General features: G+C 39.4%; 4 protein-coding genes and 1 pseudogene across 6 annotated transcripts; 3 read left to right on the forward strand and 2 right to left on the reverse strand.

Moving 5' to 3' along the window:
- Positions 1 to 2,313: 2,313 nt before the first annotated feature.
- PNPLA8 (patatin like domain 8, phospholipase A2) lies at positions 2,314 to 141,972 on the reverse strand. 2 transcript variants are annotated; one of them, XM_082633103.1, is made up of 10 exons: positions 141,495 to 141,972; positions 55,865 to 57,016; positions 55,512 to 55,661; positions 44,675 to 44,826; positions 34,573 to 34,667; positions 31,517 to 31,688; positions 20,763 to 20,820; positions 18,479 to 18,673; positions 10,022 to 10,217; positions 2,314 to 3,381 (listed from the first exon to the last, which is right to left on the reverse strand). In XM_082633103.1, exons 2-10 carry the CDS (start codon positions 56,924 to 56,926, stop codon positions 3,107 to 3,109), a joined length of 2,355 nt encoding a protein of 784 aa, XP_082489229.1. In that variant the 5' UTR covers positions 56,927 to 57,016; positions 141,495 to 141,972; the 3' UTR covers positions 2,314 to 3,106. The 2 variants fall into 2 exon arrangements, with proteins under 2 accessions (XP_082489229.1, XP_082489228.1); XM_082633102.1 differs by lacking the exon at positions 141,495 to 141,972 and adding an exon at positions 65,565 to 65,723.
- Positions 88,225 to 89,158, forward strand: LOC309810092 (putative G-protein coupled receptor 141; annotated as a pseudogene). Its single transcript has one exon. The product of its transcript is annotated as a putative G-protein coupled receptor 141 (transcript).
- On the forward strand, positions 97,599 to 134,469 carry NME8 (NME/NM23 family member 8; the record flags this gene model as incomplete). Its single annotated transcript, XM_082633104.1, has 16 exons — positions 97,599 to 97,631; positions 97,710 to 97,767; positions 97,966 to 98,072; positions 100,873 to 100,944; positions 104,704 to 104,820; positions 111,610 to 111,676; positions 112,720 to 112,793; positions 114,262 to 114,354; positions 115,424 to 115,611; positions 119,350 to 119,522; positions 127,707 to 127,851; positions 128,528 to 128,635; positions 131,954 to 132,105; positions 132,652 to 132,796; positions 133,574 to 133,812; positions 134,451 to 134,469. The coding sequence occupies 15 exons, from the start codon at positions 97,599 to 97,601 to the stop codon at positions 133,809 to 133,811; spliced, it is 1,770 nt and encodes a 589-aa protein (XP_082489230.1). The 3' UTR covers position 133,812; positions 134,451 to 134,469.
- A 1,948-nt stretch (positions 141,973 to 143,920) lies between the features above and the next one.
- SFRP4 (secreted frizzled related protein 4) lies at positions 143,921 to 153,966 on the reverse strand. Its single transcript, XM_082633105.1, has 6 exons — positions 153,125 to 153,966; positions 151,747 to 151,827; positions 151,584 to 151,649; positions 149,461 to 149,659; positions 146,775 to 146,838; positions 143,921 to 144,826 (listed from the first exon to the last, which is right to left on the reverse strand). The coding sequence occupies exons 1-6, from the start codon at positions 153,567 to 153,569 to the stop codon at positions 144,641 to 144,643; spliced, it is 1,041 nt and encodes a 346-aa protein (XP_082489231.1). The 5' UTR covers positions 153,570 to 153,966; the 3' UTR covers positions 143,921 to 144,640.
- A 3,510-nt stretch (positions 153,967 to 157,476) lies between these two features.
- Positions 157,477 to 197,909, forward strand: EPDR1 (ependymin related 1). Its single transcript, XM_082633109.1, has 3 exons — positions 157,477 to 158,066; positions 194,867 to 195,075; positions 196,215 to 197,909. Exons 1-3 carry the CDS (start codon positions 157,768 to 157,770, stop codon positions 196,406 to 196,408), a joined length of 702 nt encoding a protein of 233 aa, XP_082489235.1. The 5' UTR covers positions 157,477 to 157,767; the 3' UTR covers positions 196,409 to 197,909.
- Positions 197,910 to 288,358: the final 90,449 nt, after the last annotated feature.

Raw genomic sequence — 288,358 nt, forward strand, 5'->3', positions numbered from 1 at the left:
GGTAAAGTTTTGAGCGCGGAACTTTAGGGGTCCTAGCCTGCCCTTCAGACATTAGCAACCTGACCCTAAGTGAAAAGGGGAGGCAGTTGTCAGCAACTGCTGGGGGGCACCCTATCCCCTCAGACTGCATGCTCACTTTTTGTGACTTCTTTCCTTCTCAGATTCCTTTGACATCTACTTTCTCCTGGATAAAATGTGGTGTGGGAGAAGAGGTACAGAGTGTAACTATAACCCAGGCCAGGCTCTCTCCACTCCCTAGGAGAAATCCCATCCAGCCCATATGCCTCTAGGGACAACTCTATCTGAAGTACTATTTTTCAGATTTTTTTTTTTTTTTTTTTGCCACACCACACGGCATGCAGGATCTTAGTTCCCCGACCAGGGATCGAACCCGTGCCCCCTGCAGTGTAAGTGCAGTCTTAACCGCTGGACTGCTGGGGAAGTCCTGAGGTGCTTTTTCTTCTTTTAAATAAATTTTATTTATTTATTTTTAATTTTGGCTGCGTTGGGTCTTTGTTGCTGCTCGTAGGCTTTCTCTAGTTGTGGCGAGCGGGGGCTGCTCTTCGTCGTGGTGCGTGGGCTTCTCATCGCGGTGGCTTCTCCTGTTGCGAGCAGAGGCTCTAGGCGCGCAGGCTTCAGTAGCTGTGGTGCTCAGGCTCAGTAGTTGTGGCTCACGGGCTCTAGAGCGCAGGCTCAGTAGTTGTGGCTCACGGGCTTAGTTGCTCTGCGGCATGTGGGATCTTCCCAGACCAGGGCTCAAACCCGTGTCCCCTGTGTTGGCAGGTGGATTCTTAACCACTGCACCACCAGGGAAGTCCCGGTACTATTTTTAATAAAGAATAACATCAGCTGCAAGAACAGAACTGAAATATTACCAGCACAGCATTTATTACAGAAATAAGAACCGAAACACCCCAAAAGGACTGAGCTACAAAATAATTTTTATCTTCTATGTTTAAAATAACTGATAAGTTGGATAATTTATTACATTTTCTTTCTTTTTTCTTTTCTTTTCTTTTTTTTTTTGCGGTACGCGGGCCTCTCACTGTTGTGGCCTCTCCCGTTGTGGAGCACAGGCTCCGGATGCGCAGGCTCAGTGGCCATGGCTCACGGGCCCAGCCGCTCTGCGGCACGTGGGATCCTCCCAGACCGGGGCACGAACCTGTGTCCCCTGCATCGGCAGGCGGGCTCTCAACCACTGCGCCACCAGGGAAGCCCTACATTTTCTTTTTAAAACAGACAATTCGGGGCTTCCCTGGTGGCGCAGTGGTTGAGAGTCTGCCTGCTAATGCAGGGGACACGGGTTCGAGCCCTGATCTGGGAGGATCCCGCATGCCGCAGAGCGGCTGGGCCCGTGGGCCACGGCTACTGAGCCTGCGCGTCTGGAGCCTGTGCTCCGCAACAAGAGGCCGCGATACTGAGAGGCCCGCGCACCGCGATGAAGAGTGGCCCCTGCTTGCCACAACTAGAGAAAGCCCTCGCACAGAAACGAAGACGCAACACAGCAAAAATAAATAAATTAATTAATAAAAACTCCTACCCCCAACATCTAAAAAAAAAAAAAAAATACAGCAGAAAAATGTCTCTGACCCCCACAACTTAAGTCAGATCACCCTGTTATATGTTAAAAAAAAAAAACAAAACAAAACAGACAATTCTTTGCTTCTTTGAAAAGAGCAGATATTTTACCTGTGTAGGACTGAAAATTCATTTTCACACTTCTTCCTATCTTTTGCTTGTACATTTGCAGAATTTACTTTTCAGTTGTCGTAAGAGGAAATAAAATTTTAGAGGCAGCTCTTCTCATTTTACAAATAAAATATCTGAAGGCCAGAGAGGCTGTCCACCCTCCTCCAGGTCACAAAGAGAAGGGCTCTGCATCGGAGCCCGAGCTGCATCCAGACACTCAGCTCCCCCAGCATCTGTGAACCACGCCTCACTGCCTCTTCGCATCAGTGTTGCAAAGACGCAATATGACAATTCCCATAAGGGGTTTAGCTCTACTTTACATGTACAAAGCAAAGGACACTCACCTTTTTTCATTTCTCTTCACAAATCTAAACATGGTGAAAGATTTACATGGCAGATAGATAACACAACAAAGATGAATCTGATTAGCATAAACAATGATTCGGGTTGGTGTATATGTTATTAACCTCTGTGAAGTCCAGATGATTAAAGGAGTTAAGGTAAAACAAGCCTGACATTTTTTAAAGCATACTGCTGACAGGTATATTCAAATGCTACAAAGAGACGAAGGGCTACATTATGAATAATAATTTAAAAATGACATTAGCCTTTTAACATAGATTATTTCAATAGTTTATTTTTGTTAATGATGGGGCATTTTCTCAGTAAATTCCAATAATTACTTTCATAACAGTGAATGCTAAGCTAGAGCTAGAAAAGTTAACATACAGCATTATCTTGAAATTTCAGGGGGAAAAAGTGGTTGACTGGAACTTCACCTATCAGAACCAAACAATGTTGAAATAAACACATGTGGAATAGAAAACTGTATCTGGCTCTTTCATATTTCAAATGTAAAAGTCCTCTGATAGAGAGAATCCCATTTTTCCTGTATCTGTTTAGATGATATGACAATAGTAGAAGGCAACATTTGGAATGCAGAATGTAGCTAGTGAAAACCTATGTGTTGTTTAAAGAGATGAATTATTTTAAGAAGAAATTAGCTTTTCCACATGGAAGAAAATCAATGATCAAATAAATTTAACATGATTATGGTGACTGAAGTAAAAGTACCAAGTATAATATGACAGCTTTCAGTCCTTGTTTGGCACATATATTAATAAATTTTCAAACATCAAACAATACAACACCAATATGTACTAAAACCAACTGGCACAGTAAGATTCCTAACGGGTGGTTAATTATTAACATCATAAAAACCTAATTCCCAGATGAATTCTGTAACCACGCACACGCTCTCTGTACTGTACAAGCTGGTCCGAACACTGTCTTTTCAGGATTCCCCAGAATTCTAAGCATTTCAAAGGTAGTCACGCTGAACTCCACAATTCCTTATTGAATTCTGTGGATCTTCTGAACAGGCATTCAGTTAGGAGGCTATATATGCACACACTCATCACAATTTTGAAAAGAACGGAAGGCCTTCATACATGTCAGTTTTTAGTTTTATCCAATCATTAATTTTCTGCAGAGTTGTTTTTTCTTGACTTAATATTTTTGCAAGTTTTTTCATTTTTTCTTCATTTCTTTCTATGTACTTCAACCCCTCCAACTGCAGCTGATCCAGCTTTTCATTTCGACTTTCATCTAGAGGTATGTTTTCACAAATAACAGGATTAAATCTAAAATAGGTGTCAGGAGGTAACAGACCATCAAGCATTACATGGACTTCTGTTAAAACAAAAAGAGGATAGGGTGAATTAAAAAATCGACTTATTCTGCAATGATCTAATTTTATGTTATTTACAATTATCCAATTTTAGGCAAATTACAAAGCCTTGCTTTCTTCCACACTCCAGCTAAATAAAAGCAGGAGTAAAGAATCCATAATATTGAATATAACTATGAAATGAAATTCATCTCCCAAAATACGCCATATAATTCTGATAAATTAGGACCCCTGCTCCAGGACTCTCTTCTCTGTTTTCGGTCATACTGTTAGCCACTGCTGAAATGCCTTTCCAACCTTCCTTTTTTGTTTTTTAATTTCTTTTTTTATAATTAATTTTTATTGGAGTACATGTTTTTTAATTTCTTGAGATCATCTTTATTGAGGTATAGCTTACCTCAATAAGATTCGCCGATTTTAAGTGTCTAAATTGACGGGTTTTGACAAACGTATACACTGTGTTACCACCGCGACAATCATGACACAGAACATTTTCTGTCATCCCAAAAGCTTCTTCATGCTTTTTTATGGTTGGTCCTCCCCTACCCTTTGCTTTTTCTAGAATTTCATATAAACAGAATCATAAATATATATAGCGCTTCTGGGTCTGGTTAGCTTCTTTTACCCAGCAAAATGCTTCTGAAATACATGTTGCAGGATGGATCAATAGTTCCTTCCTTTTTATTGCTGAGTAGTAATCCACTGTACGGATATAACACAATTTGTTCTCTCCGGTCTGGTTCCCTTCTGTTTTTAGCTATTAGAAATAATCCTAATGGGGCTTCCCTGGTGGTGCAGTGGTTGAGAGTCCGCCTGCCGATGCAGAGGACACGGGTTCGTGCCCCGGTCCGGGAAGATCCCAAATGCCGCGGAGCGGCTGGGCCCGTAAGCCATGGCCACTGAGCCTGCGTGTCCGGAGCCTGTGCTCCGCGACGGGAGAGACCACAACAGTGAGAGCCCCGCGTACTGCAAAAAAATATATAAATAAATAAAAATAAAGTATATGAAAAAAAAAAAAATTCCATTAAGGGCCTCCCTGGTGGCGCAGTGGTTGAGAGTCCGCCTGCCGATGCAGGGGATACGGGTTCGTGCCCCGGTCTGGGAGGATCCCATATGCCGCAGAGCGGCTGGGCCCGTGAGCCATGGCCGCTGGGCCTGCGCATCCGGAGCCTGTGCTCTGCAACGGGGGAGGCCACAACAGTGAGAGGCCCGCATACCGCAAAAAAAAAAAAAAAAAAAAAAAAAAAAAAAAAAGAAATAATCCTAAATAATTGTGTTCCATTTCTCTTGGGTAAATACACAGGGATGAAATTTCTCATTCATATGGTAAAAGTTTATTTATCTTATTAAGAACCACAATACTGTTTTCCAAATGGTTGCACTATTCTGCATGCCAACCACTAGGATATCTTAGTTCCCACTGTTCCACATCTTTTCCAAGACTCTCGGTCTTAATTTTAATCATTCTAGAGGATGTGTACTGGGATCTTGTGGTTTTAATTTTCATTTCTCTAAGGACTAATAATGTTGAAAAGTCTTTCATGTACTTATTAGTCATCTGTACATCTTCTTCAGTGAAGCATCTGTTCAAATATCTTGGCCAATTTTTTTCCCACTGAATTTTTGTTTTCATCTCTGTATATTCCTTATATTATACAATGTAAGCATTTTCTATATATATTGCATCTGATTATACATTTGGTTCTGATGATGGATCAAACACATATTTTACTAATATTTTATTTCAGTCTATAGCTTGTCTTTTCATTTTATTAAAAGTGTCTTTTGAAGAACAAAATTATAACTTGATGAAGTCTAATTTATCTGTTTTTCCTTTTATGTCCATGTTTATTGTGTCTTATCAAAGACTCTTTACTTAACCCAAGGTCATTAAGATTTTCTCCAGGGTATCCTAGAGGATTTGCAGTTTTAACTCTTGTATTTAGGTCTGTGACCCATTTCAAGTTAGGTTCTGTGTATGATGTGAAGGGTCAAGGTTCAATTTTTAAAATACAGTTATCTAATTGTCCCAGTACCATTTGTTGAAAAGATTATCCTTTCCTCATTGAATTACCTTTGTCAAAAATCTTTTGAGCATACATGTCTGGATCAATTTCTGTACTATTAGGTACCACTGATCTTCTGTCTGTCTTTATGCAAATACCACCCTTGCTTACTGTAGTTTTATAGTCTTGAAATCAGAGGGTCTAAGTCCTCCAATTTTGTTTTGTTTTTTTCAAAATTGTTTTGGTTATTCTAGGTCCTTCTCATATTCATAAAAAATTTATAGTCATCTTGTTAATCTCTACCCCAGAAAAAGTCCGTTTTCATTTATATAGCAGTTGCATGAAGTCCATAGATCAATTTGTGGTCTGCCACCATAACAATACTGAAATTTTCAATTCATTAGCATGGTATTGATACATCGATTTATTTGGGCCTTCTTTTTTTTTTTTTTTTTTTTTTTTTTTGCAGTATGCGGGCCTCTCACTGTTGTGGCCTCCCCCGTTGCGGAGCACAGGCTCTGGACGCGCAGGCCCAGCGGCCATGGCTCACGGGCCCAGCCGCTCCGCGGCATATGGGATCCTCCCAGACCGGGGCACGAACCCGTATCCCCTGCATCGGCAGGCGGACTCTCAACCACTGCGCCACCAGGGAGGCCCTATTTGGGCCTTCTTTAACTTCTCTCCATAGTGTTTTGTAGTTTCTACTGTTCAGATCTTGCGTATAATTTGTTAAATAGTTTCTTAAGTACTTAATATTTTGATGCTATTATAAATAATATCTATCTTTGTATATATTTAACTTCAATTTCTAATTGTTCATTGCTAGTATGCAGAAATACAATTGATTTTTATTGACCTTATATTCTTCAACTTTGCTACACTCACTTAGTTCTAGTAGCTTTTTTTGTGTGTGTGTGTGTGGTACGCGGGTCTCTCACTGTTGTGGCCTCTCCCACTGCAGAGCACAGGCTCCGGACGCGCAGGCTCAGCGGCCATGGCTCACGGGCCCAGCCGCTCCGCGGCATGTGGGATCTTCCTGGACTGGGGCACGAACCCATATCCCCTGCATCAGCAGGCAGACTCTCAACCACTGTGCCACCAGGGAAGCCCTCTAGTAGCTTTTTTATAGATTACTTAGGATTGTCAGCATAGACAACTGTGTTGTCTATAAATATTTACTTTTCATTTCTAATCTATACGCCTTTTATTTCCTTTTATTGCCTTACTGCACAGAAAAGGACCTCCAGTACAACACGAGCTGGAAGTGAGGAGAAACCTCGTACTCTGCTCCTCATCTTACGTACAAAGGATTCAGTCTTTCACCACTAAACATGAGGCCACTTCTAGTGTTTTCATAGAGGCCCTTTATCAGACTGAGGAAGTTCCCTCCTGTTCCTCATCTGCTGAAAGTTTTTATCATGAATAGTTGGTGAACTTTACTAAATGCCTTTTCTGCATCTATTGAGATTATCATAAATTTTTCCTTGTTTTGTCTGTTCATACAGTGAATTATATTGATTTTTTTGAATGTTAAGCCAAACTCATATTCCTGAGACATACCCTATTGGATTATGCTGTATTCTCCTTTTTAAATATTGCTGAATTCAATTTATTAGTATATTTTAAGGACTTCTGCATACATATTAATAGGGAATATTGACTGGTATTTTAATGTTTTTTAATAATGTTTTTGCCAGGTTTAGGTGTCAGGGTAATGCTGGCTTTAGGAAATGAGCTGGTAAGTATTTATTCTTCTATTTTCTCCATGTTTTTGTACAGAATTGCTGTTAATCTTATCAACTGTATTTTTCATTTCAGACATTACATTTTTCACTTCTACAGATTTGATTTGGGTCTTTTCTATATCATCCATATCTCTCCTCATCATGTTCAAATCTTCCTCTATCTCACTGAATACTTAGTGTTCAAATATCTTGGAGTATACTTAGAAGAGCTATTATAACATCCTCTGTCTGCCAATTCTCTCATATGTTTCATATCTAGGTCTGTTCTCATTGATTGGATTTTCTCCTGGTTAAATGTATCTTTTCATGCTTCTTTCTATGCCTGGTAATTTTTTAATTGCATGCCAAACATTGTGAATCTTACATTTTTGTGTGCTGGAATCTGTTGCATTCCTTTAAATATTGCTGGCTTTTATTCTAACAGTGGATGCTGTTAACTGGAACTCAATTTGACCTTTTTGAGAATTGCTTTGAAGCTGTGTTAGGGTGGATCCAGAGCAGCCTTCAGTCTAGAACTAATCTGATGTCACTACTGAGACAATACCCTTCTGAGGACTCTACTGCACATCCCACATATTACAAGGTCTTTCTAATTTAGGTGATGGAAATCTGAGCTGCCTGGTCCCGTGTGAGCCCCAAGCGTTGTTCTATTTAATCCTTTCTGGGGTAATCGGCCTTGGGTAGTTTCCTCACATGCTTGCACACAACACAGATCAGTACTCAAGGGGACTCCTCTGCATAGCTCTGGAGCACTCTCTCCATGAAGCTGCCTTCTCTGTAGTATTTTGCCCACAAATTCTCCTTTCCTTGGCCTCTTTGAATCCCAAACTCTGTTTTCTGAGAGCCTGGGACTGTCTTGCTTGAGTTCCCCACTCCTCATGCTAGAAACGCTTCCAGGTAGCAAGTTGGGCAATCATGTGATTACTTCATTTATTCTCCTTCTCTCAGGGATCAGTGACCTTGCCACCTGTCATCTAATGTCTGAAAACCATTGCTCTGTACAGTTTTCTAATGATTTAAGGTAGGAGGAAATATATGGCTCCTATTATTCCATCATGGCCAGAAGTTGAAGTCTGAACCCTCTTTTAAAATGTCCAAACCCTAACTATCTTTTAAGACCCATATCAAGTCTAATTTGCTTCTTGTAAATAAACTGTCTACAGCAATCTAGTTTAGTTTTCTCATAGGCTTAATTGTCTACATCTATTCACCATTTATTTGGCAATTGATAATATATTAGATTGAACCAAATGAAACTGCTGTTTCTATACATCGATAACCATCTAGTATCAGCAATTAAATATGTTTCACTTTTATTAATTCTTCATTAACTAAAGCGTAAGTGAATGAAGGCAGCATTTCATATTTCTTGAAAATTTCAAACGAGCCCATCACATGGTTTGCACAAGGTACACATGTAAGTATTATGAGACTGGGTGATCAAAGCTATTTTTTTCTAAGAAGACTGCTTACGGTAAGAATATTTTATTGATTTGACAACAAAATTTCAGATAGTGAAAAATCCAGAATGTCACCTTTTCTTGGGTTATCATTTAATAGATAAACATCCTTAGTGGGGAGTTTAAGAGCCTCATGTAGGCTAATGACTCAGTCAGTAACATGATAATATAGAAAGAATGAGATTCAGAAGCAATGGGCTGTTAACTGGGAACAATTCCTTTTACAAATTTAATAACAGATTTCACATAGGACTGAAAAATAATATAGTAAAATAAGGAGATCTAGACTTCAAGGCCCAAACTAGAAAGTCAACAAGTACTGACTGCCTACTATGTGCCAGGCATTGAAGTCAACATAGTTAACAGGATAAGTTCCTGCTTACATTCTGGTGGGATATAGAGATCATCAGCAATTAAACAAGCAAATATGTAATATATTGGGGTGGCCAAAAAGTTTGTTCGGGTTTTTCGTACTGCCTTACTGGAAAACCGAATGAACTTTTTGGCTAAACCAATACATCCATAATGAGATAAATGCTCTAAGAAGGAAAAAAAAGAAAGAAAGAAAGAAGCAGGATAAGGGGTTAGAGTGAGTGAGATGGTGAGGGGTTTAGAAAGTGATCAGAAAAGGGCTCTCTGGGGAAGTGATACCTGAACAGAGACCTGAATGAAGTGAGGGTGGGAATCAAGCATGTATCTGGGGGAAGGCCTTACAAAGAGAAGACAGCAATTCCCTGAGGCAGGAGCCTTCTTAGCAAGTTTGAGAAACAGCAAGAGTTATAGTGTAGTTGGACACATTTTATACAGGAGACACGTCTTGAGAGAGAGGGAAGACATGCATTCAAAGGCCAGGTCCTTCCAGGGCCTGGTGAATTTCAGTGAATGAGGCTTTTGGATTTTGTTCTAAGTGTGATGGGAAGCCTAGATGGTTTTGAGCCGGGTAAAGATATGATTTAATTTACATTTTAAAAGGACCACTTGGGCCTTTATATGAAGACTAGATTATAGAGGCAGCCAGAGTGGAAGTTAAGGACTTATTCCAGTTTGCCGCCACATTACTAAATAATCGAATTCCGTAAGTACTCTGATTCTCTCCCTGTTACCATGTGTTTATCTGAACCAACCTGACACCTTTCCTTTTCCCTGTTTCTTAAGAGTCTCCAACCAAGCCTCTGTGCTATTCCTGCTTCAGCTACTTCTCCAGCTGTAAGGAGGCCAAGGTAGCTCTAGCTCCCACACGGAGAAGTCACTACTGCAGGGTTACTGGGAAGAAATGAGTGAAGAGAAAGAGAAACAACAAACACCTGCTCCCATGTGCTTCCTAAGCCTACAACAGAGACATAACAACATACTCTTTGCAGTGAGCATCAGCATATTCTATCAAAAACTGAATTCTAGAAGTACGTTAAGGCAGCAAATAAACAGACTAACCTTCTGTGTCTGTAGCACTGTTGATAACGTTAGACAGTTTGGTTTTCAGGCTCGTGTGTGTCGCAGTGTTTCTCACGTCACTCTCGTAACGTCCAGTGCCCAAGGACACTATGCACTCTAATGAGACGTCTGGCCAAAGACATTTACACTCGTGTATTGCTAATGCTGAAGGGTTATTCAGGAGCAAACCTCCATCCTGCAAAACATAAGTCAAGCAAATACAGGACAGAACTCTTCAAAGTGAAATTCTCTTCTACAAATATGAAAACAAATTATATTTTCAACAGTTTGAAATTTACTCACCAGGAAAGCTGAACTATGTAATAAACTGACCAAATTATTTAAAAACGAGATTCCTTTCAAGTGAATTTATTTTATATACTACAGCTGCAAAAGAAGTCATGTGAAAACTCACTGGCCTCACTGGCTTTACTAAACTTTCCTTTCCTGTCACAAAATTCTCTGAACTTCTTGGATTGCTCTGTATATTTTGCTCAAAACTACTGAAATGAACTGAATTAGTTTTTAAAGATTTGTATCCTTGTTTAGTGGTTAATATAGATTCTGTATAAAATCTAACAAAAGAATTGTGGTTCTACCAAACAAACAAGACCAGTTCTTTCACAAGTCTAATCTAACCAAATTTATTCATTTAAGTTGAAATTGTATTAACAATACAATTTCAAAGTATCAAATGCACTTACTGCAGATATAACCTCAACAAAGCAGGCCACTTTATAGTTCTAAGCATTTATCAATGCTTCAAAATAAGCATTGGTTTTGAAGACTCCACAAAGGAAGAAGGGTAAAATATGCTGACAGAGTGCGGTAAGAATGTAGTGGAATAGAAGTATGTAACCAAAGACAAATATCGTATGATACTGCTTAAATGTGGAATCTTAAAAAAAAAAGATACAAATGAACTTATTTACAAAACAGAAATAGACCCACAGACACAGAGAACAAACTTACAGTTACCAAAAAAAAAGGAAAGGGGAGGGGGGAAGAACAAATTAGGAGGTTGGAATGAACATATACACACACCACTATACATAAAATAGATAAACAACAAGAACGTACTGCATAGCACAGGGAACTGTACTCAGTATTTTGTAATAACCTATATGGGAAAAGAATCTGAGAAAGAATAGATGTACATAAAAATGTATAACTGAATCACTTTGCTGTATACCTGAAACTAACAAGACATTGTAAGTCAACTATACTTCAATTAAAAAAAATTTCCAAAAAAAATATATTAACTAGTCTCACATTCCTGGGATAGACCTCACTTGGAATTAGTATATCCATTCAATTTTGAAAAGCTATAAACTGTTAGAAATTATTCCTTCTAATAGGTCCAAATCTCCCTCCCTGTAATCTGTCCCTACTAATTCTAGATTTGTATTTTGAAGCTACACGAAATTCAACATCTTGTAATCCTACGGTCTGGCCATCCATGAATTACTTGCAGTTTTCAGAAGGAGTCACATTCTCTTGCCTTCAGGGCTCTGCACATGCTGTCAACTCAAGATTCTCCTTCCCCAGCCCCCTTCTTTGCTCAGCTCCCACTTATTCTTCAAAACATGGTCCAAGAGTCATTATTCCCACAAGAACCTAACTGAAATAATCCTAACATACTTAGTAGAAAACAATCCATTTCTACTGGAAGATAAGACAATGCTGAATTCTGTACCAGTACATTAAAAAAGAATTTTGAAAAAACATGCTTTCCGCAAGAATGGGAAGAGAAATACAACCTTAAATTGTCATGCAGTGATGCAGTACATATTTTAAATGAAGGCAGCACCTTTATTATAGTAATTCAAAGAGGCCAAAAAGCATGTAGTGACTAGAGTTTTGGGGACCACTATCCTTGTGTGTGCTGAGTTTGAAAACAGATGAACTGAGACTGTATCTGCTGGAACCGATCACCCACTTGCCCCAAAGAACAAGTAGGAACTAAATTCACAGGTCATTTGAAACTCCGCGTGCCTTGTTACTGTAATGGCATTTAATTCTCTGAGCTTCCTGGCCACCGACACAGTCCAATCCTCCTTCCCCGCATCCTAAACCCTTCCACTGTGCTCTGTGGAATTGTTAGAACTCCCAACGTAATCTCACCTACTTCTGAAAGTGCTCTCTTCTTCTTTGACTTAGCAGAAATGTGGCTCTTCCCCAACATCATTTTCCAGGAGGTGTTGATTCTTTCATATCTCAGTGGCTAGGAGGAGGGATGATGTCTTACTTGTTTTAGCATCCCTTCCAGACCATTATTAGTCCTAATCCACTTGGGAAATTCATGCTCTTTAAAGGCTCTGCTATTCAGCCAAGCCACCACTTCCTCATCACTGCTGTCACCTAGGAACCTCCCCAGTCAACTAATTAAGTCAGCACCTGGCTCATAGATTTTCTATCGACCCCATGCAGAAAGGGGTGGAAATTCTTTTTACTACCCTGTGTGACTTCACATCTTTGTAACACCTTGGACTCTCAGTTCTCAATCTTTTTTTTTTTTTTTTTTTTTTTTTTCCCGGTACGCGGGCCTCTCACTGCTGTGGCCTCTCCCGTTGCGGAGCACAGGCTCTGGACGCTCAGGCTCAGTGGCCATGGTTCACGGGCCTAGCCGTTCCCCGGCATGTGGGATCTTCCCGGACCGGGGAACGAACCCGTGTCCCCTGCATTGGCAGGCAGACTCCCAACCACTGCGCCACCAGGGAAGCCTCAGTTCTCAATCTTATCTTCAAAAAATATTCTTTTATCTACTCTCCAAGATCACACATTAGCTCTTGTTATCAAAATAAATGGAATCATGCAGTATGTGGTTTTGGGGTCTGGGTTCTTTCACCTAGAATAATGCTTGTGAGATCCATCCGTGTCATTGTACATGTCAGTAATTAATTCCTTTTTTACTGCTGAGGAACATTTCATTACTTGGATGTATCACAGTTCGTTTATCCATTCAGCAGTTGAAGGGAACTATTTTTAAATTTAGCTACTTATATATCTGTTGAAAGTCATGAATTGGCTAGGCATTTGTATTATTCAACTGCAAAAATCTACTTGGACTCATTAAATGTGGATAGTAATAAGTTATTTCCTAAAGGCTTTCCCAAGTACAAATTTTAATTTAATCCTTTCAACTATTTCCTTTGTTCTCAATTAATATGAATGACACCCATCCCATATTTCATTTCTAATTTAGCAAAAAAGCTATTTCTTTTATTATATTATTTTTATCTTAAATTCTATAGTTATACACTGTGTAACTTCTAATCATCTGGGTATTTTATTTTCTATTATTTTATTTATTTATTTTTAACATCTTCATTGGAGTATAACTGCTTTACAATGGTGTGTTAGTTCCTGCTGTTTAACAAAGTGAATCAGCTATACATATACATATATCCCCATATCCCTTCCCTCTTGTGTCTCCCTCCCTCCCACCCTCCTTATCCCACCCCTCTAGGTGGTCACAAAGCACCAAGCTGATCTCCCTGTGCTATAGGGCTGCTTCCCACTAGCTATCTATTTTACACTTGGTAGTGTATATATGTCCATACCACTCTCTCACTTCATCCCAGCTTACCCTTCCCCTCCCCATGTCCTCAAGTCCATTCTCTACATCTGCATCATTATTCCTGTCCTGCTCCTAGGTTCTTCAGAACCCCCCCCCTTTTTTTTAGATTCCATATGTATGTATATATATATGTTAGCATACGGTATTATGTTTTTCTCTCATCTGGGTATTTTACATGAAACATTTCTTCATTATTATAAAAGCTATAAAGAAGGATTAGAGAAGACAAAAAGGGGAGAAAAGAAGGGGCAAACAAGGTTTACCAAGAACTGATAACAGTAAAATTAATCCCACATCAAAAGTTGCCAAGTTTTCAACAGTTTTAATAGCCATGCTTCAAATTAAATTCCTGTTCCTTAAACTTTACTTGCTTTCCATCAAAAAAAGGGCAGAAGTTAACATTTTTGGCACTCACTTTAGTCCAGTGGTGAGGCACACCATTCCTTAAGCTCTGTTTACAGTTAGCCTACTCTCGTCAGACGCCTCTGCTGTCAGCAAGTCGTCAGGCTAACGTTATGTCTATGGGATCTCCTGAAGCCTTTCCATTCATTACAGTATTCATACTCACAGTTAGTTATTGTGTACTTGGTGTTTGTCAGCCACTGCTCATGCTAGGTGCTGAGGTAAAATAGACTCGAAAAATAAACTTATTAAATAAATTGATACTTATCTTTTAGAAGTACACACACGATTGTGTTTTAACTGCAGTACATCATGCATGTACTTAATAGCCTAATATTTAGATACTTTTTATTGCTTTTAATGTATATTTAATCATTTCAAATCATAATTTATACCAGAAAATAACCACTGGGCAACACGAATGCCTCTTGATCATCTCATCTTATTTTTTAGGGTTTAATATTTTTATTTTGTTTTTTAAGAAACTTTTTTTTTTTGGCCACACTGCGCAGCTTGCAGGATCTCAGTTCCCCAACCAGGGACTGAACCTGGGCCACGGTAATGAAAGCATCAAATCTTAACCACTAAACCACCGGGGAACTCCCTATAGGGTTTTTAAAAAATTTTGTTTTTTATTATGATAAAATATATATAATATAAAACTGGTCCTTTTAACCTTTTTTAAGGTTACAAGTCAGTGGCATTAATAACATTCAGAATGTTTTACAATTATCACCACTATCTATTTCCAAAACGTTTTTATCACCACAAACAGAATCTGCAACCATTAAGCAATGACTCCCCATCCTCCCCTCCCCATCCTATTTCTATCTTGATCAACTATTCATTCTTTATACATAAACTCAGAAGAAGACTTCTTTGTAGAACCAATCCTGACAAAATAAATCACATCTTTTACACTTCTTAACCCTGTACATATTTTTATTATTGAATTTATCATCTCATTCTATAACTCTGTTTATATTCTCCTGGTTTGAGCTACTTGAGGGTAGGATCCAGGAAACACAAACAATATGCTAGCAATTATTAAAAACCTTTATATTTTTTATGGTTAACATAGGGCCTGGCACTGAGTAAGCACTCACTACATTTTTGTCCAGTTATAATGAAAATTATTAGTTGTGGCCTGGCACAGGCAAAATTTAGCACAGAAAATGCTAGGCAGGCTCTTTCTGCTAAAAACACTCTTTATCTGGAAAGTTTATATGAAATATCATAATTCATTTTATGTTAATGTATGCTGAGTTCTGAATGTAACCTTTTAAAATGTAAATAAAGTCTAAAAGAAATAATGTATTAGAATCTGCCATCAAAACCTTCAGCGCAAGCTAATTTATCAGGATCTTTCTCCAAAGACAGTGAATAAATGATTTAATTTTGGAGGTAGAGATGGAAAAAGATAAGAGAGAAGGGATATGCATATGACCAAACTCATCAGATTGTATATATCAAATATGTGTAGTTTTTATCAATTTTACTTCAATAAAGTTGTTAAAAAGAGAGAAGGGATAATGTTGTGTAAAAACTATTATTTGATAAATATGATGCTACTTGGATAGGGATAGAGAAATAATACTTTGGAAGCTACTCAAAAAGAATTCTTCCTACTTTATAACTTCCTAGGACATCTATTAAGCCTGGTAATACTGCAATAACACTCTTCTCTTTACAAAGACAAATGAAATCTACCCATCTACTGACTCATACCTCTTAATTACTTACAGCAGTGCTTTCAATAACTGTTCAAATAGAATATAAATGTATAATTTATACTTTACCTGATAAATGTATAATTTATACTTTACCTGAAAAAGGATACGAACTTACATTAAAACGTATGTCAGGCGTGACAGTTAAAAAAGATTTTAAAAATGAGACTGGAAATACTGAATATAATTATTCTAAGAACTAAGGATAAGAGGACTGTAATAAGTAGCGTATTTTAGTTTTAAACTCCTTGGCAACTTTTGAAGGGTTGGAAAGGAACTTTGCTTGGATGTTTTCTTTGTTTAAGCAATTAAGATCATTCACATCTTAGAATACTCTCATCAACCTTTCATGGTGTCTTTAGAGGAGAAAAATATCCCTCTTCCTCAAGTATCCTGAAAAGGATATGCAATAAGAAAAATATTTGCTTAGATAAGGTTTGCTTAGACTCCAGCTTTCTTCTGAATATTCTTAAGTTAGATGTGCCAGTCTTTTTGCAATCAAGTCACTGATTTACATGAACGTATATTCTCTGTATATGTGGTAACATGCATTATTTTTTAATTTTTTACTTATTTTATTTTTACTTTTGGCTGTACCACACAACATGTGGGATCTTAGTTCCCTGACCAGGGATCGAACCTGCACCCGCTGCAGTGGAAGCATGTAGTCTTAACCACTGGACCACCAGGGAAGTCCACACTTTTTAATTTTTTTAAATTGAAGTACAGTTCATTTACAATATCATGTTAGTTTTAGGTATACAGCACAGCCATTCAGTTTTATATATATATATATATTATCCTTCAGATTCTCTTCCCTTATAGGTTATTACAAAATACTGAGTATATTTCCGTGTGTAGTTATATGCTTTAAATAAAATTTATGTAAGAAGTTATTTTAATCTGTAGATCAGCCTAAGTTCAAAGATTACAGTCATCAAAATAAAAATTGCTATGCATGGAAAGGAATATCATTAGCTTATCTGAAATGGAAAAAGAATCACTGAATTACTCTGGTTTGTTATTTGTATTCTACAGGACTGAATTAAACCTCAGAACTATTTCCTCTTAGATAAAGAATAAAGAGCAAATGAGATAACTTCTTTGGGAGTCTGGGAACATATGGTCCTGAAATGCAGTAACTTAATTGAGACTTTCACTAGTATTTGGCGTAACTGCAATTCTGTAGCATGACAACCATCTTAAAGTCGTAAGTTACAAACCTGAACTATTATATTCCCAAATACATTGTTATTTATCCATTTATGACATGGTGAAAATACTATGGAATATGGAGAAATTGTTGTTACAAACAGCAAGACACATATTAAAATAAAATTTTAATTTTGACCAGTAAGTCCTGAAATCCATGTCAGAAAGAAACTCTACAGCTAGCACTTTCTGCCCTGAGGGGGTGGGATAAAGCAGAGAAAGGCGAGAAGGGGAAGTGCCTTACATAACTCTGCAGTGACTGATCCCACCAAGTGGGAAATAGTCTGCATTGACTCCAAAGATGAAAGGAACCCATTTTCATCTCCTAACTACAAAGATTATGACATTACTTCTGGTAAGACAGAAAGAAAATGGGAGAGCTGAAAATGGGATTACATTTAAAAATATATCTAAGCGGTTACATAAAATTACAGGAGAAAATAAAATTGATAACCACGCTTTAGTTATTATAACATTGACACATGTAAATTAAAATTATATAGTTGATATGTAGTTTATACAGCAGATCTGTGAACTTTTGAACATCTAAAAATCCTTGGCAAAATATGTTTTCTTCTCAACATATATCTGAATACCAAGTGAATACCAGTGAGTGGAGAGGCGAGTTAAGGTTATTGACTCTATCAAAGGAGACTGCAGTGGGATAGCATATAAAAAATTAAGCATATGTTAAAAACATATATTGTGGAAGTATCAGCTCAAAAGCTCTGTTGACTTTTATCATTTAGTATAAGTTATGAGTTCAGATTTCCAAAAATAGTGGAAAAACTTGACAGGGGAAAAATTTATGATAAATAAATGAGTCTATGTCAGAAAAAGTATACATCATTCAACATCAGAGAAATAATGTTCAACTTAACAGATCATTTAGCAATAAATTTTAAACTAGTGTAATTATAGATAGCATCCCAACTCTGTCACTTAACAGCTGCAACCCTAGTCCAGTTACTTAGCTTTTCTTATGACTCCAATTTCTCATCTGTAAAATGGAAATCACTCTATGTGCCTCATAAGCAGTGAGGATTATATGAGGAAATGCACACAAAAGACTACATAGGTGTCTGGCACCTAGCTAACCTAATGAGTGTTTACTATTATTATTTTATTACATCATCTCCTTCCAACTACCTCCACCAAAACTGTCAAACAGACTGCATTCTGCATTTTCAGGGACTGTGTTTCACTTTTAATTTTTATTACATTTGGAAAGCCAAGCATACATACTACTTCATTTTCCTATCAAATTAAAATTATCATAACTGGCCATGAATCACATTACAGAAGATACAAATAAATCTTTCCTAAAATATGCTCTCAAGCCAGAAGGCTTGTTAATTTAAAAAAAACAAAGAAGTAAAACTATCTTGTACTGCATGCACATCTTTTGCCACATGGAGACATGAGGAAAGTCTCCTTGGTTGATCCCTCTGTAAGCTCAGTTGACATTTAATAAGCACTGATGCCTTTTAATTATGTAAAGTTTTAGAAGATAAACCACATTAGTCAACTTACCTGATGAAGATCATTTCCCAACACATACTCTGCAAAGTAGCCGGGAGCAGCAGATGAGGCTCTAATGGCCTGCCACAGTTTATACTGACAGCCTCCCAGATAGTGAGAGTTGACTCCAGGAAAATGTCCATAGTTTCTGAACACAAAGGCTTTTGGTGTTATCCCTCTGTTCACTATGGTACTTACTGCAGCTACCTAGTAAATTAAAAAGTGAACAATACGCATTGTAAGCAGCAATATTTGGGAACTGTCAAAATTAAACATTATTTAGTAGCATGAACAAACAATCTACAACTCCACCCATCGAGATAAATGTATAACATAACTATAATATTAATCAAAGGGAAGCAGATCCTTTTAAATAGGTATTTCTTTACAGGAAAATAGATACAAGGGCTGAGACAATTTTGAGAAATGCATTATAAGAGAACAATAATAAAAGATATTTTTTGACTACATGATTTGATTAGTTACTTAAAAAGACATTGAAGAAAGCATAAATTTGCAGACCTTTATAGAATAATTGATACTGCAGTAGTAGCAATGAATAAAAACTACTTAAAGATTAATAAATACACTATTTTCGTATCATTTATAAATTAGTCATTGTTTCTGTGCTCTTTGAAAGCATTATGACTTTAGTAACTGAAACTCTGACACTAAACAAACTCTCAAGGCTTTGATTGTAGTCAATAAGAGGTAGCTGGACAATTTTTTATTGAAAAACCAATGTTTATCACCTAGGGTCTCAGATTTTCTCAGTGTCAGTTGAATTTATGTAAAATGGGATGTATCCTAATGATCTGTAATATAAACTTAAGAGGCTGAAAGGTAATGGTGAGGGCTAAATTGTTAGGGCTCCATGCCAAGCCCTGTCAGGGGCCTGTGTGTTTTGCTATTCTGTAAACCAAAAGTCACATTCCAAGTTCGTGTGAGTGACCCAAGTGTGTCTCTAGGCCACTGTGGATAAGAGCTGGCCATACACTAACATCCAGAGGGTCTTTCCATTAACTAGTATACAGGCAGGCTCGATTAAGAAACGTGTCAATGGCTGCCTCATTTATCACGAGTGAATTATTTTTTGAGATGGCTGCAGTTCCCCCACACCCACTCTATTCTTTTTAAGTTGGCAATTCTCACAATTTAAGAACAAATAAACAAGAAGCCCTGTGAAGATACAAGAGAATAAACAAGAGGTGTAGCATGCATCTTAGGGTCCTCTCCAATGAGCTAGTGCATTTCATTATCATGGCCTCACGTGGTCTGATGGAGCTACCCCTCCAGCCTCACTGCACACGCTGCCCTAGGATCCCTAGGCTCCAGCCTTCAAGAACTCTTTCAGGGCCTCCATTTCTCCATGGCTCTTTCTGTACACACTGTTCCCTTTGCCAGGAACACTCATCAGCCTTCACACTGAGACCGCAAAGCCCATTTCCTTAGAGCAGCCTCCCTCACGTCTCTGTAAATATATGCTTTCAGAGAACTGTTTTTGTGCTCCGTAGCACTTATTTTGGGAAAACTGTATCTCATTTGTGTGATCATTTGACTAATGCTTACTTTGCCCTACTGGACCGTAAACTCCATGTCTGCATTTACTCACTAACGTATCCAAAGTCCCTAGCATTATGCTGGCACATGGGGTAACATAATTAATATCTAAAGAATGAATAAAAATATGTGCAAGCAAGAGTGAAAGAGCAATAGAGGGAGCTGTATTTGATTTTTTATGGTTACAGCTTGTCACGCAAGAATAAACACAACCTGCATGGGATTTCTGTGTACATAAACCCTTATTCCTTAATCAAATAATGAATTTTATTAAAGAACACAAAACTCAAGCAATACTCAGATCACTGGGTTTCAAACAAAGTAAATAAAAGGCGAAGCCGAACTGAGACTTATTCTAGTGACATTAACATTTAAAAAACTGGGGTTCCATTTGTATATTAATTTAATATTTATCTAAGAGGCACATAAAGTTTCTTTAAAAAAATCTGGGAGGAAATGCCACAATTTTCCTTAAATACCTAGATGTGATTAACACTATAATAAAATAATTCTTTATCTTTAGTCCCAGTCTTTCATGTTCTTAAACATTTGTTATACTTTTACTTGATATAGAAAAGGTCCAATGATCACATTCTGTACCTTCACAGAATGAGCCAATATATAACGAATCTATATAATCTACTAAAAGAGGCTCCTAACAAGGGCCTTCATAATAAATCCGTTCACCTGACCTTCAATTCCAATCACGTGTTATATTTAAGAGACTCTAACTTACCTTAGGACACATGGGGTTTCTTGCTGTTTCAATCATTAGTGAAGATCCCATTCTATCCCTTTATTAAAGGAGAAGAATTAAAGTATATCAAAATTTTATTTCCCAACATCAGGGAACATACACTGTGCAATTACTGTTGGCTCATGGCTTGTCAAAACCATGCAGGACATAAAAGTAGTATAAGAATCTCCTCTAGGAAGCTTATAATCCAACGAATGCACATAAAACAATAGTTATCCATTAACCTCTTATTCAAACTGCAAGTATCTACAATTCTGAGGGGGGCAATCAATACAGGCTGCAGTATCTGGAAAAGATGCACGGAGGTGTAGCTTAAGAAGGACACCAACGATGGCAAGAAAGAAAACACATTAAAAGCCAGGACATATCCAGAGTAAAGGCACAGAGGCAGAAAAACTTGGATGTTTTCAGGATCCTCCTGACGGGATAAAGGAGCTGTGCTGAGATAAGCCTGCAGAAGTGTGGCAGACTAGTTGAAGAACAGTCTAAAAACCAGATCAGGACACTCAGACTTCAAACCTGTTTTAGCAATATAGAGCCTATGCCACCCCCCAAAAATGCTTTTTAAATCATCTGAGTTGACATTTGAATTACTGCAACATAACAGAAACTGTCCGTGGGTAGCAATTTTCACAACTCCATTATAAGGTAATTTTATTTCAGTGCAGACTTTTTCCAGACTTAAAAATTATGTATTTTCCCCCTGTACTGAATGCAAAGACTATGTTTTTTGACAAACCTGCCTCAGGAAGGAAAAACATTTTTCTAATGACATTTTTTCAAGTGACACTCATGTTTCACAACTAGAATATTAGTGAATTTCACATATTTACAAATTAGGTAGTAATCTAGCCATTATTATCTTTTATAAATACAATGTAAAATGCTTTTTAAAACAGACAAGATCTTTATCTTTCCCAACCTGATCTGTGTGTTTCCTCGGCATGAAGATCAATGCAATTTTATTCTCCTAAGGGTCTTTTCACTTTATCTCTTCATAGAAATCTTGCTGCAAAATTGGGACAGAGATACTAGGAGCATGCTGCTTTCACACTTTAAGCAAAGTTCACATTTATTTTTTGTTTAAACCTTGATTTTATAAAAAGCTAAAATGCTTTAGTGAATTTTTATGAATATAAATTTGAAGAGAAAATCTGAAACATTAATTGGTCACTTTAGAGAGATGTCAAAATAAAAAAAAAAGAATTCTCAACATTCCCAGATTCTACTGATGCTATAATTAAAAACAGCATCCTTACTCCCTCTTGCGAGAGCACTGGAATCACAAGTAACTGCTGAACAATCATCGTCAGGAAGACGGTGGAACTCACCAAAAGAGATACCCCACATCCAAAGACAAAGGGGAAGCCACAATGAGATGGTAGGAGGGGCGCAATCACAGTAAAATCAAATCCCATAACTGCTGGGTGGGTGACTCACAGACTGGAGAACACTTATACCACAGAAGCCCACCCACTGGAGTGAAGGTTCTGAGCCCCACGTCAGGCTTCCCAACCTGGGGGTCCGGCAACGGGAGGAGGAATTCCTAGAGAATCAGACTTTGAAGCCTAGCGGGATTTGACTGCAGGACTTCGACAGGACTGGGGGAAACAGAGACTCCACTCTTGGAGGGCACACACAAAGTAGTGTGTGCATCGGGACCCAGGAGAAGGAGCAGTGACCCCACAGGAGACTGAACCAGACTTCCCTGCTAGTGTTGGAGGGTCTCATACAGAGGCAAGGGGTCGCTGTGTCTCACTGTGAGGACAAAGACAATGGCAACAGAAGTTCTGGGAAGTACTCCTTGGAGTGAGCCCTCCCAGAGTTCGCCATTAGCCCCACCAAAGACCCCGGGTAGGCTCCAGTGTTGGGTCGCCCCAGGCCAAACAACCAACAGGGAGGAAACCCAGCCCCACCCATCAGAAGCCAAGCAGACTACAGTTTTACTGAGCTCTGCCCACCATAGCAACAGCCAGCTCTACCCACCATCAGTCCCTCCCATCACGAAACATGTACAAGCCTCTTAGATAGCCTCATCCACCAGAGAGCAGACAGTGTAAGCAAGAAGAACTACAATCCTGCAGCCTGTGGAACAAACACCACATTCACAGAAAGATAGACAAGATGAAAAGCCAGAGGGCTATGTATCAGATGAAGGAACAAGATAAAACCCCAGAAAAGCAACTAAATGAAGTGCAGATAGGCAACCTCCCAGAAAAAGAATTCAGAATAATGATAGTGAAGATGATCCAGGACCTCGGAAAAAGAATGGAGGCAAAGACTGAGAAGATTCAAGAAATGTTTAACAAAGACCTAGAAGAATTAAAGAACAAACAAACAGAGATGAACAATACAATAACTGAAATGAAAACTACACTAGAAGGAATCAATAGCAGAATAACTGAGGAGGAAGAATGGATAAGTGACCTGAAGACAGAATGGTGGAATTCACTGCTGTGGAACAGAATGAAGAAAAAGAATGAAAAGAAATGAAGGCAGCCTAGGAGACCTCTGGGACAACATTAAACACAACAACATTTGCATTATAAGGGTCCCAGAAGGAGAAGAGAGAAAGGACCCAAGAAAATATCTGAAGAGATTATAGTCGACAACTTCCATAACATGGGAAAGGAAATAGCCGCCCAAGTCCAGGAAGCACAGACAGTCCAATACAGGATAAACTCAAGGAGAAACACACCGAAACACACAGTAATCAAATTGGTAAAAACTAAAGACAAAGAAAAATTACTAAAAGCAGCAAGGCAAAAACGACAAAGAACACGCAAGGGAACTCCCGTAAGGTTAACAGCTGATTTCTCAGCAGAAACTCTACAAGCCAGAAGGGAGTGGCATGACGTATTTCAAGTGATGAAAGGGAAGAACCTAAAACCAACATTACTCTACCCAGCAAGGGTCTCATTCAGATTCGGTTCAGAAATCAAAATCTTTACAGACAAGCAAAAGGGTAAGAGAATTCAGCACCACCAAACCAGCTCTACAACAAATGCTAAAGGAACTTCTCTAAGTGGGAAACACAAGAGAAGAAAAGGATCTACAAAAACAAACCCAAAGCAATTAATAAAATGGTAATAGGAACATACATATCGATAATTACCTTAAACGTGAATGCATTAAATGCTCCAACCAAAAGACACAGGCTTGCTCAATGGATACAAAAACAAGACTCTATATATGCTGTCTACAAGCGACCCACTTCAGACCTAGGGACACATACAGACTGAAAGTGAGGGGATAGAAAAAGATATTCCATGCAAATGAAAATCAAAAGAAACCGGAGTAGCAATACTCATATCAGATAAAATAGACTTTAAAATAAAGAATGTTAAAAGAGACAAGGAAGGACACTACATAATGATCAAGGGATCAATCCAAGAAGAAGATATAACAATTATAAATATATATGCAGCCAACACAGGAGCACTTCAATACATAAGGCAACTGCTAACGGCTATAAAAGAGGAAATCGACAGCAACACAATAATAGTGGGGGACTTTAACACCCTACTTACACCAATGTACAGGTCATCCCAACAGAAAATTAATAAGGAAGCACAAGCTTTAAATGACACAATAGACCAGATACATTTAATTGATATTTATAGGCCATTACATCCCAAAACAGCACTTTACACTTTCTTCTCAAGTGCACATGGAAGAGTCTCCAGGACAGATCACAGCTTGGGTCACAAATCAAGCCTCAGTAAATGTAAGAAAACTGAAATCATATCAAGCATCTTTTCTGACCACAACACTATGAGATTAGAAATCAATTAGAGGGGAAAAATAGTAAAAACCACAAACACATGGAGGCTAAACAATACGTTACAAAATAGCCAAGAGATCACTGAAAAAATCAAAAAATACCTAGAGGCAAAGTACAACGAAAACACGACAATCCAAAACCTATGGGAAGCAGCAAAAGCAGTTCTAAGAGGGAAGTTTATAGCAATACAAGCCTACCTCAAGAAACAAGAAAAATCTCAAATAAACAATCTAACCTTACAACTAAAGGAACTAGAGAAAGAAGAACAAACAAAACCCAAAGTCAGTAGAAGAAGAGAAATCATAAAGATCAGAGCAGAAATAAATGAAATAGAAACAAAGAAAACAATAGCAAAGATCAATAAAACTAAAAGCTGGTTCTTTGAGATGATAAACAAAATTGATAAACCATTAGCCAGATTCATCAAGAAAAAGAGGGAGAGGACTCAAATCAATAAAATGAAAAATGAAAAGGGGAAGTTACAAAAGATACCGCAGAAATACAAAGCATCCTTCCTAAGAGACTTCTACAAGCAATGTTATGCCAATAAAATGGACAACCTGGAGGAAATGGACAAATTCTTAGAAAGGTATAACCTCCCAAGACTGAATCAGGAAGAAACAGAAAATATGAACAGACCAATCACAAGTAATGACATTGAAACTGTGATTAAAAATTTTCCAACAAACTAAAGTCTAGGACCAGATGGCTTCACAGGTGAATTCTATCAAACATTCAGAGAAGAGCTAACACACATCCTTCTCAAACTCTTGCCAAAAACTGAAGGGGAGGGAATACTGACAAACTCATTCTGAGGCCACCATCACCCTGATACCAAAACCAGACAAAGATACTACAAAAATTGGAAATTACAGACCAGTATCACTGATGAATATAGATGCAAAAATCCTCAACAAAATACTAGCAAACAGAATCCAACAACACATTAAAAGGATCATACACCATGAACAAGTGGGATTCATCCCAGGGATGCAAGGATTCTTCAATATACGTAAATCAATCAACGTGATAAACCATATTAACAAACTGAAGGAGAAAAACCACATGATCATCTCAACAGACGCAGAAAAAGCTTTTGACAAAATTCAACACCCGTTTACGATAAAAACTCTCCAGAAAATGGGCATAGAGGGAACGTACCTCAACAAAATAAAGGCCATATACAACAAACCCACAGCAAACATCATTCTCAATGGTGAAAAACTGAAAGCATTTCCTCTAAGATCAGGAACAAGACAAGGATGTCCACCCTCGCCACTATTATTCAACACAGTTTTGCAAGTCCTAGCCACGGCAATCAGAGAAGAAAAAGAAATAAAAGGAATACAAATTGGAAAAGAAGAAGTAAAACTGTCACTGTTTTGCAGATGATATGCTACTATACATAGAGAATCCGAAAGATGCCACCAGAAAACTAGCAGAGCTAATCAATGAATGCAGGATATAAAATTAATGCATAGAAATCTCTTGCATTCCTATACACTAATCATAAAAAATCTGAAAGAGAAATTGAGGAAACACTCCCATTTACCACTGCAAAAAAAAAAGAATAAAATACCTAGGAATAAACCTACCTAGGGAGACAAACGACCTGTATGCACAAAACTATAAGACACTGATGAAACAAATTAAAGATGATACCAACAGATGGAGAGATATAGCATGTTCTTGGATTGGAAGAATCAATATTGTGAAAATGACTATACTACCCAAAGCAATCTACAGATTCAATGCAATCCCTATCAAACTACCAATGGCATTTTTTACAGAAATAAGTCAAAAAATCTTAAAATTTGTATGGAGACACAAAAGACCACGAATAGCCAAAGCAGTCTTAAGGGAAAGAAACGGAGCTGGAGGAATCAGACTCCCTGACTTCAGACTATACTACAAAGCTACAGTAATCAAGACAATATGGTACTGGCACAAAAACAGAAACATAGATCAATGGAACAGGATAGAAAGCCCACAGATAAAACTACGCACTTATGGTCAACTAATCTGTGACAAAGGGGGCAAGGATACACAATGGAGAAAAGCCAGTCTCTTCAGTAAATGGTGCTGGGAAAACTGGACCGCTACATGTAAAAGAATGAAATTAGAACACTCCCTAACACCACACACAAAAATAAACTCAAAATGGACTAGAGACTTAAATGTAAGACTGGACACTATAAAACTGTTAGAGGAAAACATAGGAAGAACACTCTCTGACATAAATCACAGCAAGATCTTTTATGATCCACCTCCTAGAGTAATGGAAATAAAAACAAAAATAAACAAATGGCACCTAATGAAACTTCAAAGCTTTTGCACAGCAAAGGAAAGTACAAACAAAATGAAAAGACAACCCTCAGAATGGGAGAAAATATTTGTGAACAAATCAATGGACAAAGGATTAATCTCTAAAATATAGAAACAGCTCATGCAGCTCAATATCAAATAAACAAACAACCCAATCCAAAAATGGGCAGAAGACCTAAACAGACATTTCTCCAAAGAAGACATACAGATGCCCAAGAAGCATATGAAAAGCTGCTCAACATCACTAATTATTAGAGAAATGTAAATCAAAACTACAATGAGGTATCACCTCACACCAGTGAGAATGGGCATCATCAGAAAATCTACAAAAAGCAAATGCTGGAGAGGGTCTGGAGAAAAGGGAACCCTCTTGCACTGTTTTGGGGAATGTAAACTGATACAGCCACTATGGAGAACAGTACGGAGGTTCCTTGAAAAACTAAAAATAGAATTACCATATGATCCAGCAATCCCACTACTGGGCAAAAACCCAGAGAAAACCATAATTCAAAAAGGCACATGCACCCGAATGTTCATTGCAGCACTATTTACAATAGCCAGGACACATGGAAGCAACCTAAATGCCCATCAACAGACGAATGGATAAAGAAGATGTGGTATATATATACAAAGGAGTATTACTCAGCCATAAAAAGGAATGAAGTTTGGTCATTTGTAGAGACATGGATGGACCTAGAGACTGTCATACAGAGTGAAGTAAGTCAGAAAGAGAAAAACAAATATTGTATATTAAAGCATATATGTGGAACCTAGAAAAATGGTACAGATGAACCGGTTTGCAGGGCAGAAATTGAGACAACAGATGTAGAGAACAAACGTATGGACACCAAGGGGGGAAAGTGGCGGGGTGGTGGTGGTGGTGGTGTGATGAATTGGGCGATTGGAATTGACATGTATTCACTGATGTGTATAAAATGGATGACTAATAAGAACCTGCTGTATAAAAAAACAAAATAAAATTCAAAAAAAAAAAGAATAAAGCTACTATAATCATCAAAAAAATAGCATCCGTATAATAACACAAAATCATTATCACAGGAAAAAATATTAAAATGTTCTCAATAAACAATGAAAGAAAAAAAATGACAAAAAGGGCCAGGGAGTGGGCATGGTAAAGCATAACAACAAGGCCCCCACTGAATCACACTTGCTGATTTCCATACCCTTGTATACAGTCTCTTTCCACACAGACCCTGTGTTTGAGTGGCTTTGGTCAATGGGACATCAGCAAATATGCCACTAAACTGAGGCTTGGTAAGTCCTCAAGCACTGAGGCTTGCCCTAACTGGAACTCTGAGACCACCATGATGGGATGAAGCCCAGGACAAGAGAGACCAGCTGTCCCAGCCATCTCAGCTGAGCTGCCTGCTGGCTGCCAGTAACCATGAGTGAGTTTAGACAAGACCAGAAGAAATGTCCAGTCAAACCACAGAATCATGAGACTTAATTATGACCTAAAAAAAAATGTAATTAAGCCTTTGGACTAGAAAATAATATAAAGATTTACCTGATTTCAAGGTAGGAAAGACTTTCTAAATATTAAAGCAAAGTTCGAAATTAAAGGAAAAGATCTGACAAATGAAGACTTCAAACTCCTACACATTAAAAAAATGTTTTTACCTAAAAAGCATGTTTTCAATATATCAACAAACGGTTAATACATTTGCAATATAGTGAGCAATGCCCTGGTAGGAAAATGAGCAAATATTATGCTCTTGAAATTCACACACAAAAAAGAAATAAATAAAAGAACAAAAAATGTTCAAACTCATCAATAACCAAAGTGATGCAAACTGTAAACAACAGTTTAAAAATCTCTCAAACTGACAAAGTTCAAAAAATTAAAATGTTTGGTGTTCATAAGTATTTCATGAAATGGAAACACAAACTGATGTTGGTGGGTAAGCTGGGACAACTGTGTGGAAGAACAATTCAGGTATATACATCTATCTATCTAAAAAATGATTTCTTAAAACATGTATACTTTCTGACCCAAAATTTCACTCAAGAAGTTTACCTTAAATATATAACCAGAGATGTAAGATATCCACCTAAACTTTATTTTGAACAGGAAAAATATCTGAATATCTGAATATCTCTTTTTCCACTAGGGAATTTGTTAAATAAAAAATAGTACATCCATAAAATGGATAGCGAACAACCATTAAAACACATCTCAAGGGAGTTCCCTCATGGTGCAGTGGTTAAGACTCCGTGCTCCCAAGGCAGGGGGCCCAGGTTTGATCCCTGGTCAGGGAACTAGATCCCACATGCATGCTGCAACTAAGAGTTTGCATGCCACAACTAAGGAGCCTGCCTGCTGCAACTAAGGAGCCCACGTGCCGTGAGTAAAGGAGCCAGAGAGCTGCAACTAAGGAGCCTGCCTGCCGCAACTAAGACCCAACGCAACCAAAGAAAGTTAAAAAGAAAATTATCTCAAAAAATATTTAACAACATAGGAAACCAATCACGATAAAATGCTAAGTGAAAATGCAAGATACAAAACTACACGTGCATTATCATCCTAATTTTGTGAAGGGGATGAATACAAATGCACATTCACAACCTCACATACACATATACTTATTTATCTCCAAGAAATTCCAGAAAAATGTACATCACCATGTTAATAGTGCTTTTGTTCTTGGTAGGATTATAAGCTATTTTCACTGTTTTCTTTACATATTCTCTATTTCCTATATAATGATTTTTTTTTTTTTTTTTTTTTTGCGGTATGCTGGCCTCTCACTGTTGTGGCCTCTCCCATTGCGGAGCACAGACTCCGGATGCACAGACTCAGCAGCCATGGCTCACGGGCCCAGCCACTCCACGGCATGTGGGATCTTCCCGGACCGGGGCACGAACCCGTGTCCCCTACATCGGCAGATGGACTCTCAACCACTGCACTACCAGGGAAGCCCTATAATGATTATTTTTAAAAGCCATCAACATTGACCCAATAATTATGCTTCTTATAAACTGACCTACCGATACATTCTGAAGTATGGGCAGAAATGTAAATTTTCCTACCATATCATTGTTCAGGATCACAAAAAATCAGAAATAACATAAATGTCCCAAATATAAACAGTTAAGAAAATATGGCACTGCAGAATACAGTGCAGTCTTATGAAAATTTGTCAAGACATTTTCATAAAGTTGAAAAAGGGGAAAAGATAGAAAATTATAACTACAATATAATTTCCACCATATGAAACATATACGAAAATGTACACAGTCTAGGGAAAAAAAATTAGAAGAAAACATACTGCAAAGTCTACAGCTCTAAACAAGATAATGGGTGATTTTAAGTTTCTATTTTATGCTTATATTTTTAGAAGGTGAGTATAACAGCTTTGTAATATTTTGGAAGAATATGTTTAAAAATTATTAAATCTTTTAGAAGAATATTTGTTAATGACTTGAGAAAGACGAATACTACTACATCATTTTAAATAAGGCCCTTGAGAACCTGTGGATTTTGGTACTCTCAGAGGTCCTGGCACCAATCCCTCACCGATACCTAGGGGCAACTGTAAGTTAAGGAAAAACAACAGGTGCAAACATGTCCTATATACAATATGGTCTCAATTTTTTAAAAGACAATTGCAACTTTTACATGCAAATCTCAAACATGTGAACCCAAGAAAACAGTGAAAAGAATACAATTCACCAAAACAGTAGTTATCTTTAATTAGTGCGATCAATAATTTAGTATTCTTCTTTATATTTTTCTGCATTGTTCAAATATAAATCAAGACATTTTTAAGAAGAATAAGTACATGGCGTGTGCTCAGAGCAGGGGGTGTGAATAAATGGCTTGTTTACAACACATCTGACAGGAATCTGGGTTCATTAGGACAAGGGGCACAAAACTTGCGGCCTTCCTATGAACAAATACCCAACACGTGTTCCCCTGCACCTCCACGTGGCTGCTGCGCAGGACCAGTGGGACAGGGCTCAGTACTGGAAGGAAAGCTACGGTATTTAGTGGGGGAGTTTGCCACCTAGAGCCTGTCTGGTTCATGTGTGTGTGAGCCATGAGTGGTCTTATAGACATAAAGGCTTTGAACCCCTCTCTTCAAGGAAAAAAGAAAAACAGATTCCAACTATATGCCATTCTGGAAAAGGCAAAACAATGGAGACAATAAAAAGATCAATGGCTGCCAGGAGTTTGGGGGGAGAGGGGAGATGAATACATATAGTACAGAAGTCTTTATGAGCAGTGAAAATACTTTGTATGACATTATAATGATTTTATGTCATCATACTTTTGTCCAAAGCCATAGAACGTGCAACACTGTTCACTTTATAAAGTGAACCCTAAGATTAACTAGGGACTTTGGTGATTACAATGTGTCAGTGCAGTTCAGCCTTGGTTAAAAAAAAAAGTCTTAAAGAATTAACACTCGCGGTAGACATTTTTGGCTAAACTTTTGTTTTACTTTTATATATGTATACATATTATATATGTGTGTGTTTGTTGGATTGTGATGTAAAATCTACTTTTTAGATTAAAAAAATTTGCAGCCTACTGTAGTTATACTGGCAAATAAAAGCACAAATTAATCTCAAAAAAATAAAAAGAATAAGTACAACTTACTTAAGAATGTTTTCCCATGTTTGACTGTCATAAAATGCATGGCTCCAACTCATTTTGACTGTTCCAACAATGACATTTTGTGAAAACACATCTGACCCCAATTTTCGATAAAGTTCCTCACATTCATCCAGGGGCATATGAAACAATCCCAACATGAATGCTAATATAGCACCTGAAAGAAAGAATCCTTAGTTTTTATCAGCACTGCCATTATAGTACTTATAAGATCTCCTGAGTCACAGACTTGGTTAAAATTCTAGCTTTGATACTTTTTAACTGTGTCACCTGAGACAAACTACTTAACCTCCCAGAGCCCCAATTTTCTTCATCTATAAAATAAGGATAATAACAGCAACTAAAATTTACATGTTCTTATAACACTGGGATAACACACGTAAAGGGCATTACCAGGCCTCAATGAGGATTCAATAAATACTAACCACTGATGATGATGATAATTTAAAAATATATAAAAACGTGTTGTTTTGCATTAAATTAAATAATATATAATTAAGATACCGTGGTAGACAATGTCCTCTCTAACCTTAATAAATTCCTTAGTTTTAGTCAGAGAATACAGTATATTTGACAACTTACCAATTCATTAAAATGATTACTCCTTCAGGTTGGTCCTGGGAACCAATGTAATAAATAAAGACATTAGGTCTCTGGGATGTCTTTTTAAATAGCTGACTGCATACCCTAGCTGCACTTGATAGGACACACTGCCACCTAGTGTACCTAGCTGGCCTAGCCCTGAACTAAAGAGGAAAAGGGGAGAAGAACGCTTTGAGTGACAGGGAGAGGGTGGTAAGGGCGAAGACCTGTAGAGTATCACTGCTTACATTAAGATAATGAACAAAGTAAAAAACAGGAAATCACTATTATAATGTATTTTAAATATTTTATGTATTTTATTATTCTTAGTCTTATTCTAGTAAAAGATAAGTCAGCTTGTTTTAAAATACATTGTATGGCATAACTATATGATAAAAATTGTTACTTATCAATTTGCAGAAAATGTTTAATTAACACAAGAAATAACTTGTCAAAAAAATTAAGTTGCTTTTAAGAAGAGCTACTATAAAGATGAACAGATATTAAAAAACTGAATTTTATTGAATGGTTAAGGACATTACCTTTAAACTAAATATATATTTTTAACTTTATAAAAACTAATGTGCAGGGACTTCCCTGGTGGTCCAGTGGTTAAGATACCACCTTCCAATGTAGGGGACATGCGTTCGAGCCCTGGTAAGGGAACAAAGATCACACATGTTGCGGGCCAACTAAGCCTGTGTGCTCTAGAGCCCGCGTGCCACAACTAGAGAGCCTGTACACTGCAGCTACTGAGCCTGCACGCCACAACTAGAGAGAAGCCCGCATGCCACAATGAAGAGCATGCATGCCGCAACTAAGATCCCATGGGTCGCAAGTAAGACCCAATGCAGCCAAAACAAACAAACGAACACTAAATGTGCAAACAAAATTTCTACATTAGAATATACAAAATGGTTAAAAGAAAGGAAAATTATAAGCACTATATTATAAGTTAAAGTTAAAGTAAGCTAGAAGACACAATGGAAAAGATATATTGTGATAAGTGCAGAAACGTACATATTACATTAACAAATACTCTACTCGGTAGATGAATCTCTGGTTTAAAATTCTCTTCATTAAGCACCCACCTACTAAAAATGGTGCCAAAGCAAGAAGTTAGCTTGTAGATATGTTTAAAGGTTTAAATGGCTAGGACCATTCCAAAATTTAACAGAAATGGCCAGGGTAACAGCTCCGGGAAAAAATACCAAGAACACTTGCACTGTGAAGGTCTCTTTAAGAAAAATTTCCATAGTTATATCAATTGGGGATATACGTATTATTTTCCTATCCTGAGAGTCACAAGGCATTTTTAATACACTAGAAGATCTCAGAAGTCCCTCCGTAAAGAAACCTGTTTTAACTTTCTCTAACCCAACCTTTCCCAAATCTATTATCATCTTGAGGAATCATTGTTCAGTGGAACATCAAAGTAATCACCGATTCCTTATACTTGTGAATTATCCCTACAACTGCTCTCATTTAGTTTTCATAATGGAGCATCAATTCACATGCCCTTTGGGAATATCTGTCATACCTGACACAGATAATGTAGAGAAATCATTTGATTTTGTTGCTGGTAGTCTTTAGGTCTACTATTATAATTCCAAAGAATGAGAAAAAATAGAAAAGTCCATGAAGATAAACTAATGTAAAGTGAGAAATTATCAGGCCAAATAGTAAAATGTACAGCAGGGATCTGCAATGCTAACAGTCCTTGAGTGTTACCTGGGAGGTAAGCAATAGCTATAGGTACCCTGAGAGGCTTCATGTACACCCTGGAGGATGGGGGTGATGCATGGGTGAGAAAGTTGATGTAAGAAACAGAAAAACAAAACAAACAGAAAGCAAAACAAAAATTTATCTGTTGGTGAGTCAGTGAAAACTAGAAAATTATTCAGAAGCAATCATATTCTAAGTTGCCAATTTCTTCTATACAAGCATGAAACTAGAATTTTGAATGTACATCAACTAGCAATATTAAAAAGCTTTTAAAAAACATAGATTCTCACATTTATCCGTTTGGTTTCAAACAACCAGATAAAAAAAGATATAAGAAGCAATTTCCTCACAGAGGGATACCTTTCAAAAGAAAGTAAAATCGTATCCATCCTTAATGTTCCGTTTGTTCAAGCACAATTTGAGCACCTATCACTTTCCTACTTTCCTTCAGGTGACTATACCATAAGGTGATAATTCATAATTTATACTTGTCACTGTGGCTTATTTAAACCATATTAGAAAAGCATGCTAAAATCTACTTCTGAATATTAACTTATTCCCAATAAACATTTTAAAAAGTTCATTAAGCAAATCAAAGGTCTATTCATCATCAAAACATGAAACTAACATCCATCATTTCAGGAAATGACCAGGATCTTAAACTTGAGTGCTTAATATTATTTTTCATAATGCACTGCTGGGATGCACCACTTCCACACGATAATAACAATCACCTGTGCTTACACCGCAAATGTAATCAAAGAGTTGATGAATTGGCTTCTGAGTAAGTTCAACTAATTTTCGTAGGGTCTGAAGAGCAACCACACCCCTGTAGGAAAAATAAAAGGCAAAAATGAAAATTCTTGTTTTAAGGAAAGTTAAACTATTGAATAAAACAATCTTTGTTTTCCTAGCTTATATGCTAACATGAAAACCAATAATATAAATTATCATCAGTTAAAACTGACGAAGGTTTCTGGATCGCTTTTGAAAATCTGTATCTAAATAATGGTATTAAAACCTGTGTCATGGGGCTTCCCTGGTGGCGCAGTGGTTGAGAGTCTGCCTGCCGATGCAGGGGACACGGGTTCGTGCCCCGGTCCGGGAAGATCCCACATGCCGCAGAGCGGATGGGCCCGTGAGCCATGGCCGCTGAGCCTGTGCGTCCGGAGCCTGTGCTCCGCAACAGGAGGCCACGACAGTGAGAGGCCCGCGTACCGCAAAAAAAAACCAAAACCTGTGTCATGGCACCACATTTTGAATTTACACTAGTATCTCTTTAAATAAGACAACAAAGATATGGCAACGTAAAATATTTTATCAAACACTCCAACTGTGGAAATTCCTTCAAACTTCCACTCGCCAGTTTTGGGGTGCCATGTACTGGGTTTCTCCACTTAGCAATGTGGTCGGTTACCTGTGCTTCTATACGTTTCATGTATTTTACTAGTCATACTTTTAAGCTTTCTTTTATTTATTCATTTTTAAAAACTTTCAACTACCTCAAAACAAGGCTTTGCACTAAGAATGTATTCATTTATGTGCTGACTTTGTTCATTTCTGGACTCTTGCCAAAGGCAGCAAGTAGCTTCATGATGGAATGTGAAAGATGAAACAGCCTAGGAGGTGCTGGAAAATCCTTAATACTGGGGGATATACAGACATAATGAAAAGTTCTAATCCCAATACAAGGTGTGGAGCAGAGAACACAGTATTAGTGAGGCACCACAAAATAAAATTTAGAGTGTCAAATTGTGCTTTGATACTACGAGCACAAAGTTACTAGAAAACATCGTTAAGACGTTTTCATAGAAAACGAAAGATACAGATTTTGTTTTTAATTGCCAGAAGTAATGTGGATTTGAAGAGCGGTCAGAGAAGAAAAGATGGCTTATGAGGGCGATACACTGTGAATTCAATGTATTTTTAATGTGAGACATGAAGAATTAAAGATCATGCTAGATAGAATATATTTAACAGTGTGCCCTCCATTATCTTATGAAAAGGAAATAAAACATGCACATGTATATATTCAAACAGAAAAAAATATTTGAAGAAATAAATCAAAATAGCAAAAATAACCTTGGAATTGTGAGCTATGATTGTTTTGTTTGGTTTGTTTTTCTTTATATTTTTCTTTTTTTTTCCTCCCAAGTTTCACTTGTATAAGCCAGAAGGAAACTATTTTAAAATGCAGTATTTGTAAATTAATTCAGGACAAATTTAAAAATAAATATTAGTGTTAGGTTGATTCTACATGCCTAACACTCTACCAGGCTCTCGTAGACAAAAGAAATGTTAAGATATGGGTTCTTTTCTCACGAGCCTTCTTACCTTACTTCTGTCAATACCGATTTCCCATTCTGGCTGCTTTCTCATAGTCCCCTAAACCGAGGTTTCCCAACAGCAACACCACTGACATTTTGGGCCAGGTAATCTTTTGTTGTAGGGACTGTCCTAGGCATTGCAGGATATTTAGCACAACTGTCCTCTCCTCACTAAATGTAAGTAGCAATCCCCCAACTGTCACAACTGAAAATGTCTCCAGACACAGACAAATATTCTCTAGAGGGCAAAATCACCTCCAGTGCAGAATCACTGATCTAACCCCGCCTTCATCCTAACCAGCCTCTAGATTTTCCCAAATATCTTCACTCTAATTTCCTCCCTGTATGATAAATAAAACCCCTATTCTATGAAACCAAGTATTACTTACTGATCACAGATCTCTTTTCACTATATAGCTCCCTCACTCTAAACAGACATTTGAATCTTATTCCATGTTCTTATTTCAGATCTCTTCTCGACCATTATTTTTTCAAAAGCTCATAGCCATGATCACTCTTTAGAGTGTTACTGTTACTCTCTATCCCTTTACTTTGCTTTACACTTCTTCATAGCACCGATAATTACTCAATAATACATTTTTGTTTTTCTAGTTGCTGTCTCTTAAGGGAGGAGCAGACATGGCAGGGAACTGCAACACAAGCTAGAAATTTTAGGGGGAAAGGTTCATGAAATGAAGCCAAAGCATCTAACCAACAAATAAGGAACTAGACAAACTAAGACCGAATAGGAAGCATGGATGGACTGCGATTAGTAAGAAGGGAGCCTAATGGCGAAATTATCTCCTTCTGAGCTTGGCATCTGTGAGATGTAGGGAGTCAGGAAGTTACTGCCATAGGCTCCTTTTCTAACAATCACTTTATTACTAGTTGACTGATACATATGGGTAAGATAAATACAATAAAAGAAAACTAATATTACAGAACACTGCCAAGATTTTAAGAGAATCACGGTTGATAAACTGTCCTAAACTACCGAAAACGTCTGAAAAGACCAAACCAAAATATAAATACTAGGTCACATTAAAATCAGAGGAAGGGGATTTGTTCATGGCTCCTCATGGTTATAGATCCAGAAATTTAGTTCTCTTCTGATCCAGAAGAAACCCATATTAGCTGGAGAAATAAAACTGAGAGTCTGTTCGTTTTAGGACAACAGTATCCGTGTGGCTGACAGGGTCTTGGTGCTCCGGCCGGGTGTCAGGCCTGTGCCTCTGAGGTGGGAGAGCCGAGTTCAGGACATTGGTCAGCTGGAGACCTCACGGCTCAACGTAGTATCAAACGACGAAAGTTCTCCCAGAGAGCTCCATCTCAACACTAAGACCCAGCTCCACCCAACAACCAGCAAGCTACAGTGCTGGACACCCTACGCCAAACGACTACAAGACAGGAACACAACCCCACCCATTAGCAGAGAGACTGCCTAAAATCATAATAAGGTCACAGACATCCCAAAACACATCACTGGGCGTGGTCCTGCCCAGCAGAAAGACAAGACCCAGACTCATCCACCAGAACATAGGCACCAGTGCGCTCCACCAGGAAGGCTACACAACCCACTGAACCAACCTAAGCCACTTGGGGGCAGACACCAAAAACAATGGGAACTACGAACCTGCAGCCTGCGAAAAGGGGACCACAAACGCAGAAAGTTAAGCAAAATGAAAAGATACAGAAACACACAGCAGATGAAGGAGCAAGGTAAAAACAAACCAGACCAAACAAATGAAGAGGAAATAGGCAGTCTATCTGAAAAAGAATTCAGAGTAATGATACTAAAGATGATCCAAAATCTTGGAAATAGAATGGAGAAAATACAAGAAATGTATAACAAGGAACCAGAAGAACTAAAGAGGAAACAAACAACGATGAACAACACAATAAATGAAACTAAAAATTCTCTAGAAGGAATCAATAGCAGAATAACTGAGGTAGAAAAACGGAAAAGTGACCTGGAAAATAAAATACTGGAAATAACTACTGTAGACCAGAATAAAGAAAAAAGAATGAAAAGAATAGAGGACAGTCTCAGAGACCTCTGGGATAACATTAAATGCACCAACATTCAAATTACAGGGGTGTCAGAGGAAGAAGAGAAAAAGAAAGGGACTGAGAAAATATCTCAGGAGATGATAGTTGAAAACTTCCCTAATATGGGAAAGGAAATAGTCAATCAAGTCCAGGAAGCACAGAGAGTCCCATACAGGATAAATCCAAGGAAAAACACGCCAAGACACATATTAATCAAACTAAAAAAAATTAAATACAAAGAAAAAATATTAAAAGCAGCAAGTGAAGAACAACAAATAACATACAAAGGAAACCCCATAAGGTTAACAGCTGACTTTCAGCAGAAACTCTGCAACGAGAAGGGAATGGCACGACATATTTTAAGTGATGAAAGGGAAAAACCTACAACCAAGATTACTCTACCCAGCAAGGATCTCATTCAGATTTAACAGAGAAATTAAAACCTTTACAGACAAGCAAAAGCTAAGAGAATTCAGCACCACCAAACCAGCTTTACAACAAACGCTAAAGGAACTTCCGTAGGCTGGAAACACAAGAGAAGGAAAAGACCTACAATAATAAACCCAAAACAAGTAACAAAATGTTAACAGGCACATACATATTGATAATTACCTTAAATGTAAATGGATTAAATGCTCCAACCAAAAGACACAGGCTGGCTGAATGGATACAAAAACAAGACCCATATATATGCTGTCTACAAGAGACCCACTTCAGATCTAGGGACACATACAGACTGAAAGTGAGGGATGGAAAAAGATATTCCATGCAAATGGAAATGAAAAGAAAGCTGGAGCAAAAATTCTCCTATCAGACAAAACAGACTTTAAAATAAAGACTATAACAAGAGACAAAGAAGAACACTACATAAAGATCAAGGGATCAAACCAAGAAGAAGATATAACAATTGTAAGTATTTATGCACCAAACATAGGAGCACCTCAATACATAAGGCAAATGCTAACAGCCATAAAAGGGGAAATCAACAGTAACACAATTATGGTAGCAGACTTTAACAACCCACTTTCACCAATGGACAGATCATCCAAAATGAAAATAAATAAGGAAACACAAGCTTTAAATGATACATTAAACAAGATGGACTTAATCGATATTTATAGGACATTCCATCCAAAAACAACAGAATACATTTTCTTCTCAAGTGCTCATGGAACATTCTCCAGGATAGATCATATCTTGGGTCACAAATCAAGCCTTGGTAAATTTAAGAAAATTGAAATCGTATCAAGTGTCTTTTCCGACCACAACGTTATGAGACTAGATATCTACAGGAAAAAAATCTGTAAAAAATACAAACACATGGAGGCTAAACAATATACTACTAAATAACCAAGCGATCACTGAAGAAATCAAAGAGGAAATCAAAAAATACCTAGAAACAAACGACAATGAAAACACGATGACCCAAAACGTATGGGATGCAACAAAAGCAGTTCTAAGAAGGAAGTTTATAGCAATACAATCCCACCTCAGGAAACAAGAAACATCTCAAATAAACAACCTAATCTTACACCTAAAGCAATTAGAGAAAGAAGAACAAAAAAACCCCAAAGTTAGCAGAAGGAAAGAAGTTATAAAGATCAGAGCAGAAATAAATGAAAATGAAGGAAACAATACCAAAGATCAATAAAACTAAAAGCTGGTTCTTTGAGAAGATGAACAAAATTGATAAACCGGGGCTTCCCTGGTGGCACAGTGGTTGAGAGTTCGCCTGCTGATGCAGGGGACGCAGGTTCCTGCCCCGGTCCGGGAGGATCCCGCATGCCGCGGAGCGGCTGGGCCCATGAGCCACGGCCACTGAGCCTGCACGTATGGAGCCTATGCTCCGCAACGGGAGGGGCCACAGCAGCGAGAGACCCATGTACAGCAAAAAAAAAAAAAAAAAAAAAAAAAGATAAACCATTAGCCAGACTCATCAAGAAAAAAAGGGAGAAGACTCAAATCAATAGAATTAGAAATGAAAAAGGAGAAGTAACAACTGACACTGCAGAAATACAAAGGATCCTGAGAGATTACTACAAGCAACTACGCGCCAATAAAATGGACAACCTGGAAGAAATGGACAAATTCTTAGAAAAGCACAACCTTCCAAGACTAAACCAGGAAGAAACAGAAAATATAAACAGGCACTAAAACTGAGACTGTGATTAAAAATCTTCCAACAAACAAAAGACCAGGACCAGATGGCTTCACAGGCGAATTCTATCAAACCTTTACAGAAGAGCTAACACCTATCCTTCTCAAACTCTTCCAAAATATAGCAGAGGGAGGAACACTCCCAAACTCATTCTACAAGGCCACCATCACACTGATACCAAAACCAGACAAAGATGTCACAAAGAAAGAAAACTACAGGCCAATATCACTGATGTGCATAGATACAAAAATCCTCAACAAAATACTAGCAAACAGAATCCAACAGTACATTAAAAGGATCATACACCATGATCAAGTGGGGTTTATCCCAGAAATGCAAGGATTCTTCAATATACGCAAATCAATCAATGTGACAAACCATATTAACAAACTGAAGGAGAAAAAACATGATCACCTCAATAGATGCAGAAAAAGCTTTTGACAAAATTCAACACCAATTTATGATAAAAACCCTCCAGAAAGTAGGCATAGAGGGAACTTACCTCAACATAATAAAGACCATATATGACAAACCCACAGCCAACACTGTTCTCAATGGTGAAAAACTGAAACCATTTCCTCTAAGATCAGGAACAAGACAAGGTTGTCCACTCTCACCACTATTATTCAACATAGTTTTGGAAGTTTTAGACACAGCAATCAGGGAAGAAAAAGAAATAAAAGGAATACAAATCGGAAAAGAAGAAGTAAAGCTGTCACTCTTTGCACATGACATGATACTATACACAGAGAATCCTAAAGATGCTACCAGAAAACTACTAGAGCTATTCAACAAATTTGGTAAAGTAGTAGGATACAAAATTAATGCACAGAAATCTCTTGTATTCCTATACACTAATGATGAAAAATATGAAAGAGGAATTATGCAAACACTCTCATTTGCCACTGCAACAAAAAAAATAAAATACCTAGGAATAAACCTACCTAAGGAGACAAAAGACCTGTATGCAGAAAACCATAAGACACTGATTAAAGAAATTAAAGATAATACCAACAGATGGAGAGATATACCATGTTCTTGGATTGGAAGAATCAACATCGTGAAAATGACTATACTACCCAAAGCAATCTACAGATTCAATGCAATCCTTATCAAAGTACCAATGGCATTTTTCACAGAACTAGAACAAGAAATTTCACAATTTGTATGGAAACAAAAAAGACCCGGAAGAGCCAAAGCAATACTGAGAAAGAAAAATGGAGCTGGAGGAATCAGGCTCCTGGACATCAGACTATACTACAAAGCTACAGTAATCAAGACAGTATGGTACTCGCACAAAAACAGAAATATAGATCAATGGAACAGGATAAAAAGCCCAGAGATAAACCCACCATAAAAATATGGTCACTTTATTTTTGACAAAGGAGCCAAGAATACATAATGGAGAAAAGACAGCCTCTTCAATAAGTGGTGCTGGGAAAACTGGACAGCTACATGTAGAAGAATGAAATTAGAACACTCCCTAACACCATACACAAAAATAAACTCAAAATGGAGTAAAGACCTAAATGTAAGGCCAGACACTAGAAAACTCTTAGAGGAAAACATAGGCAGAACACTTTATGACGTAAATCACAGCAAGATCTTTTTTGACCCACCTCCTAGAGAAATGGAAATAAAAACAAAAATAAACAAATGGGACCTAATGAAACTTAAAAGCTTTTGCACAGAAAAGGAAACCATAAACAAGAAGAAAAGACAGGGGCTTCCCTGGTGGCGCAGTGGTTGAGAGTCTGCCTGCCGATGCAGGGGACACGGGTTCGTGCCCCGGTCCGGGAAGATCCCACATGCCGCGGAGCAGCTGGGCCCGTGAGCCATGGCTGCTGAGCCTGCGTGTCCGGAGCCTGTGCTCTGCAACGGGAGAGGCCACAACAGTGAGAGGCCCACATACCGCAAAAAAAAAAAAAAAAAAGAAGAAGAAAAGACAACCCTCAGTATAGGAGAAAATATTTGCAAATGAAGCAACTGATAAGCAGCTCATACAGCTCAATAGCAAAAAAACAAAAAACCCAATCCAAAAATGGGCAGAAGACCTAAATAGACATTTCTCCAAGGAAGATATACAGATTGCCAATAAACACATGAAAGGATGCTCAACATCACTAATCATTAGAGAAATGCAAATCAAACCTATAATGAGGTAACACCACACACCAGTCAGAATGGCCATTATCAAAAACTCTACAAACAATAAATGCTGGAGAGGGTGTGGAGGAAAGGGAACCCTCTTGCACTGTTGGTAGGAATGTAAATTAATACAGCCACTATGGAGAACAGTATGGAGGTTCTTTGAAAAACTATATATAGAACTACCATATGACCCAGCAATCCCACTACTGGGCATATACCCTGAAAAAAACATAGTTCAAAGAGTCATGTACCACAGTGTTCATTACAGCACTATTTACAATAGCCTGGACATGGAACCAACCTAAATGTCCATTGACAGATGAATGGATAAAGAAGATGTGGCACATATATACAATGGAATGTTACTCAGCCATAAAAAGAAATGAAATTGAATTATTTGTAGTGAGGTGGATGGACCTAGAGTCTGTCATACAGATTGAAGTAAGTCAGAAAGAGAAAAACAAATACCGTATGCTAACACATATATATGGAATCTAAAAAAAAAAAAAAAAAAAGGTTCTAAAGAACCTAGGGGCAGGACAGGAATAAAGACGCAGATGTAGAGAATGGACTTGAGGACATGGGGAGTGGGAAGGGTAAGCTGGGATGAAGTGAGAGAGTGGCATGGACATATATACACTACCACATGTAAAATAGATAGCTAGTGGGAAGCAGCTGCATAGCACAGGGAGATCAGCTTGGTGCTTTGTGACCACCTAGAGGGGTGGGATAGGGAGGGTGCCAGGGAGACACAAGAGGTTGGAGATATGGGGATGTATGTATATGTATAGTTGATTCACTGTTATATAGCAGAAGCTAACACACCATTGTAAAGTAATTATACTCCAATAAAGATATTAAGAAAAAAACAAACAAACAAAGGAAATTCAGGTACATGTTCAAAATAAGGTCTTAGACTTATAAGTTAATAAATTAAGAAAAACGATTTCATGTTTTATTTTAAAAATTTGACTTTATAATGATATAAATACACTGAATCAGCTTAAAAAATTCCTACAACTGAACTAGATGTATAGTTTTTTTTTGAAGTGTAATTGCATATGACATTGTGTTAGTTTCATGTGTACAACATAAGGGTTCAACATTTGTATGCATTGCAAAATGATCAGTCCAATAAGCCTATTAACCATCTATCACTATAAGTCATAACGTTTTTTTCCTGTCATGACAACATTCAAGATTTACTTTTTATAGCAACTTTCAAATTTGCAATACAATATTATTGACTATAGTCCCTATGCTGTACATTACATCTGCATGACTTACTTATTTTATAACTGGAAATCTGTACCTTTTGACCCCCTTCCCCATTCCGCCCACCCTCCAATCCCCCTTCCAACTGAAAACCACCAATATGTTCTCTGTATCTTTGAGGTTTATCTTGTTTTGTTTGCTTTGTTTCTTAGATTCCACATATGAGTGAAATCATATGGTATTTGTCTTTCCCTGTCTGACTTACTTCACTTAGCACAATAACCTCAAGTTCCACCCATGCTGTCGCAAATGGCAAGATTTCATTCTTTTTTATGGCTGAGTATTATTTCTGTGTGTAGTACCTATATGTGTGTGTGTGTGTATACTTATCCCTCACATATTCTTTATCCATTACATATTTATCCATTCATCCGTGAGTGGACACAGATTGTTTCTATATCACGGTTATTGTAAATAATGCTGCAGTACACTAGAGGTACGTTTATCTTTTCAAATTAGTGTTTTGTTTTCTCTGGATAAACACCCAGAAGTGAAATTGTTGGATAATATTGTAGTTCTATTTTTAATATTTAGGATCTATAGTTTTAAAAAACCAATTTTTCTAACAGACTCACAAACATACAGAACAGTCTTGCAGTTGCCAAGGGGGAGGGGGTTGGGGGAGGATGGAGTGGGAGGCTGGGGTTAGCAGATGTGAGCTTTCATATATAAAATGGATAAACAACAAGGTCCTACTGTATAGCACAGAGAACTATATTCAATATCTTTGATAAACCATAATGGAAAAGAATATATAAAAAAAGAATATGTGTATAACTGAATCACTTTGCTCTTCAACAGAAATTAACGCAACATTGCAAATCAATTATACTTCAATAAAAAAAAGTTTTTTTAAAATCATTTTTCTAGCCTTACCTTGTTCCTCCACCATCAATTGTGAGAATCCGGATTCCTCTTCCTTTCACTGGATCCACGTAGCCAATTAAGGCCAAAATTTCTCTGACTGCAGCCTGAAGAGTTTCATCCTTAGCTTGTCTCAATCGTAGTAAATATGGAATAATTCTTTCCTATATTGAGAGAAAAGATATTTTGTTGCTTTTGTCAAATCAAGAGTGAAGATGTAAGATTACTTTTAACCAACACATACAGATCATCATAGGATAATATCTTTACGATCTTAGAACAGGCAAAGATTTCTTAAATAGGACACAAAGTGCTAACCATAAAGGAAAATATTTATAAACTGGACTATATTAAAATTAAGAATATCTATTCATTGGGACTTTCCTGGTGATCCAGTGGTTAAGACTCTGCGCTTCCACTGCAGGGGGCATGGGTTCCATCACTAGTCAGGGAACCAAGATACCACATGCTGTGCAATGTGGCCAGGAAAAAAAAAAAAAAAAGAATATCTACTTGTCAAAAACGATTAGAAAGAGTGAAACGGTAACCCACAGCCTGGGAGAATATATTTATCAGACATATATATGTGTGTGTATATATATATACATATATATATATATATATATATAATATGTACATGTTACAATACATATAAAAAGACCTACATCCATAATATATAAAGAAATTCAACAAATCAGTAAGAAAAAGCTGGTCAACCCAATAGAAAAACGAGCAAGACCTGGAATAGGCACTTCATGAGGGCAGTATACAAAAGGCCAGTAAACACTGGAAAAATGCTGAACTTCATAGTTACCAGAGAAATACAAATGAAAGCCACAATTTAACATCACTAAACATCTAACAAAATGGCTAAAATAAAAAAATAATGATATAAAACACTGGAGAGGAAATAACACAACCAGGAAGCTCATACAGTTCTGGTGAAAGTATCAACTGGTATAAGCACTTTGGAAAACCATTTGGCAGTATGCACTAAAGATGATAATAGGCATACTCTATAACCAGGACTACTACTCATTGATATATATCCCAAAGAAATGAAAACTTACGTTTTCCAAAAGATACATCTGAGAAGCACTATTCCTAAATATTCCCAAACTGGAAACTATCCAAATGTCCATCAGTAGTAAAATGGATAAATACATTGCACTATATTCATACAATAGAACACATAACAATGAGAATGAATGTTCCTTAACTACACCCATCAATATAGAAGGTTCTCACAAACATAATGTTGAGTGGGGAAAAAAAAAAGACATAAAAGAGCACATGTTGTATCATTCCATTTATATAACACACAGGAAGAGGTACAACTAATGCACACTACTAGAAAATAGGGCAATCTTTTTAAAGTTAATGACTGGAAGGGGGCATAAAGGGGTTTTTGGAGTGCTTTGGGTAACATTCTGTTTCCCAATTGGATGGTTGTTATACAGATGTGTTCAATTTTTTTAAATTCATGGAGCTGTATACTTATAGTATGTATATTTCCTTTTTTTCAAATTTTTATTTATTTTATTTTATTTATTTTATTTTTGGCTGTGTTGGGTCTTCGTTGCTGCGTGCAGGTTTTTCTCTGGTTGCAGTGAGCAGGGGCTACTTTTCATTGCGGTGCACGGGCTTCTCACTGCTACGGCTTCTCTTGTTGTGGAGCGCGGACCTTAGGCGTGCAGGCTTCAGTAGTTGTGGCACACGGGCTCAGTAGTCATGGCTCACGGGCTCTAGAGCGCAGGCTCAGTAGTTGTGGCACACGGGCTTAGCTGCTCCGCAGCATGTGGGATCTTCCTGGACCAGGGCTCGACCCTGTGTCCCCTGCATTGGCAGGCGATTCTTAACCACCGTACCACCAGGGAAGCCCTATATTTTCTACATATAATGTTTTTTTAAAAAGTTTAAAAGAAAAGAAACATGAATCAGCTTGAAGGGACTCCTATTAGTCAAAGTTAAGACAACAAATTCAGCATTTAGAAAAAAGGGAGGTGGGGAAACATTACAGAAACACCATTTATGAAAAACTATGAGGGCATAAATGATAATAAAAAGAAAAAAATGCCAAAAATTCATCTCACTGTTGAGGCAGATTTCAAAGCAACTCTTCAAGTTGGAGGTGTGGGGAGATGCAGAGTTTGCATCTCCCAACAACTAGAGCACCTGCCGGACACTGGTGGGGGACCCCAACGTCCAAGGAGATGGGAAGAACCCCCAAGCGAACAAGTAGGATGGGGGGGGACTGAGGCGGGAAGAGAAGTGGAGGCCAGACAGGAACAGCGCCTCTCAGGGGTGGCTGAGAGGTGGGAGGGGTTCCCAGGCCTGGAGGGACCCTCAGGGCCTTGGATCAGGGTGGAGCAAGCCCAGCGTTTCTCCTGCCCAAATGGCTGGGGAAGTCTGCCCTCAGAGGTCCTACGCCCCTCAGTGGTCCCCTCCAGGACGGGTTGGTCCTGGGGGCATAGGAGGGAGGCCGGGACAGAACAGGAAAGGCAGGCAGAACCGGCCCTCCAGGACCAGAAGAGAGGGAAAGGAGCAGAGGGTGTCTGCCCTGTCCACTCAAGCCCAGGAAGCCTGCTGGGCTCCCAGGTGGGTCCTCCGCCCTCTGAGACCACAGGCGGGAGGCACACCTAAGCCCCTCCTGTTCTGTTGAGCTTAAGCTCCCCCCTACGTCCCCCTACCCCAGGCCTTTTCCAGCCCTGTGGGTCTTAAACATAGGTCCCACACACTGCCCAAACCTCACCCTTGCTTAGGCCCTGCCCTCCACAGCCAAGGTCTTTTCCACCTTTTTACCTCCTCCTTTTTTTTGTTTCATCTGTAGTTTTATTTTTATATTTTTTCTAACACTGCTGTTAGTTTCCTAGTCTAATATTATTTTTTACTTTGTTATTGTTCACCTTTTTTTTTTTTGCCACCCCACGCAGCTTGTGGGATCTTGGCTTACGAGCCGGGGATCAGGGTGAAGCTCCTGTGGTGGGAGCTCTGAGTCTGAACCAGTGGACTAACAGAGAACCTCAGACATCAGGGAATATTCATCGGAGTGAGGTCTCCAAGAGGTCCTCATCTCAGCACCAAGGCACAGCTCTACCCTACAGCCTATAAACTCCAGTGTTGGAAGTCTCAAGCCAAACAACCAGTAAGTAAGGAACACAATCCCACTCATATAAAAAATGAAAAGAAAAAAACGAGACAGCAAAAAAATGTTACAGATGAAGAAGCAAGGTAAAAACCTACAAGACCAAATAAATGAAGAGGAAACAGGCAATCTACCTGAAAAAGAATTCAGATAATGATAGTAAAGATGATCCAGAAAGATGGATGATCCAGATAGATCCAGAATCTCAGAAATAGAATGGAGGCACAGACTGAGAAAATACAAGAAATGTTTAAGAAAGATCTAGCAGAACTAAAGAACAAACAAACAGTGATGAACAGCACGATTACTGAAATGAAAAATACACTAGAGGAAAACAATACTGGAAAAACGGAGGCAGAAAAACGACTAAGTGAGCTGGAAGACAAAATGGTAAAAATAACTGCCAAGGAGCAGAATAAAGAAAAATGAATGAAAAGAACTGAAGACAACCTCAGAGATCTCTGGGACAACACTAAATGCACCAACATTCGAATTATAGGGGTCCCAGAAGAAGAAGAGAAAAAGAAAGGGTCTGACACAATATTTGAAGAGATTATACTGGAAAACTTCCCTAACATCGGAAAGGAAATAGTCCAGGAAGCACAGAGGGTCCCATACAGGATAAACCCTAGGAGAAACACACCAAGACACACATTAATCAAACTAACAAAAATCAAATTCAAAGAAAAAATATTAAAAGCATCAAAGGAAAAACAAAAAACAACATACAAAGGAATACCCATAAGGTTATCAGCTGATTTTTTCAGCAGAAACTCTGCAGGCCAGAAGAGAGTGTCAGGATATATTTAAAGTGAGGAAGAAGAAAAACCTATAACCAAGATTATTCTACCCAGCAAGGATCTCATTCAGATTTGACAGGGAAATCAAAAGCTTTTCACACAAGCAAATGCTAAGATAATTCAGAATTCCACCAAACCAGCTTTATGACAAATGATAAAGAAACTTCTCTAGTCAGGATACACAAGAGAAGAAAAAGACCCACAAAAACAAACACAAAACAATTAAGAAAATGGTAATAGGAACATATATATTGATAATAACTTTGAATGCACATAGATTGTATTCCCCAACCAAAAGACACAGAGTGGCTAAATGGATAAAAAAACAAGACCCATATACATGCTGTCTACAAGAGACCCACTTCAGACCTAGGGACACATACAGACTGAAAGTGAAGGGATGGAAAGAGACATTCCATGCAAATGTAAATCAAAAGAAAGCTGGAGTAGCGATACTCGCATCAGGTAAAACAGACTTTAAAATAAAGACTGTTACAAGAAATAAGGAAGGACACTACATAATGATCAAGAGATCAATCCAAGAAGATATAACAATTATAAATGTTCATTCACCCAACAGGGGAGCACCTCAATACATAAGGCAAATGATAACAACCATGAAAGGGGAAATTGACAGTAACACAATAATAGTAGGGGACTTTAACATCCCTCTAACACCAATGGACAGATCATCCAAACAGAAAATAAGGAAACAGAGCTTTAAATGACACAACAGACCAGATAGATTTAATTGATATTTATAGAACATTCCACCCAGAAGTGGCAAAGTACACTTTTTTCTCTAGTGCACACAGAACATTCTCCAGGACAGATTACATCTTGGGTCATAAATCAAGCCTTAGAAAATTTAAGAAAACTGAAATCGTATCAAGCATCTTTTCTGACCACAACGCTATGACATTGGAAATCAATTACAGGAAAAAAACTGTAAAAAACACAAATACATGGAGGCTAAACACTGCGCGGCTAAACACTGCACTACTAAACACTGAAGAAATCAAAGAAGACATAAAAAAATACACAGAAACAAATGGTAACGAAAACACAACAACCCAAAACCTATGGGACGCAGCAAGGGAAGGTTAAGAGGGAAGGTTATAGCAATGCAATCTCACCTCCAGAAACAAGAAAAATCTCAAATAAACAATCTAACCCTACACTTAAAGCAAGTAGAGAAAGAAGAACAAAGAAAACCCAAAGTCAGTGGAAGGAAAGAAATCATAAAGATCAGAGCAGAAATAAATGAAATAGACATGAAGAAAACAATAGCAAAGATCAATAAAACGAAGAGCTGGTTCTTTGAGAAGATAAACAAATTGATAAACCCTTAGCCAGACTCATCAAGAAAAAAAGGGAGAGGATGCAAATGAATAGAATTAGACATGAAGAAGGAGAAATCACAACTGACACCGCAGAAATACAAAGGATTATAAGAGATTACTACAAACAACTATATGCCAAAAAAATGGACAACCACGAAGAAATGGATAAATTCTTGGAAAGGTACAATTTTCTAAGACTGAATCAGGAAGAATTAGAAAATATAAACAGACCTGTCACAAGTAATGAAACGGAAACTGTAATTAAAAATCTTCCAACAGGGACCTCCCTGGTAGCGCAGTGGTTAAGAATCTGCCTGCCAATGCAGGGGACACAGGTTCAAGCCCTGGTCCGGAAAGACCCCACATGCTGTGGAGCAACTAAGCCCATGCACCACAAATACTGAAGCCCGCTTGCCTAGAGCCCATGAGCCACAACTACTGAAGTCCACACCTAGAGCCTGTGCTCCACAACAAGAGAAGCCACTGCAATGAGAAGCCTGCACACTGCAAGCAAGAGTAGCCCCCACTTGCTGCAACCAGAGAAAGCCCAAGCACAGCAACGAAGACCCAACACAGCCAAAATAAATAAATAAATAGATTAATTAATTAAAAAAAGAAATCTTCCAACAAACTAAAGTCCAGGACTAGATGGCTTCACAGGCGAATTCTATAAAACATTTAGAGAAGAGCTAACACCCATACTTCTCAAACTCTTCCAAAAAATAGCACAGGGAGGAACACTCCCAAATTCATTCTACAAAGCCACCATCACCCTGATACCAAAACCAGAAAAAGATGTCACAAAAAAAGAAAATTATAGCCCAATATCACTGATGAACATAGATCCAAAAATCCTCAACAAAATACTAGCAAACAGAATCCAACAACATATTAAAAGGATCACACATCATGATCAAGTGGATTTATCCCAGGGATGCAAGGGTTCTTCAATATACACAAATCAATCAATGTGATACACCATATAACAAATTAAGGAATAAAAACCATATAATCATCTCAATAGAGGCAGAAAAAGCTTTTGACAAAATTCAACATCCATTTATGATAAAAACTCCACAGAAAATGGGCACAGAGGGAACCTACCTCAACATAATAAAGGCCATATATGGCAAACCCACAGCAAAATCACACTCAATGGTGAAAAACTGAAACCATTTCCACTAAGATCAGGAATGAGACAAGAGTGTCCTCTCTCGCCACTCTTATTCAACATAGTTTGGGAAGCCCTAGCCATGGAAATCAGAGAAGACAAAGAAATAAAAGGAATACAAACTGGAAAAGAAGTAAAACTTTCACTGTTGCAGATGACATGATACTATACTATAGAAAATCCTAAAGATGCCATCAGAAAACTACTAGAACTAACCAATGAATTTGGTAAGGTTGCAGGATACAAAATTAATGCACAGAAATCTCTGGCATTCCTATACACTAACAATGAAAAATCAGAAAGAGAAATTAAGGAAACAATCCCATTTACCATTGCAACCAAAAGAATAAAATACCTAGGAATAAACCTACCTAAGGAGACAAAAGACCTGTACTCAGAAAAGTATAAAACACTGATGAAAGAAATTAAAGATGACATAAACAGATGGAGAATTATACCATGTTCTTGGATTGGAATAATCAATATTGTGAAAATGACTATACTACCCAAAGCAATCTACAGATTCAATGCAATCCCTATCAAACTTCCAACGGCATTCTTCACATAATTAGAACAAAAAATTTTACAATTCGTATGGAAACACAAAAGACCCCGATTAACCAAAGCAATCCTGAGAAAGAAAAACAGAGGTGGAAGAATCAGGCTCCCTGACTTTAAACTATACTACAAAGCTACAGTAATCAAGACAGTATGGTACTGGCACAAAAAGAGAAATATAGATCAATGGTACAGGATAGAAAGCACAGAGATAAACCCATGCACCTATGGTCACCTAATTTACGACAAAGGAGGCAAGAACATACGATGGAGAAAAGACAGCCTCTTCAATAAGTGGTGCTGGGAAAACTGGACAGCTACATGTAAAAGAATGAATTAGAACACTCCCTAACACCATACACAAAAATAAACTCCAAATGGATTAAAGACCTAAGACCAGATACTATAAAACCCTTAGAGGAAAACACAGGAAGAACACTCTTTGACATAAACCACAGCAAGACCTTTTTTGACTCACCTCCTAGAGTAATGGAAATAAAAACAAAAGTAAACAGATGAGACCTAATTAAACTTCAAAGCTTTTGCACAGCAAAGGAAACCATAAACAAGACAAAAAGACAACCCCCAGAATGGAAGAATATTTTTGCAAATGAAACAATAGACAAGGGATTAATCTCCAAGATATACAAACAGCTCATGGAGCTCAATATCAACAAAACAAACAATTCAATTAAAAAATGGGTGGAAGACCTAAATAGACATTTCACCAAAGAAGACATACAGGTGGCCAAGAGGCACATGAAAAGATGCTCAAGGGCTTCCCTGGTGGCGCAGTGGTTGAGAGTCCGCCTGCCAATGCAGGGGACACGGGTTCGTGCCCCGGTCCGGGAGGATCCCACATGCCGCGGAGCGGCTTGGCCCGTGAGCCATGGCCGCTGAGCCCGCGCGTCCGGAGCCTGTGCTCCGCAACGGGAGAGGCTACAACAGTGAGAGGCCCGCATACCGCAAAAAAAAAAAAAAAAAAAAAAAAAAAAGATGCTCAACATCACTAATTATTAGAGAAATGCAAATCAAAACTACAATGAGGTATTACATCACACCAATCAGAATGGCCATTATCAAAAAATCTAAAAACAATAAATGCTGGAGAGGGTGTGGTGAAAAGGGAACCCTCCTGCACTGTTGGTGGGAATGTAAATTGATACAATCACTATGGAGAACAGTATGGAGGTTCCTTAAAAAACTAAAAATAGAACTACCATATGACCTAGCAATCCCACTACTGGGTACATACCCAGAGAAAACCATAATTCAAAAAGAGTCATGTACCACAGTGTTCATTGCAGCTCTATTTACAATAGCCAGGACATGGAAGCAACCTAAGGGCCCATCGACAGATGAATGGATAAAGAAGATGTGGCACATATATACAATGGAATGTTACTCAGCCATAAGAAGAAACGAAATTGAGTTATTTGTAGAGAGATGGATGGACCTAGAGTTTGTCATACAGAGTGAAGTAAGTCAGAAAGAGAAAAATCACATATGCCAACACATATATATGTAATCTTAAAAAAAAAAAAGGTACTGATGAACCTAGTGGCAGGGCAAGAATAAAGACACAGACATAGCGAATGGACATGAGGACACAGGGAGGGGAGGGAGAAGCTGCGATGAAGTGAGAGTAGCATCGACATATATGCACTACCAAATATAAAATAGATAGCTAGTGGGAAGCAGCCGCATAGCACAGGGAGATCAGCTCAGAGCTCTGCGATGACCTAGAGGGGTGGGGTAGGGAGGGTGGGAGTGAGGCTCAAGAGGGAGGGGATATGGGGATATATGTATGCATATGGCTGATTCCGTTTGTTGTACAACAGAAACTAACACAGTATTGTGAAGCAATTATATTCCAATAAAGATCTATTTTTTAAAAAAAAAAGCAATCTTTACTTTGAAAACTGGTGACTAAGTAGAAAGAAATTAAGCATTTCTTTTGCTTTTCCTGCAACATTGATCTTTGAGAGTAACCAAGTAGCTTTAGTTTTACAGGAGAACGTCAATTATAACGCAGAAGGAACGAGAGAATTAGAAATTTATCATTCTGCAACCCTAATGAAATGACTAGTTCTAGAAACAATTAGGTTAATGGTTGATGGCTAATGGTTCTAGCCTAACTGTCCCATGAAAAGATCAGACTAATGAAAAGATCTCCCTAATCCAGTGGTCAACCTTAGCATTACTAACTGTTGTCCAACCAATTATATGTGTTCTGACACAATGCAATAATATGAGGTGCACGTCGTCTACAATGTGCCCTAACAAGAAAATGCTTAACTCAATCAGGTCTTTATATTTAAATTCCAATGTGCAGGAAATAAAAAGGAAAGAGGAATACATCAACTATACCAACGAGGAGGAAGCCAGGTAAATCCAGAAGGTGAGCCATTCTACAGGAAAACACGTATCACATTTCTCCTTGGTACTGAAGGGTCCCTAGATTTGGGATCAGTTATATAAAATGAGACTTCTCAAAGTTCCTATTAGCAAAACTAGTCATAACAGACTAAAACTGAAAACCTCCCAGAAATCTAACAACACTACAATGAATAAATAAGCTGTGATACATTCACACCACAGAACACAAAAGCAACAAGAATAAATTATCTACAACTACTCACAACAATGTAAAAGATTCCTACCAGCATGTTGAGTGAAAGAAGCCAATCATAAGAGTTTACATAATGTACAAAAACAGGTAAAACTGATTTGTGATTATTTTTTCAGATTGTGACTGAAAGGGGGCCCAAGGGAGGCTTCTGAAGTGCTGACAAATTCTGTTCTTCATCTGGGTGCTGGTTACGTGGATATCTGTGAAAACTCACTGAACTTGACACTTAAAACTGCATGTGTATTACACTTCAATAAAACGTTCTTTAAAAGTTCTTTTAAGTATGCAATTCCATCTCAGAGCTTTGCTTTCAGTGGATCACCGACATGTTAAATGACCTCAAAGCACTTCTATATTTGGAAATTTTATCTTTTAAGTCAGAGATTACATATATATGAAAGATAATCCCAAATTCTATGAACATGAAATTCTAAAGTTGAGCTATTATAATGTATGTATTATACAATATAAAACTACCGAGGGTAAATGATTTAAAAACATAACTTTTCAGCAAGATGGTTATCAAAACGCTGAATAAATACCAACTAAGTTAACTTATAATTTTCTGGGTAGCAGGTCAAAGATAAGCACTAACGGATCTCTAACGAAACGTTAACATTGCCTATTCATTATATGATATTTCCAAATTGTTCATTATGTATTACAAATAACCTTAGTACAGGTGTAAAGAGACTCAACCGCATCATTCACACTTTATATTATTTCTCTGAAAACGGTCTATTTAAATGGGTCTAAATTATCTCCACTGTTTTATATTTGAAAACACTGAGGCAGAGAAAAGCTAACTGTTTTAGTAATAGGATCACAAGTTCAACTACCGATAAGATCATGAAAATTTTTAGACTTTCAAGTACAGAAAGATCATGAAATAAAAATGAGCAATGGTTTTACTTATGAATTACGACTCCTGTCTTAAGAGTAGTTACACAGCATAAATACCTCCACTGCATTTAAGAAAACCTTGGCAGCTAATAGGCATATAACATATCACAGAATAAAAGGGAGCATTTAGCATAATGCATATCATAGGGCAATTACTAAATATATAACACATCACATGTATGGTAAAACCAAAAAGTATTTAAATAGAAAAATGAAACACGTCGCCTTCTCCATTTTAGAAGGTTTATTAGTATTTTTGTTCCAAGATAAAACCAGATTAAAGGTAATCAGAATTACCTTGACAGCCACTCCTTTTCCTTCAGGAAATTCTAGAAGATGGAACGTCAGTTCTTCAACTCTGTTGATGCAGAGCCTTGGGTCGGTTGTTCTTCTTAACGCTTGAACTAATGCCCGGGTTCTGTTATCAATACTCACTCTGGCAATTATCTACAAAGACACGTTAAAATATGTATGATTTGAGTATGCAACTGCTCCAGTGATACCGACAGATGATTAAAGTTTCTTAGGTCCCATTAGGAAACGAAACTTAGAAATTTGACAAAACTTAAAACTTAAAACCACACTGCATTTAAGAAAACCTGGGCAGCTAATAGGCAATTCAACTAATATACTGAGATATAACGACTTGCCTTTTCTTGCTGAAGAGATAACCGCCTTTTCTCCTCTGCATTTTTGTCTTTGCTGATGGCCTGCTCAGCTTTCATCGCCTCTTCCTGCTCTTCTAACTGACTCTTTGAATCATACTTTAGTTTGGGGACAAGTCCACCAATATAACCACCTACTAAAGCTTGTACACCTTCAGTGGGACGAGAAAGAAAGTTGGCAATACTTTGTTTAGTAGAAATGGGAAGAACCTCGGGCGTCCCACTGGGACTTGCAGCATTGTCCTCAGAATATAAAGAAGCTTCTGAGCCCAGCTTCTTATCAGTCAGGACGCCAGGATCTGGAGAACTGGGTTTCTCGTCTTCAGTCTTGTTAAGCTCAAGTTCTGATTTGTCCTGGAAATGTTTATCTTCCTTTTGTTCAGACATTTTTTCCTCACGCTTGAAGTATGAATTAATATGACTTGATAAAAAGTAGAATGACTCTCCGAATTTCGTGGTTAGATTATTCGTGTAATGAAAGAGGCTTTGCTTACCTGTATCTTCTTTCTCCATAACGTGACTTTCCTTTGCTGCAAAAGAACCCTCTTCTGCTGATTTGTTGCTGTATTTTTTCAGAAATTTGATGGTTTGTTTAATGTTTTTCTGTTTTAACCAGCCACTATCTGACACTTTCCTTAATATTCGAGAGCTTGGCTTAAGTTGAGCTAAACGAGAGATCATTTCATTCTGCTTGCCAAAAACAGCCTTCGAAACAGAGTTCAAAGTATTTTTAATACGGGACATACGAAGGCTCGCTTTTGTGAGTCCCTTGGGAGCAGAAGTGCTAAGTCTCAAAATTCCAAAATGTAAACCATGGTTGCTTGGAGAGTAACAGTGCCTACTGCAAGAATGAGCTTCACTTTTGGTCCATTTACATCTTATTTTGCTTGTATGGAAACCTCTCTGTAGGCTGCTGTGGCTTATCCTCCAGTAATGTTCAGGCGAGCGCAAGAAAGGCAGCTGCTTGCTCCGCCGCTTCCCACAAAGACTTCTCGCATTACTAAGGAGGTAAATATAATAGAGACCTATAGTCAAATTAACAGACATAACGTAAAAATCATTTATTTTCTGTACGTTATGACTTTCACTTCATTCCTGAGTGCTTCATTTAAGAAACGCCACAATTCATGGTCTTACCTGAAATGCAAGAAAAAAAAAATTAGGATTCAAGGTAAATTACCACTTGAATTAAACTCAGCAACTTGTCTCAAAAGAAGATAGGATAATATATTTTCATTATGGCAAAACAGAGTTCACTTTTAAGCAAACAGAAAATCAGTCATCTTTTATTACGGAAGTCAATGAAAAAATAGTGAGCAGTAGGATGTTTCATGAAAACTAATATGAAAACTAACTTAGAGAAGCTACCCAATAGATAAGGTGTCCTACAGCACAAAACTGAACATGCAATTGTGAAATAAAATTCATATTTATGGCAAGACAAGAAAAATTTTAACAGAAAAATTCTTCTCTGCCCTTTGGCCTCCCCTCTCCCCACACTGCGCATGGTGCATCTGTATCATGACTTGACCACACCTCCCCATCAGCAGGACTACCTGCTCAATCATAAACAGCAACATCCTCCTAGCATCATGAAGACAGAGCATTCCTTCTTGATCTTGTAAAGGGTCACATGATCCGCCACGATGGCACTTAAATCTGGATCACGTAAACTGTCAATATACATCATTTAACGTACAGTCTTCTGTCTCAAAACACTTAAACTGTGTCTTGACTTCTAACTGGCAGAACAGTTCTCAGAGCTTTCTGAGATGCTCTTCCCAGGTTATAATCCTCAAATTTGGCTCAAATAAAATTTTCCAATTCTTTCTTAGATCTACTGATTAATTTTTCGTTGACACAATTTAGATATTATGCTGCTTTTCTTCCTTCCTATGCTATTTAAAGTGTTGACAGTTTATGTGACACTAGACTGTAAGTTCTCTGAAACAAAGAGTCAAGTCTTACACTCCTACTCATTGCAAACCGTTTGTAGAATATTTAATCTGAAACTGAGTCCCCCTAAAACCGAGGTCCTCTGCTGAGTTTATGATTAACCTCTCTATCCAAAATGTTATTTTCCTTTCCAACAGCTGTTCCACTCAAGACTGAGGCGTAGCAAAGAAAAGGGGGCTGAAACTGAGCAGGACCCTCCCAGGCACAAAAGCCTTTGTGTCCGCAGTTTCTTGTTTGTAGGAAAAAGGCTTTCAGCCTCCTAGACCTTCCCTGAGTTCCAAAGGGCAGATTCAAACAGTTACTAATTAAGGGAATGAGGTGATGCAGAAAGAAACAACAGTGCAGAGATGGGGCAGGGTCCTGGCTCCTCCTGGGGGGATGTACAGAACAATCTGGTACATCTCTGAGTTCTTCTACAGGAGCTCAGGCCCCCACCCAGGTGGAGGGTGGTAACTTCAGGCTGAGCACAAGCACTAGGACCCCAGAGTGGTTGGAACCAGAAGACTGATAGCTGAGATTCCTGGAACACCATCCTGTTACCTCAACCAATCAGAGGAGGGGCACACAGCCTGCACACCTCCCCACAAATTTTGCCTAAAAAAACTCTTTCCCGAAACCCATCAGAGTTCAGGTCTTTTGAGCAGGAGCCACCCGTTCTCCTTGCATGACCCTTGCAATAAACCGTTCTCCCACTCCAAACGTGGACATTTCAGTTTGTTTGGCCTCACTGTATGTTGGGCACGCGTTCGACGACAACTCTACACCAGACATAGTGCTAGATGCTAAGACCACAAACAGGATACCAAGAAACTTTCAGTCTAGAGCTCGAGATAGCCTTGTAAGGAGGATTTCGCTGTCTAGTACAAAGCGTTTATTTAATCAAAGAAGTCAGACTAGAATAAGCTGTGTGCCACTTCTAACAGACAAGGGGTTCATAACCACAACATAAATGCTGTTTAAAACGGATATTTTGTTCTTTCAATTGGTAAAATGTAAGTGACTGATAATATCCAGTACTGATAATACCTGGGGAGATGGGACACAGAGGGCTACCTGACAGTGTGTAATGAAATATCTGACAGTATCTAATGAAATTTTAAATGCTATCTATCAAAATGTTAAAGGCACATATTCTTTGATTAGCAATTCCACTATTAAGAATCTATCCTACAGAAATAACTGCATAGGAGTAAAGGTATGTACACACATTCCCTGCCACACTGCTTGAAATAACAAAACACTGAAAGACTCTAAGTTTCTTCTAGCAAGGGATGGTTAAATAAATTATGGTACACATACAATAAACTGAGTTACAATGTAATGTTACACAGCAGTTAAGGAGAATAGATGATCTGCCTATACATCCTTCATACACAGTACAGTGAGAAAGGCAAGCTGCAATATCATATATACGATACACACACGAGGATACAAAGACGTAAACACGAAGATATTATGTAATAAAAGAAAACAAGGGGCTTCCCTGGTGGCGCAGTGGTTGAGAGCCTGCCTGCCGATGCAGGGGACATGGGTTTGTGCCCCGGTCCGGGAGGATCCCACGTGCCGCGGAGCGGCTGGGCCCGTGAGCCGTGGCCGCTGAGCCTGCGCATCTGGAGCCTGTGCTCCGCAACGGGAGAGGCCACAACAGTGAGAGGCCCACGTACCACAAAAAAAAAAAAAAAAAAAAAAAAAAAAAAGAAAACAAAAACCTATATATGCAGTTTAAATCTGTGGCTACACACACACACACACACACACACACACACACACACAGATTCTGAAAGGGTAAGTACCTGTTTATTAATTCCTGTGAACTGAGAGGTGGAATCAAAAGAGAATGAGAAGGGCTTTTACTTTTACTTTTGGACAGACTCAATTACTTACAAAGAGCAGGTATCACTTTTGTAGTTAAAAAAAAAAAGCAAACACTTTAATGCACTTTAACAGATGGCACTATGTGAATGGAAGACACAAGGTGAGAGTAGATACCCAGGTAAGTCTGAAAAAAGAAGCTGAAAACTGAGCAAAAAAGGAATTCATTACATTGTAAAAGATAAGAGGGGAAGAAGAGAATTCTAGATAATGGGAAAAACAAACAAAAGGAAACACAAAAAAAGCATTTAAGAAAATATACACAATATAAGCAAAAAGTGCAAGCAGTTGTTTTCATTCCAGGACCTGGAGAGAATGATCAGCGAGGGGTATAAGGGGAGACTGCAAAGACAGGGTGGACCAGGTTACGAAGGGTCTGATAATCTTGCCAAGGAGATTAGAGATCGAACTGTCAATGAAGTATGATAAGCAAAGGAATGACATTAGATCCGCTTCCAGCAGATCGCTGACAGATGGAGTAACGCAACAAGACAGAAACCAAGAACCCATGTGACTCTTCAGAAGGTGACAGTCCGAACTAAAATCTGTCTAAATAGCATGTAAGCATATTATTTTAAAACACCCAATTTTACAGAGGGAAGGAGAGAAAAGAAGGAAACCTATCTGCTTTCCTGGCTCTTCTGAACCCCTCAGGACTCGCAGTCAATGTTATAAGCCGAATTAATAAGCCTCACAATCCCCAAGACAGAAATAACATGACAAAATACAACGAAAGTACTCGTGGATGAAAAGCCATACTCAAAACCAGTAATGGACTCCTACAACTCAACAACAAAAAATCGAATAACTCAATTAAAAGATGGGTAAAAGATTTGAACAGACATTTCTCCAAAGATGACATACAAACAGTGAACATATGTAAAGATGAATAACATCACTGATCATCAGAGAAATACAAATCAAAACCAAATGAGGTATTACCTCACACTCAACAGGATGGCTAGTATAAAAAAACAAAACAAAGCAAAACAAAAAAACAAAACAGAAAATACATGAGAAATAAATTCTGTTGTTTAAGCCCCCAAAACAAAACAAATCACCAGAAAATACCAAGTGATGGCAAAGATGTGGAGAAGTTGGAATTCCTGAGCACTGTTACTGGGACTGTAAAATGGTGTGGCTGCTATGGAAAACAGTATAGCAGTTCCTCAAAATATTAAAACTAGAACTACCATATGATCCAGCAATCCTATTTCTAAATATACATTCAAAGGAATTGAAAGCAGGGCCTCAAAAAGATATTTGTACACCTATGTTCATAGCAACACTATTCATAATAGCGGAGGTGGGAACAACCCAAATGTCCACGGACAGTTAAATAAACAAAATGTGGTATATGCACACAATGGAATATTATGCAGCCTTAAAAAGGAAGGACATCCCGTCACATGCTACAACATGCATGCACCTTGAGGACATGAGCTTAAGTGAAATAAGCCAGTCACAAAAGGACAAGTACTGTGTGATTCCACTTACATGAGGTACATAGAGCAGTCAAATTCAGAGACAGAGAGTAGAATGATGGTTACAGGGCACTGGAGGAATGGGTCAGAGGGGAGCTGTTGTTTAATGGTAGGGTTTCGGTTCTGCAAACTGAAAAAGTACTGGAGATTTGTTTTTACAACATGAATGCACTGAATGCCACTGAACTATACCCTTAAAAATGGTTAAGGTGGTAAATTTTATGATATATTTTTTACCACAATAAAGTTAAAAAAGCAAAACAAAACAAAACCAACAGTGGGAAATCCACAGTTGAAGAGGAATCACATGCCTGGATCTGCAGTCACATTACCTTTATGGTGCAGAAACCCTAAGCAAATGAAAACTAGTCAGAGCTAGTGAACTCCATGGGGCCTCTGCTGAGTCCACTGAAACTACCATGGAAGGACACTTCCAAAGCTCACAGCAAGAGGCTCCCACACTCAGCAACCACCACTGAAGATTAACTCACAGTCAAAAATGAATCACTTCAAGGGAGTACCAACAAGTGTACGTAACAGGAAAACGTGTAACCAAGATTAGAAATCATAGAAAAAAATTCAGTAGGTTTAAAACATTCAATGATAGAGGGAACAAAAATAAGGAAACAAAAAAAAAGAGAACTGTACAAAAAGCGTACAGGAAGAGCAAAATTTTAGAAATGAAAACTCCAGCTACATACGAGTTACTAGACACTCCTGTAATACAATGATAAAGAAAAGTTAAAAATAAAGGAATAGGGGAAAATATATACCAGGCCTATAGTACCAAAAGAAAGCAAAAAGCCCTTTAAGGCAAATTTAAGGCAAAAGCATGAAATAAGATTAAAAAGGGATACTATTTCATAGTAAAAGGAATAATCCACTTACTTATTAAATCTCAGGTCATCTCCTAGGTCTTGGAGAAAAAGACAATTTATTAATAAACAAATAACTAATATAATGTATAGCAACAGGTCGAGAAGTGCCATGAAGAAAAATAAAGCTGGGGGTTGGGGAGAAAGGGCACAGAAAGTGCTATTTTAGTTGATGTGGTCAGGAGAAGAATTGAGTTGACATCTTACTGGAGACCTGAATGAAGCGAGGAAGCAAATTATTAAAAGTTTCCAGGTAAAAAGCATTCAAGGAAGAGGAACAAGCAACCAAGGCTTTGGAGACAGGAATAAGCTTTGTCTGTTCAGGAATAGCAAGAATAAGGTGGTTAAAGGAAAGTAAGAAGTGGGAACGATGGTAGACATGGGCCTAAGAGTCAAGCAGAGGACAGAGCTACATAGCTTAGAGGGAAGGGATCTGCATTGTTTCTTTCCATTAAGAGATAATCCTCATGACCAATTATGAACACACCTATCGACTTGGCATTGAAATACAGCACATAAAGCAAATTTGAAAAAGGGAACAATTAAAGGAAAACGAGACGATCTCATGATCATACTATTTTAATACACCTGTCTAGAAACTACAGTTGTCAAGTAAAAATTACTCAACAGAGAGAGCTGTCAACAAAAGCGACAAGCTGCATTTAACTGCTCCCAAACCACAACACTAGTAAATGCAGACAAGGGTTTGGAGAGCAAATTCAGCTGGGACAAAAGTTCGATTGCAAACAGATAAAGAAGGTAGACTGGGAAGTGCCATCGTCAACTGAGAAAAGAGCACGGAGGACCAGACTCCCTATTTATCGGGTGGTACAAATACAATGGAGGTATAAATGGAAGAGTGAGGCGTACACCCCCCACTAGAGAACGGAATGACTTTTTTTTTTTTTTTTTTTTTTTTTTTTGCGGTACGCGGGCCTCTCACTGCTGTGGCCTGTCCCGTCGCGGAGCACAGGCTCCGGACGCGCAGGCTCAGCGGCCATGGCTCACGGGCCCAGCCGCTCCGCGGCATGTGGGATCCTCCCGGACCGGGGCACGAACCCGTGTCCCCTGCATCGGCAGGCGGACTCCCAACCACTGCGCCACCAAGGGAAGCCCTGGAATGACGTTCTAACTGGAAGAAATAAGGGAACTTCGAGGTGGAGGCTCCGCTGACGGTGGAAAGAATGAATGCATGGAGGACTTCACCGAGTTATTGCAATAAGGCAGACACGAAGTGACAGGGGTGTGAATTAAGGTAAAGGTACTATAATGGAAACGAGGGTTACTTTGAGCCACACTTTGAAAGTGGGGTAAACAACAAAACACAGGACTTGGTCACAGGAAAGAATGGGGTAAGGCGGCTTCCCTGGTGGCGCAGTGGTTGGGCGTCCGCCTGCCGATGCAGGGCACGTGGGTTCGTGCCCCGGTCCGGGAAGATCCCACTGTGCTGCGGAGCGGCTGGGCCCGTGAGCCATGGCCGCTGAGCCTACTCGTCCGGACCCTGTGCTCCGCAACGGGAGAGGCCACAACGGTGAGAGGCCCGCGTACCGCAAAAACAAACAAACAAACAAAAAAAAAACAATGGGGTAAGGGAGAGGGAGGTGTCACGACAACTTAAGTGTTTCAAAACAGAGAAACAGGAAGAGTGCCATTTGTGAATACGAGATAACTGGGAAGGGGGCCAATTTAATAAAAATCTCTTGGATTTACAGGATGCAGTTAACAGTGGGATATTCAAATGGAGATGTACTATAGGAACACAGGCTGTGGAATCATGTTTGGAGTTATTACCACAGTGACAGCTAACACCATAAGACTGAATTTACCGAAGAGGGATGTACAGTAACACTTCTTGAGAATGTGGGGATCCCAGAACTTGAGAAAAGCTCCTCTTTGAAAAATGCTTATTTGCATATATACACTATATTTTCCAAGACACTTCAGGATATTCGTGGAACTACTAAAATATTCCTTGGGTTTCAAATTTTAACACTCTGGGGTAGAGAGAACAAGGGTAGAGCCTTGACTGCCATTCAAAGTTAGCAAGAGGTAGTCTTCCAAGCAAACAAAAAAAGCACAGGACAAAAGATATCCCGAAAAACTCAGGGCAATGGCGCTTCTAAAAAGCAAGGATAATGAATAAAGTAAAATATAAGACATGGGAAAGAAAGGTTAGAACTAAGACATGATAGGAAGATGTTGGGCTAAGAGTCCTATGACCTTTACACAAATTTATGTTTCACAAGCAAGACAGTATGTACCCTTCGGCCCCAATCCGCTGTCATTATTACTAAGCAAAAAAACAACTGAAGGTACACTGAAGCAAGTAAATATACAAGCTAGTGAAAGTGATCTTTTCAGCCAACATCACTTGTTAAAAGGACAATGCTTTCAAGGTTTTAATTTAGATCTGATACAGAAGCAGAAAAATGAGCAACCCTGAGAAAAAGTTTAATAAAAATCCTGAAATAAGAGCATGTTTTTATGTTCAAAGTACAACTAATTTGCACAAGCCATTTAACAAAATAACTGCAATGAGTTTGAAACACCTGCCTCATAAGCGGCATTAAACTCTCGGTTCACAGTGTAATATATTTTTTTTAAACTCCCGGATTTCAAAATTCTTCGTATTTCACTATCTTAACAGCATTTTCTCCATACACTAAAACCTACTTTTGTCATTTTTGAAAGCTCAAGAATTGGGACTGTAGATTGGGATGCAGTCCATCTGGGATGTCACTGGAACTAAAAACTTCACTTTAAATAGGATTATGTGATAGTTCCTCATGCCACGTCCAACTTTTTCCTAGGTGTCACCACTTTCATTGGAAGTTATCATTGTACTGGGCGTAGAAACCAGGTTCCTCCCTGCATGATGGCAGACACGACAGCGAGGTGAAGCACTGCAACACAATGACCCACACAACTTCACCTTTCAAAAAGCACGCACCCTGAATCCGCCTGAAGCAACAGCAGCCGAGGAAAGAATTCAACGTGGGTAGGGTTACAAAGAAACTGATAATTAAAAACAAGGAGCAGCCGACAAACCAGCTGCGCCGACGGTGGAGAATGATGTAGAATAGGGACATGGCCTTAACAGGTTCCCGTGAACAGCTGGAGAACCTACTGCCCAGGGGAAGCCAGGCAGACTCGCGGAACCTAGGCTGGGAGGCTTGGGGGGTGGGACAGACAACGCGGGGCGGGACCAGAGAAACCAAAACAGTCTGCGCGTCTGGACCAGCAAAGCCCACGGGGTCCGAGGAGGCGGAGAGCGTCGCGCACCCATCAGGCCCGGGACCCGAGGGCTCCTTCCGGTGCCCGGCCGCCTCCGGAGCCTGGATCCGGGGACCTCCTCGGGGCCGGGCGTCTCCCCGCTCTCTCGCCCTGGAAGCGCCCTCCGGGGAGAGATAAGACCTGGAATCCCAGAGGAGTGCCCGGGCGACCCGGCTGCCCTCTCCCGTAGCCTACCGTCCCGCCCGCCCCCCGCGGGCAACTTACCGGGATGCAGGCCGCAACTACTTAGGCGGCAGGGGCGACGCGCCTCTTCCCGGCACGGGCGTCCCCTCGGCCGGCCGGCTGCCATCAGCTGAGCTTCCTGCACAAACAGCGGTGCGACAGCCGTGAAGCCAGCCTCCCCCAACTCCGTCCCTCCCGGCGGAAGTGACGCAAGGCGGCCCCAGTGTACACGCCCACCGGTGAGGAGCTCCTCAGCCTCGCTGGAACCTCGGCCCACCCATCAGTCGCCGCTCCGCCCCCTCCCCAGACATGCGCAGTAGAGCCCGGCTGAGCGCGGGCCGGAAACGTGCGTGCGTGCACGCGCCTGCGGACACCCGGAGAGGCGCCACCTGGCGGCCGGCCGAGGGAGTTTGTTTTGCTCTGTGTTTGCGGGGCTCTGTTCGGCGGTCGGCTGAGCTAAGCCTCCATCTCTGCGTCCCTGAAGATGCTGTCCACGCTCTGCCCGGTCCTCGAAGAGGGGACTGCGTCACCAGCCGCCTGGAGGGTGGTGAGCGGCCTGGACCGCGGTCCCTACCACCCTGCTGTCACCATTCCTGGGCTTGGCCACTTGGACTAAAAATCACTGGAAACTGCTTTCACATACGTTATAGTATTAGAAGTTAGCCTGTGAAGTCCCTCTACCGCACTGCCCCCCGCCAGGTCCCACACTTAACACATAGTTTTTGAATCCTGACATTTTATGCCTACCAAGTCTGCAAACGACCTACAGCTCATAAGGCAAATGCAGCCCACCGCCTGAGTTTGTATTCCTGTAAGCCAAGAATGGTTTTTACATTTTCAATGGTTAAAAAAATAAAAGTCTGTTTTGGGACACATGACAATAACATGAAATTCAAATTTCAGTGTCCTTAAAAAAAAGATTTTTTTAGAGCATAGCCATGCCCATTCTTTTATTTATCAAGAAGCTTGCATGCTACAGCAGCAAATTTGGATGGTTACAATAGCTTCCTTTAAATAAGTTGAGGTTAGAAACAGAAAAGTAGTCTTTACTAGACCTCAACCTCAAAGTGTTCCCAAGACTGTTACTCTCTCTTTCCTCTAGGCTTGCCGTGTCTCACAGGAGTGTTGCTGCTTTAGCCTGTAAGATGATTGTGAAGTGTTTAAGGAAGGAACTGTATGAGCTGCCACGCAGTGGGTGTTAGACTGACACTTTTGTTTTTCCTTTTTTTTAATTAAGGGGAGGAAGCCAGCTTGCTAGGTTCTTGGGGCATAAATGGCTGGACTGTGAACATCATAATGCCTGATAAACCCCTGCAGTGCAAGATCTAGGCATGTTATTTAGCCATACGCTAGTTAGAAGCTGTATGCACAAACTAAACTTTAGAGGCATATGGAAGTAACTAGTCCCAGAGAGATGATTTTCCCCATTGTTAAAGAAAAAATTATACTTGTTAAAACGATAAGGAAGACTTTACTCAAGACTTTTGCAATGGGGGAGAGAGATTGGGCTCAACTGCAAATAGAACAAAGGTAGCTGGAGATGTGTGGCCCAGAAGCAGAGTGAGAGGGGCCAGTGTATGGAAAATTACTAAGAGGGGACACCAAGGGCAGGGGTGATTCTTGCTAAACCATTTTCACAGGATTCCTGCTAAAAACTGATTGCTGTGCTTAGACACTGAGGGTGATCAGATATCAAGGGTGGGAGATTCTCTCTAAACTGACTCAGCAGGATTCTTGCCAAAACTGGACTTGGAAGACCAAAGAGAGGGCCCGGGCAGGAAGCCTTGACAGAAGAGGGCTCAGAGAAACCAAATTAAACTTCTACCAATGAGAAAGTCTTTGTCACCCTCCAGCCATCCATCCCCTGCCCTTGTTTTCCTTGATTCCCTAAGTTAGTCAGACTTTATCAAATATCCAGATTTTTCTCCCTTGCCAGAAATTTTTTAAAAACTCTCAAATCCTCCTTCTCCTTTGCTCTTCCCTTCCCCCCCGTGTCCACCCATATATCTTTAACCCCCAGACCTTTAACCGCCCTGAAGTCTGACGATCTTACTGCAGAATCTCCCGCATCTTTCCTTTGCTCTACATCGTCGTTTCCACTGCTTTAATTTAAATCTTGTCTAAACTGGTTTTCCAGCCTGTAACTGACCTCTGACCCAGAGGTATTATCTTCCGTGCAGCCAAGGCAATCTTTCTAAAGTGCAAATCCAATCACGTGATGTCCCTGATTAAAAAGTTTATTCTGGGGCTTCCCTGGTGGCGCAGTGGTTGAGAGTCCGCCTGCCAATGCAGGGGACACAGGTTCGTGCCCCGGTCCGGGAGGATCCCACATGCCGCGGAGCGGCTAGGCCCGTGAGCCGTGGCCGCTGAGCCTGCGCATCCGGAGCCTGTGCTCCGCAACGGGAGAGGCCACAACAGTAAGAGGCCCGCGTACCGCAAAACAAACAAACAAACAAACAAAGTTTATTCTGGCGCTTCATCTCCATGGAATAAAATGCATGGTGTGATAGGCTCTGAGCCTGCCAAGCTTCTAGCCTTAATGTCACCACTCCAGCCATACCTATGGTTTCCCAAATACACTGTGCCTTTTCATGCTTCGGTGCCTTTGCTCATGCCTCCTTCAAAATGAGAGAAGCCTAAAAAACTAAATGCACTCTTACTATACAATCCAGTGATCATGCTTCTTGGTATTTACCCAAAGGAACTGGAAACCTATGTGCACACAAAAACCTGCAAGCGGGCTTCCCTGGTGGCACAGTGGCTGAGAGTCCGCCTGCCGATGCAGGGGATGCGGGTTCGTGCCCCGGTCCGGGAAGATCCCACATGCCGCGGAGCGGTTGGGCCCGTGAGCCATGGCCGCTGAGCCTGCGCGTCCGGAGCCTGTGCTCCACAACGGGAGAGGCCACAACAGTGAGAGGCCCACATACCGTTAAAAAAAAAAAACAAAAACAAACAAACAAACAAAAAACCTGCAAGCAGATATTTATATCACCTTTACTCATAAATGCCAAAACTTGGAAGCAACCAAGATGTCCTTCAGTAGGTGGATGCTTAAATAAACTGTGGTACATCCAGATAATGGAATATTCTTCAGAGCTAAAAACAAACTTCCAGCCATGAAAAGATGTGCAAAAATCTTAAATGCTTATTAGTAAATTAAAGAAGCCAATCTGAAAAGGCTACGTATTGTATGATTCCAACTATATGAAATTCTGAAAAAGGCAAAACTATGGAGATAGTAAAAAGATCAGTGGTTACTAGGGGTTGGGATTTGGGAGAGCCCAGAGGATGTTTAGGGCAGTGAAAATACTCTGTATGATACTATGATGATGGGTACATGTCATTATACATTTGTCCAAACCCACAGAATGTACAACACCAAAATAAACCCTAAGGTAAACTATGGACTTTGGGTTATTATGATGTGTCAATGTAGGTTCATTGATGGCAACCAATGTAACACTCTGGTGGGGGACGTTTATAATGGGGGAGGCTATGGATGTGTGAACGCAGAGGTATATGGTAAACCGCTGTACCTTCCTCTCAATTTTGCTGTGAACCTAAAACGCTCTAAAAAATTGTCATTGAAAAGAAATTAAAAACAACAACACGAAATCCTTATCTTACTCCTTCATTGGGTAAATCATTCCTTCCATTTGTGCTTGCTTCTCCTGGTTCCCTACCAGCACAGTATTGTAATTTATTTGTTTATATGCCTGTGAGTTTCCTGTAGGCAAGGAGTATTACATAACTATATTTGTAACCTCTGGATCTAGCATAATCCCCAGCAAATGGTAGACTCCCTAAAATTCTGTATTATTGAATTGATTTTTAATTTTATTCAGATTAGCAGTTAATAAGTTACAAATGGAAATTAAAACCCATTCATGTTTCTTTTGATGTTAGAAAAAGTTTTAAGAGAAAAGAGAATTTCAGTTCATTTCAAACAATATAAATTCAGTGGTGTGCAAAATAGGAAATTATCTTCTGTTTAATAGCAGGCTAATCATACTCAATAGCCTTCAGGAAAATATCACACTTGGAATAATGTTAAAGACAGTAATTGTTCAACCCTATATTCTTTGGTTGCTAGATAAAATAGATATCCACATTGCTCCTGTATCATTTACTTGCTGTTCTCATTTGATTTACAAGATTTCCCACTTATCTATTATAGATCTTTCCTTCTCTAGATCAATACTCAACCCCTCCTTCGATTGACTATTAAAGTCTGGCTTACAATACCTCTTCAAAGAACTTCTAGCCTCTTTATTGTTCAAACAAAACTTAACGCTGTAGCGGAAATAAATTAAGCAATATTGCTGTAGGATATTTCTCCAAATCACCCAAGCGAAGGGTATGCCAGAAAATAATTCTAGAAGAATAGTTACTGTGGAAGGTGGAATCATGGCCTAATCCCTTGAACTTGTGACTATGTTATATTATTGATACAAGACAAAAGGGACTTTGCTGATAGAATTAAGGGTACAGATTTTTAAAAAAGGAAATTATCCTGGATTATCCAGGTAGTCTCAATCTAATCACATAAGCCCTTTCTCAGGCTGGAAGCATTAGAGACGTGGCAGAAGAAAAGGCAGAGAGATTCACAGATGGTAGGTGTGATGGGGAGAAGGACTGACAATTTGACAAGGAACACAGGTGGCTTTAGGAGCAAAGGGATGCTCCTGGCTGACAGCCAGCAAGGAGATCCAGACCTCTGCCCTATAACTATGAAAACCGAATTATGCTGACAACCTAAATGACTTTTAAAAGCATGTTCTCCCCCAGAGCCACCAGATATAAACCTAGGCCAGCTGACATCTTGATTTTGACGTTGGGAGACCTGGAGCAGGGGACCCAACTGACCCTACCTGGACTTCTGACCTACAGAGTTGTGATATAATAAAATTTGAGTTGTGTAGTCACTAATTGTATAGTATTTTGTTTCAGCAGCAAAAGAAAATTAATACAATTACCTTTACACAGTTTAAAGACATTGGATGGGACATACTTATACTAAATAAAAATCAGTTGTTGCTTATCTGAAACATATTTAACTGGCCATTTTGTGTTTTATTTGGTCAACCTAATTAGGGAGAGCTCAGGACAAGTCATTGATAATTATTTCCAAATGGAAGGATGTGTAAGATGTAGAATAGGTAAAGAAAGACATTTTAGTGTAAGAAGAACAACAGAACAAATTCATGAAAGTAAGGGCTGTACACAGCTCTTCCTGAGAATGGCGTGAAAGCCAGAGGTTTAAATGATGGAATAAAAAACAGAGCTGGAAATGTTACAAAGAGCTAAATCACAAATAGCCTTGGATGGCTGACCTAGGAATTCACTACTTTTGAGGATGATTTACAGTGGGGTATAATTCTGGTGAAACAGAAATTATGCCTGTTCATTCGATGTTTTAAAAAATATTATCGGGCTTCCCTGGTGGCGCAGTGGTTGAGAGTCCGCCTGCCGATGCAGGGGATACGGGTTCGTGCCCCGGTCCAGGAGGATCCCACATGCCGCGGAGCGGCTGGGCCCGTGAGCCATGGCCGCTGAGCCTGCGCGTCCGGAGCCTGTGCTCCGCAACGGGAGAGGCCACAACAGTGAGAGGCCCACGTATCGCAAAAAAAAAAAAAAACTTAAGAAAAAAACCAGAAGCAATATTGTAACAAATTCAATAAAGACTTTAAAATGGTCCACATCAAAAAAAAAAACCTTTAAAAATAAAATAAAAGGAATGGGAAATTAGTTCTCTCTAGGAAAATTAATTACTTAGATATGTGAGTCACAGACTTTAGAGTAGGCAAAGCAAGACTGTATGCAGTTGAAATACTCAGAAACTATGATGCACCTTACGAATCCCCGAAGAGCAGGAAGTGAAATGATTCAAGGGAATCCCAAAGTGTGAATCAGGAGAGAATCTTAGCTCATCAAGGAAGCACAGATGGAAAAGCTTCCCTCCTTTTTTTTCCCCCCAGCCAAACATGTAAAATGCCAGGAATAAGGCAGCATGAGTGAAGGAGGTGCCTTGCTAGCTGGTACGTCAACCACTGTAACTCAAATGAATGGTTTTGAGTTAATCAGACTGTAGAGGAAAAAAATTCCTAAACCAAAGTAAAATAATCCCCCAAATGTGATGCAGGCAATGGGAAGAGATGGGGGACATGCTACCCCAATAACACCCCATAACACTAATTACCCACTGGAAACCACCTAAGGATATTGGTGTTACCTTCCTCCTCCTCCTTCAACATTACAGAAGTAATTTTAACTTTAAAATGTATTTGCTGTACAAATAGAAAGAGGAAGTGAAACCTGACTCCAATCTCCTTCAAAAATACTATTTCAAATATCTTCAAACTTATTAAACAATTTTGAAAGTTGCAAAAGGCACATTTTACACTATTTTCTATATTTAAAAAAATGGCTTCTTGACAAACAGGTGGCCAACAGGCACGTGAAAAGATGCTCAACGTTGCTAATTAGAGAAATGCAAATCAAAACTACAATGAGGAATGACCTCACACCGATCAGAATGGCCATCATTAAAAAGTCTACAAATAACAAACGCTGGAGAGGGTGTGGAGAAAAGGGAACTCTCCTACACTGTTGGTGGGAATGTAAGTTGGTGCAGCCACTATGGAAAACAGTATGGAGGTTCCTTAAAAAACTAAAAATAGAGTTGTCATATGATCCAGCAATCCCACTCCTGGGCATATATCCAGACAAAGCTGTAATTCAAAAAGATACATGCACCCTTATGCTCACAGCAGCACTATTCACAATAGCAATGATAGGGAAATAACCTAAGTGTCCATCAACAGACGAATGGATAAAGAAGATGTGGTACATATATACAATGGAACACTACTACTCAGCCATAAAAAAGAAGACAATAATGTCATTTGCAGCAACATGGATGGACCTAGAGATTATCATACTAAGTGAAGTCAGTCAGACAGAGAAAGACAAATACCATATGATAACACTTACATATGGGATCTAAAATATGGCAAAAATGAACCTATCTATGAAACAGAAACAGACTCACAGACATAGAGAACAGACTTGTGGTTGCCAAGGGGGACGGGGGGTGGAGGAGGGTTGGAGTGGGAGGTTGGGATTAGCAGATGTAAGCTATTATATATAGAATGGATAAACAAAGTCCTACTGTATAGCACAGAGAACTATATTCGTTACCCTATGATAAACCATAATGGGAAAGAACATAAAAAAGAATGCATATATATATATATATATATATATATATATATATATATATATATATATATCTGAATCTCTTTGCTGTACAGCAGAAACTAACACAACATTGTAAATCAACTATAGGTCAGTTAAAAAAAAACAGCTTCTCTAAATAACAAAAGAAAAGACTAGCTGCACTATATAGGTGTGACTATATAGTCTATATAGGTCATTATATTTATAGATTTAAAAAAATCTACACCCAGATTTCTTGGCTTTGCTTTATGCCTAGTAGAGAATCGAGATGTATATATCCCATATAATGGATCTTAAATCTAAAGAACTCAAGATATTCTGACTAGAGTGATTTTGTTAGCTTTATGATACTTATATAGGTATCCTAAAATCTCTTTTTAAGCATAATAATTTAAAAAATAACATTTATTACTGATAAATAAATACAGTAAAGACTGAATCATTTCTCAAAGGCCATCCAATCAATTAGAACTCCTTGGTATAGTTCTAATGTATGATTAAAAAACAAAGTTTGGGGGATATTGGGATTCTTCATAAACTCAACCAATTCCCACTAATTCCAAAACAATTTGTACAACTAGATGTAAAGCTGGGTTGCCTCTACACATCTCTTCCAGCTGATAGTGCTGTGGTGCACAAGAGTGCCAAATTGTTTCAGAGTGGGCTTCCTGAGGATGCAAAATACAGCCTTCAAATATGTGTATTTAAGAAACCAGTTTTATAGCTTCAGGTACGATCAGACTTTTAGAAAATGAATTAACTCTAATCAGACTCATAAGAGGTTCTCCCCCCCCCCCCCGCCAAGTAGCACATCTTAATTACATTTGTCCTTTAACACCTACTGGGCAGCATATCCGCTCACTGATAAAACATGTTCACAGCCTGTAGAACCCTTTATTACATGTGTTCTCTCTCCCACCCGTTTTACTGAGATATAATTGAAATACTACCTTGTATAAGTTGAAGTTGTAAAACGTGTTGATTTGATACACTTACGTATTGCAAATGATTACCACCATAGTGTTAGCTAACATCTCCATCACCTAATTATCATTCCTTTTTAATGATTAGAAAGATACAGCCTCTTGGCAACTTTCAAGTATAGAACACAGTATTATTAACTATAATCACCATGTGGTATATTATATCCCCAGAACTTAATTCATCTGGAATTTTGTACCATTTGACCAAATCTTCCCATCTCTCCCCACCCCCTTCCTGGTAACCACCACCGTTCTACTCTTTGTAACAGATTTTGATTCATGAGAATGCCAATATATATTTTTTTACAATTGGAGGTAGGTAGCTTTTTCTGGATATATGCTATCTAAAACATCCTCATTTAAATTAAAAATCAAAGTACCCTAGGCAAAAGAAAAAAAAAATCAAAGTACCTGGCAAAGAGAGGCTGGCGTAGCAAAGTGATGGGGAGAGAGTGTGGTTACAGAAAACTTGCAAATGGTAAGAGTACGCTTTTCTACAAGAGGTCCCTCCGGGTTCTTCTTTATTTTTACGTCATTTTATGTTATTTAAGGCTTATGAGTGAACTTAGTTATGGCTTCTATGTGTGTTATAATATCCTCCAGGAGGGGATATAGAGAGTGGCCAAAAGTAACAGTGGAAAACAACATGCTCAGCTGGCCTTGAGAAGAGGGAGTCTGGCAGCTTTAGGAACTTGACCTGGTTGCGTTTCATAGCTGTCAGCCCGGAGAGGCACCACTGTCAGGACAGAGGAGATGGACGAGGGACGGGATATGCCAGAGCAGGACCCTCACCTTCTCCCCTCTTTCAACGGTGCGTGTTCCGGTGCGTGTTCCGCTTGCAGCAGGACAATGGGACCCCAGCGGAAATTGACTAGTCCTCACCCCGCCCCTGCACCCAGGGGTACAAAGTAGCTCTCCCATCTCAGCGGGACGTCCTACCTTAACTTCCAATAGATAATGCCTCACCAAGGCGTGATGGGGCTTGGTGTTTCCAGCAGCACAGCTTGTTCATCCACAGCAAGAGTCCGGGCAATGGCTGTTTCTGGTGACTTCTATGCCTGCATGGTGTTGGATGTCTCAGCAGGGGTCCCCAGTCTGGCATATGGGGCAATAGGCCCTAGTGTTGGATCACTCAAATGTAACAAGCCTGGGACAGTACTTTAGTCCACCTGGCCAAAGTGTTTTTACCTATTAGTAATTTAATCTGCTGCTTTAAGAGTCCATTCTTTCTTTTTACCAACCCTGCGGTTTGCAGGTTACAGGGGAGACGGAACCTCCAATCAGTGTCACGGTCTTTTGCTCAGGTTTACCTATCATGACCTTTGAAATGTGACCACTAATCACTGTCTATTAGATGAGGGCATCCACCCATGGTACTCAGCTTCTCTAACCCCACAGTGGAGGTAGCCTGGCTGGCTTGGCGACAGGGAAAAGCTTGTGTTAAGCCACACAAGGTATCCACACAAACCAGGGCACATTTAGAACACTCATTTAAGGGAGGGGCCCGATATAATCTATTTGCCAATCCCTTACCAGGTGCGATTTCCAGAGGATGCCCCCAAATTCCTTTGGCAGTTGCCTTGGGCATTGTTTAGAACACCGAGGACATCTTGTTACTGCTTTAACTAAGTCACTGTCTTTCAAGGGCAACCCAGCGTCCTTAGCAATATGGCATCCCACCAGGGTGCTCCGGTGGCCACTCCTTCTTTGCACTCAATCTGCTGTATTTACTGAAGGATCAGTTGCTAGGGGTCCTACCCAAGCTAGGGCATCCTTTTCCTGATTACCAAGGGGTGTCAGTGCTTTACGAGCTGGGACATGGGAGACAGTGAGGACTCAGGCTCTTGCAGGCAAACCCAAGTGTCTCTGCACATATCCTAACCCCACAAGGGCTTATTTATATCATCCACCCCTTGGCTCTCCATTGTCCAAGCCATAGGGTTAATCTCTTTAGAACAGCGCAATGGTCAGTTCAAAGGGTTAATGGCTAGGGCTCCTGGGTGATCACCAGCCAAACTGCTCTGAGTTCAGCCCACAGACTTCTGCTGTTCCTGTTTCTAATCCAGATGGTGTCAGTGTTGGGCTTAAGAGCTACTGCAGACCCTGTGGACCAATTGCCTCCTTTAGATCCATTTGTATAGCAGGCATCTGGGGAATCTTATTTTTTCCCTTTCTACACGCTGCAGGGACCACCATAAGTATAGGGGCGGAGCATTTATAAGATGTTCTCTTCCAGCTCCGGGAAGGCAAGTGGAGTGTGCATTCCAAGGACAGGGGAGGGAGGGAGGAGCCTTCAATTGCCTGGGTCCAGCTCATGGGGCAACAACTAGTGGTCACGTCCTCTTTTTTTTTTTTTTTTTTAATTCTTATTGGAGTATAGTTTCTTTACCATGTTGTGTTCGTTTCTGCTGTACAGCAAAGTGAATCAGTTTTATGTATATATATATCCACTCTTTTTTAGATTTCCTTCCCATTTAGGTCACCACAGATCATTGAGTAGGGTTCCCCGTGCTACTCAGGGTTCTCATTAGTTATCTATTTCATACATAGTCGTGTATATATGTCAATCCCAATCTCCCAATTCGTCCCACACCCCTCTTCCCCCCCTTGGTAACCGTAAGTTTGTTCTCTACATCTGTGACTCGATTTCTGCTTTGCCAATAAGTTCATCTGTACCATTTTTCTAGATTCCACATATAAGCGATATTATACGATATTTGTTTTTCTCTCTCTGACTTACTTCACTCTGTATGACAATCTCTAGGTCCATCCACATCTCTGCAAATGGCACTATTTCGTTCTTTTTTATGGTTGAGTAATATTCCATTGTATCTATGTACCACATCTTCTTTATCCATTCCTCTGTTGATGGACATTTAGGTTGCTTCCATGTCCTGGCTATTGTAAATAGTGCTGCAATGAACAGGATAAATCAGGATGACCTGGCGGCTTGTTGAAAGTATGGACGCTTGGCCCCATCCACAGGTTGTCAGGAAGTGCTGTGTTAATAAGCTGCCCAGTTAACTCTGATGTAGGTGAAAGCTGAAAACTCTGCCTTACCCTCTGACTGTCCTTTCACTGGGCCCATGCGAGAATAAGCACAACACCAGGTTCATTGCCTCTATCTACCCGGATTTGGGTTACATCCACCGCCTGGATTTCCTCCCGCCTCTTCGTCCTTCACACCAGCTTGAACCTGCCAGAGTCTGTCACTTCCTCTGGATGGGTCACTGGACTGCCCACCTGCCCTCAGGGGCAAGCCTCTTGGGTGGAGTCCATTTCCTCGGTCCCATCTTTCCTGGCTCCATCTTTCTCCCCAGGGCCCATCATTAAGCCAAAATTAATTAATGATGACAACACTAAGTCCCCACTAAGCCAATGTCCACATGACTGAAATCCACTAGTTAATCATCAGAAACTCAGATTTTTAAAAATTCCTGAAAAGAAAAATCCCAGCCATAAACTTAGAGAATGGCTGCAGCATCAGCTAGGTCAGCACTGCAGAGCTATCTTAAGAAATCAAGATGCTTTTGATGTATCTGTCAGTTTTGCATTTTGTTCCTTTAAAAACAGCCTCTTAGGACAGGGAAAAAATTATATGCTGCCTATTTATTGATTTTTTTTTAAAGAAAAGCCAAAAACTTTATTTATTTTTTGGCTGTGCCATGTGGCTTGTGGGATCTTAGTTCCCCGACCAGGGATCAAATCCGGGCCCTCAGCAATGAAACCCTGGAGTACTAACCACTGGACCACCAGGGAAATCCCAAGAAAAGCCAAAAACTTTAATTTTCAACATGAGCTACATGGTCATGAAGAATATGCAGTGTGACCCGCTCCAACTCAGGGGCCCCAGAAACCCTCCCTCCCCCAAAGCCCGAGGGGTTCCTGCTCCCGGAAAGGGAAGCGGGGAAAGGCGAGTGAGTGAAGAGTGGGCCTGAGGCCCCAGGATTCAGATCTCCACTTTGCCCTCACAGAAACTATCAGTCAAATGGGCACATTCAATATGCTGCCTATTTTAAAAATAAAGGGATTCAAAGATTCTGTCTTGCCCAAAATGACATGGTGCCCACCTGAGTCCAAACTCCAGTGTCCCACAGGTCCCAGGAGTCCAATTCAAGTACCGGGTCAGCCTTCCTGTGCCACCAGGTAACACAATGACACAATGGTCTGTTAGCAATTTGGAGCAATCAGGGAGGCAATATTCTGAGCGTGTCAAGAGGCTCAACACTACTCCTGGAGCGTCAACCCTGTCCGTCCTCAAGTGTAATGCATGCCATTCTCCTTGAAAGGGCTTTTCTGCTGTAGTAGCAGGAAAATGTAATCAGCTGCACCCACCACCAAGTTCTATCAGCTTTTGTATTCTTTTTTTTAAATTTACTAATAATAGGGAAATGAATGTAATTTCTGAAAAGGAGGTTGGGCTGAGCGCCGAATTAAAACTGATCTTCACACTCTGAACAAGGTGTCAGATTTTGGTTGGCAACATCCCTTAGGGCTTGGCCTTTCCTTGAAAAGAGAGTGTATTTTCAAGGGTCTGGTGAGATTTTGAGTAAAAGGTGATCGGTGAAATTGCTCTTCATCCTAACTGGAGCCCACGAAGAAAGCGAAGAGTTCTGTAATTACCGGTGTAATAAAGACAAAGTTATTATTCTTTTCTGCTTAGCCAGAAGGAAATCTGAGGTTTCTTTGAAGGCTTGAGACATGCTCCTCGGAACTGGAGGCTCTGAAATCTCTGATGGCTCATGGTATTTATTTGAGTTCTCTGAATAGTCAAAGCATGAACTAGGTTACTGTGGGGCCCATGTTGACTTGAAAATTCAAACCCAGTCTATCCCCATGGCCAGTCTCTCCTTTGTGGTCCAAGACCAGCATTTAAACATTTTACCATGGAAATGAGCAAAAAGCTTCCATCGTTAACAAGCCTAGTTTAATCCTGTATTCCATCAGCTACTGTCTCTTCCTCTGCCCGTGCTGCCACAGCCGATGGGCACTTTTCAAACCTTAGGTTCTTTGTCCTCTTGGCAAAATTTGAGCCTGCTGACCTCACCCTCCCTGAAATACCTTTATTCTTTGGATTCCTCAACAGCTCTTCTCCCTGGTTCTCTTCTGCCCCAACTCCCCCAGCTTCAAACACACCTGCTTATCCAACCAATGCTTGTTATTCTCCCAATAAAAGCTGGCAGCCGACAGCTAGGAAAGAGAGGAGGCGAGATCATAGGGACCAGGAATTATTTAATACATTGTGTTTTCCTAAGTAAATCTGTTCAATAGAACTTTCGAGCTCTTGAAATGTGACTGAGGAAGTGAACTGTTTTAACTTAATTGAAGTGGCCACAATGTGGAGAATGGCTACCATATTGGACAGTGTAGTGCAGAGTCTTGCGACACCAAGGATGGTCCATGGTGCATGGTCCGTGGGACCAACAGCTTCTGAAACACCTGGGTACCAGTGAGAAAGTCAGACTCTCAGGTCCTGCCCCAGACCTAATGAATCAGAATCTGTACCTTAACAAGATCGCCAAGTGATTCATAAGCACAATAACATTTGAGAAACATTGCTTAGAATGTTTAATTTTAAAGCACTATAGTGATAGATACCTGTTTATATCCTAGTACAGCGTGTGGATATTATTATACCCTGAAGAAGGTTCCTTTGGTGAATTTTTGCCAAGTCCTCTTGACACATCAATCAGATACTTTGTTAATCATATCTTGATTGAAGTCCCTCTGGATATCAAAATACTAAGATAATTCTTTTATTTCAGAAAGCAGTTGAGTTTAATCTATTGATCTGAACTACAGCTCATTCTTCCGTCTAGCGTGTAGCATGTGTTAGTAAAACCACTACTCCCTTTCCTTTGTTCTGAGGAAGTATTATCTTCCTTTCATAAAGGAGTAGAATACAGAAGAGAAAAAAAAATTAAACCACATTGTACGGTAACCTCCAAAGAGGTAAACAGCTTGACTGGGAAATCAGATCACTCCCTGAGGTACGTGAGAAGATTCATACAAAGCATGTAAAGATCTGAAGCTAAAAAGAAGATTAGAGGAAAAGTTTATGTTGAACAAAATGTTTCCTCATTCTTGATTGAATGTCTCCATGCTCTGGGATGCTTCCAAGTGTTATGAGACTCAATCATCTAAAAAAGAGACAAGACTCTTTGGAATATGGTAAAGCTTCCAGATGTAGTGGCCTGGGAAATGGTCACTTCGGGCAACAGGGCAGGTCAAGAAAGGAGGGCGGGGGCTTCCCTGGTGGCACAGTGGTTAAGAGTCTGCCTGCCGATGCAAGGGACACGGGTTCGTGCCCCGGTCTGGGAGGATCCCACATGCTGTGGAGCGGCTAGGCCCGTGAGCCATGGCTGATGAGCCTGCGCGTCCGGAGCCTGTGCTCCGCAACGGGAGAGGCCCCAACAGTGAGAGGCCCGCGTACCGCAAAAAAAAAAAAAAAAAAAAGAAAAAAAATAAAAGAAAGGAGGGTGGGCCGGAGTCGCAGATGCAGGGCAACTGTGTGGCCTCTACTCAGGCTGCCTCTCTGGCTTCAGTTCCTTCTGTAAAATTTAGCACTTGGGTTTGTTAGACCCTCTTTTAGGTCAATTCCAGCTCTTACATTCAAACTTAGTCCCTGAAAACTTATAAGAATGAAGTTAAAATGATTAAGTTGTTATCTCCAAAAGAAGGATTATTCCACAGCCACTTTTAGAAAATCATGTACATTTATACATTCATTCAACAAACATTGAATTCATTCAACAAGTATGCGCTGCACACTGATCTGGGCACTGGGAAGTGACAATGACAGTGCAGTTAGGGTCAGTGAAATCCATCTTAGGAAAGTGATAAATGAATCAGTAACTGCTAATTCTCAAACCTTGTTTACATGCCCAAGCCACTGACTGAGACTTTGAAATGCCAGGCAGTGTTCTCTGTTTGATCTAAGGTCCAAAAGCTAAGTACACAGCATATCTTTATATATGTTAGAGGGGGTATATCTCAGCAGAACAGAAGGCAGGCGATAGACCCATAATGAACAATTAAGAAATTAAAACACCTCATGGAAAATCACATGCAAAGACTTCAACCAGGGCAACGCGGTGGTCCCTGAGCAGTTGCCTAACCCTGTGGCAGTCAGAGAGGGCCTCTCAGAGGTGGTAACACCAATGCTGAGAACAGAATGACAAGAGGCAGCCTGACATGTGGAAGTGAGAAAAGCACTCTGGGCAGAGAGACCCACAGATGCAAAATACACAATGTACAAGGACCTGAGTGGGCTCGAGGAGCAAAAAGAAACCGGAGAGAAGGAGCATAGCATAGTGTGAGCTGAGGTCAAGCATGTTAACAGAGGGCTCCATAGACCAGCATAAATCCCTCTCTGCCTTTATTAGAGTTTTTTCCTTAATGTCTAATCTTAATCTCTCTTGTTTTACTTAAAATCAGTTATCCTCTTATCAGATGTAGGGAACACTGTGTCAGGACAACATACACCTTTATACATGTTTAAAGACCAATATCCAGGGCTCTCAACCATCCAAGGCTTTTGGGTGCCAACTCTGGTTTCATTATTTGAGACCATATCTATACTAGAAAATAAATGCTAGAAAATATTTAATTTAGAAAAAACAGGTTTCTTACAACATGCTTGTTTGATATGCTTCAGTTTGTGTGGCGTCTGAAGATGCTCAGAGATGCTGCCCTGGGTGACCTTCCTCAGGGGGAGGAGTGGGAGGGATAGAATGGCCTCCTGGGCCTCCACCTCCCATCTGGGAAATAAGGGGAGGGCTGGAAAGGGCTGTCTGGACTCCTCTCATTTCAAATCTCACTGTCTCCATGAAAGAAAGTTACACTGTATCTGAGAGAGACCAAGGGAGCTAGACATAATCACAAAGGGAGAGAACTGAAGAGAGGAACTAGAATGCAGGTCCTAGAGTGCGGAGAGGTCCAAGGCCCAGGTGCTGCCTTGAATATCTAGGTCAGCTGAGCCTCTGTGTGTTTTGGATCAGACAGGGCACCAAGCCTGGCATTGCAGTGTCTTGGCTAATGACTTAGGAGTATAAATAGGTTTGAGAATTAGCAGTTGCAGATTTTATTACCACTTTCCTAAGGACATTTCACAGTGGCAATTTAACAACTCTAGAAAGACAAGCGACCCCCACCCCATTCTTTCAGGAGCAGAGACTGCCCACCAAATGGCCATCTCAAATGGCACCTCCCATGAAGGGGGAAGATGGGGCAAGGTGGTGACATCTCCAGCAGCATCTGCTTTGGACCTTCTCCCGCAGAGGACAGATGAACTTTTCCTTCTGAAAACCCACTTAGGCTTATCACCAATGCTAATGTCTTACTTTAATGGTTTGTCTGTGGGGCAAGCTATATTTAAAGAAGAATTTTAATTCTCTAGGATTTTAAAATATACTTCTATTTAAAGATTAAGGTCCATTCCAAAAATAAGATTCCAGGTATCACAGAGAAGTAGGTGGAAAATTAAGCTGTTGATTGTTAATGTGTCTGCAAGAGACAATCTCAAGTTTACCACGTGTGCATCATGCAGTGGACATGAAGGCTTGGAATGGGGTATGTATTTTTCATCCTTATCTGCTTTCTAAATAGGCCTGTGACCTTGTGGTAATTTTCTAAACCTCTGAATTGTGGTGGCTTCCTCTGTTAAATTAGAGGGTCATAAAGAAGACATACAGATGGCCAAGTGGCACATGAAAAGTTGCTCAACATCACTTGTTATTAGAGAAATGCAAATCAAAACTACAACGAAGTATCACCTCACAGTGGTCGGAATCGCCATCATCAAAAAGTCTACAGGGCTTCCCTGGTGGCGCAGTGGTTGAGAGTCCGCCTGCCGATGCAGGGGACATGGGTTCGTGCCCCGATCCGGGAAGATCCCACATGCTGCAGAGCAGCTGGGCCCGTGAGCCATGGCCGCTGAGCCTGCGCGTCCAGAGCCTGTGCTCCGCAACGGGAGAGGCCACAACAGTGAGAGGCCCGCATACCACAAAAAAAAAAAAAAAAAAAAAGTCTACAAACAGGGGACTTCCCTGGTGGCGCAGTGGTTGGGAGTCCACCTGCCAACGCAGGGGACACGGGTTGGTGCCCTGGTCCGGGAAGATCCCACATGCCGCGGAGCAGCTAGGCCTGTGTGCCACAGCTACTGAGCCTGTGTTCTGGAGGCCACGAGCCACAACTACTGAAGCCCACACGCTTAGAGCCCATGCTCTGCAGCAAGAGAGGCCACCGCGATGAGAAGCCTGCTCGCCGCAACTATAGAAAGCCCGCGCGCAGCAACAAAGACCCAATGCAGCCCAAAATAAGTAAATAAAATAAATTATAAAAAAAAAGTCTACAAACAATAAATGCTGGAGAGGGTGTGGAGAAAAGGAACCCTCATGCACTGTTGGTGGGAATGTAAATTGGTACAGCCACTGTGGAAAACAGTATGGAGGTTCCTCAAAACACTAAAAATAGAGCTACCATATGATTCAGCAATCCCACTCCTGGGCATATATCCAAAGAAAACCATAATTTGAAAAAATACATGCACCCCAATGTTCACTGCAGCACTATTTACAATAGCCAAGACATGGAAGCAACCTCAACCTAAATGTCCATCAAGAGATGAATGGATAAAGAAGATGTGGTACACATAACAATGGACTATTACTCAGCCATAAAAAAGAATAAAATAATACCAACTGCAGCAACATGGAAGGACCTAGAGATTATCATACTAAGTGAAGTAAGTCATACAGAGAAAGACAAATATCATATGATATCACTTACATGCGGAATCTAAAAAAAGATACAAATGAACTTATTTACAAAACAGAAACAGACTCACAGACTTAGAAAACTTATGGTTACCAAAGGGGAAATATGGAGGGGAGGGATAAATTAGGAGTTTAAGATTAACATATACACACTATTATATATAAAATAATCAACAATGACCAACTGTATAGCACAGGGAACTCTACTCAGTATTCTGTATTAACCTATTTGGGAAAAGAATCTGAAAAAGAATAGTTATATGCATATGTATAACTGACTCACTGTGCAGTATACCTGCAACTAACACAACATTGTAAATCAAGTCTACTGCAATAAATCATACTTTCTCTAAGAAAAAGAAAAGGTTGTACTGTACTGAACTGGGTAATGTCTAAGCTCTCAAACTAAGGTTTTGTTATTTTCTTAAAAATCTTGGTACTCCTGAATGAAAAGAGCTGAATTTTGAGTGTAGTGAGAAAAAAAAAAATTAAATACAAGCATTCTTCTAGATGTGTTTTAAATATAATATACACACATTTTAGTACTTTGAATTCCTTATGTTGCCAGTGTGAATGCTATCAATTTGTGTGCTGGCTACAGTTCTGAATTATAGCCGATTTTTATTTTTAGGCTCCACTGTTGGTCACATCTATCTTGTTTCCCAGTTAGTCCTTTGTCAGAGAAGCAACCTCTAAATATAGCACGGTTTCTATGGGAACATACTTTATCCCAAAGATTCCAGGAAACACATTTTATCTGAAAAATGAGACCTGCCAGATAACATGTCAAAATCCAGGCCTACAACTCAGATTTCGTATTTCTGAAATAATTTGATTTAAGGCGAGATGTTTAAAATGGGTTGAAACATTGGTTCCATGAGAAATTTTCCAGCTGAGTTGAACTGGTACATATTTGCTTTTGACAGTAAGACTTGGAAATCCCATCTTCTATTGAGCGTTTTTCTTGAAATAATTAAGCATATGGCTCTATTATGTTTAGATTTTGTTGTTTTATATCTCTGTGGCTACAAGCACTTTTGGGTGATTATCTAGCAGATGGCGTAGGTGGAGATGATATTCATTCTTTCCAATGCAAATGAAAATTTTATCAAGTTGTTACCTATATGTAGTCCATAATGAGTTTGCTTTACAGTTGACAAGAGTTCTGGTCCTTTTGGATTCCTGTAGCTGAACCGTAATATGATTTGGGGCTGAATTTGCCCACAACCTTTGAAGGCATGTTGGTCTCTTTCATCTTTAGGTGTACTAAACCCAACTTCCTTAAAATTATGCTTTGAGGTCTTAGCACAGCTAAAGGTGACTATGAAGTTAGAACAGGAAGTGAGAAGACTGATGTAAGAAAATTTACTTTTGAGAGAAAAACGTGCCGTCTTGTGGAAGTTACATCACCAGACGGTCGAGCTTCAAAAGGAACCATATCTCCAAATGGCAGTTATTGAGGGAAGGGAGTCTTGGAAAGTGAAAGCCAGAGATATAAATATGTTGAGTCTACTGTTGAGAATATAAAAATCTCACAGAAAGTACTCCACTCAGTCATTCTTATACTGACTATGAAACATTTTGGATACAAGTGTGATAAGAAAGAGCATTGGGAAAAAAATTCTAAGTTTTTCATGTTAATAAGAAAGTTACTGCAAATAAGTCATTGATAAATGAAAGTCTTAACTTAGAAGAATACTTTGAATCTGTCTCACCACTAGCTGTAGAGCTACACATCTGTTTGTGGCCCAGATGGTTTATCTGGGTCCTCCATCTTGACTGTTTAACTTCGGAAGACCTCAGTCTAAAGCTTGAGCTCTTTGCCAGTTCATTATTCATCCCATGACCTTTCTTGACTGGAGACTTGATTCTAGCAAACTGTTCTTATTACCTGTTCTGATGTAGATCACCAGCAAATGATCAAAGTGCCTTGCGTCTTCCACCAGCAGCAGAGCATAAGAGGAAAAGAACAAGTAAGTAGTTTGGGTGTTCATTTAAATGTTTCTGCATAGGAAACAGATCTACAAATTTCAGTACTTGCTTTTTTATTTAAATTTATTTTTATTGGAGTATAGTTGCTTTACAATGCTGTGTTAATTTCTACTGTACAGCAAAGTGAATCAGCTATACGTATACATATATCCCCTCTTTTTTGGATTTCCTTCCCATTTAGGTCACCACAGAGCACTGAGTAGAGTTCCCTGTGCTATACAGTAGGTTCTCATTAGTTATCTATTTTATATATAGTATCAATAGTGTATATACGTCAATGCCAATCTCCCAATTCATTCCACCACCCCACTTCCCCCCTTGGTATCCATACGTTTGACCTCTACATCTGTGTCTCTTTTTCTGCTTTGCAAATAGGATCATCTATACCATTTTTCTAGATTCCATATATATGTGTTAATATACGATATTTGTTTTTCTCTTTCTGACTTATTTCACTCTGTATGACAGTTTCCAGGTCCATCCACGTCTCTACAAATGACCCAATTTCATTCCTTTTTATGGGTGAGTAATAGTCTCACTACTTGGTTTTCATGAGCAAAAATTTCCAGGGGATGGTGGTGGTAATGGTAAGGTTCTGAGAGCAAGGAAAAGTGATGATCCAACTCCTCCCTTCCCTATGAATTTATCTCAATGCATTTAAATACTTATAGCATGATTCTGAGAGGTAACTAAAAAAGGATGGCATTGTATGTTTATGATATATCTTTGTGTACATTATAGAGGTAGAAGTGGCATTGACGCTTTGATGACCTAGTTCATGTCAGGGAATCTGTTGGGTCTTTAGACAAGCAATTTAACTTACTTCTCATAACATCCTTACAAAATAGATCTCATTCCCATATTTGCAACTGAAGAGGCAACTTCAGTGTTAATTATTTGTCCCATTGTTAGCCAGCTAATAACCTATTTCCAAACGTCACACTGCCTTGGCAGTTGTGTCCATTTAAACCGGTGGGACCTGATAAATTATTTAAGCTTTCCTTTCTTTAAGGTCATATCAAACTTAAATCTTGTCTGCTTAGACTTGAGGACTACCAAAATTTTTAAACTAAGTCAGTAGTATTGTATTTATTGTTCATAAGTCACATAAAACTATTTTGTTTCATACAAAAAGTGTACAGGCATTATGCATTTTATATATATATGTGTGTGTATATATATGTATATATAGTTTGCTAAAATGCATATTTCAGTACATAAAGTTTAGATTGTTATGCAAATTATAATTATATTTCTAAGTTACAATAAAATCTTATTTGAGGGTAGTCAATGTGACAGGTCCAATATAATTTTTCATAAATGAAAATTTAATTATTCTAGGAAGATTCCATAGTAGCAGGAGAAAAATTCTAAGATATTTAGACGTTCACTGTGGAATAACTTCTCCCTCAGATACAAATGCTCAGACTCTGCTTTTGGCCAGGTGGGCAGCAGATACGTGAGGAAAATGGACACAGATCCTTCCAGAGAGAAAAGTCTGACCTGTTGATGCCTGGGTCTCACACCACCTGATCAAAGGTCTGAAAAAGTTTGCTTTTAATTATAGGATATTTATTAAATGCTTAATAATGCAACAACAATTTTATGTAACCTAACTGTGTGTCTGCCCTACGTAGACTAAGGAGAAAGACGTAAATAATGTCTTTTTGCTTTTGTTGTTTTGCCTTAAGAATCATAACTTTATGTGGCTTTTTTTTCAGTTATAAAGCTGTCTCAAATGCACTGACTCATTTCATTTTCCAGTGACGAAGGCAGTGTGACCTTTTGCATTTCATAGCCAGAGCTCTGTGAGGCCAGGAGACTTATACACACCCTAAGAGCAACCAAATGGCCAAGTGACACTTAGATGCAGGAATGTACATTGCCAAGCAGTCTGTCTCTCTGCTATATGATCACTATCCCTTATGCACCCATACCTGAAAAACTTAAGTGAAAACTAAACAGAACCCACCCCGAACCCCAACTTTTTACCAAAATGTAACATACCAGTCCAGGAAAATTTCAGAGTTTAGAAGAAGAGTGCAGGTGATATTATTATATGCTTCTCCTTTCCCCAAAGCTATTCACAGAAAATATTTTAAAGTGTTTGATATACCTTCTTCCAATAATTACATGTGATTTACATGGTCTTCTCTGTGGTATCTCAAACTGGATTTTCTGACAATAGGATGGACGGCCTTTACAGATCTCATATGAACGAGTGTTGGGTGCATATGGACCCTGCCTTTGTTTAAAATTTATTTTGTTCATCATCAATTTTTTGCATTAATTTTGATTTTTAAAAAATATTGCATTAGACTATTATTTATTTTGATGACTGAGTCTCTAGCCGTTCCTTAAACTTCATGCCAGAGGCTAATATGTCTTATGCTCATCCCCGCCCTCGTATGTGAGTTTAGACATATCTGTGAGTAGAATGCCTGAGTGCACAGTTACAAGTTTTATATTCAGACAGTCTTATTTTTGTCATTTTGTTTCACTCTCTCTGTCTCTTCAATATCTTTGGGTAATTAAGACGAGTCTCTGACAATACTTATTGGGTACCCAGTTTTAGGCTTGTCAATAGTGGGCTGGGATGGCAAAACAAGACTATTCATGTGCAGCTGCTGTGCAGTTTCAGTATATCCATTCTAGTTTTGTAAAACTTTTGATTTAGGGGTTTATGGTCTTCTAAGCATTTTGTGGTGAAATATGGAGCCGATCAATACAACCACCCTAACGCTTCCAACATAGACCCGGGCCTCTGCGACAGGCACTGCAGGATGATTTTCATAATGCTCTACAGCACGGTTTTGCTGGGAGGTGCTGCAGGAGTTATTACAATGTCTTGTATGCCCAGAAGGAACAGCCAGTCAGTGATTGCCACCATCGTTCTCAACATCATAGTGCTACACTCCATCCTCCTGGTCAGCCTTCCCTTTCGCCTCAGCTATTATATATCAGTCGTCTGGGAGTTTGGATTCTTCACCTGCCGATTGGTTAGCCACATAATATATGGTCATATGTACTTCACCTTTGCTTTCTATGTGGCCATCATCATACTCCAATTGCTCATGTATTTTAAGAAACTCCAAATGCAGCAGTTCCAAAAGTACCATGCGGTGGTTTTAAGCATTATTATTTGGATGGTGGGTGGTGTCATTTTTTTGCCAATATTTTTTTTACAATATGGCACCCAACCAAGTTACTCAGAACAACAATACTTTGAGTTCTACAGAGACCTCAACCACAGGGAATGCATTATCTTGAACTACTCTATGATCATCATTCTGATGACGATGGTTGCCACCCTCTTTCTGATACAGATGGGGGTTATCATTCAACTGGTAAAGACTCTTTGGCCCGACATGTAGGCCCATCAAGAATGCAGAGCTCAAATCAAGAGCTTCTTCTTCCTCCTTGTAATAGTGGTCTGTTTTGTACCCCACCATGCCTTCCGGGTACATTTCATTCAACATTATTCAGAGATAGAAAATTCTGAGTTAGTTCTTTATAATGAAATTTTTTTTTGCTTTAACTACTGCTTGTTGTCTGGATATGTTGTGTTTCGTAGGGGGTGTTATCCATTAAATACTCCTATGTTACTTGCTTTGTAATCAGTTTTTCGCTATTGTGATAAAATAGTTTTGATTCAGTGGGTGCTTCCATGACTTTGAAATTTTTCAAATTCTTGCTCTTAATCATCATCAAAATTATTTTTCCATGAAAAGGTAATGAAGATTGATTGTTTCCCTCTTCTCGGAGAACTGTTATCAGTTCTTCATTAACAAAGAATATGTTTGATCACCTTAACTCTACACAAGTTGACCCCGACCATCCAGACTCAATCCCTATCTCTTTTTTCTTGCGATGTTTACTTCCGCTAAGCATAGCTATTGCCTTTCTCCATGCACTCTCCAGGCTGTTCTCCTCTTTGCATTTACTCTCACTGAGCTTTGATCGTAGAATGTTCTTTCCCTCCATTTCTAAATTATTCTTCAAGGTCCAGAGAACGTGAAGATAAAGACTCTACAGAAGCCTTAACTTATTCAACTTATACTCAACTTCTTGAAAATTTCTGATAGCCAGGAAAGCTATGGCCGCTGGCTGTGGTATTTGTAGGAAAGGATTAGCTCAGATAGTCAAGAGACTTAGAGGAAATTCTTTCGGGACTGATGGGGTATTGATGTGGTTTGATTCTGATTAAGGTATAGTAGGTAGTCAGGAAGCCAAGGTTACGTCCCAGATCTACCTTCCCAGACATGGATCCGTGAAGCAGGAAAAGAAACAGGAAAAAGTGGAAGCCAGCTGGACTTAGTTTAAGCGTGATGGCAGACTGTATTAAAGCCATGCCTTTCAGACTGTGGGACTGTCCTTAAGCTGGTTCAAGGCATCCTATATGACCAAGTAGTTTTATACAATTAAAATCAACACTGGTATCAGTTAAGTCAATAAAACAACCAAGACAACCAACTCAGAACTCAGATTCTACTTATCAAGTACAGACATTGATATGCTCTTATGCTTTGCTTTGCTTATAATTATGCTCCATAAAGTGGACTTACCACTTCTTCCAACTCATTCTGGATTTTGGAGAAAACTGAAAAACTCCACCAATAATTACAAATGTACATATATCTTGAAATTGGCTTTTGAGTTTCCATTTCCACATGATTTTCTATTGGGTCTATCAGGCAGAAAGTCAAATAGATTACTTGAAAAGGAGGAAAAATGGTATCCCCTGCAACAGGGAGAAATGATGCAGTATCTAAAGTTCACCATACTGTATGGTCAACATCATAAAACCTGTTATATGGGGACAATCTTTTTTTTTTTTTGGCTGCTTTGGGTCTTCGTTGCTGCGTGCGGGCTTTCTCTAGTTGTGGTGAGCGGGGGCTACTCTTCGTTGCAGTGCGCGGGCTTCTCATTGCGGTGTCTTCTCTTGTTGCGGAGCTCAGGCTCTAGGCACGTGGGCTTCAGTAGTTGTGGCACACGGGCTCAGTAGTTGTGGCTCACGAGCTCTAGAGAGCAGGCTCAGTAGTTGCGGTGCACGAGCTTCGTTGCTCCACGGCATGTGGGATCTTCCCAGACTAGGGCTTGAACCCGTGTCCCCTGCATCAACAGGCAGATTCTTAACCACTGCACCACCAGGGAAGCCGGACAATCTTTTTTTATTGTTTTTTTTTTAATGCATTTGCTTTTGAGCAGTAGACTTCAGAGTGGGAGTGGGAACAATAATAATTTAGTGGAATGCAGGAAGAGTGTAGTAGAAATTTATTTCTATTTATTTTCTATTAAAATAGAAATATTATATATTTCTATTAAAATATATAAAATATATATAAAGGAACTACAGCAATGCATGGGTATAAACTTTGAATATTACTTTATGGGGATGTATACAAATTTTTTTTAATGATAAGGATGTAAGATCAAAATAACCTGAAATCCACTGTTCCTGAAGACCATTCAAGCAATGACAATATTCTCTCTCAAAAGGTTTTTCTCTTAGGGATAAGACTACTCTTTGTTTAGTGAAGTATCTTGATGAAATGTAACGAAATGTAACTATCAAGATAATATAGAAAAACAACATATCAGGTATTACTATCAGATACCTGATGAATGTATTTGTACAGACCATCTATTATTGCCCTTGTCAAACTGCCTTATAATTATTTGTCTGTATGTAATTATCTCTTATACTCCCCACACTTCAGACCATGAGATACTTGAGAGCAAGGAATGGGTCTTATCTGATTGTATATATTTAATCCTACCCTACAAATCAAACCACTCTGTTTTTTTCTTTTTTCTTTTTTTTTTTATTGCGGTACGCGGGCCTCTCACTGTTGTGGCCTCTCCCGTTGCGGAGCACAGGCTCCAGACACACAGGCTCAGCGGCCATGGCTCACGGGCCCAGCCGCTCCACGGCATGTGGGATCTTCCCGGACCGGGGTATGAACCCGCGTCCCCTGCATCGGCAGGCGGACTCTCAACCACTGTGCCACCAGGGAAGCCTACCAACTAAGTTTTGAGTGTTTATGTGCAAGTGGTGAGGCCAGGTGCCAGAGAGAACCACAAGAGGAAGAGAGTAAAGTGAAAATAATTCAGCAATTCAGCTACCCAGTTCCTCTCCTCTGGGTTTTCATGTACATTCAGAGATCCAGAGAACCTACAAGTAAAACAGTAAGGTGCTGATAAACCTATGACCCAAGAAAAAAACTGAATACTACAGATAGTGCTGCACAAGGACCAAAAAAAAGGCAGGTCAGGGCAGGAATTTTGAATGAAACTTGAAAGATAATGTCAAATCCATACAAGAAGCAAAACAATCTACTCCTAGATCCTTCAGGGGTAACACTCTCAGGGGGTCTCTGGCATTTCTAACTTATACTCTCCTATAATCAAATATAAATATATTTTCTTTTAAATAACATTTTCAGACTGCACTTGTCCTTGAAGTCTATACTAGGAAGAGCCAAATAAAAAGCTCATCAAGTTTATGTTTCAAAGCCTCAACAGTCAAGCTTTTTGTAATTAGTAGGAATGATGTTTAAAAACTCAATTTCACCTATTGCCTTGCATGTCTTGAACGCCGGTAAATGTCTGTGATCATTTGAGAATAGATTGAAGCTTCTTTTTGTAGCAGTGATGTTTTTCCTTAAATAGTAAAATCATTATGTGAAGACTTTGAAACATGTGCATGAACAGTTGTGGCACCTACTAAAGGCTTCCTGTACGTGCTGCACAATAACATCCTTTTGGGTTAATACGAGAAATTTCATTAAAAAAAATTTCCAAGCACTGCACATGGGTTGGAGTACAGGAAGCAACTATAAGGTTAAGAGAGGCAATTGACCTTTGTAGACAGGATCCTTATTCCCATAATGGACCAAGTAGATGAGTAGAATTACCTGCAAGAGTTTTTCTGAACAGCACTTTACAATCAAGGATATATATCAAGGGTACGTATTGTCTCTACACTTCACCTTCCGGTGTTATAGAAGGAGTGGTGTATATTTTTGATAACTGCTATTTCACCAGGGTTAGGTTGTCAGTAAATTGACTCTTAGGTTCAACCCAACAGTTGGCACAGAGGAAGAGGTTCCTAAAGAGGAAAGTTCTGGCATCTGTGTTGCTGCCAACCTGAGCCCAAAGGAAAACTTTGGTTCCCCAGAGGTTTATCAGATGGCTTTCTGGGGGAACCTAGGAGAAGAACTGGGATAAAAAAAACTAAAGCTTGTGAAATGGGCTCCAGAAATTATGTGACTAACTGTTAGCCTAAAATCAAGAAATAGTTATGTATGTTAAAAAAAACAAACTGCGAATGGAGCAGTGCATGGTGGGAGGTGTGTTCCCAGGCTGCTCAGAATCAGGACAAAGACAAGCAGGGAATGTTGGTAGTCAGAGTTGTATTTGTCTTTCTCCAGCAAATCAGATAAATAAAAAGTTCGTGAGAAAGATGCCACCTTGGAAGAACAGAGTGACCCATGTGAAACTTGCTTAAAACAGGGAATTAAACTGGAAGTTACACACACGACTTGTACTCCAAGTATAGATATTACTAGTGAATTCACCCCCATAAAAGTGGGTACAAAGGGCTTCCCTGGTGGCGCAGTGGTTGAGAGTCCGCCTGCCGATGCAGGGGACACGGGTTCGTGCCCCGATCCCGGAAGATCCCACATGCCGCGGAGCGGCTGGGCCCGCGAGCCATGGCCGCGGAGCCTGTGTGTCCGGAGCCTGTGCTCCGCAACGGGAGAGGCCACAGCAGTGAGAGGCCCGCGTACAGAAAAAAAAAAAAAAAAAAAAAAAAAAAGTGGGTACAAAGTAATTCCCAGGCCAAGTCAGCCACTCACCCTGTCTATTACCCTCTGAGGAGGAGTGATGAGAAAACACTCATCCTGGGGCAATGGGGAAAAGAAGTTAAACCACTGGAAAGGCAGTAGCTAAGGAAGGCTCAGAAACACCATCTCTAAAAATTATCTGCTGCAGGAAATTAAAGAAAACTTGAGGAAAGTTTGATTTTTAAGCAAAGTTAAGAATCATAAAGTTATAGGGAAGGCAATAATGACAGGGGAGGCTGTGACGAAAAATCAGCAGGTTAATATCCAGTCAACATGGTTTACTGAGCTGGCGCAGAAAGATGCCCAGTTTAGGTTTACATAAAATACTGAATAAAATAACTCAAATTTTAATTTCAACAACTTTTAATTTAGCTGAAAACGAAGGGAAAGAAATACCTAGGACAGAGAAGCAAAAGAGGAAATTGAAGTCACAGGGGTGAGCTGACTGGAGCAGAAAGATTTCATTGGAGTATTAGAATGGAAAACAAGCCTTAACAGATATGGCTGGGATTCTGATATCTACTTCCCTGTAGGTCCACATACTACGGGGTTGAGAGTCCATAATTCACAGTTAGCTCCAACTACTTGTATACTGCTGGAAATAAAGACGGGCTGTCCCATTTCTGAAATGGAACTATAAACATTTGCCCTCCAACTGGTTTAGTGGAAGGTGTGAAGTGCTTGCCATCCATAGGAATTCTATTTGGATAAAAAGTCACTGATGAGAAATTCAAGTCCCAGAATTGTGCTAGTCATAGATATGGATTTGGATTTTCAGCTAAGGGAAATAGGGAATCTAAGCTGAGAAATTAACATACATATTGTCTGGTGGTCTAAATATTGATGGGCCAGGCAAAGGCACATGGGACATCATTGTGTAGCTATGCTTCCACAGTCCTGTCACAGGGGCTCATACTAAAAGCAATCCCTGCTGGATGCAAACTATTATATATAGACTGGATAAACAACAAGGTCCTGCTGTATAGCACAGGGAACTATATTAAATATCTTGTGATAAACCATAATAGAAAGGAATATGAGGGACTTCTCTGGTGGCGCAATGGTTAAGAATCTGCCTGCCGATGCAGGAACACGGATTCGAGCCCTGGTCGGGGAAGATCCCACATGCCGCGGAGCAACTAAGCCCGTGCGCCAAGACTACTGAGCCTGAGCTCTAGAGCCCGCAAGCCACAACTACTTAGCCTGCGTGCCGCAACTACTGAAGCCCGCGCCCTAGAACCCATGCTCTGCAACGAGAAGCCACTGCAACGAGAAGCCTGCGCACCGCAACGAAGATTAGCCCCTGCTCGCCACTAGAGAAAGCCCACGCGGAGTAGAGAAGACCCAACACAGCCAAAAATAAATAAATAAAATAAATTAAAAACAGAATATGAAAAAGAATACATATATATATGATAACTGAATCACTTTGCTATACATCTGAAATTAACAAAACATTGTAAATCAACTATACTTGAATAAAATTTTTAAAAAAGCAATCCTTGCTAAAAATTAACTCACAGGAAAAGTCACAAACACCAAAAAAAAAAAAAAAAAAAAAACACCATGAGGAACAGTCAGCTGACCCAATGCATTGGGTAGACTTGTATCCTAAGAGTAAGAGAAAACAAAGTAAGTTGAAAAATGTTAAGGTAAGCGTAAATGATAGAATTCACACGGCATGAAAAGGACAGTATGTTTTTTTTAAGTTACTTTAAAAATTTCCTGATATAAATTCTGCAAATGACATAATGAAGTAAAACACACACACAGACGCGCACACACACCAAGGTTTTACAAGACAAAGAAAGATGGTCCAGGGCCTTCTCTGGTGGCGCAGTGGTTGAGAGTCCGCCTTCCGATGCAGGGGACACGGGTTCGTGCCCCGGTCCGGGAAGATCGCACATGCCGCGGAGCGGCTGGGCCCGTGAGCTATGGCCGCTGAGCCTGCGCGTCCGGAGCCTGTGCTCCGCAACGGGAGAGGCCAGGGCAGTGAGAGGTCCGCGTACCGCAAAAAAAAAAAAAAAAAAGAAAAAAAAAAAAAAAAAGAAAGATGGTCCAGAAGAACTGGCCCAGGTTGGAGAAGTGCAAGGAGAGGACAACTAAATGCAATGTGGGACTCAGGATGGAATCCCGGACCAGGAAAAAAAGTTCATTCTTAGGAAAACGGCAAAGATCTGTACGAGGTCTACAGTGTAGTTAACACTTTATCAACGTTAGCTTCCTGGTTTCAATAATTATACCATAATTATGAAAGATGCCAAGCTAAGGGGAGAGCGTATGGTAGCTCAGGGTACTACTTTTGCAATTTTCTTGTAAGTCTAACTTGATTTTTTTTTTTTACATCTTTATTGGAGTATAATTGCCTTACAATGGTGTGTTAGTTTCTGCTTTATAAAAAAGTGAATCAGTTATACATATTCACCTGTTCCCATATCTCTTCCCTCTTGCGTCTCCCTCCCTCCCACCCTCCCTATCCCACCCCTCCAGGCGGTCACAAAGCACCGAGCTGATCTCCCTGTGCTATGCGGCTGCTTCCCACTAGCTATCTACCTTATGTTTGGTAGTGTATATATGTCCATGCCTCTCTCTCGCTTTGTCACAGCTTACCCTTCCCGCTCCCCATATCCTCAAGTCTATTCTCTAGTAGGTCTGTGTCTTTATTCCTGTCTTGCCCCTAACTTGATTTCTAAATGATTTTTTTTTAAAAGAAGAGCAGAGGTAGGCGCAGGAGAATTTGGAGAGACCGGCTGGCCTGGACCTTGGAGAGCCCTCCGCTCCAATCCGAGGCACACAGGTTTCATCTTGTACGTGGTGAGCCGCCGTGGCAGAGTCACGACGGAAACCTGCGCGAGCGAGCGCACGTTGGAGGCGGAGGGGAGAGGCTGGGGGCGCCCAGACGGGAGGAGGCAGCAGGGAGGGGCCGAACTTCGGCGCCAACTGCTCTGTAACCGCTGCCCAGGTCTGCGCGCTGGAGTCGCGGTCCTCGGGCGGGGGGGGGGGGGGGGGCAGGGCTCACGGGCAGCAGGACGGGTGGAAGGAAACGTTGGCGCCCTCCGCTTCCCGGCCCATCCTGGTATCCATCCTCTGCCTGGTCCTTCAGCTGGACCAGCCGGGGCAGAGGCAGTCTGGGAGCCCGGCGCCCCCTCTCCTCTCCCCCCGCCCCGCCCCGGTCCTGCGGGGCGCCCCAGGGACTTGGACTTGGCTGAACTCACCCCGCTGAAACTCAGACCTCGGTAAGGGAGGTGATTTACATCCCCCTTTAGTTCGTGTTCTTGAAACACCCCAATCTAGCAACCAGAGGAGGAGCCCACACCCGTTGCTGGATGGAGGCTTGTTTGTGGTCACTCCTTTGTTTCACACTAGTGTCCGCTGTCACACACGCAGTCAGACCCGCAGCTAAATGACCCTGACACCCGTGAATAGGGCGTTTGGGTCTCACTGATTTAACAACTGCGGAAAGTTTATGTCTTGGCCCAGAGCACACTAGTGGCCTTGTTCTAAAAATTAAATCTCCTTGGCGTGGACCCAAGAAAGATCCATGAGCGTGTTCATTGACAATGAACATGTGTGCACACAGAGGGGACAATCCATTGTACTGCAGGCAAACAGACAAAACTCTAAGAAACTGTGACTCCTCACAGTTCTTTTTGTTTTTGAAGCTAATGCTTTATTTCCGGTTCAGTCCCAGGAAATCTAGAGTAAAGGACAGTGGGTGCGTTAGCGAGCTGGCCATAGTTTTGCAAAACCCGCAACTGGCTGCTCATCTTACGGAACACCTTTTTAAAAAAATGTTCATTTTTTATACAATTTTTAAAGGTTACTTTCTATTTACAGTTATTAAAAAATATTGGCTATATTCCCCATATTATACAATACATCCTGGAGCCTGTCATACGCCCAATAGTTTGTACCTCCTATTCTGGTAACCACTAGTTTGTTCTCGATATTTGTGAGTCTGCTTCTTTTATGTCTTATTTTGCTTCAGAATTATTGGGAGAGAAAGATACTACGGCTGCTGCAAGCATTTAGCACAGTGCCCAGCCTGAAGAGTTCTTCAGAGACCCTGGCTTCTCTCTCTCCAGAAGAGGGGAAAGTGGCATAATCCAGTATTGCTGAAGGAAAACTTCTGCAGTGCGTAAGATGCTGCTTGAATGAATCAAGAAATGAAGAACATTATTTAAATTTCCTTTCATATGTTTTCTATTTTTCTTCCCTCTTTCATGTGATAGTGGATACATGGCAAGCAAAAAGCGAGAAATCCAGTTACAGGTGGGCAGGACACATCAACAAGTCTTTACTTGGTGCGCTGGCCCTTGAAGACTTTTGACAGCACCTTCCTTTTTGCAGGAGGTCATCAATAATCAAAGCCTGTGGGAGGAGATGTTGCAGAACAAAGGCCTAACAGGTACTGGGGCTCCGCAGGTGTTCGCCATCCGGAGTTGGATCCAGGGCACCTCCAGGCACCCCAACATGGAGCACCACTCCCCACTTCCCAGAATAAAAAGCTGCTCTGTTTTTCTCCTGCCCCTGCCCCAAAGACTGGGATAAGCTGCTACTCTAGACTCTTTGACTCTGTTCTTTCACAAATATTATCGTCTTCTAGTGATCGATGTTTACCAAGCCTGGTGTGGACCTTGCAAAGCAATGCAAACCTTATTCAGAAAATTGAAAAACGAGCTGAACGAAGATGAAATTCTGCATTTTGCTGTAGTAAGGCTTTCATTTCCATTAAACTATTATTTTCTTGTTACTTTATAGTCTCTTTAAGGATTGTCTTAATTCAAACAATCTGTCAACTCTTCAAAATGGACAGTGTTTTGTTAGCAGTTTTACTTTATATTTAATTCTACTGGATCTGAGAACGAATGTAATTTTTACCCCATTCCTATAATACTGAGGTTATTTACCATGGTTGTGAACGTTAGAAAAACATAAAAATGGTTATCTGTCTATTGCCATACTTCTTTTCACTTGACCATATGGTATGTGTTCAGAATAAGGCCTGTAAATGCCTTTTACTGCAAAGCATTGGATAGGACTCTGGTCATTTACCCAGTTAATTGTAAATGGTAGCAATTTTACCCTCCCTTATTTGCCTCCCACATATGACAATGGATTAAAATATTACAGCCAAAAAATAAATAAAATAAAATAAAATAAAATATTACAGCCAAACTCATTAGGGTCTCATTAGAGACGCACTGGGATCTCATTCATTAGACCCCAATGTATCGATTATTCAATTTATCTATGTCAAATTATCAACTGCTTAGAGCTTTGTTGTCTAATATGATAACCACTAGGCATAAATGGCTTTTGAGCACTCGAACTGTGGCTAGTGTAACTGTATTAAATTTATATAAAAAAACAGATACTCCATTCGGTTATTGTAAAACTTTTAAAATTATTTGGGACAACTTGGATATGTGACTCTACCTCTTTGACTGTAAACTTTATGAAATCTAATTTGAGATCAATTATTTATGATTAAAATTTGGCCCACAAATTGAGATGTACTCTAAGTGTAAAATACACACTAGGCTTTGAGGCCTCATATGAAAAAAGAATGTGAAATATCTCATTAATTTTTTACATCGATTACATGTTAAAATGATCATTTGGGGATATATTGGGTTAAGTAAAGTATATTATTAGATTATTTCCACCTGTTTTTCAGTTTTTAAATGTGGCTACTAGAGAATTTAAAAGTATATATGTGACTCACATTCTAGTTCTATTAGACAGAAACATGTCCAGACCAGTTCATTTCGTCTCTATGTCTATACCACTGGGAAGTGCTAGTAAAATCTTTCCAAAATATGCCCTATTCATAATGCAACCATCTGTTGAAATTAACAACAAAAAATTTTGAGCATTCTCTCTGAATGGTTCCTCTTCTGTTTGAGCATATCCAACTGTAGTACATTCACATAGATCGATACTATTTTTCTGCTATGATCAAGCTCATCAACAGTGAAAAAAAATTTAAGTCTCCAAACCTCTGCTGGGCGCAATGGAGGGGCGCCCTCTGCTGGATACTTTTTTTCCTGCAGTTTATCAGGGAAAGGGATCATTTCTGAACTTGTAAACTTAAGTCCAAAATTGAAACCTATGAGGTTCATTACTTATTGAAATCACCCTAAGCTGAATGGTCAGTACCAAATTTTTTCTATTATGTGACCCTTTAAAAAGACTTGAAGACTTGTCCTAACATTGTGCCTATACATATAAAAATTCAGTAAATGTTTTATATTATAGTTTTTAAGGAATATTACCAAATGCTTTAATTGTTAATACTTTATTATAATATAAAAACTGCAATGATGATGGCTAGACTACTTTTAAATGTAATCTTTGGCTACTGTCTTTTAATATTATAGATTAGTTCCTTTCAACAATAGAACCTACTTTTTTAAAAAGAGAGAGAGAAAGAAAAGAAAGAAAGAGAGAAAGAAAAGAGAATGATGTAGAATTCAATATACCAAAAAAAGATTACAACACAGCCCCTCTGGCTGGCTGACACAGGGCTGAGGGACCTTGGCTCGACTCCGCCCTTACCATCCTTGGCCACGGTTGAGGCACCTCTAGAAATCCCAGTTTGAAAACAATCGCCTTAGGGTCCAAAAAACAACTCTTATGTAGAAGACCCTACAACACAACGTAGAACAACTCTTATGTAGAATACCCTACAACACGAGGTATCCTGACCTTGGCCACGGTTGAGGCACCTCTAGAAATCCCAGTTTGAAAACAATCGCCTTAGGGTCCAAAAAACAACTCTTATGTAGAAGACCCTACAACACAACGTATCCAGACAGCTGGCCCAAGGGATGTTATGTTAATATGCAGGAACATACTATTACTTAATATATAGTTGTTGGTAATCAATTTAGGACAACTTGAAATTTGTGAGAAAACTTTAAAATCAAAGACTGAAATCTGACAACCAGTTTATTCAAGAAACATTTAGGAAGCTCCTTTTTATGCATGGCCCTCTGACTGATAGGTGGGGGGTGACCTGCGAGGGTGAGTATAAAACATCATCTCTCTGTGCATGCAGCTCTCCAAACAGCGATGAGCTAGGTCCATATAACGGTAGTACAATATTGAAGGAACTAGAGGTGCCCGGAGAGAAGGGTAGTGAAGCGCTATGTAGAGGGGAGATGATCTGCAGCAGGAGGGTCAAGGCAGAGTTCTTGGAGGACACTCGAGCTGGGCTGGAAAAGGAAGGGCCGGAGCAGGGAACAAGGGGTAAGTGCAGGTGGAGCAACGCAGACCACAGGAGATGAGTTTAGCCGCAGGTTGGGTAAAGATGAACAGTAAGGGTGAAGCCAAATGAGGCAGGGTCTGAACTGCCAGACTGTGTAATCTGATTGTAAAAACAGCTAGAACATACTCAGAAAATGTTGTAGAAAACATAAAAAAAAGCAGCTCTGCATTTTTTGAATACAGTACATCAAATGACTTGAGTGTAGTGTCCTTTATTATTATATGAAATCATCTTTTTCAGGCGGAAGCTGACAGCATTGTGACGTTGCAGCCATTTAGAGATCAATGTGAACCTGTTTTTCTCTTTAGTGTTGTAAGTATATTTATCATCTCAAGTGTATTATCAGATTCCAATTTACAGCTAGAGAGCAAGTAACGTTGTACAGTTATTGGAACTGTTTTCTGATGATAGTAACTGTAGAGTTTTTTTGCCATAAATATGCTTGTCAATTAAAATATTTATAACTTGACCTGTAGGAGCTCATAACGGATTGAGAAGATTAGACTACCACACATTTAGTGGATCAGGGAAAAGAAAAATAAAATGGTATTTACCTTTCCTAGGGAAATATCAGAGACTTGTATGATGAATTATTATTTACAGGAGTGAACAATTGGAAATGTCTTGGGTACCCAGTGGAAGAGAATTGGTTATAAATATTCATGTATACCAATACGAGGAAATATTTGTATGATCACTATCTTGTAATGTATATTGCTTTGATCTCTGTCTTTACAAATGCATAGAAAGAAGGCAGGCAGTGTATTCACCAAAATGTTAATAGTAGTTTTCTACGTATGGGGAAAGGATGTGTAATTTAAATTTTCTTCTTATACTTTTCAATATTTTCCAAATATTCCAAGATAAACACAACTTTAATAATCAGAAAAACCTTATAAGTGCTGTTTTCTAAAAGAAGAATATCTGGGTAAGTGCTAACTTGTGTGATACAGAGCATAGCTGCTACACAGCTAAAGAATTGGGATAGTAAGGAAACACCTCCCAGAGAGGGTTTGGACTGTTCTCTTGCTGTTGAAAAGGCATTTTTTGATATTATAAATAATTATTAAAAAAACACTTCTCAGATATGATTCTTGCTTTTGTTAAACAATAATCTTGGGCTTCCCTGGTGGCGCAGTGGTTGAGAGTCCGCCTGCCGATGCAGGGGACACGGGTTCGCGCCCCAGTCCGGGAAGATCCCACATGCCGTGGAGCGGCTAGGCCCGTGAGCCATGGCCGCTGAGCCTGTGCGTCCGGAGCCTGTGCTCTGCAACGGGAGAGGCCACACAGTGAGAGGCCCATGTACCGCAAAAAGAAAAACAAAAACAATAATCTTACAGCTATTTCTGGGAGGTGAATGACTGGGTTAATTGAATTTAAAAAATTACACTGTAGATCTTGCTGTCACTTGGCTAGGAACTGGCTAGGAAGGATTTGATGATTTACGTGAAGGGTCAGCCAGCTTATTTGGAAGGGGCCAGAGAGTAAGTGTTTCAGCTTTGCAGAAATACTGTCTCTGTATTGGGTCATAGTTCGCTGAGCCCTGGCCTAGATGTCGTTTAGGTAACTGCACGAGGCAGAAATGGGCTCAGCGGGCTAATGGGACAATGAGAAGGCTTTAGTAGCAGCAGCAGTTGGGGGCCTGGGACTGAGGAGGAGAGGCTGGGCAGGTGGCCACCATGTAGCGTCTGCAGCTCTGGGGCAGCCATGACCTGCTGAGCGAGTCAGATCTGAGCAGCAGACCCATGCCCACCCTGAAGACTTTGGCATGTGGCCCCAAATCCTCCTTTCAAACCCATGTGCTACCATCACTCTGGGACTTCAACATCCTGGCCCCTCAATTCTTCACCTCCTAACTGTCAATGAAATTTCCAACGCACCTCCTCCAGTCACGCCTCAGACTTTGTTATCATCCGTTGCTCCACGTTCAATGTTCTAATTTAAGAATCTCCATGGGAAATTTAGTCAATATTTTGTAGTAACTGCAAATGGAAAGTAACCTTGAAACATTGTATAAAAATTAAAAATTTAAAAAAAAAGAATCTCAATCTGTGACCACAAAACCACCTTTGCAGTGGGCAGCATTCTTAGCTGACAGCAAATTCTTTCCAGCGTCTCAGCAGGAAGGGCTTTTTCAATGGATATTAGATAGCTCTTGGAGGTTCCTTTTAGTGGGAAATAGTAAATAGAGTGTCAGGTTTCATTCAAACCTTTCTCAACTGGAGCCTTCTTATTGGCCTTTGAATATGATTAAATCTTTCCAATGAAAAGAAATAATACCTCTTTTTGCTACCATGTCCCTCTCCAGCTACCGTTCACCTCTATGCTTTACCTCACAGCTAAACTGCTCAGAAGAGTTTCTATATTTATTTCCATTCCATTTCTTCTCATCCCATTAATTCTTCAACCCATTCAATCTAACTTCTGATTATTCCACCAAATTGGCTGTTGCTAATGTATCCAGTGACCAGCCTGTTGCTAAATATAATGAATGCTTTTAGGTGCTCATCATTTTGTACCTCTCAAATGTAAGTAAATGTGGTGACCATGCCCTCTTTTTTGGAACATTTTCTTCTTTTGGCTTTTGTGACTTGGTTTTCCTTTTGCTTCCTAGATGCTACTCCCCCTCCCCCTCTCTCCTTTGCATGTTCCCCTTTTTTCATGGAGCCATTACATATCGACTTTATCATGCTATATACTCTCCTTAGAAAACTTCTTCGACACACAGTTTCAATCATCACCTCATATATCAATAACTCAAGTTCATGTCTTCAGCTGAATCCTATACTTTGAGCACCAGACTTGTGTATCCAACTGGGCCCTTGATCTCTCCTCTGGTGTCTCAAGGGCATCTCACAATGAACTGGTCCAACAGCAGACTCCGCCCTCCCCATCCCCATTGGAAACGTTATTTTCTAGAGTTGCCTCATTTGGTGAATGACATCTCAACTTACTCAGTTTCTCAAGTCAGAAACAGAAAAGTCATCGTAGTGACTTCTCCTTACATCACACCCCATGCACACCAGACCCTGGTCCTGTTAACGTCACTACCCAAGTCTTTCTCACACTCGTCTGCTTCTTTCCCTTCCTTCCGTCTCCAACAGCACCGCCGTGGACTGAGCAACCGTCTCTCCCATCTTTACCTCTAGAATAGCTTCCGATTTGTATACAAACAGCTTCTCCTGCTGCACCTCTAACCCTTTCTCCATATGGTAGGTAAGAGGATCTTTACACGGATCTTTAGCAGTTCTAATTGTGGTCCCTGCCTGCGTTTAAACATTCAAAAGGCTGCCCACTGCACTTAGGATCAAGGCAGCATCCTCCCATGACCCAGAAGGCTCTGCACGGTGTGGCTCCCCCTAGCTGTTGGGCTTCATCTCATACCAGGCATCCCCTCACTTTCTCCACTGGCCTTCTTATGTGCCAGCCGTAGGACGCTTGTGGCTCTATTCCTTTTGCCTAGAATGCCCTTTCTTCTCCTTTTTATTTCTTAGCCTATCCTTCACATTTTAAATTCCTGATATTGACAAAGTACCTTTGTTAATGTTCCTGATCAGAACAAATTCTTATAGATGCTCCCAGCTCTTTGTACCTCTCTTGGTGGTACCTGTCATGGTTGTTATCTCAAATGTGTTTGTGGGGTTGTGTTTTTTTTTTTGGTAATTTAATTACATTAGGTACCAGGACTATTATTCCATACCATCATGCCTGATACAATGCTAGTAAACTGGTGTTTAGAAAATATGTGTTGAAAGACAGACAAAGGGAAATAGTATCAAAAATAATTAGGGGGAGTAGTGTTGGGAGGCCTATACAGAACCATTAAAATTTAACGCAGTGATGGCCTGTCTTTGGCTGTAGGAGGACAGATAAATTAGAGGTAGAACTAAAAGAGCTGGATTTACCAAATGGACATACTTTTACATCACTAATACTTATTTTAAAATGATTAATTACAGTAGCTATAAAGGGATTGGTGGGTCAGGGTGGGGTGACTTAGTCCAGTTGAAGTGTTCATTCTTGACCCATCCTGAAAATGAGTTTCCTTCCTGCTTTTGTTTCCCCTTACAGAATGGCAAAATTGTTGCAAAAATCAAGGGTGCAAATGCACCACTTGTGAGTCAAAAAATTATTACCTTGATCAATGAGGAGAGGAAAATTGCAGCAGGTGAAATGGTTCGCCCTCAGGTAATACTTTGGATTCCTGATCATTTTATTTTTAAAAATTAGTTTTTAAAAAAGATGCATTAAGGGCCTCCCTGGTGGCGCAGTGGTTGAGAGTCTGCCTGCCAATGCAGGGGACGCGGGTTCGTGCCCCGGTCTGGGAGGATCCCACGTGCCGCGGAGCGGCTGGACCCGTGAGCCATGGCCGCTGGGCCTGCGCGTCCAGAGCCTGTGCTCTGCAGTGGGAGAGGCCACAACGGTGAGAGGCCCGCATACCGCAAAAAAAAAAAAAAAAAAAAAAAAAAGATGCATTAAGTCTTTTTTTTGTTGTTTTCCTAAAGCATTTTCCCTAGTTTTATAGCTATCTAGGTGCCTAAATGGTGCAACCTTTCTTGGGAAGTATTTTGGCAATATGAATCAAAGGCTTTAAAAAACACATGTATCCTTTGACGGAGCAATTACACTCCAATAATTTTCCTTAAGAAGATAATGAAACAAATATAGAAAATGATGTTTATTTCAGTGTTGTCTATGTTATTAAAAATTTGGAATCAACCTAAATGCCTAGCAACAGCGAATAGATGACATGTCTGTAATTTATGTCATAAATTATACAAATTCATACAGTGGAATATTATTTAGTATCTTCTAGCTCTGTTTATTGATATGGAAAGAGGGCCAAGATAGACTGACAAATGAAAAATAGAGTATTATACTTTAATAGGATGCTTAGAATAAGATCTATGTGTGTGAAATGTATTACCTATGTAATAATAAAATATTTTAAAATTAAGAAATGAACCATAAAGCATGTAGAGATATGAACATAATAGCATAAGAAAGTAAGCCATATAGGAAAGTGATCAGAAATACAGGCAGATAAATAGGAGTGACTGGTGTTATTTAAACACACACACATGCACACAAAACAACAAACAACAAAAACAAGAAACCAAAGAAACAAAAAATAGAGACTAGCTGAGAAATACTGAAAAATAGGAATAATGAGAAGGTATAGGCTCAAGCTTGTATTAAGTATTTACTATAAAAAAGCGTCAGTTTAAATCAGGAAAGGATAAAAAACTCACAAACTTAGTAATATTGGGTTAATTATTTGTATAAGAAATTTGTATTATTTCCTCATATACATAAACAAATTTCAGATGAATTAAAGAGCTGAATATGTTGAAACAAAGCATGAAAGTATTAGAAGAAAATATTGGAAAACATTTATCTTGTCATAGGTTGAGAAAGGCCTCGTAAATATAGTATAAAGCAGAGATATCAAAAAAGAAAAAATTGATAGATTTGATTATTTAAAAGTTTGAATAAAATATAAAAGGAAAGCAGCAAACTTGGAGAAAAGCTTGCACTGTGTATCAACATGATAATATCCATAGTGTGTACAAAGTCCTTTAAAAGCATTAAGAAAAAAAATGAACATTTTGATGGAAAACTGACAAATGACAAATATGGGGAATTTACATTTACAATAGTGATTTTTCTCACCCAAGGGCATTTTTCTTTACATTTTCAGGTTTTCTTGTTTTTCAGGGAACCTTTGTCTTTCCTTTCTCTCCGTCTCCCTTCCTCCCTCCCTCTTTCCACTCCCCCTATTTCTTTTTGAAAATTACAGTAACTAGGAATTATTGTGGACTTACTGTTTGCTAAGATTTTCAGAAAGATATCCTCATTTCATCTTTTACATCCCCCTTTTATTGATATCATTGACAACTAACATTTTATTAGTTTAAGGTATACAACATAATGATTTGATATATGTGTACACTGGGAAATGATTACTACACTTAGTTAACATTTCATGTCACATAGTTAATTTTTTTCTGAAAAATTTTTTCATGATAAATTTTAAGATCTACTCTTTTAGCAACTTCCAAAATATACATGTTATTACCTATAGTCACCATGCTGTATATTACACCCCCAGAACTTACTTATCTTATGACTGGAAGTTGTACCTTTTGACCTCCTTCACCCAATTCCCCTACTCATCACCCTCCATCTGGGGCAGCTACCATTCTGCTCTCTGTGCCTATGAGTTCATTTTTTCCAGATTCCACATATAAGAGAGATTATACAGTATTTATCTTTCTCTGACTTATTTCACGTAACATTAATGCCCTCAAGCTCCATCCATGTTGTCACAAATGGCAAGATTTCCTCCTTTTTTATGGATGAATAGTATTTCATCATGTATATATATATCATATATTTATCCATTCATCCATGAATGGACACTTAGATTGTTTCCATATCTTGGCTACTGTAAATAATGGTGCAATGAACATGGGAGGGCAGATAACTTTGAGAGAGTGATTTCATAGTTGGTCATAATAGTCTCAAGATCCTTTGTGTTTCTGTGGTATCAGTTATAATGTCTCCTCTTTCATTTCCAGTTTTATTTATTTGAGTCTTCTCTCTCTCTTTTTTTCCCTCACAGTCTAGCTAAAGGTCTGTTTTGTTTATTTTTTCAAAAACCAGCTCTTAGTTTCACTGATTTTTTTCTACTGTCTTTTTAGTCTCTATTTTATTTATTTCTGCTCTGATCTTTATTTCCTTCATCTGCTGACTTTGGCTTCATTTTTTTTGTTGTTTTTTCTAGTGTCTTAAAGTGTAAAGTTAGGTTGTTTATTTGAGATCCTTCTCTTTTCTTAATATAGGCTGTGAACTTCACTCTTAGAGCACTTTTGTTACATCCCATAAGTTTAGGTATGCTGTAATTCCATTTTCATTCAGCTCTAGATTTTTTTTTAATGTCTCTTTTGATTTCTAATTTGACCCACTGGTTGCTCAGTAGCATGTTATTTAATCTCCACATATTTGTGAATTTTCCAGTTGTTTTCTTCTAACTGATTTCTAGTTTCAGACCATTGTGGTTAGAAAAGATGCTTGATATGATTTCAATCTAATTAAATGTTTTGTGGCCTAACATATGATCTGTCCTGGAGAACGTTCCATGTGTGCTTGAGAAGAATGTGTATTCTGCTGCTTTTGGATAGAATGTTCGGGACATATCTGTTTAATCCATCTAGTCTAACATGTCCATTGCTTCCTTACTGATTTTCTGTCTGGATGGTTTATTCATTGCTGGTTCTACTGAACCCAGGGACACCAGCCCTGCTGGCTGCCAGAGCCAGGCTATCAAGTGCTGTGTCCTTGGAGTAACAGCCACAAAAGCCAGGGTACCAGATGTGCACACAGGCTATCTTCACAAAGACACTAGTGACCTGGAGCGGGGCAGAGGGAGAGCATGAAGATGGCCCCTGCTGGCTTCCCTGGTCTCTGGAAGGGATTGCTGTCAGCCCCTAGACCTGTGTTAAATTAGAAGCCTGACCCTCAGGCTATAGCTTATCAGATTTCCAAATAGGCTCCTGCATTGAGCCCTGGGGGGAGAGCCACAGGGAGTCCAGCACAAGCCAAGCCTGTTAAGAGCTCAGTTTACTAGAGTCTGGATGCAAGCCCCAGGGCTTTTACAGCCAGGCATTTGGGGGCCCCATCTCTCAGTCGGAAGTCTTAAAACTGGGGTCACTAGATGTTGGGTTCAAGCCCTTCAGTCCTCAGGGAGATGCTGGGAGTTGTGAGTTCCCTCTCAATTGTATGTTGCTGGGCCGGGGATGGAGTTTATGGCGAGACTGTGACTCAGCCTCTCCTACCCGATTCGGTATGTGTTCTTTTTTCATTTGTCTGATATGTAGGAGTCACTCAGTTATTTTCTGGATTTCGTTCAGAGGGAACTGTTCTACAAGTAGCTGTAGGTTTGGTATGTCTGAGGGAGGAAGTGAGTTCAGGAGCTTCCTATGTTGTCATCTCGAATATGAACCTGGAGAAACCTTATGAACTCTTTATGAACGATAAGATGGGCTTAAAAACATTATGTCCTTTCCTTAGAAACAGGCAACTAGTAGGAGGTAAAAGCAGAATTTGAAGTCAGGGAGAACGACTTTTAAACACATTCTTCTAATTGCTATACTGTACCCAGCTTTCTCTATGTGTGCTCTGTACTGTGGCTTTACTGTTGTTATTCTCATTGTTCTTGCAGAATGACATCCTGTGTTAATGAATAATAGTGGGTGTGTAAGAAATTTATTAATATCTTATGTTTATTTTATATTACTCCTTTTTTTTTTTTGTGGTACGCGGGCCTCTCACTGTTGTGGCCTCTCCCGTTGTGGAGCACAGGCTTCGGACGCACAGGCTCAGCGGCCATGGCTCACGGGTCCAGCCACTCCACAGCATGTGGGACCTTCCCGGACCGGGGCACGAACCCGTGTCCCCTGCATCGGCAGGCAGACTCTCAACCACTGCGCCACGAGGGAAGCCCTATATTACTCCATTTTGCTGGACACTTCTATTATTTAGTTTTCTTATCAATTGCCTTGTCTAGCGCAGTAATAGTAATAAAATACAAGCCACGATGTGAGCCACATACGTAATTTATAATATTCTACTAGTCAATTGAAAAACGATAAAAAAGAAACAGGTGAAATTAATTTTTAAAACATCTTTTCTTACGTCCAGTATATTAAAAAGATTGCCATTTAAAGATGTACTCAATATAACTTATAAGCTTTTGCACAGCAAAGGAAACCATAAACAAAACAAAAAGGCAACCTATGGACTGGGAGAAAATATTTGCAAATGATGTGACCAGAAAGGGCTTAATTTCCAAATATACAAACAGCTCCTACAGTTTAATAACAAAAAACAAACAACCCAGTCAAAAAATGGGCAGAAGACCTAAATAGACATTTCTCCAAATAAGACATATAGAGGGCTAACAGGCACATGAAAAGATGCTCATCTTTTAGATTACTAGAGAAATGCAAATCAAAACTACAATAAGATACCACCTCACACTGGACAGAATGGTGATCATTAAAAAAATCTACAGGGCTTCCCTGGTGGCGCAGTGGTTGAGAGTCCGCCTGCCGATGCAGGGGACACGGGTTCGTGCCCCGGTCTGGGAAGATCCCACATGCTGCGGAGCGGCTGGGCCCGTGAGCCATGGCTGCTGAGCCTGCGCGTCCGGAGGCTGTGCTTCGCAATGGGAGAGGCCACAACAATGAGAGGCCCACATACCGCAAAAAAAAAAAAAAAAAAACCAATCTACAAATAATCAATGCTGTTGAGGGTGTGGAGAAAAGGGAACCCTCCTACACTGTTGGAACCCTCCTAAATTGGTGCAGCCACTGGGAAAAACAGTATGGAGGTTCCTTAAAAAGAGCTACCATATGAACCAGCACTCCCACTCCTGGGCATATACCCAGACACAACTATAATTCAAAAAGATACATACACCCCTATGTTCACTGCAGCACTATTTACAATAGCCAAGACATGGAAACAACCTAAACGTCCAATGACAGATGAATGAATAAAGAAGATGTGGTACATATATACAATGGAATACTACTCAGCCATTAAAAAGAATGAATTAATGCCATTTGCAGCAACATGGATGCAACTAGAGATTTTCACACTAAGTGAAGTAAGTCAGAAAGAGAAAGACAAATAGCATGTGCTATCACTTACATGTATAACCTAAAATATGACACAAATGAACATATCTACGAAACAAAAACACTCATAGACACAGAGAACAGACTTGTGGTTGCCAAGGGGTTGGGGGGAGGGATGGATTGGGAGCTTGGGATTAGCAGATACAAACTAATATACATAGAATGGATACACAACAAGGTCCCACTGAATAGCACAGAGATCTATACTCAATATCCTATGATAAACCATAATGGAAAAGAATATGAAAAAATGTTATATATATATATATGTATAACTGAGTCACTTTGATGTACAGCAGAAATTAAACACAACATTGTATATCAACTATACATCAATAAAATGTTTAAAAAATATGTATTCAATGTAAAAAATAAGGTATTCCAGATTAATTTTTTCAAACTAAATCTTTGGAATGTGCTGTGTATTTTTCATTTATAGTGCATCTTAATTTGGACTAACCTCATTTCAGGTGCTCAAAAAAAAGCATTATGTGGTTAGTGGCTGCCCTGTTTGTCAGGGCAGGTCCAACAAATACAAGGCAGGTCACTTTGAAGTTATAGCTGGCATAATTATCTTATTCCTGACTATAATAGGAGTGAATGCTTTCAGTGTAGTTATTTCCAAACATTTTTGGGTCTATATTCCATTGAGAATCTGAAATTCTGCAAATCTCTTGCCCCTGAAATGTATATATGTAAATATATAAATGTTTCAGGTTGTTTACAGAATCACAGAAGCACTTTCAGGACTTCTCCAGAAATTAAGAATCTCCCATCCTTCCTAGTGTTTTACTCTATAGTAAGAAACTGGCTACTGTTTTGAGAAAGGTGCTTTTTTTTTCATAAGTTAAGGAAGTATCTTTCTGTTCCTAATTTACTAAGAGCCATGGTCAGGAATGGATCTTGAAGCTTACAAATGCCCTTTCAATCTTTAACATAATAATTATATGTTTATTGCTTTCTTACTTGTTAATCTCTGCTTCTTTCTTATTTTATTCCTTGTGCTCTTCTGAAGTTTTAAACATTTTGTTTTTAAGCATTTTCCATATAGCATATATGTGTTATTTCTCATTGTCTCCCCACCCTAACTCTTTATTCCTAATTTTATTTTAGTGGGAAGGTTGGGGAAAAGTAGTGTTAGATAAATGCAGGCACATTTCCACTTTACTTTCTATCCCTTGGATTATAAATATTGATTAAAAATAAAATTTCTAAAAACTCTTTCACTACTGTATTAAAATATAACTGTTTTATTTGCATTCCTTTTCCATAGTATAATGAAATTGTGTTTGTAGACTCAGATTCAGAAGACGCTGGGGAAGCAAGCTATGAAAGTGTTGGTAAGTAAATTTACTTTAAAGTAATAGTGAGGGGAATTGTGCACATGGACGCTCATTACAGCAGCACGTGCAGCAAAAAGCTGGTAGTGACACCAGTGTTAATTGATAAGGGACTGGTAGGGTTAATGATGATTTGTGCAATACTGGATTCAGCTTAAAAAGCAATCTCTTTTGCTCCCCTTGCCTTACCTTTGGTCTCTGTGCCTGGGGCCTTTCAGAGGTTACCCTCGATCAGGGGCTCCTGTGCCCTGTGAGTAATCTGGACATCAGTTTCCTCTTATTTCATCCTTCATCATCTTCCAAAAACTTGTAAAAGTAATTTCTTCCTTGATGACCCACACTCCTGGTTTACTTTAAGATGAACAATTTCCTGCCTTCATTGGATTGTGTTAGTGTGTGTTCACACCCTGGAGGGAACAGAGGCAAACAGCTTGCTCAGTGAGCTATTCTGCACTCAAAGCTCATCATCAGAATGTGTAGATAAATGTGGACAAATTCATAGATGGTAAAGCCACCGGTTTGTAATGTTTGCTTGCACTGAAACTGTAGTCACTAGTGATACTGAGCTGGATGGATCACGGGTGCGATTCTAATGCACGTGAATTGTATTAAAATAACTAGTGCCGGGAATTCCCTGGCGGTCCAGTGGTTAGTAGGACTCTGTGCTCTCACTGCTGAGGGCCCGGGTTCAATCCCTGGTTGGGGAACTAAGATCCCACAAGCTGTATGATGCGGCAATAGAATAGAAAAAGTAGAATAGAATAGAATAGAATAAAATAAAATAAAATAAACTAGTGCCCACCTACTCTTTCTTTTTCGGTCTACTGACTACAAACTCTTGTGAATGTTTCTCCTGCATGCAAATATAGGAACCGTACTTTGATTCTAAGTAGAAACTCTTTGGTAGTTGCAATGCCATAATAACAAAGCTGCTGAGGGATAAAAATTCACTGGACATTAGTAGTTTACATTTCTAATTGCCAAATCCTTCACTCTCTAGAGTTTGTGCCAAGAAAATGAAATTCTTCTATTTTTTTCCCTAGACCAACTATACAGCATTGCCATTATCAAACCCAATGCTGTGATTGCTAGAAAAGTTCAAGAAATTAAAGAAAAAGTAAGTGATATTTCCCAACAATAGTTTAAATGAATTGTAAAATTAATTTTTAAATTAACTGCAAAAAAACAATCCCTTAATTTTCAATTTGGAGACAAGCTTATCATTTAGAGTAAAACAGAATATAATGAACTTCTGGTTCATTTGAATGAATGTTTTGTCTTCTTTGAATATTTTGTCTTACAAAGGCTAGACCTATTCAACATCCTTATTTAAATAACTCTGCTCTACCAGCATCCAATATAAATGATAAAAATTACAGTTCCTGCATTGGATTGTAACAGATTTCTTTGTGTTTAGTTGTTAGCAGTGCAGACGTGTTTAAGCTCAGCTCACATCAGCTTGCTTTATTCCCTGTGAGCTGTCGCAAACGTATGGTCCTTTTTAGATACATGATAACATAAGGAAGCATTTAAGGTTTTGCTTTTAGAGCCCAGATAAAAAATTTCTAGAGCAAAATTGCATTCTAATCCAAAGGTCAGCAGACTTTTCCTATAAAGAGCCAGACAGTAACTATTTTCAGGTTTGCGGGGCATGTGATCTCTGTCACAGCAGTTTAACTCTGCCATCATATCAAGAGAGCAGTATTAGACAGTAGATAAACAAATGGGCATGGCTGTGTTCCAGTAAACTTTGTTTCTAAAAACCGGTGGCAGGCCAGGTTTTGACTGTGGGCTGTGGTTTGCTGACCCCTGAACAAAGACGTTGTGTTGAAACAACAAAATTGTATTGAAATTTGTAAGAATGTTGCATGTGCTACAGAGGAGGTCACATGGGGAACCATGTCAGGATGGGCTGGGTATCTCTTGGTGAGCTTCCCATCATGCATTCTTTCTTCAGCCAAAGCAGCAACAATTAAACTACTATAAAGCAGACGGTCCATTTTATACATTGTTATACTTGAGTGACATGCACACTGAATTTGTCATTAAATTAAAAAATTTTAAGACAAAGCATGGCTGCATCTTAAATTCTATCCTTCCCTATAATTTGGATATTTTTGTTGCCATCAGAATAAGATATACTAGATGACGAGTTACAGACTTAACAAAGGAAAGCCTTAAAAGAAGAAACTGAAAACAATTTTGAAAATAGATGGTTAAGAAGTGCCTGTAAATGTATGTCTTTTTGAATGATTCAGAAAACTATGATATCTTTCTTGGAATTCAGTTAGATTTTTTTTTTCTTTTTTCATCTTGAGACAATTCACTTAAATAATAGAAATATTGTGGAGCCTCTGGTTCAAGCCGTGAAAACTTAAATACTAGGGGGCATGAAAAGGACCTTCTTTGTTTACATATTTTGGGGCCTCTTTCAACCTCGCGTCCGATGGATTGTGCTGAGGCACAACCATGAAATGCATTCAAATCTGGGGGGTTTATTAAGCCTAGGAAACAAATGTCCTTGACTTGTTTTACCTGTGTGGTTCCACGACACATGTGGACCTGACCAAGCTCTCTAATTGAAGATTATCGATGCAGAATTTGTCATAGAAGCAGAGGATAAGAAACTGCTCACTGAAGAACAAGTTAGGTACTTCTACAGCCGAATAGCAGACCAGGTAAGAAAGTTTAAAAAGCCATTGTGTTGTCAAATACAGTGGATTCCTGTAAGTTTAAGATCCTCATTCTAGAAAACCGAATGAGTCTGACCAACCAAGTAAGCTCTAGGTGTCCCTGTTGGTGTCCATATCCTGGTTAATCCAAAGATGGGGACTATGGAGAAATCTCCAGTAGAAATAGAGGCAGCCAGGCAAAAGTGGATGCTCTTTATGGTATGTCCTCTAAGACTCCCCGCATCAGCCCTCAGGAAGTGAATATCCAGGCCTTTCCTGTAGATTCTTATCCCAGGTTGAAGGCTGCCTGTGGTAAACTTCAAAGGAAAAAGCTTTAATCCTTTCTTTACCTAAAGGTAAATCCTTCCTGCTATTTTTTAGATTCTCTTTTGCCTGGGGGCAGTGCTTTGTGTTAGAAAGTGCAATGGCTTGGGGGCGTCAGGAGACAGTAGCTTCTAGAAATGCACTGTTCAACATGGCAGCCATTAGATACATGTGGCCATTTGAACTTAAATTCATTAAAATTAAATAAAGTTAAAAATTCGGAGTCTCAGTGGCAGTAGCCACATTTCAGTGCTCAGCAGCTGCCTGTGGTTACATATGCTGGAGAGCACGGAACATGTTGGTCGTCACAGAAAGTTCTACTAAACAGCACTTTATAAACTAGCCGCACCACTCAGACAATCTCTCTTGGCCCCGGGAAAGGGTTGGACCAGCTACATGAGCATCACCTGGGAACTTCTGAGAAAATCCAATTCCTGGGCACCCTAAACCTACTGAATCATAGAGTCTGGGACTGGACACCAGAAATCTGTGTTTTAGCAAGGCCTCCAGATGATTTGGAAGCATCCTGCAGTTTGAGAGTAGTTATTAGACTATCTTTAAGATCAGTCCCTGCCAGCTGTGAACTTCTGTGCTTCACAGATGTGTTTGTTAACAGGAGGATTGTGTGTAACTTTCTCTTGCCCAGTGATCATGAAGGGAAAGATGTCCTTGACTTGGGTAGGGGCTATCATTGAACTCTATCCATTTGGGGAGCCTAATAATATGATTTTTATTTTATTTTATTTTGTAGCCTGACTTTGAAGATTTTGTTTCTTTTATGACAAGTGGCCTAAGCTATATTCTAGTTTTATCTCAAGGAAAGGAAAAACAGCCTTCCTGGGATGAAAGTGAATCTAATTCTGAGACGGAATCTAAAGAACCATGGGATGACCACCAGAAGACGGCCAAGTCCTCGGGGATGAAGCAGAAGAAAGAAAGGTAGCTCTAGACCAGGAAACAAATTGTTTACAATGTGTTAGTAGGTAATGGAGTGTAATGTCCAAATATCGCAAATCTAAAGACAAACATCTTTAGGGACTTCCCTGGTGGTCCATCTGGTTAAGACTCCGTGCTTCCACTGCAGGGGTCACAGGTTTGATCCCTGGTCAGGGAACTAGGATCCCTGCATGCTATACCGCATGGTCAAAAAGAAAGAAAAAAAAAAGGACAAACATCTTTATGTCGAAGCTACAACTATTCCTTCCAGTCTAAAAGTTCATATATTCAACAAAGCTGCAGTTGCCCTCAAAGTTTACATCAAGAAGATTAGAAAGGGAAGAATTTCCCATTTGTCTCTCTAATGCTGGGCGCACCAGTCTGGCCTCCTGGGGTAGAACGGGACCAGGCCTAGTCCCTCCCAGGCCAGCCCCCTCTCCCATCTCTCCACACGCCAGTTCTGCCTCTCCACGTCCTACAGAGACACCAAAGTACTCTGCACTTTTACTCAAGGCAGTGAGTGAGTGGTGAGAAACTGCTAACAACTGAACAGTTGTATATTTTTGTTAACGGTTTGTAAACATACAAAAGTGAACATAAGTCATTTACAGACTGTTGGTTTTACGCACTTGCCATTTGTGCCTTTTATTCCTCTGAAGATGCAGAAACTCCAGTGCTCACCCCATGAATTAACAGAGCCGTGTCTGAAAGAAAGGGAGGTGAGCAGGACCAGGTTCAGAGTAGCTGAGTCCCGAGGCTTCGTGATGTGTGTCTCCCCCTTCTGGGTAGCCCACCTCCATTGCATGTTTAGGCTGAGCATCTCTGGAACTTTCCTTGCTGTCTTATTAATAAGTTATAGTGGCTTTTCTTGAGTAGGTCCATCTGCTGGTCCCTAGTGATGTCATAACTTTTAGGTAGCAGGGAGACCCTAATATCATTAATTCCCAGTTTGAAGTGGGATAGAACAACTCATAGGGTAAATCAACTGCTGACAAAGGGCTTTGTAAACAGTAGTAGTTACTCTGTGAGTTTTAAGGGAAAATGATACTTAGTGGTTAGAGAGCAGGTTTGGGTGGGAAGTGTTGGGCTCAAAAAGATACCAGATTTCACACCAGAATTTTTGAGCCATTTTTTTAAAAAAGTGTTCTGTGAAACACTATTAACACAGCTGGCGTAAGAGAAGTCAGTGTTCCACTGGTACTGTTATTCAGGTAGGTGTCTACTGCATCCAACTTTTAGAAGCAGTTGTCTCCAGTTGTTCAATATGCACATAATAAGATGAACAATTTAAGCACTTGGCGGGATTGGGGTGGAATGAGATGTGCTGATGTTATTTTGCAAAGTCTGCAGTATTTTCCTTTTAATGGACATCCTCTTTTCCTTTGGCCTGTGTTTACCCCGAGCATCGGCCCAAGCAGGCAGCACGAAGTGGTGGGGAGCATGTTTTTCTGGGAATCAGTTTTCACAGCTCTTTTTCTGCAGACATGGCCTAACAGGTGCTGTAAACTTCCACCTGCCATTTTTTTTTTTTTTTTTTTTGCGGTACGCGGTCCTCTCACTGCTGTGGCCTCTCCCGTTGCGGAGCACAGGCTCCGGACGCGCAGGCTCAGCGGCCATGGCTCACGGGCCCAGCCGCTCCACGGCATGTGGGATCCTCCCGGACAAGGGCACGAACCTGTGTCCCCTGCATCGGCAGGCGGACTCTCAACCACTGCGCCACCAGGGAAGCCCCCCACCTGCCATTTTTTAAAGTAGATCCAGAACCTAAAGGATCAAGGACATAAACTCTCATGTAGAATAAAGAGTAGATATAAAGTAAGATGGAAGGAATATAGTCAGGTATATGGCTGTTATACTAAATACGAGAAGGTTAACTATCCTGTCAAATATAGAGATTACCAGATTAAGGTCAAAAACAAACTAAATTAAAAACCATATAATAATAATTGATGCAGACAAAAATCATCAGTGGGTGCTAAATCCATTGTATGAATAATATATGCATTTTCAAATAGTGTCCTTTCAGATTTCTTATTATTTACAAAGTGGAAATTGTAGCTTTTCAATGGAGAAAACTGGGGGATACCACTCTGACCATGTTAATATCACCAATAATGGGAAAAACTGACATTGTGTACCTCCTATTGTGATGTATACTGGTGTGGTATTCCCAAAGTATCATACCCAGAATGTAATAGGAAACTATCGGGCCATTCCATAGTTTGAAACCATCCAAAATGAGGAGTCTATTGTACAAAGCAACTGGCCTGGAGTCTTCAAAATATCAGTATCATAAAAGACAAGACGCAAGAGGGAAGAGATAATGGGAACATATGTATATGTATAGCTGATTCACTTTGTTATGAAGCAGAAACTAACACACCACTGTAAAGCAATTATACTCCAATAAAGATGTTAAAAAAAAAGAAATTAAAAAGAAAAGACAAGAAAGACTGAGCCATTGTTAGAGGTTGAAGAAGACTAGGCACTTCAGGCAACTGCATGCAATGTATGATCCAGGATTAGGAAAAATTACTATCGATAGGAGAGTATTATAAAATTGCTGAAATTTGAATATGGACTGTTCATGAGATAATAGTCTTATGTCAGTGTAAACTTTCCTGAGGTATTTAGGAGGGTGAATGGTGAAAATATCTGCAGTCTATTCTTAAATGGTTAAGCCAAAACACACACACAGACACACACACTCTCATTGGGGGATGAGAGAGAAAGAGAAAGAACAAATGTGACAAAATGCTGACAGTTGTTGAATCTAAAGTTCATTATCCTGATCTTGCAATTTTTCTGCCAATTTATATTTTTTCAAAATAAAAAGTTTTAAAAACTGTACTCATCTATATTCTACTTAGAAGACACAAAGAAAAATAAAAAAATAAAGGAATGGTAAAAAAAATTAGTCAGGAAAAATAAAGTATTAGAATTGAACATTAAAAGTGTTAAACTTGATAAAGAAGGACACGATGTATAAGAAAACATTTATGAAGAAGACAGAGTAGTCAAAAAATGTATGCCCCAAACAACATAGATAACATACATAAAGATACAAGTACCAGAAAAACAAGAACTGGATAAAAATAACTTTATGGTCAGAGATCTCAATACACAGCAGACAAAAAAGCAAGGATATATAGGGATGGCAAATACATATTCCATAATTGTGTATAATAAATGAGCTATAATTTATGAAATATGAATATATAACTTCAAATCCCACAAATAAATTTGCTTTGTTTACAAAGAAAACTTAACAAATTTTTAAAAATTAAGATCTCACCACATGCATTTGCTGATTATAATCCAATAAAGTTGGAAATAAATAATAAAATGATCCAAATGTCTTATGTATTTGAAAACATGAAATGTATTCCTAAATAAGCCTTGATTCAGACAAAATTAAAAGGAAAAATAGAAACTATCTGGAAAGCTTTACATAGAGGAAAGAAAAAAATTTTTAAACATATTTTAATTTGGTCTCCTTAAAATCCTCTCATGAAATCAAACATACATGATTTCATGTAACTGATTTTTGGATTGGTTCAATAAAGGTGGAACTAAATACATATTCTTTGATGTGATAGAGAGATATAACTTACCTTTGTGTGAAATTCAATTTCTGTTTGTTTTACTAAACTCTAATTTATTTGTGAACATATTATCAATTTTAATTTTCTGGCATGATTATTAAACTTCAGTTTATAATTATATTTTGGATTTCAACAGTTTCCAAGAATACCTGGAAAGACAACAAATATCTCAGTTTTGTGATGTTGAAGAGAATATAAGTAATACTAAGTTTATTGACGTCTTCATCCCTGATTTTAAAAAAATTAAAGGCATAAAATTAGAAAAGATACTGGCATTACTTCGACCAGCCCTCTTTAATGAAAGGAAAGGTAAGGAATAAAGTATAAATTGTTTAACTACTTTGTACATGGGATTTGAATAAGCTCTAGTATAATTATATTAAAAGATACTAGTTTGAAATTTAACATTTAAGAAAAAGCACTTGAAGTAATATATTTAGTTAACACTAATTTACTAATTTCTCAATAAAAAGAATAAAACATTTTTGTAATTAAAATATTCAGAGAGTGTTTTCTAACCTAGGAATTTGTCAGGGTAGATTTTAACAGGGCAAGAATTATTACATAATATAGATTAGAAGCATTCATGTCTGAAATGCCTTAGTTCAAAGCTTGGGTGAAACCCTCATTAAGAGTGTGATTTGAAAAAGGATACTTTACCAGGTCTATTTCTTCATGCTTAAATTCAGAAGACTAAAGTGAGAAAACATAAATAAAGTGACTGGCCCTTAAAAAGTGCTAGTTATTTTTAACTTCATCCCATATTTACAGAGTAGAGTGAATATTGGCAGAGCAAGAACACAAACCATAAATTCACACTATTAATTCTTTTTTATATCTAGTGTACGGAAATACAATGGCTATTTGTATGTTGACCTTGTATTCTCTGACTCGCTAAACTACTTAGTTCTAGGACCTTGGACGTAGCTTCCTTGGGAATTTCTATGTAGACCACGGTTTCTGAACCTCAGACCTACTTACACTTTGGGCTAGGTTATGCTTTGTTGAGGGGCTGTGTCATGGGCACTGGAAGATGTTCAGCAACATCCTTGGCCTCTACTCACTACATGTCAGTAGCATCTCCTCACCTCCTAGTTGTGAAAACCAAAAAATATCTCCAGACATTGTTAAATGCACCCTTGAAGGATTGGGAACCATCGATGTAGACAATAATATCATCTACAAATTGAGACAGTTTTACCTCTTCCTTTCCAATATGGACACCTTTTATTTCTTTTGTTTGCCTCATTGGACTGGCTGGAACTTCCTGTATGATGCTGAATAAGAGAGATGAGAGTATACAAGTTACCTTGCTCCTGATCTTACAGTAAAAGCGTTCAGTCTTTTACCGTTAAGTACAATGTTAGCTGTATATGCCCTTTATTAAATTAAGAAAATTCCCACCTATTCCTAGTTTTGGGAGAGTGTTGGTTTTTATTTTTTTAATATCATGAATGGATGTTGTATTTTCTCAAAATTTTTTCTTGAGTTTAATAATAAGGCAATTACTTTGATTTTGGAATATTGAACCAGCCTTGCATTCTCCAGATAAATCACACTTGGTGGTTGTATATTGTCCTTTTTTACATACTGCTGGATTTGAATTTTCAATATTTTGTTGAGGACTTTTCTTGTAATGTCTTTATCTGGTTTTGGTGTTAGGGTAATGGGTAATGCAGGCCTCCCTCATCAAATGAGATGAAAAGCAGTCACTCCTGTTTTCTAGAAGAGATGGTGTAGAACTGATATTACATCTTTCTTAAATATTTACTGGAATTTACCAGTGAAGCTATCTGGGCCTAGAGTTCTCTTCTTTGGATATTTCTGTTTGCCTTTTAAACCCTGAACAATATATACATAATTTTTTGAATGAATAGAATTTATATTTTAGAATAGCTGTTGATTTACAGAAAAATTAAGAAAGATAGTACAGTGTTCCCATATGCCTGCCCCTGCAACAGCTTCTTCTATTAGCATCTTATATTATTATGATACATTTTTATAACTAATGAACCAATAACAATACATTGTTATTGACTAAAGTTCATAGTTGACATTAAGGTTTGCTCTTTGTTTTGTACATTCTATGGGTTTTGACAAAATCATAATGTCATGTATCCCTTTTACAGTATCATACATGGTGGAATCACTGCCTAAAAGTCCCTCGTGCTTCTCCTATTCATCCTTCCATTCCTCCCTCCCAACCCCCGGCACTCTCTGATCTTTCTTCTGTCTCTATGATTTTGCATGTTCCAGAATGTCACACACTTGGAATCATACAGTGATGAATTTCTTTCACTTAACAATATAGACTTAAGGTTCCTTTGTGTCTTTTTTGTGGCTCATTTCTTTTTATAGCTGAATAACATTACATTGTATGAATATACCAAAGTTTGTCTAGTTACCTATTAGAGGACACCTTAGTTGCTTCCAGTTGTTTTTGGCTATTATAAAAAAGCTGCTATAGGCAGCTTTATTATGAACATGTAACATTGGTGATATCTCTGATGTATTGAGCCACTAGGGTTTTAGGTTTAATTTTCTACACAGCATAATCTTTATCCCAACCAGTAAAATGATCTGCTGAAAAATACATCTAAGTAATTGGTAATAACAGCTGAGTGTGGAAAGTGCTATGATAAGAGATGCCTCACTGGGTATCAAATAGGTGGGACACACAGCCCGTATTTGAGTGGGAGGATAAGTATGGCTTAGCCAAGCAGGGACGGTTACATGAAACTTCTTGGAGGAAGCATTGTTTACGCAGAGACTAAAGAAGTCAAGTTTGAATTAGCCAGGAAAAGGGGAAACTTGAGTAGTTTCAGTGAAGTGCTTGCAGCAAAAGTCAGTCTCAAAATTGGGGTGGGAGATTATACACAATGAAACCAGAACAAGCCAGAATTAAAGAAGTAATATTTGGGGCTTCCCTGGTGGCACAGTGGTTGAGAGTCTGCCTCCCAATGCAGGGGACACAGTTTCGAGCCCTGGTCTGGGAAGATCCCACATGCCACGGAGCAACAAAGCCCATGAGCCACAACTACTGAGCCTGCGTGTCTGGAGCCCGTGAGCCACAACTACTGAGCCCACGTGCCACAACTACTAAAGCCCGCACGCCTAGAGCCCATGCTCTGCAACGAGAGGTCGCGACAGTGAGAGGCCCGCGCACCGCAATGAAGAGTGGCCCCCACTCGCTGCAACTAGAGAAAGCCCGCGCACAGAAACGAAGACCCAACACAGCCAAAAATAAATAAATAAATAAATAAATTAAAAAAAAAAGAATCAGATTTATATTTTTAAAAAAAGAAGTAATATTTGACAGATTTTTAACTGTTATTTTATTTTGAGGTTGGAAAACTCTGATCGTAGATAAAGGCTCACGGGAAGGAACCAACCAGCAGAGAAGGAACAGCTGAAGATACAAGAAAAAGAGAGAAGATTAGGACAGGCTAAGGTCACTGAGAGTTGGGAGGAAATAATTTCTGTAGAAGATGCATAGGACTGGGCTTAGAAGAGATTTCTCTTCTATATAGCAAGAGGGAAAGAGGGCTGGATACACACAGATCCAGTTGATGTGCTGGTGGCAGGAAGTTGAGGGGTGTGTCTTCTGCTACCTGGTTCCTCTGTAAATAAGAAGCAGTGACCAGGGGAGGAAACCCTGTTGTGTGCATGATCCATCAAAGGCCAGCCCTTGGGACTTCCCTGGCGGTCCAGTGGTTAGGACTCTGCGCTTCCACTGCAGGGGGATGGGGTTTGATCCCTGGTCAGGGAACTAAGATCCCGCGAGCCGTGCAGCGTGGCCAAAAAAAAAAAAAAAAAAAAAAAAACACCAGCCCTTTTCTTGGTCCAGGTATGCCATTTCTACCCATTTTCCCAAGGACTTCACATCTGCAAATGCCCCTTCCTTTCTTGCAACATCAGTTCCTCCCTTGCTACTGAGCTTTCCCTATTAGCACAGAAACATGCTCCAACATAATAATAAACATAATAGTGAAATAAAAACAAAACCAGAAAAACTTCATTGGATCCCACACCCCGTCAGCTGATACCCCGTCTCTCTGTTCCTCGGCAATGGGCAACTTCTCAGGGAGCTGTCTGGCTCAGCAAATCGTCTTCTTGACCCTCACCCACTCCTGACCCCCCTCCAACTGAGCTTCTGGCCAGAACTATCCTAGTCAAGTTCACCAACGACTTCCAAATTGCCAAATCCAACTTTCAAATGGCCTGTCGTCTGTTCAACAGCTCTTGGTAGTATTTAGCAGTTTCTGCTTTCATATTGGTCACCTTTCATATTGGTTTGGTTTGCCACCGAAATTCTGACTCCTGTTCCTGGGAAGTGAATATAATTTTTTTCAATTTTTCTAAGCAAAGCAAATCCATCTTCAACCAAGTTGCAAAGATCTCACCTTCTACTCTTAATAATTTGTTGAAATAATTTTTCCCAAGCAAATACAATTTTCTCCTATGAAGAATTTTGGTGGTAGCTGTTAGTATAATAACATACTACTACTGTGATGTGCAAACCGTACTGATACTTGAGGATGGCATAAAGGTGTTATTTAAAAAGGGGGAAAACAAAATTTGAAGTTGGTTATTCTGTATCACTCTCCCACTGGCCCACTGCTTGACTTTAACCTCAGTTTCTGATCATTTCAGGTTGCTATGTTTGCCATTTAGTAGTTACGTGGTAACTCATCACTCTTCTTTTTAGGTAAATGTTGACAATTACTGACATTTAATTATTCTGGGTCACTTCAAGAAATTCTAAAACAAAGTCTATGTGGATTATTTAACTTGAAGAAAATTGACATCGTCACCATATTCTCATTTATTTTCAAGAAATATAGTGTACCTCTATTCCTCTATTACATCTTTTATTCAAATATAAGTTTTCTTTATTATAGCCCTTGTTATCTTATTTTTCTGTTAAATATGGTAAGATATGTAATGTTCTTTGCTCCGAAGTATTCACTCAGTAAAAGGTCAGCTGTTCATAGTTGTTGGTGCTGTTTTAATGCTATTTCTTTTCAGGACTATTCCTAGTTTTTTTCCCCACAGTGAATGACATCTTTTTCCCCCTAAATTTATTTTCTGTATAAGAAATACAGTGGCTTCTGTATATTTTTACTTACTGAATTATGTTTTTTAATACTATTTACCTTTTAAAAATAGACTCCTGAATTTTCCAAACAGCTTATATGCAAACGTAATGTTACCCATTTTGTTCAATTTTGTTATCCTACTTTATCTGCTTGTAGGATTATTATAAAGATCAAGTCGGCTAATATGTAAAATCATTTTAAAAACTGTATTAGAGTCTACCAAAATAATTATTTTATGATAAAATATCAATGTATTAGAATACTTGGATAATTATCTATCAATTAATTATTATGTAGGACAATGACCATATGACACTTTGAATAAAGTAGCGTATTACAGCATTAAAAAAAAAGTCTACAAATAACAAATGCTGGAGAGGGTGTGGAGGAAAGGGAACCCTCCTACATTGTTGGTGGGAATATAAGTTGGTGCAGCCACTGTGGAAAACAGTATGGAGGTTCCTCAGAAAACTAAAAATAGAATTACCATATGATCCAGCAATCCCATTCCTGGGCATATATCCAGACAAAACTATAATTCAAAAAGACACATGCACCCCAATGTTCATTGCAGCACTGTTTACAATAGCCAAAACATGAAAACAACCTAAATGTCCATTGACAGATGAATGGATAAAGAAGATGTGGTACATATATAAAATGGGATACTACTCAGCCATAAAAAGAATGAAAGAATGCCATTTGCAAGCAACATGGATGCACCTAGAGATTCTCATACTAAGTAAGTCAGAAAGAGAAAGACAAATAGCATATGATATCACTTACATGTGGAATCTAAAATATGACACAAATGAACCTATCTATGAAACAGAAACAGTATCATGGATATTGAGAACAGACTGGTGGTTGCCAAGGGGGAGGGAAGGATTTGGAGGTTGGGATTAGGAGATGCAAACTATTATATATAGAATGGATACACAACAAGGTCCTACTCTATAGCACAGGGAACTATATTCATTATCCTATTATAATCCATAATGGAAAACAATATTAAAAAATGAATGTATGTATGTATAAGTGAATCACTTTGCTGTATAGCAGAAATTAACACAACAGTTTAAATCAACTATATTCAATAAAAAATACTGATAAAAAAGAAAAAAAATTTTTTTGTTATCTTTATGGATTGCTTAGTACTTCCAGAAAAATGTTAAATAATTAAAGGCCATTAGGGTAACATCTTGCCTTTGTTTTACCCCTGACTGATATTAATGCCTCCAGTGTTTTCAATTATGATGTTGGCTTTAGAGTTTAGGCAAAAATCTCTATATTCCAAAAATCTTTTTATCTGCCACATGATACAAAACAATTTTGAATGTAATCCAATGCTTTTTCGTTATTTACTGAGATGAACATGAAATATTTTTTCTTCTTTGACCTGCTGACCTATTGATACGATTATAACAGATTTTTAAAAGTTCATCCTCCCCCTGGTTCTGTGAATAAACTTTCATAGCTCATGTGTATACCATGCTATTGGAGTTGGTTTGATAATATTTATTTTAGTTAAAATATTGTTCTTTAATCTTTCCCAGGTATTGTGTCAGGATTATTCTAACTTTTCTTTATGTTAAGCACACTGGGAGAGTTTTAAGTGTCAGATGAACTGTACATAACTTAAAATTTATTAATTAAGCTACCTAAGCTGATCCCTCACTTGGGGGGACAAGTAGGCTTTTAGACAAGTTTTAAAATTTCTTCCATAGTTACCTATCTTCCAGTTTTTAAAACTTCTTGGATCATTGAATGGCCATTTATACTTCCTTTGAAATTCATTTCTTTACCTTCAAATGTACTAGCCTAGGACACCCACCAAAAACTGTTTTAATATCATGGTGGGTAATTGTACCTATTTCTCACTCATAATGTGCTTTATTTGTCTGTTCTTAGTTTTTGCTGGATTAGATTTATTAGAAGCTCACTTTCTTAAAAAAAAAAAGCATTACAATTTTTTTCAAAAAACAATGCAAAAGGATTTCTTTCATAATTTCTTAACTTTTGTTTTTATCTATAATAATTCATTTGCATTCATTCTGATGCCTTGGGTGTCTATTCTTGTTCCCTTTTTAACTTCTGGATTTGAATTTTCCTCCATTTATTATAATTCCTTATTGCTCGGTAATTAAGACTTTCCTGCTTTTAGCTTGGACTCATAATTTTTAGTATGCAGTGTTCTGAATTTGGAAATGGGTTGGCCTTAATCTAAGACTCTTTCTATTAGGAGAGGATCTTAATTCATACAGTTTTATAATTACAACTGTGTTTATTACTGTTTTCTATGCTTCCTTGCTGTAATCTTTGGTTTAAGTATTTTGCTATAAGGACTAAGCATCTCTTGCAATTACTTTTTCCAGTATTTGGGGAGATGACTATCTTTTTAATCAGTTATACTTATGTTGTTTTTACATGTTTGAAGTATGTTTAAACTCATACTTGATTATCTTGCAAAATCAAGAGTAAATTTGTTTCAAGTTTAGCAGAGTTTTATTCCTCTCCCCATTCTCAGCCCCAACCCACTTCCAATTTCTTCTATTATCTTAGCTTTTGTTAATGTTCTTTGAAGTTTTAGTACACAGATGGTGGTTGTTAAGTTACTTTTACATGACATGTCCTTTGATGGTATTTTGCAATTTATATTCTGTTTATAATTAGGTAGGTATACAGCAGACGTACATAGAACTTTTCTTATATAAAATAGTTTTCATGCTTCCCACAGTCCTTAGGTCCATTAATTTCACACTTTTTAATCACTTAATTATATTTCCTCTCTCAGTTATCTAGAGCTTATATTTAAGCACATTAAAAAAAGATATGGGGCTTCCCCGGTGGGGCAGTGGTTGAGAGTCCGCCTGCTGATGCAGGGGACATGGGTTCGTGTCCTGGTCCGGGAAGATCCCACATGCCGCAGAGCAGCTGGGCCCGTGAGCCATGGCCGCTGAGCCTGCGCGTCCGGAGCCTGTGCTCCACAACAGGCAAGGCCACAACAGTGAGAGGCCTGCGAACCGCAAAAAAAAAAAAAAAAAAAGATATGTACTTAATTATTTTGTTTTCTGAGCCCTAGCACATCTGAGAATGTCATTATATTAACTTTATGTGTGAAATAAAACTTATCTGACTATACAATTTTTTCTTTTATAAATCCCCCATCCCCAAACCTATAGATTTTGGTCCACTAAAAAATTGGAAATGGCATCATAAATTTGATATGTTAAGAATATTATTCATCTTAAATTAAAATCTAATAAGCTATTTTTATAAACTTAAATTTCATATGAGAATGAAATGCATTCTATGTCCTCATGATAAGACAGTCTGTATTGTGTGTATAACCAATAATCTAGCACTTTAAAACTTAATATAACTTTTTATTTAGAGGATGTTTTGAATATTATTCAAGATGAAGGCTTTAAAATACTGATGCAGAGACAAATAGTGTTATCAGAAGAAGAAGCAAAAACACTGTGCATGGAATATGAAAATAAAGATTATTTTGGAAAGCTCATAGAAAATATGACCAGGTAAAACAGATTGCAGGTTGAGAAAGCACAGTCTGATTTATATTTGAATCATTTAAACCTCTTAACCCTGCTTTCTGTACAAGGTGCCAAATCTCTCAATTCTGTAAAGATGTGCTGAGTCTACTTCTTTGCCAATCTCCCTCCCATTTTGATTCCCTGCTCAACTGTGTGTCTTCTCTGGTCCTCCTGGAATGTTATTAGAGCAATGCAAGGTTCTGGGTGAAGCCCCTGGAGTCCAGTTGAGTTGAATGCCAGAAGCCAGAGTGTGCAGCATCATGAAGTCCAAGTAAGAGAGCTGTGACTGACTCTCAAGGACTTTGGTAATCCTAAAGATCACCTAGAAGACGAATGGGAGGCTAGAAATCTGTCAGGTTTCTAGAAGAGTAAATGAAACAGCAGCTGGGGCAGAAAGCCAGCAAGGGTATATAAAGCAGCAGGAGCATGGGGACGATATAGGGACCACTCTATCAGAACCAAGCCCCTTCTCTTCCCTTCCTTTCTCCGCTTCCATTCTTTCATGAACATGCTCTTGAGAGTACACCAACAGAAATTAATTTCATACTCTTGATAAAAAGAGTTATTTTACTTTTTTCGTCTAACAAACACACTTGTATTATCTACCTATAATTAGCTACAAGCCAGCCTTTCATTAACTTTGTTTTTTCTTTTCTAACAGCGGTCCATCTCTAGTCCTTGTTTTAGTAAGAGAAAATGGTTTAGGACACTGGAAACAGTTAATTGGACCAAGCACTGTGGAAGAAGCCAAAGAATACCTTCCAGACAGGTATGATTCACGTCATGGATCTCAAACATTTTTCATGCGAGCCATCATGACTTTTTGGGGGATAATGGGGGTATAGGAACCAGAGCTCTAGTCCAAGGTTCTCTTCTCAGGCTTTGCAAGAGAAGGTTGTGGGCTGCTTGGTTTGATACTGGTAAGTGGTAGCTACCCAGACAAAAGGCCATATCTTGGCAGAAATACCTGCCCCATGCACTATTTAGGAGAAATTCTTTCGAGAAGGGTGTGATAGTTGCTTCAGATTCTTTAATTGATCATAACCGTTTCAAGACAAAAAGGGGACCCTCTTGCCCTGTTGGTGGGAATGTAAATTGATACAGCCACTATGGAGAACAGTATGGAGGTTCCTTATAAAACTAAAAATAGAACTACTATATGACCCAGCAATCTCACTACTGGGCATATACCCAGAGAAAACCATAATTCAAAAAGACACATGCACCCCCAATGTTCATTGCAGCACCATTTACAATAGCCAGGACATGGAAGCAACCTAAGTGTCCACTGACAGATGAATGGATAAAGAAGATGTGGCACACATATACAATGGAATATTCCTCAGTCATAAAAGGAAACGAAATTGAGTTATATGTAGTGAGGTGGATGAACCTAGAGTCTGTCATACAGACTGAAGTAAGTCAGAAAGAGAAAAACAAATACCATATGCTAACACATATATATGGAATCTAAGGGAAAAGAATGGCTCTGAAGAACCTAGGGGCAGGACAGGAATAAAGATGCAGTCGTAGAGAATGGACTTGAGGACACGGGGAGTGGGAAGGGTAAGCTGGGACGAAGTGAGAGAGCGGCATGGACATATATACACTACTGAATGTAAAACAGATAGCTAGGGGGAAGCAGTCGCATAGCAGGGAGATCGGCTCGGAGCTTTGTGATCACCTAGAGGGGTGGGATAGGGAGGTTGGGAAGGAGGGGATATGGGGATATATGTATACGTATAGCTGATTCACTTTGTTATACAGCAGAAGCTAACCCAACAATGTAAAGCAATTATACTCCAACAAAGATGTTGAAAAAAAAAAAGAGTTTCAAGACAATGATGATTAACAATATGTAGCCTACAATTTGGTAGGAACATTTACTAAGTTAATGTACTGATGAATCTTAGAACTTTGTAATCAGCTCAACCCTGGCATGTTACCTGTTACCTAGGCAGCATTTTAAAAATATTTTTTGATCTTAGCTGTTGGGCTTGGTCTCAGCTAGAGGAGGGAGATAGTATCTCATGCATTTCCATCCTTGGCATGTAGCTGATGGAAACAAACTGAACTGTAATTCGCTTGAATTCTTTGTGCTGATTTCAGAGGAGGACTGAAGTCAGGGGAAGAACAGCCCTCCTTTAAGTGAGCAAGAATAAAGATGCTTTATCAGGCACAGCAAACTTGCATACCCAGTGACACAATAAATAACAGGACTAATGAAACATCATGTATATAAAAGTGGCAATGTTTTCTTTTGGGTGGGAGATCATGAATTGGACTTGTCCTGAATGGATATATTTCACCCCTCCTTTTAGCCCTACTCAGTTACGTCTTTGCTCCCATGCCAGACAATTACTGTAAAGGATAATATGTGTTGGACACTCTTTATGTGGAATGAGCAGGGTGCCACAGAACCTCTTAAATGAAATGTAGCCGAGAATGCGATACATGGCATCAGAGAGAATTCCTATCAATACCTGGCCTATGCACGTAGGCACACTCTTCTAGAAATTGTGATTCCAAGTGTGGAGGCTACCTACCAGCACAGAGACACTTTCTCCAGGTGAAGGAACTCAGTAATTGCCCCTCTCCTCCCCACTATTATAGGGAGAGTTCCCATCCTAAGCCCTTACGATCCCTAATGTTGCCACAAGTTCACAATGACTCTTAACCATTATTTTTGATTGGTCCCCCTTTTCCAGGTTGCTTTAGAAATAACTCCATCAGCAGAGCTCTGCCCTTTCCTGCCCTTGGGCTTCATAGTCTACACCCCCCATTGCTTAATCTGAAATACGGTCACTTGCATGCAAGAGAAACACAGCAACCCTTCTCTCCCATCCTTACACACACACACACACACACACACACACACTTACTTTTTCCAATAACCATGTCTAACAGCCTAACAGAGGGGCTGCTTGTATTCTCTGCATTGAATAGAGTCAGTGCTGATGATGGGTTAGGCTGTTTTTATCATTCATTGGGCAAATCCCCCATCCCTGGCAATCACAGGCTCCGAGGGTGTTAGTCGGCTAATATCTTCAAACCAGAGGTGTGAGAACAGCCAAGGGCTGAGTGGGAGGGTCAAGTTGGATAACGAAAAAAGGAAATCTGAAATGGTCACTGAAACCAGAGAGGCAAGAAGAGGGTCTTTAAGTTGAGGACAGAAAGCCAAGTTTCCAGTGATGTCAGCCTATTAACAAGAATGGAGGTTATTCACTGTGGCTGGATTTTGTGGGTCGCTTGCTTAGGACTGTGTGTAAAGGGCAGAAAATGTAATGAGCAATAAGTATCTCCTCTACTGAAATATAAATAGATGGAGAGACAGAAAGAAAAAGGGGCAACTGAAAAACACTGAGGAACGATAACTGATTTTAGAGCTATGTATTCATCTATCATACAGAAATGGAACCAGAATAAACTGTCTACCCCAACATGGATTGTCCATTACCATCAATGTCACTTCTGCCTCTCTCCACAAAACCATCCTGTATGCTCCTCTTTTATTGCTGCTTTTGCTTACCTGGAGGGTTCCACTGCAGTGTCTCCTGGATTCAATATTTATAATTTGGTATCTTTGGTATAGGGTCAAATGCCATCTCTCTCTAGCGCTTGATATTATTTAGTCATGAAAGGAGGGGAAGGAATATTTATTGACAGCTTAATATGTACCATATATTTCAAATACATCATCTTATTACATCCTCAAGATCTCCTTCCAAAACAGGGTTTATTATCATGTTTATGTTTGAGACAACTAAAGCACAGAGGAGGGAACTAACTGCCCAGTATCACATAGCTAACAAGTGATGCCACCAGGGTTCCATAGTCTGTGCTTTTTCACTGCACCAGGGCGTTCATTCCATCTTTCACAGCTGTCAGTCTCCACTATGATGATTATTGAATGTTCATGTCCTTTCTTCCTAATGACTGTTCCTCCCTGGAAGGAAGTAGCATGCCCCAAGCCACTCTGCAGTTACTTCCATTTGCACAATGCAAATAGGAATAGTTTTACATTGTGTTATGTTGTGTTATATTATATGTCATGTTGTAAGTTTTTGACTTGACTTCTTTTTCAAAGTTTATGCGCACAATTTGCAATGGAGAGTTTGCCTATCAACCAGTTGTATGGAAGTGATTCATTAGAAGCTGCCGAAAGGGACATACAATATTTCTTTCCTCCTCAACACACTACAGCACTGATTAAACCTCATGTAACACAAGAGCAAAGAGGTAAATATATAAAAATAGAGCCGATGTATACATTTTTCTTGAAATTTTGTGAAATTTTGCAAACTACAGTAAAGTTGAAAGAATAAAAGCAATGAGCACCTTCATTGTCACGAGGTAGCGCTCCAAGTTTAGGCTGTTGGGGGGATTTTGACCAGATTGACTTCATTTAATTCCCTTAGTGGTGCCCTGCTGGTTCAGGGATAAGAGTTCAGAGCGGCTGGCCCCTTCAATCCACATGCAGCAGGAAGTTCCTTGGCATTTGCAGCACAGGGATGAAAACACGTGTTCACTTTTAGCCCAGGAGCAGATTTCCTCCCCGATGGATTCTGGAAAGATGCATCTGAGACTGAACATCTGCGTTAACATACTGAAGTTCTTCCGAACGTCCAGCTGGTGCTTTTTCAGTTTAGTTTAGCATAGTTTTGGTTTTTTAAAACCACTGGATTCAAGTAACAGTGTGACCTTCCTTAGTTATTTCAATCCACTTGAATATGGAGCAAAAGTAGAGGCAGTCTGCCGAGACTACCAAATATCTGTTTTCCCTAGAGGATATCCTGATGCTTATCAAAGAGGCTGGATTTGATATAACACAGATGAAGGAGAGGCTCCTAACTGAAGAGGAAGCGGACAAAGTTTACTTTAAAATAAAAGGAAAAGACTTTTATAAAGATGTATTGGAAGTTTTATCAGAGTAAGTTTCTGATATATAGGTCTTAGCTTTATAAAAGTGGTAACTGTTGTTCACTGTAGAAACTTTGAAAAATACAAAAATTCATTAAAATATTGCATTTTTAATACAATTCATGAAAAGACACACTGGTAGTATTTGGAGTTCTTTTTTTTTTTTTTTTTTGTCTAATTCCTTCTTTCCTTCTGTTTTCCTCTCTCTCCTTCCTTCCTTTCTCTGTTTTTTTTAGGTTTTCACATTAGATATAGAGGCTATCTGGTTTGAAACCCCTGCTTTGCCAACATATTTAATCTTTGCCTTAGTTTCCTTATCCATAAAATGGGGATGATAATAGTACCTACCTCACAGGTATGATTGTGCGGGTTAACTACCTCATATACTGAAAGTAATTTACATTGAAAGTAATTGGAATAGTGCCTGGCATGTATCCCTACAATTAAACTACAACACTCTTCTAGAACAAAAACCTGTTGCAAGGGAATTCTCAGGTGGTCCAGTGGTTAGGACTCCCAGCTTCCACTTCAGGGGGCACAGGTTTGATCCCTGGTCGGGGAACTAAGATCCTGCAAAACGCACGGTGCAGTCAAAAAAAAAATAAAAAAATAATAAAAATAAAAAAAAAAAAACAAAGAAGAAAAAGAAAGCACAAAATCACACTGACAAGGACAAAGAATAAAGATGAGCTCTCTGGATGAAGCTGTGGCATTCTGTCTTTAGCTGTGTATGCAGTCTCTACAGTTGTCAATAGCCCAAGTCTTCTGAAAGCATTGTTGTTTGCAGGGGTCCATCTCTGGTCATGATCCTGACCAAGTGGAATGCTATTTCAGACTGGAGACGACTGATGGGTCCCACAGACCCAGAGGAAGCAAGACTTCTGTCCCCAGACTCTATCCGAGCCCAGTTTGGAAGAAGTATTTTGAAAAACGCTGTCCATGGAGCTTCTAATATGCAGGAGGCAGCGGAGACTATTAATAGAGTGTTTGAAGACTTTGTTGCTGAGAACCCTGAGAAAAACTAAAGTACAGTACCTCTTTAATTATTACTCTCTCTTCTTTTCTTATTATAGTGGCTGGGCCTAAGACAAGGCTGTCGTGGAAAGACCACACCTTTTCCCATATCCCTGTATTACACCTCACCTGCCAGACACACTCTGTGGTTCCATAGCAGCCTGGGAGCCTCAGAGCCAAGCCTTGTAGATGCCAGGGACCTGGGGGACAGTGGGGCAAGTGAGACGCCCGTGGGTTTGCAAGCCTTGGTCTTGAGCTGTCTGTGCCATCTGCCATGACTCAGGCTCGTCAGTCTCTCTCCTTGATGTCCCTCCACGTCTTCACTCTGAATGGCCAAAGTCTCATTCAGCAGCCTCAACTCTATTCTCTAAGTATTTGGAAACCTGGAGCCTATTAACTACCGCTGGGTGCTATATGATAAGGGAATAGAATAGAATATTAGAAAGTATCGAGTAAAAGGCAATCATTTCTATTCCTTGACAAAGAGGTGCTTACTGGGGAGAGGTAGCAACATAGTAGGTATGTGGATTGAGTCTGCTCAGCTGTTGATTGAAAACTTAAAAACTTTTCTATCCTGGGCAATGTGGGAGATAGAGTGTAAGACAGATGACTTTTCCCATCAAACCTGCTTTCCTCCTTTATTTTCAAAGAGCAGGCTCACGAATGTACACCTATATGGCGCTGGCTGCTGACGTGAATATGACCCTACAGCTTCTTCACGTGCGGCGTGGAGTGCCCACCTGGAGGAGCCAAATGGAGACTCAGCCTCCAGAGCACAATGAGGAAGCAAAGTGAAGTGGAGCAAGCCCTCTACACCCAGCCAGGTTCCTCAGGGAGAGACGAGCAAGCACATTGTTTCCTAATATTACCATTTAGGCTATGATTTCTCCAGGTATAAGAGGATTGTATCAAAATATTAGATGCATAAAATAAATTCTGGCATACTGCCGCTCATTCCATTAGTCTGACTCAACTATAAACCAAAGCATGATGGCACAACCCTTGAACATTTATGTTGGGAAAATATGTATTGTATGTCTGCTTGAACTGTGGGTTCTTGGTTAATACAAAACTATGGGTTCTTGGTTAATACGTAATCATGAAGGCTGTTACGTTCAGGGAAATGCAAATATAATGGGGAGACAAAACTCACAGAAACAATATCTAATTATAACTATCATCAGACAGTACATTATTAAGCATGTCAATGATGAATGACGGGGGGGTGAGTAGAACGATATTCTGTTTATAGCATCTATTAGAAATATGGTGTAGATCTAATGTCGACATGTCCCTCCCTTTTGTGATGAGGGGAACATTATGAATCATACAGGGGATTTTGAATTAGTGTATATTTCAGTGCTCAATTGATGGGTGTATGTCTGACGGGTAGGAGCTGGGGAAGGTAAGGGATGAAATAGATCTTGAAAAATGGGTAGGATTTTCAAAATCAGACACAGACGTAGAGAACAAATGTATGGATACCAAGGGGGAAGGTGGGGGGAGGAATTGGGAGATTGGGATTGACACATATACACTATTGATACTATATATAAAACTAATGAGAACCTACTGTATAGCATGGGGAACTCTACTCAGTGCTCTGTGGTGACCTAAATGGGAAGGAAATCCAAAAAAAGAGGGGATATAGGTATATGTATAGTTGATTCATTTTGCTGCACAGCAGAAACTAACACAACATTGTAAAGCAACTATACTCCAATAAAAATTAATTAAAAAAAATTCAATTTACTACAGCATCAAAAGAGTAAAATACTTAGGAGTAAACTTAATCCGTGTACGAGTGCATGACTTTTACACTGAAACTTATAAAGCAATGATGAAAGAAACTAAAGAAGACAAAAATAGGGCTTCCCTGGTGGTGCAGTGGTTGAGAGTCCGCCTGCCGATGCAGGGGACACGAGTTCGTGCCCTGGTCCGGGAAGATCCCACATGCCGCGGAGCAGCTGGGCCCGTGAGCCATGGCTGCTGAGCCTGCGCGTCCGGAGTCTGTGCTCCGCAACGGGAGAGGCCACAACAGTGAGAGGCCCACGTACAGCAAAAAAAAAAAAAAAAAAAAAAAGAAGACAAAAATAAGTAGAAAGACATCCTGTGTTCATGGACTGGAAAACTTAATACTGTTAAGATGAAAATGCTACCCAAATTAATATAGAGGTTCAATGCAATCTCTATAAAGATCCCAGCACTATTTTTTGCATAAATGGAAAAACCCATACTAAAATTCATACCAAATTTCAAGGGACTCAGAATAGCTAAAATAATCTTGAAAAAGAACAAAGTTGGAGTACTCTCACTTCTTGATTTCAAAACTTATTACAAAGTGACACTGGTCAAAACAGTGTGGTAGTGGCATAAGGAAAGACACATAAACAAATGGAATAGAACTGAGAACCTATAAATAAACGTTTATATCCATGGTCAGTTGGTGTTTGACAAAGGTGCCAAGGTCATTCAGTGAGAAGAGAATAGTCTCTTCAGTAAATAGTACTGGGAAAACTAGCTATCCTTTAAAATAATGAACTTGGACCACTGACCTTACACTATAAACAAAAAAAAATTCAAAATGGATTAAAGACCGACATTTAAGAGCTAAAACAATAAAACTCTTAAAAGAAAAAAACAGGGGAAAATCTGCAAGACCTTGGATTAGGCAATAGTTTCTTAAATATGACCCCAAAAGCACAGGCAACAAAGGAAAAAGATAAACTGGTCTTCATAAAAATTAAAACCTTCAGGGAAACAGGTTCCTTTCTTTTGGAGTGAGCTGACCTTGGCAGAGCGGTATGGCCCCTGGGTACCCATGCCTGTGACCCTGCCTCTGCCTACACAGTCCAGACACGGGTGGGGATCTGGGCTCTTTGGATGCTGAGAGTTGCATGGTGTGGGCAGTGCAGTTTGCAACCCAGTACCTGGCTGCAGGTATCCATGCCCTCTAGGTCTGTGTGGCCACCCACACACCCCCACCCACCTAGGCAACTGCCTGGACAAGCAGGTCCTCACACTGTGCCTCTGATGGGGAGGCTGCAGAGGTCGTTAGAGCCAGACCCCATATGGCCCTCCTGCCCATGTGGGATGCAGGGCCTCTCTCCAGACCTCTGCTTTTTCATCTGCTCTCTCTGCACTGGGCAGAAGAGGGACCTCTGATGTTTGACATCCTAAGCTGCCATCTCTGTTCTCCCCAGGTTGTTAGGCTGCAGTGGGTCCATCCAACTCCAAGGCTGACAAGACAGAAGTTAATCCTCTGGGATCCCTCTCAGGAAAGCTGGAGCACTGGACACGTGAACGAACTCCTTCCCTCCCCTGGAGTTAGGGGGTCTCTTTCTGGTTGTGTGGCACTCCTAAGGGTGCCTTAAGCCTGAGGTGGGAGGGTCTGGTTTCATGGTCACCTACAGTGCAGGGGCTTTTCACTTAGGTTCTGGCTTTCTCACAAGGGAATCTGTCCATGAATATTTGCTGACCTGGTGAGTTTGGGGGAGAGGATGGTCTAGGGCTTCCTACTCTGCCATCTTGCTGACGTCACCTCTTGATCATTTGGTATTTATAATATATTACTCACTCCCAAACTCTAGTATTCCAGCACGGTTTGAAAAGCACACCTGTGAATACCCATCTGTATTGGGAAATTATACAAAATCTAATTGCATGTGAATTATCCATAAGTATATTTCTCATTTTTTCCTTTAGAATACATTTTTTTTCAAACTAGGGTAAATTAATTATTGGGTTTCTTTGGATTGTGCAGAGAAATAAATATAGTAAAAACCTTCACCTTCCACACTCCTTCAAATTGAATACCCTTATCTGATGCTTGACACGCCGGGTAGTATTGGGGCATTCGTAATATGACTGTGTTAAGTGACACACTGTTATTGCCTCAGGAGTGGTCCAGGACTTCAAAAGCATTAAAGCCTAAAACTCTTAATAACCAGCAGATGGCATGATTCACTCAGCTGTCTATGTGTACGTAGCTGTACGAAGATTTTAAAAGCAAGACGTAGGGAAGAGCTATTTCTTTCAGATTGTAGAATTAGCTTTCAGTAGTCAGAAAACTAACAATCAATGTCCAAAGAGATATTCAATTAAACTTTAGTTTGTGTCCGTGTTGGTCTTGAGGACATTAAATTTGGCAAGTGGGATGCAGCAGCACGAGGCAGGCATTTGGGGAGCTGGGGTTGGTGGTATCTAGGAATATCTTCTTGCCCCAGAGGAAGAAAGGTTAGAAAAGACTAGAAAGTTATCAGGGCTCCAGCTCAGTGATGTGATCTTGAATCTTAGCTGGACTTTAGGCAGAAGACACATATCCTTGGCCATTGTGGCTGAGGTAGTTGAGGACTGCAAAATTGGTGGGCGTGCCTTGAAGCACTGGGCTGAGATTTGTAACCATGATAAGAAGCGCATGAGGTGGGGATATGGGTCCAAATACACGGACTGGCTCAGGAGGCAGGCAATGGTGTGCCTGTGAGGGAAGGAAGCACCACTATCCCAACAGCCAGACAGAGCTGGGGATGAGTCTGATCTTCATGAACTGTACCATACACAACAGTCTCCATCCTTCAGCACTGGCTCAGTCATGGACCTTGACCCTGAAGCCAGAGCTTCTCTGATTGCCCTACTTGGCCCCTCTAGCCCCCTTCCAAGACAGGAGACCTGAAGCATTCTGGATTAGAGACTAATACTTTCCAGGATCCCCTCCCTGGATCCTGTTCCCTGTAAGCAGATGCTCTGCAGAAAATGGACAGATTTCCTAAAATATGCTATGCTCTATTTTATGGCCCTCTTCCTGGAGTCTCTTGGCGCCCTTTCTTTTCACTGGAGTTAATCTGCTATTGGGGACTTCCTTGGTGGCGCAGTGGTTAAGAATCCGCCTGCCAATGCAGGGGACACGGGTTTGATCCCTGGTCCAGGAAGATCCCACATGCCACGGAGCAACTAAGCCCGTGCGCCACAACTACTGAGCCCGCAAGCTGCAACTACTGAAGCCTGCGCACTCTAGGGCCTGTGCTCCACAACTAGAAGCCAGCGCAATGAGAAGCCCATGCACCGCAACGAAGAGTAGCCTCCGCTCGCCGCAACTAGAGAAAGCCCGCGCGCAGCAACGAAAACCCAACGCAGCCAAAAAAAAAAAAGATCTGCTGCCACTGATGCTTGCCTGTACTGTCTGAAGTTGCTCACCCCTTGGAAGCTACTTTGGATGACCTCCAAAGCCAGTTTTTTAAAATGCTTTTCAGAAAGGAAGAAAGTTTACTAAGCAATGGTTCACGTGATTTTCAGCTGCTGAAACATTTCAATGACAATAAATATTTGAAGCCATTTAGATGACTAAAAATATTAATAAAATTTAAACACCCATCTGTTTGATTCAACAACAGCATCTTAGATATCCCTTGATACCATGATGGAACTTTATTCATAATACCATTTTGTGGTTAACTTCAGTTTTTTAGACCTCATCTTATTATTCATGTTAGTACAACTTTTTGAGATTTGAGATCAGCCCTCTGATTCTGAGTCTTCCCTCTTATCTAAATTTAATTGCTAATCAAGTATGTTCTTTTTCCCTCTAAAATATATCACTAATGTGATCCAAACTTGCCATTACAAAGTGGTTCTCATCTAGGTATTACAGCTACAGGTTTTAGAATTATCTAGTTATAAAACTACTCTCGTATAAATATTGCTACTAGATATATTAGACTTATGCATATACTGCCTGAAATTGTAAAGGCAGAATTACACACCACAGTTTCTTTCAAAACTTTCCTTTCAAAAATGGTTTCCTTACATTCTAGTAGAAAGAGACCTCTCTTAGGTAGAATAGTAAATATTGGAAGATCTGTAGGGTAGGAAGGCAGAGCTGTCCCTGGAGACCAGGGACTCCCTGATGGCTGGCTTGGGTCCAAGTTCCCCAGTAGCCTTGCCAAACCTTCCTTAGACATTGAGGCCGTCTGGAGGGCTTCCTCCCCAGCTTTCCGTCCCTCTTCCCTCTCTGTCATGGCTCTCCCAGCCCTGTTCACCTCCTGCCTCACTCTCTCACAGGTGTTTCCTCTAATAGGGTCCACATTTCATTTAATTCTATTTTGGTGCCTGCTTCTCTGAGCACCCAGACTAACACACATGTAAGCAATAAAATAGTTTTCATGTCTGCATGTCTACCTGGCTTAAAGCCATACTATCGATACATTCAATCTCTCTCTCTCTCCTTCATAATATGTTTGTAGTATCTTCTAATTATAAAGGCAACACATGTTCATTAGACAAAACACAAGAAAGCATTTATGGCTTGTATTCTTTTGGGCCTCATTTTTTTTCCTGGTCCTGAGAACTCAATAACAGTGGAAAATTATTTGGGTCATAAAAATCTATCCTCCCCTGGCATGCCTTGGGAACCACATTCGAAAGTCCATTCTCACAAGTTATTGACAAAATAAACTAGTCATTCATTCCCCAGCTGCCTGGAGTGTGGAGAACGTTGCCAGCAGAGGGCTCATAGATGAAGAGAGACATCTAGTTCCCAGCTAAAATTTATAAAAGTTACGAGGAGAAGATAATTTTAGTAAGGAGCTGGAAAATCAGCACTTTGATACACCTATGAGCCAAGCATTCTGGAGGGTTATTGACAAGAGGATCAAGAACTTTCCTTCCTGGGCATACTCCTTGGCCCAGCAATGCCACTTAAATGAACTTATCCCCCAGAACTAATTAAGGATGTGCATAGATATTAGCTACCAAGCTGTTTATTCAGTTATTCAGTACATTCAGTTAGGAAACAACCTAAATCCCTAATTACATGAGGGTCTGTTAAGTAATGCTCACCACGGAATACCTCGTGGCCATGATAATAAATAAGCTGGCCTGGGCTTTATTGACATGAGAGCTACTTCATATAAAGGGTCGACTGAAGGTTATGAAACAGTATGTATAATAGGCTCCGAATTTTTTTTTTTTATCATTATATAAACGCATAGAGGGAGATGGTGGACTGCGAGAGGAGGGACCGTCAGGAAGAGGGAAATTTGGACACAGATACCCGGAGGAGCGCCATGTGACCGCTGAGGCACAGATGGGAGTTATCCTGCCTGAAGCCAAGGAATGCCCGGCATTGCTGGCAACCAGCAGAAGCCAGGGGGAAAGTATTTGGTAACCAAACTGATGGAATTTGAAGGAATTGGGAGTTTTCTGAAGCAAGTGGCTTCATCAAGAGGACAAGGTGGTGGAACGGAGGGGCCGTGGGCTCGCCCCCTCTCACGAGCCACCCGAATCGCAACTAACTGCCGAACAATCATTAATAACAAAGACTGGAACCTACCAAAAATGATATTCTACATCGAAAGACACAAGCAAGAAACGCAACGAGATGGCAGGAGGGGCGCACTCGCGATATAATCAAATCCCATACCCCCAGGTGGGCGACCCACAAACTGGAGAACAATTACATCGCAGAAGTTCTCCCACAGGAGTGAGAGCTCTGAGCCCCGTGCCAGGCTCCCCAGCCTGGGGGTCTGGCCTCGGGAGGAGGAGCCCCCAGAGCATTTGGCTTTGAAGGCCAGTGGGGCTTGAGTGCAGGAGCCACGCAGGACGTGGGGGGGACAGAGACTCCTCCACTCACGGAGGGCGCACACAAGGTTTCACGTGCACCGGGACCCAGGGCAAAGCAAAGCCTGGGCCACACCTACCTGCGGGTCCTGGAGGGTCTCCGGGGGAGGCGGGGGTCGGCTGTGGCTCACTGTGGGAGCAAGGGCACTGGAGGCGCAGGTCCTTGGGGAATAGTCCTCCGCGTGAGCGCTCCTGGAGGCGGCCATTTTGGTTTGGGTTTTTTTTTTTTTTTTTTTTTTTTTTGGCCCTGCCGTGCTGCATGTGGGATCTTAATTCCCTGACCAGGACCCGCACCCCCTGCGTTGGAAGTGCGGAGTCTGATTCACTGGACCACCAGGGAAGTCCCTGGAGGCTGCCATGTGGGCACCAAGAGCCGGCCCTGACCAAAGGCCTGCAGGTTCCAGGGCTGGGGCCCCTCAGGCCAAACAAGCAACAGGGCGGGAACGCAGCCCCACCCATCAGCGCACAGGCTGAGCCCACACCCACCTCTAGGCATGGCCCTGCCCACCAGAGGGCCAAGACCCACCTGTGGGCAGGCACCGCCCCACCCACCAGGAAGTCTGCGCCAGCCACTTAGACTAGCAGGCGGCAGACACCAGAAGCGAAGAAGCCACGATCCAGCAGCCTGCGGAATCGAGTCTGAAAACGCAGATCAGAACCTACCCTGGGACCAGCTGGTCCCTGAACCTTGGGCGACAAGAGGGAAGTGTACTCGCTGGGACACATAGGACGTCCCCGACAGAGGGCCACTTCTCCAAGGTCAAGAAACGTAACTAACCTTCCACATACATAAAAATATAAATAGAAATTTAGACAAAATGAGAGAAATATGTTCCAAAGGAACAAGATAAAGCCCCAGAAGAACAACTAAGTGACGTGGAGATAGGCAATCTACCCGAGAAAGAGTTCAGAGTAACAGTCGTAAAGATGATACAAGAACTCGGGAAAAGAATGGATGTACAGAGCGAGTATTTATATAAATGCAGAGGAAACACCTGGAAAATTATATACCAAAATACTAACAGTGATTATCTCTGCAGAGTGGTGAGTGGGATTAGGTAGGATTTTAATTCCATTATTTTTTAATTTTATGTATTTATTGAATGCTTTATAGAAAATACATATTTACTGTATAATTGAAAGACCAACAAAAGTATTTTTAAAAATAAATGCCTCTAGTTGTCCTCAATTATGAAATTTGTTGATGAACATATTGCAAAATTGTTATTTTTTTCTGATTACAGTAACCCAACTCTCGAATAATACCTATTTCGGAGATAGTACCACAGCCTTCCTCTCCATATATTTATATTTACCTCTCATATGTATCTAGGTGGAGAAAATATTTTAAGGGAGAAAAATAAATTCGTGGCTCTCACACAAAAGCCACTTCCACACTTGTTATATTACTCTCAGTGTGGGCTGCTGTTCATTTTCAACTTTTTTATAATAAATATCCAAACAGTGGCCTCAATCTTTTATCAAGTAAACTAATAAGTGTGCCTGATTACGTTTTTGTGTGATATGCAGTATATGATTTCAGTTAAATATTAAAAGGAAACAGTGTTTAAGTTTGTAAAGTCATCTCTAAACTCTTATTATGTCGTTTTGCACTTAAAAAAAAAGTTTTACAGAAGCGTTTTTTCTTCATTTCCATTGAGAGTTGTAACTCGCCTCCCCGCGCCCCCCTCCCCAGATTCCTACTATGCTAAGGAGGTAAGCTAGGGTACCAATGCCTTTTCATGGCCTTTCCTAGGTTTCTTTAGTTTAGATGCTACGCCAAACACCTGTCTGGCTTTCCTTAAGGGCCAAAGCGGTTTGGCTTTTATACAGAAACACACACGGAGTATTTTACTGATACCCCTGTGTGGGTGGATCTATTGGATTCCTTCAATTCTGCTGCCCTGGGGTAGTGATGCAGGTGAAGTTACACTTTCAGGAGGAGATGGGTGCCCTTGCCAGCATCCTCATTAACCCTATTTCTCCATTTTCCCCTGGCTTACCCACACACCTCACTTCTGTGTCCTAATGGCTACAGAGATGAAATTTAAAAATCGTGTGTGAATGCAACCTGTAACTTACCCCTTCTCTGAGAAGCAGGGACAATGGTACATCTAAAGGAGATTTTACTCTTAAGCTTTCGGATTGTTCCTCTACATTCTTGAATGCTGGATGAACAAGTGATTACAGTTGCTTTTTCCAAGTGCAGAGCTGGTGTGTGGCAAGGGTGCCATAGCAGCCTGAGGACCAGGGGCTTTGGATCCTGACGCTGCCACCTCAGACCCAAGGCACCCTTGGGAGCACCAGCAATCAGCAGAGAGACTGGGCATCAAGATACCTGGGATGTCCTGGGAAGTGAGATGAACACCACACCCATGTAAGATGCTTGGGGTTGACTAATTGGTACCTAAATCATAAGAGGAGAAACAAACTGTTTCTGGTGCTACTTAAAGGGAACTGATGAATATTGTGCATATAAAATCAGAGCATCTCCACCATGGCATGGTAACTAGAAAACAAGGATCCAGACTTTGTCTGTCTGCCTTTCCCTTTTATTTATTTAACAATACTATTGTTTTCATTTTTAGAGCTTCTAGCTAAAAACAGAGCAGAAAGGCTTCTTTGTAAAAACAAAAAACAAAAAACAAAACTCATTACAATGTTCCATATCCTACTTTTCTAGATTGTTCAAAAATCCCCTTTCATCACAAAAATTCTTCTGCAAACAGTAAACACATAAGATCTTTTAGACATTCATTCCTCCTGATTTCCTCCTTAGAAACATTACATTTTCAATCACATTTTAAAAAATCGCTAACATCCTAACAACCAACTGAAATAAAACATATCGTAAAAAAAAAATTGGATGTTTTGTTTGTACTATGGCATTTATTTTACAATGCACATATTAGGTCAAATTGTAAGAACAAAACCATCTTTCCCCAGGTGGAGCTCCCACAGAGTATGCACACGGTTTATTCTCAACTCAATAAGTTCTTTCGACCAGCTTTCATATACCTTCCATACCAAAAGGCATACCTACCACTATGGCTTGTAGTGACTTAAAAAGAAACATTGAAGCGTATCATTAAGAAAAATGCTGCAAGATGTGTCTATGCAAAGGACTGCAGTTGTTAAGGCAAGGGGTGTATGGCCTTCTACAGGCTGCCTGGGTACTGCCTGGCCTCACCCTGAGAGGAAGTCCCCATTTTGGAAAGCAGTTAGCTCACACTCGTTTTGGGATTGTTCTCTTTGGAGCACTCCTAGCTTTAATGTTCTTCTCGGGGCTGGCTGGTTTGGGGGCAGGCGGCTTCCCCTTGGGTTTCGGGGCGTTACTGCGACTGGTACGCCCCGCTGTGCGCTTCTTGTCCTGGATTGTCCTCTGCTGTTCCTGCAGTCTCTCTTCCCACTGCTGGGAGGCAACGTGTACACATGACTGTCAAGTACATCTCACCCCTTTATGCTCTTAAACTGATATCCAAAAGAATGCAGACTTTCACTGTAATATATTCATCAAGACATCCAAGATTATAATAGCTACCCTACCCTATGATGGTGAGCATGTATCCCTGGACCAGATGCTCTGGAAAGTGCTGAGTATATGGTGACATCTTGACAAGCAATCATTTCCTTGAAACAACAGCCCTTCTAGGTGGACACCATTGTCGTGACCCGGAAACAAGCACAGTGATGTTATTTGCAGAAAGTCACACAGCCGACAAATGTCAGAGCTGGAATTCAAATTCACCAGTCTGACTCCAGAGCCCAAGGCCCTAGCTCATGCAATTTTTCCCATAGGCCCTCTAATGCAACTTTCCTATACAGCAAAGCCTTCTAAAAACGTTTTACCAAGGCTAAAAGCAGAAATTTTTCCAGCTTCACTAGAAAGTCAGGGTTTCTTATCACACTTATGGGTTCACCTAACTCTCTTTCCTCCAAAGGAAGGTAGAAGCTCCACCCACATCCAGTAATCCACTCAAGTGTTAGCTGCCCAGAGCCCATGAGAAATGAGTCATTCTAGATATTCAAGTCTCCTTGATAGAAAAGGATTTACTCTTTAAATATGAAAATGTGTAAGAAAAAAATGAAAAAGTGAGTCCACTTGAATAGACATTACTTTTCATTATAACACATAAGTCCCTACTTTGTTAGAGTATATTTCAATCAGCAAAATATTTGAACATGACCATAGGCCAGGTAGTGGTAATGCAGTGAAATGAAAAACACTGTCCCCACCCTCCTAGGGCACAACTCTAGTCTGTTCTAAAATAATAAACTCATTACTGTATGTTGTTATTACATGATTATATTTTCATATTCTTAAGTTGGAGTATTTGCTGTCAACATGAATGACCCAAACAGCTATGATTCTTGAAAGCTTTCTTTCCTCTCAACAATGTCAGGTTTTTATGGTAGCCTTGCCTTCTAGATTGAGTCATCTAATCTGCAGTTTTGGGAACCAGATAACCAATCTTGCTAGAATTTTCTGTCCAGTAAGACCAAGCATGCTCCTGAGCAGCTCATGAATGTTTAGCTCAGATACAAGAGCAGTGTTTTGGTCTGTTACTCAGAAATGCACTCAGTAGGAAAGGCTGTGTTGAAACTACCTTCTCCAAAAATCAGTATTAATATACACTCTCCCCTTGCCCAGGAATTTTTATTCCTGCAAAGTAAGAGAGCACAGGCAGTAGCAGTATCTTTTGTGAACGTGGAAACACAAATTCTCCTGCATATATCTAAACATATTTTCAGGAGAAGGGATGCTTTAAAACTTCCATACCAATGACCTGATTTATTTAGTTCTGGAATGATTTCACATGTCTGGGCAAACAATTATTCTAACTCCTCTGAGTTGCCAATATTTCTATGATGTTACTACTAAAATTATGGGTCTGGCCACAAAAGTATTACTTTGTGCATATGATTTATTTTGACAAAAGTCTTAAAATTATTTTAAATACAGGGAATGATTCTGCTTTATAGAGAGATAGGGTGATTTTTTAAACTAGGTATTCACACCCCTACATGTATATGTCTGTATTACTCCCACTGGATATTAATTCTGTCCGAGTACTTGACTGTTTGCTAAAACAACCAAAAAACGAATTTAATCTGGAAATAACCAGTAGATCAATATTGAATGCAACCAAATCACCTTTGAAGCTAAAGAGAAATTTATGATAGAAACTCCAAGTGAGAAAAATTATTCTCTTAACTACCTATTCAAAAGACAAATACTGCTGCTATTGTTGGCTCCTATGATAGCCTGGAGATGAAAGAATGTGAAGAATTCCCAAATTCTATAGAATTTCTTTACATGCATTCAAATCCATATTCCTAGTATTGCTAATTATACTTACTATGGATCTTTTACTAAGTTGATCTCTCCATTTTTCAACTAAACAATTTTCAAGAAGCATCATCCTGAAAAAAAGTAATTTATCTTAATAAGCAATACTTATTATGAAAGTAAGAAGTTCAAAAATACAAAAAATTGTAAAAAACAAAATTCTTCACTGTTAACCCCACAATTCCCCATTTATATTTTATTGATATTTCATTTCATTCTTCCTTGTACCTATATATATTTTTAGATCATGCTGTATATTTAGATCACACTGTATATTTCCTTTTAGCATTGTATGCATTTTCTGATATAATTGAATAATTCAAAAAATATAACTTTCATAACCATATAAATTATAACTATGGATAACCATAATATATTTAACCATTTCTCTACTGTTGAACCTCCTCTTTTGCTTAGCTATTATTATTAGCATTGCATTGAATATCGCTAGTGTGAACTGGCTAGTTATATCCTTAAGACAGATTTACGAAAGTAGAAATCTGGGTCAGAGTATGTATTTTTTTCTTAAGGTTTTCAATGCATAGTGCTAAATTATTTTCAAAATGGCTGAACTTTCATTTAATTCACCAACACTAAGACTAGGTAAAAATGGAATCTTGTTTTTATTTGGGTTGCAGAATTAGGAGATAAATATTTTAATGTTTATTTACTATTTGTACTTCTGCAACTTTGTATAGATTTACAGATGCACGTGTATTTCTGTATTGTAGTCTTAATGTTTTAAATATTAATTTATATGAACTTTTTATAGAGTAAGATTACTATTCTTTTGTCATACCTGTTGCAAGTAGTTTTTGTCTTTCTCTTTTTATTTTAGATTTTTATTTTTTTTTATTTTTTGAAGTACGCGGGCCTCTCACTGTTGTGGTCTCTCCCGTTGCAGAGCACAGGCTCCATACGCGCAGGCTCAGCGGCCATGGCTCACGGGCCCAGCCGCTCCGCAGCATGTGGGATCTTCCCAGACCGGGGCACGAACCCGTGTCCGCTGCATCGGCAGGCGGACTCTCAACCACTGCGCCACCAGGGAAGCCCCTTTATTTTTGATTTTTATGTACACAGTAGTGTCATCAAATATGTGCATTGACATTTTCCCTCGTAATTTCTTACATTACTTTTATGTTTACAAACCACTTTGCTTTTCAGATAGCACACATTTCTTTACCGAACTTTATCCTTTTTGATTAGGTTTCTAAAATGGTTACCTCTTTAACCCATTTGAAATTTATTTTAGAGTACAAAGTGAAAATGCATACTATTTTTCCAAGTAAAGCTATTTGCAACATTTAGTAAATAATAGTTTCATTTCTATTGATTTGCCATATTTCCTTCATGATACAAGTTCTTGTATGAATTATAATCTGTTGCAAGACTTTTTCCTCTACTTTATTTATCTACACATCTACTGTTGCTCTGCATGGTTTGAAGTAGCTTTAGTCTTGCATGTCTTATAAGGCACATTTCCTCTCATCCCTCTTATTTTCAGAACCTCCTTTACATGCCCTTACCAGTTTATTCTTCCAAATGATCATAAGCATTATTTGTGAAGACATAAATCTCAATCATCCATAAAATTTTTACTAGGATTTTGATCAGAATTACACTGTCTATAAATTAATGGGAAAATGACATGAAGGCTGCTATTTAACTCATGTATAATCCATTCACCTGTGCAGCGACCTGGCACATCCCCAGAACTGCTTCTACTACTGGAGCAGATGCAAAAGCCATACAGGAGACCAGCCCAGAAATATTCATTCAACATTCATTCACTCAATGTCTTTAGAAAGACAAGATATAGGCAGCAAAGCAGCTTTAAAACCAAGAACGCAAGGAATTTTGAGGAGGGTACTAGGTACTGATAGACTCCAAAACAAGAAAGTATTCAAGTGAAGTCAGTTTCAAAAGGTGTTTTTTTGTTTTGTTTTTTTGAGAAATAGAATCTTGAGCTGTATCCAGAAGAAACAGGTGAGTGTTATTAATGGCAGAGAATCAAAGGGAAGACTTTTTATATAAAAATGAGTAGTTCTGCTGGAGAAATAGATTGCAGCAAGTTATGGGACTCAGTCTGGAACCTGCACTGAAGTGTTTGATTTTTATATTTTAAGGACTTGTTATATTATAAGGATAAATAAAAAGATGCTAAGGAAAGATGTGTGGGGAGACACACCTTCAGCTAGAGATACACGTATACTAGATGTGTGTGAGTGTGCACGTGTGTATACGTGTGTGTGTGTGTAACACTCCAACCAACAAATGTTGTAAATTCAGTGTAAAGAAAATGTGTGGAAGTGTAGTCTCAAATGGCCATTTTTCTTTGATTTGTAAGTTATTAAAGAGACCTTAAAAAAATTCAGTATTTGCCAGACTAAGATTGACTTGAAAAGAACTGGTTTTACTCCAAGTAATATATTTGTCTATCAGTTTTTGAAATCAGGTAATGAATTCTGAAACTGATTTTTAAAGAGTCCACTCAAATACTCATATTTCCATTTTTCCTTAACTCTATGAAGAATTAATCGATATTTAGGGGATACGATATCCTAACCAAGGCATCTATTAAAACTGATTTTTCGAAAAGCTAGCGCCGTTTTTTTTTTCTTTTTAAACCACGATTAAGTGGAATTTTATGTTTTTCCTAGGCAGTGTGTAATTGTTTTCTGCCCCTCTGTGCCTACCGTGAGCGCCACTCATAACACATGATGAGAACGTCTTGGTGGGGCAGGATGTGAGGACACTGGCAGGAAGAATTCGTAATGAGTGGGACTTGAGTTCGAGGGATGGGTGATGAGGACTTGAAGATCTCTTTCACATCCACCACTGTAGTTACTTCATTACAGCCACTCCTCTGCACAGCTTTTATTTTGGCATGGATGACTGCAATTGAAAAATCGATATGTGTTATTGAAGCTTTGGAGAAAAATATGGATGGTTTACTCCTGCCAACTCCTGAGTCTCTCTTAAAGAATCACTCCTGTAATTATGGTCATGTCCAAGCTGCCCGAATGCAGGCAAAAAAGCCCACACAATCATGTGCTAAATGTAAGGCCTTGCGTATTGTCAACAATGGCTTAAAAGTTCTGAATCATGCTGCAAGATGGAAAAGTAAATTCACAAGCAGGCTTAGTCTGGGATCTGTCTTTGGGTCAGTGACTGCTCCACAATGGACCACAGATAGGGTTTGAAGAGAGAATCCCATGGATCCTTCTCAGCCCTAAAATTCTACAATTCTATGATTAGGGGTTTTTTGGGGGCCAGAAACATATCATGAAATTTAGTTACATAGAATGTCGATAGAATTTTATAGAAACAATACTTGCTTCTACTCTGTCTTGTAATGATTTGAAGTGAGAATCATATATTCTCAGATTCAGAAGGCACCTGAAAGTTTGTATGGTTCAATCACCCATCTGCTGCTTGAACTCACTCTGCTCCAGAGGACGTTATTACAGTCATAACAGTTTTGCACCAGAAGGAGTCTCTGAAGACTACTGTTCTCAATCCTTTCATTTCCCAGACCGCCCAAGCAGGGTCCTTGGTGGGTAGAGGTAGCACTGTTATTAGAGATGGCTGGTAATATCACTGTCTCTGATCCTGCTTTCAATCCTGACTCTTTTGGTCCCTTGCTATTACTGCCTGCAGTGGAGTTGTAATCAGCCAAGGGTGGCTCTGTCTTGGGCTCCATCCTAGGAAACTGGTTTATGAAGGAGCTAAAGAATGTAAATAGAAAATGGTTTCATTATCAAAGTGGTTCTGAGGCAATGACGCCCCAGAGAACAGCATGACAGTGAAACTCAGACTGGACAGCTAAGTAACTAAGGCTGGATAGTGTCAGATGAGGGACTTTGTGGATCAGATTAAGATGATATCTACATAGAACAGGCTTAAAATAACAACAACAAAAAGCTACTAGAAAAGATAGTGTACTTTTTTTTTTGGTTGAATTATGCACTTCGGCCATGTGTGATTCTAAAATCCGACAACCTAAATAAGAGGTTATTTTTTCAGACTTTTATAGTGCCATGATCTTCCTGCTTTTATGTGGGTTGTATAATATAAAGGTTCTTATGATATAAAATTTCAGTTTGAAATATGGAAAGCTAAGTTAGCAAATAAAATGAACAGTTTTCCCCAAACAGTTTCTGTTATTTCAGTAGAAATAATTTAAGAAATGCAAAAAAAAAAAAAACCCAGAAAATAGCCCAAAAAGATATTTTAAAGGAACACATTTTTAATTAAATTTACTTTCAAATGATGATAGCAGAATTAAATTTGCTGGAAACATTCAAAGTAGCATGATTGACTTATTCTCTGAAGAAACTGCTGTCTGGGTCTTTCAAATAAGAGAAGAGGGCATTTAAGCTATGCCAATACTTAACAGCCACAGGGTCTTGTGATTAACATATTCCCACAATTTCTTTAAGGTGTTTAATATTTGTAGCTATTTATAGGTAAAAAGATACATGTGCAGATCTTAATTCCTGGGTCTCTGGGCCTCAAGTCAAATCCATGGATCCTCACCCATCCTTCCTGCAGCAGTGAAATCTTGAGAAAAGTGAGGTGCTATCCTGGCTGACAGCACTTCTCACCAGGACATGTAAGATGAGGAGTCACACTGATCCACACCACTGTTCTCACCTGGGTGCTTTACCCAGAAAAGCAAGACGTTTTTACAGTTGTTATTGTGCCACCTAGAACCCACATGATTAACTAGAAAAATCCCTCTTCTTCACTTCTGACTAGCAGACCTGGCTTTGTCATGTGCCAAGTCCCAACCCAATGGTTTCAGCAGATGATTTACCATAACTGTAGTTTTTGCTCAGATATGTCGCCAGGGTCGGCTTCACCTTTTTGCACTTGCACCGGTCTAAAGAAGACAAAAGAGAGACCAAATATTGAAAAAAAGATTCAGAAATCACTCTGGGGAGAAGAAAGAGAGGGAGCCTTGAGGATAAAGAACTCACCAGGGCTTAGGCGTTTACAGTCAATGTCAAGAGGCCTTTCCTGTACCATCATGTCTGGAGTGATGTCTATCCACTTAACATCTGAAACACACACAGGGGCCATATGGGTGTGGTCAGTGATTTCGTCTGTTCACCCAGCTGGAATAAGGAATCATCTGGAGACACTAACACAGCAGTGCACACACACACACACACACACACACACAAATCCTGAATGGTAAAAATTGTATGTGATTGTCAACTACTTCTTTCATATAGACTCTCTGGGCTTAGGAAAGAAGACTTTTGGCTGGGACTGCTTATCCAGAACTGATGTGAAGGCACGTCCATTTAAACGGGCTGATACATACAGTCAACCTAGATAAATTACAGCATTCTGTCCCAAACCTATTTTAAAATGTTGATTTTTCAAGTTGACAGTTTACACTAATCAGAATAACCCAAATATTTCCAAATCCCCACCTCACATTTTGCAGAAACAGTCCATAGGTACCCCAAACAAGCATAGCCCTGTATCATTTCTATAATTTAAGCAATGAATATGTTTTTTCTAAAACTCTGAATTAGAGAGGAGTTTCGATTTTTCCTCTTCACTTTACTTCTTCTCCTCCACGTTTTGGGCAATGCTCTGAGGTATAACTTCAGAAACTACACTAAAGCAACACCATAGTTTCTTTAAATGTGCAGCAACCTGGGTTAGGCATAAAAGGAGGCAAAAATATACTTAGATTTTATTTCAAGAAGTGGATTTAAACCTGCTCCTTCTTCCTAGAAAAGCAGGAAAAAAGACCAAAGAGAAAAGAAGGAAGTGGTGGTTGAGCTCGAGTTGATTAATGCCACAGAGGTTGGCTCTGGGTCAAAGACCATGAAACAGACGTCACAGTTTTCCAGGGCAACTAAATTTACAAACTGCACTCCCGGTGGGGAGTGAGAACTAGTACTGTTTTTTCAGAAGAGTTTTCAAGAGCTAACATTAAATGAAGAATCCTGGTGGGAATATTTTAATAATTAAATGATACATGTGAAGTACTTAAAGCTGGCTCACATCCACTTTAAACCCTATACACTTGTTTACTACTGCTACTATCTTATTTTATTACTCTAAAGGAAAATGTCCCCAATGGTCCCCTATCTAAGCAAAATCGCCCGCCCCTCCTTATGGGACATGGTGCTCCTTAGCTCCCAAAACTCCAGTAGAGAAAGCAGACTTTTCCCGAAGTCAAGTCACAGCCCTTCCCACCTCCTCCAGCTCTCCTAAGTGGAATGGGGGGATGCTTGACCACCCGCTGGCAGCTGTAGGTGTGGCTGTCGGGTTCTCACGTGGCAGCGACAGCCCAGGGTGCCTCGTCACCCCCCTCGGTCCTTCCCCGGGCCTCACCCTCCGGGAGGTCGGTGACGATGGCCTCGGGCGAGATGCACACGCCCCGGTCGTAGACAGGCAGCTCGTCGCAGGCCAGGCTCTCGGGCCAGCTGTGGTTGTACATCTTCATGAGGGGCTCGCAGTCGTCACGCGCGCGCTGGCACACCGACTTGCACGGCTTGATGGGGTCGTGCAGGAACTCCAGCGTGCAGATGGGCGCGTACATGGCGCAGAGGAAGAAGCGCAGCACGGCGCTGCAGTTCACGTCCACCAGCTCCTCGTACTGCTCGATGGCCAGGATGGCGTTCTCCTGCGTGCTGTGGTGCAGGTGGTTGGGCATCCGCGTGATGTTCCAGGGCATGTGCCGGCACATGGGGATGCGCACCGCCTCGCACGGCGCGCCGCGCACGCCCAGCGCCAGGCGCAGCCACAGGCAGAGCGCGGTCAGGATGGAGAGAAGCATGGCACTGCTCTCCCGCGCCGCCACCCCGACAGGCAGAATGGGCCCTTCTCTCCCCGTCCCCCTAGGCTTTCTCTCTCCCTTCCCGAAGGAGGAAGTCCTTTAGGGCACAGGGGATGTGCTCGTCCCAAACTCCCGTGGGCAGCAACGCTGGGCCGCGGGGGCCGGCTGGGAGTATACGCCGTCCGGCGCGCGCAGCACGAGCAGCACCAGCCCTCAGCCTCCGGGGCGTGAACCCGCCCTGGTAGCTCCAGTCCCCGGCCCGGCAGCTCCGAGCGCAGCCAGCCCCGGCCATTGCGGGACCTATTTATCCCGACATCTCCCCTGACGTGGGCTCGGGAACGCTCCCTTGGCAGCTGCAGGCGCGGCGCGGGCTCCCCCTCGGCCGCCCCACCCTCGGCCCTCTCTTGCAGAGGTGGTGACATCATCTCCTCCGGGCCGCAGCCCAGGGCTGGAATCCTGCATTCCCCCAAAGTCCGTCCTTTTTAGTCTGGCCAGTCCTTTTTCTCCAGACCAAGAAAAAGAGCCTCTGGCAGTCGTTTTGGACACCGGATCCAAGAAGGTGCAAGAGAGGATTTCAAGAGAGGGAGGGACCGCCTTTCGAGTCAAAGCTGAACTTTGCGCCCTCTGCCTTATGGGTTCCCCAACTGTAGAGGTGGAGGGAAATGGGAACTTCTGCTGCTCTTTAACTCTGAAACATGCTTGCCTTCTCCAGTAGGGGGCATGAGAAGCGCTGAGCGGTGAGACTACTGTGTGGGACGGGGAGAGTGCAGTTGCAAAGGGAAGGACGCCCCCCTCCCAGCCGCGAGTTGTATGGAATTTGTTTTTGTTGTTATTATTGTGGCTAGTAGACGTTACTTTGGGCTCAAGTTTTTCCAGAATGGCCTCTGATCTGTACCTGCTCCAGGAACAGAACTGCCTGAAGGTGTAATAGCATCTTCCAGTTTGAGAACGTCTTCCATCCACCAACATCCCCTTTTCCTTCTCCTGACTCCCTATTCTTCTCTCCAACGTGAATGAAAGCAGAAAACAAAGAAGACTTTGGATACCACAATTTGAAAGACTTTTTTTCCTCCTTCATGCCAAGTGATTTCCAACGCAGCAGTCTAACATCTTGATTTTTGATTTGCTTGGAAACTGTTATTTAAATGAAGTAAGGAGCTGTGTACCATGGAGAACAATGATGTATGTTTTGTTTTCTCTTTTATTTTTATTAGAAAGAGGTAGTAGAATCCACTGCTGGCTCAGCTATCCACAGAAAAGGGAGGCTTTATTGTTCCAAGTGTACATCAATCTTCAGGCAGTAAGATTTCTGGTATATGATATTTTCTTAGGGCATTAGAATATGAAAACATGTTATCTGAATGTTAATCTTTAAAAACATGGTTTAATTGGAAATCTGAACTTGAGGCAGACAGATTTTTTTTGTCTCTAAAGCTTAGATCCACAAAGTTAGTTTAGTTTTGACCCTGATCAGGACTGAGGATGAAAATAGCCCAAGAAAGGAAAAGCACAACTGACATTTACTGAGCATGTACAATGGGCTCGGGGTAGTGCTAAGTGCTTTAAATGCATGATCTTATTTTTTTCCCCCAGGAACATGAATCAAACACGGTAGGTTGAAAGGGTAAATGAGAAAAATACATTTCAGTATTCACCCGAGGAGTCCAATTCTATTTTGTGGGAAGGCCGGGGTGACCAAATACAGGCAGGCCAATCTAGAGAGGTATTCCAGTTTTCTGTAGAACAGATCTCAAGCTTCAGAAACGCCAACGCAGGCTAGTGAAATATCAAGCGAGGGGGATAGCCCAGATGAGAGCTCAAGCCATTTTCAGCAGTAAACTCCAGTAGGTATAAATGCCTGGCTTAGAAAGATTTTCAGCCCAAGTTCCTACCAGGGAAGAAGATACAGTTTTGAGAAAGAGCTGGACTCTCTGTCCTTTTCCTGGAGTTAGTTGAGGAGGGCAAACCTGGGGAGGACTCAAACTTCTGCAGCCAGTTTGAACCTGCTGCATTAGTTTAGCTATGCAGGTACCAAATCGCGACATTTCAGGTGCTTCCCTGATGTTCGCAGATGGCATGTCCTTTAAGAAAGGGAGAGGAGAAGTTAAGAACCCTTCTCCATAAAGCTCTTTGCTTATCCCACTAGGCCTGTTGGTAGTCTGGCCTTAGTGTTTCTAGGAGAGGGTGGCAGTGTTGAGGGATTCATCCGGAGTGTCTGTCAACCAGCCTCCATCTTCTTGCCCGGCTTTAGCACTCGATCCATTACCTCATACTTGACATTGATTTGCCAATAGCTCATGTAACTAGGGAAGTTCCCCTGGTCAGTGGCTTCTCTCTGGTAGCTCCTTTTCAGTCTCCTCCAGGGCCTGTTTCTCTGCCCATCCTTTCAACGTCTGGCATTCTCTAGGGCTCCATCCTCAGCCTTCTTCTCACTCTTTACACTCCCTGCTGCTCCACGTTGCCTCAACCTCGGCACTGTCGACAGTGGGGCTGGATAATCCTTTACTGGGTGAGTGGTGGTGGTGCTGGGGGCTGTCCTGCACGTTGTGGGAAGTTTAGTAGTATCTCTGGTCTCCTCCCACTAGACGCCAGGGGCAGCCTACCCCCTACCCCACTGTGATAATCAATAAGGTCTCTAGATATTGCCAACTGCCCCCTGGGGGACAAAGTTGCCCTGGGTGGAAAACCACTGTTCTACTCTCCTCTCTGGCTTCAGGGACCACCTAGATGTCAGTGGCTTCCAAATCCAGACCTCTAGGCCTGCTGGTCTCTGGAAGTGTTTATCCAACTGTCTCCTGGGAATTTCCACCTGTGTATCCCACAGTCATCTCAAAATCAGCCAACCCTAAACTGAATTTATCTTCTCTCACTCCGGGCTGAACTCCCAGTGGTCCAAACCAGAAACCTCTTCCTCCGGGTCTAAATCCTTCCCCCTTGTTCCCAACTCTTCTACCCTTTGCATTTCTACGACCACGGCCTTAGCTCTCGTCTGGACTGCAGCAGTATCTTCCTCCTTCTCCCTGCCCTCTGCCTTGCCCTGCCATTCTCCACACTGACCTGGGGGGGCTTCCTAAGGCATATCCCTGATGATGCTCTCCCTAGCTTTACATTTATGGATGGCTCCAACAACCCCGGTATTACTAACTAATCCTTAAAAAGGTTTTCAAGGCCTTGAGTGATCTGGCTCTGGACTACCTTCTGCTTCATACTTGAACCCAAATATCACACTCATTTTCTCTTGTCGCTGCATCTGTCTCATACAGGAACGCTCTCTCCCACTTTCACCTGCCTCATGCTTCTTCATCCCTGAAAGGCAGATCTAGTGAAAAGACTCTATAAACTTGGAAAGCAAGGCTTTGTTTTTGGTTTTTAAACAGTTGTTTTCTTTCTTCTTGATTCTGTACTATAGATCCTAACATTATACCAACATAAACCCAATTAACTTTCTTCTTGATGATCCTAAACTCCCAGACACACAAACCTCTAGGCTTGTGGTATTGTCAAGTGATGAGTGAGGGGAGCAGTCTCACCGCAAATGGGGCCTCCAGGCATGTCCCTGAGTCCTCAGCCCAAGAGCAAGGGCCTATTTTCTAGTCCCCCAGGCTCTATACGGGGAGTGGGGGACTGCCAAACGGCCATGATAAATGACTGGTGTCATTTCTTCAGGAAGGAACCCTTTTTTCCATTTTTAATTTGGAGTTAGCAGGTGGCAATTTTGATAAAGGGACAGGGTACCTGCTGCACAGCAAGTGCTGAGGCCCTGCTTTCCCGACCTCGAGCTCGAGCTCGTCCCCCAGAGTTGGTTACACGTTGAATACTCAAGTTAGCAGAGAAACATTTCCCTTCTCATCGCTCCCCCCGCCGCCCCCCTTAAAACACGGATGCCCGTCAGGATGCTAGTGGCACCGCTGCCACTGCATTTCCTGTTGGCAGCAGAGAGCAAGTGAAAACAGAAGCTGCAGCGGGCAGCGGCCCGGGCACAAATAGCTCCCGCACGATTCACCGGAGCTTCCCCAGGGCCCAGGGCCCGGCTCCCAGGCCTGATCCCCAGCGCCGTAGAGGCCGCCGCCGGGACCGGCAGCAACTTGGCCCAGACCGCAATCGGGCACAGTGCGAGAGAGCTCCGCGCCCCGCTTCTCTCGGGCTGCTCAGCGACCCTCGGGCTCGGGTTGGGCCTCGGGGGGCGGCGGGCGCGGCGATGCCGGGACGCGCTCTCCTCCGCGTGGCACGCGGGGCCCTGGGCGCCTGGCTGCTAGGCGGCCTCTGGGTCTGGGCGCTGAGTGGCCCCTGCGGCCTGGGGGCGGCGGCGCCGGGGCCCGGGGCCGGGGGCTCCCCGAGGGCTCAGCGCCCGTGCCAGGCGCCGCAGCAGTGGGAGGGGCGCCAGGTGCTGTACCGGCAGAGCACCGGGCGCTACAGCCGCGCCCTGCTCTCCTACGACGGGCTCAACCAACGCGTGCGGGTGCTGGACGAGAGGAAGGCGCTGATCCCCTGCAAGAGGTACGCAGGGTGCCGGGGCGCGGGGCGTGGGGTCGCGAGGCCCGGGGAGGGCGAGGTCGCGGGGTTTCCAGCCGCTCGCGTCACTTCCCTCCTCTCCAAGACAAACTTCGCCGAGAGGATCGCTTGGGGACAACACAGTCGGGGGCTGGGTGGCGGCTGGGCCCACTGGGGGCGGCCTGCTAGCGGGCACTCAGTGAGACCCCGCGGGGCGGTGGCCAGTGAAGAAATGACCGGCCGGGCGCTCCAGGCCCAGGTTCGCCCAAGCTCAAAGGCTGCTGAGTCAGCCTCCTGGCTCCTGGTGCCCCCTTCAGCCTAGGGCGTGTCTTCTGCACTATCTCAGCTCTTCCAGGAGCCATCTGAGAGGAGGACAGGCAGATTTTTTTTTTTTTTAACATTTTAAAGGAATGTGACAATACTGCAAAAGGTGTGTGGAATCAGTTAAAAAAAATAAACTCATCACTGTGTCATAACCATTAAAATTTCGGTCTACTCCCTTAAATTTTCTTTTAAGCAAGTTTTACATTCTGTAATCAAAAATCCTATGTCTATCTTTTTTATATAACACGATCTCTTATGTGTTCTTACTTACCATTTTATTAGTTGGCCCTACCTATTTTTAATGGCTGCACAATATTCCACAGAGGGGTTATGCTACAATGTTTTTTAGCCACTGGTCTGATCATTCACCTTTCTGAATCTCATGTGACAAAGGACACTCTCTTTCTGAGACCTCAGCTTGGTTCTGACCTCTTTAAGACCTGATTTCTATTTTGGGATCACCACCTGTCAATTGCCCCCCGTTCCTGTTTCTCTGTGTGTGTTCTTCCCAGGGTTATGCTGGCCTCTTCGTATGGCATTTGCATCATTAGGAGGTGCTACGTGAACGTCCATAGTTTAAGGCTCCAGTGGGCAGTAAGATGTGGGGCAAATTTGATATCATTTTACCTAAAAGCATTTGTCCAAGTATTAGGCATCTTGAAGACAGTATGGAAGTGCCGGAACCCTTCAAAGGAGTATATTCAAGAATGCAAAATAGTGCATGATGACTGTAAACCATGAATGCTGAGGAGGCCTGGGGCAGCCGAGTCATCGTGGTGGACTGGGAGTATCTGTTCTCTTTCAAGAACAGGAATGTTTTCTGTCAAGTGTCGAAGGTCTTTGTAATAATAATAGCAACAACCAACATTTGGGTACTTGTTATGTATGTACCAGGCATGGTGCTGAAGACGTTCCACATACCATATGATTTAGTTTAAATCTCACAACAACTTGACAATGCAGGTTTTTTGATCTCCAGTTTACGGACAGAGAATCTGGGGTTGAGGGAGATTAGACAGCTTTCTCAAGATCAAGGGCTGGGACTTGAGGAAACTGAGTGGATTCTGACATCTATGATGTAACAGGCTCTTGTCTGTTCATTCATTCTTTCAACGTGCATTTTTTCGTGTCAGGCATTTTGTATAATCAGAATGAGTCCTGGGCTTCAGGGAGGTCATGGTCTGGGGGTGGAGTCACGTCATTAAGAATTCCCATACAGTGGGGTGAAGGGTGAGCTGGGCACGAGAGCACCTCAGACAGACACCTAACCCAGGCTTCCTGGAGGAGGTGGGACAGGAGCGAGTCCCCAAACCCCCGGACGAGCTGACCATTAGAGGGAACGAGGCATGGAGGGCAGACTGGTCCAGGGGGAGGCGGATGTATTCCAGGACATCCTGCCACAGGCAGGGCGGAGAATATTCCAAGAACTGCAGGCCAATCACTATTAGACTGAAGCCTGGAGTATGGCGGGAGGTTGGGGACCCAGGGAAGGATATTTAAGCAGTGGAATACCGTGATTGGATTTTATAAAGAAAACTGGTTGTGTGGTTGAGAATAAAGAAAAACAAGAGAAGAAGCCGAAACATGACCTAGGAGATGTCTGTAGAGAGAGCCAGGTGAAAGACGGGGAGTGGCAATGGTGATGGTGAGAAGTGGACGCATTAGGGAAGTATTGAGGATATTGAAGAGGCTTACTGAAGGAGGTGCAAATGATTAGACGCTATGCTGCAGGGTGGTGAGGGGGAGGGAACAGTCATTTTTGGCTTCGGAAGCTTACAGTACTGATGGCATGAATAGATGGGGATGCTGTTCGCTGAGATGGGATTTGGCTTTCTGCAATTCTGATAAAGGGTCAAGCGCTACTCTTTGTGTTCGTTGTTGTGAGGCCTTGTACGGTAGTGGTGTACTGATGAGTAGTCATGTCGAAGGTGGACTGAGATGGCCCAAAGCACACCGCTGACACAGAGGAGTTTGGCCAGGACAAGGATAGGGCTCATGGCTGCCCCCCAACCCCGCCCCAAGGTAGTATTTTCACAATGTAAGGGATTAGGCTTTAGAGTCAGATAAATCTGCCTCTGAATTCAGATTCCTAGTGTGGGTCTTTGGGTAAGTTACTAGATGGGAATACTACTAATGCCTAATGTATTGCTTTGTTGTGGGGATGAAATGAGTTCAAGTATGAATAGCACATAGTGCAGTGGTCTGACACATAGTACAAAAGGTGCTCAGCATGCGGCCCCAGCTATCCCCATGGCCACCGCCATCATCGCCATCATGGTGAACGTACCATGGGCCAGAGACTCCCTGCCAGCCCTGTGGGCTCAGACAGTTGATCTGGTAGCACACTCAAGGGCCCTTCCTTTGGGAGCAGACTAGGAGCAAACAAGCTCAAATGTTACACTGTATATTTCAGTGAGTGCTGCAGCTGGCATGGGGGCCAGAATTCTCAAATCTGACTAGGTCATTCTCTCCCTGTAGGCAGACCTACGTGGAGAGCCAAATTCTAATCAGGAAGTTGTGAGCAAAGAGTTGGAGCAAATTCATGGAGTCTAATGATTGCCGGCTCTAGGCTAGGCCGTGTGCTCAATGTTGAGCTTTCCATCATGCATAAGACAGGCCAGCCCAGCGTAATCAGGCTAAGATAAAGTGGTGCATCATTTTTACCAGAGTGGTGCCTTGTCGCTGATTCTATGCTACCCCAATGCTGCTGGTCCAGACTCTGTCCACTCTGCACCGGGCCTTGGAGGGTACTGCTCAGGTTGTCTTAGCAATCCTTCTTCTATGACTCCATGATCAATTAATATAGTCTTCAGATATGTGTATTATATCTTTAATGGGGTCACAGCCAAATCTTGCTGGACTAGAAGCTTTTTTGTCCCCATGTGGTGATTTGTTTCTTTCTTTCTTTAACTCAGGTATAGTTGATTTACAATGTTGTGTTAGTTTCTTGTGTACAGCAAAGTGATTCCATTTTACATACATATATCCATGTTCTTTTTCATATTCTTTCCCATTATGGTTTATTACAGGATACTGAATATAGTTCCCTCTGTCCATGGGGTGATTTCTCATTTCTTTGCCCTGATCCATCAAGTGTTGATTTCACAGTTTAGCTTTTAGCAGGCCATTTTATTCCCCATCTTTCCAATTTCTTGGCAAGGTTCTGTCTCACAGTCCCATCTCTGTCCCTAAGTCAGACGTAGAAAAGAATGTTTAGTACATAAATGCGTTTTTAAGCTCTTTAAATGTAGACTTGTTGGAACAAACTCAGAAACTTTTTCAGGTATTAGCAGTCTGGCCAAGAAACCAGATGTTATTTGAAGAAAATATGGATGGGTTGTCTCTTCATATTTATTTATAAGTTGAGAAGTAGTTTTAGAATTGGATCAACTTCTTAAGATTTTTATTTTGCATCCAGTCAGTTATGGAAAGTCCCACTGATAGTTACTGTGGAATGACTAGAATTTTCCAGGCTTTCTTCTCCCTGAGATGATGGAAAAGATTAAATAACCTTACAAGCTTCAGATAAGACAAGCCTTAGCAGAGAATGGGCAATATTAGTAATTGATACTATTTCATTTTCTGCTTCCAACTGTCTTTCCTATAAACTCACAAGTATTACATTTGGAAGACTGAAGGAAAAGCAAGATTACTTTGTATTTCAGTAACATAGTGAACTTTATGGGAGAAGCAATGTAGATACTGAATGAATTTTTTTAGGTTACCAGTAACTTGCTGCTCCCATTTACAAGACGGTGGATTGGGAATTGGAATTAATGAAGCAGAGTGAGCAGAGAAGCATTAAGAGGACATGCATTGGTAAATTAGGAATATATCCTAGAAGACTGCTCAACTACCAATCCTACATGTTTGGGGATTTTTTTTTTTTTTTGGTAAAAGATTCAAAAAATATGTGTTAAATAGAGTGACAAGTAGATTCTCATTCAAATTCTGATTAGTTCATCTCTGTCTCAATTTTTCCAGACCATTCTGTTTCTTGGAGAACAGAATATAATTTCTCTATTCTTAGAGAAAACCACCTAGTGTAGTGGAGAGAGCATGGACATCCATTTAGACAGTCGTGGGATGCCAAACATGGCTTCTAATTCTGGCTTCACCTCCACAAGGTCCTTTGCTTCTCAGAACGTCAATGTTTTTCCTCTTTTAATTTGATTTTAATGATATCTATAATGTTTATACTAAATAATGTTTAGGAATCCTTCCTTAAAAGCTAGGTACAGATAAGATTAAATGATACCATGAGAGCACTACCTGTACTTTTATTATATTAGGCTGATTCCTGTTTCTACCAAGATGCAATGAACTTGACATAAATTCTAAATGTCTTCTCAACTTGTCCCTGCGTGTAGACAATTCAGAGTTCTTTTTCACCTAAGCTTGTGTTCATGGGTAGAGAAGAGCAAGGCTGCCTTTAAATGCTTTGGCTCCAAACTCAGAAGGCTGTCCTCTCCATGGAGCCTCCCTGTATACTAAGGGGTTGAATAGGACTGCTTACAGAAGTGCCCCTCCAAGGATCTGCTGTGGAGGATTAATTCCAAGGAGTGTTATCACACCAGGCAACTTCGACAATCATATGTGTTTGAGAATCAGGATTAGGTTTTTTTTTCCTCCAAATATACAATTTTATTTGGAAACTATCTCACACTTACAGAAAAGTTGCAATTGTAGTCCATAGCCATTTTTTCCCCTGAATCATTTGAGAGTGAGTTGCCAACTTGATATCCCCACGACCCCCAATACTTCAGTGTGTATTTCTTACAAACAGGGCCATTGACCTGCATAACTGCAACACAACCATACAAATCAGGAAATTAACATGCATTCATTTCTACCATCTGAAATTCAGGTCTCATTCAAATTTTTCCACTTGTGCTTTTTATGTTCTTATAGCAGAAGGACCCAGTTTATATTCAAGCATTGCATTTAAATGTTGTGTCTTTTTAGTCTCTTTCTGTTTGGAACAGTTCCTCATTCTTTCTTGCACTTCAATGCAGGCCAGTTATTTGGTAGAATGTTCCTTGATTTGGGTTTGTCTGATATTTCCTCATAATTAGATTCAAGTTATTCACTTACGGTAGGAATGGTAGGACTGTCACATCTGGATGTTTACTTTGATAACTTGATTACTGATGTCTGCATGGTTTCTTCAGTATGAAGTGACGCTTTTATACTTTGTAATTCATAAGTATTTTATAGCCAGAGATTTTAGGACCATGTACATATCCCATTCTTCATTGAAGTTTCAAGTTATTCATTTGTTTATATCAGCATGGACGCTAGGATTCTCACTGAATTGCATTTGCTCTCATTGTTTATTTGATGTTCAAATTGTCCCAGATTTGGCCAGTGGGAACCTCTTCAAGTTGGCTTCTATGTTCTTTTGACAGGTCTCCCTTATTCTTTGAGCACTTCCTTGCTTTCTGGCAAGATATTCCAAGATCATCTGTACTTTCCCTGCCAGAGTCTTGGAATAAGCCATTTCTCAAGAAGCTCTGGTTACTTTTACTGGAGAATAATATTTGGAAGCCTAGGTCCCTGGTCTAGTTGTGCTCATGGCTCTTGGGTGGCACTGCTTCCAGGCCCCTTCACTGGACAAAGCAAGATGATGTAGGTTTGAATACATACATATGCACATACACACACAGAGTCACTAACACATATATACAAACATTTATATCTACATTTATTTCTAAGCTTCCAATTCTAATACATAGAGATATTTATACTGATATCTCTAATTCTGATCCACCACCACATGGATCATTCTAGTTTACTCCTGTTCATTTTTCGTACCTCCCTTTTTAGGGCGTGAGAAAACTGGATGCCTTTATTCAACTGCAGTAGGTAACCAGTCAGGCATTGCTATGGTACCCCCCTCCCTACATGGATGCCTTCCTCTTGGGCTCTGCACCCCAGCCCAGGCCATGCAGACACCTACCTTGCTTGGCCCTGTCTAAAGGCTTTAGACTAAATTGTTTAATAAGGGGAAGGGAAGGTCAGGTTACATTTTTTTATATGTTTTTCTTTTGGATTTCTTGGGGCAACATCATCATAAATCCTCAGGGAGATGAATTAGTATGAAATGTTCAACAAATTTATTTGATCCCGAGCCCTGCTTTGCATGGATTGGGCTCTCATTTGAAGAAATCCTGACTTTCAGAATTTCAGAAAAATTACTCCTTTGCCCTTACTCCCTCCTCTTGGTCTCTGATAACTGGAGCCAGTATTTTCTTTTATTGGCTCAGGAAGTTTGACTGCTTGTGGCATTCTGATCCTCGAAAAATAAACCATGCTGATTTGCAATACTGAGTTTTTCTTCAAGAAAGAGATTTTATTGGAAGCACATAAAGTTTGCTTTAAGAGTCTTAATTCTGTGGGTCTACTGACCCTGGATTTCAGAGGGTTGATGTTGGGATGTGGAAAAAGTGGGCAGTGAGGAAAAAGAAGTTCCAAGGAAGATAAGCCCAGGAGAGTAGAGGGACTGGTGGGATAGGAGACTAACTTATAAAAAGAAGCCAGAGGTGGTCACCATACTGCTCTGAAAACATCTTTATTTCTCTCCATTAACCTTGAATTGTTTCTTCCTGATTCTGACCTCAAAGATGGTGGTCAGGGGCAAAGTGCCCAAAGATCTGAAAATGTTCCACCAATTAGTGGTTTGTTTTTCCTGGAATAAATGTGATAGGCTTATATATCCCCAATTCCAGTAAAAATCTTCTATTTTTCCCCTTTATAATTTATTTTATTTTACCCAGCTTTCAAGAAAAAAAAATCTTCTCTTGATCTTACTAACTGAAACCCCATTCTCCCCTTCTATTTAAAGCAAATCTTATGCTAACTCCAATTGCTGTCCTCCCATGCTCTCTTGGACCCCCTCCAATCAAACATTGATCATCACAGCTCTACTGAAGCAGTTCTGGTCAAGGGCAGTACACTCCACATTACTAATCAAGTGATCTTTTATCTGGTCTCATTTTACTGTTGGTCATTTCCTCCATCTTGAAGTATTTTCTTCATGTAGCTTTCAGGACACTATGCTTTTCTAGTTCCTCTCCTTCCACCTCATTTCCTTACCTTCTCAGCCTCCATTGCTCTTTCTCCTCTTCTCTTGGATCATTAATGGTGGAATGTTCCAGGGTGCAGGCTTCCCATCCCTTTGCTTTTCTGTCTCTACCCCTGTTTTGGTGATGTCATCTAGATCATGGAGTCAAATGCCATCCTTACCTGAAGGACTCGCACATGTGCATGTCCAGCCTAGAGCTCTCTCCTGAACTCTGCGTTCATATATCCAGCTGCTTGGTTGAGTTCTTCTTTTGGATCTCTAATAGCTATCTCAAACTCAGCATGTCCAAAATTAATGCCTCCCCTGCAAACAAACAAATAAACAAACAGAAGTTATTCCCCTTGCAGTTTTCTTTACCTCAGCTAATAACAACTCCAGTTGCTCAGGATCAACCCTTAGAGTCATCCTTGATTTCTTTTTCTCCCACTTGCCACAAGTAATCCAGAAGCAAACTCTATTGACTCTAATTGTGATATAGACCCAGACTTGTAGACCAGAATCTGACCACACCTTTGCTGTCATCCTGGTCCAAACCTTCATCATTCTTGCAATAGCCTCCTAGCGGGTTCCTTCTTCTGCCCTTGCTCCCTTTAGTCTGTTCTGAACATAGCAGCCCGAGTGATTCTGCTAAAAATTGTTGTATCATGTCTCATGTCTGCTCAAAAACCCTCCTGTGCCTTTCTGTGTCTCAGAGTAAATGTTTTTGCAAGGACTTGACCACCCTGTGGGATCTGCCCCCCGACCCCTTCCACACCTTGTCTTTGACCTCTTCACTCCATCGTCCATCCATCCTCATCTCATTGCCAGCTCACTCACTCCAGCCCGTGGCCTCAGCATTCTCACTCCTTTGGCACTTGTGTTGTTGATTCCTCTACCTAGAAAGACTTTTCCCTATAAAGCTGTATGGCCCACCCCCAAATTAGACTGTCCCTTCTCTCCACATTTTCATACATCCCACCTCACTGCCTTTTATGTTCAAGATATTTACCTACTATTTAATATTTTTATTAATATTTTATTAACATACTATTTAATTTAATTAGAATTTTTAACGTCTGTTCCCTCATACCCAAAGTAAAGCTCCATAAGGTCCAGGATTTGTCTCTGGTTGTTGCTGTATTTCCAGCACCATAGAACAGGCCTGACTAAATTTTTTTGAATGAGGGAATGAGTAACAATGATACATAGTCATTGTAAACGGATATCTAAAATACAGATATGCAAAGAGAAAAAAGTAAAAATTATCCATAACTGCCAAAGTGATAATGACTACTGGTAACATCTTCTAAATATCCTAAGAGATTTTTAGATGCAAAATGTACATACTGTAGTCCATACTGTTTTATAATAGGCTGTTTTTCATTTAATAATATTGTGCAAGCTCATCCATACTGACTAGTCTGCTTGTATCACCTTTGAACTCCTGGCTTCTCCTCATTCAGGTCTTAGCCCATCACCTTCTCAGAGGGGCCTTCTGTGACTTTCCAACAAAGCCCTCCCCACCAGCCACTCTCCATCACATCTCGTTCTGTTTCCCTTAGGACACTATCACTGAGTGACATTGTCTTGTGTCTGTCTTCCCTGGAGAGGAGAACTTGATCTGTCTGGTTTACTACCAAAAGCACAGCACCTAGAAGTGCTTGGCACATAGTAAGTCTCAGTAAATGTGTGTTGAATGAATAAATACCATTTTTATGACTTTTGGATTTCTAGCATCATACATGTTCATGGTGGAAAATCTAGATAACAGAGAAGAGCAAAATAGAGTAAAGAGAGTCCTGTTGTCCAGGATTAACAACCCTTATATATGTGCTTCTGGATTTTTAATTTCTATTTCTGTATATACAATTCTAAAATTAAAGTGGAAACATGCTTTGTGATTTTTTAATTTAACAAAACATTGTACATATTTCTCATGCCACTAGGTAAATTTTAACAGAATCATTTTTAATGACTGCATGGTATTCTGGCTAATGGATGGAACAGAGTTTCTGTGAACAGTCCCTTATAGGGGAGAGTTGTTTCTTTTTCTCTTTATTTATTTGGTTGCACTGGGTCTTAGTTGTGGCAGGCAGGCTCCTTAGTTGTGGCAGACGGGCTCCTTAGTTGTGGCTCACCAGCTCCTTAGATGTGGCATGAAGACTCTTAGTTGTGGCATGCATACGGGATCTAATTCCCTCACCAGGGATCGAACCTGGGCCCCCTGCATTGGGGGCGTGGAATCTTAACCACTGTGCCACCAGGGAAGTCCCCAGTTATGTTTCTTTCCCCTCTATTTTTCACTAGTATAAACAACTACATGTATGACCTTGCATTTGTGTGCAATTATATGTGTACCACTTTAAAAATATTTTGGATAGATTCTTCGATAAGAAAATGATTGAAAAGGGATTGCACATTTATAAATTTTTGACAACTTTGCTCTTCAGGAAGGTTGTTCCAGCTGATATTTCAACTGGCAGAATATGAATGTTCATGTTTCCCACACTCACACCTATAAGGAGCCTAATTATTTTTAGTGATTTCAAATATGATAAACAAGAAACTGAAGGGCAAAATGACATACCTGCAGTGATGTCACACCCCCTTGTCATGAGTCTCACTCTAAAGTGAATGCCTCTAATTTGTCACACTTAAGTCTCTTACTGGCTGCTGGTTTAACAAAGATACACTATCATGTTCAGTAAATATTTTTCTGACCTATATTATAAAGAATTTATTCTAATCAGAATGAATCTTAGACTTCCCCAACCTAGTGACTTGTACTAATAGATTGCCTGACATTAAACCATCTTTGCATTCCTGAAATAAATTCCAATTTATTATTATGCATTATTCTTTCAATAGTCGGCTTGATTTGTTAATATTTAATATTTGTTTTTAATCTATAGCCATAATTTAGCTTGATCTATAGTTTATATTTTTGTGTTTTCTATATTTTAAATGTCAGGGTTTTCATAGCTTTGTAAAATAATTGGCAAGCTTTCTGTATTTCTCCATGCTCTATAGTCTTGAGGTTGGAAAAAACTGAGTCATGAAACCATGTGGACCCAATTCCTTTTGAAGAAGTAACTCTTTGATCTCTTTTTAAGATCAAACATCTAAAATGTCACTAGGCTATTGTAAGAATTTTTTTTTCTGGTTATTGACCTGCTTACCTTTCTGCTTAAGTCTTAGTTTTGGTTGTTTATATTTTCCTAGAAAATCTTTTATTTCATCAAGATTCTATTTATCATCATAACACATTTGTACATAATATTTATTTCTTTTTTAAAATGTCTTTATTGGAGTATAATTGCTTTACAATGGTGTGTTAGTTTCTGCTTTATAACAAAGTGAATCAGCTATACATATACATATATCCCCATATCCCCTCCCTCTTGTGTCTCCCTCCCACCCTCCCTATCCCACCCCTCTAGGTGGACACAGAGCACCGAGCTGATCTCCCTGTACCATGCGGCTGCTTCCCACTAGCTATCTATTTTACATTTGGTAGTGTATATATGTCCATGCCACTCTCTCACTTCGTAACAGCTCACCCTTCCCACACCCCTTGTCCTCAAGTCCATTCATAATATTCTCTTAACTCTTAAAAAACTTCACCTTATCTATCAATATCCCCTTTTCTTCCCAATATTCTATATTTGTATTTTCTATCTTTTTCCTCAGAATTACACTTTAACAATAAGCTAATGGATACGTGTGACGGTTTTATGGTTTATTATTCCCTTATATTTTACATCTTATATCTTCTTTGTTAAGGATAATTTTTGAGAATTAAATTACAGTGCCTACCCAAATTTTGAAAAGTTTTAAAGCAGGGTTATAGTGGAGCATATACTCCACTACAGGTAGGAGGTCATGCCATGACCAATGGATCACCCAGGTTCCTTTCATCCATGAGCTACTCTCAGCTCTTCTCTCATCAAACACTGCCTTCAGTGTTTCTCCTGCTCCTCAGTCTCAGGTTTGGAGAATTTCCCCCAGTATGGGCATTGGAAGTTTCCCCAGCACCAGTGGTTTTCTTCAGAAGCAGTGCATCTTGAACCGAGAGGCCATCTGAAGAATCAGACCCTAGCAGGGTGACTATGTTGCCCTCAGACCTTCCAAAGAAAGGAGAAACTCTTGGGATAGATGGCCCCCAAGCAGAAGAAGCAGCTGCTCCTGGACAAAAAGGCTGCAGTGGCTTGGATGACCCCTGCCCCTTCACAGAAGGCTGCTCTTATTGTGGCTTAAAGTTAGGTCTACTGGGAAAGGTCCAGAGTGTGAGCTCTGCCAGTGAGTGAGAACCGTCTTCTGGGTTTCAAACTTCTCATTGTATCTTCACATGGTGGAAGGGGCCAGCTAGCTCTCTGGGGACTCTTTTATAAGGGCACTAATCCCATTCATGTAGGCTCCACCCTCATGACCTAATCACCTCCCAAAAGTCTCACTCCTAATACTCATCTTGGGCTTTAGGTTTTCAACATGAATTTGGGGGGAGGTAAAAACATTCAGATCATAGAACCCAGAGAATCTGCTGCTCTGGAGCATCTCAGAAGTTGCCAAGGAAGATGCTGGCAGATGGAAAGATGGTGGCACAGGGCCAAGTGGCATATCAGTTCCTAGGTCTGATGTAGCCTTGTCAGCTACAGGTGAGGTATAACTTATGAGGACTATATCTGATGTCATGAACCACCAGACTAGTTGGTGTGGCATCCAGAAGCAGCCATGGTGAATGCAAGGGCTCTGAGGTTGCTTGAAAATACTTTCAGGGAAGACTGTGGTGCGCAGAACCATCTGCATCGACTCCAAAGCTACTAAAACATTGCCCCCAAGTCCCTTACTGAGATACCTCTTATATCCTCTGGAACTGTAAGGCCTTCTGCCCAGAGTGTCTCACCAAGAAGCCGATGACCCAGGATTCCAGGCTGGGAATGGCAGATGTTCTTCTGAGGAAGATGCTTGGGCCACCATGGAGCTATCTGAGCTGGCTGAAGTCAAGCAGAGACAGCACCTGCTTCAGAATCCCCAGGGCAACTCTTGGCAGAGGGGCCCTGGTGTAACTGGGGAGGCAGAGGCAGTAAAGTAGAGAAAGCCTGGGGAACAGAAGCTCTCACTTCAGGAGGAACAGGCAGCGGACCAGTGGAAATTCTACCAGCCTACACTCTTGGGAGCAAAGGACACTGGGGAGAGAATCCACCTCATATTTAATATCCATTGAGATGCCACGTCACGTGCTGTGTTCTGGTGTGGCTTATGTGTTTCCTCTGGATGTGGGAGTCCTCTCTCATACGAGCCCTTTGTTGCAGACTCTATTTTGGACAGTGATTCTTCTTGTAGCCCAGCACCAGGTATTGTCTGGCTCACCCCTGGGACCCCAGAGGAGCCACCCTCCTGAGGACTCAGTCCTCCTTGGGATTCACTTTTCAGGTGCCAGAACAGTTTCTTTTGTAAAGGATGAGTATTTATTTAGGTCCCAGTCGGTATGTGGAAAAGAATTTAAAGTGTTTGGATGGTTTCTCGTCTTTCCTTATTTCACCACGCTGAGTCAAGCCTTTAAAAGGTCAACTTCTTCACTTGTTAAAACACAGAGGAATTTTTATAGTGTGTGTTTGTACAAACTGCTAAGTAGCTTTGCTACAAGGCCTCTGTTAAAAGAGAAACATAAATTATTTTACTCCTTTTATTATTCACTGCAATTTCTTTTATATTTATATTCACATTCACCTGACTCCTTGATTTTGATTCATGTTTTGGTCGGCTAGAGAATATACTCAATTAATTATCTTCAGACAGGGTACTGCTGTGGTGGTGTAATTTCAGAAATTTTGAATGTCAGAGAAATTTCACTTTTTTTTTACATAATGATAATTTGGGGGTGTATACAATTCATTAGGTAATAATAGTATTTTTGCTCAAATTTTTTATGGCATTTAGACCTCTGTAAGAGAAGTCTGATACCAAAGTAATTTTGGTTTAGTTTTAACAATATTTTTTTCTGCCCAAGTCTCTGTACGTTGTTTTCATTATCCTTGAACATTTTAAATTAAAAAAAAAATTTTTTTATGGAAGTATAGTTGATTTACAATGATTTTGGGTATACAGCAAAGTGGCTCAGTTATATATACTCAGTTTTATATATATATATATATATATATATATATATATATATATATATATATAAATAAATAAAATACACACATACATAAACATATATTCTTTTTCAGATTATTTTCCATTATAGGTTATTATAAAATATTCTATATAGTTCCCTGTGCTATATGTCTTTTCGGTTATCTATTTTATATATAGTAGTGTGAATATCTTAATCTTTGAACTTTATTAACATCTCCTGGTTAATGCCCAGCTCTAGGGAAATTTCTGGAGGCTTGATACTCTCTGTCTTCTCTGTTCCTTGTAGAATATCTCTCTACTTAACATGTACTAGTTCTCTTACACCTGCCCCCCACATTTCTTATCTTTTCATTAGCCTTTTCATCACTTTTTCTGTGTTTTTACTTGAGTTCTGAAATAGTACCTTTTCATTCACTGCTTCTGTTTTTTGGTTTCTGGGTTTTTTCCCCCATATCCAGTCTGCTCCACGCTGCCTTCACTGCATTTTCTTTCTTTCTTTTTTTTTTGAAGATGTTGGGGGTAGGAGTTTATTAATTAATTAATTTATTTTTGCTGTGTTGGGTCTTTGTTTCTGTGTGAGGGCTTTCTCTAGTTGTGGCTAGCGGGGGCCACTCTTCATCGCGGTGCGCGGGCCTCTCACTATCGCGACCTCTCTTGTTGCAGAGCACAGGCTCCAGACGCGCAGGCTCAGTAGTTGCGGCTCACAGGCCTAGTTGCTCCGCAGCATGTGGGATCCTCCCAGACCAGGGCTCGAACCCGTGTCCCCTGCATTAGCAGGCAGATTCTCAACCACTGCACCACCAGGGAAGCCCTGCATTTTCTATTTTGATAATCATGTTTTTCATTGGAAAGCTATTCTTGTAGCCACACATTATTCCTTTTTTTCTTAAATTCAGTATCATCCCAAATCCCAGTGAAAGTGAAAAATAAGATTTATATTTTTGTTCTCTTAACTGTTAGCTGGAAAGGTCTTTGTGTGTTTATAGTTCAACATGGTGAGAACTGATATTTTTCTGCTGAAAAGCATAGCTGACTGTATGAACCTGACTATCCTTATACGCTCCCAACCTCTTTAATATCCCTGATACAAAGTTCTAGAAGTCACTGTGTACCATGGCAACATGGGTATCTCAGTACTAAAGAGGCTGTTTCTTTTAGTGGTGGTGAAAAAAAAAGCCAGGTTGAACTATTGCCTCATGAGAAGGTTTTTTTATTATCTTCCGTCAGATGAAAGACTATATGCCTACACTTTGCCAATATTCATTCAGATACATTTTTGAAACATAAAACTCTTCAATTTCTTGAGCACCCTTTTCTTCTTTTGAACTAGAATCCAAGCAGTTGAGGCCCATCACCTTACAGCCTTTTAAATTGCACACATAATTATTCTTTGACTTTACTTTTCCTAGGGCTGCATTCTCAAGTAATTTAATTTTCCTTTTGTTATATGTGGTTGGCATCAGCCTGCACGATGAGTTGGTGTCTAACACAACAATTTTGAAATAGTGTTTTTCTTTTAAGTCTCATGATTACTGTAGGGTGTAACTCAATCTTGGTATACACCAGAATGTCAAGTGGCCGCAGCTCAGTTCTTCCTGTGGAGAGTCAGAAAGCTGGCATGCATTACTAATCTATTATATTGCATATTAAACAAATCCAAAATTTGTCCAGTTTCTTCCATAAAAGCCAAAGTACTTTTGTAATCACAATATAATATTTGTCCACTCCCTTCTCTGTAATTTAGTATATCTTGGATGGCCAAGTACTTCTACATGGATGGGAAGAATCACTCCTTTCCCCTGTGAAAGGAGGCAAAGAATGTGGTATCAGTGAATTAGAATGAGTCTGGTTGGAGATCACATCTTGGGTTTGATTCTGGCACCATTATTTACTACTAAATTATGCTCTGAGCCTTATATTTTCTCATCTGTTTTTTTAAAAAAGAAAAAAGCTAATAACATGTCAGCCAGCTGAATTTGCCAGTCTGTAACTTCTACCTTAGACTTTTTTTCCTGACTACCCCAATTCAGGACAGAAAAACAGTTGCTTCTTGGCTGTGAAGGCAGTAGCTATTCGGGTTCATTTATGCCCAGGCCAGGATCTGGTATTTTGCGTTCTAGGATTAACCAAATCCTTGGGCCCTGCTCATTCTGTAAGGGAAGGCTTTCACAGACTTGTTATAAGGAATCCAATAGGTAATACCTATAAAATATTGGTTTTTACTTATTTCATGTAAGGTGCTTTCGGCTGCAGAAAATTTCACTGTCAGAGGCTTAAATTATAAGGATTTTTTTGTTTACCTCAGAATTCTGGTGATACGTGTCTGTAGGTTTGACTCAACAGTTTCACTAGGGCCCCTGGTTGGTTCTTCTCCATGCATCCACTCTGCCATTCTAAGAATGGTGGCCTGTAGTTGCAAGAGGGCATGCTGACTTGTTGCCTCATGGCTTCAAGATGGCTGCCTCCACTCCAAGCATTAAGTTCTCACCCAACTATGTTCAGAGACAGAAAATGAAGGAAGTGGAGTGGACCAGAGACTCTCCTCTTCTTTCTTTGTGAGAAAAGAAGTTTCCAGAGGATTTCCTCTCCCCATAGCCTTCCCTTTAGGTCTCCAAGGCCAGAACCAGTAATACTCCTAGCTTCTAGGAAGGCTAAGAAAACGAGTATATGAGTATACTTTCTTAGCCTCTATCGTGAGAAGCAGGTCAGGGAGAATGGGTGAGAATGCCTGCTAGGTCGTCCACAGAGGGATCTATTATGCCCTCAGGAATGTGCTCTCCTTCATCTCTCCATCTCATCTGAATGAATTAACCCTTCTTTGTTACATAGCAGACCACATCTTAATGTGTACAAGTTAAATAAGCAGTTTACTTGTTAAACATTAACTGATTATAGTAAACACAACTGTAATCAGACTTTCCTACAAAACTCTATATATCCTTTCATTTACAAAACAATTTCACATCCATTATCTCAAATCATCTTCATAATAATGCTGTGAGATCAAAATTTTAGTTTCTCTTTATATATGGGAAACATGGAGATTAAAATTATGATCATACAGCTCACCAGTGGTAGACATGGAGCCTTAATTCCTTGACCAAAGCTACTTTACAGTGCTATTCATGCTGTTTGTAAACCATATCCTGAGGTAGGAAAATTAGACAGAAAGGATATCTCCTGTTTTCTCATAGTAGGGTAAACTTCTGGTACCTTTTCTAATGGGAAGAAAATAATGAAGCTCTACATCCAGTTAAAACTTCCACTGAGGTACAGTAGTACCTCATAAAATATAAAATGGGAATTTCCCTTGATCCAACAATCCCAGGCTATAAATTTTAAATAGGGATATAGAAACAGAAAGGCAAAAGGGCTTATCTCCAATTTCTATTTAGCATTGTTAATACTAACGAACTGTGGAAATAATCTAAGTGGTCATGAGTAGGGAACTACTGAATCAAATTATGGTATCTGTGTACAAGAGAACTATGCATCTGTTAAATTATTGTAAAGCAATGTCATTTATGAAAATTGATGCAATCATTGGTTAAAAATTCCCAAATAGCAGACCGAACCCAATAGCACATTAAAAAAAAAGAATACATTATGACCAAATGAGGTTTATTCCAGGAATGTAAGGATGATTCAATTTTAGGGAATCTGTAAACATCTGTGAAAGGCAGATGATAAAATTCAATAAACATTCTTGATACAAAGCATTCAAAAGAACTGATTGATGCTTCCTTAATATGATGAAATTTGTAGTGTTCTTAATCTGCTTAATATTGAAACCATAGCCCCTTTCCCACTAAACTCAGGAAGAAGGCAAAGATGGCCATTTTCTCCATTTTATTTAATATTGTGTTGGATTTACTGGCCAATATAATCATAGAGATAAAATATTTAAAGACACGAGAATTAGAAAAGAAGAGATAAAAACTATCTCTACCAGTGATATGGGTGCAGTATACCTGGAAAACATAAAAGGCCTAAAAATTAAAACTAATTGAAACTGATTCAAACTAAGAGAATTCAGTAATATATCTGTATATAAAATTAGCCTGAAAAGTCAATAGCTTTAATATATACAAACAATAATCTGCTAGAAATAACAATGGAAGATCTCATTTAAAACAGCAACATCACAAACAACAAAAGACAAACTACTTAGGAATAAACTCAAAGGAAATCTTCAAAATCTGTACAGGAAAAATTTCAAACACTCTTCAAAGATATAAAAACACAAAATGAGATTTGAAAAAAATGTAGACTTTTTTTTTTTTTTTTTGCAGGGGAATAGGATGACAACATCATACAGATATCCATTCTTCCCCCTCCAAATGCCAAAAGGGTGGTTTTGTTGGAGCTAAATCAGTTAATTCTAAATTTCATATGGAAAAATTAAAAAACCCAAATATCTAGGAAAATCCTGGAAAAGGAGGACACAATAGGAGGTCTAGCAAATTCTATGAGATTATGAAACAACACACTATTAGGTCTCTGTAATTAAAGCAGTGTGACACAGGTACATGAATAGATAGACAACCCAATGGAATAAAGTAGAGTCCTGAAGCAGACTGACATAGATCTGCAGTTGGTGTATGATAAGGGTGGCATCTCAGATAACTGGGAAAAAGATAGAAATTGATGATGTTAGAACAATTGGGAAAAGATAAAATGGTACCCATACTTTACACCATACACAAGAATAAATTCCAAATGAGATAAGGATCTAAATGTTAACAAAATAAAACCATAGAGAGGTAATAGAAATCATGGGTGAATTTTTTTATAACCTGAAAGTAGGGAAAGGTTTTCTAAATATGACACAATCCAAGAGCAATAAGAGGAATTTGACTTCAAAAACGTACAATCTTTTGCATTGTAGAAAAAAATGTAAATAATGTCAACAGACAAACGGCAGAGAAAACATATCTGAAACTTATATTAGACACAAAAGGCTAAATCACTAGCTATAGAAAATTTAGAAAGTATATGGTAATTAAACATATGGAAAGATGTTCAACTGACTATAATGAGTGAAGGCAAATTAAAACTACACTATTGAAGGAAGCTGAAAGGAGCGGGAATGAAAAAGACACTGAAGGAGACCTTCAAGATGGCGGAGGAGTAAGACGTGGAGATCACCTTCCTCATCAGAAACACATCTACATGTGGAACAACTCCTGCAGAACACCTACTGAATGCTGGCAGAAGACCTCACACTTCCCATGGAGAACACTTCTCCCAATGGAGAACATACAAGAAACATTTAACAAGGACCTAGAAGAACTAAAAAGCAAACAAACAGTGAGGAACAACACAATAAATGAAATTAAAAATTCTTTAGAAGGAATCAATAGCAGAATAACTGAGGCAGAAGAACGAATAAGTGACCTGGAAGATAAAATAGTGGAAATAACTACTGCAGAGCAGAATAAAAAAAAAAATGAATGAAAAGAATTAAGGACAGTCATAGAGACCCCGGGACAACATTAAACTCACCAAGATTCGAATTATAGGGATCCCAGAAGAAGAAGAGAAAAAGAAAGGGACTGAGAACATATTTGAAGAGATTATAGTTGAAATCTTCCCTAATATGGGAAAGGAAATAGTCAATCAATCCAGGAAGCACAGAGAGTCCCATACAGGATAAATCCAAGGAAAAACATGCCAAGACACATATTAATCAAACTATCAAAAATTAAGTACAAAGAAAAAATATTAAAAGCAGCAAGGGAAAAACAACAAATAACATACAGGGAATCCCCGTAAGGTTAACAGCTGATCTTTCAGCAGAAGCCCTGCAAGCCAGAAGGGAGTGACAAGACATATTTAAAGTGATGAAAGGGAAAAACCTACAACCAAGATTATTCTACCCAGCAAGGATCTCATACAAATTCGATGGAGAAGTTAAAACCTTTACAGACAAGCAAAAGTTAAGAGAATTCAGCACACCAAACCAGTTTTACAACAAATGCTAAAAGAACTTCTCTAGGCGGAAAACACAAGAGAAGAAGACTTACAATAACAAACCCAAAACAATTAAGAAAATGGTAATAGGGACATACATATCGATAATTAACTTAAACGTAAATGGATTAAATGCTCCAGCCAAAAGACATAGTCTGGCTGAATGGATACAAAAACAAGACCCGTATATATACTGTCTACAAGAGACCCACTTCAGACCTAGGGACACATACAGACTGAAACTGAGGGGATGGAAAAGATATTCAATGCAAATGGAAATCAAAAGAAATCTGGAGTAGCAATTCTCATATCAGACAAAATAGACTTTAAAGTAAATACTATTACAAGAGACAAAGAAGGACACTACATAATGATCAAGGGATCGATCCAAGAAGAAGATATAACAGTTGTAAATATTTATGCACCCAACATAGGAGCACCTCAATACATAAGGCAAAGCTAACAGCCATAAAAGGCGAAATCGACAGTAACACAGTCATAGTAGGGGAATTTAACACTCCACTTTCACCAATGGACAGATCAGCCAAAATGAAAATAAATAAAGAAACACAAGCCTTAAATGATACATTAAACAAGATGGACTTAACTGATATTTATAGGACATTCCATCCAAAAACAACAGAATACACTTTCTTCTCAAGTGCTCATGGAACATTCTCCAGGATAGATCATATCTTGGGTCACAAATCAAGCCTTGGTAAATTTAAGAAAACTGAAATCGTATCAAGTATCTTTTCCAACCACAACGCTATGAGACTAGATATCAATTACAGGAAAAAATATGTAAAAAATACAAACACATGGAGGCTAAACAATACACTACTTAATAACCAAGAGATCACTGAAGAAATCAAAGAGGAAATCAAAAAATACCTAGAAAAAAATGACAATGAAAACACGACAACCCAAAATCTACGGGATGAAGCAAAAGCAGTTCTAAGAGGGAAGTTTAGAGCAATACAATCCTACCTCAAGAAACAAGAACTATCTCAAATAAACAACCTAACCTTACACCTAAAGCAATTAGAGAAAGAAGAACAAAAAAACCCCAAAGTTAGCAGAAGGAAAGAAATCATAAAAATCAGATCAGAAATAAATGAAAAAGAAATGAAGTAAACAATAGCAAAGATCAATAAAACTAACAGCATTTTCTTTGAGAAGATAAACAAAATTGATAAACCATTAGCCAGACTCATCAAGAATAAAAGGGCACTTCCGGGTAAGATGGCGGAAGAGTAAGACGCGGAGGTCACCTTCCTCCCCATGATACACCAGAAATACAGCTACACGTGGAACAACTCCTACAGAACACCTACTGAACGCTGGCAGAAGACCCCAGACCTCCCAAAAGGCAAGAAACTCCCCACATACCTGGGTAGGGCAAAGCGGAGAGATTCCCGCACAGAGGATCGGTGGCGAGCGGCACTCACCAGCCCGAGAGGCTTGTCTGCTCGCCCGCCGGGACGGGCGGCGCTGGAAGCTGAGGCTCGGGCTTCGGTCAGAGCGCAGGGAGAGGACTGGGGCTGGCGGCGAGAACTCAGCCTGAAGGGGGCTAATGTGCCACAGCTAGCCAGGAGGGAGTCCGGGAAAACTCGAGCTGCCGAAGAGGCAAGAAACTTTTTCTTGGTGCGCGAGGAGAGGGGATTAAGAGCGCTGCTTAAAGGAGCTCCACAGACGGGCGCGGGTCGCGGCTGAAAGAGCGGAGCCCAGTGACGGGCGTGGGACGCTGGGGCTGCTGCTGCCGCTGCCAAGAAGCCTGTGTGCGAGCGCAGGTCACTGTCCACACCGCCCTTCCGGGAGCCTGTGCAGCCCGCCACTGCCGGGGTCCCAGGATCCAGGGGCGGCTTCCCTGGGAGATCGCATGGCGCGCCTCGGGCTGGTGCAACATCACGCCGGCCTCTGCCGCTGCAGGCTCGCCCCGCACTCCGTGCCCCCTCCCTCCCGCCCGGCCTGAGTGAGCCAGATTCCCCGAAGAGGCTGCTCCTTTAACCCTGTCCTATCTGAGCGAAGAACAGACGCCCTCCGGCGACCTACATGCAGAGGCGAGGCCAAATCCAAAGCTGAGACCCAGGAGCTGTGAGATCAAAGAAGAGAAAGGGAAACCTCTCCCAGCAGCCTCAGAAGCAGCGGATTAAAGCTCCACACTCAACTTGATGTACCCTGCATCTGTGGAATACATGAATAGACAACAAATCATCCCAAATTGAGGAGCCAGGAGTCAGTGCTGTGCCTCTGAGGTGGGAGAGCCAACTTCAGGACACTGGTCCACAAGAGACCTCCCAGCTCCACATAATATCAAACGGCGAAAGTCTTCCAGAGATCTCCACCTCAACACCAGCACCCAGCTTCACTCAACGACCAGCAAGCTACAGTGCTGGACACCCTATGCCAAACAACTAGCAAGACAGGAACACAACGCCACCCATTAGCAGAGAGGTGGCCTAAAATCATAAAAAGCCCGCAGACACCCCAAAACACACCACCAGACGTGGACCTGCCCACCAGAAAGACAAGATCCAGCCTCATCCACCAGAACACAGGCACTAGTCCCCTCCACCAGGAAGCCTACACAACCCACTAAACCAACCTTAGCCACTGGGGACAGACACCAAAAACAACGGGAACTACGAACCTGCAGCCTGCAAAAAGGAGACCCCAAACACAGTAACATAAGCAAAATGAGAAGACAGAAAAACACACAGCAGGAGAAGGAGCAAGATAAAAACCCACCAGACCTAACAAATGAAGAGGTAATAGGCAGTCTACCTGAAAAAGAATTCAGAATAATGATGGTAAAGATAATCCAAGATTCTATTTCCAAGATCCAAAATCTTGGAAATAGAATAGACAAAATGCAAGAAACAGTTAACAAGGACCTAGAAGAACTAAAGATGAATCAAGCATCGATTAAAAACACAATAAATGAAATAAAAAATACTCTAGATGGGATCAATAGCAGAATAACTGAGGCAGAAGAACGGATAAATGAGGTGGAAGATAAAATAGTGGAAATAACTGCTGCAGAGCAAAATAAAGAAAAAAGAGTGAAAAGAACAGAGGACAGTCTCAGAGACCTCTGGGACAACATTAAATGCACCAACATTCGAATTATAGGGGTTCCAGAAGAAGAAGAGAAAAAGAAAGGGACTGAGAAAATATTTGAAGAGATTATAGTTGAAAACTTCCCTAATATGGGAAAGGAAATAGTTAATCAAGTCCAGGAGGCACAGAGTCCCATACAGAATAAATCCAAGGAGAAATACGCCAAGACACATATTAATCAAACTGTCAAAAATTAAACACAAAGAAATCATATTAAAAGCAGCAAGGCAAAAACAACAAATAACACACAAGGGAATCCCCATCAGGATAACAGCTGATCTCTCAGCAGAAACTCTACAAGCCAGAAGGGAGTGGCAGGACATAATTAAAGTGATGAAGGAGAAAAACCTGCAACCAAGATTACTCTACCCAGCAAGGATCTCATTCAGATTTGATGGAGAAATTAAAACGTTTACAGACAAGCAAAAGCTGAGAGAGTTCAGCACCACCAAACCAGCTTTACAACAAATGCTAAAAGAACTTCTCTAGGCAAGAAACACAACAGAAGGAAAAGACCTACAATAACGAATCCAAAACAATTAAGAAAATGGGAATAGGAACATACATATCGATAATTACGTTAAATGTAAATGGACTAAATGCTCCCACCAAAAGACACAGATTGGCTGAATGGATACAAAAACAAGACCCATATATATGTTGTCTACAAGAGACCCACTTCAGACCTAGAGACACATACAGACTGAAAGTAAGGGGATGGAAAAAGATATTCCATGCAAATGGAAACCAAAAGAAAGCTGGAGTAGCAATTCTCATATCAGACAAAATGGACTTTAAAATAAAGACTACTAGAAGAGACAAAGAAGGACACTACATAATGATCAAGGGATCGATCCAAGAAGAAGATATAACAATTGTAAATATTTATGCACCCAACATAGGAGCACCTCAATACATAAGGCAAATACTAACAGCCATAAAAGGAGAAATCGACAGTAACACAATCATAGTAGGGGACTTTAACATCCCACTTTCACCAATGGACAGATCATCCAAAATGAAAATAAATAAGGAAACACAAGCTTTAAATGATACATTAAACAAGATGGACTTAATTGATATTTATAGGACATTCCATCCAAAAACAACAGAATACACATTTTTCTCAAGTGCTCATGGAACATTCTCCAGGATAGATCATATCTTGGGTCACAAATCAAGCCTTGGTAAATTTAAGAAAATTGAAATTGTATCAAGTATCTTTTCTGACCACAATGCTATGAGACTAGATATCAATTACAGGAAAAGAGCTGTAAAAAATACAAACACATGGAGGCTAAACAATACACTACTTAATAACGAAGTGATCACTGAAGAAATCAAAGAAGAAATTAAAAAATACCTAGAAACAAATGACAATGGAGACACGACGACCCAAAACCTATGGGATGCAGCAAAAGCAGTTCTAAGAGGGAAGTTTATAGCAATAGAATTCCACCTTAAGAAACAGGAAACATCTCGAATAAACAACCTAACCTTGCACCTAAAGCAATTACAGAAAGAAGAACAAAAACATCCCAAAGTTAGCAGAAGGAAAGAAATCATAAAAATCAGATCAGAAATAAATGAAAAAGAAATGAAGGAAACGATAGCAAAGATCAATAAAACTAAAAGCTGGTTCTTTGAGAAGATAAACAAAATTGATAAAGCATTAGCCAGACTCATCAAGAAAAAAAGGGAGAAGACTCAAATCAATAGAATTAGAAATGAAAAAGGAGAAGTAACAACTGACACTGCGGAAATACAAAAGATCATGAGAGATCGCTACAAGCAACTCTATGCCAATAAAATGGACAACCTGGAAGAAATGGACAAATTCTTAGAAATGCACAACCTGCCAAGACTGAATCAGGAAGAAATAGAAAATATGAACAGACCAATCACAAGCACTGAAATTGAAACTGTGATAAAAAATCTTCCAACAAAAAAAAGCCCAGGACCAGATGGATTCACAGGGGAATTCTATCAAGCATTTAGAGAAGAGCTAACACCTATCCTTCTCAAACTCTTCCAAAATATAGCAGAGGGAGGAACACTCCCAAACTCATTCTACGAGGCCACCATCACCTTGATACCAAAACCAGACAAGGATGTCACAAAGAAAGAAAACTACAGGCCAATATCACTGATGAACATAGATGCAAAAATCCTCAACAAAATACTAGCAAACAGAATCCAACAGCACATTAAAAGGATCATACACCACGATCAAGTGGGGTTTATTCCAGGAATGCAAGGATTCTTCAATATACGCAAATCAATCAACGTGATACACCATATTAACAAATTGAAGGAGAAAAACCATATGATCATCTCAATAGATGCAGAGAAAGCTTTTGACAAAATTCAACACCCATTTATGATAAAAACCCTGCAGAAAGTAGGCATAGAGGGAACTTTCCTCAACATAATAAAGGCCATATATGACAAACCCACAGCCAGCATTGTCCTCAATGGTGAAAAACTTAAACCATTTCCACTAAGATCAGGAACAAGACAAGGTTGCCCACTCTCACCACTCTTATTCAACATAGTTTTGGAAGTTTTAGCCACAGCAATCAGAGAAGAAAAGGAAATAAAAGGAATCCAAATCGGAAAAGAAGAAGTAAAGCTGTCACTGTTTGCAGATGACATGATACTATACATACAGAATCCTAAAGATGCTACCAGAAAACTACTAGAGCTAATCAATGAATTTGGTAAAGTTGCAGGATACAAAATTAATGCACAGAAATCTCTGGCATTCCTATATACTAATGATGAAAGATCTGAAAGTGGAAATCAAGGAAACACGCCCATTTACCATTGCAACAAAAAGAATAAAATATCTAGGAATAAACCTACCTAAGGAGACAAAAGACCTGTATGCAGAAAATTATAAGACACTGATGAAAGAAATTAAAGATGATACAAATAGATGGAGAGATGTACCATGTTCTTGGATTGGAAGAATCAACATTGTGAAAAAGACTCTACTACCCAAAGCAATCTACAGATTCAATGCAATCCCTATCAAACTACCACTGGCATTTTTCACAGAACTAGAACAAAAAATTTCACAATTTGTATGGAAACACAAAAGACCCCGAATAGCCAAAGCAATCTTGAGAACGAAAAATGGAGCTGGAGGAATCAGGCTCCCTGACTTCAGACTATACTACAAAGCTACAGTAATCAAGACAGTATGGTACTGGCACAAAAACAGAAAGATCAATGGAACAGGATAGAAAGCCCAGAGATAAACCCACGGACATATGGTCACCTTATCTTTGACAAAGGAGGCAGGAATGTAGAGTGGAGTAAGGACAGTCTCTTCAATAAGTGGTGCTGGGAAAACTGGACAGGGAAATGTAAAAGTATGAGATTAGATCACTCCCTAACACCATACACAAAAATAAGCTCAAAATGGATTAAAGACCTAAATGTAAGGCCAGAAACTATCAAACTCTTAGAGGAAAACGTAGGCAGAACACTCTATGACATAAATCACAGCAAGATCCTTTTTGACCCACCTCCTAGAGAAATGGAAATAAAGACAAAAATAAACACATGGGACCTAATGAAACTTAAAGGCTTTTGCACAGCAAAGGAAACCATAAACAAGACCAAAAGACAACCCTCAGAATGGGAGAAAATATTTGCAAATGAAGCAACTGACAAAGGATTAATCTCCAAAATTTATAAGCAGCTCATGCAGCTCAATAACAAAAAAAAACCAAACAACCCAATCCAAAAATGGTCAGAAGACCTAAATAGACATTTCTCCACAGAAAATATACAGACTGCCAACAAACACATGAAAGGATGCTCAACATCTTTACTCATTAGAGAAATGCAAATCAAAACTACAATGAGATATCATCTCACACCAGTCAGAATGGCCATCATCAAAAAATCTAGAAACAATAACTGCCAGAGAGGGTGTGGAGAAAAGGGAACACTCTTGCACTGTTGGTGGGAATGTGAATTGGTACAGCCACTATGGAGAACGGTATGGAGGTTCCTTAAAAAACTACAAATAGAACTACCATATGACCCAGCAATCCCACTACTGGGCATATACCCTGAGAAAACCATAATTCAAAAAGAGACATGTACCAAAATGTTCATAGCAGCCCTATTTACAATAGCCCGGAGATGGAAACAACCTAAGTGTCCATCATCAGATGAATGGGTAAAGAAGATGTGGCACATATATACAATGGAATATTACTCAGCCATAAAAAGAAACGAAATTGAGCTATTTGTAATGAGGTGGATGGACCTAGAGCCTGTCATACAGAGTGAAGTAAGTCAGAAAGAGAAAGACAAATACTGTATGCTGACACATATATATGGAATTTAAGAAAAAAAAATGTCATGAAGAACATAGGGGTAAGACAGGAATAAAGACACAGACCTACTAGAGAATGGACTTGAGGATATGGGGAGGGGGAAGGGTAAGCTGTGACAAAGTGAAAGAGCGGCATGGACATATATACAGTACCAAACGTAAGGTAGATAGCTAGTGGGAAGCAGCCGCAGAGCACAGGGAGATCAGCTCGGTGCTTTGTGACCGCCTGGAGGGGTGGGATAGGGAGGGTGGGAGGGAGACTCAAGAGGGAGGGGATATGGGAACATATGTATATGTATAACTGATTAAATTTGTTATAAAGAAAAAAAGAATAAAAGGGAGAAGACTCAAATCAATAGAATTGGAAATGAAAAACGAGAAGTAACAACTGACACTGCAGAAATACAAAGGATCATGAGAGATTACTACAAGTAACTCTATGCCAATAAAATGGACAACCTGGAAGAAATGCACAATTTCTTAGAAAAGCACAACCTTCCGAGACGGAACAAGGAACAAATAGAAAATATAAGCAGACCAATTACAAGCACTGAAATTGAGGCTGTGATTAAAAATCTTCCAACAAACAAAAGCTCAGGACCAGATGACTTCACAGGCGAATTCTATCAAACATTTAGAGAAGAGATAACACCTATTCTTCTCAAACTCTTCCAAAATATAGCAGAGGGGGGAACACTCCCAAACTCATTCTATGAGGCCACCATCACCCTGGTAAAACCAGACAACAATGTCACAAAGATAGAAAACTACAGGCCAATATCACTGATGAACATAGATGCAAAAATCCTCCACAAAATACTAGCAAACAGAATCCAACAACACATTAAAAGGATCATACACCATGATCAAGTGGGGTTTATCCCAGGAGTGCAAGGATTCTTCAATATACACAAATCAATCAATGTGATAAACCATATTAACAAATTAAAGGAGAAAAACCATATGATAATCTCAAAAGATGCAGAAAAAGCTTTCGAAAAAATTCAACACCCATTTATGATAAAAACCCTCCAGAAAGTAGGCATAGAGGGAACATACCTCAACATAATAAAGGCCGTATATGACAAGCCCACAGGCAACATCATTCTCAACGGTGAAAAACTGAAACCATTTCCTCTAAGATCAGGAACAAGACAGGTTGTCCACTCTCACCACTATTATTCAACATAGTTTTGGAAGTTTTAGCCACAGAGAAGAATCAGAGAAGAAAAGGAAATAAAAGGAATCCAATTTGGAAAAGAAGAAGTAAAGCTGTCACTCTTTGCACATGACATGATACTATACACAGAGAGTCCTAAAGATGCTACCAGAGAACTACTAGAGCTAATCAATGAATTTGGTAAAGTAGCAGGATACAAACTTAATGCACAGAAGTCTCTTGCATTCCTATATACTAATGATGAAAAATCTGAAAGAGAAATTAAGGAAACACTCCTATTTACCACTGCAACAAAAAAGAATAAAATACCTAGGAATAAACCTACTAAGGAGACAAAAGACCTGTATGCAGAAAACCATAAGACACTGATGAAAGAAATTAAAGATGACACAAACAGCTGGAGAGATATACCATGTTCTTGGATTGGAAGAATCAACATTGTGAAAATGACTATACTACCCAAAGCAACCTACAGATTCAGTGCAATCCCTGTCAACTACCAATGGCATTTTTCACAGAACTATAACAAGAAATTTCACAATTTGTATGGAAACACAAAAGACCCCGAATAGCCAAAGCAATCTTGAGAAAGAAAATTGGAGCTGGAGGAATCAGGCTCCTGGACTTCAGACTATACTACAAAGCTACAGTAATCAAGACAGTATGGTGCTGGCACAAAAACAGAAATATACATCAATGGAACAGGATAGAAAGCCCAGAGATAAACCCGGACACATATGGTCACCTTATTTTTGATAAAGGAGTCAAGTATATACAATGGAGAAAAGAGAGCCTCTTCAAAAGTGGTGCTGGGAACACTGGACAGCTACATGTAAAAGAAAGAAATTAGAACACTCCCTAACACCTTACACAAAAATAAACTCAAAATGGAGTAAAGACCTAAATGTAAGGCCAGACACTAGAAAACTCTTAGAGGAAAATATAGGCAGAACACTCTTTGACATAAATCACAGCAAGATCTTTTTTGACCCACCTCCTAGAGAAATGGAAATAAAAACAAAAATAAACACATGGGACCTAATGAAACTTAAAAGGTTTTGCACAGCAAAGGAAACCATAAACAAGATGAAAACATAACCCTTAGAATGGGAGAAAATATTTGCAAATGAAGCAACTGACAAAGGAGTAATCTCCAAAATTTACAAGCAGCTCATGCAGCTCAATATCAAATAAACAAACAACCCAATCCAAAAATGGACAGAAGACCTAAATAGACATTTCTCCAAAGAAGATACACAGATTGCCAACAAAGACATGAAAGGATGCTCAACATTACTAATCATTAGAGAAATGCAAATCAAAACTACAGTGAGGTATCACCTCACACCAGTCAGAATGGCTGTCATTAAAAATTCTACAAACAATAAATGCTGGAGAGGGTGTGGAGAAAAGGGAACCCTCTTGCACTGTTGGTGGGAATGTAAATTGATACAGCCACTATGGAGAACAGTATGGAGGGTCCTGAAAAAACTAAAAATAGAACTACCATCCGACCCAGCAATCCCACTACTGGTCATATACCCTGAGAAAACCATAATTCAAAAAGAGTCATGTACCACAATATTCATTGCAGCTCTATTTACAATAGCCAGGACATGGAAGCAACCTAAGTGTCCATTGACAGATGAATGGATAAATAAGAAGTGGCACATATAAAAAATAGAATATTACTCAGCCATAAAAAGGAATGAAATTGAGTTATTCGTAATGAGGTGGATGGATCTAGAGTCTGTCATACAGAGTGAAGTAAGTCAGAAAGAGAAAAACAAATACCGTATGCTAACACATATACATGGAATCTAAAAAAAAATAGTTCTGATGAACCTAGGGGCAGGATAGGAATAAAGATGCAGACGTAGAGAATGGACTTGAGGACACGGGGAGTGGGAAGGGTAAGCTGGGACGGCGTGAGAGTGGCATGTACTTATATACACTATCAAATGTAAAATAGATAGCTAGTGGGAAGCACCCGCATAGCACAGGGAGATCAGCTCGGTGCTTTGTGACCACCTAGAGGGTTGGGATAGGGAGGGTGGGACGGAGACGCAAGAGGGAGGATTTATGGGGATATATGTATACGTATAGCTGATTCACTTTGTTATTAAGCAGAAACTAACACACCATTGTAAAGCAATTATACTCCAAGAAAGATGTAAAAAAAAAAACCAGACAAATAAACCTGCACTATCCATTGTGGAAGGGAAGTGCTTGGGAGGGGCTGGGGAAGGCTTCTGGTGTGCCATAACTGGATCTGGGTGGGGGCTTCCTAATTCTTCACTTTGTAAAATTTCTCAAGCTCTACACTTTAGATTTATGCAGTCCATTGTACGTTCATTATGCTTACCAAAAAAGGAAAAAGTTCTTAATAAAAAAATCCTGACAGATAACATTTCTTACTTATCAGATGGGCACAAATCCAAGTTCGACAACATGATCTGTTGGCAAGACTATAAAGGAAACAGGTGCTCTCATATATTACTGATAGGAGTGCAAAACTGCACAACTCTGAAAAGAAATCTGATAATATTAACAAAATGCTCTAGTAGTTTCATATCAGTAATTTATCCTAAATATGTACCTCCAAAATAGCACAAGGTTATTCAGTGTTTTGTTTTGGGCAACATAATAAGAATGGAAACAAGCCAATGTTCATTAGCAGGAGACTGACTAAATAACCAATGGTACTTACACACAATAAACTATTATATGGCCATAGAAAAGAATAATGACGACCTCTATGTATTAATAGCGACAGGAAAAAGCAAGGTGGAGAAAAGTGTACACAGAATTCTACCCTTTCTGGAAAGAAGAGAGAGAAATAAGAGTGCACACATGTGTTTGCTTATTTTTTGTCAAAAGAACTGAAGGAAAATAACATGGAAGCCAATGAAAGGTGCTATCCATTGGGAGAATGAGGGATGGGGCAGGGATTGGGATGGGAGTCAGACTTCTCTTTTAAAAAATTTTTTTTTATGTTTTGGCTGCACCACATGGCATGTGGGATCTTAGCTCCCCAAGCAGGGATCGAACCCGTGCCCCCTGCAGTGGAAGCGCAGAGCCCTAACCATTGGACAACCAGGGAATTCCTAAACAAGTTTTTTTAATTTTCTTTTTTTAATTTTGAGTGAGACTTCTCTGAATGTGTTTTTTTATATTGTTCTGAGTTCTGAAAGATGAAAAACTTTACATGTTTAAATAATATAATTAAATCAAAGGGGAAGAGTGTGAAGTCCCCGAATTGAGAACAAACAAATGAACCTAATAATATATCAATCTGGAAACACAGCCACCCAGGGAACAGGGTTAATCCAAGTGAATTTTTTTTTTTTTTTTTTTTTGTGGTATGCGGGCCTCTCACTGTTGTGGCCTCTCCCATTGCGGATCACAGGCTCCAGACGCGCAGGCTCAGCGGCCATGGCTCACGGGCCCAGCCGCTCCGCGGCATGTGGGATCTTCCCGGACCGGGGCACGAACCGGTGTCCCCTGCATCAGCAGGCGGACTCTCAACCACTGCGCCACCAGGGAAGCCCCCAAGTGAATTTTTAATACAGTATTGAATTGTATTCTAAGGACAAAAAGAACCGCAATAAAATCTTAAAGTTCACCGGGCAGTTGTATTTTTTGATAACACTTTTTTTGTTTTTGATAACACTTTTAAAAGTATTATTTCAAAGCTATTGTAGGATAAAGCAAATAAGTAAATTTGCTAATGTTTTTGGGAAGCATGACTTTTATTTGAAGAGAAAATATATGTAAACATAAAAACAAATATGATAGGGGAGAACCTATAATGTCAAATTTAGCTTGGAAATATCAGTATGAATTCATGTTTGTTTTTTTTTCAACGTAAGAAGTTCTGACCACTCAAAGGTCCTTAAAACAATGACATCCCAATGACAATGAGCACATCTAGGGCCCAGATGTTTGTTTCTAAGTTGTTTCCCAGTAAGTCCCAGATTTCCTTAGAGGAATGACTGATTTTAGATATGGTGCAAGGAAAGTCTAAGATGAGCCTGGGACACTTGTGTCACAGAAAGCCAGGAATCACTCAAAGACTAATGACATCATGTTATAAGTCACAAATAGCAGGTGGAAGGAGTTCCCACTGACTGAACTTGGGATAATTTGAACATCAAATGGAATAATGGTTTTAATTATTTGCCGTATGTTGAATAAATAAAAACCTGAGTGCAGAGTGATACTAGATAGACAGATGGATAGGTACCATTTGCTGTACCATTGGTAGCATCATACCAACCTCCAGTGAAATAATTGATTCAAGAAATTGTTTTACCTAAAATGATTAGGTGACAGTTATGGGGTAACAGGATATTCTCAGCATCACAAAATATTACCCACCGATTACTTGGTAATTGCAAAAGGAAACACCTTTATGATGGAGACATCTAGAGTAACCACGTGGCTTGGTGATCAAAGTTGGTATCATTAATAGCGGAATGGGACATCACCTGTCTTCTGATGTGATGGGACATGAAGTACAGAGCCTTGTTTGTAAGAGATATTTAGGAAATAGATAAAGCAAATATGGCAAAATGTAACAACTGTTGAATCTAAATGGTAGTTACAAAGGTGATCATTGTATCAGACCTTCAACTCTTCTGCATTTTTAAAATTTTCATAATAAATTAGGGAAAAATGACTCCATTGACATGTACTTTTTGGAAATACTTGGGAGACTACCAAGGACAAATTGTTGAATTTAAAATGCAGGTTAGAAAATATATAAATCATTATTTATTTTTGTAAAATATGTATAGTACACTAAAAATTAATATATTTGCACACCTATGTTCATAGCAGCACTATTTAAAATAGCCAAAAGGTGGAAACAACCCAAGTGTCCATCCTTGAATGAATGAATAAACAAAATGTGATATATACACTCAATGGAATATTAGTTAGCCTTACAAAGGAAATTCTGATACATGCTACACTATGGATGAACCTTGAGGACATTATGCTAAGTGAAATAGCCCAGTCACAAAAAGAGAAATACTGTATGATGCCACTTATGCGAAGTACCTAGAGTAGTCAAGTTCATAAAGACAGAAAGTAGAACGGTGGTGGCCAGGAGCTGGGGGAGGGAGAAACGTGGAGCTGTTTAATGGGTACAGAGTTTCAGTTTTGCAAGGTGAAAAGCGTTGTGGAGGTTGGTTGCACACAATGTGAACATACTCAACACTCCTGAACTGTACACTTAAAAATGGTTAAGATGGTAGATTTTATGTGATGTGTATTTTACCACAATTAAAATTAAAATTAAAAAATCAGTAGACACGTATGCACAGAGTTGTTATTTCTCTAAGTTAGTTTCAATTTTTAGGAAAATGGATTTTCAGTAAACAATAGAAATTGTCCACGCAGCCTGAGAATTTTGTCAGAAGACACAAAAATCCTTTGTCCCATGAGGTGAGAGGCCAATGGCCCGCCGGGTGCCTCCTCTGCATTTGGGTTGCCATGAAAAGCTTGGCCTGCTGACCCCTTGACTGGGCGGGGAGAACCTGAGACCCAGCAGCAGGGCCCTTCCAGGAACAATGCTTTGCTTGGTGTCTGGCCAGCGAGGAGGCGAAGTTTGAAGGCTGTTGTTGACCCAGTGCTGGCCCGCCTGCCTCGTCCTTCACACCCATTCCAGCCCCTCACCTTGCCTGACTGCACCCTGGGGTGACTCCTGCCCTCACAGCTTCCTCCGCTTCAGAGCCAGGCTTTGATCTCACCTCCCAGGATCCAGTTTCTGCTGAAGTCCATCACGGCCTCAGATCTACGGGTTATTACCCACACAGCATCCCAGGCAGATGATTCATTTCAACCCTGGCTGATCTCTACATTTTGACCTTCTGGCTCTATCGGGCTCCAGGCCCTTTATCCTAGTTGTGATGGAGAACCTACATCTTGACTATGAAGACGTTCATATAAACATACAAGCCATGAACATCTTCTTTTCCAAAACTTTCAATGGAGCAGTACTAGCATTTATATCCACATGGGATTTTGAAAAAAATGACTTATGCAGTTCTATTTTGTTTCCCATTAAATTAATATTTCCTGTTTTACTTAAGGCACTGTCAACATAACCTCAGTATCATACTGTGCCCTCTTTTTTTCAAATTAAATATTTTGAAAACTTAGAAAAGTACAGAGAACATCATAACAAACACCTGTGTTCAGTCTACCCAGGATGAACCAATGTTAACATTTTGTAGTGATTGTTTCAAGTCTAGAATTTTCATTTTACTTCTGTATATGGACAGAGCTGGCCTCGGGAGAACAGTGAAGTTAGCAGCGTTCCTGTCCTGCTGCCCCCTTCCCTGGCAGTTGACTGACTGGGCACCCATGGCCCTTGGTTCTTCAGTGGCCAATGTGGTGCCTCTCCCAGAACAGCTGTGCTGGCGGCTGTTCCAGGGCTCTAGATGGAACAGTGGAGTCCTCAACTGTATTAGAAACAAGTCCTGGTTATGAGTCACACAAAAAGTTCCAAGCAGAAAAAGGAAAGTTATTAGAACAAAGGAAACTTATTATCATAACTCTGCAGGTGGATCTGTAGGCACCAGGCCTCAGAGGGGAAATGCATCCAGGAAATGAACAGCTGTTGGCATCCCAGCTTGCAGCTGCTTCTCTGTGCTTCATTCTTTACTCTTATTCAGTTCACCTGTTGGAAATTAGCCTCCCATGGCTCCTGTGTTTACATACGACATGACCAGCCACACGAAGAGACTGACTAGCAGACCTTCAGTGGCAATTCCACATGTCTGAGCAAGAGCATCTGACTGTCCCACCCTGGGTCAGATGTCCCCCTCTGAGGAGGGTGGCCAGGTCATGTACACAAACATGGCCTCCAGGCTCCCACTTTTGTGCTGCTGTGGATTCGGGGGCTGAGTTTCAAGAAGGAAACCCCCCTCTCCTGCACATGGGTGCAAAACTTTCAGGGGACAATAACTGCACACAACTGGAGTATCAGCCAAAGCTAGGACTGACTCTCTAGCCTAAACACCTTGAACTTGGGAAAGCACAAGGAGATGAGGAGGATGAAGATAACCAGGCCTCACGGCACACAGTATAGGTGCTTCATGGATGGCCACTCTCCCTGAAAGGATCGTGGGGCAGGATCTGTGTATGGACCAAGAATCCCATATTATGACTGGAGTATGCTCTATAGTTGATGCTAATGTTTCTATATTCCTTCCATGAATGTTTAGACTCTGATGTGCCAGGGACTTAACCGGGAGTGAGGAAGCAGTGACAGTCCAACTCCAAACTCCTCCAAAGGGCTTGTACTTTGATGTGAACCCTGCATGTATAGTCTAGGAGGTTGGCTCCATTTTTGAGCAATAGCGCATAAAGTGAACACTTCCTTTTCTTTCTCCATTCACTCCCACTTCTCAAGGTCTGTGCTTGGGTTTTACCCTTGTAAGTCATTTCAAACATTTTCTAGAATAAGCAGGGTAGATATTTCTAAATACATAAAATGAGGTTATGTTTATATTTTTATGCTAGCTCATAGAAAATGAAATATAATCCTACTAATGGTACTATTTTGACCATATGGACAGTTATCATTTATAATATTTTTTCTGAAGAAATCTCAAACCCTGACTTGGGATGGAGAACAGAAATCCTTGTTGGGGGCTGTAGAGTGGGGTGAGCCTTACATACCACAGATAGTCTGTTGGCTATTATTTGCTCACGAAAGGCTACTTCTCTGGGCTCTTCTGCCCTCAGGTGTTGCAAATTTCACTTTTGAATCAGGGCTGCAACCCCACTCCACTCATCAATAGCAGTGCCCTGAGTTTTAGATTGACAGTTGAATGCATGGAAACTCACTGAGCTTCACCCAACGCCAAGATGGCTTAGCTTTAGGAAAGACACAGGGCTGGTGACCACACAGCATGCAAGGTGACGGCGGGCAGTCTGTGGGCTTGGGCACAGACTGGGAATACTTCTGGCTTGCTCTGCACATAGGGTGTGCACTGGATAGGAGGGACGAGGCTGAGAACACGCAGACAAATTCAGTTCAGCGAAGCCATCCGCTTGGGGTCCCCTCAGCTTTTGTCCTTGCCTGTCTCAGCCCATTCCCAGCACAGCTGCACCTCACCAAAGCCCATTCCTATGATGACAGTTGACACAGTGGGGCACAGGAGTCTGGTGCATCCTCAGCAGGCCCTTGGCATCCTGCATTCAGCATATCCCTGTGGTCCATGGACTCAGTGCTACAAGGACTCAACAACTAAGGCAAGAGTCAAATTCTCCTGTGTCTCTGAGGCTAAAAGGTCACAAACCAGCTGCTAACCCAGGGCCTCACCTTCCTCAGGTTTGTATCTCAAGCACAGGGTCTGTCATACAATAGGTACTTGATAAGGTAATAGGTAGTTGATAGGTATGATAGGTAACTGTCTCATGAATATTCAGTTTTGACCCCTGAACTTTATTTTATATTCAAGTTGTTCATGCGCCTAGTGTTTATAAGTAAGTAAATGATTGCCTAGCAGCAAAACTATTTTTTTTTTCTATTTTAAGAATAACTTGTATCAAAGGCCTTTGGCTTTTATGCTGATAAAAGACATGGTGATTGTAACATAAAGTCCTGAACTGTTCTCTTTCAATCTGTCTTCCAGATTATTTGAATATATTTTGCTCTATAAGGATGGAGTGATGTTTCAGATTGAACAAGCCACCAAGCAGTGCTCCAAGATCACCCTGACAGACCCCTGGGACCCTCTAGACATTCCTCATAACTCCACCTTTGAGGACCAGTACTCCATTGGGGGGCCCCAGGAGCAGATCACCGTCCAGGAGTGGTCGGACAGAAAGTCAGCCAGATCGTGTAAGGGCTCAACAAAGTATTCAAGTATCGCATCTCAGGAAGCAGGATGGGAAATAATGTTTAAGTCCATTAAGGAAGGCAGTTGTTAGGGATATTTAGAAGCTTAATCAAATTGTTTAACTCCATTTGCAGTCCCCAAATGTACCCTGCTACTTGTGTAGCGCTGGGATCTAAGCAAGGCATTTGAACAAACACCTCAGCCTTCTAAGGCCCCCTGTAACTTTCTGCCACTTTGACTATTATGGGTTTAGCCTTGGCTCTGACGTTTCATGATGCCCTGGAGGTCTGTGACATGGAAGGTGTTTGTCTAAGTCACACATTAGATTTGGGTGCCTCCTTTTCCTTTCCCCCAAACACTAACTAAAGTTGCAGCGACCAGATCTACTGCCATTATTACATCTGCTTTTATACATAGATGTGAAGCTCTTCTCTGCAATGCTGCCAACACACCTCTCCCGAGACTGTTTCAAAAACACAGGCCTTTGTGCTGTGGAAAACAGTATGATGGTTCCCTCCAAAGTGAAGCACAGAATTACCAGATGACCCAGCAATATAGGGCATATACCCTAAAGAACTGAAAGCAAGGACTCAGACAGATATTTGTACATCTATGTTCATAGCAGCATTATTCATCAAGTCCAGAGGTACAAACAACACAAGTGTCCATCAGCAGACAAATGGGTGCACAAAGCTGGTGTATACATACAGTGGAAAATCACTGAAGCTTAAAAAGGAAGGAAATTCTGACACATGGTACAACATGGATGAACCTTGAGGACATTATGCTGAGTGAAAGAAGCCAGTCACTAAGGGATAAATACTGTATCAATTCACTTATATGAGGTACCTAGAATAGTCAAAATCATAGAGACAGAAAGTAGAATGGTGGTTTCCAGGGACTGGAGGGAGGGAGGAATGGGGAGTTAGTGTTTAATGGACAGTTTCAACTGGGGAATATGGGAAATTTCTGGAGATGGATGGTGGTGACATTTTCATAACAATGTGAATGTACTTGGTGCCACCAAAGTGTACTTAAAAATGGTTAAAATGGTCTATTTTATGCATATTTTGCATAATTAAAAATACACACATTCTGCCTGTCTTGTACATTAAAAACTCAACTTGCCTTCCTCCTATAGATGAAACCTGGATTGGCATTTATACAGTCAAGGATTGTTATCCTGTCCAGGAAACCTTCACCAAAAATTACAGTGTGCTATTGTCCACACGGTTTTTCGACATACAGCTGGGCATTAAAGACCCGTCGGTGTTTACCCCGCCAAGCACATGCCAGACAGCCCAGCCAGAGAGGATGAGCGAGGACTGCTCCTGATAAGCCTGTGAACGCGGCAGGGACAGCATCGGACGTCAGCTGCCAGCCGCCCCAGCTCGAACCGGATTCGAGACTTGAGAGATGAGACTCTTCATTAGAGATAAATATCATAATTCTAGGAAGATAAACTTCGATGTGTGTTTTGTTTTGTTTTGTTTGTATGTGTGGTTGTGACTACTTCGGCTAGGTTTACAAAAAGGAATGGAATGGAGAGTATGTGGTAATATATGAAGAGATGGCTAACACGGGGACCTCAGAGGTTCCCGAAGCCTGTCTGGGAGCTGAGCTTTCTGTGTGCAGGTGTATGGGAAGTGCGGTGGCATACACGGGGCAAGGGGAGGGTCAGCAGGGGAGAACGTGTTGTTATCGACCTTACTGGGAATTGCTAGATGGCTGGCACATGGTGATAAAAAGAGCGGAACGACTTTGGTCAGTTTTGGTATTAATGTCTAAGCTCTCTACAGACAATGACCCACTTGTTGCCTGTGCCAGGGTAGGGACTGCGCCCACTGCTGCAGGCCTCCAGCACCTCCTTTTCCCCCACCCTGTGCTCCCTTGGCTGCTGACAGTGTGATCCCTTAAAATCCCTTCAGGCCTTAAGAGCTTTACGGCATGACACAATGGATGTAAACACTTGGTGAGGAAATGAAAGGTTGTAACACAAAGTAATGATTTCTCTAAAGATATATTTTAAACAGGAGGGTTTGGAAAATCTTAATGTCTATTTCTGGGTAAGCATGAGCCATATATGCTTCGTTTTTTTTCTATGCAAGAGTATTGATATATGTGCTGAATCATCACATACTTGTCAAGAGACCTGTAGAGACAGGTAGCATTCTAACAAGAGTACTGAACTGGGAGTCAGGGGACTATGGTTTCTGAAATCCAGGACAAGAATTCCCTTGTACTGGAACTCCTTTGATTCACTAGACATATCATGCTTCCCCTCACCTCTGCATCCCTGGGGCAGCATTTCACAGCCTCTTTGTCTATCTGACTTCTGCTTATCCTTCCCAGGTCAGCTCATGCATGGCCTTTGGAGGCTGCTCCCAAGCCTGGACTGGGTACACCTCGCAGCTTGAACATGCTAGTCTGACAATGCTTACTAGGCTGTGTCCAAACTTCCTGCTTCCTGGATGCTTTCACTCACTAGCCTGGATATAAGCGCCATGAGTACGGGTACTGTGTTCTGTTTACTTTTATATGCCCAGCACCAAGTGCCTGGCACGTGGTCAGTGCCCTAAACATATGTAGAGTGGAGAATGCTAGCCTCTCTGGTCCTTACTTCCTCATCTGTTAAATGGGATTGGGTTTGCTGATCTCTAGGGAGATATCTAGTAATAAAATTTATCATTCTAGATTCCTTCTACTATTGTGTTTTATCTGGCCATCTATCCATCATCTGTTACCAGGAGAAATGTGTGATGCCTATATTACGCTGAAAACAATCTGTATTACTCACAGTTTATCTATATTGTTTCAATAAACAAATTTAATTGCATTTCTAAGTGTTTTTTGATATATTTGTTCTTGTAATAAATATGGGTTATCTTGGCTATAAGGGAGTTAAAATGCTTCTCTAATGAATAAAGTGCTTCCTATGATCTACACTAAATTCATTTTCCTTTCTCAAGAGCCTGCTCTTCCTCTTAAAGCCCAGTTGCCTGGGTCAGAAGCCTCAGAGTCATTCGTGACCTATATTTTCTCCTTCAGTCCTCATAGGCAGTCAGTGTCCCGAGTCCCATCAGAATAGCTCTTAAAGCTACTGCCTCTTGTCCATCCCCTCAGCAGCCATCACCGAGGTCCAGGCTCTTAGCATTGCTGGCCTTTGCAAGGTCTCTATACACTCTGTCCTTGTCCTTGTTCTAGAAGCCAACCTCTGTTCGTTCGTTTGCTCATTCATTCATTCATAAGCCAGTCCTGAATCCCTGTTGTCTCCAGTGCCCATGTCGGTTCCTAGAGTCACAGAGTAGCGTGCAGCCCAGTCAAGGCCAGCATCTGGAATGCCACCTGGGGAAACTTTCACAGCTGCCTTCGAGGCGGTCCAGCCTGATCAAGCCTTTGTGACAGCATTTTCCCCACTTTCTCTCTCTCCACCCAAAAGATAGCCCTGCTCCATTCCAAACTGCACACCCCTCTTAGTTAGCCTCGGATCTTCACATCTGCCCACCCTAGCCCACAGCCCCACTCAAAGCAGAAAGGAAGGGAACTCATTCTATTCAGGACACGTGAAGTGGGTGCCTTTCATTTTTCAGTTTGTCCATTTTGGTCGTTAAACCCCTTTGCAGTTAAGCCAAGTCTTCCTTCCGGAAGGATTTTATGTCTGGCGGGGACCTCAATACACACCTGATGGTGCCCTGCCCCTGTGGTTCTCCACTGCCTACAGGTAAAGCTGAGGCTCTATAGCCTGGTGTCCAAGGCCCTTTTGATCAGGCCCTGACTCCCTCTCCAGCCTCGGTCCTTGGCACTGTTCTCTCTTTCCCAACGGCCACAAGAGCCTGAGAAGTGAAGCTTGGGTTACCTCTGAGTAGAGAGGGTTTTCTCAGTCACCAATCTTGTGTAAAACTCGCTAGTGGCAATCATAGTAAAAAAATAAGAGTGCTCTTGAATAGGGCAGGGACTGGTCCGTCTTAGTGAAGAGGAGCATCTCATGCCTCACTTATCTGCAGACAGGGATGCCATTCCTGACATGGGCCTGGACCAGACTTGGGTCCCACTTTGAGGATCCCCTGCCTCATGCATTGCTGATCCTTTATGCTATGTCGGAGCAACTTCCTTGCACCCCTCCCAAGGCAAACTGCCAGGATCCATGCAAGCCCCGGCGTCTTCTCTACCTTCTGCCTTCAACTCTAAAGGCTCAGCCCTGGGATAGAGCCATCCCTCCCTCTCTCACTGGCCCATGTGGAGTGAAACAGGCCTGGCCTTTCTGGCCCCAGTTGTTCTAATTATCAGGGTGACTTTCTTACAACAAGCTTTGCTATTATCAGGGTGACTCTCTTACAAGAAGCTTTGTTAATTGAGATAATGCTGCATTTCCTAAGATTAGGACACAGCATTCAAAATATGAAAGCATTTAAATATTTTTAAAAGGCCAGAAAGTTTAGATCTCTGAGAAAATTTCCTGTGAAGTACTAAATTTCCCACCAAGCTAACTAAATTCCACACCATTTGAAAACTCAATACTCACCCCTTGCTGGATTTTCTTTACTAACTCCACCCTCTCAATTTTCCCTCTGTTTTAAACTGGTGTATTCACCTGTGCCACACGGTGGTGTTTTTCAGTTTTTCCAAGCATGTAGATTGTGTTTTCCTCCCTCTACTGAAGGCACCTTAAATGCAGGGACAGCGTCCTTGCTGTTCTGTTGACTGCAGTTGGAGGAGAGAATGAGCCTCCTCAGCCGAAGTCTCATGAATAATTTATGAGATTTAAAGGCCTTGTGGGTGGCCATCTTTTTAAAAAGATAAACTTAACTTTATATATGGATATTCTAGCATCAATAATCTTTTAAGAACTCTGCTAGGATAATTACAACTGAAGTGTACTTTTGTTTTAAAGCAGAATTATTATTTCAGCAACGTGCAGAAGAAACATTGAGCTATAATTTATTGTATATTTTATTCAGGGAGAATGACGCTTTTGTATCCCTACTTTAAAATTCATATTGTTTTCATTAGGGCAAATATTAACACATAGTTACCATATCTATTTCCTAATTAAGATGGAAAGGGTAATGTAGCTTCAGCAATCAGGAAGTGGGATGTAGTTATCCTATAATTTAGGAATAATTTGCAGTGGATACAACATTCATAGTATTAGGGTAATCTGAGTACACGTGTGTGTGTTCTGCGCTGCAGTTGCACCTGTAACATTCCCAGTGGTACAGTGTATATTCATTTGTTCAAATTGGATAACTAAGTGTTCTTTTCTTTCATCAGTGTACTTTTTTTTTTTTTTTTTTTTTTTTTTTTTTTTTGCGGTACACGGGCCTCTCACTGTTGTGGCCTCTCCCGTTGTGGAGCACAGGCTCCGGATGCGCAGGCTCAGCGGCCGTGGCTCACGGGCCCAGCCGCTCCGCGGCATGTGGGATCTTCCCGGACCGGGGCACGAACCCGCGTCCCCTGCATCGGCAGGCGGACTCTCAACCACTGCGCCGCCAGGGAAGCCCATCAGTGTACTTTTTGATGACAAAATAAGTACTCTTCTTATTAAAATATGTCTGCTATCATTGCAATTTCACTTGAGCTCTAGAATATCGATAAAGAAAACTATCAAAAAACACAATAAATTAAAGGTTATCTTGTGAAATGGTTTCTCAAACCTAAATTACATTTTTTACTAACCTCTCAGCCTAGTTGATTAGTTCTCTCAGCCTGAAAAAAGGTTGGGAAAACACTGGTGTTAGTTTCCCAACCAGGAGGTACCAACCTAAACTTCTGAAAAATTCCCAGTTAACTAAATACACAAACTTGTTTGATAAACAGTATAGTCTTGGGCTAGAGTGGGTGGTTATATGAAATAGATATTTAGGGTCCCTTGATTTTGTTTCACTCCTCATGGCAGAAGTGGTACCTTTGTTGTAGAGTCATGGTAGAGCTGTCCTATCTTATGGAATAAGAACATCTTAGCAAAGCCAAGTATTCCATTAAATTCTATTGGATTGGCCCAAACCCCAAATGAACTTTTTGGCCAACCCAGTACTATAAAATGCAGAATTCTCTTCCAGAAAAAACAAAGTTGTATAAAAGCTAAATTGAAAACTTTTTTTTTCCTTTTTTAAATTTTCTTGTATTTTTTTTAACATCTTTATTGGAGTATTACTGTTTTACAGTGGTGTGTTAGTTTCTGCTATATAACAAAGTGCATCAGCTATACATATACATATATCCCCGTATCCCCTCTCTCTTGCATCTCCCTCCGACCCTCCCTATCCCACCCCTCTAGGTGGTCACAAAGCACAAAGCTGCTCTCCCTGTGCTATGTGGTTGCTTCCCACTAGCTATCTATTTTACATCTGGTAATATATATAAGTACACGCCACTCTCTCACGTCGTCCCAGCTTACCCTTCCCACTCCCCGTGTCCTCAAGTCCATTCTCTATGTCTGCATCTTTACTCCTGTCCTGCACCTAGGTTCATCAGAACCATTTTTTTTTAGATTCCATATATATGTGTTAGCATATGGTATTTGTTTTTCTCTTTCTGACTTACTTCACTCTGTATGACAGACTCTAGATCCATCCACCTCACTAGGAATAACTCAATTTTGTTTCCTTTTATGGCTCAGTAATGTTCCATTGTGTACATGTGCCACATCTTCTTTATCCATTCATCTGTCAATGGACACTTAGGTTGCTTCCATATCCTGGCTATTGTAAATAGAGCTGCAATGAACATTGTGCTACATGACTCTTTTTGAATTATGGTTTTCTCAGGGTATATGACCAGTAGTGGGATTGCTGGGTTGGATAGTAGTTCTATTTTTAGGAACCTCCATACTGTCCTCCATAGTGGCTGTATCAATTTACATTCCCACCAACAGTGCAAGAAGGTTCCCTTTTCTCCACACCCTCTCCAGCATTTATTGTTTCTAGATTTTTTGATGATGGCCATTCTGACTGGTGTGAGGTGATACCTCATTGTAGTTTTGATTTGCATTTCTCTAATAATTAGTGATGTTGAGCATTCTTTCATGTGTTTGTTGGCAATCTGTATATCTTCTTTGTAGAAATGTCTATAGGTCTTCTGCCCATTTTTGGATTGGGTTGTTTGTTTTTTTGATATTGAGCTGCATGAGCTGCTTGTAAATTTTGGAGATTAATCCTTTGTCAGCTGCTTCATTTGCAAATATTTTCTCCCATTCTGAGGGGTGTCTTTTCCTCTTGTTTATGGTTTCCTTTGCTGTGCAAAAGCTTTTAAGTCTCATTAGGTCCCATGTGTTTATTTTTCTTTTTATTTCCATTTCTCTAGGAGGTGGGTCAAAAAGAATCTTGCCCTGATTTATGTCATGGAGTGTTCTGCCTCTGTTTTTCTCTAAGAGTTTTCTACTGTCTGGGCTTACATTTAGGTCTTTAATCCGCTTTGAGTTTATTTTTGTGTATGGTGTTAGGGAGTGTTCTAATTTCTTTCTTTTACATGTAGCTGTCCAGTGTTCCCAGCACCACTTTTGAAGAGGCTCTCTTTTCTCCATTGTATATACTTGACTCCTTTATCAAAAATAAGGTGACCATATGTGTCCGGGTTTATCTCTGGGCTTTCTATCCTGTTCCATTGATGTATATTTCTGTTTTTGTGCCAGCACCATACTGTCTTGATTACTGTAGCTTTGTAGTATAGTCTGAAGTCCAGGAGCCTGATTCCTCCAGCTCCGTTATTCTTTCTCAAGATTGCTTTGGCTCTTCGGGGTCTTTTGTGTTTCCATACAAACTGTGAAATTTCTTGTTATATTTCTGTGAAAAATGCCACTGGTAGTTTGATAGGGATTGCACTGAATCTGTAGATTGCTTTGGGTAGTATAGTCATTTTCACAATATTGATTCTTCCAATCCAAGAACATGGTATATCTCTCCATCTGTTGGTATCATCTTTAATTTCTTTCATCATTGTCATAGTTTTCTGCATACAGGTCTTTTGTCTCCTTAGTAGGTTTATTCCTAGGTATTTTATTCTTTCTGTTGCAATGGTAAATGGGAGTGTTTCCTTAATTTCTCTTTCAGATTTTTCATCATTAGTGTATAGGAATGCAAGAGATTTCTGTGCATTAATTTTGTATCCTGCTACTTTACCAAATTCATTGATTAGCTCTAGTAGTTTTCTGGTAGCATCTTTAGGATTCTCTATGTATAGTATCGTCATCTGCAAACAGTGACAGTTTTGCTTCTTCTTTTCTGATTTGGATTCCTTTTATTTCTTTTTCTTCTCTGATTGCTGTGGTGAAAACTTCCAAAACGATGTTGAATAATAGTGGTGTGTGTGGGCAACGTTGTCTTATTCCTGATCTTAGAGGAAATAATTTCAGTTTTTCACCATTGAGAACGATGTTGGCTGTGGGTTTGTCATATATGGCCTTTATTATGTTGAGGTAAGTTCCCTCTATGCCTACTTTCTGGAGGGTTTTTTATCATATATGGGTGTTGAATTTTGTCAGAAGCTTTTTCTGCATCTATTGAGATTATCATATGGTTTTTATCCTTCAGTTGGTTAATATGGTGTATCACATTGATTGATTTGCATATATTGAAGAATCCTTACATTTCTTGGATAAACCCCACTTGATCGTGGTGCATGATCTTTTTAATGTGTTGTTGGATTCTGTTTGTTAGTGTTTTGTTGTGGATTTTTGCATCTATGTTCATCAGTGACATTGGCCTGTAGTTTTCTTTCTTTCTGACATCTTTGTCTGGTTTTGGTATCAGGGTGATGGTGGCCACGTACAATGAGTTTGGGAATGTTCCTCCCTGTGCTATATTTTGGAAGAGTTTGAGAAGGATAGGTGTTAGCTCTTCTCTAAATGCTTGATAGAATTTGCCTGTGAAGCCATCTGGTCCTGGGCTTTTTTTTGATGGAAGATTTTTAATCACAGTCTCAGTTTCATTGCTTGTGATTGGTCTGTTTATATATTCTGTTTCTTCCTTGTTCAGTCTCAGAAGGTTGTGCATTTCTAAGAATTTGTCCATTTCTTCCAGGTTGTCCATTTTATTGGCATAGAGTTGCTTGTAGTAATCTCTAATGATCCTTTGAATTTCTGCAGTATCAGTTGTTACTTCTCCTTTTTCATTTCTAGTTCTATTGATATGAGTCTTGTCTGTTTCTTTCCTGATGAATCTGGCTAATGGTTTATCAATTTTGTTTATCTTCTCAAAGAACCTGCTGTTAGTTTTACTGATCTTTGCTATTGTTTACTTCATTTCTTTTTCATTTATTTCTGATCTGATCTTTATGATTTCTTTCCTTCTGCTAATTTTGGGGGTTTTTTGTTCTTCTTTCTCTAATTGCTTTAGGTGTAAGATTAGGTTGTTTATTTGAGATGTTTCTTGCTTCTTGAGGTAGAATTGTATTGCTCTAATCTTCCCTCTTAGAACTGCTTTTGCTGCATCCCATAGGTTTCGGGTTGTCGTGTTTTCATTGTCATTTGTTTCTAGATAGTTTTTGATTTCCTCTTTGATTTCTTCAATGAGCTCTTGGGTATTTAGTAGCATATTGTTTAGGCTCCATGTGTTTGTATTTTTTACAGTTTTTTTTTCCTGTAATTGATATCTAATCTCATAGCATTGTGGTCGGAGAAGATACTTGATACGATTTCAGTTTTCTTAAGTTTACCAAGGCTTGATTTGTGACCCAAGATATGATCTATCCTGGAGAATGTCTGAGAAGCACTTGAGAAGAAAGTGTATTCTGTTGTTTTTGGATGGAATGTCCTATAAATATCAATTAAGTCCATCCTGTCTAATGTGTCATTTAAAGCTTGTGTTTCCTTATTTATTTTCATTTTGGCTGATCTGTCCATTGGTGAAAGTGGGGGGTTACATTCCCCTACTATGACAGTGTTACTGTTGATTTTCCCTTTAATGGCTGTTAGCATTTGCCTTATGCATTGAGGTGCTCCTATGCTGGGTGCATAAATATTTCCAATTGTTATATCTTCTTCTTGGGTTGATCCCTTGATCATTATGTAGTATCCTTCTTTGTATCTTGTAATAGTCTTTATTTTAAAGTTTATTTTGTCTGATATGAGAATTGCTACTCCAGCTTTCTTTTGATTTCCATTTGCATGGATTATCTTTTTCCATCCTCTCACTTTTAGTCTGTATGTGTTTCTAGGTCTGAAGTGGGTCTCTTCTAGACAGCATATATACGGGTCTTGTTTTTGTATCCATTCAGCCCGTCTATGTCTTTTGGTTGGAGCATTTAATCCATTTACATTTAAGGTAATTATCGATATGTATGTTCCTATTACCATTTTCTTAATTGTTTTGGGTTTGTTATTGTAGGTCTTTTCCTTCTCTTGTGTTTCCTGCCTAGAGAAGTTCCTTTAGCATTTGTTGTAAAGCTGGTTTGGTAATGCTGGATTCTCTTAGCTTTTGCTTGTCTGTAAATGTTTTAACTTCTCTGTCGAATCTGAATGAGATCCTTGATGGGTAATCTTGGTTGTACATTTTTCCCTTTCATCACTTTAAATATATCCTGCCACCCTCTTCTGGCTTGCAGAGTTTCTGCTGAAAGATCAGCTGTTAACTTTATTCCTGTGTATTTATTTGTTATTTTTCCCTTGCTGCTTTTAATATTTTTTCTTTGTATTTAATTTTTGATAGTTTGATTAATATGTGTCTTTTTATGTTTCTCCTTGGATTTATCCTGTATGGGACTCTCTGCACTTTGTGAACTTGATTGACTATTTCCTTTCCCTTTTGGGGGAAGTTTTAAACTATAATCCCTTCAAAATTTTCTCAGACCCTTTCTTTTTCTCTTCTTCTTCTGAGACCCCTATAATTCGAATGTTGGTGCATTTAATGTTGTCCCAGGGGTCTCTAAGACTGTCCTCAATTATTTTCATTCTTTTTTCTTTATTCTGCTCTGCAATCGTTATTTCCATTGTTTTATATTCCAGGTCAGTTATCCATTCTTCTGCCTCAGTTATTCTGCTATTGATTCTTTCTAGAGAATTTTAAATTTCATTTATTGTGTTGTTCATCATTTTTTGTTTGCTCTTTTCTTCTTCTAGGTCCTTGTTAAATGTTTCTGTATTTTCCTCATTCTATTTCCAAGATTTTGTATCATATTTACTATCATTACTCTGAATTCTTTTTCAGGTAGACTGCCTATTTCCTCTTCATTTGTTTGGTCTGATTTGTTTTTACCTTGCTCCTTCATCTGCTGTGTATTTCTCTGTCTTCTCATTTTGTTTAACTTACTGTGTTTGCGGTCTCCTTTTCGCAGGCTGCAGGTTCATAGTTCCTGTTGTTTTTGGTGTCTGCCCCCAGTGGGTGAGGTTAGTTCAGTTGCTTGTGTAGGTTCCTGGTAGAGGGGACTGGTGCCTGTGTTCTGGTGTGTGGGGCTGGATCTTGTCTTTTTGGTGGGCAGGGCCACATCGGTGATGTGTTTGGGGTGTCTTTGATCTTAGTATGATTTTAGGCAGCCTCTCTGCTAATAGGTGGGGTTGTGTTGTTTGACATCGGGCATCCAGTACTGGAGCTTGCTGGCCATTGGGTGGAGCCAGGTCTTAGTGTTGAGATGGAGATCTCTGGGAGAGCTCTCACCGATTGATATTATGTGGGGCTGGGGGGTTTCTGGTGGTCCAATGTCCTGAATTTGGCTCTCCCACCTCAGAGGCTCAGGCCTGACACCAGGCCGGAGCACCAAGACCCTGTCAGCCACACGGCCAGGTACATGGGGATTTTCTTGCCTTTTGGGAAGTCTGATGTCTTCTGCCAACATTCAGTAGGTGTTCTGTAGGAGTTGTTCCACATGCAGATGTATTTTTGATGTATTTGTGGGGAGGAAGATGATCTCCACGTCTTACTCCTCTGCCATCTTGAAGGTCTCTCTCCAGCACCTTAGAGATTTTCAGTTCAAATATCTCACTTTGAAGTCACCCTAATATGGAGTATTTCCAAACTGAATGTTCTTCCCTAAGCCACTAACCATTGGCCCCTTCTATCAGAAATCCAGAATTATCTCCATGCCTATGGATCTATTCCTCTTATAGTGGACATTGCCATTTAATGAGAAAGGAAAATAGCCTGAATGAGAAGGCCTACTGGTTTGGGAAATACTGTGTCAGCTTTTTCAGTTCAGTAAATTTTAAATGACTCTTATTTTGTCTACTCAGAACAATTATAGTATTCTGATGTGTTCAAGTGTGTAGCAATTGAACCCTGGAGGACACTTTTTAGTTTAGCTTTGTATGGAAATTATATTATGTAGATAGTCCTTGTTTGATAATGGGTTATCATACAATTGTGAAAACTCACGAGTCTACTTTACTCTTCCTAAACCCCTTAGCTTCCCAGTCAGTCATGAGAACTTTGTATTTCCTGGGTCAAAGGTTAGAAAGAGGGGAAAACAGTTTTTCTTCAGATGTTCAGATAGTTCAGATAATACAACAATGACAATTTTTTAAAATGGTATTTGAAGTGGGTATTCCTGCAATGCAGATAAAGTTTTCCCCAGACTCTTGCCATATATAATCATTCAGTATGACCAGTCAGTTAAAAAATAAACTGTTTAATAATTTTTCTATTAAGATAAATCCATATGTCTCTAGAAGAGTGATAGTAGCAAATTTACTTAATGAAGTTAGATATAAATGGGCTAAACTTAATTGCTTCCAAACTTGGAAACAATGTTAAGCTCTGAGATTGAAAATATAAGACCAATAAATACATAATGAATGGATAAAGGAGTTATTTAGAGATTTATCCCATGGAAAGAGAAGGTCTGCATATTCAGGGCTGAAAAACTGGAGAATTCATGAAGTTCTCTTAAAGCAAGATTGCCATTGGAATGCTATCTCATCATGATGCTGTTGGAATGGGGCTGATGTGAGAGAATACTCGAATGTTCTCATTTTGTTTGAAGACAAAGTGGTTTCGCAGAAGGAGGTTGGTTTATGTGGAATTTAGTTAGGGAATCTAAGACCAAGGATTTGGCACTGTTTATCTAACTGTGTGCAGGAGAGAAAATTATGGAATCTGGCAGATATCTGGAGAATGTTGGGGACAATTTTGAGATTAAAGTTTTGTGTTGTTACTTTGGGCAAGATCCAGGAATACCCAGATTTTACTTCCCTCTTCCTGTCTAGGATCCATAGAGGAGCACACTCAGAAGACAGAGCCAAGCAAACCATCACCATTATTTAGCTGGAACTTTGGCTCCCAAGCACTTCTGTAGAACTCTGGTGAACTAGGCGAGATCAAGTGGAGGTAGTAGAGGCCAAGGAAGCCACAAACCAAAGCAGGGTAAATTACTAGGTTGGTCCACTCTACTACAAATCCCAACTCAAGTAGACCTTATCACTCTCAGGTCAGCAAAAGGGCACACAGAGCAGACCCTCTGGCACCAGAGGAAAGGAACAAGGACACAGGAGCTAAGTATTTGCCTCATTGTCCAACATTGCCTTCCCTAGACCTTGGCTGTTCAGAGCAATGAATAGAAACACCCAAACCCGAGAGAAATATTTAACAAGGACTATGGGACAGACAGAATTCGATAAACTCTGTGGCTTAGAAGAATTATTCCTCCAGACTAGGTGGATTCCCCTCTGATTAGAAATTTCACTTCTCAAATAATTTGTTATCACAGGTAAATGTCCTAAATGGCAGATTTAAGTATTCCACTCGCTGAAAAGATTCAAAGCACCATTGTAGAATAATGCATTGTCATTCTGGTTTATATGCCAGTCTCTTAACAAAGTTAAGTTACTTAATATTTGTCAGTTTCTGAGGGATACTATGGGATATAACAGAAAGGACAAGGGCTTGAAATCATACATACTTGAGTGACTGACTAGGTCACTTATTACTGTGGACAAATTATTGGAACTCTCTATGAGCCTAAGTTTTCTCTTCTTCCTTCTAAAGGGTTTGTTAGGATTAAATAAAACAGCATTTATAAAGTATGTAGCCAGTGACTTTGCAAGTAATAGGCACTCAAAATGTTAGATACTTCCTACCTTTGGTTTCTTTCCCCTGAGAGTTTGACCAACCCTTCATGGACCAACAATATCAATCCTTTATGACTGTGTAAATCCGCTAAGGATCTTATCTAGGTTATGGTGACCCACGAAGGCAGTGCCTTCTATGTGCTCATAGATCCGTTAGCTGGCCATCCCTCTGGGATACCTCTGTCTGTTCTCCATTGCTTCACACCCATTGGCAGTAATGTACCCACCCTTAGCCATACTCAGGTACCATCAGGGATAATATAAGCTTAATTTTAAAAATAACAGTGACTTTCTCTTAATAAACGTGGCTCTCATGGTTCTTGCCATTTTGCACAGAATACAGTAAGGATAGAGAAAATTAAAATAGTATCAACCTCAATCTTAGACAATAGAAACCAGTACTTACTCTGTGTCAGGGTCTCTATTCAGAGTTTTATACGGATTTCCTCATTTAATCTCTACAACAACTTTTGAGCTAGAAACTATTATTATTGTTGTTGTTATTATTATTACCACCTCATAAATGAGAACACTGAGGTTCATTTCAAATGCGCTTGACTTGAGAAGATAACTGATAACAATTTTCAATTGCTATTTTACCTCCTAGGTATATGCTATTAGCATATTAGGAAGGGAACAAAGACACAGACCTACTAGAGAATGGACTTGAGGATATGGGGAGGGGGAAGGGTAAGCTGTGACAAAGTGAGAGAGTGGCATTGACATATATACACTACCAAACGTAAAATAGATAGCTAGTGGGAAGCAGCCGCATAGCACAGGGAGATCAGCTCGGTGCTTTGTGACCACCTAGAGGGGTGGGATAGGGAGGGTGGGAGGTAGGGAGACGCAAGAGGGAAGAGATATAGGAACATATGTATATGTATAACTGATTCACTTTGTTATAAAGCAGAAGCTAACACATCATTGTAAAGCAATTATACTCCAATAAAGATGTTAAAAAAAAGTCATGTTTATTAAATGAGGAAAAGACTGAATGGATACATTAAAACACTGTTCTCTACAACCAATTTTGAATATAAGCTACATGTAAGACCGTGAACATCACGTCTGTTTGACTGACAGCAGTGCATGTGGACTTCTGGGTTGTGGCAGCACCTTCTTATCTTTCCTCAGACTTCATGGCCAAATGTCCACTTAAACAAGCAAACAAAGATATAAAGCCACAACAGTGCTGGAAACAAGAAGTATCCATCAGCAGTTTACCAACTTGCAAGAATGATCACTAACTAGCCATCAGAGGGCTCAGCTGAGCAAGGGCCTTGACCATTCCACTCCTAAGCTTTGAAAAGCAACAGGCAAGCAGGAATAAGGTAGGAAAATGTTCTCACCCACTATTACTACTTCTGCCAAAAGCCTGGCCTGATCAGTCAAGAAGCCAGCAGGTATCTCCCCTAGTGGGAGAATATTTTGGGGACAGCCAAAGTCATTCCTTCATCCTCTATTTTCATGCCACTACTCAATAGCATCACTTTCCTGAATTAATTCCAGGTAATACTCTTTCTAGCAGCAGCCAAGAGTGAAATAGGACAGCCAGTGGGCCATTGTTAACAGTATGTGAAGTCTCCCAAAGAGAGAAAAGGGTCCTGGGATTGTGGTTTTCAGCCTGAAGAAGCATCACCTGTCCAAATTCTCAGGAACGCATTTAATCACTAAGCTTTACTGAGATGCTACTGTGTGTAAGACTCTCTTCTAGGCACTGGGATACAGTGAAGGACAAGATAGGCCAGGTCCTATCCTCAGGGAGCTCCCATTCTGGTGTTGGTGGGTGAGCAGGCAACCACTGAAAAAGCCAGAGGGTGACAAGAATTATATAGAGAAAAAAGAGGGTGATGAAGTAGAGTGAATAAATAGCCACTTCAGATGGAGATGGTCAAGGAAGGCCTCTCTGAGGAGGTTCCCTTTAACTAGGGAGCTCAACGTCAAGAAGCAGGTAGTTATGAAAAGATCCAGAGCCAGTATGCAGTGAGTTCATCTTGTGTGAGGAAAGATACAGGCAGGGACTGTGAAGAGGAAGTGCACAGCTTCTGAAAAGAGGCTCACCTTCCCCTGCCCACAACACCTGTAAACTGAATGTGTCTGCCCATTGGAGAGATTGGCCTCTTGTTAGTTGAACATCTGTTTAGCAGAAGATATTTTCAAGGTAAATATTTTAAAAATCAATAGTTTTAAAAATTTAGACATAATCAGAAATAAAATGAAGGCAAAAAGTATACTCTCACTAGCATCAGGAAAACAAAGACTCTTGGAAATAACCCTTACAAGAATTTGTGGAACCTATATGCTAAAAAACATACATAAACTTCATAAATGTACAGCAGTATATAATAATTTTTAATCACTTCCTGAAATTACCTACTAAGTAGCCTATAGAGAAAATTTTTTCCACTTAAAATAAGGGTTAAAAAAATCTAATTGCAGGGCTTCCCTGGTGGTGCAGTGGTTGAGGGTCCGCCTGATGATGCAGGGGACACGGGTTCATGCCCAGGTCCGGGAAGATCCCGTCATGCTACGGAGCGGCTGGGCCCGTGAGCCATGGCCGCTGGGCCTGCGCGTCCAGAGCTTGTGCTCTGCGGCGGGAGAGGCCATAACAGTGAGAGGCCCACGTACCGCAAAAAAAAAAAAAAAAAAAAAAAAAAAATCTAATTCCAACCCCAAAATGGTTTCCTTTGTAAGTTGACAAAGTAATTTTAAATTTTACCTTGGAAAAATAAATAACTGGGACTAGAGAAGAAAACAAAGCACAGCTGTGGACTCTCCCTATGACATGCTAGTTATAAAATGAAGTGTTAGATTTAAAAAGTTGGACAGACTTTAAAATTCACAGATAAATCATTGGGCACAATAGTCTTGAAAGAGATACACAAATCTAACATCTCAAAATGAAGCATCATAAACCCATGGGAGGGATGGATTTTCTTACAAAAAAAGTATTGGGAAAATCATTCTTTTTTTTTTAAGAAACAAAATCTAGTTGTAGTTTTACCCATACCCATGCACTGAAATAAATGGTAGTGTATTAAAGAGGTGGATGTTAAAACAGTATAATACCACTCCAGGATTTTTTAAAGAATACTAAAATAAAATATAGAAAAACATAGCCTGATGTCAGATTGAAAAAATTTAAGCAAAAAGAGAGAGAGAGAGAAACAGACTGACTATATAAGGTTGTCTATATAAAAAATTATATAAATATATACAGTATTACATATGTGATTTATATAATATATAATAGATTATAATATTACATGTATCATAAATAATATAATATCATAAAGGAGATTAAAAGACAATTGACAACTGGAGGAAAACATTTTACCATGTACTTCCTACATAATACGACATTTTACTAATCAATTAATATTTATTGTTCATTAGGAAATAAGGAAAGGACACAAGTAGATCATTTATAAAGGAAGAAAGACAAATAACTAATAAACAGTTTAAAATGTCCTACTTCAGTGGCAATCGAAGACAGGTAAGTTAAACAATATAATGCCATTTTCACCTTCTTTGACTTGTAAGTATTAAAAAGTTTATAATTCCCAGTGATGTTTGAGGGTTGATGATGGAATAAGGACTCTCATACACAGCAGCTAACCTGTGCTTTGGTGAATTTCTAGAAAGTGTTTTGTGATATGGAATTGAGAGCCTTTACAAAATTCTTATGCCATCCTCCCTCCACTCTCACCCCCAAATTATTGAGATGAGCATTTAGCATTGCCAACTGTAAACATATTTCCAACTAAGTTCCTGCAGTCCGGCTGTGGTTATAGAACTTTCAGGTTTTAATGAACAATTTGACCGTTCTTGGCATAGGGCTCCACGTTGTTTTCTTAAGGAGAACACTGGCACTCCCTTGATTCACCCTTGAGAGTTGGGGCAATCTTCTTCTACCATCAGTTTATCTTTTATCAAAGGTGTTAATTCAACTTGATGGGCTGTTAAAATCTTGGAGTCTTCCCTTTACTGGCAATGGAATTGTTGGGTCCTCTTTTCTCCGAGACACACATATTCAGGCAAAAACACATGTCCTTCACAGGACTTTAGCCCAATTTGGGATGGATGATTACAGTGGTAGTTCTCAAATTGTAGCATGAATTGGAATCACTGGAAAGAGTTGATAAAACAGATTGCTGGTCCCCACCCCCAGAGTTTCAGTTTCAATAGATCGGAGGTTGGGCATGATAATTTGCATTTCTAACATGCTCCCAGGTGACGCTGATTCTGTCGGAGAACCACTGGCCTAGAGGAAATCATTCCTAAGGTGAGCAGGACAGTCATTTGATTCTTTTTAGGAGGGAGAGGTGGCAAAAATGTGAGTGAAAAAGTGAAATTATGATGGGATGGTTTCAATCACATTTCAGCCAGTGTATGAGAGATATCTTGGTGCCATCCTAATACTCCAGCCAGACTGACAGTCACATACTAGTTTTAATATGAGACCAGTGTGTGGTTTCCCAGCTAGACTTTATTTTCCTCAAGAGCAAGTCCCCATCTTCAGCTTTTCTTGAATTCCCCATAGTTACTTGCACAGGTAAATGATCAGTATAGATATGCTAATTGAATGAAATTCATAGAACAACAAACTCTGAGAAGAGCCTATAGCAAGTTCTGGGCCCATAACCACATCTACAATTTAGGATTTAGTGCTTAGGCCCATTAAGGAATGTCAAAAAATCCTTATCTTTCCATTATCCCAGTTGTAGCTGAGGATAAGCCGAGTAAACTTTGAGGCTGAAGATTTTATTGACTGTAAAGCTTCTCTAAATTTCTCTGGATGGGCTCTACTTCAGGATGCCAATAGTAATGGCAGATAATCATGTGACTAAAATGGTATTATTCAGTTCATCCAGACCCTTAATGAAGCTGCGGGGAAGTGAGAGGGGGTGTGAGAGACGCAAATAAAGGAACTAGTTCTTACTGGAAGACAATTTTTAAAAACCAACATTTCTCATGTATCTGCTTTGGACGTTTCTTTTTTTTTTTTAAGGGAAGATTTCTTGGAATGAGCTGTTGAGGTTGCGTATTGAATGTTCTTTGTCTTGTTCTTTCTAAAATGTATTTATTTGGTTATATATATATATATACTTTTAGCCCAGAATCCTTGGGCAATATCCTATTTTGCTCTCATGATGTTGGGACTTTGTTCCCTTTCCAGTTATAATAATAGTAATGGCTAACTTGTTTATAGCACTTACTAATCATCAGGTACTGTCCTAAGTATTTCACAGGTACTAATTCATTTAACTCAGTGCAGTCCTATTAGATGAATATTTTTATTACCTATCTTATAGTTAAGGAATTGGAAGCACAGCAAGATTAAGTAGCTTGTCCAAGGTCACAGAGCCTGGTAGTGGTAGAGGTGGGCTTCACACATGTCAGGCTCTAACTGCAATGGGGTACAGGGAGCCTGTTGACTTTTGAGTGAAAATACCCATGTGAAATTGTGGGCCAATCTATAGACCTTTCTGGGCTGCATTTTCCATAGCTGCAAAAAATGAGAATCATAATAATTACTTCATGGCTTTAATAGAGTAAAAGATAATGTATGAGCCAAAAACTACAATAGGTCCCTGAGCATAGTGGGTACGCAACATATATAAGAGTCTATCTTTAATGAGAAGAAGTTTTCAGAACAAAGAGATTCTGCTCTCTCTGGTACCCATGTATCTAGGGGTTCTGTCCTCATCTTCAGAGGCCCCGTGTCAGGAGATGAGAACAGCATGAATGTGATTTTAACTCTCATGTCCCACAGCCTGCATGTTTGGAAGAGCTGTCACTCACACCCACATGTATTTTGACCAAGTCTCTAAAATTGCACATGAAGGAGACAAGAGGGAAGCCCTCAAGTGAACTGAATTTCCTGGGATTTTTCTATGGTGATTAAGCAGGGTGATATTTTTAAGTATTACCACCAACAGGCCTCACCAAAGCTTGTAGGCTTTTTCAAAGCTGCAAAACAAAGAAGTATATGGCATAAAGGTTCAGACGCGTACTTCTGGGGTGAGTCTCTGCCATCTCACAGCAATCCCCTAACGAGATAAGCCTTGGTGGGCTCCAAGCTGAGATGGAGGGTGGACCTGCCAGGGCCATTGGCCAGCAGTCCGCTGCTGAGTGCCCAGTGCCCTGGACTCTGCCTGCCACCCTCCCTGATGTAGGGTAGGGATGTTGTTTGTTTGTTTGTTTTTTGCACGTTTGTTTGCTGATTTATTAGATAACAAAATAATAGGTTCACAGTATATTATAGTGTATGGAAGTCATCTGACTTCTCAAAGGAAGCCGAGGACAGCCTTCTTTTTTTTTTTCTTTTTTTTTTATTTAGAGGACAGCCTTCTTTCCACAAACCTGGAGACTTGCAGATCTTGTCTGAGGATGGTAGGTGGAAAAAACATTGCTCTCTGACCAAGGTGGAATAGGACAAACCTGTTGGAAACCTGTGTACGATCCAGGGTGCTATGGGCAGAGCATCACTACAGCACTTGCCTCTGAGGAGTTCTCTGGAGACGTGTGGAAAGAAAGGCATGGTGTTTGGAACACTGCACCTGACAGTTACATGGCTCCACCAGTCTGGCCCGTATTACTGTTATGATATAAGAACTGATGCTTCCTGGGGCACTATTCCAAGAGTATTACATGACATGACTCATTTAGTCTTCACAGTGGCCCATATTATCTCTTATTATGAGGCAACAGAGACCCAGAGAGACTGGCTGGATTCCCACAGCCAGCAGCCCTCTCTCCTGTACCTCTTCCTCTGTTGCCAATGGTTACTGACCTGCTCCTACTTTCTGGGGGAAACCCAGTCTCCATCCCACAGCTGCTGACAAGGCCCTTCATGACCTAGCTCCCACACAGCCCTCCGGTGTCATTATTTTCTCCCCCTTCCCATTCCACACTCAGGTTGTGATGAACTGGGCTCAGGTCTTCAAATGTGTTATATTTTCTGTTGCCTCAGGACCTTTGCACATGTTTCCTCTGCCTGCAACCACCTCTCCCTTACTCCCTAAGGTAGGATAATCACTACTCAGACTTTGAGGTAAACTTAGACCCAGTGGTTACCCCTCCTATTTGCTATATAGTTCTCTCTTCTTTGCTTATCACACACATTTTACTTTACTGTATTGACTGATATAACTGTTGATTTCCCCCTCTAGATTCAAGGCTCCATGTGGCCAGACTTTGTCCACAGAACATGGAGCCTGCTGTCGAGTGGGCCATCAAAAAATGTTTTTTGATGAATGAGAGATTGACTTTCCTTTCTTTGTTGTCTCAGCCACACTACTCTTCTACCCCTAAAAATCCTATTTTAAAACGCCTGTTGATAATTATTACCATCAGTTTGACTTAATTAATCCTTTGTTGTCTCTATCCTTGCCAAGCAAAGGCAAAAATCCTTCTATGCCAAAATCCTTAGTTCAAAAGAAGTTATAATGCCAAACAATGAAGGAAAGCAGTTAAAAGAAACATCCTTTAACTTTTTTTTTTTTAAGCTATTCTCCTGTTTCCCTCGAAGCCACTGACACATGCATAACCCTGGTCTTTCTGTAACCTCACAACCCTGGAAACCACACATCATGTGCTTTGGATCTCACATATCACTCATGCTCAGAGGCAGGGTAAGTATGGAAAAAGCTTTGGTTTTAGGGTAAAACAAACTCAGGTCATATTCCCAGCACAATCACTCTCTAGATATGTGAATTTGTGCACGAAGTTAAATCTCTCAGGGTCTCGATTTCGTCTTTTTTGAAATGGGGATGCTAACATCTACTTCATGGAGCGATTATGAGGATTCAGGGAAATAATAAATGTCAAGTGTCTAGCGAAGGGCCAACCTTGTAGCAAACAGTAGCTGATGCCAATTTTCTTCTACTCTTTTTTTGCCTTATCCCACGGGATTTTGGCCCAGGAATTTTATAATGTCTGTGCAGGAATTATTAACTGGGCTTTGGTGGATCTGTGAACACCCTGAAATTACATGAAGAGTTGTTTATGTTCATAAGGGCTTTTATTGCTAGAGAAAGTATCTGTATTGGTTTCCTGAGGCTGCCTCAACAAAGGACCACAAACTTGGTGGCTTAAACAACAGAAATTTATGGCCTCACAGATCTGGAGCCTAGAAGTCTGAAATCAAGGTGTCGGCAGGGTTGGTTCCTTCTGCAGCTTGTGAGGGAGAATCTGTTCCAAGCCTCTCTCCAGCTTCTGGTGGCCTCAGGCACTCCTTGGCTTTAGAAGGCATTCTCATTGTGTTTTCACATTGTCTTCCTCTGTACATGTCTCTGTGTCCAGATTTCCCTTTTGTGTAAGGATATCAGTTATATTGGATTAGGGCTCACCCTAATGACCTCACCTTGAACTTGGTCATCTGCAAAGACCCTATTTCCAAATTAGATCACATTCCCAGGATCTTGGGGTTAAGATTCCAACATATCTCTTTGGAGGGGACACAATTCATTCATAACAATATCCATAGCTTTCATTGGATTCTTAAAGGAGTCTATAGCCCTTCTAAAGATTAAAAACTAGTGGCAGGAAAACCTGCTTTATGGCTTGTCTTATATAAACCTAATCAGCAAGTCTGTAGGCTTGAGATGTGCCAGGGTGTGTCTTGAGTGCCAAATCATGGAGAAACACCAAGGTGATTTCGATGGGGTTGTTTAGGCATGTACTAATGGACGGAGAGTACAGAAAGTCTCTTTCCACACCAGACTTGCTTCTGGTTGGCAACCATTGCTGTTTGATTAAAATCCTAATGGCTCTATTAAGAATCCTTGAGTCCAACTCATAAAGTTTACATTCTAGTGGGTGAGACATTTTCATCAACATATAATTATAAATTGAGATTAGTGCTAGGATAGAAAGAAATGTGGTTCTATAAAAGCACATAATTAAGGAATTTGACTTGGCCTGAGTTGGTCAGAGAAGGCTTCACTGAGGAAATGATGCTTCATCTGAGATTGGAATGACAAATTCAAGTGCACCTAAGGGGAAGAGTATTCCACACAGAGGAACAGCACATACAAAGGCCCTGGTAGGAGCCTTTGCAGTAGGAGGGACCATGGTGCCTTAGAGGAACTAAGAGGAAGCCAACGAGGCTGGAGCAGAGAAGGTGGGAGAATGAGAGAATGGTGTGAGGTGAGGGTGAAGGACATTTGGACATTGTGAAGAATTTGGGATCCCATCCTAGGAGAAATGGGGAACTAATGAAAGGCTTCTCTCTCTTAACCTGTATTTCAACGCATACTTAGTCCTACCCCTCTTGAATTCTTGAAATTCTTTAGAGATACTACTTTATTCTGGTACCTTCCTATTAATCTGGCTATGTCTTTTCAATGTCATTTTTTCTTTCCGTTCCTTAAGTTCTGCTTTCCACTCTCTTCCTGAGTGATCTCATCCTATTGCATCGTTTCAGCTACCACCCTTCTGCAGATACCTCCAAAACTTTTTTTTTCTGGGCTGCAGTTGCCTTTCCCCATCTGCTTATGAAATAAACACTGCATAATTTTGATCACATGGATATCAATATGGTTTGCTTGAACTCTGCTTTGGAACTCTATGGGTAGTTTCCTTCTAGAGGATGTTACCAAATCCCTATCATCTGGACCATTAATGCAGATTTGCCACAATGCCAAGGAGAACGCATCGACCTTAGGGAGGCTTGAATGGGGGTCGCTGGGGTGCTCTCAGCAAGGCCTCCCCAGTCAGCAGTGGAAACAGTTGACAGATAGTTTGCCCTTGTGTTCTCTCCTGATATATGAAACACATGCTTTGAGTTTGCTGAGGTTTCTGCTCATCTTCCCTGAGGGACCCTGACTCAGGGTTACGATCACCCTCTGCTTACGTCCATGTGGGCATAGAGCCTCACCCTAGCTGAGATGGTGTGGGAGGAAGCCAGCGGATTAATGCATTTGAAGGTCACTGTGGGAAGGTCTATGTGAGTACTGAAAATCAGACTTAACTGGAAGTTGTGGTAGGTCTGATGCTCAGGAAGTGATGCTTCTAAGGTGCCTACTGTGGAAGACAATCAGGAGGAATAGGAGAGACAAAGGAAGGGAGAGAGAGAGAATGGAAGAAAAGAGGGAGGGAGGAAAAGACTCAAACCAGTACTTACTAAACCCTGCATGATTTATTTTCACAGATATACTTTATCCTCACAAGCAGCCTGGCAAGGTGGGTATTTTGGGCTGGAAATCAATCACTTTTCTTTTGTAGTTGATGTTCTTTCAACTATACCACAAAGCCTAGATCATAGCTTTGGTGAACTAATCAGAACTTTGAGTCATTCCGGTTTCTCTCATTCCCATGAAGACTCAGCTACCATTGAGTTTTCTGAGCTCTTTCCATGAGATGTTTTGTCCTGAACCTATGCATTTAAGTTGAACTCAGTCAATCAGAAGCCCAAGCCACATGGCTGATAGCAAGTACTGGCAAGCCAGGCAGTTCAACTGAGACAATCACCTGTGTCCTAGCCCCTAAATCTCTCCCATTTTATGGCAGTTCGTCCTGACTGCTGGTCTAGGTTTTTCCTCCTGATTTGGCTCAGTTCATGATCTTTGACACTTGAACTTGTTTTTTTGTTGTTGTTGTTTTTTTACTGGCTTTAGCTTAGTACTTATTAAGGATTTGCCTGCTGGGCCTGTCGTTGGTCATACTGGACTTTTTTGTTTTTAAAGAGATTGCAAGTTCTAGAAGGAGGAAATTTTTTTGGGCGGGGCTGCGTTGGGTCTTCGTTGCCACGTGGGCTTTCTTTAGTTGCAGCAAGAGGGGGCTACTCTTTGTTGTGGTGCATGGGCTTCTCATTGCAGTGGCTTCTCTTGTTGCAGAGCATGGGCTCTAGGCGCGCAGGCTCAGTAGTTGCGGCACGCGGGCTCTAGAGCGCAGACTCAGTAGTCGTGGCGCACAGGCTTAGCTGCTCCGCGGCATGTGGGATTTTCCCAGACCAGGGCTCGAACCCATGTCCCCTGCATTGGCAGGCGGATTCTTAACCACTGCATCACCAGGGAAGCCCCATACTGGGCTTTTTTAGGTCCTTGGATGCTTCATGATTCTACTGAATGCAAAATTCTCATACTTGTCTATTTGGCTGATACTCCATGTGCTCCAGTGCTGAGCCCTTCTAGAACAGGAGAGAACTCCGAGAGGACTAAGTAGGGAAGAATCGATTATAAGAAGGCCTTTGGGCACTTCCAACAACAGCTTCCTTAAATTGTTTGTACTCACCCCTGCTCCCATGGCAGAAATGTTATAATAAGGAACTTGAATGCAAGTTTGTCCAGCAAGAATTATCTGCTCTAGTCATCTTAATGGAATATATTGAGGAAGTGCTCATTCAACCAAACCCCAGAACATTGGGCAAATTCCTTTCTATTCAATTCAGTTCGTCATTCTATCCCTGGGGACTCCAAAAGGTTTTGTACAAAATCCATTAGCATATACAGTAATCACTCTTCAACGGTGAGTTCCTATGTTGGGTAATCCCAATATATGTGTCTCTCCTTCTGGATTTTTTCCCCCTCAATGCTCACAGTTTTTCAGCTAATACCTGTGCACTGAATTCTTAGAAGGGATTACATTCTCACAGTTACCTTCAGCCATGATGTCCAGACACTGCTGAATCATCCCCTGCTCCAAACTCTTCCTTATGGTCCACATCTTGGCACTGATTGAGACATTGATCCAACCCTTCTCCATTATTTCCACAAGCAAACAAACAAGAAAATTATTCAAGGTCTTTGCTGCAGTCTTCAGCAGAAGAAGGAGTTTACAGACAGCAGGGGATGCATCCTAAGACTGAACCTGAAAACTCTCCAAGAGCCTGATGGAAGTTGCCCCACGTTGCTCGGCCAACTCCTTCAATAATTCTCTCTCCTTTCTTTTCTCTTCTCCTCAGTTGCCACATCCTTGTCCTTTACTAATTGAGAGGGGGTGAGCTTTCTTTTAGTTCCTTTCCTTTGCTAACCAAGGCTCTCAGTGACTCAGCTATTCCAAGTAGTTTGTTCAGGTTTTTTGCTAAATTAAGGCTGTTGTTTCCATAAGAGCCAGCAACTAAGATGATAATTTTTTTAAACACAACATAAACACAGAGCATTTCGTGTTACTAGAGGAGTTGTACACCCATATGGATATAAACATAAAACTAGCAGTGGCAGATCTCTTTTACCTAACTCTGCAGGTGTTTTTGCCCCCTTTTTTTAAAAAAAAGATAATTTCAGTCTGGGCATTCACAGTCTCCTCAGCAGAAGCATATTTAAGTCACTCTATATCTGTCTCTAGAAGGAGCAGAATGGGGCAAATGAGAAGCCCCAGGACATGCCCCTGATACAGACTCTGGGATGTTGTCTGCATGAGAGTCTCACATCTTCTGGGTTTCAGTGATGAGCAGGAACATGTCCTGATTGTCAAAACTTCAGTGTCATCCAGGTCCCTAAAAATCGGGCAGGGAGGTGAATCCCTTTGCCTGACAAGCAAAACCAAGTCAACCAGTTATTAAGATAATCTGTTTTTTTCACTCGCTATACCAACAAACATTCAAGCCATTCGGTGTCTCTGGAAACTCAGTGGAATCTAGTCAGAGGGAGTATGAACTTGGAGTCTGTAAGTTGGAAAAGCAGTGGACATTTTATTTTGATCATTGTAAATAATAAAAATATACAGGCTTCCCAAGGTAATAGAAATAAAAGCAAAAATGAACAAATGGGACCTAATGAAGCTTACAAGCTTTTGTACAACAAAGGAAACTATAAACAAAATGAAAAGATACCCTATGGGCTGGGAGAAAATATTTGCAAATGATGCGACCAACAAGAGCTTAATTTCCAAAATATACAAACAGCTCTCATACAACTCAATATGAAAAAAACCAAACAGCCCAATCGAAAAATGGGCAGAAGACCTAAATAGACATTTCTCCAAAGAAGACATACAGATGGCCAGTAGGCACAGGAAAAGATGCTCAACATCGCTAATTATCAGAAAAATGCAAATCAAAACTACAGTGAGGTACCACCTCACACCAGTCATTAAAAAGTCTACAAATAACAAATGCTGGAGAGAATGTGGAGAAAAGGGAACATACACTGTTGGTGGGAATGTAAATTGGTGCAGCTACTATGGAAAACAGTATGGAGGTTCCTCAAAAAACTAAAAATAGAGTTGCCATATGATCCAGCAATCCCACTGCTGGGCATATATCCGGACAAAACTATAATTCAAAAAGATACATGCACCCCAATGCTCATAGCAGCTATCACAATAGCCAAGACATGGAAACAACCTAAATGTCCATCGACAGATGAATGGATAAAGATGTGGTACATATATACAATGGAATACTACTCAGGCATAAAAAGAACGAAATAATGCCATTTGCAAGCAACATGGATGCAAATAGAGATTATCATACTAAGTGAAATAAGTCAGAAAGAGAAAGACAAATACCATATGATATCACTTATATGTGGAATCTAAAACACAACACAAATGAACTTATCTATGAAACAGAAACAGACTTATAGACATAGAGAACAGACTTGTGGTTGCCAAAGGGGAGGGAGGGTGGGAGAGGGAAGGACTGGAAGTTTAGGATTAGCCAATGCAAACTATTATATATAGAATGGATAAACAACAAGGTCCTACTGTATAGCACAGAGAACTGTATTCAATATCTTGTGATAAACCATAATGGAAAAGAATATGAAAAAGAATGTAGGTATATGATAACTGAATCCGTTTTCTATACAATAGAAATTAACACAACATTGTAAATCAACTATACTTCAATAAAATAAATTTAAATATATATACACATATATGTGTATGTGTGTGTGTATATATATATATATGCCTTTAATAGACTTACATGTTACTTTAGATACCTACACCTGGTTTATGCCCGTCAGAGATTAAATATCTCAACTTAAATTTTTCTCCCTTGAGTGTTTTGAGTTATTTGACCTTTAGGGTTAATTAGGGGCTGCTGTATCTTTCTGAATTGTGATTATTTCCAAGTCTACCCTATTCTGTACTGGGAGCTCCTTTAAGTGCTAATAAATGTAGATTGAATGAATGATTGAATAAACAAATTTGAGAAAGAGAGAATGAAAAGGGGGGAAGAGACAGAGAGAAGGAGATAGGGGATACAGGCAGGGGAGAGAGAGAGGGAGAGAGAGAGAGAGACAGAGAGAGGCAGAGACAGAGAGAGAGAGAGAGAAAGTTGATTTGAGAAATTCTTTTACTTAAAACAACACTGTCTAGAATGGTCAGTATCATCCAATAAAAGTGGATTATTTAAGTGGAACCCTCAACACATCAGTAATGAAAAACAGCTATTATATTCAGGATGAGACACCATATCATAAACTTGCTTTGCATATTTTATTAAGACCATTTGATTAATAACAGAAGCAGCTTTTCTGGTTGAGTCCTGAAAAAAAAGTATGAGAAACTCTGTAAAAAACAAATATCAATAGTTACTGTTCATTCAAGACCTGTGCCCATATGTTTTATTTTTTGTGGAGACGGGAAAAATGATTCTGGATTATGCCATTTCCTGTTTCCATGATAACACCACCTCAAAGTTCTCACAGTACAGTAATATTTTAAACATTCATTGATCAAACACTGTTTGATCAAACTAGAAAATAAACTAGAAAATATTTAAGAAGAAACTAAACTAGACTAGAAAATAAACTAAACTAGAAAATATTTAAGAAGAAAAAAGCTTACTGGTGGTTTTATCTTCATCATTTTCTTTTCCTTCTTTTCCCCTCCTTTCTTCAAAAGTACCAATCAGAATAAGTATAAAAGAACCACTACCTAACCACAGGGTTTAATTCAAGGAAGACAGAAATTTCAGCTCATATACCCCAAAGTGATGAAGCCAGTGATTCAATAAAGAAGAGGAAAATAATATTCTCATAGAGAAAAAGTTACCTTCTCATGTGGAATCACAGTTTTCAATTTAAGCTGCTCAGAAGCCTGGATAGTGGCCAAGAGGACTGATTTCTCAAGTACCTTCTAGGAGAGCAGTTGCTAGGTGCTTTCTCATTCTTCCTTGCTCTGAAGTTGTTTCTGGTGTGGCCACAGTGGAAGTGAGGCCTATGGCTGGTTCAGAATTGTGTGAGCTTAGCCCTGTTGGAGCTGAGACATGAACTGAGAGGCATGGCTGAGGGCCTCTGGGCTCAGGCCACAGCAGTGGCTGATTATCTTGTGTGGGGCTTTCTCTTTGGCTCTGTTTTATGAACATTTTAGGACAGATAAGAAGCAATACTTAGGATGCCAGAGAAGAACTAAAGGATACAGGTTGTCAAATCTCATAGAGGTATATGACTAAATTTTCATTTCAGAACACCTGCAATAGCAACAATTTATGCAGCAAGTACCATTTCTGGAGCTTCTACTTTGACTCAGATATGTTTGCCAAGAGTTTTATATGCATCATTATATTCAATGATCCTCACTGTATAAGGAAAACACTATTTTTTGTGTTTTCTTTAAAATTAAAGAACTTAAAAAATTTCTTGAAGTATATTTGAATTACAATATTACATTAGTCTCAGGTGTACAACATAGTGATTCAATATTTTTATAGGTTATGCACTATACAAAGTTATAGTATTATTGACTGTATTCCCTGTGCTGTACAGTACATCCCTGTGACTTATTTATTTTATAACTGGTAGTTTGTACCTCTTAATCTCTTTCACCTATTTTGACCATCCCCTTCTTCTCTGCCAACCACTAGACTGTTCTCTGTATCTGTGAGTCTGTTTCTGTTTTGTTATATTTGATCCTTTGTTTTGTTTTGTTTTCAATTCCACATATACGTGAAAACGTACAGTATTTGTCTTTCTCAGTCTGACTTATTTCACTTAGCATAATATCCTCCAGGTCCATCCATGTTGTTGCAGATGGCAATAGTTCATTCCTTTTTAATGGCTGAGAAATAGTCCATTGTAAATATACCACATCTTCTTTATCCATTCATCTGTTGATGGACACAGGTTGGAACGCACTATTATTATCACATTCTGTTGTACAGAAGTGGAACTGAAGCTTACGTAGGTAAATTAATGTGCACAAGTTCAATACAGCACAGCCACAGTAGAGCTGTGGTATGAAGTCAGCCTGTCTGCTTTAAAAGACTTCATTTTAAGCTGCTACGCAATATTATGTATTCTTAAAGAGAAATATTTTCAAAATCAGGTACGAACATATAAATTTTTTATCCGTAACATTTAAAGTTTTGCTCACTGTTTTTGAGTTGTGGTCTAAATTAGAATCATAGACACTCATTGCCAAGGATAGTCCGCCAGCTATCTTTTCAGCCCTATTTGTAGCCACTCTCCACCCTTAGTACAATACAGCCACCCTCAACCATTCGTATTCCCAGAACATACTTTGTGCTTTTGTTTAAACTGCACCATTTACCTTAAATGTCCTTATTCTCTTTTTCTAGCAACCAAAACCCCTGCTCACTCCTCAGAGTCTAGCTCAAGAGTCACCTGCACTCAGGAACTGGGAAATGGCAGGAGATTGAAGTATGGTTATTGAATTGCACTGTGAGCCTAGCATGTGTTTTGATGAAATTGATACTGGTTGGAGTGAAGTTGTACTGGTTTAGGGAATCCTAGTGTTTGCCAAGTGATGGCAGACAATTCTGATTTTGTATAGCCACTGAGATTCTCCACGAACAGAAGAGGATTTCTCTGTAGCACAGGGAGAGGCAGGGCTACAAAAGCTGCAGAGGTGCAATTCCTGTATATTCAAGAGAACATTTAACCACAAAGGAGGCTGACGTGTTCTTACACATACATGGGAAAAGTAGCATGTCCAACGGGTCTGGATCCCTCATAAAGCTGTTTATACTCTGCTCCTTGTTTTACAGTTAGGGTTTATGAGAATGACCTCACTGGTGGTATACTGAATTTCTATGCCTTTTGCAAGGAAAAGTAATAAGCATATATGCATTTGTTTTTTAAATTGTTGTGGGTTATCACATTGGATAGCTTCTGTGCAGTAATAAACAATCCCTCAAATCCCAGTGACTTAAACAGACAAACATGTACTGGCCGCCTGCATTTACACATTAGCAGCTGCTCATCATCTAGGCAGTTCTGCTCCACTAGCCCCTCATTCTGAGCATTAGGCTGAAAGAGCAGCCCTAACTGTTCCTCTGGCAGTGGGTAAGGAGCAAGAGAATGGGAAAATAATTGATGGCTCTTAAAACTTCTGCTTGGGAGTGGGGTATGCCACACACACTCACCTACCATTGACCCCTGACCAAATCAAGTCACATGGCTGAGCCCCATGCCTGTGGAGCCTCCCTCCCGCCATGGAGGCAATGCCAGTCAACATTGCAGAGGGTGGGGATGTACAATCCTCTTAAAAGAGTAGCTGTTAGTGGTTATACAGCTGCCAAAGTTACTTAGATATTACTCATAATGTATGTGATGTCTATTGCTGATTGTTATGCACTGAATTATGTCCCCTCAAAGTTCATGTGTTGAAGTCCTAACCCCCAGTAACTAAGAATGTGATGTATTTTGAGAGATGGTCTTCAAAGAAATAATTAAGGTTAAATGAGTTCATTGAGGTGGGCTCTAATCCAATATGACTGGTGTTCTTATAAGAATAGGAGATTAGGACACAGACACACACAGAAGGAAGACCATGTGAAGACACAGAGAAGACGACCATCTACAAGCCAATGAGGGGGGGGCTTAGAATGAAACCAACCTTTCCAAATCCTTGATCTTGTACATCTAGCCTCCAGAATTGTGAGAAAATAAATTTCTAAGTCACCCATACTGTGATGCTTTGTTATAGCATCCCTAGCAAACTAGTGCACTGATGAACAAATTAGCAGAGTTTATGATATTGATATTTCTACTTTTTAGTTTATTCAATTAACACTCATAATAATAATAATCCCTAACAAACACAAAGCATTTACTATGTATTAAGTACAGAATTAAGCATGCTACATACATTGTCTATCTTATTCTCTCAGGATACTTCTATGATGCAGGTATTAATATGATCCACATTTTGTATATGACAAGGTTTGAGAAACTTGTCCCAGTTTATCCCCAAATGGAGAGCTGCGATCTGATCCTTGGTCGTCTGATTACAGAACCAGCTTCCCGCTATTGCCATCAGGCGATTTTGGGATATCTCATAGTATTTATTAATCTCAAGAAAGCTAAGGGAGTATAAAAATGAGTGAGCTATGATGCCTCTCTTGAGGAGTTTGCAATCCAGTTAACAAAACAAGAGAAGGGATAACTGTAATCCTAAGGGGGAGAAGATAAATGTCATGTAAAATGTCCTGTCCAGAACTGTTATTTATAACTTGGATGAAGAAACTGATGGCAGGATAATACATGTTGCTGATGATACAGTTGGAAGAGGCAACATATTCCTTGGAAAATAGACTCAAACTTTTAAAAAGAAGATAAAAGAAAACCATCTTGTCAGGGGAGAATGATTGGCCAAATCTAAAGAAATGATGTACAATGAATAAATAAAATGAACTTCTCTTAAGTCCAAAAGATAGCTGGATCAGAACAACAAAAAAATGGATGTAGACTGTTATGTGAACAAAGGGTATTTTAGCTTTATTGGTCAGCTGTGTCACTCATTGTGGACAAGTCATTCAGCAAATGTTTACAGAGTGCCACCTCTGCATCAGGCACTGTGCTTGGAGCCAGAGATAGAAAGATGACCAAGTCAACTCCCTCAAGGTGCCCACAGCCTGGTAGAGAGACAGAGATGTAAGTACAACATTATAAAAGAATTTGGTAGATGCTTTAAATGAGTCTGAATGAAGCACGTTTGGTACACAGAAGACCTTTACACAGGGTCTGGGGAGAAAGGCAGAGAAGACACCTGAAGTTGCGATGGGAAGAAGGAGCTTACAGAGAAGGGAGTTCATGATGTTCTACGAGAAAGGACCAGTAAGTAAAAATTCAACAGTATTAAAAAGCTCAGGTCTATTTGGCATGGTGGAAATATAGTTTTAATCATGGGCAGAGGCATACGATGAGTCTGTAAAACTGGGCTGGGGCTGGGTTCTGAAGGGCAGTGCAGTCAATGCTACAAAGTTTGACCTTTCTCCTGTATGTAACAACAGGGTAATGAAAATTTCTAGAGTAGCCACATGACAACATTTGAGTTTTTGGAAGGTGATTATTGTAAACAATATAGAGAAAAGACTGGAGGGTATAGAGAATAGTTCCAGAGAGATCACTTAAGTGGTGGTTTTAATTCTCCAAGTAAGAAAAGTTGAAGACTGACCTAAGCACATTCTACTAATATTCATGCTGATGTAACAGAAGTGAGTCTCTCCACCATTCTGGCCCAAAGTTTTGAGCTGTTTTTGTTTTCTTTTTTCTAACACAACACAACACAAGTTCAGGTTCTGGTTCCTTCTGTACCACCACCCTCCCTTCAGATATCCAGGTCTTCACCTTCTTTTAAGGAGTCTTAAAAAGTTCTACCTATGAAAAAGAAATATAGGGACTTCCCTGGCTGTCCAGTGGTTAGGACTCTGCACTGCCACTGCAGGGGGCACGGGTTTGATCCCTGGTCAGGAAACAAAGATCCCACATGCTGCATGGTATGGCCAAAAAAAAAGAAAAGAAAAGAAAAGAAAGCAATACAGTAGATTTTAAATGGGCTGAGTGAAATCTCAGGATATACATGCGATACTCCTATAGGGATGTACTTGGGTTGGGGGTGAGGCGCAAACAACTCTCAGAGGAAGATCTTCACTAGAAGGCCACAAGAGAGACACTAGCGATGCTCCTGGGCAGGATGACTTGCAGGGCTCTGTTGAATGGAGATAGACAGCTCTCAGCATAGGCTTGGCTCCATCACCTATCCCTGGATTGGCCTTATTGGTCTTTCTTTGGGTAGAGACTAGGTTCTTTCTAAAAATGATCTCTAATCTCCTTGGAGCAATCCCTCCAGGTTGTCCAGAAGGTCACCCTGACCTCCATCCTTATCAGGTTCTCTATCTTCCTATTGATTCCCTGGAAAACTGCAGTCTTAATTTATTATTTGTAGGCTGTTTTATATGTTGATCTTTCAAATCTTTGTCTTTTGGTTTTCAAAAATTATTATTGCAAAATAAATTGGTTCTTATAAAACAAGAGCTTTCAAAAACTATCATATTTTATATTAACTTCAAAAAAATTGACTGTTTTTCTTTGTGTTCATGCTAAATCAATCTTAAACTCCCCTCTTCTCATTCCCCTTAAACTAAATGGTATCTCTAAGGTCTGCATCCCTATATAGGGACATACATGATCAGACAAGTATGGAAAGAAATCATATTAATTGACTTTTTCCAAAATATAATTTTATTAAACTAACTATTTTAAAATCTAGCTAAAATGTATGATCTCCTGGGGAAAAAAGTTCCTAAAGTTGGCTCAAGAAGAAACAGAAAATAGCATAGGTTAATAACCGTAGAAAACAAATTGCAAAAGATGTCAAAGTACTAAACTAGTTCACAAGGAGGATGCCAAGTTTTATGTGTGATGCTTTGAAGGATCACATATAATTCCTATAATTTAAAAAATGCCCCTAAGCATTGGTTTTCAAAATATCTAGGCACAAAAATCACTTGAGGAGTTAGTAAACACCCTTATCTTCTCTTAATACTTTGATGCAGTAGTTATGGGATGGGACCCAGGAATCTGAATTTTAAGCAAACAGATATTTGGAAAACTACACTATTCTTTGAGAAACCTGTTTAAAGCCAAGGTCTTTAATATGAAGTTTGCTTGAAAAATACAATAGAGTGAGGAAAAAAATAGAACTTTCATTTATGTTTTATTTTTCCTAGTGAAAGAAAGACATTTTACTTTAAAGTTTTTTTCTAAACTGATTGATCTACTCCCCTCTCTGAGTTTATATGTCAGGTGGCCAAGCCAAACACATAGGCCAGCAGAGAAAAGTCCTGGGAGAAAAGTATGGGTGCCACCTGGCCCTCTCATGGTCGCATTTGCCCTTACACACTGCACTGCAATTTTCCTGGGTTACATCTTATAGTTGGCACTAAATGAATCCCTACAAAATGGACAAGTGGCATGACTATATTCTTGAATAGAAGCAACAGATTGGAGAGAGCACTCCTAATAATACTTTTCCTATTCATACTTTAAAAAAAAGACTACATCAATCACATTATGAGGCAAACACAAAGATGATGTAATCAGATATGAAAAACATCAGCCCAAATAATGCTAATGTGATCAAAAATGTTACTGGAGACTTCGAACCTACACACAGTATCAACAACAACAAACTTATTCTAAGTGTACAATATGCCTTGTGTGTTAACTAATAAAAGGATGAGATCATCAGGATCAATGGCATTTAAAAGCTAAGCATCCAGAATATTATAAATAATTTTAGTTATATATATAATCTATAAATAAATAAAATATATATTCTGGAATACAAATACTGGAAGAAAGTATGGAATTTTCTAAAAAAAACTAAAAATAGAACTACCATATAATCCAGCATTTTCACTCCTGGATATAAATCTGAAAAAACAAAAACACTAATTCTAAAAGATACATGCACCCCAATGTTCATAGCAGCACTATTTACAACTGCCAAGATATGGAACCTAAGTGTCCATCAACAGATGAATGGATAAAGAAGATGTGATAATATCACACACACACACACACACACACACACACTGGAATACTACTCAGCCATAAAAAGAATGAAGTTTTGCCATTTGCTACAACATGGATGGACTTGAAAGGTATTATGCGAAGTGAAATAAGTCAGACAAAGACAAATACTGTATGATATCACTTACATGTGGAATCTAAAAAATACAACAAACCAGTAAATATAACAAAAAAGAGTCAGACTCAGATCTAGAGAACAAACTAGTGGTTACCAGTGGGGAGAGGGAAAGGGAAAGGAGCAATACAGGGGTAGGGGATTAAGAGGTACAAACTATTATGAATAAAATAAGCTACAAAGATATATTGTACTACACGGGGAGTATAGCCAGTATTTTATGATAACTATTAATGGAGTATGACCTTTAAAAATTATGAATCACTGTACTGTACACTTGTTACTTATATAACATTGTACATCAACTATGCTTCAATAAAAAATAAGCTCTTAAAAATTAAAAAAATACATATACTGTGGTTATATTCTAACATCATTTTTTGGTGATAGGTGTGCATCATCAAAAATATTAGACCTCTTCTTCAAGCATGGTCCATGAATAGGCACCAGTCATGAACTATTTGTTGCAGGTCCATGATAAATACAGCAATTGAGAGTCAGTATTTTAAAACTTTGATAGTAATTTGACAGAGTTATTTTATGTCTATTAAATCTAATAATGAAGAAATTTAACTTGTATTTTCATTGTTTTTGTTTTTTTAATTTTGTTTTTCTCTTAATTTCTTTTTATTTTGTTTTAACAAAGTAGCAATAAATGATGAGTTGGAAATGAAGAAAAAAGATCTCTAACCACAGATCATTTGAAAATCACTGTTCTAGAGCATAAAAGAACATGTAAACTATCCTAATTAATTCTATAAAGTCCTGGTACTAAAATCTCACAAATATCCCACAAAAAGAAGTCTACAAACTAATCCCAATTATGTTATATGTAAAATATTAGGAAATCAAACTAGCCTCAAATTAAAATAATAATATGCCCTAAGTAGAATTTTAATTTTTCCCCTTTAATTTTTAAACTATAAAGACAGTTCAACATTAGAAAATCTATTAATATGTGTTATTATGCTAATAGTTTTAAACATAATAACATAATTATCTTGACAACTATACATAAAAATTATTTCGTCCACAAAGCAGGTTATTAGACCTTCCAGGTTGGTGAACACATGGAAATTTGGGGAGAGTGACACACCTGGAGAGGGCATGGAAGCTCTGAGCCCTTTCCTCATACCTTGCCCTATGCATCTCTTCCATCTGGCTGTTCCTGAGTTATATCCTTTTATAATAAACTGGTAATCAAACCCACTCATTTTGCTATTGTACATCTAGGATGCTGTGTTGCATGACCTTCTGGTTCTTCATGATGTGCAGCTGTTACATTTTACCTGCCTAGCACTCCGAGGGGCTTCTACACTCCTTCCACCTGACCCTGCAATGAACACCTTCATACTCATCCTTTTATATACATATTTGAAAATTTGTTTTGAAACCCAGAGAAGATTTGCAGAACAAGACTATTCAAACACTCAGTTTGACTAGGAATAGCTGGAATGTTCTCCAGAATGCCTATACCCATCTATTCTTTTAAAAAATTTTTTATTTATTTTATTTAAAAAACTTATTTATAAAAAAATAAACTTATTTATAAAAAATAAAACTTATTTATAAACTTATTTATAAAAAACTTATTTATAAAAAAACTTCTAGAAATATACTAAAATGTTACAGTAGTTGTTTTTGTTTTGATTCATTTCCTTTTTCTATAGCCATTTTCTAAATTTTCTGTAATAAATATAATTGTATATAAGTTTTAAAAAAAAGTCATTATAAACCCATAGCTTTGCATGTGAATAGTTTGTATAAAACATGTTAAGAATTAATATTACTCACTTAGAAGTTTATACATTTATCAGCTTGTTTTAGAAGTTATTTGCTCAATAGCTTATCTTCAGGAATGAACAATTTGAAGTTGACAAAGAAAAGGAATCAAAAAGCCCTTCAGTGTCTAAAACTACTGTGTTTTAAATGTATTCACATAATGAGGACTGACTTTTTGTTCTCTGAAGAGCACCAAGTCTTTTACCTCCCCACTCTGTACCCATGTTTATTTCCCAGCTAACGGGGTTCAGTAGGGCCATTCTTCTCCCTTTGAAATTTCCCTTCCCTTACTACAGATAATTTCTGCTTTGTATTTTTGAATATGCGATTGCTCTGAATTTTCTGATGCTTCTTTGCAGCCTACCTACCAAATGGCTTTTCTAATAGCTCTAGTTGTCACTATCACCTTTATCTTTTTTTGACCAATTAAACCGTATGAATAATTATTTACTATAAAGTCACTAATACTCTCTAAATATCTTGCTTAACCAATTTAGTTCAGTAGTAACTTTACTTTCTGTATATTTATATTAGATTCTCCAAATAAACCTTCATTTCCTTTAGAAAAAATACTTCAGTCACATAAAAAGAGGACCAAAAGCTATTGTGTAGAGTGAAAAAAACAAGATAAGAAATTGTCAATATAGTATTGAATCTTCATTCATTCTTCCACAAAAATATTTTTGAGTGCCTACTATGTGCCAGTCACTGTTCTAAGAGCTGGTGATATGGCAATTAATATAAAAGATGGGATCTTTGCCATGAAGGGGCATATATCCATGCATATATACATATCTACAATAAAACACCAGTCTGCAATAAAAAGAAAGAACAGAATAAGAGGACAAAGAGTATACTGATTATTCTTCATGTATCCTTCTAGATCTACTCTCTATCCTTTCCTGCTTGAATTTGGACTTAAATGGAGAGGTTAAGGCTAAAGATAAAATAGGGCTTGTTGCTGTATGTGGCATCTAAAGCTAATTGGATTGGATGAGATTATTTAAGGAGCAAGTATGAACAGATGAGCACTGAGCCATCGGCACTGAAGCATTTTGAGGATGGGAACAGGGCCAGCTTCATAGGCATACAACTTGTGTGTTCACACAGGACCTTGTGCTTAAAGGGCCCTGTGCTTGGTTTAATGCTCTGTTCTCACTGTCTTGAAATTCCTAATAATTTTTGAATAAGGGCTCTGCATTTTCATTTTGCACTGCACACTCCAAATTATGTCAGGCCTGGTTGGGAACATAAGGATTCAGCATAGTCAAGAGCCAATGAAGTAAACTGAAAACCAAGTGAGTGTGTTAGTGTTGTCATAAAAGCTAAGTAAAGAAAGTGTACGGAGATGAACAGAGTGATCAACAGTCTCAAAAGCTGTTGCAAGGTCAAGTTATCTTTGGCCTGAACTCTGATTATTGAATTTAGTAACTTGGCTGTGACTGTTGCCCAGGTTGAACTGGGTTGTAGAGAGAAGATAAGAGGATAAGAACAAACACTGAGCGTGGAAGACTCTTGCAGGTACTTTTCCAGTTCACGGGAAAGCTTAAAACTGGGCAGGAGCTGAAAGAGATATGGGGTCAAGACAAGGCTTTTCTAAAATGGAGATATTATGGCATATTTTTCCCTTCAGTAATGACTCATTAAAGAAGGGAGGGGAGTGGTGAGGCGGGGTGGAAATAATTACAGAAGCAAAGTTTTTGAGGAGAAGAGGGGAATGGGATCCAGTGCAAAGTAGATTTTTGCCAGGAGCAGATGGAAGGCAAAGTGCATGGACAATGCCTGTGCCTGGTACCTTTTGAAGAAAGATCTGTTCTGATTGCTTCTGTATAAGAGTCAGAGTCTTCAGTTGAGGTAGGAAGCAGAGAGGGGATGTTGAAGTTTGAGGAAAGAGAAGAGAGTGTGAAACCTCTAAGACGACGGGTAAGTGAATGGGATTAGAACTGACAAGCAGCACCAAGGGACATTATATGGCTTAGCTACATGAAAATACATACAGCTGGTAAAGTCTGCTAAAATATTCATGCCAGCTATCTCTGGTGATTATTTCTTCTTTGCAACTTTCTGATTCTCCAAATTTTCCCTAATAGGCATATAGTGCTTTCATAATTAGCCTTTTAAAACTGTTATGGAAAGGTGAAAAGCAGGACATTAACGTATGAGGCAGGTGCTTATGACTTGCAGCAGGTGAGTGGGGAATCAAAGAGAACAGAGACGTCATTCCTGTTGCTTCTGAAAGCAATGCCATGAACTAGATAAAAAGCAGTCCGATTTTCTGCAGAAATGAGGAACAAGACAAAATATCTTTGACCTTTTTTCAGGCCTTCAGATTTACTCTGTGTCTAGGCTTGAGCCACTGATTGTGTTTCTCGGTTGAATTTGGAAGGCCTACTGGTAGAAATCTTCCCCAGTTCTGGCACCAGGTTGGCCGCCATTCTTGGCAGTTGGGTAGTGATAAACACTCTCACCCTTGCCTGCATGTTCATGGGTGTTTTAATGGGAAGCTGGGTGAGGCTCTGTCAGGGATGAGCCAGCCATCTCTTATACCATAAACTCATTAATATTTTAAAGTCTTCTTGCTTGTTAAAATGGTTAAAAGTAAATCCCTCTCCTCAGAAGCTGAAGTCCTTGATGTCTGCTTTCAGAGTGTCCTTAAGTCACTCGTTATTTATCTCATTAACAGTTTTGCCTGTTATTTTTTAAAAGTGCAAATCAAGATCGTTGTTCCAAAAAGGAATTTCAGAGATAATATGTTGTTATGAAGGGACTGTTACTAATTCCAAAACATTTTCACCCTGTTAGACCCTGTAATATTAGCTCATGTGTGCTTTTAGTTTGATCCATGATAGATGGGGTGGTGAATGGGGAATTTCAGGGCAACATTTTAAATCGAGTTCCTCTAAGCAACTTACCCTCATCTTTCTGCTGAAATCTTTGTTGGGATCGTAAATCAGCTCTCAGGACAAGATGTGGGAATTAGATCCTATGACTGTTAACACACCCCATGGAGCTCAGCTGTGTGGATGCAGAGGTGGTAACTCTGCATGGGGTGTGAGGTAGGGTGTGTGTTTGGAACCCTGAGTGTGGTGAGCTGAAGATTTAAGAGCCAACGGCAGCTGTGGAAGGCAAGTCCAGAGTTTTACATTAGGAGAAAGTGGTGTGGTGGTGGGGGATGGATATTTCTCTTGTGGTAGAAATGATATTTAACTTAACAATATGTATTTGGATTACATCACCTTTCCTTCATAAAATGGAGAAACTCACTGATGAATTTCTTTCATCATTAAACTCTTTCATAATGAATTTCTTACATAAGAAACCTCCTTTATAAATTTATCTATTCTTTGTATTCATGCATGAATGTAAATTCTTAAAAGGACAGCACAGTTATTTTTAACATTAGTTTACACATATTGCTATTGAAAATAAAGATTAAAATAGATGAAGAGTACTGTATGAGCACTGGGTCTAATTATAAAAAACCTGAACTTTGGGTGATGTTAATGTTAATCTACAAATCAATTGAAGGGGATTATTTGCAGCTAGGCATTTATTTTCATGAAAGATTATGTATGACTTACATTAGATGGGCTGAAATGGGGAGGTGATCACTGCAGTTATTGTGGGTGAAAAGCTCAGGATACGGTTAGAAGCAGATTTTTAGAATCTCATGAGGAAGGGCTCAAAGAACAGCATGATCAGTATATCACTAGCCAATGATTAGAGTTGCTTACGAGAGAAAGAAAGGGAAATGAATTCTTACTGCCTGGAACTCTTGGTAGTCAGGCAAGCTTAAATTAGTATTTTTGAGCAAATCATAAAGTCTCACTTATCATATTTGTGCAATGAAAATAATACGTACTTTATAGGTGGTGGGATTTAAATAATACACACACACACACATCCTGGATACAGTACAAGTTTAAAACATTGTAGTTCATTGTCAGGTCCCTTAGAGAGGGCATCTATGACAAAAGGGTCACCAAAGCTAGCCCTTTAGAATTAGAAGACAACTCCAACTTTAGGGACAACATATGAGTCCAAGCACCTTTATTATCTGTGAGCCTGTCCTCTCTCCTTTCTTCACAGGCAAAACTGGGATTCTGTTATGATTGAAGGACCTCTCTCCTCACTTGCAATACTAGATGTTTTGGGACACTTGCAAGGAAGTTTCAGATTTATACTGATAGAATAAAAGACTATAGTTAATCTCTCCTTTTTCACAGCCAGAATAGAGGACTGACCTTAGGCTTTTTTTTTGGTGGAAGGTTAGGGAGGTGGTGATCCTCATCTGGGGATGAGTCTATGTAAGTCATAGAAGACCTTGCCAGTTTGGGTGGAGGACAACCACAGGCCCTGCATGGTTGGCCAGCGAGTCAGTCGCTGGCCCCACTTCAGCCCTCCAGGAGTCTGGATGATTGAGGAAGATCCCTGGGTGATCTGATAGAGGACTGCGGAAGGGGAGGATCAAGTCAACCTCTTCCAGACTCATTACAGTCTCCTAAAGCATTAATGACATTTTTGCTTCATACCGATACAGGGAAAATCTTAGTTCATTGACCTAACAAATAATTACAGCTCTTTGGCAAGTTTTTGTTCATGGAAACTGGCAGCATTTCCAAACACTTTAATGACGTTTATTGTCTTAACCAGCACCTGTCCTTTACCCTGCTTGCATACTCCAAAAAAAAAGTTAACTGAAAGAGAGAATGATTCATTTCATACCCTGATGTTTTCTTATGACCACAGCTGTGGCCACTTCAGTGTCCAGCAAAGTATTTCTTTGGCGAGTGACCTAGGGAGGGGCGGAAAGCGGAGTGGAAGAGGCCTCTGGAAAGTCTTTAACACTGGGGCGTATTCTCTACTATTTGACTCCAAGAAATTCCCACTCATGGAATCTGGCCTATCATAAATAACTTTTCTTTTCTGTACTTGATTCAACTTAATAAATCATGTCAACAAACTATGGTGAATGATGACTGTTCTTCACCCAACAAAACAATAGCCTTCCTGGTTGAAGCTCTGGAAGGATAGAAATCTATCAGTTCCAGTTTCCTCCTGCTGGGCAGAGTCTTCTATCTCAGCTGGCTGATTCCTCTTCTTCATAACTCCTCCCCCAGAAGGAGTTCTTCCTTTCTCTGACCCCTAGGATACCCTGACATGCATTCCTCCTCTTCTAATTTGCCTTTGTCGGCCTTAATTCTGAAATAACATCTCTGTAAGATGTAGAAAGGTGACATTTGTCACCAAAGAGGTAAATTCTCAGTAAGGATTTCTTTTTTAAAAAGTTGTCTTAAAAAAAAAAAATCATGCCCAAACCAACCAGATCTTCTACTTTTTTTTTTTTTTTGTGGTACGCGGGCCTCTCACTGTTGTGGCTTCTCCCGTTGCGGAGCACAGGCTCTGGACGCGCAGGCTCAGCGGCCATGGCTCACGGGCCCAGCCGCTCTGCAGCATATGGGATCTTCCCGTTCCGGGGCACAAACCCGTGTCCCCTGCATCGGCAGGCGGACTCTCAACCACTGCGCCACCAGGGAAGCCCTCTACTTTGTTTTTTTTTCTATTTTTTTTTCTCTTTTTTTGCTTTCTCTTTCTTTTTTTTTTTTCCTACTTTGTTTTTAAAGGTAGACTTTAAAAAATAAATTAGTCCCACTAATAAATTGTAACTGGTGTACAAAATGGTATGGGAATGAGAAGTATTCCTTTTACTTGTACCAACGATAGTTCATATGCCTGTCCTCCAAATTGTATCACAAATTGTCAAATCTTGGTGCACTGCCACATCTGATATTTCACATAACTGAATCTTTCCTAAATAATTATACTGTTTCCCAAGCTCACAACTCTTTTTCTAAACCAAGCCTCTCATAGAGTCTGTCTCCACACAAAGAGTTTCTTCCCAATTTTCTTCTTCTAATAACATTATGCTTATTTTTGATTGCTATTAAACACACCCACCATAATCTCCAACATTGTTCTTCACAACCACTCCATCATGGCCCTTACAGTTTGCTGCATTTCATATCTACCATTTTGTTTCCTTTCCCACTGCCACCACCCTAGCTCTGATATACGGGCAGTCTTCGCTTTGCATGGCAGTGAGAGACCCATAAAAATGACTGCAAACAGAAACCATGCAAAGCAATCTCATCACTCAAAGGGGGAAAATTACAGTTGTTCTGGGACCTTTAAAAAAATTTTATCAACACATTAAAAACTCTTTTACTGTAGGTTATAAGCATATAGGGAAACTGAAAATTATAAAACTCAGAGTTAATACGTATACTGTAATTTGAAACATTTGAAGCATTGAGCAGTAAAGAGGTTTTTTCTTTGTAGAAATCTTATCAAGAGCAGTTTGAACAGTGCTTGCCCTCCTCTTATCATATTACATACAGTGTGGAGTGAGCATCTTTATTATGCTTTGGTGAGTTGTCATAGCACAGGGAGATCAGTTGGGTGCTTTGCGATGACCCAGAGGGGTGGGATAGGGAGGAGGGGAGGGAGGCTGAAGAGGGAGGGGAGGGCTCCCCTGGTGGCGCAGTGGTTGAGAGTCCGCCTACCGATGCAGGGGACACGGGTTCGTGCCCCGGTCCGGAAAGATCCCACATGCCGCAGAGCGGCTGGGCCCATGAGCCATGGCCGCTGAGCCTGCGCGTCCAGAGCCTGTGCTCCGCAACGGGAGAGGCCACAACAGTGAGAGTCCCGTATACCACAAAAAAAAAAAAAAAAGAGGGAGGGGATACGGGGACAGGTATATGCATATGGCTGATTCACTTTGTTGTACAACAGAAACTAACACAGTATTATGAAGCAATTATACTCCAATAAAGAGCTATTAAAAATTGCATTGGCTTCTGACTACTTATCCTTTGTGCTTTCAATGTCATGAAATACCTCTGATAGTTTCTTTAATGTGAAGATTTTATTTTGTTTTTTGCCAGTGTGCCTTCTTCTGAGACATCTTCATCCTTTGCACCACAATCATCTTGCTCATTTGCGTCACTAAGTTTGCCTTCATCGACTTTCTCTGGCTACGCACTATAGTCTCTCAGACAGTGACAGTGTCAACATTCCCACAGACAGCTATTCTATAACTCCATTTACATTCAATTTGAATTTCACTTGCAGCTTTATTAATTTTTGTTACTTTGTTGCACTTCAACTCTTATCCAATTTCCTCTTTGGTCATCCATTTTTCAAATGTTATGCAGGTTTATCACTGGAAGACAAGGAGGCAACACAACTATAGGCTTTGCTGTCTGTGTGTGAAACAAGTAACAGATGTGTGGTGGCCAATCACCAATAGACTTTGAAGAAAGTGACATGACTGGTCACTGATTATGATGTGCATCTGTTATTTCTGTAGTGATTTGTGAATTGAAGATCTAGCAGTGAAGTTTCTACTTTATGCAATTATTCACAGCTAATATATTATGGTAACTGAAATGAGAACTGTGTTGTTAAGGAACTGGTGTCATTTAACTAAACTGTGATAACTGCAATCTGTATATTATTGTAACCATGTAAAGCAAGGATGACCTGATTGCGACTAGGATAATTTTCTGGCTTCTCTTTTTATGTTCGATGTCTCTAATCCATCTGACATTCACTGGTCCAAATTTTCCTCTAGGATTACTATTGCCTTATTCATCACTTAACCACTCAAGGACCTCACAGAATCACACGTGTAGTTTTCACCCAACACACTTGTAACATAATTGTAACCATCTACCTACTTGGCCTATGCACCTCTACTTACATTTTGTAATTTCATCTCTATTAATCCTCTGGGGGGTAACAGGTTTTCCTGAGCCCTGCTGCAGGATTAGGAAATTGAGGCTGCTTTATTTTTGTTGTGGCTGCGGCTGCTGTTCATAAGTTCTGCAGGAAGTTAGTTCTGTAGGAAGACTCAGCTCCGTTGTTAAAACTGGACTTCCGGGGTGTCATGTCTGAGTGATACCCCAGTAGGGTAGATTTGAAGAGCTGTCCCTTTTGTTTCCCTGAGCTCTCTGCAAGACATGCTCTCCAAATACACCGAGGCCTGTGAGAGTAGCTGCTGAACTTCCAAGTGGGAAACACATGATTAGACTTCTCAAACTTGTTGCTTTGTAGATGACAGCAACAAAGACCCTTCTGCCTGATGTTTTACCTGTTATCTCCCAAATCAGAGTCTGGGAACAGTCATCTCACCTTGATTATTTACTCAGGGGTATCCCTCTCCTTGGTACTGCTACAGTGAGATGTCAGTGCCTCCTTCACAGTCTGTCTTTTGGTTTCTAGGAAATAGGACAATATCACTGAGTTTTTCTTTGTATTTACCAAAAAACATCCTCTAAAGAATAAGAGGTGAATATAAAGAGACCTTTTCTGTCTTATTATTCTGAGTCCCCAAAGGAAAACCCATAGAATCAAGCTGGGCAAACTCCTGTGACTATCTTGAACAACAGAGTATAACAGAAGTGATGCCACAGGCCTTCTGAGGCTAAATTATAAGAACACCTTGCATTTTTGCCTTGCCTTCTTAGGACACTTACTCGTAGAGCTCAGCTGCTATGTATGCTGTAAGGATGCCCAAACTAGCCCACAGGCAGAGGCCATGAATAAGTAATTTGGCCAGTAGCCCAGCCAGTAACTGGTGTCATCTGCCAGACACATGAGTGAAGATGCATTCAAATGACCCCTGCCCTCATCTCAGTCTTTGAATCTCCCCAGCTAATACCCCACACCTGTTAAAAGAGATCTAAGCAGTCTGCCCTGGGTTCAGACTAAATTCCTGACCCACAAAATCTGTGACTACAATTGTCGTTATTTTTATAAAATTGTATGCCCTGAGTTTGGGGTGGTTTGTTATGCAGCAATAGTAACTGGAACAGAAATACCTGAAATTCTTAAAACTGAGCGGGAGATAAGTGAATTTATCTTTTCTTGTCTATACTTTCTAACATTTACACAACACATATGGTAACTTGTGTGGTCAATAAGGACAAGTTGGTTGATTAGATGTGGCTGGGAGAGAGAAGGGTCTGGGGTGCCGCTCAGATTTCATGTCCTTGGACACTAGTGAGAAGAGGCTGTTATGCATTAATTGTTCTCCATATCTCATCCATATAAAGGACACTGGCAGCATATTACTTCTTGTTAAAGTGTTGCATTAGCAACCTTTTTAGAAGTAACCCCCAAACTGTAATAAAATGTGATGGGATAATTTCCCACCCTTACCAAATACTGCCAAGATGTAGAAATCGCCTTGTCCTTTGTAGCTAAATGGTTAATTCTGGGAGAGACCCATCTAAATTCTATATAGCCAACTTGATAGTCCAACTGTGGACCACCTTTCATTTTTCCCCATTTCGTCTCCTAGTATTGTGCTTAAACTGATACACTTCAAGATTTATGATCCTTCTGACAAAAATGAAATGAGCCAGCCAGATGGTTGTGACTCTCAGAAGGATAAGAAACAGTTTGAATAAGAATCAAGGATCATTTTGACCACCAATTCACCAAACAAAGCCAAAACTTTAGCATCAAGGAATACGCCAATTGCTGGCATAAGTGCAAGTGCCAGGACTTGCTTGTTTCAACTAATTGAATTCAATAAATCATTGCAACTGGACAATTCTAAGTACTTTATTTATTCCTTAGCAAGTGAGTCTTACAATTCCATCTTCCGGGTGAGGGGGGGAAAGCATTTACTATCTCTGGAATGGATTGAGCTTGTTTAAGAGGGGTCCCCCATAGAATCAGCAGAAAGCATTCTATACACTAGTCTCTCAACCACATTAGAACTTTAAGATTGCATTCTGGTGGTACCCCTTAGACAAGAGAAAGAAGTAAAGTTTCACCTGTGGGATCAATTAGAGGCCAATTTGCTTCTTCTAATCTTGTAATCTTAAAGGAGTTAGTCTATAAAAAATCTAAAAAGTTTCTATCTTGGCCATTTTGGCATAGAATAGTTGGAGATTAAAGAGAGGAACAACAAGGCCTTTGGGGGGGACAAAAAAATGAAAATAACCAAAATTACATCTTTGTTACATGTGTGGCCAAAAGTAGAAAGCTTCATATCATACAAGGTTTTTTGTCTTGGCAGCAAGTATTGCCCTTACACCATTGAATGTCACTGCAATCATATGGTATCAATAACAAATGAATTATGGCCAGAATGTCTAAGGTCTGTTCTTGCAGATTTTAGATCTGAATTCTCTTTCTCACAAATCTCAAAAGCATTTTCATTCTGAACTCTGGCCAGTTTTTTGACCTTTCTTCTGACCTGAAAGGGTTATGTAGCTAGGGTAAGACTCATACTATTGCCTGGAACATCCCTCAGAGTGGCCAAATATATTCTTTATGACTGTGAAGCAATTTCCAAGTCACATTTCTTTCTGTGGCAGAGTTTTCTAGGCTACTGAGTTATACAGTATATCACAGTATAATCATTTCCAATTTCTGTCTCAAGACTTGGGTTAGGCTCTTTCAAGATGGTCTAAACACTCTACCAATTGATAGCATTATAATGGGCCTTTTGAATTAGATTTTGGTTCCAGATGCCAGACATGGGAGCTTATGTCTATTTTCTACACTATTTCAATTGGTCTTTGTGGCCAGACTCGTCAAGACATAAAAGCTTTAATTAAGGTGGTAGTAGTGGAGTAAAGAAAATAATAAGAGAACTTGATGACATTCTGAATGTGGGCTGTAGGGGGAAAGGAAACGAAGTTGACTAAGTCTTCTGGGTAACTGGGCTAATAATAAGATGTCTGACATAATGTGGATGATTTAGTTTTGGATGGTCTCACATTAAACTAAGAAATAATGTATTGTTAACATGCTTCAGCCAGGTCTTAGGTTTATTTTAAAGATATCCTTCATACAGTAAAACTGCTGTCAAACAATACTGTAATTTAAGCCCTCTCTCCCAAAACAGAGATGGTAAATTTTACAGAGGGTGTACAATCCAGAATTATTTCCTGCTGGATCTCAAAACTAAAGCATCCTGAAATTAGGTCACTCACCAAGCATTCTAAGACTCAGAGCTAATGAAAGCGTTCTCTCACCTTCACGTTTTTTAAAGGTCTCTTCTCTTACTTAGCAACATTAAGTGCAAGAAATTCTCCTGTTACTACTAAAGACAAACCACTGTTTGTTTATATTTTAAAAGTAATGTATTAAAATGAGATTAAACATTTAAAAACTTGATCTTAATTTGATTTTAAAAATTGGTTAAAAGCCTATTTTAAACGTCATACTTAATGGTGAATTACTAAAAGAATTCCCATTAGTAAGAGAAAAAGTATGACTTCCTTCACTATTATCCAATACTGTTCTAGTTTTATTCCCAACACAATATGACAAAAAAATTAATGTATATTGAATATTAGAATTGGACATAAATTATTTGCCACTTGATATGATTTTCAGAAAATGAAAAAATAATAAGCTAAGGGGACAGATAAAAGATAACACAAAACTCAATTCTCATCACAAGGAAAGAATTTTGTGACTGTGTGTGGTGATGGATGTTAACTAAACTTAACGTGGTAATCATTTTGGAATATATATGTAATATTATGTTATATCATATATAAACATATATTAATTCTACACCTAAAATGAATACAATGTTATATGTCAATTACATCTCTCTCTCTTTTTTTTTTCCATACGCGGGCCTCTCACTGTTGTGGACTCTCCCTTTGCGGAGCACAGGCTCTGGACGTGCAGGCTCAGCGGCCATGGCTCACGGGCCCAGCCGCTCCGCGGCATGTGGGATCTTCCCGGACCGGGACACGAACCCATGTCCCCCGCATCAGCAGGCAGACTCTCAACCACTGCGCCACCAGGGAAGCCCTACATCTCATTTTTTAAAAAGTATTAAATGAAAATTTGCTCAACTTCCCTTAAAAAAGGCATGAAAAAGAAAAGTAGGGTTTGGTCTTTTGATTTTTTTTTTATTCATTTTTTTAATAAAAGAGGTTTGGCAAATTGACATCCAGTGTATTTAAGGAGGAAATGTCACTCATAATATAAGTGGTAATGTAATTGGTACAACATTTAGAAGAACATTTGGCAGTATCTACAGTTTAAAATGTTCTTAATTTTTTTTTTTTTTTTTTTTTTGTGGTACACGGGCCTCTCACCATTGTGGCCTCTCCCATTGCGGAGCACAGGCTCCCGACGTGCAGGCTCAGCGGCCATAGCTCACGGGCCCAGCCGCTCCGCGACATGTGGGATCCTCCTGGACCGGGGCACGAACCCGTGTCCCCTGCATCGGCAGGCGGACTCTCAACCACTGCGCCACCAGGGAAGCCCTAAAATGTTCTTAATTTTTGACCCAACAATTCCACCTGTAGTAATTTTTTTCTGCAAAGTAGACACATAAAAATATATAAAGGTGTATGGAAAGATGTTCACTGCCATATAGTGTGTAATAACAAAATTTAGAAACTAACTTGTATTAGTCATAATTCATTTCAGTTATGAGTGGCAGAAAAGAAATGTAGCTCAAATAAGATGGATAATTTCTTCTTCATATAAAATTCCAGATAGGCAGTCTAGGGTAGGTATGAAACTTGATCAATCAAGGCCCAGGCTCTGTATGTCTTGTGGTTCCACTGTGTGGGCCTCAACTTCAAGATACAAGCATGTGCTTATAGGCAGCAGGATGGAGGAAGGGAGGTAAAATGGCAGAGGGTGTAGTCATCCTGTCTCTTGGGAAGAATCTTGGAATCTTCTATGTGATACTCTACATACATTCTACTGTTCAGAACTTAGTCATCTGGCTACACCTAGCTTCAAGGGAGACTGGAAAATATAGACTTTATTCTGGGCAGCCATGTGCCTAGCTAAAAGTGTGGAGGTACAATTACCATAGCAGAAAGGGAGAATGGATTTCAGGGAATATCCATCAACAGGATATGCCTGACTGACCAACAACAGGAAAATATGGTATAGAACATCATACAATTGAATACTATGCAGTTGTGATAAAGTAAGGCAGCTCTACTTGGAAAGTTGTTACAGAGCATGATCTACATTCAAGTTTCAAAAAAGCACGTGTGAGAAATGCCTGCATATGTTCACCAAAAGACATGTTAAAATGTTCATTTATGCATTATTTAAAACAGCCCCAAACTGAAAATGCCACAAATGTCCACTCACAGTAGGATGAATAAGTAAAGGCTGGCATATTTACCTAGTGAAATACTTTCAGTAATGGGAACGAACACTGTTGCCATATGCAACAATATGGCTGATTCTTAAAACATAATGTTGAGCAAAAGAAGCCAGGCACAGAACACATAATGTATAGTCCACTTTATGTAACTTAAAAAACAGACAAAATTACCTATAGGGTTAGAGAGCAGGATAAGGTTACCTTTAAGAGATGGTAGTGACAGAAAATGAGCTTGAATCCCAACTATTCTATGCCAAAATGGCCAAGATAGAAACTTTTTAGATTTTTTATAGACTTTTTAGATTTTTTATAGACTAACTCCTTTAAGATTACAAGATTTCTCTTTAAGCAGAAAGAGAGACTCAAAAGTCTCGTGAGAGAGACTTTTGAGGTGCTGGTAATGTTCTACTTCTTGAACTGAGTGCTGGGTACTTGGGGACATTGACTTTGTGAAAATTCATCAAGCTGCACAATTAGATTTGTGCATTTTTTTGTATGCATGTAACATGTCACTAAGATTTTACAAAAGCATATGTACACTTGTACATATGTAGAAAATCTGGAAGTGTATATGCCATATTAAATTAGGAGTCAGTAAACTTTTTCTGTAAAGGGCCAGATAGTAAATATTTTAGGTTTTGTTGGCCATACAATCTCTGCTATAACTACTTAATTTCACTGTTGTAGTGCAAAAGCAGCCCTAGACAATACATAAATGAAGGGGTATGGTTGTGTTCCAATAAAATTTATTTGCAAAAGCAGGTGACAGGCTGTAGTTTACCAGCCCCTATACTAAACTATTCATAGTGGTTACCTCTGGGGATAGCATTGAGGGGAAGGAGGCTTTTTACCCTTTACATATTTCTATAATGTCTAATATTTTACAATTAGCATTCTACTTAAAGCACCTACTATTATTAAAAGATCAAATGTTTCCCTGAAACAAAAAACTGGATCTAAGCGCAATCAGTGCACACCGCAAAGTAGCAACACAAATCTGATGCAAGTCAGGTAGCAAAGTATTCAGCATATTATCTGTCACCTAAAGTGCCTACAGAGATACAGAAAATTTTATTGCCAATTACTGAGAGGATTAACATCTGTTAATAATAAAAAATCTATTCACCAAGGGTCGTTATCTATACTTGTAATTTCCCATTTAAAACAGATGTTAGCCATGATACTGCCATAGTGTCAACTTTCCATGTTATAACAAGAAAATCATTGCTTTTACTCTGCACATGGAACATGTGTTTTGATTAAGGTATAAGCATGCCAGTAGCATAAATGTGCATATGCAAAGAAAAACTATGATTAATGGGCTAGAAAAGTATTCACAAATAAGCTGAAATTTTCTTTTGAACTTTGTCAAGATGAATTTCAACTCCTTTGCTTTAGTAATAGGAAAACAAATGTAAGCCAGAGTCCGTGGCTTCTAAGGATTTAAAATCCATTTGTAGACCCAAGATATACACAGGCAATAGGTAATTAACCTTAGACAGTCTGTGCCTCTTATTTTGGCAGATATATATCAGTGCTATAAAAAATAAGAAAGAAAAATTATTGTGACCCAGTGTAGAGACCAACTTTTCAAAGAAGCAGAATGGATAAGATTTGGAGAATGGCAAATGAAAATCAGATTTCCCTTAACTGGAGGGAACAGCAGGAGAAACAGAGAACGAAGTTCCAAATGAGCAAGACCTCCTCAAAGGACATTGAAACCAGTTTGCTTTGGAGGAAATCCAGTTTAAAGAATGTAGTCTTTCTCTCGAGTTCATTGGGAAGTCAGTGGGATATTGAGCAAGGAATTAATAAGTTCTTAAGAAGACTACTTTTGAGATCATGTGTACAGCTCATGACCTTCTCCCTCATTCCCTTCCAAATATCCAGCCCTACAATTGCAAAAATTCAGGCCAGGAGCTTAAGACATGACAGGAGTCTGGAGGCTCTAATCAGGGTAATATTGGTACAAATAGCTACAAGCAGCAGGTAGTTAACTTTCCACAGCTAAATAACCAACGCTTTTAGCAAAACTGTTGTTGAATAGTCCATGCTAATGCTGTTTTTTGTTGTTGTTGTTAGTTTTGATGTTAGTTTTTCGTCACTATGATTTCTACCAACATCTCTGACAAAATTTCATTTCAAGCTCAAATCTTAACTCCTAACAGGTGGTCAGATCTCTAGCAGAAGCATTTCTTTCACTTTTTTTCTTTTATTTATTTTACTTAAAAAAATACAGCATAACACAAGAAATACACATGAACCTGTGTTGTTATTTAAAGGGGGTAAAGCTTTCAATTCTGAGGTCAGGTGGGGCATGCTGTCCAGAGTGAAACAGAAAACAAGCAGAAATGTCCAGGTGGCCTTGATCTAAGATCTGCTCTGTCTTTTCTTCAGCTTTGACATCACAGAACATGATGTTCTCTAATGCTAAGTCCCTTCTTTCGGAAGGAAGAAATTTTTTTTTAAACTTTTTATCTTATATTGGAGTATAGTTGATTAACAATGCTGTGATAGTTTCAGGTATGCAGCAAAGTTACTCAGTTATACATATACATGTATCTATTCATTTTAAAATTCTTTTCCCATTTAGGTTATTACATAATACTGAGCAGAGCTCCCTGCGCACAAAAGCATTTCTTAAGTACCATGGTTTCTTGGTAGTTGCCCATTCTTTTATCCTCAGTAAACCTAGACTCTGTGTTTCCAGGCTTCTGGATCTTGTGAGGAGTGTCAGAACAAGAAATATTCTTGCTGAGGTATCTCTCCTCCTCCCCAGGAGGCTTGTTTTGTGTTTTAATTCTAATGCTTTCAGGGATAGTTGCCTTGTGAGAGTAGATGGTTCACATAGCTGTTACCTACATCTTCTATCCTAAACTACTTAAAATGCCTATCGTTCCTAACATCTTGAATCAGGCAAGAACCAGGTTAAGACCCTTTGGGAGGAAGAGGAGAAGGACAGAAGAGGATACCATCCTCTCTCATTAAGTCAAGGTAGCCTCTCTCCTTGGAAGATAGAGCTGTAAATATGAGCGTGAAAAATACTAAGGGGAATGAAGTCAAAGCATGGCAACAACAACTTCAGGAAAGAGGCAGCCTCTGCAGAGGGAGAGCATATTAAAATGAAATGCCTTTGACAAACAGACATAATAGGCTCCAGGGTGGCTAGGATAAAGGAATCTGGGTGCAGTAGCATTTTTTCCATGGATATATGTACTAGTTTTTAAAAGGTAAAAAAAAAAAGAATGTTTAATTTTCAAAGAGGAAGTTTCCTAGAAATATGAAGTGGTGGGAATAAGTCCAAATTGGCTTACCCTATTGGGAGACCATGGCTAAACCATCTATATCAGCCAGCTTCCAGCCTCACATGACCATGTATTGGGAGCATAAGGGGGTGGTTCATAGTTTTACGGGATCCCAGCTTCCACCGTGGCCCTCACTAACCGCTTAACATCTGGAGCTCCTGCCATCTCCATCTTCTTATCCCCAGGCATTTGGAAGGCTATTGTTCTCTAGATACAATATCTTCCCGTTAAAGATAGGATTGTTTACATGTTATATATTTTTCCATATTTTACCTTTAACTTACCTATATAATTATATTTGAAGTGAGTTTCTTACAGACAGCATATAGTTGAGTCATATTTTTATCCACTTTGACAATCTCTATCTTTTAATTTGTGTGTTCAGACCATTTACATTTATTTATTTTTTAATTATCTATTTTATACATATTAGTGTATAGATGTCAATCCCAATCACCCAATTCATCCCCCCACCCCCACCCCCACCCCCACCCCCCGCTACCCCCTTGGTGTCCATACATTTGTTCTCTACATCCGTGTCTCTATTTCTGCCTTGCAAACTGGTTCATCTGTACCATTTTTCTAGATTCCACATATATGCATTAATATATGTATTTGTTTTTCTCTTTCTGACTTGCTTCACTCTGTATGACAGTCTCTAGGTCCATCCATGTCTCTGCAAATGACCCAATTTCGTTCCTTTTTATGGCTGAGTGATATTCCATTATATATATGTACCACATCTTCTTTATCCATTCGTCTGTTGATGGGCATTTAGGTTGCTTCCATGACCTGGCTATTGTAAACAGTGCTGCAATGAACACTGGGGTGCATGTGTCTTTTTGAATTATGGTTTTCTCTGGGTATATGCCAGACCATTTACATTTAATGTAATGATGGTATTTTGGGATTCAAGCCTGCCATTTTATTATTTATTGTCTGTTTGTTACCTCTTTTTTCTTCCCTCAAATTATTGTTTCCTCTTGTCTACTTTCTTTTGGGTTATTTGAATATTCTTTTGGTATTAAATTTTACCTATTGTGCTTTTTACTATGTCTCTGCATAGAATTTTTTATTGGCTAATCTAGGATTTATAGTATACATACTTAACTTTTCACAGTCTACTTAACGTCAGTATTTTACCACATCAAGTGGAAAATAGAAACAGTATTATAATATAGGTTTTATCCTTCTCCCTTTATGTTGTAGTTGCCTTATGTATTGCATCTACAAACATTGAAAACTCCATCAGACAATATTATAATTTTTGCTCTCAATCATAGTTTAATTAATTCAAAGGGAGGGAAATAGCCTATCAGAAGCACCCAGATATTCACCATTTCTGTTGCTCTTCCTTCATTCCTGAACTTCCAAGTTTCCTTCTAGTATTATTTTCTTTCTCTCTGAAGAACTTTATTTAGTTATTCTTTTAGTGTAGGTCTGCTGGGAAGGAATTTTCTTAGTTTTCTCTCAGCAGACATGTCTTACTTCATCTCTGCCCCTGAAAGATATTTTTGTTGTATATAGAATTCTGGACTGAGTTTTTTTTTCTTTCAGTTCCTGAAAAATATTGTGCCATTTTCTTTTGTGATTTCTCCGTGGTTTCTGAAGAGAAATCCAATTATTCAAATTTTTGTTTCTTTGTATTGAGGAACTATTTGTCTATGGCTATTTTTAAGATATTTTCTTTGCCTTTAATTTATAGAAATTTGATTATGTTGTGCCTGGGTGTGGATTTTTTTATTTATCCTGTTTGTAGTTTGCTTAGCTTCTTGAATTTGTATGTTTATGTATTTCACCAAATATGGAAAATTTGCCTCACATACATTTTCTTCAGAAACTGTTTCTTTCTACTGAATTTTTCTCCTCTCTTTCTGGTTCTTCAGTAACAGAAATGGTGTACTTTTTTCAGTCTTGTCACTCAGGTCCCTGAGGTCTGCAAATTTTTTTCTTTTCAATTTTTTTTCTCCTTGTTCAACCTGGATAATTCCATTTTTCTATTTTCAAGTTCATTGTCTTGTTCCTCTGTCACTTCCATTTGACTTGAGTTCACCCAGTGAGTTTTAAAATTTTATTATATTTTTAGTTCTAAAATTTCCATTTGGTTTTCTTTTATATCTTCTATTTATTTTTTGAGATTTTTTATCTTTCCATTCATTCTAACAGTATTTGTCCTTACTTTCTGAAGCATTTTTATAATATCTGTGTTAAAGTGTTTGTCAGTTCCAACATCTGTGTCATCTCAGCACTGGCACTTATTAATTGTCTTTTCCCATGTGAGCTGAGATTTTCTTGTTTCTTCACATGCTGAATAATTTTGGAGTGTATCCTGAACATTTGAAAATTATATTATAAAACTCTCAGTTTTAGTTAAGTTCTATGGAGAATGTTGATATTTTGTTTCATTAGGCAATTGATCAGTTGGAGTCATGTCACAAGGTCCAACTAGACTTCTGTGGGTGGTAGTTTCAAAGTCAGTTCCATTTTTAAAGCTTTTGCAAAGCTATTTAGATCAGTCTTGAATGTGTGCCACCCCCTAGCCAGTCTGGGACCTGGGAGGTTGTCTATTTTTTCATTTAGTTCTTAACTGAACAACTGTTAGCATGCTATTTAAGATCAGATCCATGTATGTGCAACTTGGGAGTGAGCCCAGGAGCTCATAAACAAATTTACAGGAGTCACTTAACCAAGCACCTCCTTCTCTATAATCTGTTGTTACTTTTTGTTCCCTGTGGCTCCCTTTTCAGTCCTCTGGACAGAAATCCAGGGTTTTATCGATGCTACTCTGTTGCACAGTTTCCAAAGCTACATGCAGGTTTCAGCCAAGAGGTAGGAGAAAAAGGAATAAAAAAGCTACGAGAGTTCATCCCACTCTTTTGAAACCACAGATCCTCTGATTGGAGAGAAACACTCTCTTCCCTCAGAATTTAAGTCACCTGTAGGCCTCTGGTGCTGCTGTCACTATTGCTATTGCCATGGAGTTGGGATGCAGGAAAACCAAAAAACAAGACAAAAAGAAAGAAAAAAATTAAGGGATTTTCTCCACACACTCTAAGCACTCAGAGATCCTTTTCACATGTCAAGCCAGAACTAGAGGACTTCTGTAACTCTCTCTTTCTGTGTCAATATCCTCTTCTGGGTTTCAGGCTATCTTGAGTCCAGGCTGGAGGATACTGGAGTGAAAAAATGTTAAACTCATTATTGGTTCTGTAGTATTTCAAATTCTGGTCTTCTCCAATCTGTATGTTACTTTTTAATTTCAGAATCTTCAAATAACTGCTCCAGGCATTCTGTAGAGGTTTTGTGGGTGCATTCAGCTGGAGAGATAGGTTGGAATGTACTGACTTTGCCTTAGTCCAATATTTTTAAAATAAATAAATAACATGACAACATAAAAACAAGAATAAAGTGAGCAAGACTGCATGTCAAATTTAGTTGCAAGTAAAAAGTTGATATTTTAGTTCTGAGTACTAAAACTATTCAAATGTCTTGCCTGCTGCATAGCAAGTGGTAACAAGAGTCAGATCTAGATTCCCTAGTTCCACAGAGCAGTAGAATACCCAGTAGAAGCCAACATTTATTACTCAGGCTAACTTACTTAGCTTATTTGCTTAGCTTTCCTGAGCAATTTACCCTTGCTTTGGATCTGCTCTCTGCTGGGCACATCTACATATCACAAATCACTTACTAATCACAACACCCTGGTTAGATGGTGGGAATTATCTTCAGATTAAGTGACTTGCTTATTAAATGACAAATGCTGCCAGATGGATGGGGGGATGTGACTGGCCTATTGAGAGGAAGTCTGCTAATGGGAACTAATGGAAGTAGGAGGATAACTAAGCATTTTTCCCATTCACTGGATAAAGTTGGCATTTATTTTCCATAGTCATGAGCTACCCATATACTGCAAGCAGTATAAATGGATGGAGAACTAACCACCTCTACTGAGACCAGTGTTGACAGACCTTGCTCATTATCCTAACTTTTCCTGAGCTTTCTCAGCTCTAAACTCTAGCTTTCTGCTAGCTTCTCTCTACCTTAGCTCAATCTGCCTTTCTAGATGGTCTACTTCTCTGGCACTAAATGTCACTCAGTACTTGGTATTTTTTCATATTCATTTGTGTTAGGGTTTAATAAGAAAAATACTACTCTAAGTTAGAATTAGGTGCTTACAAAACCTTTGAACACCTTAAGTAGCAAAAGTCACTCATTTTAGATTTAGTGCTATAGAGACAGAGTTGCTGTTATCTAGAGTCAGCAACCTGCAGAAATCTGTTGCAGATTTCAGAACTCCTTCATGGCATCCAGGAAGGTGAATTGTATTAGAAAGCAGAATCTGCTGCAAAAACTCATGGCTGGGAAATCTATACCTCCACCCACTGTCACAGGAAAAAGAACATGGCTTCTGCTTTTTCTGCTTTGTGAGAGTGTATGTCATTGGTGGAACTCCGAACAAATTCAAAACCCTGTAGGCAAGGGAGTCTAGGAAGGGAGTCTAGGAAGTTCCCTCCCAGGGCTTCTAGCCCTAGTCATACAGGAAGAGGACTGAAGGGGGTATGAAGAATATTGAATGCCACCAGTTAATATTAGCAAACTAATAATGTTTAATTCCAATGTCAAAAAACTAAACAAAATATGGTTTTCATCTGGCAAGTCAGACCTTGGTTTGTGGGAGTTTCATTAGTCATAACACATTTGGTAATCACATAGATGCAGTGTTAAGTTTTGATTTTACACATGGTCTGAGACTAGTGAAAATAACAGTATAAAAATGTAATGTAATGATGCTTAATGCAGAGATTTTTCAATTACCAGGAGAGGATGTCTCATTCTGCTGTTCGTGTTGAATGATCTGTTTGCTACAAATTGTGATGCAGAAAACCCCAAAGACACAAGGAGTCTATAATTGGAATGAACATTTTGGAAAACATTAGCAAACATCTGAACTCACTGCAAATTGAATTAATGTGGATTGTTATGATAAGTAGTCTTATTTAAAATTGGTTCAAGAATAGAATGTACCCAGAATTTACAGTAAGATATGCTTATTGTAGAATTACCATAAAGAAAGCATGATGCATGTTTGGTTTTTTTTTCTGTGAATAAAGGCAGTATTTTTTTTCATTAAAAAAATCTGAGCAAAAGTAAGGAATAAATATTTTAACTTATGGTTATTTTATTTCTACAGATGTGCAAATTCCAATGGCTTGTTTTGAGAAATACTCACTTCACACTTGAATTTAACAATTTAAAATCTATCATTAAATTTAAAATAATTCTAGTGGCCTCAAAATGAACCTTCAGATACTTTCTCAGTCTTCCAAAGTAGGACAATACCTCATTTTCTATTACCTCATCTATCCAGGATGAAAGAATTATAAATTAAAACACACACACACACACACACACACATGCAAGTGAAGCATTTTGAAGTTAAAATAAAATACCTTTTGGAGGATGTTAATGCTGAAAATAAGATGGAGTAATTTCACTTGCTTCATCAGAACAGTATACAACATTTACAAAGAATGGATACCATATGACTAAATTTATATGTACATTGATTTTTAAAATGGATTATAGCAAAATGAAATACACTTTCTGTCTCTATAGAACAAAGTAAACTAAGCAACGGACAAATGTGTAAAAATTTTAGATTTGGTGCAAATATGTCCCTAGACTTTAACTTTAAAACTATACAAAACTTGAAGTTATATATTATAAATTGACTTAATTTATCTTGGCAATTTGTTTATTCAACACAATCTTTGCAGTAAAATTATCTTATATATTGGAGTCAATTACTTCATACTGCTTGCCCTAGCCACTCTACAGCAATTGTTGAATGATCATATTCTATTCTGCATTACTGAAAGACTAGATGCATCACACCTTGAGCAAAGAGCTAATGACCATTAAATAGAAATTGTTACCGAAGCTTTAGAAACCTCCAAGATCCAATACATCAACCAAGAAAGTACTAACTAAATCTGATCTATAAAAAATTTCTTCTTAGATTAGTATGTCATATATAGCATTTTGAAGTTCAGCTTATGCATCCTAAATCTTGCTACTGTGGTTATAGTTTAGAAATGAGGTTAATGGAGTTGCTAAGATGGCATAACCAAAACTAAATATTAATGCATGGAGATAGTCTCATATTCAAAATAAAATCTTTTGGATATAGTTAACTGGAACTATTTCTAAGCTTCATGCTTCTTTAATTTTCCCTATGAAGAAGTCTACCAATGTCATACCCACATATCTTGTGCTCTGTTTCTACTCTTCCATTTTAGTGGATGGTAAGGACCTACCATGATTTCAGGGCATGAAACTCAGAATTGAAGGGGCTGGATGCTGAAGCTAAAAGTTCTTACACAGTACTCCAATAAATAGTGGTAGTAATCATCATTATTCCTCTAAAGATGGTTGGACCTCATGGAAAAAATCTATCATGGGCCCAACCTGTGGGTTGTGGATCCACCTATACAAAATAATCATGCCCTTTGATTTATTGTTGAATGCAAAGATCTTCCTCCTTAAATTATAGTTCTTTGTCATCTCAGGTAGGCAGAACCCCTGTAGCCTTACACTATAGACTTTTGTAGCCTCAGCAGTCCTAGCTCTGACTCAGGCCTATCAGATGCTGGAAAACCCTGTTAGAATTGTTAACAAAGGACAAAACATTTCAGGTCAAACGTATCTAGGTTTTTCAGAAATACTAGCATTTTTAGTTCTAAAATTTCCATTTGGTTTTCTTTTATATCTTCTATTTATTTTTTGAGATTTTTTATCTTTCCATTCATTCTAACAGTATTTGTCCTTACTTTCTGAAGCATTTTTATAATATCTGTGTTAAAGTGTTTGTCAGTTCCAACATCTGTGTCATCTCAGCACTGGCACTTATTAATTGTCTTTTCCCATGTGAGCTGAGATTTTCTTGTTTCTTCACATGCTGAATAATTTTGGAGTGTATCCTGAACATTTGAAAATTATATTATAAAACTCTCAGTTTTAGTTAAGTTCTATGGAGAATGTTGATATTTTGTTTCATTAGGCAATTGATCAGTTGGAGTCATGTCACAAGGTCCAACTAGACTTCTGTGGGTGGTAGTTTCAAAGTCAGTTCCATTTTTAAAGCTTTTGCAAAGCTATTTAGATCAGTCTTGAATGTGTGCCACCCCCTAGCCAGTCTGGGACCTGGGAGGTTGTCTATTTTTTCATTTAGTTCTTAACTGAACAACTGTTAGCATGCTATTTAAGATCAGATCCATGTATGTGCAACTTGGGAGTGAGCCCAGGAGCTCATAAACAAATTTACAGGAGTCACTTAACCAAGCACCTCCTTCTCTATAATCTGTTGTTACTTTTTGTTCCCTGTGGCTCCCTTTTCAGTCCTCTGGACAGAAATCCAGGGTTTTATCGATGCTACTCTGTTGCACAGTTTCCAAAGCTACATGCAGGTTTCAGCCAAGAGGTAGGAGAAAAAGGAATAAAAAAGCTACGAGAGTTCATCCCACTCTTTTGAAACCACAGATCCTCTGATTGGAGAGAAACACTCTCTTCCCTCAGAATTTAAGTCACCTGTAGGCCTCTGGTGCTGCTGTCACTATTGCTATTGCCATGGAGTTGGGATGCAGGAAAACCAAAAAACAAGACAAAAAGAAAGAAAAAAATTAAGGGATTTTCTCCACACACTCTAAGCACTCAGAGATCCTTTTCACATGTCAAGCCAGAACTAGAGGACTTCTGTAACTCTCTCTTTCTGTGTCAATATCCTCTTCTGGGTTTCAGGCTATCTTGAGTCCAGGCTGGAGGATACTGGAGTGAAAAAATGTTAAACTCATTATTGGTTCTGTAGTATTTCAAATTCTGGTCTTCTCCAATCTGTATGTTACTTTTTAATTTCAGAATCTTCAAATAACTGCTCCAGGCATTCTGTAGAGGTTTTGTGGGTGCATTCAGCTGGAGAGATAGGTTGGAATGTACTGACTTTGCCTTAGTCCAATATTTTTAAAATAAATAAATAACATGACAACATAAAAACAAGAATAAAGTGAGCAAGACTGCATGTCAAATTTAGTTGCAAGTAAAAAGTTGATATTTTAGTTCTGAGTACTAAAACTATTCAAATGTCTTGCCTGCTGCATAGCAAGTGGTAACAAGAGTCAGATCTAGATTCCCTAGTTCCACAGAGCAGTAGAATACCCAGTAGAAGCCAACATTTATTACTCAGGCTAACTTACTTAGCTTATTTGCTTAGCTTTCCTGAGCAATTTACCCTTGCTTTGGATCTGCTCTCTGCTGGGCACATCTACATATCACAAATCACTTACTAATCACAACACCCTGGTTAGATGGTGGGAATTATCTTCAGATTAAGTGACTTGCTTATTAAATGACAAATGCTGCCAGATGGATGGGGGGATGTGACTGGCCTATTGAGAGGAAGTCTGCTAATGGGAACTAATGGAAGTAGGAGGATAACTAAGCATTTTTCCCATTCACTGGATAAAGTTGGCATTTATTTTCCATAGTCATGAGCTACCCATATACTGCAAGCAGTATAAATGGATGGAGAACTAACCACCTCTACTGAGACCAGTGTTGACAGACCTTGCTCATTATCCTAACTTTTCCTGAGCTTTCTCAGCTCTAAACTCTAGCTTTCTGCTAGCTTCTCTCTACCTTAGCTCAATCTGCCTTTCTAGATGGTCTACTTCTCTGGCACTAAATGTCACTCAGTACTTGGTATTTTTTCATATTCATTTGTGTTAGGGTTTAATAAGAAAAATACTACTCTAAGTTAGAATTAGGTGCTTACAAAACCTTTGAACACCTTAAGTAGCAAAAGTCACTCATTTTAGATTTAGTGCTATAGAGACAGAGTTGCTGTTATCTAGAGTCAGCAACCTGCAGAAATCTGTTGCAGATTTCAGAACTCCTTCATGGCATCCAGGAAGGTGAATTGTATTAGAAAGCAGAATCTGCTGCAAAAACTCATGGCTGGGAAATCTATACCTCCACCCACTGTCACAGGAAAAAGAACATGGCTTCTGCTTTTTCTGCTTTGTGAGAGTGTATGTCATTGGTGGAACTCCGAACAAATTCAAAACCCTGTAGGCAAGGGAGTCTAGGAAGGGAGTCTAGGAAGTTCCCTCCCAGGGCTTCTAGCCCTAGTCATACAGGAAGAGGACTGAAGGGGGTATGAAGAATATTGAATGCCACCAGTTAATATTAGCAAACTAATAATGTTTAATTCCAATGTCAAAAAACTAAACAAAATATGGTTTTCATCTGGCAAGTCAGACCTTGGTTTGTGGGAGTTTCATTAGTCATAACACATTTGGTAATCACATAGATGCAGTGTTAAGTTTTGATTTTACACATGGTCTGAGACTAGTGAAAATAACAGTATAAAAATGTAATGTAATGATGCTTAATGCAGAGATTTTTCAATTACCAGGAGAGGATGTCTCATTCTGCTGTTCGTGTTGAATGATCTGTTTGCTACAAATTGTGATGCAGAAAACCCCAAAGACACAAGGAGTCTATAATTGGAATGAACATTTTGGAAAACATTAGCAAACATCTGAACTCACTGCAAATTGAATTAATGTGGATTGTTATGATAAGTAGTCTTATTTAAAATTGGTTCAAGAATAGAATGTACCCAGAATTTACAGTAAGATATGCTTATTGTAGAATTACCATAAAGAAAGCACGATGCATGTTTGGTTTTTTTTTCTGTGAATAAAGGCAGTATTTTTTTTCATTAAAAAAATCTGAGCAAAAGTAAGGAATAAATATTTTAACTTATGGTTATTTTATTTCTACAGATGTGCAAATTCCAATGGCTTGTTTTGAGAAATACTCACTTCACACTTGAATTTAACAATTTAAAATCTATCATTAAATTTAAAATAATTCTAGTGGCCTCAAAATGAACCTTCAGATACTTTCTCAGTCTTCCAAAGTAGGACAATACCTCATTTTCTATTACCTCATCTATCCAGGATGAAAGAATTATAAATTAAAACACACACACACACACACACACACATGCAAGTGAAGCATTTTGAAGTTAAAATAAAATACCTTTTGGAGGATGTTAATGCTGAAAATAAGATGGAGTAATTTCACTTGCTTCATCAGAACAGTATACAACATTTACAAAGAATGGATACCATATGACTAAATTTATATGTACATTGATTTTTAAAATGGATTATAGCAAAATGAAATACACTTTCTGTCTCTATAGAACAAAGTAAACTAAGCAACGGACAAATGTGTAAAAATTTTAGATTTGGTGCAAATATGTCCCTAGACTTTAACTTTAAAACTATACAAAACTTGAAGTTATATATTATAAATTGACTTAATTTATCTTGGCAATTTGTTTATTCAACACAATCTTTGCAGTAAAATTATCTTATATATTGGAGTCAATTACTTCATACTGCTTGCCCTAGCCACTCTACAGCAATTGTTGAATGATCATATTCTATTCTGCATTACTGAAAGACTAGATGCATCACACCTTGAGCAAAGAGCTAATGACCATTAAATAGAAATTGTTACCGAAGCTTTAGAAACCTCCAAGATCCAATACATCAACCAAGAAAGTACTAACTAAATCTGATCTATAAAAAATTTCTTCTTAGATTAGTATGTCATATATAGCATTTTGAAGTTCAGCTTATGCATCCTAAATCTTGCTACTGTGGTTATAGTTTAGAAATGAGGTTAATGGAGTTGCTAAGATGGCATAACCAAAACTAAATATTAATGCATGGAGATAGTCTCATATTCAAAATAAAATCTTTTGGATATAGTTAACTGGAACTATTTCTAAGCTTCATGCTTCTTTAATTTTCCCTATGAAGAAGTCTACCAATGTCATACCCACATATCTTGTGCTCTGTTTCTACTCTTCCATTTTAGTGGATGGTAAGGACCTACCATGATTTCAGGGCATGAAACTCAGAATTGAAGGGGCTGGATGCTGAAGCTAAAAGTTCTTACACAGTACTCCAATAAATAGTGGTAGTAATCATCATTATTCCTCTAAAGATGGTTGGACCTCATGGAAAAAATCTATCATGGGCCCAACCTGTGGGTTGTGGATCCACCTATACAAAATAATCATGCCCTTTGATTTATTGTTGAATGCAAAGATCTTCCTCCTTAAATTATAGTTCTTTGTCATCTCAGGTAGGCAGAACCCCTGTAGCCTTACACTATAGACTTTTGTAGCCTCAGCAGTCCTAGCTCTGACTCAGGCCTATCAGATGCTGGAAAACCCTGTTAGAATTGTTAACAAAGGACAAAACATTTCAGGTCAAACGTATCTAGGTTTTTCAGAAATACTAGCATACAATATTTCAGTTAGAGGAGGCTTCTCTTCCAATTTGATACTAACAACCAAGAACAGATTAAATAGACCCCTAAATCTTCTAGTGAGATAAAAGAGGTCAAATTCAAAGAACCCAGAATAAGGATGATTTTGAACTCCTTAACAACAATCTTGGATGTAAGAAGACAGGGAACAAATGTTTGCAAAATTGTAACAACAAATGATCCCCAACCTAGAATTCAATATCTAGCCAGATGGCCAATTGAGAGTAAGTGTAGAATAATTATATTTTTTAATACACACATTTTGAAACATTTACCTTCCATGCACTTTTTATAAGAAAGCTATTGGACAATACACTTCAACAAGATTAGGGAATAAATTAAGATAAAGGAAGGATACAGGATCCAGGACACAGGTATCCAACACTGGAAGTAGGCAGAGGGAATCTCCAAGATGTGAATGAAGGGAAGCCCCAGGACAATAGCTGTCTACTTGGGTTCTGGGTGAATCCCGCCAACAACATTTTAAGTAGATTTTATTTTTAGAAAAGTTTTAGACTTACAGAAAAACCGAGAAGAGAATACAGAGAGTTTCCATATACTCTGTGCCCGATTTTCCCTATATTAATATCTTGCATTAGTATGGTGTATTTGTTATAATTAAGGAACTAATATTGATACATTACTATTAAGTATTGTCCACAGTCTATTCATATTTCCTTAGTGTATACCTAATGGCCTTTTTCTGTTCCAGGTTCCCATCTAGCATAGCACATTGCATTTAGTTGGCACGTCTCCTTAGGCATTTCTTGGTTATAGCAGTTTCTCAGATTTTTCCTGTTCTGATGATTCTGACAGTTTTGAGGAATAGTGGTCAGGTATTTTGCAGGATACACACTATTGGAATCTTTCTGATGTTTTTCTCATGGCAAGACTGAGGTAATGGGTTATTGGGAGGAAAACACCAGAGGTAAAGTGCCATTTTTATCATATCTTATCAAGGGTACTTATTATCAGTATGACTGTTGGCTGGTTTATGTTGACCTTGATCACCTGGTTGAGGTACCGTTTGTCAGGTTTCTCCACTGTAAAGTTACTACCCTCCCCTCTTTGCATACTATTCTATTTGGAAGGAAATCACTACGTACAACCCAGACCTAAGGAGTGGGAAGATATACTCTACCTCCTTGAAGGTGGAGTACCTTCATATAATATTTGGAATTCTTCTACCTGGGAGATTTGTCTTTTCTCCTGAACTTATTAGTTTATTCAATCATATATTTGTATCATGATACAATGAATTATTTGTTTCATACTTTGAATTATAATGCAATGCTATTTTATTAATTCTTTTGCTCAAATTGTTCTAGCTTTGGCCATTGGGAGCTCTTTCAGTGAGCTCCTGTGTACATTTGACACAGTCCCCATCAATGTGTGTGAGTTTTAATGTATTTTTCCCTTTATTTGAACATTTCCTTAACTTCTGCCTCTACAAAATGCTTCAGGCTTATCTTGTGTATTTCCTGTCCGATCCAAGATTCAGTCATTTCTCTAAGGAGCACCGGTTCCTTTTACTGGAGAATGGTATAAGAAAAGATCTGGGTACGAGGTATGCTGTGCTACTGGATTATCATTTCTTTGGGGGTCTCTCAGCTGACAGAGCACAGAAATACATGTATGTATACCAAACCTGTTTATATACACATATATGTGTTTCTATATGTAAATATCTGTATTTATACTAAGTTAAACATGAGTTTATTCTGAAATCTCCAGTTCTAATCTATTATCACATGGCTCATTTGCACCTCTTCCAGTTACTCATCTGTAAACTCTCATCCAATAATGAAAAAGCTTTCTCCCACTGTCTGCTATCCATCTACTCAATTGTTCAATTCCAGTATACCTGGATAGCAGCAGAATTATTAACTCATAATGCAGTGGAAAACAGTTTTATCAACTAGAACACAGTTCTTTTTTTTTTTTTTTTTTGCAGTATGCGGGCCTCTCGCTATTGTGGCCTCTCCCGTTGCGGAGCACAGGCTCCGGATGCGCAGGCTCAGCGGCCATGGCTCACGGGCCCAGCCGCTCCGCGGCACGTGGGATCCTCCCGGACCGGGGCATGAACCCGTGTCCCCTGCATTGGCAGGCGGACTCTCAACCACTGCGCCACCAGGGAAGCCCTAGAACACAGTTCTTAATGTGCAGTTCCTTTTGCCTTTACTCTTACAGACTCCACTTATTACCAAAGTTACTTAGATCAGCCCCTTTCCCCTCAACCCCTGCAGAGAGGTTGTTTTATGTATTTTAATATAGTTAGATGTTCGTGTCACAGTTTGAATTCCTTCCTGGCATTCCCAAACCTCCTAAATGATTATTTTAAATATTGCGTATATTAATGTTCACTCTTTGTGCTATAAAGTTCCATGGATTTTGACAAATGCATAGTCATGTGTCACCATTACAGTATAATACAGAAAAGTTTTACTGCCTTAAAAATCCCTTGTGCCTGACCCTATCCCAGAACCCTTGGCAACTACTGCTTATTTTACTACTTCTACAGTTTTGCCTTTTCCAGAATGTTATATAATTGGATCATACAGTCTCCCTATCTTTTTTGTTACTTGGTAGCTCACTTTGTTTTATTGCTGAATAATATTCCATTGTACAAATGTACTACAGTTTATTTATCCATTCACCTATTGAAGGATTTCTTCCAGTTTTTGGTGATTATGAATAGGCTACTATTAACATAAGCATGCTGGTTCATAAGTTTTTAACTCAACTGGGTGTAACCTAGGTAAATACCTAGGAGTGTGATTGCTGAACTGGATCGTAAGACTATTTTTAGCATTGTATGAGACTGCCAAACTACCTTCCAAAGCCACTGTACCATTTTCCATTCCCAACAGGAAGGAATGAGAATTCCTTTTGCTCTGCATTCTCATCAGCACTGTCAGTATTTGATATTGTCTGTTTAAATTTTAGCTTCTAATACATGTGTAGTGGTATTTCATTGTCATTTTAACTTGAAGTTCCCTAATCACCCTTGATGTTGAATATCTCTTCATAAATATTTGCCATTTGTATGTCTTCTTTGGTGAGTTCTTTGTTCAGATCCTTTGCCCATTTCTTAAGTGGGTTGTTTGTTTTCTTATTGTTGAGTTTTAAGAGTTCATTGTATATTTTGGAAATAAGTCCTTTATCAGATATGTGTTTTACAAATATTTTCTCCCTGTCTGTGATTTGTCTTTTGATTCTCTTAAGAGTGTCTTTCACAGAGCAGCAGTTTTAAATTTCAATAAAGACAACATTTTCTTTCATACATTGTGGTTTTTATATTGTATTTAAAAACTCATCATCAAACCCAAGGTCTCTGAGATTTCCCCCTATGTTTTCTTCCAAAAGTTTTATAGTATTGTGATTTGTATTTAGATCTACAATACATTTTTAGTTATCTTTTGTTAAAGGTGTAAGGTCTGTGTCTAGATTTATTTATTTGTGCTTATGGATGTTCAGTTGTTGAAAAGATTATCCTTTCTCCACTGAATTGCCTTTACTCTTTTGTCAAAGATCAGTTGACTGTCTCTGTGTGGGTCTAATTTATGTCTGCTCTTTCATCTGACTTAACTACTTAAGCTTTGTAATAAGTCCTGAAGTTGGGTAGTGTCAGTCCTCTGACTTTGCTCTTCTTCCATATTGTGTTGGCTATTCTGAGTCTTTTGCTTATCCATATATAGACTTTAGAATCAGCTCATTGATATCCACAAAATAGCTTGATTGGATTTTGATTGAGGTTACAATGAATATATAGACAGAGTTGAGAAGAATCGACATCTTAACAATATTGAGTCTTTTAATCTGTTACTATCTTTACATTTATTTACATCTTCTTTGATTTCTTTCATCAGACATTTATACTTTCCTGCATAGAGATTCTGTGTATATTTTCTTAGATTTCTATTTAAGTTTTATTTTTGGGGAGTGTTATCATAAACAGTATTGTGTTTTTAATTTCAAATTCCAATTCTTTATTCCTGGTATAGAAGAAAACAATTGACTCTTGCATATTAACTTGTATCCTGCAAACTTGCTACAATCAGCTATAGTTACAGGACTTTTGAAACAATTTTCTACAGAGAAAATCATGTCACCTGTGAACAAAGACTGTTTTATTTCTTCTTTTTCAATATGTATACTTTTTATTTCTTTTTTTGTCTTATTGAACTACCTAGGACTTCTAGTACAATAATGAATAGACGTGGTAAGACAGGACATTTTTACCTTTGGGGGAAAGCATCTAATTTCTAACCATTAGATATGATGTTAGCTGTAGGTTTTTTGGTAGTTGCTCATTACCAAGTTGAGAAAGTTCCTGTCTATTCCTAGTTTGCTGACTTCTTTTTTTTTTTAATGAATGGATGTTGACTTTGTCAAGTGCTTTTTCTTCATTTATTAATACAATTATATAAATTTTCTTCTTCTACAATCTTCATCATATGAAATTTGGGGGGATCCTGGAGTTAAAACTCATGAAAGTGTGAGGGCAGCCACTAAGACTGCACTCTCAAGATTTTTCAACTCTCAAGCTGGTCCACACTCAGCCTCTAGCAATTTATTAAAATTAAAATTAAAATTTTAGTCTTCCAACCAGTACACAACTTTAGCAGTTTCTGTTCCTAGTGAACTGGTCTTTATGATTCTTTATATTCACCTGTTTCTCCAGATTTCAGGGTGGCACTTTGTACTGCACTAAGTCTGTGACCTTAGATCTCCAATGAGTCTAATAAAAATCACCGAATAAGTTTATTTGGATTTTTCTCTTGTTTTGAAAATGGGAGTGGTGACTTTTACCACTCTTTACATGTCAAAGCTAAAACTGAAAGTCAACCTGAATCTCTTCTTCATGTCTACAGCTGAGGAACTAGATTTTGAAACTTTTAGTTCAATCCCTACTATCTAATTAAGGGTTTGTATGTCTTCCTATTCCCACTACCTTGCTCTAACACTCTCTGTGGGTTTGTTGCTGTTGCTGTTCTATCTTTTAGGATGTTTAGAATGATGACCACCTTATAGACTTAGGAGGACCCTCCAGAAGTTTGAGTCTGAGAAAACTTATGTTCCTTGGTTCTTCAGTGTTTTCCTGACTGTTCATTAACAACAATGTAATTTTCACTGCTCTACAGACAAGAAACATCAAAATAACAGGAAGGTCAGCTATGGTAACTGAGATGGGGCAAGTTATGTTTTACCTTTTAATGCTTCTGCTACTCAGTCTTTTCCTGTATATCTCTACCCCAGTTAAGACAGACTTGTATGTATTATCTTTCTCAAATCAGTGAACTAGCAACAGTACACCAAATTACCATTAATATTGTTACTTTTTTAGAGATAGCCTCTAGCTAAACAAGTTCTGGACTGCCTGGAATAGGAGAGAGTGGTAGTGCTGTTCTGGTGAGGCAAGTACATATGTCTAAGTCAGTGGGCAACTTGGTATCTCCTTACCTACTTGCTAGAAATTGTATTCTTTATCTCACAGCATATATTGGTACAATAAATGATTGCACCTTTGTCATCTTCTCTGACCATATGATCTCATTCCATCAGGCTTGAAATTGATGAAAACATTTCTCATGTTTGGGAAATAGGCAACATGGACACAGAGAGTCAAGCAAAATGAAGAAACAGAAGAATATGTTCTAATCAAAAGAACAAAATAAAACTCCAGAAACAGAGATAAGTAGTTTAGCTGATAGAGAGTTCAAAATAATGGTTATAAAGATGCTTAACCCTGTCAGAAGAACAATGCATGAACAAAATGAGAATTTGAACAAGGAGATTAAAAATATGAGAAAGTAACAAAGAGAAGTCACAAAGAATACAGTAACTGAACTGAAAAATTCTATTGAGGAGCTCTGCAGCAGAGTGGATCAAGCAGAAGAAAAAATCAGTGAACCTGAAGACAGTGTGGTGGAATTCATCCAATCAGAAGAGCAAAAAGAAAAAGAGAATTAAAAAGGAGTGAAGATAGATTAAGGAACTTATGGGATAGCATGAAGCAACCCAATATATGTGTTGTAGGGGTCTCAGAAGGAGGAGACACAGAGAAAGGGGCAGAAAGCTTATTCAAAGAAATAATGAATGAAAATTTCCTAAAATTTCCTGAAGAAACAGAGATATCCAGATCTAGGAAGCCCAGAAGTTTCCAACTAAGAAGAATCCAAAGTGACCCACACTGAGACACATTATAATTAAACTGTCAGAAGTTGACTACTAGGAGAGAATCTTAAAAGCATCAAGAAAAAACAACTTGTTAAACACAAGGGAATCTCTATAAGACTTTAAGCAGAAATTTTTCAGGCCAGAAAGGAGAGGGATAATATACTCAAAGTGCTGAAAGAAAAAAATTTTCCAACAAAGAATACTCTACCCAGCAAAGTTGTCCATCAGAATTGAAGGAGAGATAAGGAGTTTTCCAAACAAGCAAAAGCTAAAGGAGTTCATTGCCACTAGACCAGCCTTGTAAGAAGGAAAATGTTAAAGAAAGTTGTCCCAACTAAAAAGAAAGGACATTAATTAGAAACAGGAATACATATGAAAGTGTAAATCTCACTGGTAAAAGTAAATATATAGTTAAATTCACAATACTGTAATGTTGTAATGGTGGGTAAATCACTTATAAATCTAGTATAAAGGTTAAAAAACCAAAGTATTTTTACTTTAACTCTAACTTGAACTATTACTTCAATAATTTGTTAATAGATACACAGGTAAAAAGATGTAATTGTGACATCAAAAACATAAAAGGTAAGGATGGAGAGTTAAATGCAGAGCTTCAGTATGTGTTCAAAGTTATTATTAGCTTAAAATACACTGCTATAAATATATAATGATTATGTACACTTCATGATAACCACAAAGCAAAAACCTATAGTAAATACACGAAATATAAAGGGAAAAGGATACACGCATGTATCACAGAAAATCATTAACTCACAAAGGAAGAGAGAGAGAAGAATAAAAGAATAAAGGAAACGGGAATGCCTTGCACTGTTGGTGGGAATGTAAATTGATACAGCCACTATGGAGAACAGTATAGAGGTTCCTTAAAAAACTAAAAATAGAAGTACTATATGACCCAGCAATCCCACTACTGGGCATATACCCTGAGAAAACCATAATTCAAAAAGAGTCATGTACCACAATGTTCATTGCAGCTCTATTTACAATAGACAGGATGGGGAAGCAACCTAAGTGTCCATTGACAGATGAATGGATGAAGAAGATGTGGCACATATCTACAATGGAATATTACTCAGCCATAAAAAGGAATGAAATTGAGTTATTTGTAGTGAAGTGGATGGACCTAGAGTCTGTCATACAGAGTGAAGTAAGTCAGAAAGAGAAAAACAAATACCATACACTAACACATATATATGGAATCTAAAAAAAAGAAATGGTTCTGATGAACCTAAGGGCAGGACAGGAATAAAGATGCAGACATAGAGGATGGACTTGAGGACACGGGGAGGGGGAAGGGTAAGCTGGGACGAAGTGAGAGAGTGGCATGTACTTATATACACTACCAAATATAAAATAGATAGCTAGCGAGAAGCAGCCTCATAGCATAGGGAGATCAGCTTGGTGCTTTGTGACCACCTAGAGGGGTGGGATAGGGAGGGTGGGAGGGAGATGCAAGAGGGAGGGGATATGTGGATATATGTATACGTATAGCTGGTTCACTTTGTGATACAGCAGAAACTAACACACCATTGTAAAGCAATTATACTCCAATACGGATGTTTTAAAAAAAGAAAAAAAAAAGAATAAAGGAGTTACAAAACAGGCAGAAAACAAACAACAAAATGGGAATAGTAAGTCCATAACTATCAATAATAACTTTCAATGTAAATGAACTAAATTCTCCAATAAAAAGAAAGAGTGGTAGAATGGATAAAAAACAAGAAGCAACAGCATGCCGCAAAGAATCCCATTTACAATTGCATCAAAAAGAATAAAATATCTAGGGACAGATTTGATCAGGAGGTAAAAGATCTGTACACTGCAAACTATAAGACATTGATGAAAGAAAATGAAGAAGATAAATTAAATATAAAGATACTCAATGCTCATGGCTTGGAACAATTAATATTGTTACATGTCCATACTACCCAAAATAATTTACAAATTCAATGCAATTCCTGTCAAAATGGCATTTTTCACAGAAATAGAAAAATAGAAAAATAATTCTAAAATTTGTATGAAATTGCAAAAGACTCTGAATAGCCAAAGCTATATTGAGACAGAAGAATGAAGCTGAAGAATCACACTTCCTGATTTTTTTTTTCATACAGCAGGTTCTTATTAGTTATCTATTTTATACATATTAGTGTATATATGTCAATCCCAATCTCCCAATTCATCCCACCACCACCCCCAACCCCACTTTCCCCCCTTGGTGTACATACGTTTGTTCTCTACTTCTGTGTCTTTATTTCTGCCTTGCAAATCTGTACCATTTTTCTAGACTTCACATATATGCGTTAATATACGATATTTGTTTTTCTCTTTCTGACTTGTTTCCCAATGTATGACAGTCTCTATGTCCATCCACGTCTCTACAAATGACCCAGTTTTGTTCCTTTTTATGGCTGAGTAATACTCCATTGTATCTATGTACCACATCTTCTTTATCCATTCATCTGTCGATGGGCATTTAGGTTGCTTCCATGACCTGGCTATTGTAAACAGTGCTGCAGTGAATATTGGGGTGCATGTGTCTTTTTGAATTATGGTTTTCTCTGGGTATATGCCCAGCAGTCACATTCCTGGATCATATGGTAATTCTATTTTTAGTTTTTTAAGGAACCTCTGTACTGTTCTCCATAGTAGCTGTATTGATTTACATTCCCACCAACAGTGTAAGAGGGTTTCCTTTTCTCCACACCCTTTCCAGCACTTATTGTTTGTAGATTTTCAGATGATGCCCATTCTAACTGGTGTGAGGTGATACCTCATTGTAGTTTTGGTTTGCATTTCTCTAATAATTAGTGATGTTGAGCAGCTTTTCATGTGACTCTTGGCCATCTGAATGTCTTATTTGGAGAGATCTCTATTTAGGTCTCACGCCCATTTTTTGATTGGGTTGTTTGCTTTTTAAATATTGAGCTGCGTGAGCTGTTTATATGTTTTGGAGATTAATCCTTTATCCATTGATTCATTTGCAAATATTTTCTCCCATTCTGAGGGTTGCCTTTTTCTTTTGTTTGTAGTTTCCTTTGCTGTGCAAAAGCTTTTAAGATTTATTAGGTCCCATTTTTTAATTTTTGTTTTTATTTCCATTTCTCTAGGAGGTGGGTCAAAAAAGATCTTGCTGTGATTTATGTCAAAGAGTGTTCTTCTTATGTTTTCCTCTAAGAGTTTTATAGTGTCCGGTCTTACATTTAGTTCTTTAACCCATTTTGAGTTTATTTTTGTGTATGGTGTTAGGGAGTGTTCTAATTTCATTCTTTTACATGTAGCGTTACAGTTTTTCCAGCACCACTTATTGAAGAGACTGTCTTTTCTCCATTGTATATCCTTGCCTCCTTTGTCATAGATTAGTTGACCATAGGTGCATGGGTTTATCTCTGGGCTTTCTATCCTGTTCCCTTGATCTATATTTCTGTTTATGTGCCAGTACCATATTGTCTTGTTTACTGTGGCTCTGTAGTACAGTCTGAAGTCAGGGAGTCTGATTCCTCCAGCTCTGTTTATTTCCCTCAAGATTGCTTTGGCTATTAGGGGTCTTTTGTGTCTCCATACAAATTTTAAGATTTTTTGTTCTAGTTCTGTAAAAAATGCCATTGGTAATTTGATAGGGATTGCACAGATTCTGCAGATTGTTTTGGGTAGTATAGTCATTTTCACAGTGTTGATTCTTCCAATCCAAGAACATGGTCTATCTCTCCATCTGTTTGTGTCATCTTTGATTTCTTTCATCAGTGTTATAGTTTCCTGAGTACCGGTCTTTTACCTCCTTAGGTAGGTTTATTCCTAGGTATTTTATTCTTTTCCTTGCAGTGGTGAATGGGATTGTTTCCTTAATTTCTCTTTCTGATCTTTTGTTATTAGTGTATAGGAATGCAAGGGACTTCTGTGCATTAATTTTGTATCCTGCAAAGTTACCAAATTCACTGATTAGCTTTAGTAGTTTTCTGGTGGCATCTTTAGGATTCTCCACATATAGTATCATGTCATCTGCAAACAGTGACAGTTTTACTTCTTCTTTTCCAATTTGTATTCATTTTATATCTTTTTCTTCTCTGATTGCCGTGGCTAAGACTTCCAAAACTATGTTGAATAATAGTGGTGAGAGTGGATATCCTTGTCTTGTTCCTGATCTTACAGGAAATGCTTTCAGTTTTTCACCATTGAGAATGATGTTTGCTGTGGGTTTGCCATACATGGCCTTTATTATGTTGAGGTAGTTTCACTCTATGCCTACTTTCTGAGGAGTTTTTATCATAAATCGGTGCTGAATTTTGTCAAAAGCTTTTTCTGCATCTACTGAGATCATCATATGGTTTTTATTCTTCAGTTTGTTAATATGGTATATCACATTGATTGATTTGCGTATAATGAAGAATCCTTGCATCCCTGGGATAAATCCCACTTGATCATGGTGTATGATCCTTTTAATGTGTTGTTGGATTCTGTTTGCTAGTATTTTGTTGAGGATTTTTGCATCTATATTCATTAGTGATACGGGTCTGTAATTTTCTTTTTTTGTAGTATTTGTGTCTGGTTTTGGTATCAGGGTGATGGTAGCCTTGAAGAATGAGTTTGGGAGTGCTCCTCTGCAATTTTTTGGGAAGAGTTTGAGAAGGATGGGTGTTAGCTCTTCCCTAAATATTTGATAGAATTCACCTGTGAAGCCATTTGATCCTGGTCTCTTGTTTGTTGGAAGATTTTAAATCACCATTTCAATTTCATTACTTGTGATTGGTCTGCGCATATTTTCTATTTCTTCCTGGTTCAGTCTTGAAAGGTTATACCTTTCTAAGAATTTGTCCATTTCTTCCAGGTTGTCCATTTTATTGGTATAGAGTTGCTTGTCGTAGTCTCTTATAATGCTTTGTAGTTCTGCAGTGTCATTTGTAACTTCTCCTTTTTCATTTCCAATTTTATTGATTTGATCCTCTCCCTCTTTTTCATGATGAGTCTGGCTAAAGGTTTATCAATTTTGTTTATCTTCTCAAAGAACCAGCTTTTGGTTTTATTGATCTTTGCTATTGTTTTCTTTGTTTCTATTTCATTTATTTCTGCTCTGATCTTTATGATTTCTTTCCTTCTACTAACTTTGGGTTTTGTTTGTTCTTCTTTCTCTAGTTCCTTTAGGTATAAGGTTAGATTGTTTATTTGAAGTATTTCTTGTTTCTTGAGGCAGGATTTTATTGTTATAAACTTCCCTCTTAGAACTGCTTTTGCTGCATCCCATAGATTTTGGATCATCGTGGTTTTGTTGTCATTTATCTCTAGGTATTTTTGATTTCCTCTTTGATTTCTTCAGTGATCTCGGTTATTTAGTAAGGTATTGTTTAGCCTCCATGTGTTTATGTTTTTTACATTTTTTCCCCTGTAATTGATTCTAATCTCATAGCGTTGTCGTTGGAAAAGATGCTTGACATGATTTCAATTTTCTTAAATTTACCGAGGCTTGGTTTGTGACCCAAGATGTGATCTATCCTGGAGAATGTTCCATGAGCACTTGAGAAGAAAGTGTAATCTGCTCTTTTTGGATGGAATGTCCTATAAATATCAATTAAATCTATCTGTTCTATTGTGCCATTTGAAGCTTGTGTTTCCTTATTAATTTCTGTATGGATGATCTGTCCATTGGTTTAAGCGAAGTGTTAAAGTACCCCCACTATTATTGTGTTACTGTTGATTTCCTCTTTTATAGCTGTTAGTATTTGCCTTATGTATTGAGGTGCTCCTATGTTGTGTTCATATATATTTATAATTATATCTTCTTCTTGGATTGATCTCTTGATCATTGTGTAGTGTCCTCCCTTGTCTCTTGTAATAGTCTTTATTTTAAAGTCTATTTTGTCTGATATGAGAATTGCTACTTCAGCTTTCTTTTGATTTCCATTTACATGGAATATCTTTTTCCATCCCCTCACTTTCAGTCTGTATGTGTCCCTAGGTCTGAAGTGGGTTTCTTGTATACAGCATATATATATGGGTCTTCTTTTTGTGTCCATTCAGCAAGTCTGTGTCTTTTGGTTGGATCATTTAATCCATTCACATTTAAGGTAATTATCAATATGTATGTTCCTATTACCATTTTCTTAATTGTTTGGGTTCATTTTTGTAGGTCCTTGTCTTCTCTTGTGTTTCCCACTTAGAGAAGTTCCTTTAGCATTTGTTGTAGAGGTGGTTTGGTGGTGCTGAATTCTCTTAGCTTTTGCTTCTCTGTAAAGCTTTTGATTTCTCCATTGAATCTGAATGAGATCCTTGCCAGGTAGAGTTAACTTGGTTGTAGGTTCTTCCCTTTCATCACTTTAAATATATTGTGCCACTCCCTTCTGGCTTGTAGAGTTTTTGCTGAGAAATCAGCTGTTAACCTTATAGTAGTTCCCTTGTATTTTGTCATTTTTCCCTTGTTGCTTTTAGTAGTTTTTCTTTGTCTTTAATTCTTGTCAATTTGATTACTGTGTGTCTCAGCGTGTTTCTCCTTAGGTTTATCCTGCCTGGGACTCTCTGCACTTCCTGGACTTGGGTGGCTATTTCCTTTCCCGTGTTGGGGAAGTTTTCAACTATAATCTCTTCAAATATTTTCTCGGGTCCTTTCCCTCTCTCTTCTCCTTCTGGGACCCCTATAACGCGAATGTTGTTGCGTTTAATGTTGTCCCAGAGGTCTCTTAGGCTGTCTTCATTTCTTTTCATTCTTTTTTCTTTATTCTGTTCCACGGCAGTGAATTCCACCATTCTGTCTTCCAGGTCACCTATCCATTCTTCTGTCTCAGTTATTCTGCTATTGATTACTTCTAGTGTATTTTTCATTTCAGTTATTGTATTGTTCATCTCTGTTTTTTCTTTAATTCTTCTAGGTGTTTGTTCTTTAATTCTTCTAGGTCTTTGTTAAACATTTCTTGCATCTCCTCAATCTTTGCCTCCATTCTTTTTCTGAGGTCCTGGATCATCTTCACTATCATTATTCTGAATTCCTTTTCTGGAAGGTTGCCTACCTCCACTTCATTTAGTTGTTTTTCTGGGGTTTTATCTTGTTCCTTCACCTGGTACATAGTCCTCTGCCTTTCATTCTGTCTATCTTTCTGTGAATGTGGTTTTCGTTCCACAAGCTGCAGAATTGTACTTCTTCTTGCTTCTGCTGTCTGCCCTCTGGTGGATGAGGCTATCTCCACACTTCCTGATTTTCACTGATATTACAAAGCTATAGTAATCAAAACAGTATGGTATTGGCATAAAAACAGATACATAGATCATTGAAACAGAATAGAGAGCCCAGAAATAAACCCATAAATACATGATCAATTAATTTACAAGAAAGGAGCCAAGAATATACACTGGGGAAAGGATAATTTCTTCAATAAATGGCATTGAGAAAACTGGACAGCCACATGCAAAAGAATGAAACTGGACCACTATCTTACACTGAACACAAAAATTTACTCAGAATGGACTAAAGACTTGAACATAGACTGAAATTATAAAATTCCTGGAAGGAAACATAGAGGGTAAACTCCTTGAAATTGGTATTGGCAATGATTTTTTGGAGTTGACACCAAAAGCTAAGGCACAAAAGCAAAAATAAACAAGTGTGACTACATCAAACTAAAAAAACTTCTACAGGGCAGAGAAAAACCATCAACAAAATGGAAAGGTAACCTATAAAATGGGAGAAAATATTTGCAAACGACATATCTGATAAGGGGTTAATATCCTAAATATATAAGAACTCACAGAACACAACAGGAAAGCAAATAAACAAACAATCCAATTAAGAAGTGGGCAGAGAAACTGAATAGACATTTTTCCAAAGAAGACATGCAAATGGCCAACAGATCCGTAAAAAAAAGGTGCTCAACACCACTAATCATCATGGAAATGCAAATCAAAATCATAATGAGATATCAACTCACACTTGTTAGAATGGCTATTATCAAAAAGACAAGAGATAACAAATGCTGGTGAAGATGTGGGAAAAAGGGAGCCCTTGTGCACTGTTGATGGGAATGTAAATTGGTTTAGCCAGTTATGGAGAGCAGTATGATGGTTTCTCAAAAAATTAAAAATAGAACTACCATGTGACCTAGAAATCCAACTTCTGGGCATATATCCAAAGGAAGTAAAAACAAGATATTGAAAAGATATCTGCACCCACGTATTTATTGCAGTATCATTCACAATAGTCAAGGTATGGAAACAACCTAAGTGTCTGCCAGCAGATGAATGGATGAAGATGTGTTTATATACACAATGGAATATTGAATCCATGAGAAAGAAGGAAATTCTGCCATTTGTAACAACATGGAGGGACCTTAAGATTTGCCAAGTGAAAATAATCAGACAGAGAAAGATAAATACCGCACAGTTTCACTTATATGTCGAATCTAAAAAATAAAAGCCAGAATCATAGAAACAGAGTGCAGAAAAGTGGTTAACAGGGGCTGGGGAGTGGGGAAAATAAGGAGAGGCTGGTAAGAGTGTACAAACTTTCAGCTATAAGATGAATAGGTTATGAGTATATAATATAAAACATGGTGACTATAGTTGATAACACTGTGTTGTATAAATGAAATTTGCTAAGAGAGTGAAACTTAAATGTTCTCTCATACACACAAAAAAGATAAATATATGAGGTGATGGATGTGTTAATTAACTAGAAGGGGGGAATTTTTATATGACTATAAGGCACATATTAAATACCTTATAATTTTATAGGTAAATTATACCTCAATGAAGCAAACATTTTTATAAAAAGAAAATCAGAGAATCTGCAGTGGTAGTGCTTTTTGGAAATATTAAGGAAGAGGTCTAAAAACTAGTGTAAAGAATTCATTAGGTATTCACAGTTGCAAAGGAATTCTATTAGTAGCCACAACTGGGTGGTGTGTTGGTCTTTTGTCTTCGACTCTGGTATCCAACTATGAGTGAAGAGAGACTTAAAGTCTCTCATGGGTGGCCATGACTTTCCCCATCTAGAGCTGCCCAGAGCTGATCATTGTGATCTGGGGATATAATTGTGATGTTTCTCAGACTAGAGAACAGTGAAAATTACACTGTTGTTAATGAGCAGTCAGGAAAAGACCAGAGAACCAAGAAACATATGTTTTCTCAGGCTCAAACCTCTGGAGATTCCTCCTGGATCTACAATGTGGTGATCATTCTAAGCACTCTCATAGGTTGAAACCTCAGCCCAAAGTGGCTAGAGGCACATGGTTTGCATATCTTGATAAGGTTCCTAGAAATCTAGAGTTGTGATGACTTTATTTAACCGCTTCCAATGTTATGATCTTTTCTGGCCATACCTCTTTTATCTAAAATGTTGCTGTATTTTCAGCTCATTTCTTCTCTAACTTTGCATTAGCCAGAGTCTAATTCATTTTTATCTTGGTGTTAATCATGTAAGAAAAGTTAAAGAAGTTAAAGTAAATCTCTCCACATGGATGCTTCTCCAAAATAACAATCCCATACAGTCCTAAGTACTTTGAATGAAACAAACTATCTGGTGTCACATCCATCTCCCCCAAACCTTCATTTACTTCATATATTAATTCCTGAAGATATGAGTAGAGGGTCTTCAAGCTTGCATTTTGTCAGCTCATTTTGCAGCCTCTATATCTTAGTCCAAAGAACTAACTCTGGAAGTTTCAAGAGACATACTTTAAAGAATCCCAAATACTATCCTGCCACATTCTTTTATCATATCTAGCTAAATGCCTACTCTGGCCTATCTATAATAAAGAAGGTAGACTATTTTTCAACAAAGATGACTTGACATTATTTACATTTATCATCTCTGTTTTCTTGCAAAACACCCCTAAGTCACCTATTCACACAAATCTCTTCTTTTGGAAAGAAGAGTTACGGTACAGGGCAAGTCTGTACTGATACTAAGACTCAGATGACCACTGAATTTCTTTCCTTGGTGTTTGATGTTTCATTGGCTGTTCTGGCTCCATATTCCTGATGCTTTGTCAGTGTCTCAAGTTATGTTTGGAAAAACTTGTTTGATTTCTCCATTTCACCTCCACTTAATGTAACTGGTGATGATATGGAAATTCTCTTCAAGGTAACCATGAAGAAACCCTAAGGCAATAATACTTGCCCTTCAGTTGAAGTAATTACCTGGCCTTTACCAATTGCAGACTTCTGGGTGTTGATAGGAATCATTCGGCAGGTTCTTTTTAAAAATAGGTAATGATCCTTTAGAGGATGAAGCCCCACTTCATAACATGCAATTTTGTTAACCACTCTGTTTAGAAAACCGGGCTCCCTCTGGTTTCCCAGCGCCGGTAGCTCTGCTTGACGCATGAGGTTGGAGCTGCGTCCGTCATGCCACTTTAGATTACTGGATCTCACAGGATGCTACAAGGCAGACACACCCCAGGCTGACTCACTGAGTGGGAAGTTTAAAAAGATGGTTTTCCTCAGCCATCAATTAGATAAACCACATTTTCCAGGAGAAAAACAGCATCTTGAAAAGTTCTTTACAAACAAAGCTCTTTTGCTCTTAATGCTTTCGGTCATGTTTTCTTGTGAAGGGAAGTATAACTTTAACCTTAATTGCACTTACAAATTAGCAAGTAAAATATAATGCCACCCTTTCCCCCTTCCTTCCTTCCTTTCTTTCTTTTTTTTTTTCTTCAAAAGGAGACCCTTTCATGATTTTAGCTCTGGTAAAATTAGAGCTTTCTTCCTCTTTGCCTCTTCCCTCAAAGTTGTGGTTTTGACAACCACTTGGTGAATAAGTTATAGATGCCTGAGCTCTGTTTCCTTTGCTCTGGTTACTCTTCTTTATATGTTTTTTTTCTACCTTTTATTGCAACCTCCTCGAAATGTAGTGAGGAAAGGACATTTGCAGATTGTGCCTTTTTGAAAATGGCAATTTGGGTTTAAGATATTTGTCAGGAAGAATCAAGCACCAAATAATAATTTAAATCTCCTCACCTCATGTTTTTCCAGTGCTGGCTACATGTTTGGAAAGTACTGGGTAAGTGTCTCTCTCTCACTGTATTGTAAGATTCCCAAGGACAAAGGACATGTTTGTGTTTTCTATCTCTTGGTGTACAATTTACCTAATGCATATTGAGTTACGTGTTTAAAAGCAGACTTTCTTTGTCATGTAAAAGAATAAATAAGAGAAAAAACACACAATCAAATATTTTGCACAAAATATTTTGTACAAAACCTCATGTCCTTATTCACCCGAAACTTGAGACCAAGGTGACAATATTATTGCTTGGGGTTCCATATAGATATTCTGGGCCCGAAGACCCTTTGTGCATATTTTTAATATAGACATCTAGATCCGAGACCAGTAGTTGATTATCACTGTCCCCTTCCTGTAATCCTCTTGGGTATGTGAATACAAGGATCCAGCAACACTAAGGCATTCCCCTGCTTGTTGTCTCTTAGATCTGTCTTTATTGGAGTCAATTTACAGCAGCCAAAGGTAATATGTGCTCAATAAATTTGGATGAAAGTAGTGCCAACAGATAAGAATGATGTGACCAGGTTTTTTGTGTGGTTATGTGCGTGGGTGTGTGTGTCTGTACTATCCCATTTAGGTCTCATAATAATTAAGAAAGGTATTATCTCCACTTCACAAATGAGAAAATAGTGGCTGGCTCAAATGAGTAGTTTGCTGAAAGTCAGAAAACTCAGTTGTTAAATCTGGCTTCACGATGTGGGCTCTTGGGGACTTCCTTGGTGGCACAGTGTTTAAGAATCCGCCTGCCAATGCAGAGGACACAGGTTCGAGCCCTGGTCCAGGAAGATTCCACATGCCGTGGAGCAACCAAGCCCATGTGCCACAATTACTGAGCCTGCACTCTAGAGCCTGCAAGCCACACCTACTGAAGCCCGTGTACCTAGAGCCCGTGCTCCGCAACAAGAGAAGCCACCACAATGAGAAGCCCACGCACCGCAACAAAGAGTAGCCCCGGCTTGCTGAAACTAGGGAAAGCCTGCGCGCAGCAATGAAGACCCAACGCAGCCAAAAAAAAAAAGATGTGTGCTCTTAAATATTAAATAATGCTGCTCCTACCAAATTATATTTCCTCTCTTGTATTAGATAATCTGCCACTCTTTTCCACTTCAATTCCATTAGCTATTTCTTGACAGTTCGTTTACAACAGATTGGTAGGAAAACAGACACCAGAGAGATAAAAGAAGTCTGTGCCTTTACATAGCGGTGTTATGATTTCTTTGTCATGGCCAAAGGCTTCACCACCAATTCTTTAGGGGACTAGGGGGATGGGGCAAGTGAAGGGGAAATACAGTCCTTAAGATGGAATGAACAATACCATCCAAACCTTTCCATATCACCACTGTCTCCTTGGGTGTCCTGGGCCCTGTCCTCAAGTTTGAGGGGCTTAGGAGTACCCTGGGCCTATGGGTTGGATGCCTACATAGGGTAACTTAGACAAGCCAACAGTCTGCAGACTTAGCAGAGCACTCCCCTGTTGGACAACCAGAGGGCAATACAGGCACCTGCAGTGGGTGCTCACCTGGAAGGCAAGGGATGGTCCCTCAGCATCATTCGCTCAGGTCACAGAAGGCTTTGTGGTGATGCATGGTGCTGATATAAATAAGAGAAACTAAGAGCAGACTTTGGATACTGATCCTGCTCCTCTCCTCCAGGTACAGAAGCCCTCTCCCAATCCTCCATCCTACTTGCCTCCATCCCTCCCTATCTCCCAACCTACATATTCTACCTACTGTTTATGATCAAACATTATGCACTTTCAGGCAGATTTAGGAGCATGTTCTGGAAGTCAATGCTGAGCACTGTTTTCTATGAATGTTCCATAGGTTCCAACCATCCTAACATTTTCCCAGGTAATGGATGGAATGAGGGAAGTTCATTAACAAGGAAAAGCAAGCGTAGAACTCATATTAATATGTTTCAAAATATAATATTGCACTTAAGACTCCAGAGGATCTTACACAAGTTCTTTTCTTAACGTATTTGAAGGATTTTGAGGCTCATCACATAAGCATGTTTTCAAAAATTGTTTTTCAAAAATTGAAGCTGTCAAATGTTGAAATCAATACAGCTTTGCTACACTAAACTTATGCCACTTTTGTACTGTAATTTGCTAATTTTATACTCTACTGACCCTGTCTCAATATATCTGAATTTCAACAAGCCTTTTTATAAGAGAAAGTCTTTCTGATGGAAAGTTCCTATCATTGACCAAGGGTAACTACAGATGAGTAGGTGAGTGGATCATTAATGAGCTTGATTCAGCTTGGAGAGGAAATTCTAGGGCTGCTTAACAGACATCAAAACCTGAATAAACTTAGTAAGGATATGTTAATCCAATTCAGACACTGTGAAACTAGAATAGTAGACAGTGACAGATGTCCATGAGAGGGGCAATGTCAAGTGGGGAGCTGAGAAACCTTTAAACGTGACTGGTCACTAACAAGCATAAATGTTCATTAAGCAGAGCTAAATGAAAGATTCTACACCTGGGTTGAAAAAGACCTGGGTAAGATGTAGGATGTGGCTTATAGCACCACAAATAAAAAATAAAACAACATAATGTCAAAAACTGCTCTTTTGAGTCAACATTAGAGTGACAACACAAATTCAGTGTAATGTTAGAATGATAGATTTATCTAAGAGGCTGTTTACTCTTGTTGTAGCTATAGATGTCAGGGGCTAAAATTTTCTTTACTGTCTTTGTTTCCTTTAGTGACTCCTGTTGTCTTTAAGTTTCCATAGAGACTCTTTCTTAAGTAGGGTCTGAGCTTTGCAGTTCTTTTAGCTATAATTCACTGTTATCATGTAGGAGCCCTATCGATGTGGTGGTTAAAATGTGGAGGGAGGGGAAGAGTTCTACTCCCGTGATTAGGTCTTAGTCTTTTAGGGATCCCATGCCCTAACCGACTTTCACAAGTACGTCTAAGCTCCCTGTCCCAGTCCTGTCCATCAGTGAGACAGGAAGGCTAGAGGGGGCTGGAGTAGGGTACTTCCCTTCTCCTTAGTCAGTTAGGCTCTGGTTTACCTTGAGGTCAGGGATTTGCTAAGTAGGGCAGAGAGTTCTGGGTATATTTCAGAATGATTACTCTCCCCTCCCCGCACCAGAAGCACTGGGGTAGGGGGGTGTTTTCTCTGACATTCACCCTAAGAACCTGATGTGGCTTCTGGAGGTAAAACGTACGAAATGTGAAGTTTATCCACACTGAAAGTCCAGCAATTTGTCGATGATCGTTTAAGTGCTCCTACCACTTGCAGGCTTCTGTTCCTGGGCTTCTGCTTCCATCATCTCTGATTCTTAGTATCTGCCTCTCTCTCTAGTTTTTGTGGCAGTGGTTTGCCGTGTGACCTCAATTCTCAGATGGATCTAGAAAGGGTTGTTGATTTTTCAGTCTGTTCAGCATTTTTCTTGTTTTGAGAACAAGAGTGATGATTTCCAAGCTCTTTACATGTCAGGCCAGAAACTGGAAGTCAGAATGACAGATTTATATCTAATCTAGAGAGAAGAGAGTAGTCCTGATGTAGACTAACCACATTCAAGGAACGAAGTTCAGTTGTAGTTACCTCACTTGAAAGAACATATCCAAAGAATAGTGAAAGGAAAATAAAGCCATCATCAAATAAGAATTATTGAAAAATCTGAAAAGTGTCCTGACTCAGCATTAGTACCACACTGGTTTTCCCATATAGGAAATTTATCCATGGTTGGTAAGCTATCTTAATGTCACTACTTTTCAGATCTAGATTTATAAAATATACAGACAACACCAACAATTTATTTTTTGTTACTTAGATATACATTGTGAAGTGATTTCTAATGAGGTGCCAGGAATTCTACCACAGAAACAGAAATATTTGGTAATCTCCAGCCACTGTTGGTAGAAATTCAGTAAGTACATTCTTTCTCATAGATGATGATGCTATATAATTTGGTAAAGTAAAAGTACTATGATTCACCTGTCAGTGAATTAGTGTCTCAGAAAATACCAAAAATGCATATTAGATGATTCAAAGTCAATAAAAATTTTCCCACAAGAAAACATCAGACTCAGACAACTTTATAGAGTAGTTCTACCACACATTCAAGCAAAATATAATTTCAGTTTTTCACAAAACTCTTCCAAGAGGATAGAGAAAGAGAATATGTCCAATCTCATTTTATGAGTCCAGCATTTTCATGTTCAAACCTGGCAAGTCAAATAAATAAAAATTATGCAACAACAGCACTCTTGAGCAAACAGGCAAAATGTAAGTAATTAAATAAAATATTAGCAATTAGCATAAAGTAATATATAAGTTAATACATCAGAAGTAAGGTAAGTTTATCCCAGGATTGCAATGCTGGTTTAATAATAGAAAATCAATTAATATACTTTTTCATATTATTAAAGGAAGAAAGGCAGATGATTACCTTAACAGATGCAGAAAAAGCATTTTTAAAAGTTCAATATTCATATATGATTTAAAAGAAATTTTAGCAAACTAGGAAAGCATGAAACTTCATTAATTTTATAAAAGGCAAACAAAAACACTCAAACAAAAATGTATAGTAAACATCAAACCTAAATATGTAATGTTGAAGGCATTTTCTTTGAGATCAGGAAAAAGTTAAGGATGCCTGTTACCATCACTTCTATTCAACCATTGACTGTGGGATCTAGCTACTGTAACAGAGCAGGAAAAAAAAGAAATAAAGGCAATAAGGAAGGAAAAGAAGAGCCAAAAGACTCTTTTTTTTTTTTTGCAGATGATATAATTTTCATCTTAATGTAAAAAATCTAAATGAAAGTATAGAAAAATAAGACATTTAATAAGAAAGTTTGGCAAGCTTTGATATAAAAATCAATATATAAAAGTCAGTTGTATTTCTACATCAGGAATAGCAGTTATAAAGCAGTTTTAAATAAGGACATTCTCAGTGGCAACTAAAAATACTTTGGAATAATTCTATCAAAAGGCAGGCAAACCCCTAGTGGAGCAAATTATGAAATTTTAATAAAAATCATCAAGGATGATCTAAACAAGTGGAGAGAAATAACCTGTTCTTGTAAAGACTCAATTTTGCCTGTATTAAGCTATAGATTTAGTGACTTTCAATAAAAATTCCCAAATGGTTGTAGAGAGCACTGTGGTGCTGCAGGGCCTGGTAGCATTTATCAGCAGGAGGTGGAAGCAGGGAGAAGAGGAAGGGATCAAAAGTTCACAGAAGTGGACATTCAAAAGTGGATATAGTATATAAGGCAAAAACCCTATCAGCTGACTATATTCTACACAAGGGCTTGAAAGACCTTCCATTTATTAGAACAATAAAGAATGTGCTGGGGCTTCCCTGGTGACGTAGTGGTTAAGAATCTGCCTGTCATTGCAAGGGACACAGGTCCGAGCCCTGGTCCTGGAAGATCCCACATGCTGTGGAGCAACTAAGCCCGTGCACCACAACTACTGAGCCTGCGCTCTCGATATGTATCTAATAACAGATTACAGCAATCTAATAGCGTATTAGAATTGGCCCCACACCACAACGAAGAGGAGCCCCCGCTCGCTGCAACTAGAGAAAGCCCGCACGCAGCAACCAACACCCAACACAGCCAAAAATAAATAAATTAATTAATTAATTAATTAATTAACTTTAAAAAAAGAATTTGCTGGTGAGACTGGCACCAGCATCACCGAGACGCTCTTCTCTTTAAGTTTGGAACTGTCATTACAGAACTGGGCTCGCAGACAGCAATGGGGATGATCCCAACATACTAGAGGCCAGGAGGTGTGGCGTAACCATTAGAATGGAGGTGGGCACAGTTATCACAAAAAATAACAAATTAGCATGACAGTCAGAAGCAGCCATGGTGATATTTAACAGAATACAGTCTTCCAAGGGACCCAAGAGATGGGCACTTTTCTGATTCAGACCCACTGAGCTTAAGCAGAGGCTGGGTGACCAGGAGATAGGATCCTACAACATCACAACATCACAGCACTCAGTGGTAATTTTTTCTAGTCTTTCCTCAAAGGATGTAAAAGTCATTACCAGCAGGGAAAGGGAAAATCCAAATATATTGAGGACTGTTGGGCACAGGGACTGAGTTGACCTGAAGTGGCAAATGGTGTCCCTTGTTTAGGATAAGGGCACATAGAAGTAAAGTAATCTTCTGTTTTAAGCCATTCAGTTTGTGGTCATTTGTTACTGTAGCTCTAAAAAACTAATACAGAACACTTCACTCTTGGCAAGGGCAGTGATTTATTTCATCTAAAGTTGATACGTATTATGGGTATGGTTTGCCTTTCCTGCCTGCAGGACCTTGGCCAGCACAACAGAAACCTTACAGTGATTCACCAACACAGAACACAGAATGCTATCTAATACTGCCTTGGACCAAAGGTCCCATTTTACAGCAAAGATGGTACAACAGTAGACCCATGTCCCAGGGACCCATGGGTCCTATCACAAAATACACTACCCAGAATATACTGACCTAATAGAGCAACTGAATGGCCTTTTGGAGGTACAGATGTGGCATCAACATTTTACTGAATTCTGAACTATGGCTACTACTGCCCAGTCCCTGAAAACCTCTGTGTCAAGAGAACAGCAGACAAGGAAAAGGTTTAATTGACTCTGCTCATCATTAGGAGAAGGCAGAGCTGCTATTATGCAATGCAGGCAAGAAAGAATAAGTTTGGCACATAGGTGATCTACTGTATTATCTCTTGCCACTCCCTTGCACAATTGTGACAGTAAATAGACAAGTGCAGGAACTGTGTCCTGAGAAAGGCATAATCAGAGTCTCAAAACTTTAGGGATGAGGGTCTGGGTCATGCTTTGTGTAAGTCACCTGGACCAGTGGAGGTGCTAGTGAAGGGTGAGGAGAGTCTACAAGGGTGGTGGAGAAAGGGAATTACAAGTTACACCATTGAGTAACTTGAGTAATTATTTACTTGTATAATTAGGTGTGATGGGCAGTTAATTCCATTAGCCTTCCTCTTGTAAATTTCCCCCCAAAAGAGAATAAGCTGAATCCTGAAGGATCTTGACTATAGTGGATGCTGTAGTGTACCACCTGAATCCACCATGGCACTCATTCCCCAAGCTGCCTGGACTGTTGACTGCTGATAGGTTATGGTTGACTCTCTCTGTAAGAAAGAGAGCTGAAGGGAGTTGCCTTACCATAATGTTATATTACCCTAGAAGAAGCAGTCCACATGGAACATTTGGTTGATGTGAGGGTTAAAATGTCTGGCCTCTTTAACTCAATTTAGGACACCTCTGAAAAGTCCATGTAGCTCCAGAGCTTCTCATGATATCTACTGAGGCCTCTAATAAAATTGCATCACATTTAAATGTCTCCTTTAGCCCCATCTTGCTTGTCTCACTCCTTCTCAAGTATCGATCACAAGGGCATAACTCCTGCACATGAATCCCCATCTGAGTCTATTTCCCAGGAATCCCAAGCCAAGACAAGGGTTTACTGTGGCATTTGAGAAGCTGATCTTAAAATTTATGTGAAAGAGCAAAATTCAAGAATAGTCAAGAAATTGCTAAAGAAGAACAAAGTTGGGAAATGGGTGGTGGTGTTGGTGGATCCTGCACTATCAGATGTCAAAACTTTGTTATAAAGATATAGGAAATGAGACAGTATAATTTTGCTACACGAGCAGATAAATAACTAATGAAGAAGAATAGAAAACTGGACATAGACTGAAACATACATGAAAACTTGAATCATGAGAGTGAGTCTCAGAGATCACTGAAGGAAAGATAAACTGCTTAGTAATTGTGTTGTCTGTGGAAATAGAATCCAATTGGCTTAATGACATATATAGAAGACAAAACTGTAAAACTTTTAGGTGGCAACATAGGAGGATATCTCTCTGACATCAGGGTAGGGAAGGATTTTCTAAACAAGACACAAAAAAGCATAAACTGTAAAGGAAAAATTACTACATTTGACTATGTTAACATTAAGAACTTCTTGTCATCAAATGTCACCATAAACAAAATTAAATAGTAACTGACAAACTAGAAAAATGTATTTGAAATTCATACAACTACAAAGGTGTAGTATCCAGAATATGTAGAAACCCTGCAGATCAGTAAGAAAAAACTAAAAATTCTTTTTTTAAACAAAAGACATAAGCAAGTATCTTTTTATGACATGAATAGAAATCTTTTAAAAACATAAAATAAATAAAATAAAATAAAAATTGTCTAAAAATTTGTACCACCCAGATATATACAAATTTAGCCAGGAAAGATATTTGTCGGTTTTCACACTCTGAATGTAGACCACTCATTCCTTTTGCTTATCTATGTACATTTCTTTATACTTTTCCAGTGACTTCAATCCTCATGAAAATCTCATCCTAAAAATATTCTTAACATATTATTTAACTAGTAAGCAAAATTGGTCTCATCTCAACTAGATTTTCAAGCACAGTTCTTGAAAAAAACTTAAAATTCTTCATCATGCTTAAGAAGCACCATATATATATATATATACACACACACACACATATATACACATATTCACACATATGTATATATATGCAATAGCTGTGAAGGTGAATTTTATATGTTTAAACATTATAAACATTAGAATTTATTTTGAAAATTAGCCCATGGGGAATTTCTGATCCAGTAGGAATTATTGTATAAACTGCCCAGGGAATATCAACTAGAAATGGAGTATTTAACCATATCCCTCTTACTTCCCATTAGTCCAGAAATATCAAATATGTTACACATGTCCTGCCTTTCCTCTCACACTCAATCTTTGGTGCGATCACCAACATTTAGCATCTTTTCCAGTGGGATACTAATTTTCTATCCCAATTCTCCTCCACGAAGTGCTCCAGGCAGTCACTATCAATTCTTCAGAGTTGGCAAAATAAATGACACTTATTTGCCATCTCTACTCTAGACCAAGAAGCATGATAAAATAGACATTTAAATTTTTACCTTTCGGGAACACTCTTTTCCTACAAATAACACAGACAATGTATTTTTCCTCATCCATGAGCACCCTTACTTACAATCTGAAGCACCAAACCCAGAATCAAATAGACTTGGAATGAACACTGGTGCACACACCATCTTCTAATGCTAGAAGAGCTTGTTTTTATAAAAGCCAATCTTATTTTTGTCCTAGTCACTTTAGTCACTGTAACCAAAATTATGTAAACTTTCTAAATAGACTAAATATTCTAAAAATACAGTAAAACACCAACCTCCACACCAACCAAGTCACAATATGGGTGTCTGGCCTAAACCCACAAAATGAGAATGATGGGAAGGTCATTTATCAAACTGCAGTGACCATAACACACTCCCATCCCTGTATCAAAACAAGGCAATCAAATGGCTATTACGCAAAGTGATTCCATTATCTTTGGGAAAGCATCCCTGCACACCTATAAATGCTTATCATATTAGACTTATGATTTAAATTCTGTGCTTATATCGATGTGCCTTTTGAACACTTTTCCATACTTGGGAAAATGATGGAACTATTTCCAACTTTGTTACTATGTTTTCAGAATCTCCTATGAAGAAATATGAATGTGGGCTCTGGAAAAATAATTTGTCTCAGTCTATTTGTTACCACTTATAGTACAGCCTTGGGTACTTAGATTCCTAAATGAATGCTTTGACCATTAGGAAGAATTGTGAAGATAAGTACATCAAACATTATGACTTTCTCATCTCCTCTTGTAGCCTTGGCTAATGGAGGTCCCACTACCGATGCCCTTAAATTACTAAGGCATATTTGGTAAAACAGAGAAATGTGTTTTCCCTTTTGTTATCACTTGCTATTGGAAAAGCAGCAAAGCCAAGCTGCTGCCTTACACCTGCTACGTCACTGTATTTACTGTAAAATATTTCAGTTAGGACGACACGATGTGTGTATATAAGTTATCTTCAATCTACAGTCTACAGAAGTTCGTTAACATTTGAGGTTTCCTAACCCTGAATTCACACTCCAGAAAGTTAGCCTTTGAGAGACCCTATCAGGTTTCCATGCTCTAGAAGCAAATTTAAAAGGTACTTTAAATTGCAAGGTCTGAATCTCCACTATTGCATTTGTTGATTAGAAATGTTTTCATTGGTGAAATGAATAGTGATTAAGACATGTGATTAGCAAGGAAGATTAGTGTGGATACCTCCACCCTTTCAAAAACAGGGTAAAAGAATTTGGTGAGCCCAACATTCTAACACTTTTGCAGCAAATAAAGCCTTATGACTAAACTCCACATCCCACTACAGTCCCACCCTTTCACTGTAACCACTTAATGGAGGATTTTTGTCATTTTTACTGATTGAAAAACAAATGATCTTGGTGCTGCCCATTTTTTTCTTGCGTTTCCCTTGCAATAAACCTTTAAAGCAAGGTGGTCTCAGAGTATACTAAGGGCAGAGAGTAAAATTATTGCAGCATTGTTTAAAGTGTGAAAAAATAAAGTGTAAACAAGATGAATGCTGATCAAATGGAAATTGGTCAAGTAAATTATTCATGGAATATTATGCAATATTAGAAACTATTATTTAAGAATAATTAAGCTATGTAAAGTGACTTGGGACATGGAGGTATTCTAAAAT

This window comes from Mesoplodon mirus, assembly GCF_964341445.2.
Source record: "Mesoplodon mirus genome assembly, chromosome: 9".
NCBI classification, from domain to species: Eukaryota; Metazoa; Chordata; class Mammalia; order Artiodactyla; family Ziphiidae; genus Mesoplodon; species Mesoplodon mirus.

Excerpts from the sequence above, each read along its gene's own strand:
- PNPLA8 (XM_082633103.1), bottom strand. The coding sequence starts at position 56,926 with ATGTCTGTTAATTTGACTATAGGTCTCTATTATATTTACCTCCTTAGT. Across the intron at positions 34,668-44,674 it reads ATTGATGGTGGAGGAACAAG|GGGTGTGGTTGCTCTTCAGA; the intron begins GTAAGGCTAGAA and ends TTTTTCCTACAG. Across the intron at positions 10,218-18,478 it reads TGGGAAATGATCTTCATCAG|GATGGAGGTTTGCTCCTGAA; the intron begins GTAAGTTGACTA and ends TATGTTTTGCAG.
- EPDR1 (XM_082633109.1), top strand. The coding sequence starts at position 157,768 with ATGCCGGGACGCGCTCTCCTCCGCGTGGCACGCGGGGCCCTGGGCGCC. Across the intron at positions 158,067-194,866 it reads GCGCTGATCCCCTGCAAGAG|ATTATTTGAATATATTTTGC; the intron begins GTACGCAGGGTG and ends TCTGTCTTCCAG. Across the intron at positions 195,076-196,214 it reads CAGAAAGTCAGCCAGATCGT|ATGAAACCTGGATTGGCATT; the intron begins GTAAGGGCTCAA and ends TTCCTCCTATAG.
- SFRP4 (XM_082633105.1), bottom strand. The coding sequence starts at position 153,569 with ATGCTTCTCTCCATCCTGACCGCGCTCTGCCTGTGGCTGCGCCTGGCG. Across the intron at positions 149,660-151,583 it reads GAGCAAAAACTACAGTTATG|TCATCCATGCCAAAATAAAA; the intron begins GTAAATCATCTG and ends TTTCAATTGCAG. Across the intron at positions 144,827-146,774 it reads AACTTAGTAAAAGATCCATA|CAGTGGGAAGAGAGACTGCA; the intron begins GTAAGTATAATT and ends GTTGCCTCCCAG.